This window comes from Loxodonta africana, chromosome 7 (genome assembly GCF_030014295.1).
Source record: "Loxodonta africana isolate mLoxAfr1 chromosome 7, mLoxAfr1.hap2, whole genome shotgun sequence".
NCBI classification, from domain to species: domain Eukaryota; kingdom Metazoa; phylum Chordata; class Mammalia; order Proboscidea; family Elephantidae; genus Loxodonta; species Loxodonta africana.
In genome coordinates this window covers 78,519,736-78,793,266 of record NC_087348.1, presented here as the reverse complement: position 1 = coordinate 78,793,266, position 273,531 = coordinate 78,519,736, and the positions used below count along the sequence as shown (strand labels likewise).

The window sequence follows — 273,531 nt, the reverse complement described above, 5'->3', positions numbered from 1 at the left end:
TATGAGTCAGAATCGACTCGACAGCTGTGGGTTTGGTTTTGGCTTTTTAGATGTCCTTAGCTGGGGGAATGTTGTTGTTAGGTGCTGTCCAGTTGGTTCTGAGGCACAGAGACCCTATGTACAATAGAACGAAACACTGCCCGTTCCTGCGCCATCCTCAGAATCGTTGCTATGCTTGAGATCATAGCATCTAGGGGAATGAATATGTTAAATGTTCTAACTACACACTTTGGAATACTAAGCAGACATCACATGCAGTTCAGTCCTCAATTATTTATTGAATGCCTAGTATGTGCCAGGTGTGTACTAGATTCTAGGAACACAACATTGAGTGAAACAGATCAAGTCCCTGCTGTCTTGGAATTTACATTCTAGTGTGGGTTGTTGTTGTGGGTTGTTGTTAGGTGCCATCGAGTCACTTCTGATTCATAGCGGCAACCCTATGTACCACAGAACGAAACACTGCCCGGTCCTGTGCCATCCTCATAATAGCTGTTAAGCCCATTGTTGCAGCCACTATGTCAATCCGTTTCATTGAGGGTCTTCTTCTTTTTTGCTGACCCTCTACCTTACCAAGCATGATGACCTTCTCCAGGGACTGATCCCTCCTGACAACATGTGCAAAGTATGTGAGATGTAGTCTCGACATCCTTGCTTCTAAGGAGCATTCTGGTTGTACTTCTTCCAAGACAGATTTGTTCATTCTTTTGACAGTCCATGGTATGTTCCGTGTTCTTCCCCAACACCACAATTCAAAGGGGTCAATTCTTCCTTGGTCTTCTTTATTCATCATTCAGCTTTCATATGCATAGGAGGCGATTGAAAACATCATGGCTTGGGTCAGGTGCACCTTAGTCTTCAAGGTAACATCGTTGCTTTTCAATACTTTAAAGAGGTCTTTTGCAGTAGATTTGCCCAATGCAATGCGTCTTTTGATTTCTTGACTGCCACTTCCATGGGTATTGATTGTGGATCCAAGTAAAATGAAATCCTTTACAACTTCAAACTTGTCCCTGTTTATCATGATGTTGCTTATTAGTCCAGTCGTGAGAATTTTTGTTTTCTTTATGTTGAGGTGTAATCCAAACTAAAGGTTGTAGTCTTTGATCTTCATCAGTAAGTGCTTCAAGTCCTCTTCACTTTCAGCAAGGAAGGTTCTGTCATCTGTATAACACAGGTTGTTAATGAGTCTTCCTCCAATCCTGATGCCCTGTTCTTCTTTGTATAATCCAATGTCTTGGATTTGCTCACCATACAGACAGAATAGGTGTGGTGAAAGGATACAACCCTGATGCACACCTTTCCTGACTTTAAACCACGCAGTATCCCCTTGTTCTGTTTGAACATCTACCTTTTTATCTAGGTACAGGTTCGTCATGAACACAATTAAGTGTTCTGGAATTCCCGTTCTTTGCAGTGTATCCATAATTTGTTGTGAGCCACACAGTCGAATGCCTTTGCATAGTCAATAAAACACAGGTAAACATCTTTCTGGTATTCTCTGCTTTCAGCCAGGATCCATCTGACATCAGCAATGATATTCCTGGTTCCACGTCCTCTTCTGAATCTGGCTTGATTTTCCGGCAGCTCCCTGTCAATATACTGCTGCAGCCATTTTTGAATGATCTTCAACAAACAGGAATCAAATCAAGTCAGAACAAGGCCGGGGCCGACCGTGGAACAGACCATCAATTGCTCATATGCAAGTTCGAGTTGAAACTGAAGAAAATCAGAGCAAGTCCACAAGAGCCAAAATAAGACCTTGAATATAAAAAAAAATCCCACCTGAATTTAGAGACCATCTCAAGAATAGATTTGACACGTTGAACACTAATGACCGAAGACCAGATGAGTTGTGGAATGACATCAAGGACATCATACATGAAGAAAGCAAGAGGTCATGAAAAGACAGGAAAGAAAGAAAAGACCAAGATGCATGACAGAGAAGACTCCGAAACTTGCTCTTGAATGTCAAGCAGCTAAAGCAAATGGAACAAATGATGAAGTAAAAGTACTGAACAGAAGATTTCAAAGGGCAACTCGAAAAGACAAAGTAAAGTATTACAATGACCTATACAAAGAGCTGGAAAACCGAAAGGGAAGAACACACTTGGCATTTCTCAAGCTGAAAGAACTGAAGAAAAAATTCAAGCCTCAAGTTGCAATACTGAAGGATTCTATAGTGTGCTCAATAATCATATAAACATGCAATAAAGAAGGTGGTAAGTTCTTTGGAGAGTTGGTATTTGAACAGAGACCTGAATGATATGAGAAGGCAAGCCATGTAGATATCTGGGGTAATAGTATTCCAGGCAGATGGAAGAGTAAGTACAGTGAGCACCCTACAGTGTTCAATTGCAAGGGAGACAGTGCAACTGGAGAGATGTGAGTGAAGGCGGTGAGTGTTAGATAAGGTCAGAGGGGTAACTGGAATCCAGATTAACACAGGGATTTGTAGGCCACTGTAAGGACTTTGCATTCCATTATGAGTGAGATGGGAAGTCATTAGAGCGTTAGGAGAAGAGGAAACAGCTATAGGCACACATAACAATGTGAATGGAAGTACTATGTTGAACAAGAAAAGTAAGATTTATAGCATATCATTTATGTTCACTCATGAACATAGATACAAAAGTTCTTTGCAAAATATTATCAAACTGACATCTGTAAGATATAAAGAGATAATAATCAACTAAGATGGTTTTATTCCAAGAACTCAAGGCTAATTTCACATATGAAAATGATTCTGTTATTTGCTACATTGACAGAATAAAGAAAAAAAATTATAAGGGCTTCTCTATTTAGAAGCAATTGACAAAATTTAAAATTGAATTCATGGTAAAAAATAATAGCAAATGGAAAAGCACACCATTAATCTGACAGAGAGTATTCCCCCAAAATCTTTCAGGTAATATCATATTTATAATGACATGCTGAAAGATATTCCTTTGAGTTTGAGAATGAGACAAGGACATCAACCAACACCACTTCCCTTGAACATAGTAATGTATCTCCGGGCCAGTGGAGTAAGGACAGAAAAAGAAATAAATGAGATAGAATTGGAAAGGAAGAAGTAAAATTGTGATTATTCAGAGAAGATATGAGTATGTAAAAATCAAGAAGAATCTACAGATAAATTATTAAGATTAGTAAGTGAGGTTAGCAAGGTTGGTGCTCCATGGTAAATAGACAGATATTAGTTGTCTTTCAATGTACAGCAAGCAGAAAATGAAAAAGATCCCATTTGCAATTCATTTTTCCAAAAAGTAAATACCTAAGAATATAACAAAAGATGTATAAGACCTTTACACATACATCTGTGAAACATTATTGAGAGCAATCAAAGAAACGGAGCATATAGATCATGGAATTGGAAGATGCAGTATTATATCAATTCTCCCCAAATGATTTAGTGGGATTTGTCACAATCAAAATGTTAGCTGATAAAATGAGTATCACAATTTCCTTATGCAAGTTTTTTTCCACAGTTACAATTCAAATTCATGGGGTAGGTGGGAAGTGTTGACAACCATCTGGCAAGAAAATTAAATGTTTGAAACACGCTGAAAGGTTTTGTGATCAAGAGTAAGGTGGACAGGATGCCCAGAGAAGACAAATTAGCCAGTTGTCATTGTTAGGTGCTACCAAGTCATCATTCACAACAACCCTATGTACAACAGAATGAAATACTGCTCTGTCCTGTGTCATCCTCACAGTTGTTGTTATGCTTAAGCCCATTGTTGCTGCCACTGTGTCAACTCATCTCTTTGAGGGTCTTCCTCTTTTTTGCTGACCCTCTACTTTACCAAGCATGATGTCCTTCTCCAGGGACTGGTCCCTTTTGACAACATGTCCAAACTTTGTGAGATGAAGTCTCACCATCCTTGCTTCAAATGAGCATTCTGGCTGTACTTCTTACAAGACAGATTTTCTTGTTATTCTGGCAGTCCATGGTATATTCAATAGTCTTCCCCAACACCGTAATTCAAAGGCATCAATTCTTCTTCAGTCTTCTTTATTCATTGTCCAGCTTTCACATGCACATGAGGCGACTGAAAACACCATGGCTTGGGTCAGGGGCACCTTAGTCCTTAAAGTGACATCTTTGCTTTTTAACACTTCAAGAGGTCTTTTGCAGTAGATTGGCCCAATGCAATGTGTCATTTGATTTCTTGACTGCTGCTTCCATGGGCGTTGATTGTGGATACAAGTAAAATGAAATCCTTTACTACTACAGTATTTTCTTCTTTTATCATAATGTTGCTTACTGGTCTGGTTGTGAGGATTTTTATTATTCTTTATTTACTATTAGCCAGGGTATGTAGTGCCAAATGTTATAACAAATACCCCTGAAACTCACTAGCTTAACACAAAGGTTTATTTCTTGTTCAAAGTCCAATGTGGATATTGTTGGTCAGGCAGCTTTCCTCCAAGTAGTGGCTTAATATCCAAACTTCTATGCTATGACTCCTTCACTTTCAAAACAAGTGCTTCCAGGTCACCCTAGTAGGCAGGGATGTGGGTGGGAATATATGGAAAAGGCTCATCCACCCTTAACTGCCTTCTACTCACTTTCCATTAGTGAGAACTACTCTCATTGCCCCTCCTAGATGCAAGGGAGCTAGGATATGTAGTTTAATGGTGTGCCCAGGAAAAGGAAATTTTGGTGAGCATCTAGCCAGTTTCTTCTACAGTAAAAAAGGAAATGTTGATGTGAAAATCTGGAAGATGAAAATAAACTCAACAAGGTGAGTATTCTAGAAAGATGGAATAGAAGATGTGTAAAGACTCTGAAGCATAAAAAAGCTTGGAATGCTTGAGGAATTAAAAGAAAGCCTGTGTGGCTGGAGTTTTGTGAGAAACGAAAGAAGTAGATTACGATGCAGTTGGAGAGGGAGGCCTGGATAAGATCACATAAGACCTGGTAAGGAGGAGTCTGTACACCCTGTTCTCACTTATTGACAGGGTTAGTTAGGTTCCAAAGACAAGGTCATTATGTGAAAGCAGTGTTATGGGAAAATGATGGATGACTACATCAGATCACAAAATACATACAGATCATTACATAACTCCCAGATTACATCCTTACATAACTGCCAAACCACTGAGAATTATGGTTCAGCCAAGTTGACACCTTTAACCATGAAAGCCAGCACCTCAGTATTCGTTACTGCCAGACATGCATCATTAATGTGCAAAAGAGTCGGATAGTAGATTTTTTACTATTGTTGTAAATGCGGAATGTAGGGTAATGAGATAGTCAACAAGTGAGGAGGTGTATTTTATTCTCAGAGCAATAAGAGTCCATTGAAGGATTTTAAGCAGAGAAGTGAGTGACATGATCTGATTTAGATTTTAAAAAGATCACTTGCCTGTGTGGAAACTCAATTGCTTTGGGTGCACGAATGGAAGCAATTAAACCAGTAAGCACGGGACTATAGTAGTCAAATATCCTAGAACCAGGTGTCTGGTCAGAGAAGTCACCTGGAAAGGAGGACAACCTGGGGAGGAAAGGCTGTAATTACTAGTGGATGTTTGTGAAAAGCTAAAGGCCTTTGTGCAATTACATAAATGGTTCCATGTTTGAAGCTGAGCTGTATCTCTGCCAAGATCATGGTGTTTCTTTTTGAATTGTGTTCCCTGAGGACTGTATTACAGGAACAAAAGCTGAAGCGCACCAATAGCTGCAGAAGCAATAATCGTCTACCTGGAGACCTCTAAAAGGGATGAACAGCACGAGGTGTAGCTTGATATGCAAACCCAACTTTACTTTTGTCTCTCACCACACTTCTAAACTTCATTCATGAGGGGTTCTCTTCCCCTGCCGTAAAGAAACCCTCTAGCAAGCAGGAACGCTCCAGCACATTCTTAGCTAATAGATAGCTCTATGGTCAGTTTAAGGCATAAACACAATCAGGATGTTCAATTCTGTGTAATAATTAAACATCTGCACCTGTCTTAGTTTTAAATAGTTTCCCCTTCCAGCTCTGACCCGCTTAAGTCAACGAGCCTTCACTAGGACAGGGGGTCATGATCCTATGTTCTGCTCTCCTCACCTCCTTTCCACCCAACAACTGCTCGTTTCTGAATAAGGTCACATTCACAGGTACTGGGGGTTAGGAAAGGGGACTTGGTGGCATGGTGGTTAAAGCGCTTAGCTGATAACCGAAAGGTCAGCGGTTCGAACCCACCAGCGACTCCATGGGAGAAAGACGTGGCAGTCTGCTTCCATAAAGATTGCAGCCTTGGAAACCCTATGGGGCAGCTCTACGAGTCAGAATTGAATCAACTCTACGGCAACAGGTTTGGGGGTTAGGACATCAACATATCTTTTTATGGGATACAAATCAACACATAAAACTCTATATCCCTAGTCCATTCATCCCCTCTCCTGCTCTCTTAGAAACTATATTCTCCTCTCCTCAAACCTCTAACTCCTCCTCCATTCTCACTTTCAACTGATGAATTTGCTTCCTGCTTCCCTGAGAAAATCAAAACACCAGAAAAGAACTTCTCAGGCCCTATCCTAGATCTATTGAATCAAACTCTAGGGTGATGGCTTAGCATTATAACAAGCTTTCCAGATGATTCTAAAGTTTGAGAACCATTACCTTACACAATTGGGGTAACCCCCATTTAGCTTCTACTCTCTGGCCCCTCTTTCAATCTGCTTTAGCCACACTGGTCTTATAGTTCCTTAAACAGTGGGCATACTGTTATTTCTTAAAAAAAAAAAAAAAAAATAGTTTTTTTTTTTTTCTTAAGGAGCTATATATTGTCCTTTCTTCAGTCTAGGTTCTCAACATTAGACACTGAAAGTTAGACATGGACTTAAACAGGAGTTTGTCCTGAAGCTACTGATGGAGTAGGGAGGACCTGGATCAGGGTGACTGGCGGGGGCCCCTAGTGGGGGCTAGACTGAGATAAGGGGAGTCTGGGGCCTGAGTCAGATCCAGAGAGATGTTGACTCAGGTGGCCTGAGCCATAAGAGGCAAACGGAAAATCCAAATTGTGAGTGAGGGAAGAAAGCAAAAGAGGGAGGAAAGCAGCTGTCCTGCTGGGCACAATAAGAAAACTGGGAAAATTAATCAAGATCTGGGAATATAAATAACATTTGGTAAAGAACACAAATATGGAACTATAGAAGGTGAGGTGAGTCCTACAGTGAGATACCCTGCTACTCTAACACATCCCCTGAACTTTGGCTTGCCTCCCCCTCCTGTCCCATGGAGCTGCCACAACAGTCAGCCCTCACTGGGGAATCCTGACAGGCTGGGAGGGACTGTCAGGGCATTTTATTCTGGTTGCCTGGCAGTCAGCTCCACACACCAGTCTCACATCACTCCCAAAGTGAGTCTCTCTAGCAGGCCATGTGTCTTGGATATCTAGTGCCGCTATAATAGAAATACCACAAATGGATGGCTTTAACAAAGAGTTTATTCTCTCTCAGTCCAGTAGGCTACAAGTCCCAATTCAGGGTGCTGGCTCCAGGGGAAGGCTTTCTCTCTCTGTGGGCTCTGGAGGAACGTCCTTGTGATACATCAGTCTTCCCTTAGTCTGAGAGCACCTCACCGCAGGAACCTCTTGGTGGTATGAGGTGCCCATGTCTCTTTGCTCGCTTCTCTCTTTTATATCTCAGAAGAGATTGGCTCAAGACACTACCTAATCTTGTAGATCTCATCAATATAACTACCACTAATCCATCTCATTACATCATAGTGATAGGACTTATAACACGCAGGGAAATCACATCAGATGACAAAATGGCAGACGATCATATAATACTGGGAATCACGACCTAGCCAAGTTGAGAGATATTTTGGCAGGGGCACAATTCAATCCATGACACTGTAAACCCTCTGCTTTCTTGAAATCCATGCCATGCAGCCTCTCCTTCCCTTTGTCTACAGATTCCCTGGCCCCTCCCTCAAGACACTGGCACCTGTTCTACTGCCAACTCCTGCCATCATCCTGGAGAACACCAAAGTCTATGCAGACAACCCCTCCCCCCAATACCTGACCCCTCAGCCATCTTACCTTTCATGCCTCTCAGTCACTCACTCTCATGGCCACACCGCAGACTTCGCCATCACCTGGAGTTGATCTCCTTCCAAAATCAGTAATTCAAGCGTTCCAATTTCTAACCACAGCCTCCTATCCTCCCAGGTCATTTGTTCAATTACTCCCAGTGCAACAACATACTCCTGTCTTCGCTTTCCTACCTGTTCTACAAAATGCCATGGTCCACCAGCACAGTTACTTTCTTGCTAGCTAATGGTCTGAAACTCCTTTACTCTTCTCTTTCATCCCAACTCTGGATGATCCCTTCCTCAGGTACACTTAGATTCCTGAGAAGGTAGAGAAAACCACACCAATGAGCTGATTAGTACTATAAATCACAAACAATACTGCTATGAATTTAAGCAGACCCTCAACATTGCTCAGCAATCCTCACTGCACTGCAATCTGACTTCTCCCTCAACTTAACCTTTCAGCAGCATCTGAAGGCTGATAACCTCCCCATTTTTCCAATGGAAAAATATCCTCCTCTATCTCTGGCCCCACCTTCTAATCTTCCTTCCCTTTTACAGGTTCATTTTCCATCCATTAAATGCTCCTCAGAGTTCTATTCTCAGCCAATATGTCTTCTCATTATCTTACCCTGGATATCTCATCTACTTCTATGACTTTAATTACCACCATTAGGTTGCCAAATCCCAAATCCCTACCACAGATCTCTCCTGGGATTTGTATGTCCTTCTTAACAAATGAGTATCTAAAGGCATCTAAATTCCAACGCTTTTAATGGCACCACCAGCCCATCTAATTGCTTAAACCAGAAACCTGGAACTTAGTTCAGACTTCCTTTTCTCACCCACCTCCAACCTCCCACCAGTTCTGGCTCTTAACCTACTCCTGTCAGCCCACTTCCTCCACTGCCACTAGTCCACAGTGCCCTCATCTTGTGCCCTGGGTTCCTGCAACACCTCTGCTTCCATCAATCCCACTCAACTAGACCCTGTCATTCCTTACCGCCCCCCTTAGGTGAACAAGTGCATAAGCTCTGGGAATACAATAAATACAGCTTGAGAAGCTCACGGTCTAATGCACAAAGCAACCACAACCCAGTATTTAAATACTGAAGGTACACTCTTCACACAGTGCTTTGAGAGCTCATTTGAAGAAATCAATGCTTTGGAAATGAGTGTGTAGGAAACAATTAGGCTGTTTTGAAGGGTGAGCAAAACTTTACCATTCAGAAAATACAGGTGACCCTCATTATTCATGAAGTTCATATTTGTGAAATTGTTGTTGTGTGCTGCTGTCACGTTTGACTCATAGTGACTCTACAAGACTACAGGACACAGTACAACTGCTCCCAGAGGTTTTCCTAGGCTGAAATCTTTATAGGAGCAGATCACCAGGTATTTTCTCCTGCAGAGCGGCTGGTGGATTCAAACTGCCGACCTTTAGGTTAGCAGCTGAGTGCTTTACCATGTGCCACCAGGGTTCCTTAATTTGCCCACTTGCTAAAATTTATTTTTAATCCCAGAATCAGTACTCATGGTACTTTCAATGTCATTCACAGACATGCACAGAATGATAAAAAATTTGAGTTTCCCGACGCACAAGTTTTCAGCTGAGGTCGGACAAGGTGACACTCTGCCTTCTTATTTCAGTTCTCATAATGTAAACAATTACATCCTTTTGTGATCTATTTAGTGCCATGTTTTTTGCATTTTTGTGCTTTTTGTTGGTGGTTTCGCTCCTTAAAATGGCCCCTAAGTGCAGTGAAGTGCTGGCTCGTGTTCCTAAGCACAAGAAGGCTATGATGTGCCTTACGGAGAAAATATGTGTTTTAGGTGAACTTTGTTCAGGCATGAGTTACAGTGCTGTTGGCCGTGAGTTCAATGTTAATGAATCAACAATACATATTTAAATAAGGTATCTTGCGGTTTTTTCAACAGAAACACATATAAAACCAGGTTATGTTTTATGTAACAAAAATGTTGTGACTAGAGGCTTGCAGGAACCTAACCCCTGTATCTCCCCTAGGAGCAATGGTTCAGTATTCAATAATTCGGTGTTCACAGTGACTTTACAGAACATAACTATTGTGAATAACGAGAACTGGCTGTATTTCAGCAAGTAGCACATGCAAAGGCACGGTGCACTGTCTGTCGCATGATTCCCAGCCCAGCCCCCAGGCATGCCTCTGGCCTACAGTCTGTCCCCAAAACTCTGTCCCTTTACTGGAGGCATACGCTGGCTCAGAGTCCTGGAAACTATGTCTTCCCAGTAGCCACTCTCAGTTCTTGTTTTTGGAGACAGGTAAGAAGAGGCTGCATTTTTACCCAAGCCCATGGCAGATGTGTTCTGAGGGAAGCCGGGGATATATTATCCAATTATCTTACCCCTAAGCACTAGCCTTCCTTGCTGAAAGCTTTCCCAGGATGTGCTACCCTGGGAAGAAATGGACAGACCCTTTCGCCAATGAATAGCCTAATCCCCCCACCCCAAAATTGCATCACCCAGTAATTTATGAACAGAGACTCAGTTCCCTCATAATCCACTTCCAGGGACGGCTCAGAAACCATCGAGAATTTCTAAAGAGTTTATGAAATCAGCCTGTTGAAGAGCTGTCCCAGAACCTTCCTCAGCCAACAAATCCATTTTTTACCCCTCAATCTCCATTCCTGACTAGGGAAAGGTCTTCAGAGAACAAAGCTCACAAGACATGATATCCATAGTTACAGTTTATTGAGCACCTCCTATGTTCCCAGCCCAGGCTATAGATTTCCTCACTTAGCCCATACAACAACCCCATAAAACAGTAGTCCTCACCATTTTCCAAATGAGGAATCTGACATTCAGATATTAAATGACTCCCAGCTCTAAGCAGCAGGCTGGGATTCAAACCCAGGTCTACCTGACTCTGTAATCTGTGCTCAGCCACACACACACGAGAGCCCCACAGGAAAATAGGTGCTGGGAGTGGTTTAGTCTATATGGCTCCCAAGTTGGAGATGACATAAGCAGAGAGAGATGAACCACTAGACATGTACAGTGCAGGGAACATCTAATCAATCTTGGCCCACCTCACAGCTGTGGAGACAGCTTGCCTCTACCTGGAAGCCAAGATTGATGTGTTCAGCCAGGATATTGGTGGGCTACCAGGTGCCCCAGAGACAAGAAGCAACACCTGTCACAGCCTTGAAGGCCTGGGCAGACCAAAGCTGAAAGAACAGCAGCTGTGAGTGAGCAGAGGCGCTGGTCTGCAGAGAGAAGATCTGAAGAGAGGAGTGGAGACAGCAAGAAAAAGTCCATGTGGCCCCTGAGATGGAAAAAGAAAACTAAACCCAGAGATGCCCTGAATTCCAAACCATGTAGTTTCCACGACGCCTAAAGGGATCCATGATTCCTGGACATCCCTGTAGTCTCGGGATAAACCCCTTAGTCTTTAGCTAGTCTGAGTGACTTCATGCTTCTTGCAACCGAGGAAGCCTCCGTTAGATCAGGGGCCGAGCCAGGGCCTTCATCACATTTTGTTCTTTGGATGGGGCAGGGTGACATCAGGTCCTAGCTCACAGCCTGGCTGGCTACAGTTTTCAGGGTTCTGAGCCAGGAGTTTGAACCCTGCCTCCCCTTTCAAGGGAGGTCCAGCAGTCACCTGCGCTTGTAGAGACATGGCTGAAGCTTTAGGCCTGAGAGTTCAGCCTTTGGCCCCACCAGAGGGGGTCCAGTCTTCTGGAAGTCGAACAAGAAGAAGTGGCTGTTGGTCAGGTCCTAGGGGCAGAAAAGATCCAGTAAGTTCTAAATCCTCATCCTAGCTGCTCAAAATACCTCCTTCCATCTCCCGCCCCTGTTCAGAAAGCTTCCCAGGGCTACCCCATGAGTTGTGCCTTCAGAGAGCAAATGTCTGTTCTTGTGCTTATGGCCTCCTTCCTGTACACCACTCCCCTGGAAAGGGCTGCACATAAAACAAAAATAGACTTTCTAGGGCACTTACCTTGGAGATGACCTTGAAGCCCAACTTGGTCACAGCCCCCAGAAAGGCCCGAACATCTTGAAAGCGGCTGCTGACCTCAGCCACTTTCAGAAGACCCCTGAGAGGGATGGAGAGTTCTGTGTAAATGCAGACACGCGCATGCACACACATATATGCATCTGTGTCCACGGGGTTCCTACCCTGGCTTCAGCACTCGATTTGCCTCCTCCAGGAAGTCCCTGATGTTAGTTCCCATCAGTGACAGGCAGAACACAGCCACATCCACAGACTCATCCTCCAGGGGCACCTGTGGAGAGGGACTGCTGTATGAAGCATGCAGCTGGGCAAATGGGGGCAGGCACACAGTGTGGGGAGGAGAAGAAAGCCAGCACTGGGTGCTAGGGTTGGGCACCTGGGCGGGGGGTTAGGAGGAGGAGGGCTTTAAAGAGATGAGCACATGGACCTAGAGCACAGTCCAAATACACAGATGAGTTTACCTGGGCCATGTCACACACAGTGACCCTGGGGTCCAGAGAGGCCAAGTCAAAGCAATGCACAGGGTTCCGGATACTCGAAGCCAAGCGACAGTCCCCACAGCCGAAGTCAGCCACCACGAGAGACACAGGCCTGGGAACGGAAGGGAAGGGTCGCTCACTGGCCTGGTCAGAGCCCATGATAACTGACCCATTATCACTTCTTACAGTGCCCACCCCCATTCACCTCTGGCGAAGATCCCTGATGATGCGGTCCACAGGCTGCAGGGGCCACTTATTGACTTGGCTCTGGAAGCCACGGTGGTAGATGAGAAAGGCCTCCGGGTCTTCCTGGAAGAGGCGCTGTGCAGCACTGCTGGGCCCTGAGTATAGCTGTTCGTTGAGGTAGCGAAATCGGGCGCCATCCAGCCTCTGTACCATGCGGGCTCGCAGAGCTCCCGCCCGAGCCTCGTAGCTGTCTGGCCTGGGAGGAGGAGGCACCTCTGCCTCCTCTGTGGGAGCCAGGGCCAGAGCCTGGGTTGGCGGTTGAGGTGGCCGAAACTTGTTCTTGTGTCTCCGCTTATTCTTCTGTCGGTTCCGCCACTGCTTACGGCTCAAGGTATGGGGTAACTGAGGGGAAGCAGACCCAAGGCTTGGCTTGTGTGGGTCATCTGCAGCACTACCCTTCTGGACTTTGGAACCTGCAGGTAGGGCAATGGGAAGTGTATTTGAGGCAAGATCCTCTGCAAGCAGACACTTGGCAAGTCACATTGGCCATATGCCTGTCTTTTTTTTTTTTTTAATGTGGTGAAAGTATACACAACAAAACACTCACCAATTCAACAGTTTCTTCATGTACAATCCAGCAACACTGATTACATTCTTCGTGTTGTACAACCATTGTCACTATCCTTTCCTGAATTATTGCACCACTATTAACATAAACTCAATATCCCCTGATATGCCTGCCCTTGAGACAGAGACTGTGGCCTGGATGAAAGTACTTCTTATTGGCTAACCCCAGTCCTAATGGTGACAGGTAGCCTCTGTCACACGTAGGATCAGCTGATCTTCCCTGCCCTCCCCTGCCCCCCATATATATATGTACATATCCAAGAGTACCTGTTTGGTCAACACTATCCAGGTGCTGGGCTCTGCTTGAAGGAGCCTGTTTCTGGCATTTCCTCTTTCTTTTCTCCTCTTCAACAGACTCACTGCCAAGAAGAGCCCGTTTGCAGCTTTTCTTCTTTCTTTCCACTTCCTCATCCTCAGAGTCACTCCCAGACCTGGTCTGTTTTTGATGTTTGTTCTTCCTTTTCTCCTTTACTTCAGCAGAGGCACTAGCAAACAAGGCCTTTTTGGGGCGTTTCTTCTTCCTTTCTATCTCCTCCTCTTCAGAGTCACTTTCAGGTAGGCTGGGGGGTTGCTGGGGAAGAGATGCAGCCTCCAGGGCCCGTAAGGTGGCCAAGAGCTTGCGGTGCTTGGAGCCCTTGGGGTAAGCAAGGTATGAGAGTGGGGTGAGGAGGATAGATGAGTTCTGGAGTGTAAGAAGGGAGAGATGGGAGCCTGATTCAGGCACTGGCAGAGATATCTGGATTCTTCCCAGTCATCTTAGCTAAGTTGGGAAGCCTGCAAGACCCTGAAGAATGTTCATTTCCTAGTCCCAAACCTTGGGAGGTGGAGAGTGGAGAAACCACCCACTCCTCCTTCTTCAATGTGCAGATGAGGCAATGGAAATTCCCTAGATGAATGTGCTCAGGCCACAAGCAACAGGGCCTAAGGCCAGAGACCAGGAGTTCCAACTCTCAATTTCAGGCTTTTGTCCCCAGCTGATGATACCACTCTATAATAAGTAGGGAGCCACAGAAGGTTTCTGAGCACAAGAGTGACAGGATCAGATGTGCGAATTAAAGATGCCTCTAACTGCAGTGTCAAGAGAAAACCTACAAAGAGACCAGTGAGAAGGTTGTTCCAAGTGTACAGGCAAGAGAACAGTGATCTGGATTGTGGCAATGAGCTGAGGAGATGAAAAGGGAATAAGCAGATGTCAGTCATGCAGATTTCATATTAGAAGCACACTGAAGCGTACAGGAAGTAAGAGGGTGAGAAAGTACAGCAGCCGGCACATATGCAGAGGCTCAAAGGTGGAGGCCTTAGTGGGGGAGGCTGATTCTGGGTTGAAGTCCTGCTGGGTGGTCCCAGACCAGGCACTTACCTTGGAGGTTCTTAGTTCCCACCCATACCCCCTTTAATCATAATACTCATAGCCCTGTGTCACACACTCTTGCTCTCTCCAACCCATTCTCCACACACTGTAACCAGTGATGTTTTCAAAATGCAAATCTGAACAAATCGCTCCCCTGTTACAAATACTTCATTGGCTTCTCTCTGCACTTAAAATATACAAAACTTCCACCTCTCCAACTTAAACATCATCCCCTCTCACTTACTCTCTGTGCTCCAACCACACGGATCATTTTGGTGGGCCCTAACAGGTCATAAGCTCTTGCCCCACGACCTCTGCACGTGCTCCCCTCCACCCCCCCGGTCTAAGAAACCCTTTTTGCTTAAATTTCTGTTCATCACTTAGCTCAAATATCATTTTCTCTTAAATGTTTTCGGATCTTCAATCAGAACTCGCCTCAAACGGTGCCGCTGGGCCCACCTACCCACCCAATACACACTTGGTGTGCCCCTGGCGCTGGGATTTCCCTAATGCTTTGGCGCCCCAAAACAGGTCCCAGTGCCCCTGCGTGGCCACTCACCTTGATACGCACGGCTGCCGCGGGCCGGGGCCCTGCGGCGACGGGCCCGAAGGCCGTGGCTCCTAGGGCCTCCTCGGTCCACTCGGGCTCCTCGAACATGAGGGCCAGGAGGGCAGAGTCGCGGTGCCCGGCGTCCCTCCACGTGCGATAGCGTCTCCCGGAGTCAAAGTGCCTACACCAGCCGGGCAGAAGCTGGGAACCAAAGAGTGAAAGCCAGGGGCAGCTAGAGCGGCCGGCGCAGCGCCGAAAACCATCGAGTTTCGACACTAGCGAGCTAGAAGGGCAAGGGAGGGGCGGGAAGTGAGGGAGGCCCGCGCCGGCCCGCTAAGGCCAGGGGCGGGGCGGGGCCGGGTGGCGGGCGCGGCCGGACGGGAGTTCCCCGGAGAAGGCGCCTCGACCCCGAGTCCCGGTGAGTGCGGGGCTACCCGCGCCCCTCCCCAACACTCAGGCCCACCAGCCCGTGACCCCTCACTCCGTCTGAATTCCCAGGAGGGAATGGGGGCCATACGCGGGGATCCCCTCCTACCGGGTGTACGGTGCCCGGACCTCCCCACTCCTGCCCCCGCCCCCAGCTCTGTTCGCGGGTGGTGTCTCCGTGCCTGCCCTCCGATATCCCTTCAGCAGACACCAGCGCCTATCTCCTTCCCCTCCCGGACTTGCCTTTCCCTCATGCCCAGTGGACACACTCGGGGATCATCCCATGGCACTAAATTCCCATTCCTGACCCCTACAAGCCGGGGACGCAGCGCCCAGACGCCCGCCCCCAACAGAAACACTTCTGTCTTGTAGAGGACAAAGGTTGGGGCTCACCCCTCTCCCCTGGGTCACTCCGTAGTCCCCAGGCTTACCCGATCTAGGGCACTCAGCGCCGGGACGCTGCTATGGACGACATTTTCACTCAGTGCCGTGAAGGCAACGCGGTTGCGGTGCGCCTGTGGCTGGACAACACGGAGAACGACCTCAACCAGGGGTGAGCTCAGGCGGCTGGTGGGGAGAGGATGGCCAGAGTCTTACCCTTCTCCCCGACGTGGGGTGCTCATGTCTGGCGGAGGTGGCCAACTTTTCCATCCAGTGTGATCAGTGTTAAGCACAGCTTGTGGAGGGCAGAGGTTCTCCACGGAAGCAGTGTTCGAACAACTGAATGAGTTTCACAGCCAGAGGCCGCAGAGAGCATTCCAGCCTCAGTGAACTACATGGGCGAAGGCAGGGAGGCAAGACACAAAGCTGAGAGTTACAAGAAATTTTCTGGAGTTCCATATGGCTGGAGGATAGAATACTGTTTCTGTGGGCTGCAGCGTTGGATACAAGAGGAGAATGATAGGAGATAAGTCTGGAGAGGACTGCAGGGGTCAGCCAGATCGTGTTAAGATATTTAGGGCATGATGAGGTCTTTAAGAGCAAACCCTTAAAGCTGTGTAGTAATATGATGAGATTGCCCATTTGTTAAGTATCATCTTGGATGCTTTATGAAGCACAGGCAAGAATCGTATCAGGAAGCTATTCCAGAAGTGACAATGGGTTGGACTAGAATGGGGGCACCTGACAGAAGTGATCTGATTCCAAAAATCTTTAGGGTGAGGAATTGGTGGTGCTTGCTGTGGGAAGTGAGGAAGGTCATAGGTGATAACCAGGGTTCTGGCTTGGACACTTAGTAGATGGTGGTTCCTTTTACTGAGATGGAGAAGACTGAAGGAAAATGATGAGTACCATTTTGCATGTGTTAAGGTGACAAAACAGTAGGTTATTGGTTATGCACATTTTGTGTTCAGGAGAGATCAGAGTTGGAGGCACAGATTTGGGAGATATTAGCGTATAGATAATAAGTGAAGATGTGTGTGAAGGAAAGAGCCTTGGAAGAGTGGAAGACAAGACGGCAGGGGATGAGACGCCTGCAAGGAGACGGAAAAGGAGCAACCAGAGATTGAAGGAGAAAAAGAAAAGTGTGTTAGTAAAGCTCAGAGAATGTTTCAATGAAAGGGGAGTGGTCAACAGTAGTGCAGTGTGACAATAATATAGGCAGCTTTAAAATAACTTTACCTGTTGAATTTGCAATTAGGATATATTTGATGATTTTGGTGAGAGCCATTTCAGAGAAAAAATAAAGTGGACTATATTGGGTTCATTCATTTAAGGAAACGTACTGAACATTTCCTGTGCTGGGCTCGGGAAACCCAGTCAGATCCCTTGATCCCTGCCCTCAAGGTGGCCAACCTGTGGCAGGTTAAAAAATGAATGGGAGGTGTGGAAATAAAGTGAATGTAAACAAGTTCTTTAAAACTGGCTGAGATGGCAGTAGTGATGGCGATTCACAGTGGGGATTATAATTTATTTTTTAAAGTTGGGGGAGTGTAATGTTAAGATTTGAAAGGTAAGGATCACCAGTCATCTTAGTTTAAGCTTCACTGGTTCCCATTAGACTTTATACAATTTCTCCCTCATAATTTGCAGAGTACCCTTGTTCCATTTTTCATATTTCTCAGAGGGTGCTTGATAAAAACAGTAAGCACCATTCCTACTTTCTTGAACAGAGGCTTAGGCATCTAGGAGGACTCTACTGCCAAAAGGTAGAGTGGCATTAGGGAAACTAGAAGGCTTTGGTGCTGGTTTCAGGGGACAGGGTCTGGGGGCCCAACCTGGATATATGCTGGGTATGAGGGGGTGGAGGGACAATTTCCTGCAGGCATCTCTGGGATAGGAAATCCAGAGCCTGAGGTGACGGGCAACTGGACATTGGGGAGAGCCTTTGTGCCCATACTTTTGCCCTCAGGCTGGTCTGCCCTGGGGCCACAGACTGCTGCAGGCTGATAAGTCAGGGCACAAATTAAGGAACTGAGAGGCAAGACTGATAAGCAGGAGGTTGCAATTGCTTCTGGTGGATACCCACCTCCCAGGAAAACTTTTGGCTAGCTGTGTTAGCAGATGAAGGCAAGCTGTAGGAGATCTGTAAATTAGAGGCGGCAGTCCCCACCCCCATCAGCTGCTTGTGTGTCAGGGTGGCTAGACCCCTGACAAGCTCCAGGCCCCACCTAGAGCCCCCGATGGGAAGTGACTGAAACACTAAGGCATCTGGAGGCTGCTAGCCCAGACCTTGGCCCGCCCCCTGCCCCGCCCCTTGGGTTTGCAGCCTGGGACTGGAGGGAATTTCCTTTTATGGCCCCAGCCTGTCAGGCAGGCCCAGCTCCCACCCAATTGCTTTGTTTTGTATACTTCTTTTCCTTTGTAAAATACATGCCCTTAAGGGAAAAAAAAAAAAAAAAGTCAGGTATAGTTTTCCTTCCAAAGCAGCTGTTCTCATTTTCTTCTGTTTTTTATTATACCCAGGATTGCTGAGTAGGGGAATCCCTGTTTTATGTGCTGGTTTGTTATCTGCCTCATCAGTAATAACTTATCAAAACCATTTCTCCTTCTCATGGTAAACCCTTCCAAAATGTCATTTTAATTCCATTCCACTTTTAGGTTTTAATTTCAGTACCAGAACCAAAAAGTAAGTTTGGCTCCCTCTCACATGAGTTGTGGTTTTCCTTCTCCAAAACACCCTGCCACCCCCTCCCCACACTGGCACGAGCTGACACCTGTGTCATTCAGCCCAAGAAGCTTACAGTCTAATAGACAAGACAGCCAAGTAACAAGATTCTTACAGTCCAGTATAACAAGTGCTATAGTAGGGGGATATACGAGATGCAGTAGAAAGCAGGACCAACAGACATTGCAAAAATGGTTTAGGGGAAACCAGATGAAGAGTGCTACCATCTAATGAGATAGGGCGTACGAGCAAAAAAACGATAGATGGTTGGGGGTGGCGTGAAAATAATGAATCATATTATGGACTTGAGTTTAAGCTGCCCCTATGTGCCCCTTGGTTGGGTCTGAAGCTCAGGGCAAGATCTCAACTGGACAGACTTGGGAGTTGTTGGCATGAATGAGAATTGAAATCCCAGAGAGGTAAGGTTTCCCATGGAGAGTATGAAGAGTGACTATCAGTTTCTCCTGTATCGAAGCCTCTGCCCCATCCCGCCTCCAGATCACTGACCATTACCACTTCCTCAAAGGGATGACCATGGCTTCTCCCCTTTGCACTGGGCCTGCCGAGAGGGCCGCTCTGCTGTGGTTGAGATGCTGATCATGCGGGGGGCACGGATCAATGTGATGAATCGTGGCGATGACACCCCACTGCATCTGGCAGCCAGTCATGGACACCGTGATATTGTACAGAAGGTATGTATGAACCCCTCCATCACCCATGCTGCCTCCATACCTTGCAGTCAAACACAAGCACTATAACATAAATAGAAGTATGCGTGCTCTTCTTCCCCCCTCATACCCCAACACCCATCTCTCATTTGGGATTGACTGTGCCTTCTGCCTCTTCTGTCTGGCCATGGGGCGCAGCTGTTGCAGTACAAGGCTGACATCAATGCAGTGAATGAGCATGGGAATGTACCCCTGCACTATGCCTGCTTTTGGGGCCAAGACCAGGTAGCAGAGGTAAGGACTTGGGCCCCAAGCCCTGTGATGGGTGGGAAGCAAAGTCTGAGCCTGAGGGAGAGATCCTGGAATACTCAACCCATCCTGAGTGTTTGACACTTACAGGGTGTGTACTGTATCTGTGAGTTACTACATCTGTGAGGTAGCAGGGGCTCTCATCACAACCACCTTCTCATTCCAGGACCTGGTAGCTAATGGAGCCCTTGTCAGCATCTGTAACAAGTATGGAGAGATGCCTGTAGACAAAGCCAAGGCACCCCTGAGAGAGCTTCTCCGAGGTGCATCCCCTACCTTCCTCCCACTTGTATCTTCTTGTCTTGTCCCTCCCCACCTGTCTCCTCCCTCCATTACCACATCTCAGGCCAAGACTGTCTTTCTTCCCCAGAGCGGGCAGAGAAGATGGGTCAGAATCTCAACCGAATTCCATACAAGGACACATTCTGGAAGGGGACCACCCGCACTCGGCCCCGTGAGTCACTGTTGGAGAAGGAGGGGGTGGCAACAGGGAATAATCCTGGGCTCCTGGAACAGGTTATCAGGAAGTTGGGGACCTGACCTTTCCACACTCTCAGGAAATGGGACCCTGAACAAACACTCTGGCATTGACTTCAAACAGCTCAACTTCCTGGCGAAGCTCAACGAGAATCACTCCGGAGAGGTGACCCCTGCCCTTTGTGTCCCTCCCTCCCCAAACCGTCACAGATTACCTGCTGTGCACCTGCTTTAAGCTTCTCCTTCTCCAGTTAGTGGGCAAGGAAAGCAGTGGCCCTCATTGAACCCTCCTGACTCCCACTTGTCCCTTAGCTATGGAAGGGCCGCTGGCAGGGCAATGACATTGTCGTGAAGATGCTGAAGGTTCGAGACTGGAGTACAAGGAAGAGCAGGGACTTCAACGAGGAGTGTCCCCGGCTCAGGTGGGGCAAAACGTGATAGAGAAGTTGCTGGTTCCAAGGAGCCCTTAATAGCACTGAGAGGGAGATCTTTTTGGCTGGGTCTCAGCCATGAACACTCTCTCCTCCCAGGATTTTCTCACATCCAAATGTGCTGCCGGTGCTAGGGGCTTGCCAATCTCCACCTGCTCCTCACCCTACCCTCATCACACACTGGATGCCATATGGATCCCTCTACAACGTACTACACGAAGGCACCAGTGAGTAGGGATGTGGGTGCCCTTGGTTGGGGTGGGGTAGGGTGGAGCACCAACTTCTCTAAACTGTTTAACTCCTGTCTCTTGTAGACTTCGTTGTGGACCAGAGCCAGGCTGTGAAGTTTGCACTGGACATGGCAAGGGGCATGGCCTTCCTACACACATTAGAGCCCCTCATCCCACGACATGCACTCAATAGCCGTAGTGTAATGGTAAGGTCACAAGTCCACTCCTGGCCCAGGCCCCCAGAGGCCCTTCACCTATCTAGACTAGGACTCACCTCCTTCCACATATCATCTCTTCCTCAGATTGATGAGGACATGACTGCCCGAATAAGCATGGCCGACGTCAAGTTCTCCTTCCAGTGCCCTGGGCGCATGTATGCACCTGCCTGGGTGGCCCCTGAAGGTGGGTGAGGGCCTCATATTGGGAGGTAGAGAAGAGTCACCTCAGTATTGGTGGAAGGGGGCAGAGACAGGACAGGCAGTTGGAACAGACAAGTCCTGTTCCTCCAGCTCTGCAGAAGAAGCCTGAAGACACAAACAGACGCTCAGCAGACATGTGGAGTTTTGCAGTGCTTCTGTGGGAACTGGTGACACGGGAGGTACCCTTTGCTGACCTCTCCAACATGGAGATTGGCATGAAGGTGGGAACACTCGTGCCGGGGGATGGTAGTGGTGGTGGCAGTACTTGCAGTGGGCGTGGGCTCTTCCCACACTTGTTCAATTATACAGTAATCCTGTGCCAAGGTCTGTGAGGCCTCTCCCCACATGACAGACTCAAGTTCTGATGCTCACCTCGTTTTTCCTGTATTTACAGGTGGCACTGGAAGGCCTTCGGCCTACCATCCCACCAGGCATTTCCCCCCATGTATGTAAGCTTATGAAGATATGCATGAATGAAGACCCTGCTAAAAGGCCCAAGTTTGACATGATTGTGCCTATCCTGGAGAAGATGCAGGACAAATAGGGCTGAAAAGTCCCTGCCTAAACTCCAGAGGTATCAGGACACAGTTGGGGGAGTGCACCCCCCCTCCCCCGCAAAGCAGCAGGACTCTGGTTGTCTCCCCTGCCTCCAGTCATGGTACTACCCCAGCCATGGGGCCCATCCCTTGTCCCCATCCCTACCACTGTGGCCCCAAAAGGGGCTGGACTCAAAGCTTTGCCACTTGTCACATGGTGTCTCCCAGCATGGGAGGGATCAGCCCTGCCTGTCACAATAAAGTTTATTACGAAAACAGGCTGGTGTGGGGACATGGGGACAAGTAAGTACATTTAAGTTGGGTGGCTCAGGTGAAGTAGTGCGGCTTCTTCACATTGATGCCATACTCGCTGAGGGCAGGGGTCAAATCCTCCATGGTTAGAGTGTACTTGCGGTCCTGAGGGAAAAGGGAAGAGCACTAGCTGAGCACAGCCTCCCAGATTTCAATCCCACATGGGTGACCCTGAGTAGGTCTTAAACCTCCCCTAGGACTCAGTTTCCCCAGAGCGGTTTCAGAGTAAGTTAAGTCTCCACTGCTGTGGGGTTAATTACTAATTCAGTGAACTTTCCCTCACACCTTGCTCTTGCTTCGGGAGCTGCCAGATGCTGTGCCCTTCATTTTGCAGTGCTGTAGGGCATCGTTGGCAATATCTGAGATGAATTTCTGGGCAGCTAGTGAGATGAGCCGAATTCTAGAGAGAAAAAACTGGTATGAGAAAAAGATGGACAACCTACGCACAAGCACCCAAAACTCTAACTTTCCCAAGTTTACTCACATGCGTGGGTCCGAGGCCTCAAAGCCAGCACGGTTTAGGTAGTAACCAGTCACTGCATCTGGGATCTGATAAATCAATTAGACAACTGTCAGTTTGAGCCCTGAGCCCTGCCGGGCTGGGCTGGAGAAGGATAGAGGAAATGGAGGACAGGCCTGGCTATCAGGAAGCTCACAGTTTGGGTGTGCAAAGGGAATAAATCACCAGGAGGGGAGCAAATAGGACAATGAAAAGCCAAAAGGGGTGGCTGAAGGTTGGTGTGACAGCGGGCCATGTGGCCTTGTTCAGGCGGGAAGCCCACCGTAGGCGTGTAATCCTCCAGCTGCATCAGGAAGTCCACCAAAGGCGTGCTGGACACCACCGGCTTCACATCTCCGTTGGCCGCGCTAGGCAGTACGTAAACCCCGTTAGACATGGCCCCCTCTGGGGGCGCCGCGCCGCCCGCTGACACCGGAGCTGGAGGGGAACCAGTCAACTGAGATACAAAGGTGGGAGGCTCAGAGCCCCAGCTAGCTGTCTTGTACCCTCTGCCCTCGCCCGCCCAAAGCGCCGCCCTCGCCCGTCCCGGTCCTCACCCGCCCCGCGCCGCTCCGCAGGCTCCCCGGCCCGCGCCGCCACGGGTCCCGTGCCCCCAGACACGGCTCCAGCCCCAGGTCCCCCTGCGGTCCCCGCGGGGCTGGCCTTGTTCTCCGCGCCGGTGCTGGCAGGCAGCGCAGCGGGGGCCGAGACCGGAGGCGCGGGGCCCGGGGCCGAGGCGGCGTTGGCCGGCGCCGCCTCGGGGTCCGCGCCGGAGCCGCTGCAGCTCATCGGGCCGGTGGAGGAGGCGGCGAACAGAGCTGCTTCCGCTTCCGCTCACGTAGCACACAGCAAGGATGACGTCACACGCTCCACAATTGGCACCGCCCACGACATTTTTGTTCCGTCACTGCCGCCTCTTCTCGTGGCACTTTGGTTAGTTAGATGAGTATGTCGGACACCAAACTGTTGAGAACTGTGCTGGCTGTCGACATTACACCTCGCGATATTCCAAGTGGTTCTGCTGGGATGGGAACCACTGTATGTCCGGGACTCTCTTCTGTGGGTCTGGGGACCTCATTCAGCCTGATGCTCAAAGATTTTGCTTTGGGAAGTGTAGACCGCAGACCCCTGGGACCGTGAGTTGTCTACCAGCATGCATCCCCTCTACCGGTTGCCTTGCAATGGATTCCGACTCATAGCTACCCTATGGGGCAGAGTAGAACTGCCACATCTTTCTATTCGGCTGACTGGCTGGTGGGTTCCAACCTCAGAGTATTCAGTTAGCAGCCAAGCTCTTTAATTACTGTGCCACCAGGCTTCTTGCATCCCCTCTAGTTCCCTTTTAAGGGTTCACAGCGGAGTTAGAGAACCCTCCCCTGTCCCAAGATGTAGGGCACAGTAGGTGGGCAGCACACAATGCTGCCTTAGAAGGTGAGAGAGGTATTTCAGCCTGAGCAAGGGCATATGCAAAATAACAGCGAGTGAAAGCACGAAATTCTCAGTTCAGCAAACATTTATTGAATTCCTCTTTACCAGCCCCTGAGCTTGGGCCTGGGGACACGAAGTTGAGTAGGACAAAATTCCAGTCTTCTAGGCACTAATGGTCTTGGAAAATGAGGCAAACGAACTGGCAATTTCAATACTATGTGGAAGTTACAATGCTAGAGGTAGGCAGAGGGTGTGCAGTGCAAGGGAAGAAGAGAGCTAACAACTGCTGCCTACTCCAGTGTGCCAGGCATTTCTTCTTCATTCTGTTTACTTATTCCCTGATGTTTCTGAGAGGCAGGTATTGATATCTCCACTTAACAGATGAGGAAACAGGCTCAAGGAGATAAACGTACTTGCTCAAGTCCTTGCACTAATATATAGCAGAACCGAGAATAAAACAGGTTTGATTTAAAAAAAATCTGAGACTTTTCTGCCATACCAAAATCACCTAATTGAGCCTCAGGGAACCAAAAATATTCACAAGAGAAGGTAACTTCGGGCTGAGTCTTGAAAGAATTCTGGAAATAAACCAGGCAAAGGAGTAAGTGCTAGGAACAGCCTGAGCAAAGGTGAGAGCATGGAAGTAGGGGTGGAGGTGGGGATGAGGGGGAAGGATAAACAATTTGTTACTCAGGCACAAATATCAAGGAACTGACGGGGTCTTGTGGGCTTTGATAAAAAGTCTGAATTTTATCCAGTAATCTTTGGAGGGTTTTTATCAAGTAAGTGATCTGATGGGATTTTCATTTTACTCTGGAAGATAATTTGGGGACGGACAAGGACACTGTTTTTGCAAAGGCCTCCTATGTTACCGAGGACAGAGAATATGACTCTAAGCTAGCGTAGTAGCAGCAGGGATGGAGAGAAGTAGGTGAGCTCTAGATATACTTAAGAAATACAATTGGCAGGACTTGTCGATTGATGCAAACATATTAAAAGGTAAAATCAGTAGGACTGGTTGATTGAAGGTGGTGGTGGTGGAGGTGAAGGAAATGAGTGTCTAGAATGACGCTTAGGTTTCTGGCTTGGTTGGAAGAAGCATAGTACCAGTCACCAAGAGGAAACAAAAGAGATGGAACGGTTTGGGGTTGGAATGGAGGGAGATGAAGTGTGTTGAGTATTACACATCTTGCATTTGAAGTATCAATCACTATTGGACAGAGAGTCTCACTTAGTGAGATGATGATGGCTATGGATGCCAATGATTTGTCCCAAGTGACAGAGGGTAGAGTATGAAGAGCAAAAGACTGAAGGTGGAGCAAAGACAAACACCAACATTCAATGAGTAAGCAAAGAGAAGTCCATGAAAGAGGAAGACAGGTGTGGTCAGAGAAGTTAAGTCCTGGAAGCTAAGGAAGGAGAGGGAGTGGGCAACTATGACAGAGAGCCCTAAAACAAAGATTGAGAAGTGTGCACTGGATGAAGCAGCAGGGAGGTCACTGTTTCTCAGTGAGCTCAGTGTCGTGGGAGGAGAGTAAAAGCTGAAAGCAGAGATCTCATTGCAATGGATTGAGGAGTGAACATGAAGTGAAACAGTGCACACAGTTAGTGTAGACAACCCTTTGGAAAAGCCTGGATGAAGAGAGAAGAGATGGGGAGTATGGGCACCCAAAAGTGCCAGTTATTGCATATTGCAGGGGAACTTGAGGCAGGAGTGTGAAGACCTGAGTATTGTGGAGCAGGGTAGGGTTGGGAGTCAAGTCCAGCTCACAGTATTGCAGGGTTAGGGAAGTAAGCTGTCTGTAGCAGTCAATGGTTGTGTGTTCAACGGGGCTCCCAACAGGGCAAAATAAGAGACCAAGCTACTGGCTGCACAGCAGGGGACAGGTCAGCTCTCCTAGCAGGAGAAGGTCAAGGGTTGAGTAGTGCCTTCAGCAGAGCTGGGAAGTTGGGTGTTCCCCAGCCTGTCACAGGATCCCAGCCAGGGCCAGAGCAAAACCCCTGACCTTGCACCTCTTCATCCAGACAGGACTCATGGCAGCCATGGGTCACCTAGGGAGGAAGTGGGCATCAGATCTGAACTTGGTGGTTCCAGTACTGCCAGATTGTACATCTTCACCCTGTACTCACATCCCAGAGGGTTCCCCACCCCATCAGAACTACCCCAAGTTTATCTCAGTATTCCTCATACTGGTATGAAAGCATCCACACCCTTCTCTACCCACTCACATCAAAGAGTCCTGCTCCATGCTGCTGGTAGAGCCTTGGATTGAGAAAGCCAAGAGGGGGGCGACCATTGAGGATTCTGTGCTCATTTACCAGGGATAGGAGTCCCCCAAACACTGGAGTGGAGGCCTGAAAGGGGTGAGGGTTCAAGTAGAGGCCAAGGGTTGTACGTGATTGGACTTACTGGATGGGGAGGATGTCTAATAGGATCAGAAATATCTGAGGAGTCAGGGTTCTGGGTACAAGGTCTTGGTGGTAGGGGGTGAGGACAGCTCCTGAGGGGGGATTTGCAGTCAGGCTGATTCTCACCGAGGTGCCAGACACCCATGGAATGGGCACGCTGTTGCTGACCACCCAGTAGCCATCAGAGAGTGCAGCCACATCTGGGTAGGCACGGCCACTGGCATTGAAGTAGCTAGATGGTGGCAGATGGGGGCTGGAGCTAAGAAACTGGGCTACAGCTTCCTCCTGAAAGGCATTGTTGCATGAGTATTGGCCGGTGGCCTGCCCAGAAATCTGCTGAACTCAGGGTCGCCCACCCAACTACCACCTACCTATCCACACAAACATACACGTACCTGATATGAAGGCCGTGGAAACACATTGCTGAAGCCACCACCACTGATATAGTCAACAATCTCATTTGTGACGCGGAAGGGATTCTGGAAGGATGTTCCTCCTACTGTAGTGACATAGGGGCTGAGGGCAGAAGACGGAACTCAGGTTGTAGGGGGACCCAAGGAGACCTCCAAGATGTGTGGGGATGAGCGAGTATGGCCTAGGTCTTGCTAGAGGGACTAGATTCCATAAGGCAGTGTGCATGGTTATAACTAAGAGGTTTGAGCCCTTATGGCATGGACTGAGGTGACTGTTCACACTTTTCTCTACAGAACACCCACCAAATCCTCCATTAAAATGCCTGGGGACTGGGGAGGAGGTGCACGGGGAGCTGTGTCTCACTCAGAAGACCTGGGGCCTGGGACCTACAGGAAGAGAGAGGAATATAGCAAGCAGGGAAGGTAAAGCTAAGGGCTGAATAACAGGAGAGCCTGGTGGAGTCAAGGCAAAGGTTCCAGATCGTGAAATCATGGCTGAAAGATCAATGGTCACAGGTAAGCGGTGGGCTAGGGTGCGTACCTGGAGGCAGGGAAGCTGGGACGGAACTGGTGTCTTCCAGAGACAGCCCAACACCCAGCCCCACTGTCACCTGGGAGAGAAACCAAGTTTAGTGCTCAGATTGATTGGTCAGAGCCTGGTCTGTGGGTTCAGAAGTCAGAGAGGAAATTCAGGTGTCAGTCATTACTGCAGGAGGTCAGAATTTAGAAGTCAGGTTGATGGTCCCTGTTGAGTATCTGAGTTCAGATTCCGAGTCAGAGATCAGGCTAGGGGTCACTGTGGGTCAAAGGTCCCAGGTTGGGTGAGTGAGGGGGTCTAAGTTTCGGGTAGGAGGTCACCTGAGGCAAAGAGCAGAGTGAGACCCCGGGCAGCAGCCTTCATGAGCTCGGTGTTGACCCGCTGGATGTAGGCACTGCTGAGGGAGTCCTCATCATCTCCGTAGCTCACAGTGTGCACATGTGGCAGGGCTGACTCATTACTGAGCAGGAGGAGCCACTGTAGGAAGGGCTCCTGCGCCTCATGCCGACCTGGATTTACGGGGGCAAGAAGCACAAGGGTAGCCATTGTAGGGCTGGCAGGATCTCCCTCCAGATCATGGGAGTCCCTTGAAGCAGCGGGGATCAACACCCACCCCGACCCTCGTCCCCACCAACCAATCCCCTTGGCAGTACCAGGGCTACTATAGACCCAGGTGGAGATGTTGGCACCAGCACTCATCAGGTACTCCACATCTAGACTGGCCTCAATTCCGGCCCGGCCTCGGCCCTGTTTTCCAACCACACGGGCTACTGATGCCTGATGTGCAAAGTTCCCACCAAAGAGGCGCATGAACTCGGCCAGGTCTGAGTCATGGAAGTACTGCTCCAGGAACTATGGAAGGAATCAGAGCAGGGATCGTGGGTCAGAGGGCACAGCCTCAAGGGTGGGGACTAGGGACACTGTGTATGATAAGGGATGAGAGCCCAGGGATTTGAGTCAGAGGGCAAGTCCCAGGGTGTAAGGTACTAAGGACACCTGGGATGGGGGCTGTAAGGACCTAGGTTTATCTGCATGGCTTACCTGGGCACAAGCCTGGCTGTTGTTGGTAGTGCCAGAGCCTACGTCTCGTGCTGTCAGGTTGTATCGCTCACGAATCACGGATGGGGTCACCCCCAGGTGCAGGCCAACAGTCCCTGTCACCTGTGGCTCAGGGCGTTGCCTCAGGGATGATGTTGGGGGAAAGCGGTGCAGCCCCCCCACTGTGGGGAGGGGTCAGGCTTGAGGAGGAGCTTTTATGGACTCCACCTCCCACTTTACCACCGACCCCACCCCAATCTCCCATGGCTTCTAAACTTTCCCAGCCCCTGACCCTACCTGCCCCAACCCCCACCAATCCCACTGGGTGTTACCAAAGTCCACATGGGGTGCCAAGGCCTGTGGGAGCTTGTAGGGATGTGGGGACCTTATGACATGGGTCTTTGCAGGTCCCCCCATATAGCGATGAAACTCAGCCCCAGAGAGCAGCAGTTCCGCCTGTCTGGAGGGCAGAGACCAGAGAAGGAGGTCAGAAAACATGGAACAGAGCAGACGAGGCCACTTGAGCATCACTGGGCAGTTGGTCATCTCCCCATGCATCAGACAGCTCCCATCTACAAGTGCCCAGCAAGCTCTTAGCTCCCTCCGTTTGAAGTGACTAGTCTCCTGCTAGGATGATTGGAACCCTCAATGGAGCAATCATGTCCTCTTACCTGACACTCAGCCAGCAAGTCAGAAAATCTTGTGTCCTCACTGAGTGGCAGCTCCGGGCTCCAGCTGCCAAGAGCCATTTTTGGACTGTGTGGAGGGTCAGTGGTGATGGCCGGACCAGCTCAGCCACATCCTCCAGGGTCAGGTATTTTCCTGCAGGGATTCAGGAGAGGCTCTTACCTTCACTCATTGCTTGCTCAAGTTGCTGTCTTTAAGTCCCAGCCAGGAGACATTAGGGCTTCCCAGGTGGCCTGGAGCAAGGTCTTAGGGATAAGCAGGAATCTTCCGAAAAAAGGAGGGCTGTACAAGTACAGGACATATTGGAGGAACAGGGGAAGAAAAGGCTGGAGAGACTTGGAATGACATAGCTACACCATAGTATGCATTACCAGGATAGTAAAAAACAAACGAGGCTAATAAATTAAAAATTCCATTTTAAGTTTATTTCCAATAAAACTTTTCAAACCTTTTGGAGCCAATTTATAAGATGGCATCTAATGTAGCTCAAATCTCCATATGTGTTGGTTTTAATCTTAATGTGATGGTGAGTCATTGTTTCCTGCATGGAGCCAGGTACACTAGTGCTCGCTTCCCGAGTGAGTCTGAGACTGCCTCTCCTCAGCGCTCCTCCCAGTTGTGATGGGCTTTGAACGGGGCAGGGCACAATCCAGCTTGACCATTAGAGATTGTTCTGGAGCAGAGTGGGGAGGGGAGGGGAGGAGACTGCAGATACCAGTCAGGGGGCTGGGCAGTAGTCCAGGTGGGAAATAAACAACTGAGTTGGTGGTAGAGGGGGATGGAGAGAAGTGACGGATCCAAAGGCTATTTAGGAATTGAAACCGGCAGCCTTAATGTCTGAACAGGGGAGGAAATGGGAAATAAGTGTATGGGAGAAACTTGAGATGACAAGCACCTACATGTACTAGATGCTATTCTCCATTTGTCTGGTAGCTGGTAAGTGGTAAAAAAAACAGAATTTGATTCCAGATCTGATACAAGCCTGTGCTCTTAACCACATCCACAACTTTTAGGTTTCTAGCCTGATGAACAGAAGTGGAAAGTTTGAGGGAAAGAGTATGCATTAGTTTTGGACAGTTAAGTTCCAGCTCGTTCTTCTATTCAGAAACTCTTCAATGACAGCCAAAACCACCTATCACTTCCTTTATAGGCACCGAGAGCATGACCCTGACATCACATGTACCATCCCATGCCTGGCCCAGATCTGTGTTCCTCCACCGCATCCCACATGTCACCCAGTCCCGGCAGGCACCAACCGTAACGAGGAGAGCTGGGATCCGACACAGCCTGCACCAGCTCTGAGAGTTTCTCCAGGTTCTGCTGTCTCAGGGCAAAGGTGAGACTCAGCTCTTCCCCGGGGTCCAAACGGCCCAGGGACACCCAGCCTGGGGGCAGCCTGCAGAGCAGCAGTCCAGGTTCAGGGGCATGGCCTTGGTTAGGGTGAGGATGGGAAATAGGGTTCATGGAAGTTTCAGAACTAGAGGCTGAGACCTTGTGTAGGCTCCCAGGGGCAGATATGGGTCACAGAGGTGAAAAGGTGGGGGACTGAGCTTGGGAACCTGGGGATGAAGCTATGGTGCGGGCTCCAGGAGCTGGTGAGGTGGTGAGGGAGGCTAGGACCAGGAACGTGGATGCAAGACAGGACACCGGGAAGGGGCGTTCAGTGTGAAGTCACTCACGTCCACCGCTGGTCGGGCTCAGGGCTATAACTGCATTTGCCAGCAACAATGAGGGCAAAGAGCCCTAAGAGGCTGTGGGGAGAGGCAGGAGGGTTTCAGCGGATACCAGGCTGTCATTGTTTCCCATCCCCCAACACACGCTCCTCCATCCCCCCTCGCGGACCCCCCTATTTTCTCACCAGGCTTGGAGTCTCATTCTGTCTTTCTGTCGACCTGCTGTCATGTGATGGATCACATGACTCCTATGTTCTTGCTCCACCACCACTCCCCCACCCCCAGCTTACTGACGTGCTGGCTCCTCCCTCGGATGGGTGGTTCTGAATGCTAGGAAACCGGTGCCATTTGGTTTCTCCCTCTCTGGCCTGCCAAACATGGGTAAACCCAGAGCTCCCCACTAGGACTCCCCCAAGTCCTGTGTGGCACAGTAATGGAAATCACTACAAGGTGTAGGGGACCTGGGTTCTCCCTAGCTGTATATCAGGGAGAGTAATTTCACCTCTCTGAGCTTAGGTCTCTTCATTTGTAATACAGACACTATTATATTAAAACTGACCCGCCTCACAGGGTTACTGTGAAAATTCACACTGAGAAAAAGTCGGCAGATGGCTCAGCAGAGAGCCTGACACAGCAAAGGCTCAACAAACGTGAGCTCTTATTACAGTGTGGATACACAGCGGCCCAAGAAAAGCAAATAAACCACTTAGCTGCTCTTTTATCTCCCCTGCCCTCCAGGTCTGGAGCTGGTCATCCCCAAGATCCCTTCGCACCCAGCCAGTACCTCTAGCTCCATGACACAATGAATCCCCTGCTGGCTGCCTTCTCCCAGGTCTCCTGCACATTTTAGAGGGAAAGATTGTCAAGAAGTATGATGGTCAATCTCAGACTAGGCTCCTGAGCTCCAGTGCCACCCCTACATTAGATGCCACCAGTGTCCATCACAGCCCTATGGTTCCCAAGGTGCCCACTTCCAATCATCTCCCTGCCCCTATGACCCCACAGAACAGAATCGGAGACTGAATACAAACTGCAGTTTATTAAGGCTCCAGAGTGAGAATTGGCACTTGGTTCTGGGCACGGGCAGGGGCAGGGATGTTAGCGGAACCCAAAGGAGCTGGGCCCAAACAGGTTGGAAGGACCTCCCCTGCCCCCCTACTCGCAAATAAATAAAGTCTCAGCTCTGTTCCAGGGTGCTGGCACAGGGCAGGAAGCTGTCAGGGAGAACCCAGGGCTGCTGCCTCCTTCATATTCCCCCTCCCACCCCAACACTGGATCTGGCCCCAGGTCAGTGCCCCAACAGGGCCTCTCTGGTGCTGGTGCTCTGAGTGGCTGGATGTGGGACCTGCCCCACTGGATGAGTTTGGGTTGGGGGTCTGGGGCCTGAGGATGGCCTCCCCTGTGGCCAATCACGATCCGAGGCTGCCCGGGGCAGGCTCAGAGTGGGGCCTGCATTGGGGACACTGTGCGCATCCCAGGTCGGGGCCCAGCCTGGGCCACAGCTAGATGTGCAGCTCTGTGTCATCAGGCGGCTCCAGGCCAGATTCTGAGCTGAGTGCCGAGGCTGAGGGGCCCTGGGCCACCCCAAATGGTGAGACAACAGGTGAGCGAGCAGCCAGAGGAGACAGCGAGGGTGAGAAGCTAGGGGACATGGCAGCTGAGGACAGGGAGCCTTCATGGCTGATGGGGGAGCGGTGAGAGGCTGGTGGGAAGATGGCCCGTGCTGCAGCTGTGCTGGCTGGCTTAGGTGGCACTGACTTGGCCCCTGGGTGGGCCACAGCGGTGATGAGGGGTGGTGGGTCAATACGGGGAGCTGGGGGACATGGCCGAGCTTCATCCTTGAGCCGGGCAATCTCTGTGAAGACACTGGCCAGTGGCTGGAACTGAGGGCACCAGCTCAGCAGGTAGTCCCAGTTATAGCTGCCTCGGAGCTCCTCCTCGCCAGCCACAATGGCTGTCAGTGCACCTGCCACGCACGGCTTGCCATCTGCTGGGAAGCCATAGTCCCCGGTGGGTGCGGGGCTCAGGCCACAGCCCCCCAGGAATGCTGTGGCGGTGGCTGGGGGCCCCTCCTCTCGGTACAGAGTGGCTCCTGTGCCTGGCAGCAGCAGCCCTGCCTTGCGGCCCTTATACCACGTGTCAGGGGCAGGGGGCTCACAGGATGTGTCACTCAGTCCATCTGCATCCTGCTGGATGCCCGAGTCGGGACCACGGGCAGCCAGGGAGGAGGCCACACTGGCCACACGGGGGAACTCATTGATCATGCGGATCTCATCATCCTCGGCAGCCTCTGCTGAGCCTCGGCCACTTGAATGTGAAGGGTCCAGGGAGCCACCACGGGGGTAGGGTCCTCCAGCTCCTGGTCCACCATAGCTGGGGAGAGTCTGGTGATACAGGTGCTCTGAAGGAGGTGGGCTGGGTGGCTCTCGGCCCAGCTTCTGCAGGGAGCCACTGGCCAGGGGTGCTGCCTGGGACATTGGGCCAGGGGCTGTCTCAGCCTTGCGATTTCGTGCCCGCACCAACCCAAGGACCAGGGCTGCCAGTGCAAGCACCACCACAACTCCCAGAGAGGCTGCCACAGCCCCCACCAATAGCAGGTTGAGGTCAGGTGCTAGGCCCAGGGCAGTGTGGGTGATATCCACCGTCACAGGCACTGTGGCACTTCGAGAGGCAGGCAGCGGCCCCCGTGCCACCACCTCCAGCCTCATTTCCCGAGGTGCCTCACGCCGGGTCCGGCCCCCACCCCCAGAGGTGCCCGTCCCACTGCCTGGTGCCCGGCTGTCCACCCGCAGGTACAGGGCACCTGTAGTCTGATTGATACCAAAATAGGGGGAAGAGGTGGCAAGGGAATAGAGCACCAGACCGTCGGCACCCCCATCCTCGTCTGTAGCCTGCACATGACCCAGGCTGTGACCACGCCGGGCACCTTCTGGCACTTGGAAGTGGAAAGCTGGAGCCAGGAATACGGGATCATACTCATCCTCACCAGTCACCAGCACTGACACGGTGACTGAGGCTGACAGATTCCCAGCATCAGCAGCCCCCACCAGCAGCCGAAAGCTTCCTGTGTGCTCATAGTCAAAGGGCACTCGTGCCCTCAACTCCCCTGTTGAGCTATTCAGGGCAAATGCCTCCCAGCCCTCAGGTCCCGGCCCGGCCTCCAACAGGCTGTAGCGGAGCCTCCCAAAAGCCCCAGCATCTCTATCAATTGCATGCAGAGTGGTGACAAGAGTGCCTGGAGGCTGGTTCTCTGCCAGGCTGGTGCTGAGCAAGCTCAGTGGGAAAGCTGGGCTGTGGTCATTCACATCCTCGACCTCGATTGTCACCGGTGCCAGAGCAAAGTGTGCCCCAGCTGGGTCAGCAGCCTGGACTACAAGTTGATGTCGAGCCTGGGTCTCACAGTCCAGGGGGCGGGCCAAGTGCAAGGCCCCTGTGCTCTCATCCAGCTCAAAGAGCCCCAAAGGGTCACCTGAGCTAAGGGTGAAACGCACGAGGCCATGAGGACCAGGGTCGGCGTCGGAGGCCTCCACATGCAGCAGTTCAGCTCCAACAGGTGTGTCCTCGGGTACCGCCATGTGGTAGGATGCTCTGGTGAAGACAGGTGGATTGTCGTTGACGTCCAGCACAATGACAGTGACTGGCACTGCTGAGCTGCGAGGTGGCTGTCCCCGGTCAGCTGCAGCCACTGTTAGATTATACTGGGTCATGCTCTCAAAGTCCAGAGGCTCGAGCAGCACCAGGCAGCCCAGTGCTTGGGGACCTGGTCCACCACCCTCCCCAGCCTCAGCTAGCCGGGGCTCCAGCTGGAAGACTCGGCCCCGGTTGCCACTGACGATGCTATAGTCCACAGCAGCATGGGTGCGGCTCCCGTCAGCATCTGTGGCCTCCAGGGTAAGTAGGGTGGAACCAGGGGGCAGGTCTTCAGTCACAGCCACTCGGTAGTGTGGCAATGTGAAGCTCGGGGTGTGGTCATTCTGGTCCTGCAGCTGTACATACACTGTGGCTTGTGCTGCCCGGCCGGGTGTCCCATGGTCTCGCGCTTCCAGTACCACGTCCACCACTCCTGGTCCCTCCTGGCCCAAGTCTACTGTTCCCACTGTTATGAACAAGGTCCCTGAGATGAGAAGGGAATGGAAAGAAATAAATAGGCATTCAGCAGAGGCTGTGGGGGAGGAAAGGAGTGACCCTCCAGGGTCTAGGAAACAGCCTCTGTGTCAGAAGACCATGGAATGGCCTCTAGGACTCAAAGTTCAGGGAATGACTTTTAGTCATGCAGTCAGGAAAGGGCTTACAGTTGAGACAGAGGAGTAGAAATGTCCTCCCTAGGTCAGATACAGGGGTTAACAGTTTGGGCAATAAATTATAGAAATGAGGTCAGAATATGGCCCAACATGGTAAAAATTTAGGGTCAGATCCTAGGAAAGACGCACCGTTGTTGGGGTCAACACTGAAGCCCTCATCAGGGGAAGCCAGGTGGTAGGAGATGAGACCATTGGCACCTGAGTCCCGGTCAGTGGCAGAGACAGACAGAATGGCACTGCCTGGGGGTGTATGCTCAAGCAGGGTCACCTGGAGTGTGAGGAAAAGTGTTTGTGGTCAAATTGTCCAGCTGCCCTGGCCCCACTTAGCTTATGCTCTGGAGCTTGGCCCCATGAGCCTCCAGCATGGAGTCCACCTCCTTAATGTTCAAATGAGAATTGTCCCCCTTCCTCCCTTTCTGTGCACAGGATGCAGAACTTGGACACAGTTCACCTGGAGAACTTGGAGTGGCTGGTCTTAGAAGGGACCCTCCTATCTCCAGAGCGCCATCCATAGGTCAGCTCCAAAGTCCAGCCCACCCCAGCTGCTTCTAGCCTGGTCACTTCCACTCAATGGGAGCAACTCTGGGCCCAGGTGTGGGGATGTCCGGGGGCATTGGTACCTGGTAGAGGCTCTGCGAGAAGGCAGGTGCATTGTCATTGACATCCTCTACAAACACTGTGAGGTTGGCGCGGCCCTCATGAGGCCCATCATGCGCCAGCAGCTGCAGGTAGTAGTGGTTATGCTGCTCAAAGTCCAGGGGGCCTGTGAGGGAGACGCGGCCCCCATAGCGGCCAACACTGAAGGGGTGCTGGCGGCCAGATGGGTTCAGCACATACCACAACACTGGTCCCGAGTCCACGTCATTCCCTGTCACCTGTGCAATCTCTGAGCCCAGTAGTGCATCTGCAACACAACAACACATGGGACAAGTGTGTTTGGCAAGTCCAAGGTGCCCCCTGAGCCCAAGGGTAGAGAACCATGTCTCCCTGCCACCCTTTGTACCTCTCACTTTACCCAGCCCTCACCTTCTGGCACTCGGAGCTCCCACGGCTGGGGGATGGTGGGGCGATTGTCGTTGGTGTCGATGACCATCACCGTCAGCGTAGCTGAGCCCACTAGGGCTGGGCTTCCTCTGTCTGTGGCCATTAGTACAAGCCTGGGCACAGATTACAATCAGGGGTAGGGGTAGTGCCTAGGGATGGGGGAATCCTGAGCAGGGCTAGGAGGACTCAGTTCAGAACTGAGCTTGAAGCTGAGAGGACTCAGAGCAGGGCCTAGGGATTAGGGGGGATTTAAGGCTGGGCTTGGAACTTGACAGATCACAGGATGGGGTCTTGGGGTCTATGGACCCAGGCCTCACCGTGTTTCGGCCCAGATCTCACGATCCAGGATGGCTGTGGTAGTGATGGTGCCTGTGGCAGGGTCTACATGGAACAATCCCCGTGCTGGCTGGGATGCGGCCAGGCTGTAGGAGATCTGTCCACCAGAGCCTTGATCCAGGTCATTTGCCTCCACCTGATGGGGTAGGAGGCTGCTAGGCACTGGCCTGGCCACAGAAAACTCCTACCAGCCCTTGTCCCATGCTCCCATCACACCCCACACCTGTAGCAGGGGCCCCTCCAAAGGCCGGGACTCGGGTAGGAAGGCCACATAGTGAGGCTGCAGGAAGCGGGGAGCATTGTCATTGGCATCTTGCAGCGTCACAGTCAGCACTGAGAAGGCAAAGGCTCCTCCACTCTCTGCCTGCAGCACCAGTCGCAGCCGTGGGCTTGCCTCAAAGTCCAGCCCCTCTGCCAAGCGAACTGTGATGGCTCCTGAGGAAGAGGCCAAATATATAAGTGACAGCCTGCTTGCTTGCCTTGGAGTCTCCCTCCCTGGGGCTCCTCACTTAAGGGCAGCCCCTCCCCATCAGAGCCTCCTCTGGTCCAAAGAATCTGTTCCCCCTCAGGAGCCTGTCCTATCACAGAGTTCCCTGCTCCTGCCCCTTACCTGTGCTAGGCTGTATTGAGAATATCCCCTTCTCATTCCCACTGAGAATGCTGTAGGTGATTGGTCCATTTGAGCCCCCTGCATGGACAGCCTTGGGGGAGACAATGGGGGTCCCTGCAGAGAACATATTGGTTGGACTGTGAGCAATGGACTGGGGGACCTTGGGAGATATTTCAGTGAGTAACCCCAGATCATCCAGGGATACACAGCTGGGGGATATGGCAGGAGACCCACCTGGTGGTGCATTCTCACGGAGCATGGCCTCACTATTAGCCCGGGGAAAGCGGGGTCCACGTTCAGATTCTCCTTGCAGCCCAACAACAACCACACCAGTGGCAGAGCGAGCTGGGCGTCCAAGGTCAGTGGCCACAATGAAGAGGACACGATCCCGGGGGCCCAGGGCTGCAGGGGAGCGGGCCACACGGATTTCACCAGTGTAAGAGTCCACAGTGGTGCCAGGTGGTGGCATGCCTGCCAGCCGGTATAGGATGGAGGCATTGGCGCCAGCGTCACGGTCTTCAGCTCGCAGTGTGGCCAGAGCCAGGGTGGGGGTGCTGAGGCTGGGGCCTGGGCGGGGCAGGCGCAGTCGTAGGGGACTGGTGGGGAAGGTGGGTATGTGGTCATTTACGTCACGCACAGTGATGGTGACAGGCACTGTGGTGCTCAGGGGCCCAGCGGCTGCACCATCCACTGCACTCACAGAAAAGGCATAGCTGGGACACTGCTCTCGATCCAGCGCCGCAGCTGTCCGCAGCTCCCCAGAGCCTGGCTCCAGCAGGAAGGCTCCTGCTGCACCTGCACCCAGGTAGTAGGTCACACGGCCGTTGGGACCCTCATCAGGGTCATGAGCCTGTAGCTGCAGCAGCAGGGTCCCCGCAGGGGCATCCTCGGGCACCTCCACAGAGTAGGCTGGCACAGGGAAGGCTGGTGCATGATCATTGGCATCTAGCACTGTCACTGTCACAAGCAGAGTGGCACTGAGAGCTGGCTGGCCTCCGTCCCGGGCCTCTATCTTGAGCTGGAACACTGGCTCCACCTCCCGGTCTAGTGACCTCATGGTGCCGAACTCCCCAGAAGCTACATCTAGGACAAAGGCTCCTGATGGGTCTCCATCTGCAGAGAAAGGCAGCCCATTGAGGTGGAGGTGATATATAGTGAATAGCAGAGAAAAGGAGGGAGAGAAACTGAGAGAAAGGTAGAGAAAACAAACAAACAAAGAAAAAAAGACAAAAAGGAAAAGAAAGAGAAACCCAGAATATAAAGACAATGTAAAGCTGCTATTCTCAGACTGATCTGGGGACCCCTGGGAATCTCTGAGACCCTTTCAAGGAGTCCATGAGATCAGAACTATTAGTAACACTAAGACATTATATGCCTTTTCCATTCTCATTATCTCACAAATGTACAGTGAAGTTGTCCAGATGCTATTGATGTGACGACATCATCACTCAGATGCTTATGTACTCTTTGTGTTTTCTAGAATATTCTAGGTAGTAGGCTTCAAATATAAATATGTGTGTTTTTAGAGATTCACTCAGTTTATGCTCTTACTAGGTATCTTTAGTTATATCTGCTATAATATCTGCAACCTCACTATTGTCCAGTAAGTTATTTGACATTCTTGTGCTTTCTTATGCCTATGCAGAAACATGGTAAATATTTCACTGGCTTGTTTTGCAATGATACTTTAAAGTTTTCTGTTTTAATATTGAATACTGTAAATATTGATAAACATAACCCACATAAAAGCTTTTTACAGTTCTCAATAATTCTTAAGAATTTTAATAGGTCCTAAGACCAAAAAGTTTGAGAATGACCGTCCTACAGAGAAAGACAAATGAGAGTGAAAAAGAAAGGAATGGGAAAATAAAAGGAGACTTAAAGGGACACAAAAAGCTGGAGAGCCACAGAAAGAGATACCCAGAGACACAAAATATATGTGTGAAACAAAAAGAAGAGGAAGACACAGAAAGGGGGAAAAGAAGACCCAGACACACTGAAGCTGACAGAAGCCAACAAGAAGCAAGAAGAGGACAAGATCAGGGAGAGAGGGTGCTGGCGTAGTGGATGTAGGACGGTTCTCACCTAGGATGTGGTACTGCAGCTGCCCATTGGCTCCCACATCGGGGTCAGAAGCCCGCAGTGTGGTAAGTGTCTGGGGGTCCTGGCCCTCAGGCACCTCCAGAGAAAGATGGGCACTCCCAAAGGTTGGGGCATGGTCATTCTCATCCTCCACAACCACTCGTACTCTGACATGGGTCAACAGAGGAGGTGAGCCCCTGTCCCGAGCATACACTGTGAGGAAGCAAAATCAGTGAGATCTAGCCTGCTTCCATTTCATGGGGAAACCCATACTACATAGAGTTCATACACGTTCACAAGGTACACACAAAACCCAGACAATGTCCACCTCTCTACATCCCCCAGGCACACTGGTATCTATGTGTATAAGTAAACATAAACATAACCGTGTCAGAAAATGTTCTTTCCCTTCTTGCACCCCACGTTTGGTGCATGTACGACGTATCTCGGATTAGTGGTGTTGTGACAGAAAAGGCACTAAATGAGGTATCAAAAGATCTGAGCCTGAGTCCCCGACCTGCCACTCCAAAATGTGTTTGCTTGAGCAAGTTGCTTAACTTTTCTGACACTCAATATAGTCTGAGGGAATCTTAGAGGAGGACAGCTATGACATTATGCACTTGAGAGTTTGTGAGGTCACAGTGGTGACCTTGAAATCAGTTCATCTTGCACTCTGCCAAACTCTTGACTCACCAAAACCCCTCCAAAAAAAAAAAAAAAAGAAAATCATTGCTGTAAAGGCAGTCCTGACTCACGGCGACCCTACATATTACAGAGTAGAACTAAGCTCCACTGGTTTTCTTGGCTGTAATCTTTACAGAAGCAGATCACCAGACCTTTCTTTCGTGGCACTGCTGGGTGGATTTGAACCTCCGATCTTTCAGTTCGTAGCCAAAAGCAAACCATTTATACCACCCAGAGACCCTGACTCTCCAAAAAAGGGGTCCAAAAATATAACAGGAGCTGTGCTGTAATAGATGGAAGCCTCTAGAAGGTAGTAATTTGGGGTTCTGTCCATGTAACACTGGTGCTTACAACATCTCCCACCCTTGTGGTTCCTATCAACCTGTACCTGTCAGATTAATCTCTTCCTGTTCCTCCCGATCCAGGACCCGAAGAGTCCTGAGAACTCCAGTGTCTGGGTCCAGGGAGAAACTTTCTCCTGAGACACCTCCATAAGTCACTTGCCCGTTGGCCCCTGAAGAAAAGCAGCATGAAGGAAGATTCAGAGGATAAATATACCTTTCTTGCCCCAGAGCATCCTCTCAATTCATCCCTGGGGTCTTACCCAGGTCTGGGTCTGTTGCTCGAAGAGTGAGTAGAGACGTGCCAGGCGGGCTGTTCTCACGCAAGAGGACCCTGTATTCCTGCTGCTGGAAAGCTGGTGCCTCGTCATTGACATCGGCGACACTGACAGTCAAGAGCTGCGTGGCTGAGCGCGACGGGGAGCCGTGGTCTGAGGCCACTACCGTCAGGACATGTTCAGCTCGTTGCTCACGGTCCAGAGGCCGCACCACGGACAGCGCTCCTAGGTGAGCGTGAGGGCAGATTGGAAGAAAACCTAAATACTCCCTCCACATCATACTTCCCTCGCTGCCACCCCCCACCCCCACCCCAGCTCTCACCAGTGCTTGAATGTAGCCTGAAGTGGCCATCCCCGCCAGACGCCAAGCGATACGACACGCGTGCCGCCTCGCCCAAGTCCAGGTCCCGGGCTACCACGTGCAGTGCCACGTGCCCAGGAGGCTGATCTTCGGGGAGGCGCACCCGTGAAGGCGAAGCAAAGACAGGTGCGTTGTCATTCTCATCCGTGACAAACACACGTGCGGATACTCGCGCTGCACGTCGGCGGCTGGCATTGGCAGGCCGGTCGGTCGCTTCCACTAGCAGCAGGAGCGCGGGTGTGGTCTCCCGGTCCAGGCCACGAGGAGCGCTGAGCGCCCCGGTGCGTGCGTCCAGGCGAAGTGCCGGCGCAGGCGGCTCCTGACGCAGCAGGCGGTAGCGCACGTCGCTGTTTGGACCCGGGCCGTCCGCGTCCGACGCGCGGAAAGTGTACAGCGCCACGCCGGGCTCGGGGTTCTCCGGTAACGCTAGCGCCAGCGGGTCGCGCGCGAAGGCGGGCGCGTGATCGTTCTCGTCCTGCACGCGCACCTGCACTCTCAGCAGCCGCGCGCCCGCACCGCCCGGTCCCTCGGCGCGCACCGTGAGCGCGCGCCACGCCGGGCCCGCCTCGAAGTCCAGGGGCCGGACCAGGTACAAGCGCCCTGAGGCCGCGTCCAGCGCGAAGGTGCCCTCGGGGTCGGCACCGCCCACCAGTGTGTAAGTGAGCGCGCCCACCCCTGTCGGCTCTGGAGGAGCCACCGAGCCTAACAGGGAGCCGGGCTGTAGCCCTTCGGCTGCTGTCACCGTCAGCACTACAGGCACCGGTGCCGCAGGGTCCGGCTCAGCGGAATCCGGTAGGGGCTCAGCAGAGCGAGCCGAGGGAAGCACCTATGGTGGAAGGATGGAATCGGGGACTCATGTAAAAGGGGGTATGGACTGGCCCACTGGGTAGGAAGAAAGAGTGGTCACAATGACCTGCATAGACGGCTCAAGAACCCCAGGAAACTGGAGCTACTGGAGCGGGTCCACAGCGGTGGGGAAGAAGCGGGCAGACTGTAGGAAGAGCAGCCATACCTGCACCAGCAGTTGGAGGCTGGCACTTCGAGGGGGACTGCCTTGGTCATGGGCGCTCAGCGTCAGCACGTAGTGGGGCCTCTCTGCTCGGATCAGGGGTGCTGCGGTGAGCAGCTCCCCGGAGTGTGGGTGCAGGGAGAAGAGCTCTGCGCCAGGGCCTAGGAACGGGCAGAGCAAGGGTGAGGGCTGGGTTCCAGAGCCAGGCAGTCCATGAGGGCATACCATCACCCACCAGCTCTCTTCTCTCCAACCCCCATACCTGTTAGTGTGTACAGGATGGTTCCATTCTCCCCCTCATCTGGATCCTTGGCTTGCAGAGTCGTCACCAGTGTTCCTGGCAGCACACCGTCTGGTACCTGTGGGGACACAACTCACCTACATTGTCTCCTTCCCATTCTTGAGACAACTCAGGATGGAGTTCCCATCACCTGTGGGCAGGCACAGTCCCTTTTTTGCTCTCACACATATCCTAGGAAGCAGCCTCTCCTCCCTACACTCACGGCTCTATGGGAAGACCCCCACTTCCTCTCACACTTCAGGGCCGAGTTCTGCTGCTTCACATACCTGTATAGGAAGGCCACCACCAGCAGCCCCTGAAGCCTGCAGGAAGGTGGGGCTGTTGTCATTGAGGTCAAGCACTGCTATGTGCACAGTGCCTGTGGTGCTGCGGGGTGGGTTCCCCCCATCCTGCACCTGCACCAGGAGCTGGTAGCTGCTCTGCCGCTCACGGTCAAGGGTTTGCAGTGTGGTGACTTCTCCTGGGAGTGCAGGAAGGGAATCATGTATGGGATAGCTAGAGACACAGAGCCTGAGGCCTGGCAGCTGAGAAGGTGGTGTTTGGGGAGTGTGGCAGGGAATGCCAGGGATGCCCAGTCCTGGTCCTCAGAGTCAGGGGTCTGGGTTGGGGGTTAGGGATCCTGTCTGGGTGCTCACCATTCTAGGGATGGGGATATGTGGCCTTAGAATTTGGGTCCCAGTGCTCACCAGTCTGGGGGTGGATGCGGAAGGCCTTGCTGTCTTCTGACAGCTGTCGCAGACTGTAGGTCAGACGTCCGTTGGGACCTGAGTCTCGGTCAGTGGCAGAGACCCGGCCCACACTGGTCCCTGAGGGCTGGTTCTCAGCCACAGCCAGGAAGGTGGGTTCCTCAGACAAGCGGGGACTGTGGTCATTCTGGTTGAGGATGCTGACCCTCACAGTGGCTGTGCCCGTCTGTTGCCCCAACTCAGCTTTGGACCCAGACACTGCCATTACCTTCAGTGTGTACAACTCCTGGGCCTCACGGTCCAATGCTGCCCGCACCCACAGCCACCCACTCTGTGGCTCCAGACCAAAGAGGCTACTTGCTCCATCTGCTGCAAGATGGTAGGTGACAGGACCCCCATCAGGTGCTCGGGCCTGCACTTGGAGGACCTGAGTCCCAGGGGTGGTGCCCGAGGGCAGGTCCACACGGTAGGTACTGCTGTAGAAGTAGGGAGCCAGCCCATGGGTCCCCAAGTCTTGGACCACCACCCTTAGTCGAAAGTGGCTGGTGCGTGGTGGGGAGCCCCCATCCCGCGCCTCCAGTTCCAGCTCATGGGCTGGCCCCCCTGGGGGCCCCAGAGGTCCCACAAGTCGTACATGGCCTGTGTTGGGGTCTACGGTGAAGGCCCCACCACCCCCAGCAAGCAGAGTAAAGGTGACTCGACTATTAACACCTGAGTCGGGGTCCAGAGCCCTCAGGGTATAGATGGGGGATCCTGGGGCAGTGCTAGGTGGCAGCAACACTGTGTCTTCAGGTGCAGGAAAGGCAGGGGTGTTGTCATTCACATCATCCAGCAGCACACGCACCCGAGCCACAGCGAAAGCTGGGGGCACACCACTGCCTGCCCGCACCTCCAGTTCCAGCACTGGTCCCAGCAGCTCCCGGTCCAGAGGGAGAAGGGTTTGTAACAGCCCTGAGGCCCCATCTAGGGAGAAGAGTCCCCGGGGATCTCCGCCTGATAGGGCGAGGGTCACAGGTCCCAAGCGACCTGGGGAGGAAGATAGAGGGGTCAGGAAAGAAGTTGGGGGGCACCTAGTGAACTGGGGCCCAGAATCTGATCCCAAGAAGAACACCATAGTGCCCACACCTGTGCCTTACACAGTATTAGTGGGAGTATATGCTCCAGATGTTACCAGAGAATGTGGGTGGCACTGGGGTAATACTCACATGCCCGGGGATGGAGCTGTGTACCTAGACCATGCCTAAGCAGGCATTGGGGGCTGGTATCAGAGTGTTTTGTATTGGGGCTATCTGTGGCTACCAACGGTACCTTGAGATGATGCTCGAGGGTTATATTGGGATATCTGGCTCAGAAACTCTGGTGGCGTAGTGGTTAAGTGCTACAGCTGCTAACCAAAAGGTCAGCAGTTCGAATCTGTGAGGTGCTCTTTGGAAACTCTACAGGGCAGTTCTACCCTGTCCTACAGGGTCGCTCTGAGTTGGAATCGACTGGATGGCAGTGAGTTTGGTTTTTGGTTTTGAGTGTGGCTCCAAGTATGTATAATGCAAATAATACCTGGTGGGTTGTGTGCCTGGACTATGCCCACACTGGTGCCTGGTGCCACATCCTCTGGCACAGAAAAGACATACTGTAGTTGCTCAAATACAGGTGGTGTGGGGGTTCCAGGCACAATGCTGATGTTGACTCGGGCACTGGGCTCTGCCTGCAGGCCACCTCCATCCTGAGCCCCGATCTCCAGCTGCACCACAGAATTGGCCTTTCTGGTCAAGGGCCAGGCTACTGACAACAGCCCTGGGAGGAGGGACAGAAGCAGGGATGCATAAGGAAACAGCATAGGGCTGGAAGGGTTACGGAAGGGGAGGCAGTACATCATTCAGGCAGGAGGGGAGAGGGGTCTGGGGGAAGGCCCCAGGAATGGGAGGATCCTCACCTGAGTGTTCATCCAAGGCAAAAAGTGGGGGGCTATTGCCAGCCAGGATGTGGTAGGAAAGCCGCCCATGGGGACCCTGGTCAGGGTCATGGGCCCGCACCCTCAGCACAGCTGTGCCTGGTGTACTCTGGGTACTCAGACTGGCAGCATACTCCCGTGGATAAAACTGAGGTGGGTTGTCATTCTCATCTGACACAAACACCTTCACATATACCGTGGACTTGAGGCCTCCCTGGTGGGATATGCAGCCACAGGTCAGGTGGGCCTTGGCTGGCCTTAGTGAGCACCCTACCCCAGTGAGCACCCACCCCCCACCTGCCCATGGTCTACCCACTCACCCCATCCACAGCTGTCACTGTGAAGTCGAAGCTTGAGGGTCCCTGGTCACGGTCCAGGGTCCGAGTTGTGCACACGTCACCACTGTGGGCATCGATGCGGAACGGAGGAGACCCTGAAGCCCCAAGCCCAGCACCCAAGGAATAGGAGAGGAGGCCAAATGGGCCACTGTCCGCATCTGTGGCTGTCACCTGGGGGGAGGCTGGGGTGAGTGACGACCCCTCTTCTTGGCCAGGAAGGCCAGAACCAAGTGGCAATTAGGAGGAGCAGGCTCTGGCGCAGCTGGTGCCCAGAATCTCTGGATGATGGACATAGCAGAGGGGCTAGTAGGACACAGCCAAAACCCAACCCAAGCCCAGGCCTCATCCCTCTAGTTAACAAGTGAGAGTTCTACTGCCAGTCTGTTCCCGTATGTATGTACGTATGGGAGGTAGAGACACATCTTAAGGTAGTCTGAGTGTTATAAGTCTGCTGTCTCCAGGCTCCAGAAGAACTAGTGGTGGACCCTCAGAATACGAGTTTTCTCCACTTTCCACCACGAGATCCACACATCTGTCTGCATCTGCCCTCATCTATCCGTGCCTTCCCTCCAGCATTGGAGCAAGTATCTTTTTTATGAGGGTCAATCCCTCTCCAGTGTTAAGGCTCCCATGTCCTCCTTTCTTGTGGACTTCACATTTTTGATTAGCCCCTCTCTGCTCTATCTCTACTCTCTTCCTCTTCACTTAAAACACTTCAAAAACAAAAGAGAAAAATCTCCCTGGATCTCATATCCCTCTCCAGCTGACGCCCTCACTCTCTACTTGTTTTCAAAGCTAAATTTCTCGGTTACTGACGACTTTTCTGCATTTCCCAAGACAATAAGTGAAATTGCTTTTTCTAAGATTAACAGTGTTTCTCCATATTATTAAATCTATGTACATTTCCATTACCGATCCCTGCCTCCTTGAAATATTCTTTACTTGGTTCTGTGACATCACTCCTCCTCCACCCAACCTCTTCTGCATCTGTGGCCTATCCCTGTATGGCCACGTTTAAGCTCCCTACCTTGTCCTACAAGGCCCACCTCTTCAGCCTGATTTCTCACCACTTCCCCCTAGCACGAGAGGCTCCAGTCCTGCTGAACAACTACTAGCTTTTCAAAAACATCACACTTTCATGCCTTTGGGGGTTCTTTTTGTGCACTGGATACTACCCACCTGTCATGGGTTGAATTGTGTCCCCCAAAAATATCTGTCAACTTGGCTAGGTCATGATTCCTAGTATTGTATAACTATCTACCATTTTGTCATCTGATGTAATTTCCCTAAGTGCTATAAATCTATCACTATGATGTAATGAGATGGATTAGTGGCAGTTATGTTGATGAGACCTACAAGATTAGATACTGTCTTAAGCCAATCTCTTTTGAGAGATAAAAGAGAGAAGTGAGCAGAGAGACACGGGGACCTCATACCACCAAGAAAGTACTGCCAGAAGCAGAGTGCGTCCTTTGGACCTGAGGTTCCTGTGCTAAGATGCTCCCAGACCAAGGGAAGATTGATGCATCACAAGGACTCCAGAGCTGACAGAGAGAGAAAGCCTTCCCCTGGAGCCAGGGACCCAAGTTCAGACTTCTAGCCTACCGGACTGTGAGAGAATAAATTTCTCTTTGTTAAAGCCATCCACTTGTGGTATTTCCGTTATAGCAGCACTAGATAACCAAGACACTAATCCTCTTTTTGAAGGCCTACCCCTTCTTCCATCTAACCAGATCAGATGTCACCTTCCCTGTGAAGTCTTCCCTATCTCCTGTCACAGACAAGTCCTTTCTCTTCTGCTCCCACAGAACCTTGTGCTCTGACACTGATTAGCTGGCCCTGTATTCATTCTAGAGGCCATGCTGAAAGCAGGGATTGGGTTCTCTTGTTCACTGCTGTCACTTCAATGCCTGGCACAGGGCCTGACACATAGTAGGAGTTCAATAAATTTTTGATGAAAGATGACTGCATCAAATCTGCAAAGGCTGGTCTCCCCATGAGTGTGCCTGCTGCTCCAGGGCAAGGCAATGTTTTCACACATCATTCAACAAACACTCACTGACTCCATGCCAATCTCTGTGCCACGGGCATACAGTAGCGACCAAGATGCACCCTTACTCCCAGTTAGCTCCATGTAAAGTGTGAGGCAGATATATAAACATACTTACAAAAAAGAGTGCTGAGGGCAGTGACCACAAATTCCAGGTAGACCACAAGAAGTGAATACCATCACGGAGTCTCCTAATTGCTTCAAGCAGAGAACTGACTGATAGACTTACTGAATCATGTTATAGGTATGATCTTCATTGAGTCTAATCATTACAGAGTCTGGTTATTATGGGAACTGATCACTATAGGGTCTGCTCTATATACTTTTAGCATCCCCATCACCTCCCAGAGGGACAGTATTGGGAGTGAGAGAAGAACTGCAAGCCTATGGGGCAATGTTGAGGTCATTAAGTCATGGGAACTTCTCAAAGCTAAGAAGTAAGGGAAGGCTTCCTGGTTTATTCTTGGGCATCTCCCAGAAAAGTTGAACAAATGAACACCAATGCCAGCAGCCTCTGACTACTCCAGAGCCAGGTCAGCAGGAGACACCATTCTGAGAGCTCCCAAGCCTAGGGCAGGGCCAGGCACACAGTGGGTGCTCCATGCATATTTGTTCACCGAGTAAATGGACATTCTGACTGCCCTGCCTTTTAACAAAAACTTCTTTCAAACCAAGTTCTAAACATTGGGTGCACATTAGGCCCTCAATAGTGGGTTAGCTGGTGCTGGCTGCTTCAGGCTGCGACAAAGTACTCTTTGTGGATACAAGGGCCTCAGGGTCATGATATGCTGTAAGGGGAAGCTGAAGAGTTCCCCTTCCTTAGCTAGAAAATGTTGCTCAGTGAGAAGGCTAGCCAAGGACTTCTGATTGTTGCCCAGGCCCTTGACAGATGTGATTTGTGCCATTGTTTACCCTCCTAAGAGACACTAAGACCCTGCAACGGCTGAGCCCTGGAAACAGCTCCTGCTCCAACTCTCTGCTGTGGCTATGGGCCCGGATATCCCAGGAGACAAGCTTCCCCCTGCATCAATCTGGGCAGACAGCAGCACAGCTGTGGCACCAACTCCAGAAGCTGTTAAAGACCTTTGCCCTCTGACTCGCTGCAGGAAGAAAGCAATAAATAGTGGTTGGGGGAAGTTGTCAGGATGTGACCTCAAAAGGTACGGGGGCCATTGACTGGAAATGACCAAGGCAGATGTGAATTTCCTGGCCTGTGCAGCCCCTGCTTATAGGTTCCACTGCACAAGCACAGCCTCCATTCTCAGAGGGCTCTCAGCCGTGCTTCATAGCCCAACCTTAGTCAGCTCTCTCCTACTCTGCCCAATAGCTATGACACACCTCACCCCTCTCCTCTTGCCCCACCCCACCCCTAGCTCTCAGAAAATACACTGTTTTCAAGGAGAAAATAAAGAGCCTTATCTGAAATTCCTATCAGACCACAAACTTCTGCATCCACCCCATCCTGATCTTCCCAGGTATACTTCCTGCTTTGACTTTTTGACAAAACACTTTTCTGCTTCTCCTCCTGCTGCTTTGCGACTCCCCAGCCTCTCTCAGAACCCACTTACTCTGCCCGTTCTTACACACATTGTTGTTTACTGTGATCTCTCCTCGGCCTCTTCTCACTCCTCACACTCCCTCAGGGCCCTCTCTTCCATTTCTGTGTCTTCCACCATCATCTATACTTTCAGCCTGGACTACTCGTCTGAGCTCCAGACTTGTATACCCAGATGCCTGCTCAACAGCTCCACCTGGATGTCCCACAGGTACCTTAAATTCAACCTATCCCAAACTAAACTCATGATCATTCCAAATCTGCTCTTAATGACTCTTCCATCCAAGCAGTTGCTCAAGCCAGAAATCTGTTCTTCCCTCTTCCTCACTGATTATGTCAATCAACCAGGGACTAAGTAAATCCTCATTATCTCTCCTATTTGTCTATTACTCTCCATCACCATTATCACTATCCTGTGTTATCTCTCCTTTGGACTATAACTCCCTTCTCCTAGGTCTTCCTGCCTGTACAGTTTGACCCTCCAATCCATTCTCTACACCATGGTTTTTTAACCTTGGCCCTATTGACATTTTGGACTGGATAATTCTTTGGTGTAGGGGCTCTCCTGTGCATTTTAGGATGTTTAGCAGCATCTCTGCTCTCTACCCACTAGATGCCAGCAGCATCCTGCCAGTTGTGACAATCAAAAATGTCCTCTGGGGGGCAAAATCGCCCCAGTAGAGAACAACTGTTCTTTACTGCCTACCAAAAACATCTTTTGAGAAACAAATCTGATATTACTCTTCTACTAAAAATCTTCAATGTCCCTGAGATCACCTTATAGCTAAATAACAAGTTGGGTCAAAAAATAATGAATATCACCAATAAGTACTGTGCTCCACTAAAAAATCATCTGTATGAGACCAAATGATCAACAATTATTTTAAAACAAAGATGACAATGTAAAGGGGCAGGGAAACCAGATTAATGGAAATGGAACAACCAGAACTGAAATAACAGTGTTCATGCATCGTGAAGAATGTAACCAATGTCGCTGAACAACTTGTGTAGAAATTGTTGAATGGGAACATAAACTTGTCTAAACCTTCACTGAAAACACAATATTTAAAACAAAACAAAATAAAACTTCAATGTGCCCTATAAAAAAATTCAAACTCCTTGTCTTGTCTTGGTTCCTCACCACCTGGCCTACCTGTATAGACTCATCGCCCTCCTTGTATCATAAACTCCAGAGATACTGAACCACTTGTAGGTCCTTAAATGAATCAGCCTCTCCCATCCCGCTGTGCATGTCACCTCTGCTTAGAACCCCTCCCCTTTCTGGTTCTCTCATAAGCTCCTGCTCAACCTTCAAGTCTCGGTTCAAGAGTCTGCTCCTGTGGGAGTACATGCATGCTGCCTATCTGTACTCATATATATTCCTATCATGGACCTTTTCCTATTGCAATGAAATTTTCCTTGTACATAAACCTCACTAGACTATAAAGTCTCTGATGTAGGGGAGTACTCATTCACTGCTGTGTTCTGAGTCCTTAATATAATGACTGGCACGTAACAGACACTCGATAAAATGTATATTGAAGTAGTCAAGTACTAAGACTTCTTACAACCGTTATGAACGCCCAGTGGTCATTTTTACCCCTGCTTCCCTATGGTCACTAATAGTAAAAACTCCGGGAAACCACCTGGAGAGTTGCCCTCTTGCTTCAGGCTCAGCAAGAAGGGATGAGGTTTGGAAGCCATAGCCCACTGGCCCTGGGCCAGAAAGAAGAGCAAACACATGGGAGAGTGGGTGGTGGGAGCTGGAGCAGCAGGCAGGAAAATACCCAGAGAATAGCCAGAAGACAACGGGTCAGCCAGACCCAGGCACTGGCCTGGAAGTCTAGGCCAGCCAGCAGCCCCTGAGGAGATGCTCGTGGGTCTGGTAAACTTACAAGATAAAAGATCTCGAGCACCAGTCTCCTAAAACGCCTTTCTGCCTCCAGCCTCTCCTGCAGCCATACCTCGCAGTGCAGCCCAAGCAATCTTTCCAAAAGGCAAGTATCAGATTTGCCTAGGGCCCCTCTTTGACTACCTATGATTTTTAAGACAAAGTCAAGGCTTGTGATCAGGTCCCCACCTACCCATCTTGTCTCATATCCCCCAATTCTTTCTTAACAGCACAGTTGAGGCCTACCTGAATAATACAGTCCCCTCAGACATATCATGGTGTTCTGTAGTTCTTTCTGTAGGCCTGGGGTCCCCCTCCACACACATCCATATTATCCACTTGGCAAAGTTCCATTGGTCCTTCAAGGCCCAGCCCCCTCCCGCTCAGTCTCTGCCTCCTCTGTGCTTCCACAGCACCACATATGCTACCTGCTACAGCACTATGCTGGTGTATCTCCGTGTCTAGGCTGGGACCTTCCTGGGAGCAAGGACTACTTCCTTTCTGTGTTCCCAGGAAAGTTTACAGAGTCTCCCCAGTGTCTCTCACTTCCTGATACTGCAAGAAACTTTTTCTCCAGATCCAATCTTAATTTCCTCAACTGCCAGGATTATCTGGACCAGCTCTTGTACTGTGCCCTCTCATCTTAGGCCACATCCTCACATTCTTCATTAACCCTCTCCCCTCTGCACAGACTTTGGAGCTCAAAGGATGGGACTGAATCCTCTGGCATAAGTCACCATCAACAGATGCACCTATAAGACTTGGTTCCTGTGCTGGGGTCCCCTGTGACCCTCTGATCCTCCCCACCCTCACTAGCATCCTGCTGTGTATGAGGCCTACCCACCTGCAGGAAGCAGGTTCCAGGCTGGGTACCTTCAGGCAGTGAGGCATTGTAGAAAGTCCTCTGGAACTGGGGCTCATTGTCATTCACATCTTGCAGGGCCACACTAACTGTGGCAGAGGAGGCTAGAGGGGGCAGGCCCCCATCTGTGGCCACCACGATTATCTGTGGCTGAGGTTCCAGCTCATAGTCCAGCAAGGCTGCCGTGCTGATGATGCCTGAGGTGGGGTCGATGGAGAACCAGTGGGTGTGAGCACCAGGGGCCAGGCTATAGGTGACCTGTCCATTGGTGCCCTGGTCAGGATCCCGAGCCATCACCCGTACCACAAAGCTGCCAGGCAGCGCAACCTCAGGCAGGGGCTCAGGTCGGAAGAGCTGGCGGTCAAAGGCAGGTGCATTGTCATTGACATCGGTGATGTGCAGCACAAAAGCCGCCTCAGCCCGCAGTGGGGGGGAACCTGAGTCTGTGGCAGTAACCCGTAAGTTATAGGCATCTCGTTCCTCCCGGTCAAGCTGCCGAGCCACACATACCAGGTAGATGACACTGTCTTGGGTGCTCAGGGCAAAGTGACCCTCACCACCTTCCAGGGAAACATTGACGTGGGCAAAGTCACCGTCATCTGGGTCTGACACAGAGATGCGAGCAACAAGCTGGCCAGGTGGGGCAGCCTCAGAAACACGCGGGGAACCGTCTGCACTCAGGAAGATGACAGTCATGGAGGGCTGATTGTCATTGGCATCTCGCACGTTCACAGTCACAAAGGCTGAGCCCAGCTCTGGGTGAGCCCCTCCATCTCGCGCCTGCACCACCAGTTCATGGACCCGCCGTTGCTCAAAGTCCAGTGGCCGCTCCAATCGCAGCAGCCCTGTGTTTGCATCGATAGAGAAGGGTCCGTCACCTTCGCTCTGCCTCCGGTTAATCTCATAAGTCACAGCCCCATTGTCACCGGCATCAGCATCAGATGCAAACACCTGCAGGACAGGGCTGCCGGGGGCCAGGCTCTCAGACACCACAGCATGGTAGCGGCTCTGGTTGAAAGCCGGGGCATGGTCATTAATATCCAGTAATGTCACGTCTAGCAGGGCCTGGGCCCTCCGTGGGGGTGAACCTCCATCATAAGCCTCTAGCTGCAGCATGTAGTGTGAGCGGTTCTCTCTGTCCAGGTCCCCAGCAACTACCAGCTCAGGCACTGGAGCCCCATCTGGACCAGGGCGTGTCTCCAGCCTGAAGATCTCTCCAGCTCCATCACCAGATAACGCATAGCCTTGGGTTCCTAGGTGGCCAGCATCCGCGTCACGAGCAGGCTCCAGTGGGTAGCGGGTGCCAAGAGCTGTATGCTCAGGGACCTGCAGGGCAGCCCGAGCCTGCGGGAAGGCGGGAGCATGGTCATTGATGTCAACCACCCGCACTGTAACTTCCACAGTGGCACCGTCAGGAGTGACTGCAGTGAAGCGGTAGCGGTCCCGCCGCTCACGGTCCAAAATACGGGCTGTACGGACAACCCCACTGTGTTCGTCGATGGCCAGGTCTGTGCCCACACCGCTGCCCTCCTGGGCTGAGATGAAGTACATGGGAGGTGCTGCCGTGCCTGCCGGCAGTCCTGCACTGATGTCCCCGATCAGGGTACCTGCTGGCTGCTCCTCATCAATTTGTAGGTCCAGGCTCCCAGCCTGACCCCAGGTACCTGGCACCCCGGCTCCCAGCAGCAACAGCAGTAGCAGCCACAATGGTAGCAGGGGGAGGGGCTGAGGGCTCTGCATGCCAGTGCAAGAAGGGGCAATGCCCAACTTCTTCTGCATGACAGGGGCAGTTCCAGCTGTGGCTAGGGCTCCAGCTCCAGGCTAGGCTCTGGGCTCAGCTCAATCTCAGGCTCCTGATCAGGTCCAACGTGGGCCTGGCTCCGGCTCAGGCTCCCTGACCTGGGAGAAATGCAGAAGGGGAAAGGTCATGACATGGGAGGGAAAGGGGTCAAGAGTCCAGGGAGACTGGAATCTAGGCCACGCCAAGACTCAGACACACTCAGCCCCTCAGCAGGGCCCTCGTGCTGCCTCACACCACCCCAAGCCCAGGCAACTGCCCCTCCAGGCTCCTCAGAGCCTGCTCTGGTCTTCCCCCTGGCAGGTTCCTATCCCACCCTGACCTCCCTCTCTTTCAGCAGATTATTTTGCTTTCTGTTTTTCAGGTCTGAATGTCCTCAACCTCAATTCCTTCCATCCTCGACTTAAAATATGGTTAATTCTTTCTCATGTGTCTTTTCATCCAGGACTAATACCCACCCCAGTTACTGAGGCTGGAAGGGGTATTATATATACACTTTCCTCTCCATTCAACAAAAGACTGAGCACCTACTATGTGGAGGCACTGAGGATGTGACAGTGAACAAAAGAAACAGTCCCTGCCTTCATGGGGCTTATAGTGCAGGAACTGAACAAGTAATTACAAGTGTGATAAGGGTTGTGAAAGAGAAACACAGGGAGTTTTGAGGGCATGTAAGAAGGGCTTAACCAGCCAGGGAGTCAGGGAAAGCTTCTCTGAGAAGGTGACATTCAAATGGGGATCTAATAATGAGTAGGTGTCAGCTAGGCAATGATGGGCAGAGCAGGGGGGACACAGGAAGGAGATAAGAACATTCCAGAGGAATGAACAGAATGTGGAAAGGGTTAAAGCCCAGAGTCAAGAAAGGGCTGAGAGCATTTGAGTATGGGTATGGGAGCAAATACATGTGAGGGACAGAGAGCTGGCAGCAGAGGGTATAAAATGAGGTAGGGCTTCATGAGCCATATTGAGGACTTTTACTTTATCCCAAGGGCACGTGGAAGCCACTAAAGCATTTTAAGCAAGGAATAACGTGACACAGTTTACATTTTATGAAGATCGCTACAGCTGCCCTTTGGAAATCAAAGGGCATGCATACAGCAGCTCAGTTAGGAGGCACTTGTGGAGTCCAGGCGATGACTTGGCTTTGTAGGTGACTTGGATGAGTGATCGCAATGAAAATGGAAAGAAGGGAATAGATTTGCAGGTGGTTTAGTAGGTAGAATTAGCAGGGCTTGATGCCTTCTTAGAGGCAGGGGGCGAGGGAGTGGGAGAAGTCAAGGATGATGGGAAGGTTTCTGGACAAAACTGCATTAACTTGGCAGAGGGGACAGAAAGAAAACCAGAGGGGGGTGATGCTTCTGAATCGAAAGGGAGCAAAGTTTTCAAGTGCTGCTGAAGTTCAGGAAGGATGAGCCCTAAAACTCCAAAAAGGCCTTTAGCTACTAAGAGCAGAACCAGTGGTGAGGTGGGAGCAGAGGCTAAAGAAGAGAGGTTATTACAGGAGGGAAGGGAATAAGGGGAAGCTCCTACTCTCTCTTAAAGTTTGGTTCATTTCCCCCATTTTCTCTTTTCTCATGCCCTCCTCCCCCCACACAGTGAGGCTTCCTCTCACTAAGGCTCCAATCATCTCCATACTGCTACATCCAATGGACACTTTGTCCTCTTCTTACTGGATCATTCTGGAAAACTGAATCACTGACCATTCACTCATCCTGGTTTTATACTGTGACACTCCACCTCTTGCTTCCATTCTACTTCTCTTTCCACTCCTCAGTCTCCTTCAGAAGTTCTTCTTCCTCTGTCCGTCCCTTAAAAACTAGTGTTCTTCAGGGCTCAGTCCAAGACTGCTTCTTTTCCCACTCTCCACGCTCTGCCAGGATGATCTTACCCACTCCCATGCCTTCAACTCAAATGTATTGATTGTGTTTTCATGTACTATTTGCTGATGGTTTCCAGTCTCCATTTCCAGACCCACCCGGGAGATCTAGAGACCTTTGTCCAGCCATGAACTAGACTTCCCTCACAACGTTTCCCCAACCTTCACCTCAAACAGCTTTTCCTCCTCCAGTCCTTTTCCTGTGAACAGTACCACCATTCACCCAGGTGTCCAAGCTAGAAATCCAGAGACTCTCTTTGATTCCTTGCTTTTCTTCAGTCCTGATTTCATTAGTTATCAAAACCTGACAATTTAGACTAGACATGCCTCAAGTCTTCCCTTTTTCTCTATCCACACTGCTGCTGCCCCAGTTCAAGCAACGTCAACTCTTCCTTTAATTCCTGCAACAGCTCCCCTGCCTCCTGGCTTGGCCCCTCTGAGCCATCTCCTCTGAATTAGAGATACCCACACATCTGACCAAACGACTCCCGATTCAAGGCTTCCACTGGCTCCCCTTTACAAACAGCAGGTCTTAACTTTTTTTTTTTGTTTTTTGAGAAACTGATTAAAACTGCTGACCCTCTGCAGAAAAAATGCAGCTGCACATACACACGAACTTGTGTCTGCAATTTCAAGGGCTTCATGGACACTAGGTATAGAACTTCTGACTCACAAGATACAAGTCCAGCCTCTTAATGTGTCTTCCTGATCTGAGTCCTCCCAACCTCTCAAGTCCCTGCCTCTACCTTTCCCCATCACACCTTGCTTTCCGCGACACTAAATTTATTACCACGCCCTTTCCCCACCCCTTGCCTAGCATGTGTTATTCTCTCATTCTCAAACATCCTCTAAAAAGTCTTCTCCATGTGACCATCTCCTATTCAAACCTACCTAAAGACCCGGTTTAAATGTCCTATGTTCTGTGGAATCTTCTCTGACAGCAACCCCCCACCCCCAAAGCAGAGCTCATTATACCCTCTACTGGGCTCCCTCTGCTTCTGGTACACACTGACAGTAAACTGCACAGCGGCCCTAATTTGTTCATGTGTCTGTCCTCCACACTGGACTAGAGGCTCCCTGAGGGCAGCGATGGGTCTTGATTAGTCACTCATGTGCCAGCATTTAGTAGAGGTGTAGTGCGAGCTGATATCAGTGCTGAATGAATGTGACAGAGTCACAGAGTTTTGTAATTTCACACCACCACACATTCGGGGGGGGAAATGGCCACGGACATGCCAACTCATACAAATACACATGAACCTATGCACCATGGTCAGTCCAGTGGCTACCGAAGTGTGTCTTCTGGGTCTTTATGGATTTGTCTCTGCTCTAGGACTTCTTGTTCTTCTCAGAGAGGTGGCTATCTGACCCCCACCCACATTTACACTTCCAACCTCCATTTCTCCCATCTGCATGGGGCAATAAAAAGAGCTGGGCCTTTAGAGTTTGAGCTGGGCTTGAGTCTCAGTCTGAGCCTTATTTTTCCAATCTGTAAAGCGGCTATGGTAATACCTATCCTATGCAATTTTATGAGACCTAGAAGTAATATAAGTGCGGAGCCTAGAGTTGGGCATTTGGTAGATGCTCTCTTAACTGTTCCCTGATGGGTCCCCTCTGTGTCCTCTCATCCCAGCTTCAGAGTTCTGGGGCTCTGAGTGTACACCAAGACCCACCTCCCTGGGGCTCAAGTCAGAGGGGCCCATTGAGCTACTGGATGGCATCACAGGTCAGAGGATTTCAGAGCAGAGAGGTTAGGGTGAACACAGGCCTGACTCAAAGAGAGAAGAGGCTGAGTTTCTGGGATGGCCCAAGGGGCCCAGGTCAGAGATCTGGGTCTAGAGACTGGGTTAGGAATCAAGTGTCAGAGTTGATCCTATTCATTTAATCAGTCAGGTGGAGAGGGAGCAGTTATGGTTTGAGGGGAGGGAAGATAACGGACACTGAGGTCTGTGTACTTACAACAATCTATATTATAATTATCTATCTCCCCTCCCAGACAATTCGCTGTTTGAGGGCTAGGATTCTATCTTTTTCACCATTGTGTGTTTAGCTCACAGCATGGCATGATTAACAGATTTTCTTAAATAAAAGATGTATGAATGGTATAAGATAAAAGGCCAGGTGAACGGTCAGCCTTCAACAGAAGATCCCTCAGGCCCAGATGGATGCCCTGTGGGAAAGTGATTCCTTCTCCCGACCTGTGTAGATCCCATGCACTCCTCACCACCGGGTCCCGGATCAAAACACACTCACAATGGACACACAAATGTGCACACTCACAAAGTCACAGACCCATACATGGCCAGGCATACTCTCTCACACAGCCAGAAACACAACGACACACAGACCCACAGACTCACACAGATGTATTCTCATGCACTCAGACTCACATGCAGACAGACACACCACACACTCATAAACACACAGAAAGGCTTATTTTAACATATACACTGCCAGGCACACATCTAGATACCCCTTCTCACATACACACAGAAGCATGTTTTCACGTGCACACATATAATTGGGCATATTCGTTCACATGGAACCTGCCTCTCCTGTATGCAGACATACAGACACACACACAGGCATGCTTTTGCACACACTGAGACACATATACACAGAAAGACACACACTCTTGGACCTCACATGGACAGGCACATTCGTACCCAGAGACTACCCATCCCCATACACATACACACTCATGCACCCTCAGGTGCAGAGACAGGCCGACTTTCATATATGCGCAGACTCACACAGGCTGGCACACTCGCACACACTCAGAGACCCACCCACATGCAGGCATGCTCTCACACATGCTGCCGGGGCACTCCTGGTCAGCTCTGCGGCTGCAGCTGTGACCTCGAGGTCCCTTGGGCCTCTGTCTGGACTGTGCCTCATCATTTCCTGCTCTAGGCTTCCAGTTCCAAACTGAAACTCCAGACTCTCTCCCGAGACTGTCTCATCCTCTCACCATCTCTCTCCTCAGCTCCATCTCCCCCATCTGTCCACTCACTGCCTCTTCCCCAAGACTTGCCCCTCCTTCCCGTTCTGTCTCTTTCCTTCTCCAGGTCTGTCCCATCCCTTTCTCGAAGATCTGTCTTGCCCCCACCCATCTCGTCTCTCTCCCCAGCCTGTCCTGTCTCCTGCCCAGATCGGTCATCTTTTGTTCCCTAGGTCTGTCACATCTCTTCTCCCACCTGGTCTGCCTTGCTACATGCCCCCACTCTATCCCCGGTCCTGTTACTCTGTCCTCTGACTCCATCCTGTTCTCCCCCTCTATCCCCACATCTGGGCCTCTGGAACCACAGCTGGTTCTCATTAGGAGGGGGAGGGGCGAAACTGTTCATTGGGGCCTGAAATATGATGTCAGTCCCCCTTCCTAACTAGCAGAGCTCCCCCCCCTCCAGCCTGTGTGTCTTTAGGATCCGGGAGCAAGGGGGAACACAGAAGAGAGAAGAGAGGTGGGTTAGGGGGAAAGCAGGGGGACCACAAGGGAAAGGAGTCCTTCAGGAAGAAGTAGGGGAGTGGCCGAGGTAGAGAAGGGGAAACAGGCTGGGGGAGCTGGCACCGCCAAGGCCTCCTCCCTCAACTTCCTGTCCCAGGGACCAGAAAGACAACAGGAGTGAGGAGGGGGGCTGCAAAAGTAGATGGGAGTAAAAGGGGAGGAAGAAGAGGGCAGCCTTAGTGAGCAAAAGGAGGTTGGGATACAGGGCCAAGCAAAAGGGAAAGAGGAAGAGACAGGAAAGTTTTGGTGGGGGTGACAGAGAGCAAGACTGAGGGAGAGTGAACATGTATAGCAGAGGAAAGAGTGGAGCTAACAGAAAAAAAAAAAAAAAAAAAAAACAGAAGGGGGAGGTAAAATGGAGACAGGAACAGCCAGACCCCAGAGGTGGTTGTTGGAGGGGGGACAGAGGTGGGAGCCAGAGCTGGAGGAACAGCATGGGGAGAGAAGAGAAGGAGTGAGGAAGGGAGGAAGGAGGAAGAGAAGGCTGACAAACTAATTTCCTGGCATATCCCTGGAGCAACTCCACAGGACAGTGGCCAGGGCAGTGCCTGGGCCTGGCTCTGTCCCTCCCTAGGACTGGTTCCCAGGAGTCATCCTGGGGAGAGGCTGGGACAATGCGAGCAGAAGAGGGAGACAAAGTCTATTTTCTGAGGTCTTAAACAGTATGCCAGGCCCTGTGCCAGGCAATTCACAGACAATATCGCATTTAATCATCCTAACAACCCTGTAAGCTTCCGTTTTAAAATGAGGAAATTCAGGCTGAGTGAAACAACTTTCCTGAGGTAACACAGCCCTGAGGCGACCCCGGGCCTATGTACTCCATATTGCCTGAGACTTAGGGGGAAGGGAATGATGGAGAGAGGAAGAAATTACAGGAAAGCTGAGGTGGAAGAGTCCTAGCAGAATGGAGGACTGAAGAAGGGAGAGAACCCCTGGGAGGAGAACGACCAGGTATGTGGTGTCTGTAACAGTCCAGGTTAGTAGCAGTGGGGCTCAGAGGACACAGGTATGAATACTGTGAGAAAATGAAGTTGACAAAACTTGGTCACTGATTCTACAGGACAGGTGAGGTAATGAGAAGACTCTAGACTGACTCCCAGAGTTCTGGCCTGATTACCAAAGTGGCTCCATTGAATATGGCAGAGGAGAAGCAGTGTTTTGGGTGTCTGTAGAGATCCCCATGTGGAGATGTCTCAAGTACACTTGGATTTGCAGCTTAGAAGAGCAGTCTGGCCTGGTGATGTGGATTTGTACCAATTAAGGGATAACAAAAGCCATGAGAGTGGACACTCACCAAAGAGGATGTGTAGAGTGAGAAGAGTCTAGGACAGAACCCTGGGGAACAATCACTTTTAAGGGGCAGGCAAAGGAGACCTCCATTTTCCTGCAGGAGAAACAGGAGGTAGTATCACAGGTGTTAAGGGAGTAAATATTTCTAGAAGGAGGGAGTGATCTAATGCTGCCAAGAGTTCAAGGAAAATGGGGGCTGTGAAGTGGTCACTGAATTTGGCAGTAATGTCACTAGTGACCTTGGGGAGAACAGTTTTAGGAGAATCATAAGGGACAAGCATCCTGCAGTGGGAAACAAGAGAGGATGAACTAACAGCTAGTCATAGACCAGGTATCAGCGCAGATTCATTCATAAATACATAGTTATTGTACCCCTAGAATACAGAGGCAATATGTCATGGTGAGGAGCCCTGGTGGCACAGTAGTTAAGAACTCAGCTACTAACCAAAAAGGTTGACAGTCCGAATCCACCAGCCGCTCCTTGGAAACCCTATGCAGCATTTCCACTCTGTCCTATAGTGTTGCTATGAGCTGGACCCAACTTGATGGCAATGTGTTTTGGTTACATAGTGGTAAAGGGGCTCTGGTGGCACAATGATTAAGCACTCGGCTGCTAAATGAAAGGTCAGCGGTTCAAACCCGTCAGTACCTCTGTGGGAGGAAAGACTTGATGATATGCCCCGTAAAGACTACAGCCTAGAAAACCCTATAGGGCAGTTCCACACTGTCATTTATGGTCCCTATGAGTAGGAATTGACTCAGTGTTACACAACAACAACATGTAGTAGTTGTTCAGTGGCTGAATTCTCACCTCCCATGTAGAAGACTGGGATTTGATTCCCGGCCAATGTACCTCAAGCACAGCCACTGTCAGTGGAAGCTTGTGTGTTGCTATGATGCTGAACAGGTTTCAGTGCAGCTTCCAAACTAAGATAGACTAGGAAGAAAGGCCTGGCAATCTCCTTCTGAAAAATCAGCTAATAAAACCCTATGGATCACAACGGTCTAATCATGGGGTCATCATGAGTCAGAGGATGACTTGATGGCAGCTAATAACAATAGCATATAGTGAAGCAGGACAGCATAGTGGTTAGGGTGCAGACTCCAGGCCAAACCACCTGGATTTGATTTCCAGCTTCGCACTTAGTAGCTGTGTGACCTTGGGAAAGCCACTTAATTCTCAGTGCTTCCATTTCATCACTCATAAAGTAGGGATAATTGTAACACCTACCTACTATGTTGTATTCAAGAGTTATAATTGTCTGGCACACAGTGGGCATTTTATAAGTATGCATACGTGCGCTATCGTAACAGTAGTTAAGAAAATGGGCTCTGCTGTCAGACGGACTTCAGTTCAATTCCTGACTCTGCCACTTACAGTGTAACCCTGGGCAGGTTGATTAATCTTCCTAAGCCTTAGTTTCCTCTTCCGTAATATGGAGATTAGCTTGCCTATTTTTTATTTTACATGGCTCATACGGTGGTTAAATGAAATAATGCTCACAAAAAATCTTAGCCCAGTGTCTGGTACACAGTGACGGTTCAGTAAACGTTAGCCGCTACTGCTGTGTGCCAGACATATACAATAACCCTGGGGTAAGGGTCACTGTACATACGAGCACACTGAGGCTCAGAGAAGGTAGCAGAAAGACCCTTGGAATGCAGTCTGTCTGACTGCAGAGCAAGTGCTTTCTGCTATACCACATTGTTTCTGTGGTGGCGGGCTAGGAATGCCCACATAAAGGGCCACAGAACTGTCCAGGCAACAGAACGAGAAAGGAAAACGATCAAAGTTCTCCTTTAGGAGAGTAAATCTAGCAGTGCATACAGAGTGGGCTGGAGGAGGAAGACAGCAGTGATGAGGCAATTGCCATTCTAGGCAAAGTAAAAAGGACATGGGGACAGGTGGTGAGACAGGGGAAGTGAGGTGGAGGATGCTTGGAAGGGCACCATGGCTCCCAGGAGACAAAGAACAAATGGGAAGGGTAAGGATGGGAGTCCAGGGCATGCATGTGAAATGATTCATTGATAGATTTATTCAACACATATCTTTCGAGGACCTATCAGGTGCCAAACACTGTACTAACCACTAGTGATACTGCAGTAATCTTTGCCTTCATGATGTTTACAGGTAGGGAGACCTGGGCAGGGATGACCAGGGTAGGGTGGGGGAGCTGGAGGGCAGGGGGGAAGGTGGTGACAGGAAGCAAAGGCCTGGTCTTAAAGTCTGACCTTGACAATTGGGGTCTGGGCTGCAGAGTAGCCCAGTAAGGTCCAAGCTAGCAGGAAAGGAATCCAGAGATGTTAGGAGGGAAGAACAAGTTTGGGAAAAGCCGGGAGGTTGAGAGACAGGAGAGTAAAGCGTAGGGACTGAGGTATGGGAAGTAAAATTAACTAAGTTAAAAAAACCAAAGCAAACCTGTTGTCGTCAAGTTGATTCTGACTCAGAGCCACCCTACAGGACAGAGCAGAACTGCCCCATAGGGTTTCCAAAGAGCAGCTGGTGGATTCGAACTGCTGACCTTTTGATTAGTAGCTAAGCTCTTAACCACTGTGCCGCCAGTGCTCCACTAAATTAATGCTTGAGCACTTAATAGTTGTTTTCTTTATGAACCCTCAAAATAAGTCTCTTAAGAAGACACCGTCACTCTCATTTTCACTCTAAGAAAAAGGAACTTAGAGAAGCTTAGTTCACCCAAGTAGTAAATGGTGTTGCTGGCAGGTCTGAGATGTGGCCATCCTCTCTTTCTTTCTTTCCTTTTTCTCCTTCCTTTCTTCCACCCTCACCAGCCATATTGGAGGTGTGTTCTAGGCTCTGAGAGAGAACATGCTCATTCCATTAGGCAGCTTACAGAGAGAAACATAAACAACAGAGACATTCCACTGTGCTAAGTGAACAGATAGGGGCATGCTGACTCAGGTTTGGGAGTTCCCAGAAGACTGTCTACAGGAGGTACCTTCTCACCAGTAGACACAGGGAACTGAGAAGCTGCTCCCAATGGCAGTGGTTCAGAATGCTCTGGTATCAAGGGGTCACCCAGAGAACATGGACAATGAAGAGAGGTGTAGGCAGTGGGAAGCCTTGAAGAAAATAGGATCAATGAGCATGAATGCCCAGTAGAGGCTTTTGCTTGCAGATACCAGGGCATCAGGAAGGAGAGAGTCTGGTCTGGCCTATGTTACCACTGACAGACAGAAGAAGATACAGGAGGGGGCACAGGAGTTAGAGGGACCACAGTGAGTGTATATGAGGGGCGCTTTAAAGGAAGGAGCAGCCTAGGGCCTGAGCGATCTGGTGGATGGCTAGGCACGGTAGCACCTGGTGGTCTGGCAGGAAGTCACAGCTTTGTCATCTTCCATTCCGTTCCTTCCAAGAGCCCCAAGAGACACCTGCCTGCTGGACTTGGGTCTGCAAATTGTTGGTGCTCTCTGAATATTTGCTAACCGAATGAAAAAGAAATAAAGTACAGAAAGGGATCTAGGAAAAGAGAAGGCCAGATGAAAGTGAGAGGGGAGAAGAGAGCATGGAATGAGGAAGGACAAGTTATGGGGGAGGAGATGGAAATGTCTCCAGTGGGGTACTTGAGTATGAGGGAAAATTTCTCAGTTGCGTAGGTAGCTCAGACCAGGTGTCAATCTTCTGAAGAGTGAATGAGGGTGAGGAGTGTGCTGTGAGGTGCCCTGTGAGTCATTTACAAACCCTTGTGTGGGGCCCTGGCAGCCTGGCCAGTGGATAGAATAGGGAAGAGGCAATGACAACAGTGAGATAAGAGGTGCCCAGCCTGCCTGGTGGCATCAGGAAAAGCAGTATCTATGCCTAGAGCTCAAGGATAGGAATTGGTCAGCCAGAACAAGAGGGAGCGAAGGGCCTGTTAGGCAGAGAAAGCAGTATGTGCAAAGGGCCAGAGGCATAGAAGAGCACAGTGTCTTTGGGGGAACTACACAGAATTCAACACGGCTGGAACTCAAACTGTGAAGAGGCTAGGGCAATGGGACAAGTGATGAGGCTGGAGAGGCTGCAGGGAGTCAGATCATGAAAGGTCTCATGAGCTTCATTAAGAGGTAGAGATTTTGTCCAAGGACAATGGGAAGATACTGAAGAATGATGAGCAGGGAGTGACATGGCTGGATTTGCACTTGTGGAAGACCCTTCTTGCTGCAATGAGAAGAACAGATTGGAAGAGGGAAAAGTAGAAGCAGGAAGACAAGCTAGGAGGCTCTTACAGTAATTTATGTGAAAAGATGGTGAGGTAAGGGCAACAGCAGAAGTGATGGAGAAAAGGGGAAGGTACAGCAAGAGCTAGGAGGTAGAATCAACAGGTTCCAATGACTTTCTGGATTATGGGAGATGCAGAGAAGGGAGTGGTTACAGTTAGTCTCTGGGTTTCTACCTTGCCAACTGAGTGCGTGGTGATCTCGGGGAGGAAGGAATGATGAGTTCAGTTCTGGATATGTTAAGATGCTTGTGAGCTATACAATAAGGTCAAGTAGGCAGCAGATATGCAGGTCTGGAGCTAAGAATAGAGGTCCAGAAGAGAGATAGATACTTGGGAGTCATCAGCACTGGACATGAATGAGATGGATCACCTAGGGGGTATATAAAGATGAGACAATAAAAAGGCCCAACCTAAAACCCTAAGCAACAGTAACATTTAAGGGGTCATGCAAAGGAGGTCTCAAAACAGATTGAAAAGGAACATCTGGGAGAGATGCATGAATTCCATTGTATACTAATCATCTGTTTATTTTATTTGCCTATCTAATCTACTAAGATTGGGTTGAGACTTTGTGGGACAGGTAGACTCAAGAACAATGGAGCAAAGAGTGGCCAAGGAGTGGCTGAAAGGACAAGAGCACAAAGCCAAGAAGGAGCAGATTAGAAGCAGAGAGGTCAAGGGGCAAGAGGTCATTACGAGGCTGAAGACAGTGTAATGGGAGTTGGAAGGACATAGGAGGCTGTGGGTGGAGAATGGAAAGCAGGAGTTTAGCATTTTAGAGATGGAACAGCCTACTGAGTGGTTCTGGGAGGGGAGAAGAAAGTAACAGGAGCTAAGGAGGTCAAGAAACTGTGAAACTGGGGCCCTGGAGGGACGCTTAGAACCATTGGAGGATATAGGGTGAGAGGAAGACTAACCAGGTCCCAGAGTTTTCAGGGAACAAGAGGGTGGGCCTGGAATATCTATGGATGAGAAGGAGTAATGGGTGGCATAGCCAGGATGGTGTGAACATCACAAGGCAATGGGGTATTGATTGGGACAGACCTCCCTGTGGAATACATGTGTCAGCTATGAATTGTGTCTCCTATGGGCTGTACAAGTGACTAAGTGTGCAGTGAGGACAACTGTGACGCTGCCTCCTGTTAATGTCAGGTCTCTGGAACACCTGTTATAGAGAGGCAACTCTGGTGAAGTATAACCTATATGATGCATTGGCTGTGACAGTTTTCCAATGGATGGGTATTGCTGTGATAGTGTCTCATGAGAAGTATTGGCTGTGACAATGATCCTGTGTATGTCCCAGCTGATACAGCATCTTTTGAGGGTGTGTGTTACTGGTGACAGTGTCCTTGGAGTGGTGTTGGCAGTAACAGTGTCTCCCACGGTATGATTGGCTGTGACAATGATCCTCTTGGAATGTGTTGTCTGCAGTGTTTCTGCTGTGGGTGTGTGTTGTCAAGAGAGCATCTTCGGTAGGTGTGTGTTGGCTCAACAGCGTCTATGGGGTGGGAGTGTTGGCTCTGACAGTGCTTTCAGAGGGGTGTAAGATGGCTGTCAGGGTGTCTCCTGTGGATATGTGTTGCCTGGACTGTGTCCCCTGTGGTTTGAGTAGGGCTATGACTGTGTCCCCTGTGCGTATTCGAGGAGTTGATATAAGCGACAATATTTTTCTGGCCTATGACCTTGTGGCTGTGAGCCCAGCCCACCACACTGAGTTCATTGTGCTTCTAGATCTCCCTTTCCCCACTCCCTCCACGTGGGATCCAGGCCTGCTGGTGACCTCCCTCTGTCCCCTGCATGGGATTCTGATCTAGGCATTTTGGACACAAACTCCCACTTGCTCCAGCACCAGCTTGTACTCAGAACACCAGTCTGGATGACCCACCTCCACTTTTTCTCTCTTCTGCTTCTCTTTACATCTGCCCCTTCAGTTTCTTTGTCTCTGTCTCAGTTTGTCTCTGTCACACACCCATCCTCCACATTCTGACGCACGGCTCCCACAGAAACAGGCAACACACACACACACACACACACTCAGAGCCTCTCTCACCACAACACACACTCATTCGGACCCACACACACTCGGAGTGACAAGCACATACACACACAGGCTGACAGACACACAGAAGACCTCCCGGGGACACGCACTATTCACACTCACAGGATGCACTCATACTCAGAGTAGCGCACACAACCCTGTCCGCACCCCACGCCTCAGACCCCGGCACACTCTGACGCCGCCACACACCCCGACTCGGTGACACACGCACACAAAGACACCCAGGCCCTGCCCCCACGCTCACGTTCACGCTCGCCCTCGTCCCGCAGGCCCAGGCCCCCCCTCCCCCATTGTGTCGGGCTCAGAACAAAGCCCCCGGCTCCACCGCGGCCGCCGCCGTCGTCACCGCCGCCCGGGGGAGGCGGCGGCCCGGCGGGAGCGGCCAGACGGGCCGGGCGGCTGCGGACACTGACCTCCGCGCGGCGCGGGCTCCCTCGCCCGGTCCTGGGGCACCGTCCGGCCGCGGTCAGCCCCCCGGGCAGCGCTCGCCCTCGCGGGGCCTGGGGCCGCGCATCGTCCGCCGCCGCAGTCACCCAGCCCCGCGCTCTGCTCCGGGCAGCCGGCCGTCGATCCGCGCGCCCTTGGCCGTCGGTCGGTCCGTCCGCCGCAGCCGCCGCCGCCGCCGGGGCGCCGCCTACTCCACAGCCGCCCCGCGGAGGATGCAAGATTCGCCGCTGCGGCCCCGCGCCCCCTCCCCTCCCCTCCCCCGCCCTCTGCGCGGTAACCCGAGCCCCCGCCCCTCCGCCCGCGGAGCCCCCGCCCCCGCCCCCACCCGCGCGCCGCGGCCCCCCCACCGGCCGCCCGCCAGCCTTCCGCCCCTCGACTTCCCCGCCCCAGCTCCCGGCGCCGGATCCGGGCCCAGCGCCGGGCAGTCCCCCGCGTCCCGGTTCTACTCTTCCCTCTCACGGTCACGTTTCCCGTCCCCTTCTCCCATCTCGTCCTCTGCATCCTCTCTCCTCTTTCTCTTCTCTCCATTCCCTGCCGCTCACCTCCTTCTCATCCTCTTCTCACCCCGCTTCCCCGTCGTCCCCTTCTCCTCACCCACTTTTTCCTCATTGTCCTAGTCTCCCTCCAACTCTTTTATCTCCTTTCTCTTCTCTTCATTCTTTTATCTTACCCCTCTCCCAAGCCTTTTCTTCTCATCCCCCTTCTCCCCATTTTCTTCTCTCCATCCTTTTTTCCTCATCTCTTCTCCATAACGTTCCCATCTCCTTTCCCAACCTTTCTCTTATCCCCGTTTTCTTTCCTTTTCTCCTCATTCCCTTCTCATCTCTTCACCCATTTCTCCCCCATCCCCTTCTCCCTTTCTCGCCATCTCCTCACCGCTTCTCTTCCTCACTTTTTCCCCATTCCCTTCTTTTACCCCCCTTTTCTCTACCCTCCTCTTTCCCCAACACCTTCTTCCATCTTAATCTCCCCTAGTAACTTCTTTTTATCTCATGCTCTTTATCTGTTTCCTTCTTTCATCGCCTCCTCTTTCCTTCGCGTCTACCTTCATCCCTAATTTGAAGCTAGAGAGTGGAGGATATTAGAATGAAGACATTTGGAGTTAGTGGTCTAACCTAGGATATAATCCCCAGAAAAGGAAAGTGAGAAAGAAGCTCGCTGGGCAGGGAGTTGGAAAAGAGCCTGAGGGGCCAACTAGGGAGAGAAAATGGGGAGAGGTGAAATCCGACAGAGGTAGAGAGTAATCCATCTTAAAGGAACTAGAAGAATGTTGACCCCTCCCCTTTTCTCCTTCCTCGTGACTGAGGGGGTTGTGAGAAGAAGAGGTATTCTGAACTTGAAACGTGTACCAATGGTACAAAGAAATCACACACTTCTGGGGAGAGAGAACAAAGTTTCAGTTAAAGCAGAAGGGAGTGTGATTTTGAAAAAGAGGAGTGAGGGAGAGGCTGGAGTCCTCGATGACATCCAGATTTCTGGCTTGGGCTGCCGGGTGGATGGTGGTGACATTTCACTGCACTAGACAAAAGGAGCAGGAGTAGGTTGCAGGGGGTTCGTAGAAAGATGATGGCTTGTGAGTTGGGGATGCTGACTTTGAAGCGCCTGTTAGGTAAGTAGGCCTGCAGCTTAGTGGAACAGTCTGGGATGGACATAAATATTTGGGAGTCATCTGCAAATATCGTATAAGCTTGAATATAGGGTGAGGTTTTTGTTTTTCTGTTTTTCCAAAATCATCCCTCAGGAAAGAGGGAGTAACCTTATATTTGAGTCCTTACAAAGTCTCTCATATTACAGGGTTTGCTCTCATTTACTTTATTTTGAACAACAAACCACTGGATAGGGCAGTATGGTATGGTGACTAAGCTTGTGGACTCTGGAGCCAGACTGCCTGGCTTGGGGTCCTGACTCTGCCATTTACAAGCTGTGTGGTTTTGGGAAAGTTACTTAACCTGTCTCTGCCTCAGCTTTCTCATTTATAAGGTGGGGGATAAATTTTATATTTATCTCACAGGGAGGTGTGAAAATTAATTTAATATATGTAAAGTACTGTATACCTGGTATATAATATAGTAAGTACTCAATGAATGCTAATGATTTTTACTGTTTGGGCAAGACCCATTAACCTGAAATGTAGTCAACAATGCTATTTTGGATATTTGTAGAGGTCACCTGCCAGACTCAGTAGTCAAAGAAATTTAACACAGCTATGATAACAGCAGTTCGAATCCACCAGGCGCTCCTTGGAAACTCTATGGGGCAGTTCTACTCTGTCCTATAGGGTCGCTATGAGTCGGAATCGACTTGACAGCACTGGGTTTTATGATAACTATGGAAACCCTGGTGGCATAGTGGTAAAGTGCTATGGCTGCTAACCAAAAGATGGGCAGTTTGAATCTGCCAGGTGCTCCTTGGAAACTCTACAGGGCAGTTCTACTCCGTCCTGTAGGGTCGCTATGAGTCGGAATTGACTCGACAGCAGTGGATTTGGTTGTTTTTTTATGATAACTATTCCTGGCAGTCCGATCTCACAACTGCATGTGCTTGATGTCTCTAAATACGCTTTTTAAAGATTGTTTAAAAAAACAAAACAAATCTGAGAGGCTGGAAATATTCTCTTTCTTGACCTGATTGATGTTATAAGGGTGTTTTACTTTATGACAATTCATTGTGCTAAACACATGAATAATGTCCTTTTCCGTATGAATGTTATACTTCAATAAAACAGTTTTTTAAAGCAATACATTCAGCGACTTTTAGAGATCAGGAACATACTTTTACATGATGTGTGCCAGAAACCAGCTGCCCTAGAGTGATGCAAATGGGACTTGTGACTTGGGATAAAGTTTCCAACAACTGCATCAAATGTGGATTCACATTGTGTCGTGTCTTCTTCCAAGCCCTTCACTTATACTGAAGAGAAGGTCATCTGTCCTGGGAAAAGATGACTAAAAAAGTGACACTAAGATGAGAAAGACATTGCTTTTGAATGTGCATGTTGAAAGTATACACCAAATTAATGAATTATGAGAATGAAAAAACAGTATTTCTAAATCAATATATTATTTTATATGATGTCTGAGCTTGAATATATGTATAACTAAGTCCATTAAGTAATAAAAGCAGACTTTTGATCATTTCATCCATATCTCCGAAGGTATATATTTTGAGGTTGGTCAAAAACTTTTTGGATTTTCTCATTGGGAAAATGAGGAATTGCCTTAGGTTTTGTTTGCCTTATATGGTAACTGTGGCAGATGGAAAGTAAAACTAAGGGAGTGAATAAGATTGCTCAGGGAGAGCATGTACATGGGGAAGGGAAGGGAACCTAGGATAGACCCTGAGAAGCTCCAGTATTTAAAGACTGAAGAGAAGAGAAGCCGACCTCAAAGGAAGATACGAAGTGGCCAAAGAGGGAGAAGAAATAAACTGAGACCAGTGGGGCCACTGGTGCCAAGAGAAAGCCAGGAAAGAGCCACAAAAGAGAGTGGTCATCAAAGTCAAATGACACAGAGGAGGTCAGTGAGGTAAGGATGGAAAAGTATCCACTGGGTTTGGCCAGAATGAGGCCACTAGTGACCTTGTTGACAGTGAGGCAGGTGGGCTGGTAAGGGTGAAAGCTAGCCAACACGCAGTAGGTGGCTGAGTATAAAATTTGGAACTCAGAAGAGAAGTCTGGGCTGAGGATAGATATTTTGAAGCCATCAGCATATATATAGTAAGTGGAACCATGAGAATGGATGTGGTCACCCAGGGAGAGTATTCAGTGAGAAGAGGGTCTAGGTAGGTCTGCAAAAGAAGATCTATGAAGGAGATTGCGCAGGAGTAGCCAACAAGGTCAGAATAGAACGAGAGTGTAGTGCCCAACGTGTTATCATAGAAGCCGTGGACAGAAACAGCTACCAGAAGGAGAAAGTTGTCAACAGTGCAAAAATATCACAGTAAGATGAGGCCTGAAAGGCTTCCATTAGATTTTGGAATCAGGATATAGCTAACGATCTTAGTGATCAAAGAAGAGGAAGGGAAAGAAACGAGGCGACAGTGAGATAGTGAGTGGAGGTAAAACCGTAGTGACACATGTAAGAATGAAAGCTCTTTAATTGCATGTGAAAGAAACCCAATTTAAATTAGTTTAGGATTTACTAGTTGGTTTTCCAAACCTGGGGAATGACTGGTAAGTGGAACCAGAAGCTCAAATACCATCAAGACTTTCTCTGTGTCTCCAGTTTCTGCTTTTCATTTTATTTTATTTTGCTTGTTAGCTTCATTTTCCCTTACTGATTTTTTTTTTTTTAAATAAACTTTCTATTTTGGGGATATTTTAGATTTACAGAAATGTTGTGAAGATACTACTTATAGCTCCCGTGTACCCTTTGATCAGGTTCCTGTAATGATAACATTGTAAACAATTATGGTATACTTGTCAAAGGTAAGAGATTAACATTGGTACATTGTTGTTGTTTGCAAAGCCATGTCTCTTACACAGGGAGATTCCGACCCATAGCGACCCTATAGGACAGAGTAGAACTGCCCCGTAGGGTTTTCTAGGCTGTAAATCTTTACAGGAGCAGATCGCCATCTCTTCTCCCTTGGAGAACCTGGTGGCTTCAAACCGCTGACCTTTCAGTTTGCAGCCGAGCGCTTAACTATTGTGCCATCAGGGCTTCTACTGGTACGTTACTATTAACAGAGCTCCTATTGGTGCATTACTATTAACTAAACTCCAGACTTTGTTCTGATTTCACCATTTTTTCCCCACTAATATTCATTTTCTGTCCCAGGATTTAATCCAGGATACCACATTGCATTTAGTTGTCATTTCTCCTTAGTCTCCTCCGACCTGTGACAATTACTCTGTCTTTCCTTGTTTTTTTATGTCCTTGACAGCTTTGGATGGTGTAAATGGTTAATGTGCTCACTGCTAATTAAAAGGCTGGAGGTTGGAGTCCACCCAAAGACACCTCTGAAAAAAGGCTTGGTGACATACTTCTGAAAAATCAGCCTGAAAGTCCTGTGGGGTCTCCATAAATCGGAGTCAACTCGATGGCAGCTGGAGCTGGAAAAACAGTTTTGAAGAGTATTGGTCACGCATTTTGTAGAATGTCCCTCAATTTGGTTTTATCTTATGTTTTCTTTATGATTAGATAGAGGTGAAGTGCCTTTTGCATCGCATCATATCAGGGGGTATATGATATCAAAACGAGTTATCACTGGTGATGTTAACCTTGATCACTTGGTTAAGGTTACGTCTGCCAAGTCTCTCCACTGTAAAGTTACTCTTTTTCCCTTTCTAGATTCTGTTCTTTGGAAGTGAGTGACTAAGGGTAGCTCATGTTCAGGGAGGGGAGGATAAGCTCCACCTCCTGGAGGGGGGACATAATAATGTACTCTTTGTGATATATACAATATATAACATGTTTTATATATATATATATTTTTTTATATTACTGTATATAAGGAGCCCTGGTGGCGCAATGGTTAAGCACTCATCTGCTAACCAAAAGGTCAGCAGTTCGAACCCACCAGAGGTTCCCCAGGAGAAAGATGTGGCAGTCGGCTTCTGTAAAGATTACAGCCTTGGAAACCCTGTGAGGCAGTTCTGCTCTGTCCTATATGGTTGCTAAGAGTCGAAATCAACTTGACAGCAACGGTTTTTTTTTTTTTATATATATATTACATATAATTGTATATATAATTATATTTGCACACACACACACACATATATATAAAACTTGGAATTCTTCTGTAAGGGAAATTTATGTCTTTTCTTCCTTCCTACTTATTTTTTTAAATGATTTAAAAATCAATATTATATGTGCACTTAGTTTAAAAAATAGTTACATAGGCCTTATAACAACAACAACAACAAAAATTTCAGAAATCCTGGGGAAAGATTCTGATGGCCTAAGTTGGTTCATACGCTCATTCAGATCAATCTTGGGAGCAGGGAGGCAAGAAGATTCCACTTAAGAAAATAGCAGCTCCTATTCAGATTGATGTATACTTGTCCTTTTGCCCAGGGCATGCTTTGGTCCCTTCCTCTGTTGAGTGAATACTCATTTAACCTTAGGCCACTTCACCACAGCATGACTTTACCACCATCATCTTCCCTAACCTCTCTGACTAGGTCAAATCCCCGTATTATAGGTTCTTATTAGCACCTCTACTTCTCCTTTGTGGCAGTTATCACAGTCGTAAGTTTACATTCTTTCTGGTACATGATTACTTGATTAAATGTCTATATCCTCCACTAGGTAGTAAGTCTGGTTTGCGCACCATTGAATACTGACATGAAGGGGTTGCCATTTCAGAATAAGGAAAGGATGTTAGCAAGAAAAAATAATCAGGGAGCACTCATCAGCAAGTGCAGTAAGGAAAGAGATAGAGGACAGGGGCCTGGACAGAGGAGTGGGGATGGGAAGGGCTGAAAGTGGTTGTCTGGAAGAAAGCAACAGTAGCATGTTTAACACTGCAGTTAGGGAGCTAATGGGGAGGTAAAGGCTGGTGGAGCAAGGTCCCAAAGGAGAGAGGAGGGGCAGAAGAATTATCCATGTATACAAGGAAGGATTGGGCTACAACAGGAAGAGAAGTACCTCATACTTCAAGACTGAAAGGAAGATGGGTGAGGATGCAGACAGGTGCATAAGTAAGGGTGTGATGGCAGTACATGTGGGGGAAGGTAGACAGGACAAGAATTTGAGGCCATCACATTTGATGACCTCTTATTCTCTCTGAAGAGGAGTTGGGGTTTTGTAGAAAATGGGGTACAAGGGAGGTGATATGTTAAGGATCTTGAGGGAAATGGTAAAGGAGTGGAGACACTGTTAAGGGGAATGGTGGCAGGTGGCCTTATAGGCCTAAAAGACCAAGGTGTTGAGAGTTCTGGCGAGAGAACAAAGGATACAAGTATACCTACACCAAAGTTTCTGGTGAAAAAGGGGTTGACCAGGAAGTCATTTCATGACACCATTGAGGACAATAGAGGTTTGTATACAGATGGAATGATTCTCAAAGGTGGGGGTATGGAGTTGTATTTGGACCTTGGGGAGCCCCAGGGATGGGGACTCCTTTCTTCTCCTCCCCAGACATGTGGAATAATGTGCAGAACTGGAATAGCTAAGCAAAGCCAGATCTCACACAGGAAACGGGGCTGTTTGTCACATGAAATGTAGGTGTCAGAGCATGAAAGATTGGGAGATACATTCAACAACAGAAAGGGCTAAGAGGCCTTTGGGAAGCAGTGGAAAGGTAGATTAATGAGCGGTAAGGAAGGACAAGGGCACTGGTGGTGTAGTGGTTAAGGGCTCAGATTCCTAACCAAAAAGTCGACAGTTCAAATCCACCAGCCACTCCTTGGAAACCCTGTGAGGCAGTTCTCCTCTGTCCTATAGGGTCACTATGAGTCAGCATCGACTTGATGGCAATGGATGTGGTGGTGTGTAAGGAAGGACAGGAGCCCTGGTGGAGCAGTAGTTAAGAGCTCGGCTGCTAACCAACAGGTTGGCAGTTTGAATCCACCAGCCATTCCCTGGAAACCCCAAAGAGGAGTTGTACTCTGTGCTACAGGGTCCCTGTCTTAGTTATCTAGTGCTTCTATAACAGAAATACCCCAAGTGGTTGGGTTTTACAAAGGGAAATTTATTCTCTCACAGTTTAGGGTGCTAGAAGTCCAAATTCAGGGTGCCAGCTCCAGAGGAAGGCTTTCTCTCTCTGTTGGCTCTGGGGGAAGTTCCTTGTCCTTACTCTTGCCCTGGTCTAGGAGCTTCTTGGCACAGGGACCCTGGGTCCAAAGGACACTCTCCACTCTTGGTGCTTCTTTCTTGGTGGCATGAGGTCCCCCCACTTTTTGCTCACGTCTCCCTTTTATATCTCAAAAGAGATTGACTCAAAACACAACCTAATCCTGTAGATTGAGTCCTGCCTCATTAACACAACTACCCCTAATCCTGCCTCATTAACATCATAAAGGTTAGGATTTAAAACACATAGGATAATAACATCAGATCACAAAATGGCGGACAACCACACAATACTGGGAATCATGCCCCAGCCAAGTTGACACCCATTTTTGGGGAACACGATTCAATCCTAACATTCCACCTTTGCCCTCCAAAAATTCATGTCCTTGCCACATGTAAAATACATTCATCCTATCATATCATTCCAAAGGTCTTAAATCAATTCCAAGTCCAAAATCTCCTAGGGTAAAATTCCTCTTCATCTGTGAAATCTACACAAGTTATCTGCTTCCAAAGTACGATGATGGAACAGGCACAAGGTAGAAGTTTCCATTACAAATGAGAGAAACTAGAGGGAAAGAAGGGATAACAAGCACCAAGCAAGTCAGTAGAACACATTACAGTAGCTCTCAAGGCTTGAAAATAATCTTCTGTTCTCTGAGGCCATTTGGGCAATGGCCCTGCCCCCCAGAATCTGGGTGTTGGCCACATTCTCTGGATTCTGGGTGGAGGCCCCTAGGCCCCGGGCTTCAACTCCACCTTCCAGGCTCATTGAAGCTGCAACTTTGCTCCCTCCCGTTTGGGTGGCCCCATTCTCGTACTCCATCTGAGTGGTGACTCCACCTCCTCAGCCCCAGCAGGTCCTGTTCTGCTGTCCTTTGGGCATGGCAGCCCTCACCTTCGGGCAGTGGATTTGGACCCATCCTGCTTGCACTCATGAAAGGCAGCTCCACACTCCGGAACTGAGTTGGTGAGGATCTGACTCTCTGAAAACTAGGAGGCTGTGGTCCCTCCCTTTGAAGCCCCAGAGGTCTGGCTCCACTTTTGAGACCCCAGAGGTCGTGGCCCCGCCCTTTGTGACCAAGGCAGCTCTTCTTCCTGTGTTCCTTGCCTCTTCAGCTTCTGCTTCCTGGTTTCTTGGCCTCTTGGCCCCTCTGGCTCTCAGGCCTCTTGGGCCTGCCTGGTGTCTGCCCTGCTCAGGCAAGTGTTCCAAAGCTTTTTAGCTCCACTGGTTTAAGTGCCTGGAGGCACCCCACTCTGCCAGTAAACCTTGACCAGAAAGCACTCAGCACTCTTGCTGTATGGGTTGGCAAGCCTAGCTCCACCAATAAGAGCCCAGAGTTACCCCACCCTGCAAGGAAGCCTCCTGTCTAAAGGCACTCAGCTCTCTTGCTCCATGGGTCAGCTCCTATGCCAACTCTTACCGGTCTCCTTGCTCTGCTGCTTCCATTTCTCTGTTGCTATTTCTCTGCTGTTGCTTCTCACCATCTGAGCCTTCTCTGGTGTTACAGCTCTCCTCTTTTCCTTCCGAGCCCTCACCAGAATTGTCTTTAATGTCCATAATTGCACCAACAGTCTCTTGAAGGCTATCTAAGCTTTTACTATTGAGCACTGTAAAAGTCTTCCAGCTTCTAGCATTCACAGTTTCAAAACTGATTCCACATTGTAGACATCTGTTATAGCAGCATCCCACTCCTGGTACCAAATTCTGTATTAGCTATTGTCTTAGGCTGGTTCTCTAGAGAAGCAAAACAAAGCAAGTGTGTGTGTGTATATATATGTATATATATAGTTTATTTCAAGGAAACAGCTCACGTGATTGTAGGTGCTGGAATGTCCGAAGTCCCGTGGATCAGGATAGAGGCTTCTCTTAATTCACGTAGCCGCAGGGGCTGGTGAAACCAAGATTGACAGGTCAGAGAGCAGGGCTCTTGCTCACAGGCTGTGAAGATCGACAAATCCCAAAATTGGCAGATAAGCTGACAGCTCAAGTCCCAAGAACCAGAGGTCAGATGAATAGGAGCCAGCCTCAGGATCCAGGGTGAGCAAAAAAGCCAGAACTTCTGCTTATATTTGGATGCAGGCCACACCCCCGAGGAAACTCCCTTTCAACTGATTGGCTACTCATAGCAGATTCAATCATGGGAGTGATCACATATAAACACTGAGAATCATGGCGCAGCCAAGCTGACACACAATCTTAACCATCACAGTTATCTAGTGCTGCTCTAACAGAAATACCACAAGCGGATGGCTTTAACAAAAAGAAATTTATTTTCTCACAGTTTAGGAGGCTAGAAGTCCAAATTCAGTGTGCCAGCTCCACAGGAAGTCTTTCTGTCTCTGTTGGCTCTGGGGCAAGGTCCTTGTCATCAATATTCCCCTGGTCTAAGAGCTTCTCAGCACAGGGACCCTGGGTCCAAAGGACGTGTTCCACTGCTGGCGCTTCTCTCTTGGTGGCATGAGGTCCCCCTCCTCTCTGCTGGCTTCTCTCTTTTATATCTCTAAAGAGATTGACTCTAGATCCATCTAATAGTGTAGATTAAGTCCTACCTCATTAACATAACTGCCTCTAATACTGCTTCATTAACATCATTAACATCATAGACGTTAGAATTTACATTACATAGGATAATCATATCAGATCACAAAATGGTGGACAAGCATACAATACTGGGAATCATGGCCTAGCCAAGTTGACACACATTTTTGGGAGTCACAATTCAATCCAAAACAGTTGCTATGAGTCGGAATTGACTCAATGGCAATGTGTTTGGGTTTTTTTTTTTTTTTTTGGTAAGGGAGGATAGATTGGTGTAGGAACAACCAAATGAGAAAGACAAGGTGGCCCAAAAGGCTTGCCTTGTGAACAATTATCCTGAAAGACAAGATGGGAAGCTGACAATTTTAGCTGACTCTACTAATTCATTTGTCCCTTCTTAGTGCAGGAAGAGGCACTGGGTAGCATCAGTGCTTGGTTTCAGACTGCTCCAAGCCTTAACCACTGATTCAAAATGCTTATGACAAGCCATAGGTCATTAGAGTTCCTTGGTAGAGACCAGCCCTGAAGGAAGTTGGTAGGAGTATTAAAAAAAAGGGCAGGTTCCAGCACTGTTTGAGTTGGGATCTTCCAAGAGCAATTATGTTTTCCAGGCATTGAAGGACTTCAATTCTCTGCAGAGACTCTAGGAAAGAAAAAGGAAACTCCTGATTCTCTCCCACAGAGCAAGAGCCAGAGAAAGCAGAAGTGGGTGAGGTGGGGTCTAGAACACAGGTGGTGGGATTAAATGTGAAGAGGAAGGACTTCTATCCTGTGGGTTGGGAAGTAAGGAAATTCAGTTCTCTGAATTTCAATTCAAAGAGTGATCAGTTTGCTGAATGGTCAATTTGACAAATTTACCAATTTGATTAATCTACTACAATTTTATTTCTTTAATTATGTGTAGCATTTACAACAGTTTGCATCGTTGGGCTGGTTTTAACTACTTTTGAAGATTTGTACATAGTATCAAAAAAATTTTTTTTTTTTTTTTATCAGTCGGTCAATCTGAAGTTTAGTTTAGCTTAGTTTTAATTTATTTGCAGCTGTTTCATTGAAGTCATTTTGCTGTGACTGGCCAAAATCCAGTGTATTCTAAGTTTTCCCTTACTTTGGATCTATGACTTCTGGTAATGAGAATTTTGTTTTACAAATGTGTGTAATGACTCAAATATCAAGAATTTTATAAACAATCATGGGTGGGGGGGGGGAGTTCTCACTTCCAAAACATTTTCCATCCAATAATTTGCCTTTTAACTTTTTTTCGTGCATTTGTAATTTTAATATATAGATGTGGGTTGAAATATAGCTATATTTCCATATTGGTTGATAAATAGTATATTTTTTTGTTATTGTTAGGTGCCATCCAGTTGGTTCCGACTCAAAGTGACCCTATGTACAACAGAACTGCCTGGTTCTGTGCCATCCTCATAATCATCACTATGTTTCAGCTGATTATAGCAGCCACTGTGTCAATCCATCTAGTTGACTGTCTTCCTCTTTTCTGCTGAGCAGGTATTGGTCCCTCCTGATAACATGTTCGAAATGTGTGAGACAAAGGCTTGCCATCCTCGCTTCCAAGGAGCAATCTGGTTGTCATTTTTCCAAGACAGACTTGTTCGTTCTTGTCGCAGTACATTGTATATTCAATGTTCTTCTCTAACATCATAATTCAAAGGCATCAATTTTTCTTCTTTATTCATTGTTCAGCTTTCACATACATATGAGGCAATTGAAAATACCATGGCTTGGGTCAGGCACAATTTAGTCCTTGTTATGGATTGAACTGTATTCCCCCAAAATGTGTATCAACTTGGCTAAGCCATGATTCCCAGTATTGTGTGGTTGTCCACCATTTTGTGATCTGATTTGATTTTCCTATGCATTATAAATCCTACCTCTATGATGTTAACGAGGCAGGATTAGAGGCAGTTATGTTAATGAGGCAGGACTCAATCTACAGGATTAGGTTGTATCTTGAGTCAATCTCTTTTGAGATATAAAAGGGAGAAGTGAGCAGAGAGGAGGGGGACCTCATGCTACCAAGAAAGAAGCACAAAGAGCAGAGCACCAAGCACCAAGAAAGAAGCACCAAAAGACAGTCCTCAAAGTGACATGTTTGCTTTTCGATACTTTAAAGAGGTCTTTTGCAGCAGACTTGCCCAATGCAATACATAGTTTGATTTTTTCACTGCTGCTTCCATGGGCGTTGATTGTGGATCCAAGTAAATTGAAATTCTTGACAACTTCAATCTTTTCTCCGTTTATCATGATGTGTTGTTTATTGGTCCAGTTGTGAGGATTTTTGTTTTCTTTATGTTGAGATGGAATCCCAGCTGAAGGCTGCAGTCTTTGATCTTCATCAGTAAGTGCTTCAAGTCTCTTCATGTTCAATAAGCAAAGTTGTGTCATCTGCGTATCACAGTTGTTAATGAGTCTTCTAATCCTGATGCCGCATTCCTCTTCATACAGTGCAGCCTCTTGGATTATTTGCTCAGCATACAGCTTGAATAAGTATGGTAAAAGGACACACACCTGACGAACACTTTCCAATCTTAAACCACGCAGTATGCCCTTGTTCTGTTTGACCAACTGCTTCTTGATCTATCTACAGGTTCTTCATGAGAACAATTAAGTCTTCTAGAATTCCCATTCTTCACAATGTTACCCACAGTTTGTTGTGATCCACACAGTCAAATGCCTTTGCCTAGCCAATAAAACATGGGTAAACATCTTCATTGCCTAGTCAATAAAACACAGGCATTCTCTGCTTTCAGCCAAGATATATCTGACATCAGCAATGATATCCCTCATTGTGTGTCCTCTTCTGAATCTGGCTTGATTTTCTGGCAGTTCCCTGTCGATGTAGTGTTGCAACTGCTTTTGAATTATCTTAGTGTTGCAACTGCTTTTGAATTATCTTCAGCAAAAATTTACTTACATGTGATATTAATGATATTGTTTGATAATTTCCGCATTCTGTTGGATCACCTTTCTTTGGAATGGCCACAAATATAGATCTCTTCCAGTAGGGGGCCAGGTGGCTGTCGTCCAAATTTCTTGGCACAGATGAGTGAGCGCTTCCAGTGCTGCATCAGTTTGTTAACTGGTATTCCACCAATTTCTGGAGCCTTGTTTTTTGCCAATGCAGTGCAGCTTGCATTTCTTCCTTCAGTACTATCGGTTCTTGATCATATAACTCCAGGTGTTTGCACATTTCATTATAATACTTTGTCTTCTCAAGCAACCATTTGAAATCTTCTGTTCAGCTCTTTTACTTCATTCCTTCCATTTGCTTTAGTTACTCTATGTTCAAGAGCAAGTTTCAGAGTCTCTTCTGACATCCATTTTGGTCTTTTCTTTCCTTCGGGTCTTTTTAATGACTTTTTGCTTTCTTCACATATGATTTCCTTGGTGTCATCCCACAACTCATCTGGTCTTCAGTCATTAGTGTTCAGTGCATCAAATCTTTTCTTGAGATTGTCTCCAAATTCAGGTGGGATATACTCAAGGTTGTATTTTGGTTCTTGTGGACTTGTTTTAATTTTCTTCAGATTCAACGTGAACTTGCATATGAGCAATTCATGGTCTGTTCTGCAGTTGGCCCTTGGCCTTGGTCTAACTGAAGATATTGGGCTTTTCTGTCATCTCTTTCCATAGATGTACTCGATTTGATTCCTGTGTTTTCCATCTGGTGAGGGCCATGAGTATAGTTGCTGTTTATGTTGTTGAAAAAAGGTATTTGCAATAAGTCTTTGGTCTTGAAAAATGCTATTATGAGGTCTCCAGCATCGTTTCTATCACCAAGGCCAAGTACTCATTTTCCAAATACTCATCCTTCTTCTTTGTTTCTAACTTTCATATTCCAATCACCATTAATTATCAGTGCATCTTGATTGCATGTTTGATCAATTTCATACACAGAAGTTGGTAAAAATCTTCAATTTCTTCATCTTTAGTCTTAGTAGTTGGTGTGTAAATTTGAATAATAGCAGTAGTAACTGGTCTTCCTTGTAGGTGTGTGGATATTATCCTATTACTGATAGCATTGTACTTCAGGATAGATCTTGAAATATTCTTTTTGACAATTTATGTGACACCGTTCTTCTTCAATTTGTTATTCCCAGTGAGATGGTTAAGATTGTGTGTCTACTTAGCTGGGCTATGATTCTCAGTGTTTGGCAGTCTTATAACGTTGTGATCACTTCCCTATTAAGACTCGATATGTGATACCCCATGATGGGATCTGCTGTGAGTAGCCAATCAACTGAAAGGGAGTTTCCTTGGGTGTGTGGCCTGTGTAGAATATAAGCGGACATCCCGGCAAGGCTTGGAAGCTTTTCGCTCAGGTTGGATCCTGCAGCTGGCTCCCATTCATCTGACTTCCATTTCTTGGGATTGAGCTAGCAGCTCACCTGCCGTCTTGCCTGCCGATCTTGGGATTCATCAGTCTTTGCAGCCTGTGAGCAAGAGCCCTGCTCTCTGACCTGCCAATCTTGGGTTTACCAGTCACTGCAGCTACATGAATTAGGAGAAGCCTCTATCCTGACCCATGGATTTGGGGCATTCCAGCCTCTATCAACTGCCTGAGACAGTTCCTTGATATAAATCTCTCCCTATATATATTTATATGCTTTACTGGTTTTGCTTCTCTAGGGAACCCAGCCTAAGACACCCAGTATAGATGACCATATGATTGTCTGATTCAAAATGGCCAATACCAGTCCATTTCAGCTCATTAATGCCCAGGATATCGATCTTTATGCTTTCCACTTTATTTTTGACGACTTTCACTTTTCCTAGATTCATGCTTCGTACATTTCACATTCCGATTCTTAATGGATGTTTGCAGTTGCTTCTTCTCATTTTGAGTCATGCAACACCAGAAAATGAAGGTCCTGAAAGCTTGACTCCATTCACATCATTAAGGTCAACTCTACTTTGAGGAGACAGTTCTTCCCCAGTCATATTTTGAGTGTCTTCCAACCTGAGGGACTCATCTTCCAGGACTATATCAGAAAATGTTCTGCTGCTATTCATAAGCTTTTCACTGGCCATTTCTTCAGAATTAGACCACCAGGTCCTTCTTCCTAGTCTGTGTTAGCCTGGAAGCTCTGTTGAAACCTGTCCATCGTGGGTCACCCACACTCATCCTAGAGGGCGTGAAGTGGTGTCTCACTGTGGTTTGGATTTGCATGTCCCTAATGCTTTTTTTTTTTTTTTAATGCTTATTGGAAAACCCTGGTGGCGTAGGGGTTAAGTGCTACAGCTGCTAACCAAACGGTCAGCAGTTCAAATCCGCCAGGCGCTCCTTGGAAACCCTGTGGGGCAGTTCTACTCTGTCCTGTAGGGTCGCTATGAGTCAGAATTGACTCGATGGCTTTTTTTTTTTTTTTTTTTAATGCTTATCGTGCATCTGTATATCTTCATTTGAGACATGTCTATTCAAATCCTTTGCCTATTTTAAAATTGGGTTACCTATATTATTATTGTTAAGTTTTAAGGGTTGTCTATATATTTCGGACAGAAGTCCCTTATTAGATATGTGATTTGCAAACATATTCTCCCTTTCTGTGGATAGTCTTTTCACTTTGTTCATGGTGTGCTTTGAAGCACAAATGTTTTTAACTTTGATGAAGTCCAATTTATCTAATTTTCTTTTGTTGCATGTGCTTTTGGTGTCGCATCTAAGAAACCATTGTCTGATCCAACCAAGGTCAACAAGATTTACTGCTATGTTTTCTGGGAGTTTTTATAGTTTTGCTCTTATATTTGGATCTACAATTCAGCTAATTTTCATATGGGGCGTGAATTAGGGGGTCCAACTTCATTGTTTTTCATGTGGATATCTAGTTTTCCCAGAACCATTTGTTGAAAAGCCTTCTCTTTCTCCATTGAATTTTCTTAACATCTTTGTTGAAAATCAATTGACCGTAATTGTAAGAGTCTATTTCTGGACTCTCAATTCGATTGCATTGATTTATATGTCTACCCTTAAAAAAACAGTACTGCATAGTTTTGATTACTATAACTTTGTAGTAAGTTTTGAAACTGGGAAGTGTGAGTTCTCCAACTTTGTTCTTCTCTTTCAAGACTGTTTTGGCTATTCTGGGTCCTTTGCATTTTCATATGAATTTTAGGATCAGTTTGGCAATTTCTTCAAGGTAGATGGGATTTTGATAGCAATTGTGTTGAATCTGTAGATCAATTTGCAAAGTACTCCAATCTTAACAATACTGTCTTCCAATCCATGAACAGGTGATGTCTTTCCATTTATTTAGGTCTTCTTTAATTTCTTTCAGCAATGTTTGGTAGTTTTCAGTATATAAATATTGTACTTCTTTTTCTTAAATTTATTCCTATATATTTTGTTCTTTTTGATACTATTGTAAATGTGATTGTTTGTTAATTTCCTTTATGGATCACTTATTGCTAATGTATAATGATACAATTGATTTTTGTATATTCATCTTGTATCCTGTAACCTTGCTGAACTCATTTATCAATTTTATTAGTTTTTTTTTTTTTTTGGTGAATTCCTTAGGATTCTGTATATACGAGATCATGCTATCTGTGGATTGAGTTATACATCTTACTTTCCAACCTAGATGTCTTTTATTTATTTATTTATTTAGCCTAATTGCCCTGGCTGGAACCTTCAGTACAATATTGGCTAGAAATGGCAAGAAGAGACATCCGCCTTTTGGTCTTCATCTTAGGGGGAAAACATTCAGTCTTTCAACATTAATTATGATGTCAGCTATGGGATTTCCACAGATACTTTTTATCAGGTTGAGGAAATTCCCTTTATTCCTTTTTTGCTGAGTATTTTCATTATGAAAGGACTTTATTAAATGCTTTTTTCTGCGTCTATTGAGATGATTGTGGTTTTTATTTTATTGATAATTGATTTTTGGATGTTAAATCAACCTTGCATTCCTTGGGTAAATCTCTCTTGATCATGGTGTATAATCCTTTTTATATGTTGAATTATATGTTGGATTTGATTTATTAGTAATTTGTTGAGGAATTTTGCGTCTATGTTCATAAGGGATACTGGTCTGTTATTTTTCTTTTTTGTGATGTGTTTGTCTGGTTTTGGTATCAGAGTAATACTAGCCCCATAGAATAGGATGGAAAGTATTCTTTACCTTTTTTAATTCATAGATTTGTTAATCATCTCGATCAAACGAATATTTTCTATTTGTTTAGATATCTGAATCCTAAATGTCTCAAATGAATATCACACACAAAACTGACATTCGACTGAGTTGGACTGAAATCTGCTGCATAACAGTTCTCATAAAGACTTTGGTAAGACTAAAACTAAACAAACCAAACTGAAACCAATGAGAAACTAAAAGAGAGACTCCTCAAAGCTCTTAAAGCTTCCTATGTAACAAAATTGCTATAAACTTTATAAATCATTGATAGAAACATAGAAACAAATTTTTGATAAATTGATAATTTCAGCAAATTGGGTTTTGTTTTCCAAAAGCAAATTTTTTTATAAGTTGATAAAGTTGGAAACTTTAGTGAGTTAGTTTTTGGGTAACTTAACCATTGGGTGAATTGTCTTTCAGTAAATATTTCAAATCAATTGCCTAGTTCCTCAATGCAGATAAATGCTGGGAAGGTAGGAAACTGAGGACACTATGCCTAAAAAAATAGAGCCTCCATTTTTCCTGAGAAGTAGGTGGTGAGGTTAAGTCCTGATAATAAGTGAAGGTGATGCTGGGTGTTTAAGAAAAGCCAAGAAAGTTTGTAGGAGTCAATAAGGGGGCAGGATTGAGGAATCCAAGCTTGCTGAGTTGTATTCAGGGCCCAACTGTGTTGGTACCAATTCCAAAGGTTATATGATTTTTTTTACCCACAAGGAGTTCTCAGAAATGAGAACACAGAAGTGGAGAAACCTGATGATTAATAGGTGTTTGGAGAGAAAGACAGAGGCTGAACAGGGGCTGGCATGAGAGTGGATTATATGTTGAATTATGACATTCAGGCTGGATAGTAAAGGAAGAAAGGCCTGGTACACACAGGGAGAAAAGACAGGGTCCAAAGGACTGGAGTTGCAAGAAGCTGCAGGTTTGAAATGTGTGTGTCAGGAAACGTGGGAGCCAGAGGCAAGAAGCTGGGTTTATAGAATGAGATTTTGGGGGTTAAAATTTTAGGGGTAAAGTAGAGCTGGTCATTAAAAAGTCAGGGCCCTGGCAAAAAAAGTGGGCTAGAGAGATGGGTCTCTGGAGGTAAGAAATAATAAGGAAATATGGGGCAAGGGTCTTCGATGGGTCATTTACATGGCTAGGGTAAGCACAAGGATGGGATGATAGGTTTTGGGATGCTGAGCAAGACTCTGTGACTAGACTTCACTGAATGTGTAAGTGATCAGGAACTGTCTTCTTCTCCCTTCCTCCTGAAAAGACCAGGATGAATGGTCCAGCCTGTAATAAAAAATGGGGAGCTTGCCTTAAGTGTTTGCAAGACTCCTCCAGAAGAGGCCTTTGACCTTCCTGTACTTGCTTTGTCTGTGCTAGCTCCATGTTGACTTGTTTTGAATTCATGACTCTTATTGTCTGCTCTAGCTCATCCTGTTAAGTCTCTGTAACGACTGAATTTATTAATTTTGTGGTTAGCTCTGGGTAAAGTACTGTGCATGTTGTCTTCAGAGGCAGAAATGCTCAAACTGCAAGCTTGTCAACTGACTTCCTGTGGGCTGGGCCAGTACGTGCTCTAGGCTCCTCATGTCTTAACAGCTAAGGCCAAGGCCATTGAGAGAGGGCGGTACAACAAATGTCCTGGGTTCCAAAGGAAAAGAGGCTTTTTATAAAGGTGGAGGAGCCCTGGAAGCCGCAATGATGAATGAAGAGAAAACTGTTCCCTCTTCCCTCATCCTCAACTCAAGATTTTGGTGTTTTCCCTCAATTTATATATACCCTTAAGCATCTGTCTTCACAGCTAAAGCCTGGCAAAAGTAGTTATTATAAAATGAATACATTAATCTTCAAAAATTCCTTCTTAAATCCACCTCCCTTTCAAGCTGTTGTTGTGTCTTTGTCCTCTCTTTCATTTTCATTATCACCAAACTTTGTGAGTTGTCTTTATGGTTTCTGTTTTTGCCCCTCTCAAGAGATTGCTCTATTAGAGGTCAACAGTGAATATTCTAATATCCAAATCCAAAGATACTCATTAAACCACTACTCTGAAGCCTGCCCAACATTAAGTTCTGAAAATACAAAAATTAAGTCTCTGTCCCCAAGAACTCACAATCTACTGGGGGAGATGGATACATAGACAGACATTCTTTGACACAATATAAGAAGTGCTATGAAAGAGATAAGCACACCCTCTTCCCCTGTATTTTGAAATCTCAGTGTTGTAGTTGTAGTCCTTTTCAGACTCCTCAGAGAGTTCCTCTTCCTCTGTCTGACCCACACTGGCTGTATTCTAGGCTGCCTTTTCCTCTCACTGCATATTCTCTGGCTGGGAAGTCTCATCTAGTCCAATTGCTTAAATTCCCATGTGTGTGTGGATAAGTCTCAAAGCTGTATCACCAGTTTACATATATCCTATGAGCTCCAGATCAACAGTTAACAAGACAGCTTCTTAATGTGAGTATGTCTACAAGAGTATTCATCACTATAATCCCAGATCTGCTATCCTCATTCTTTGTGAATGGAATTACTCCACCCAAATGCCCTATGAGGAAATCTGGTGTCATCCTTGACTCTTAACTTGTTCCTCTACCTCATCTAATCACACACAGAATCTAGTTGATTCTACCTCTTCTATACCCATTCGATCTGTCAGCTTCTCTCCATTCCTCCCGCCCTGGCCTAGTTTAAGTCTTCCATCAACTCTCCTTGGATTCCGTAACTAGCCTCCTATTTGGTTTCCTTGCTTCCAGTCTTGCCCCTCTAACCCATCTTCCACCCTGATGCAAGAATGAGCTTTCTGAAATGTAAATCTGATCTCTTTTCTATCCACTTAAAAATCCTTTGGTGGCTTCCCCTAGTCTTCAGGATAAAATCCAAACACTTTATCATGTCTTACAGGGCCCTTTGTAACCTGATCTTGCCTGGCTTTCCTGCTTCATTTCCTCTTTTTCCTCAAATACTAAATCCCAGCTGTACCAAATTACTTACATGGAATTTCTCAACCACTCCACAACTGTTTCATAATTCAGCACATTTATACCTGCAGAACTTGTTGCCTAGAATGTCCTCCCAGCTGACTTCCCTCCCCTATGCAAGATGAATTCCTACTTATTCTTCAAGATTTAGCCGAAGCGTTGCCTCCTTTGAGAAGTCTTTCCAGAGCTCAGCATTGAGCTCTTCCTTTCTTGGCATTCCAGTATTTCTTGTGTGCACCACTTTTGGAATACTTGCCTTAAAAAAAAAACCAAAAAACCCACTGCTGTTGAGTCGATTCTAACTCATAGTGACCCTACAGGACAGAGTAGAACCACTCCATAGAGTTTCCAAGGAGCACCTGGTGGATTCGAACTGCCGACTTCTTGTTTAGCAGCCATAGTACTTAACTACTACACCACCAGCATTTCCAAATGATGTTGTAATTATTTGTTTATGATCTGTCCCTTCAACTCATTTGTTGGGTCCTTGAGGAGTCCTAGTCATTCCCTGTATTCTCTATACTAGCAGTGCTTTGAATGGAAAAGGACTATGCTTGCTAAATTCACTTGATAATTATTTCTTGAGTGCCTCCTATGCATAAGGATGACATTGTGCCAGCTACCATGATGAATTTTGCAGGTTTAAGTTTCCTCTCTTAAAGGCAATTTCTCAGTCTTCTTCATAGGATCTGTATCCTCCCTGTCCTCTAATGTCTGAGTTCAGCTTCCTCTTCCTCTACATATACACGCTGACTCACCCCATTCATTTCCTTAGCTTTAATTGCTGACAACTCCCAAATCTGTTTTCCCAGCAAAGACCTCTTTCCCGAGTTCCAGATGCTCCCAGGCATCTCAAACTCACCACGTACAAATCTGAACTATCTTCTCTTTTATTCCTTCTAGGATAAAAGATGATAATAGTAGAAAAGTTTCTGAAACCATTTTAAGGAAAAGCAGTTAGAAATTAAGCCAGGGAAACACTGTTAAGCTTTCAGTGACATCCTAGGTACAACTTTTGCATTTTCATCTCCTTAAAGTGAATAGCAATAGAAATTCTTTAATGCTGTGCTTCCTATAGTGCAGTACACAGTAGTGTGCCAAGGTTATGGGAAGCCACAGTGTAAATAAATAAGGCTCATCCTCCTAGAATATCAATTTTGATAGAAGGCTTTGTGTGTGTAGAAGGAGGTATAAAATGTTTAACTTGTAAGAACTAAAATCATTATTTTTATATTAAACAGATATATTTCGGAGCATATTGCAAAACTGAAGAAACTCTTTTTCTCAAAATGTAAGCCCACAGACCATTTCTATTAAAGGACATCTCAGATTAATCACCAAATTCATGGCCCAGCATCAGAGGAGAGTTACACTATGCCCAAACATTTAAGGGTACGGAGAGAAAAGCCTTCAGGGTACAGACTGGGTAATGACCGAGTCCTGAACAATGGGGAATCAGCTTTGCAGGAAGTTCTTTTTCATATGAAGTAAGAGGAAACAGGGTAAGGGAGGAGTTGAAAAAACAAAGGAAAACAAAAAACCCATTGCCATCAAGTCGATTCCAACTCCTAGCAACCCTATGGGACAGAGTAGAACTGCCCCCACAGAGTTTTCAAGGAGCACCTGGTGGATTCAAATTGCCAACATTTTGGTTAGCAGCCACAGCACTTTTAACTACTACACCACCAGGGTTTCCAAAGTGCAGAGCTAGGCTGAAGAAGTCAGTACAATGCGCACACTGATTCATTTATAAATGCCTATTCTGTCCCGTGTTCCCAGCTGAGTGGTGGCAGAGGTGAATTAGATGTATCCCTTGCCCTCAACAAGTTCACTCTCCAGTGATGGGTGCTGAACAATCTAATTAAGACATTGTTATAATGAAGGATCTACAGTGTGAAATTGGACCACTGGAAAAGTGCCTAGCTTTGTCTGGGGAATCCAGTGAATACTTCATAAAAGCAGCATCATTCCAGCTTTTGGCTGTCTTGGGAAATGTGTATTTTCTATCTGTAGGTTGGCTAACCATTTCAGGAGACAGCATATGATCAAGAACCAACGGTATTGAAGGAAGAGTTCCAAGTTGCACTGGAAGCAGTGGTAAAAAACAAGGCTCCAGGAATTGATGGAATACCAATTGAGATGTTTCAAGAAAGGGACACAGCGCTAGAGATGCTCACTCCTCTGTGTCAAGGAATTTGGAAGACAGCTGCCTGGCCAACCAATGGTACTTATTCCAAAGAAAGGTGATCCAACAGAATGCCGAAGTTATGGAACAGTATCATTACTATTACCTGCAAGTAAAATTTTGCTGAAGATAATTCAAAAACTGTTGCAGCGGTACATAAACAGGGGCACTGCCAGAAAGTCAAGCCAGACGTACAACGAGAAGTACATTGCTGATGTCAGATGGATTTTGGCTGAAAGCAGAGAATATCAGAAAGACGTTTACCTGTGTTTTACTGACTATGCAAAGGCATTCAGCTGTGTGGATCATAACAAATTATGGATAACATTGAGAAGAATGGGAATTCTGGAAAACTTAATTATGCTTATGAGGAACCTGTACATAGATCAAGATGCAATCATTGGACTAGAACAAGGGGATACTGTTGATTTAAGATCAGGAAGGGTGTGCATCAGGGTTGTATCCTTTCATTATACTTATTCAATCTGTATGCTGAGCAAGTAATTCGAGAAGCTGGACTATATGAAGAATGCGGCATAAGGACTGGAGTTTGTGGTATGATGGATTGCTCTTGCATGGCCAAGTGACTGGGTGAGACTGTGCAAATAAGGTGATTGTGGCCCACCAAGAGGATTGGTCAGTTTTGCCATCCCACTAGGCTTAAAAGAAAGCCAATTCCAGAATGAAGAAAGGATCCTACCACCACCAAGGAAGAAGCACGTCCTTTGGACGTGGGATCCTTGTGCTGAGAAACTCCTAGAACCAAAAGACCGAAAGACAAGAGTGCGAGAGCACAAGAGAGCCAGAGACAGCAAGAGTGAGAGCTGTAACACTGAAGATATCGAGAAGCAGTGGCAGAGAAATGGTACCAGGGGAGACTGGTAGAGAGACCAGCAGGAGACAGCGTGGTGGGCTTCCTGACACATGGAGCTAGAGCTGAGTGCTTTTGGACCAAGGCTTACTGGTAGAGTAAGGTGCCTTTGGGCACTTATTGGCAGAGTTAAAATAGCTTTGTAACACCTGTCTGAGCAGGACAGAGGCCTACGGCCAGGGAGAGGCCTGCCTGTGGCACAGCTGGGAAGAGGTTGTCCTGATGGTCCTGTATTCTGAGCATTCCTCAACATGAATTATAACCTGTTACTTACCTAATAAACCCCATAATCATGAGTATTGTCTGTGAGGTTTTTTTGACCGCTGTAACGAATTACGGAACCCAACAGAGAAAGAGAGCGCTTTAAAAGGGACAGTTGGTGTCAGAATTGGTAAAAATGGCAAAGAGTGAAGACATGCCTGACCTCCGCCTTATAGGAATCAACCTTGGGTTACTGGTCTTGAGTCTCCCTCCCCCTTGTGAAGTTAGAGGTCAGTTGCCATTCCCACACCATTTTTACAGATGAAGACTCATTAACAACCTGCGATATGCAGATGACAACCTTGCTTGCTGAAAGCAAAGAGGACTTGAAGCACTTACTGATGAAGATCAAGGCTACAGCCTTCAGTATGGATTACACCTCAATATAAACAAAACTCTTAGAGCTGTACCAATAAGCAACACCATGATAAATGGAGAAAAGGTTGAAGTTGTCAAGGATTTCATGTTACTTGCATCCACAATCAATGCCCATGGAAGCAGCAGTCGAGAAATCAAATGACGTATTGCACTGGGTAAATCTGTTGCAAAAGACCTCTTTAACGTGATAAAAAGTAAAGATATCACTTTGAGGACTAAGGCACCTGACCCAAGCCATGGTATTTTCAATCGTGTCGCATGCATGCAAAAGCTGGACAATGAGTAAGGAAGACTGAACTAGAATTTATACCTTTGAATTACTGTGTTGTTGAAGAATATTGATAATATCATGGACTGCCAGAAGAACAAACAAATCTGTCTTGGAAGAACTACAGCCAGAGTGCTCCTTGGGAGCAACAATGGCGAGACTTTGTCTCATGTACTTTGGACATGATATCAGAAGGGACCATTTCCTGAAGGACGTCATGCTTGGTGAAATAGAAGGTCGGCAAAAAGAGGAAGACCCTCAAGGAGATGGACTGATGCAGTGGTTGCAACAATGGGCCCAAACATAGCAATGATTGTGAGGATGGCACGGAAATGGGCAGTGTTTCGTTCTGTTGTACGTAGTGTCACTATCATTTGGAATTGACCTGGCGGCAACAAACAACAAGGTTGTTTAAAAATACTCTTGGAAATTAGAATATGAAATGTGTGGGAAATGCACTGAGATATTCTTACATGCTTGATAATCACTATTAGCATGTAAATCCCTAGAGAAGTCCATTTCTTTCATCTTGGTATACTCAGCAGTGTAACACAGCACTGTTCCTGCACATAGTACCATGTTTATTATCTCGTAAAGCCCAGCCAGAGCTGAACATGGCACAGACAACATGTAGCTTACTCCTCATTTAATAAACATGTATTGACCACCTATTTTGTACAAGGAGCCCTGGTGTGCAGTGGTTAAGAGCTCAGTTGCTAACCAAAAGGTCGGCTGTTTGAATCCACTAGCCATTCCTTGGAAATCCTATGAGGCAGAACTACTCTGTTCTATAGGGTTGCTATAAGTCAGAATCGACTTGATGGCAATGGGTTTGGTTGTTTTTGGTATTCTGTATCAGGTCCTTTGCTAGCAATACAGATACCAAGAACAAGTTCCAGTCGCTGGCTTCAGGAGCTCAGTTGAGTGCAAGGATCATTTGATAGGCAGGGAATTGTTGTATAATGTGATGTTTGGATAGGTGTATGTCAAGAGGGCTATAATAGCACACAGGAGGGGATCTAGCCCAAATTGGAGGGTGAAGTGGAGTTTGGAAAAGGCCTCAAAAAAGTGACTTTTGAGCAGATTTGAATGACAGGTAATTACTGAAAGAGAGAGAATTACATTAGACGGAATATCATGCACAAAGATATGTCTTCAGAGAACAGCAAGTAGTTTCCCATGAAGGAAGCAGACAATTGAAGAGAGGATTGAAGGAGTCACAGAGAGCCTTGTGTGTCATGCTAAGAAGTCTCAATTATATCAAGTGAGGTCAATGGTGATCCACTGGAACACTGAAACCTGTGTTTTTCAAAGAGCAGGTTGAAACTCATTAATGGATTGTACAATGTTTAGTGAATTGGGAACAGTATTTTTAAAAACTGAGCTAGAAATAAGAGTAAAAAAAATTAGTGTGTAGCGCATTTGTAGAATACTGGTTTTGTGAAGTTTTTGTTTCAATTATATGTCCTGGTGTAAAATGTTTTTTGATCTCTCAAAAATTAGAGAAGCCAGTCTAAAAGTTCAAAGTCATATGAATTAACATATCAGTTCATTTTTGGTGTCAATTAACAGAGAACCCAGGCTCAAATGGGAATAATTACTAAAGATTATTACCTCAGCATAACCCGGATTCTGGTTTGGGAGCTCTAGGTACTACACCTTGACGATACTGTCAAAGAATTGGGTTTCTTTTAGTTCTTCTGATCTGCCACTCTTAGTGTCAGCTTCAGCCTACTCAGTTCTCCAGTGGCACTCAGAATTAAACCCTACCTACTAGTATGCAGACTATCGCCTGGATTCTCACTGGCCTAAGTTAGTTTCAGCCTGTCTGTCCCTGAACCCATCAGTAGCAAGGGAATGGAAATACCATGACTGCTTTAGACTAGTCTGGGGTGGATGTTTGGGAACCCATCCACCACAGGGATCTGGAATGCAATGTGGTAAGGTCAGTGTATTAGGGAAGCATTTGTAGAGGCACGTAGGTTGACAAGTAATGAATTTATGTGGAGAGCTGGCCAGAGAAGCCACCTAGGAGATGCCAAAAGTTAGGTAGCTAAAAGGGAAAGGGCTCTCTAGATAATAGGGGGTGCATGAACAAAAGGTGCTCTAAGGGGAGCTACGCACAGGAAAACAGTAAAAACAAAGACTTCTATACTTCTAGAGCATTGAAGCATGGAAGTAGTGAGCAGGTAGGTAGATGCCTGGTCACACACAGTTGTCTTGGTAAGGAAGACGGACTCTGCCCTGGAGGAAATAAGAAGCCACTGGAGATCCTCAAGCAGGGAATTGAGATATCAAGTTTCCATCACTACAGCTATAGTGGGAGCCCTGGTAATGTACTGGTTAAGAGTCTGGCTTTTAACCAAAAGGTTGGCAGTTCAAATCCACCAGCCACTCCTTGGAAACCCTATGGAATAGTTCTACTCTGTCCTATAAGGTCGTTGTAAGTCGGAACCGACTTGACAGCACCTAACAACATGGCTGTAGTGCGGAGGGAGGCAAATTAGGAGGTTGTTGCAGTAATCCAGGATAGAGGTGTCCTGGACGTCAGATTGTAGTAGTAGAGAGGTGACTGCAGACTTGAGAAACATTACAGAAATAAACTCAACTTGGTAATTTGACTGTGGAAGCTAAATATAAGAAAGTAGTCCCTGGTTTTTCTAGTTGTGTCTGCTGTGGATAATTGGGCTTGTATGTTGTTGTCGACCTGTTGAGACAAGAGTAAGTTCATTCTTTGAGAAGAGAGTGAGCACTACCGTCAACTTTGTTGAAAAGAACTGGAGCCTGAGATGCAGAACTTTGAAAAGAGGTAAGAGGATATTCCACCTTATCAGGGCCTCTCTTTTGGGTTTGGAATTTATTAATGAGGTGCCCAGATGGACTTGAGGGCACACTCTACCAAGTGAAGTGAAAAGCTGTAATTCATAGGTCAAATTAATAAAATTTCTGATACAAAGAGTTGTATTATTATTCAACTAATGTTCTGAGTCTCTCCTACGTATCACTCAAAATACAATGTTCAGAAAGAGCTTTCCAGCAATACTGTGCAGGATAAATTGAAGTTGAGGGAAAGAGCCCTGTTTGGAGCAGGTGAGTATCAGATTGAAGCAGCTGCGGTGAAATGGCACAGGAACAATTCTGTCATGGAAGCTCATGTCTACCTGTATGAACAGTGACCCTCCAGCCCCACCCTTATTATCTCAGACAATGGATGGGTTCAGTGGGCAAAACATACTCTGAAGGTCCAGCCTAAGATAAAATCTCTTCTTCCTAATACACTAACAATATAGCAACTGTCAGGCCCTGCTACCAACTGCTCCGGCAAGAGATAACCCCTCTTTAAGTCTTCCCAGAAGTACCAACCAAGTCAAGCCTCTAAGCCTGAGTGTTGGGCAGCTTGGCTAGGTCAAACCTGGCTTCATAGTAATTAGTAACTATAAAGGAGCTCTCTGCTTCTTATATGCTGTAGCCATTCTGAAGCCGGATTTCCTTTTTCTGAGTTCCCAGTCAGGCCTAGATTTAGCAATAAAAACTTCCAGGAAATTCCTAGCAAGTTTAATTTCCTAATCTCCCTCCTACTTCAACCCCCTCCTTGCCTCCAAGAGGAAAGAGCTCATAGACTGGAATGCATCCTCTTCTGAATGCCTCCACTCCTTTGGTGGGGGTGGTGGCACATCTGAGTTCTCAGGTCCTCTCTTCCAAGGCCCATTCAATGCTTGAAGGGAGGAAATGAGGGTAATGTGTGCTCCCACCTTGAAACAGAGAAGTGGTTGCAGTGGCCCCTGAAGGTCCCTAGAGAGCCAGACTGTTAAAAGTTTACTACCAGATGTTCGCTCCCTCACCCTTGTCGGGAAACAATCTTTCTGTAAGAAATTCCAAGGACTCAGTTGCTATGCTAGATGTCAAACCTCAGTCACCTTTGGGGGTCAGTTTGGAATTATAGGATACACACCCCATCTGGCATTAAGAAAGACAAAACTGCTAATCAAACACAACCTAGGTCTAAGAACCAAAAACATGAGCCTCGAATTTTCTATTCCAGGTAGACTGAACATTTGTATAGCTCTCATTCTCCAGAAACTCCAAGAGAAGGGGGAAAAAAAATCTATTCACAGACATTCACACAAGAGATTTTACTATTGTACAAAAAGAAGGCCATCTGGCTCCCCAGAAGGTTTTGGGCCCCAGTAAGACTGTCCACTTTATAACTCCATTTCCAGTTTTTCTCAGAGATAAAGAGAGCTCCAAAGGGCTGTGAACCATGGGCACTGATGAGGGCCAAAGACCTTTCAGTAACAGTTAAATTCCTGGTGTTTTATCTGGGTGGGAGCTGTGAATGCTGGCTTTCCCGTCCTGGCTGAGATCTCGCCGCAGTCCCTGCAGCAGCTGGTTTAGGAGTGTAAGGTTGCTGTCTCTGCGAAGCAGGGGCAGGGGTGGGAGGCAGTTTCCTTTATACTCGATCACTGCCATCTTGGCCCGATCCTGCTCACTCCGATTTGGGATCTGCAGCATTCTCGTGTAGCCCCCATTCTGACTTTGGTACCGAGGGGCCAGCACTTTAAACAGCTTTGGGATCAAGTCCTTCTCCTAGGTGAAGGTTATCAAGGAGAGAGCAGAGTCAGGTATCATTGCAGGGCAGTTACCTTTCAGCTACTGCCAAAGGTTGGGTCCAAACATACATACACAGACCTCCCCCACCCCACAATCTGGTAGAGTCAAAGTTACACAGATGGGTCAGTTACAGGCAGTAGCTGAGATTCAGGTTCACAATTGAATTCAACTAACTTAAGACATTTCTAATTTAGTTTGCAACATCTGTACAGCAGTGGGTGCTCTTGCTTAACTCTGCCTCGCTCCCCTCTCCCCTAACAAATCCATCTCCCCTTCCCCCGCCCCAGGAAGCAAAGGGCGCAATTTGGGAGGTGAAAAGGATGAACTCACTGTGAGCCAGAAGTCAGCCATACGCATGGCTCGTTCGTTGGTGTCTCCCAGCTTTCCATAGTCGATGAGCTGTGAGGACATAGTATTACTGATCCGTCCGAGCAAGAAATGAGACGCCAACTTAATATTCCTCTAATGCCCGACCGCAACCATTCACTCCACTAGCAAAGCACCTAACTCCGCAGCCTTAACCAGTCTTCCATTTGTGGCGCTGGATAAGTGGGCTCAGCTCAGGGTACTTGGAGATTCAGACTTCAGCTAGGGCTTACCACGGAGTCCCACTCTCTCAAGAAATCCAGGCGGACCCCGCCCCCGTCGGGCCAGACCCAGGCGGGGGACTTGAGGATCCCGCCAGCACCCACCTTGCGTGGCCCCGCCCCTCACCTTCTCGGCGTAGCCTCTCATCTCGTCCACACGCGCCCATGACGCCTCGATGCGTTCGTGTCGCACAAGGCCGGTAAGCAAGTTCCGCAAGAGGTGAATGCGGGACTCGGGACCAAGGCCCAGGCGACGGAACACGCGGCCGTGGGAGATAGCGGCGGCGACCGACAGCCGCATGTTCCAACCTGCTTCCCGCCCCTTTAAGGCCGGAACTGGAAATTCTTGGGGGGAGACGGGGCGGAGACGCGAATGTGAGAGGACGCATGCGCTGTAGGTGGTGCGTGGTGGACGTGTTTGCGCATGAGTATCAGAGCCTGCCTCGTTGGCAATCTGGGGGAGGGCGTGTTGACCTCTTCCAGACGAGGAGGCCTGCTGGGCGGGCCTCAGGGACCGCAAGTGATCCTTGCCGGGGCGGAGGAACGAGGCGCCACCTAGTGTTTCGACACCGGTCTAGTGGCATTTAGGGGGCTGGGAAGCTCCGCCGCGGAGCCTGCTGGGAAAGTGAGTGTCTGAGAAGAAAGGCTTTTGGAGGACGCTTTGCCTCGCCCGCAGTAGCGGTGAAGTGGCGTGTTTGGTACCTTGAGTGCCTCATTTTTAACAAATTCATAACAAAAACGAATACTAATGGTGCCCCCAAAAGAGACGCAGATAGCGAGAATTTTCTTTTGTTGAACTAAGTACACATCCCAGTTAAAGAAAAATTACAGCACTGAAATAAGTAGTGGATTAATGAATTTTTAATTACATCAGTGTCATTTTTGAAAAAACATTGTGTGTTGAAGTAGTAATGAGCAATAACACAGTTCCTGGTTTTGAGCCTTGTTGTCAGTTGCCATCAGAAGGAAAGGTTTTCCAGTCTTCTGCCATCTTTGGTATATTTGAATCCCTTGTTGGCGGTTATTGTGTCAATCCAGCGCCTGAGGGTTACCCTGGTTTTCGCTGATGCTGTGCCTTTACCAAACATACCCATTTCTAGCAATTGTTCTTTCCTGATGATGTGTCCTAAGTGAGCAAACTGAAGTCTCCCCATACTTCAAGGGAGCATTCTGCCATCGTCTGCAAATTTGTCAATGACTTTCCAAATTGCTCCTCTTCACATATTTATGTTCAGTAGACTGCATAGTTATAATTTGTTATGCTGCCTTTACTTAGGTAACTAAAGACGACTTCTTGTAAATTTTAATTTTGAAAAGTTTATTTCACATGAAGCATATTGCTTGTTAGCTAACGTTTATCACACTTCAACACCAAATATCTCACTAATTGTACTTCTGCATGGTACATCCCTTTCTCTTTGACCTTTCACTGTTTTGTCCAAGTTATAAAAAAAGGCTTCTCCAACTCACTTCTTCCTTGAGCACCACAATTTCTGTGCGCTGATATTCAAGGAACAATATTAAGCCTTAGTGTTTTATCATGTATTGTTTAAGGTTTAGTCTGGCTCTTTACAGATATTTTTGTGTTTGAGTGACCTCATCTGAAACTTCACAATAAAAAAAAAAAAGGTAACTTAGAAAAGAAAAATCCCATACAACTAACATTATTTAAATCTACTTATTAGCAATGTGTGTTATGCAGATGACACAACCTTGCTTGCTGAAAGTGGAGAGGACTTGAAGCACTTACTAATGAAGATCAAAGACCACAGCCTTCAGTTGGATTACACCTCAACGTAAAGAAAAAAATTCCCACAACCAGACCAATAAGCAGCATCATGATAAAAGGAGAAAAGATCGAAGTTGTCAAGGGTTTCATTTTACTTGGATCCACAATCAACACCCATGGAAGCAGAAGTCAAGAAATCAAATGATGCATTGCGTTGGGCAAATCTGCTACAAAAGATCTCTTTAAAGTATTAAAAAGGAAAGATGCCACATTGAAGACTAAAGTGCTCCTGACCCATGCCATGGTGTTTTTAATAGCTTCATATGGATGCAAAAGCTGGACAATAAATAAGGAAAACCAAAGAAAAATTGATGCCTTTGAATTATGGTGTTGGTGAAGAGTATTGAATATATCATGGACTGCCAAAGAATGAACAAATCTGTCTTGGAAGAAGTATGACCAGGATGCTCCTTAGAAGCAAGGATAGCACGACTGTGTTTCACATACTTTCGACATGATATCAGGAGGGACTAGTCCCTGGAGAAGGACATCATGCTTAGTGAAATAGAGGGTCAGTGAAGAAGAGGAAGACCCTCAATGAGATGGATTGACACAGTCGTTGCAACAATGGGCTGAAGCATAACAATGATCAGTGTTTTGTTCTGTTCTACATAGGGTCACTAGAGTCGCAATGGACTAGATGGCACCCAAGAACAACACTGTTTTTAAAGCACGACTATCTAGTACCATAGGAGTTGGAGACGCAAAATCCACCTGAAGTGAGCTTGAAAGATTACAAACTGTTATGAATTTGCTATCAAAAAGAATATGTTTGGCTGAGTTTGACTGTGTAACTGGTAGTTCTTGAAATTAACTTCCATGAAGAATAAAATGTTTTTGGCTAATTGAGGATTATTTCACCCTGGGTCTGTGTGGCATGATGAATAATGGCCCCCAATGATGTCCTTGTCCTAATCTCTGGAATTTGTGAATATGTTAGCCTAAGTAGTCAAAGGCACTTTGTAGATGTGATTAAATTAAGGGTTTTGAGATGGCAAGATTATCGTGGATTTATCCAGGTAGGCCCAATATAATCACAAGGGTCCTTATATAAGAGGGAAGCTAAGGATCAGAGTTACAGTGATGCAGTGTGAGAATGATAGGCCATTTCTGGCTTTGAAAATGAAACGGCGTCAGTGACCCAAGGAATGTGGGCAATCTTTAGAGACAGGAAAAGTCAAGAAAACATGTTCTCCCCTAAAGCCTCCAGAAGGAATGCAGCGCTGCTAATATTTTGTTTTTTGCCATATAAGACCCAATTTTGGACTTCTGACCTCCAGAACTGTAAAATAATAAATCTGTGTTGTTTTAAGTTACTAAGTTTGTGGTAATTTTTTGCAGCAGTAATAGGAAACTAATTGGGTTATACATTGTACCTGTCAGAGTACTGTTGGCCTTTGACTCATGGCAGCCCCGTGCACAATGGAAGGAAATGCTGCCCATCCTTATGATTGATTGGGGATCAGATTGCTGTGATCCACAGGGTTTTCATTGGCTGATTTTTGGAGGTAGATCACTGGGTCCTTCTTTTTAGTTTGTCTTAGTCTGGGAAGTCCTTTGAAACTTGCTTAGCATCATAACAACACACAAACCCCCATTGACAGATTGGTGCATTGCCTGGGAATCGAACCCCAGTCTTCTGCATAGAGAATTCTACTGCTACCACTGAACCATCAATGCTTTATAACCTGTCAGAGTACATTGCCCATAATAGATATCTGTATGTGAATGTGTACTGAATGAAGGAATATGGTCAAGCTTCCAAAATGTCTGATTCTTAATTATGATGAAGGGACTCTAGGAACAAATAAGGATGTTTCGACGAGAGTTCAAGACCAGTATCATCTGGTGTGACCAGGCAGTTTTCTTCTAGTTTCTCTCCCTCTAATATCCAAACCTCAAACTTTCCAAGGCCAAAGACCTGGAGGTGGAGAAAGAGAACATAGGCTTTGGACTCAGACACAACAAAATTGGGGGTGAGGATGTGGAAGATGATGTGATTAGAACTTTTCCTTAATCCATCTGTGGCATTCATTTGGCCAGAGAGAGATCAGAGTTTGTTACAAAATAAATGTCAAGAGAAATAAGTAATCAATTAGCATTCAGTCACAGAAATGTAACACATGATCAAGTAGAGGGAGGCCTTAGGGTTTAACTTTACAAAGACGTCCTAAGTTTTTGTGTGGTATGAATGCTGAATTGAAACCCAGTGGGCTGCCAGTGGGCCTGCCATAACACAGTGAGTTGACTCAATCATAAGGAAGTGTGGATAGCTGGGCCAACTTGGGGGTGGAGGATGTGGCAACAAAACCCAGGGTTCTGCAGCCAGCAGAATCCTTGGGTCAGCAAGTCAGCAACTCAGGAGTATTGTTCCTCCCAAAAATACAGACCCCATGTTGACCAGCCAAGGGCTTCAGCAATGGTGTCCTGCAGAATGTTCAGCAGTTGAGTGCACAAAGGAGAGTGCTCCAGAGACCAGCAGATGCCAACCACAACACAAGAAGCCAGCATGAGTCTAGGTCCCCTCTTACCTGTGGCCGATGGTTGCATAATCCATACTTTCCCACAATACACTGAGGAGAGAAGTAGGGGTAAGGAGAGGCTCTCCGAGTGATCAAACATTATTTTGTCTAACAGAGACTGAATGCTTCCTAAAAGCATGTTTAAATTATCATATTGGACCAAGTTTAAACTAGATTGAGCCTTTATTTGCTTTTTTTCACCTGCTAACCAGTGGGTGGGGATTTGGGAGAGAAACTGGATTATAGAATAAAATAAAGAGAAGAAAATGTTTCATATATCATTTGAATTGTAGTATAAGCTTTTTTTTTTTTTTTTTTTATAAGCTTTAGGATTCATCCCAAATTGCCCTTCTGCGCGTCATTCAGATTTCTTCTTGGATTAGCCCTTCAGAAGAGAGGAAAGGATCAGACAAGTACATCTAATTCCACTTTCTTACTTCCTCTCTCCTCTATTTCCCATCCCCATTTTCTGGTCTGTCTTGGGTTTGGGAAGTTGGGAGGGAATTGGAACATTTATCCATGTGATCCTCTCTTCCTTCTCTTTAGGAGAATGCTCCCTGCAGCAGAAAGGTTTCCAGTAAATACCCCCATTCAGCAAAACTTCAAGAGGATTCAGTAAGTGCGAGGCCATGTTATAAATACAGGGTATATAAAGAAGAAAAATCTGATTCTGGCCTGCACACAGGGTGCAGAGGAAATAGGCATTTAAACAAATGGTTGTTATAAGTACTGTACTATGAATCCCAAAACCAAACTTGTTGCCATTGAGTTGATTCCGACTCATGGTGACCCCATGTGTGATAGAGTAGAACTGCTCCATAGGGTTTTCTTAGCTGTGGTCTTTACAGACCCCCCACGTGTCTGTCAGTTTGTCGTACTGTGGGGGCTTCTGTGTTGCTGTGATGCTTGAAGCCATGCCACCGGTATTGAGATACCAGCAGGGTCACCCATGGAGGACGGGTTTCAGCTGAGCTTCCAGACTAAGACTAGGAAGAAGGACCTGGCACTCTACTTCTGAAAAGCATTAGCCAGTGAAAACCTTATGAATAGCAGCAGAACGTTGTCTGATATAGTGCAGGAAAATGAGCCCCCCAGGTTGGAAGGCACTGAAAAGATGCCTGGGGAAGAGCTGCCTCCTCAAAGTAGAGTCGACCTTAATGACGTGGATGGAGTAAAGCTTTCGGGACCTTTATTTGCTGATGTGGCACGACTGAAAATGAGAAGAAATAGATTCAAACATCCATTAATAATCAGAATCTGGAATGTACGAAGTATGAATCTAGGAAAATTGGAAATCATCAAAAATGAAATGGAACGTATAAACATTGCTTTTTACCCTAGGCATAAGTGAGTTGACATGGACGGGTATTGGCCATTTTGAAATGGACAATCATGTGGTCTACTTTGCTAGGAATGACACCTTGAAGAGGAATGGTGTTGCATTCATCGTCAAAAAGAACGTTTCAAGATGTATCCTAAAGTACAACGCTGTCAGTGATAGGATAATATCCATATGCCTACAAGAAAGACCAGTTAATTCGACTGTTATTCAGATTTACGCACCAACCACTAGGGCCAAAGATGAAGAAATAGAAGATTTTTATCAGCTGCTGCAGTCTAAAATTGATCAGACCTGCAATTAATATGCATTGATAATTACTGGCGATTGGAATGCGAAAGTTGGAAACAAAGAAGAAGGATCAGTAGTTGGAAAATATGGCCTTGGTGATAGAAACAATGCCGGAGATGGAATGACAGAATTTTGCAAGACCAATGACTTCTTCATTGCAAATATCTTCTTTCACCAACATAAATGGCTACTGTACACATGGACGTTGCCAGATGGAACACACAGAAATCAAATCGACTACATCTGTGGAAAGAGATGATGGAAAAGCTCAATATCATCAGTCAGAACAAGGCCAGGGGGCGACTCTGAAATAGACCATCAATTGCTTATATGGAAGTTCAAGCTGAAACTAAAGAAAATCAGAGCAAGTCCACAAGACCCAAAATATGACTTTGAGTATATCCCACCTGAATTTAGAGACCATCTGAAGAATAGATTTGACACATTGAACACTAGTGACCGAAGACCAGACAAGTTGTGGGATGACGTCAAGGACATCATATATGAAGAAAGCAAGAGATCATTGGAAAGACAGGAAAGATAGAAAAGACCAAGATGGATGTCAGGAGACTCTGAAACTTGCTCTCGAACGTCGAGGAGCTAAAGCAAAAGGAAGAATTGATGAAGTAAAAAAACTGAACAGAGGATTTCAAAGGGCATCTTGAGAAGACAAAGTAAAGTATTATAACAACGTGTGCAAAGAGCTGGAGATGGAAGACCAAAAGGGAAGAACAAGCTTGGCGTTTCTCAAGGTGAAAGAACTGAAGAAAAAATTCAAGCCTTGAGTTGCAATCATGAAGGATTCCATGGGGAAAATATTCAATGATGCAGGAAGCATCAAAAGAAGATGGAAGGAATATACAGAGTCATTATACCAAAAAGAATTAGTCGATGTTAAACCATTTCAAGAGGAAGCATATGATCAGGAACCGATGGTACTGAAGGAAGAAGTCCAAGCTGCTCTGAAGGCATTGGCGAAAAACAAGGTTCCAGGAGTTGATGGAATATCAATCGAGATGTTTCAACAAACAGATGCAGCACTGGAGGTGCTTGCTCGTCTATGCCAAGAAATATGGACGACAGCTTCCTGGCCAACTGACTGGAAGAGATCCATATTTATGCCTGTGCCCAAAAAAGGTGATCCAACCGAATGTGGAAATTATAGAACAATATCATTAGTATCCCACGCAAGCAAAATTTTGCTGAAGATCATTCAAAAACAGCTGCAGCAGTATATCGACAGGGAACTGCCAGAAATTCAGGCCAGTTTCAGAAGAGGACGTGGAACCAGGGATATCATTGCTGATGTCAGATGGATCCTGGCTGAAAGCAGAGAATGCCAGAAGGATGTTTACCTGTGTTTAATTGACTATGCAAAGGCATTTGACTGTGTGGATCATAACAAATTATGGATAAAATTGTGAAGAATGGGAATTCCAGAACACTTAATTGTGCTCATGAGAAACCTTTACATAGATCAAGAGGCGGTTATTCGGACAGAACAAGGGGATACTGAATGGTTTAAAGTCAGGAAAGGTGTGCATCAGGGTTGTATTCTTTCACCATACCTATTCAATCTGTATGCTGAGCAAATAATATGAGAAGCTGGACTATATGAAGAAGAACGGGACATCAGGATTGGAGGAAGACTTATTAACAACCTGAGTTATGCAGATGACACAACCTTCCTTGCTGAAAGTGAAGAGGACTTGAAGCACTTACTAATGAAGATCAAAGACCACAGACTTCAGTATGGATTGCACCTCAACATAAAGAAAACAAAAATCCTCACAACTGGACCAATGAGCAACATCATGAGAAACAGAGAAAAGTTTGAAGTTGTCAAGGATTTCATTTTATTTGGATCCCCAATCAACAGCCATGGAAGCAGCAGTCAAGAAATCAAAAGACGCATTGCATTGGGTAAATCTGCTGCAAAGGACCTCTTTAAAGTGTTGAAGAGCAAAGATGTCACCTTGAAGACTAAGGTGCGCCTGATCCAAGCCATGGTATTTTCAATCGCATCATATGCATTTGAAAGCTGGACAATTAATAAGGGATAAAAACAAAAAAACATTGCCATTGAGTCGATTCCGACTCATAGTGACCCTATAGGGCAGAGTAGAACTGCCCCCACGGAGTTTCCAAGGAGTGCCTGGTGGATTTGAACTGCTGACCTTTTGGAAGAAGAACTAACGCCTTTGAATTGTGGTGTTGGCAAAGAATATTGAATATACCATGGACTGCCAAAAGAATGAACAAATCTGTCTTGGAAGAAGTACAGCCAGAATGCTCCTTAGGAGCAAGGATGGCGAGACTGCGTCTTACATACTTTGGACATGTTGTCAGGAGGGATCCATCCCTGGAGAAGGACATCATGCTTGGCAGAGTACAGGGTCAGCGGAAAAGAGGAAGACCCTCAACGAAGTGGACTGACACAGTGGCCTCAACCGTGAGCTCAAGCATAACAACGATTGTAAGGATGGCTCAGGACTGGGCAGTGTTCTGTTCTGTTGTGCACAGGGTCTCTGTGAGTCAGAACCGACTTGACGGCACCTAACAACAACAACGACAACAAATCTTTACAGAAGATTGCCAGGCTTTTCTTCTGTTGTGCGGCTGGATGGGTTTGAACCACCAATCTTTAGGTTAGTAGCCTGACTCAAACCGTTTGTGCCACCCAGGGACAGCTATGAGTACTATAGTTGAAGAAAAAGGAGCTGAGACAAACTTTCACCCTTGCTCTCCTTCTTTTTTTTTTTTTTTTTTTCTCCTTCTAGGCCCAAGTCTTTAAGCCTTCCTTGACCCCCAGTCAATTATATTCTCTTTAGCATTTTACCAACATTTCTACCTTACATTTCTATGTCACTTATCACATTTAATTCTGTCGTGTATTCATATTCTCTTCTCATCAATTTGCATTCATCTTGGGAACAAGATCCATGTCTAATTCACTCTGTAAAGCTCAGAGTTCTGGCAAAATTCTCGACACACAAGAAAAGTTGAATGTGAACAGTGCCAATCTCAAGCTGTGCAAAGATATTAATTTGTAGTGCTATTTGTAATAGTGAGAATTTAAGAACCTGGATGCCTAACAGTAAGGGGCTTGGTTAGTTACATACAGAGGAATATAATGCAGACATTAAAATGATTGAAACTGACCAATATGTGTTGAACTAGAAAGATGTTCATAGTGGATTTTGAGTGGAAATGAAGATTACAGGACAGCATGTATGCTTATAATGCCATGTGTGCAAAATTGTATGTATTTAACTATGTGTCTATATGTCTGGAAGGATGGTCATTAAAATGTTCACAGGAGTTAATCTGGGTGGTGGAATTTTCTGAGTTTCAAATTTTCTTTATGTTTTTCCATAATTTTTTTTCAAGGAATAAATGTTATTTTTATAAAAGAACAAACAACAATGCTTTTTCAAAATTCTGTCAGAATCTGATTTGCTTTCTTTTTTTTTATTCCAAATGCTTCAGGGGTCACTGCGCAGTGATTCTCAACCAGGTGTGACCCAAATGTCTCGGGAACATGTGGCAAGGTCTGGAGACGTTTTCAATTGCAGGGATTGCTGCTGGCATCTAGTGGGTGGAGACCAGGGATGCTGCTAAACTGAAGTTGAGAAACAGATCAGAAATCATCCTGATAAGGCCCTTTCACACCATCTGGTGGTAAGACAAGGGCCTACAACTTCCATGCAGCTTCAAATCTGCAAAATTCAATCTGTTGCCCTGGAGTGGATTCCAACTCAAAGTGACTCTGACTTTACAGGATGGAGTAGAACTGCCACACAGAGTTTCCAAGGAGCTGCTGGTGGACCTTTTCATTAGCTGCCATAGCTCTTAACCACTTTGTCACCAGGGCTTCAACAAGAGGATCCAAACTAAGGCTTCAGATATAAGATGGACAGTTATAAAGAGAATAACTGTAGTTACAATACATGGGGCCCTGGTGGAGTGGTGGCATAGTGATTAAAAGCTATGGCAGCTAGCCAAAAGGTCCACCAGCTGCTTCTTGGAAACCGTATGGGGCAGTTCTGCTCTGTCCTATAGGATAGCTATGAGTTGGAATTGACTCATTGGCAATGGGTTTGTTTGTTTTTAATTTTTTTGTGCTTTAAGTGAAAGTTTACAAATCAAGTCAGTCTCTCATACAAAATTTATATATAAAAATATAATTTATATACACCTTGGTATATACTCCTAGTTGTTCTCCCCATAATGAGACAGCACACTGCTTTCCTCCACTCTCCATTTTTGTGTCCATTTGGCCAGCTTCTGACCCCCTCTGCCTTCTCATCTCCCCTTCAGACAGGAGCTGACCACATAATCTCATGTGTCTACTTGATCCAAGAAGCTCATTCTTCACCAGTATCATTTTCTATCCCATAGCCCAGCCCAATCCCTGTCTGAAGAGTTGGCTTTGGATATGGTTCCTGTCTTGGGCTAACAGAAGGTCTGGGGACCATGACCTCTGGCGTCCTTTTAGTCTCAGTCAGACCATTAAGTCTGGTCTTTTTATGAGAATTTGGCATCTATATCCCACTGCTCTCCTGCTCCCTCAGGGGTTCTCTATTGCATTCCCTGTCAGGGCAGTCATTGGTTGTAGCTGGGCACCATCTAGTTCTTCTGGTCTCAGGCTGATGTAGTCCCTGGTTTATGTGGTCCTCTCTGTCCCTTGGGCTCATAATTACCTTGTGTCTTTAGTGTTCTTCATTCTCCTTTGCTCCAGGTGGGTTGAGACCAATTGATGCATCTTAGATGGCCACTTGCTAGTGTTTAAGACCCCAGATGCTGCTCTCCAAAGTGGAATGCAGAATGTTTTCTTAATAGATTTTATTATGCCAGTTGACTTAGATGCCCCATGAAACCATGGTCCCCACATGCCCAGCCCTGCTACGCTGGCCTTCAAAGTGTTCAGTTTATTCAAGAGACTTCTTTGTTTTTGGTTTAGTCCAGTTGTGCTGACCTCTCCTGTATTGTGTGTTGTCTTTCCCTTCACCTAAAATAGTTCTTATCTACTATCTAATTAGTGAAAAGTCCTCTTCTTCCCTCCCTCCCTCCCTCCCCCCTCTTGTAACCATCAAAGAATATTTTCTTCTCTGTTTAAACTGTTTCTTGAGTTCTTATAATAGTGGTCTTATATTTGTCCTTTTGCAACTGACTAATTTCACTCAGCATAATACCTTCTAGATTCCTCCATTTTATGAAATGTTTCATGGATTCGTCATTGTTCTTTATCGATGCATAGTATTCCACTGTGTGAATATACCATAATTTATTTATCCATTCATCCCTTGATGGGCACCTTGGTTGCTTCCATCTTTTTGCTATTGTAAACAGTGCTGCAGTGAACATGGGTGTGCATATATCTGTTCGTGTAAAGGCTCTTATTTCTCTAGGATACATTCCAAGGAGTGGGATTGCTGGATCGTATGGTAGACCTATTTCTAGTTTTTTAAGGAAGCGCCAAATTGATTTCCAAAGTGGTTGTTCAATTTTACGTTCCCACCAGCAGTGTATAAGTGTTCCAGTCTCTCCGCAGCCTCTCCAACATTTCTTATTTTGTGTTTTTTTGGATGAATGCCAGCCTTGTTGGAGTGAGATGGAATCTCATTGTAGTTTTGATTTTCATTTCTGTAATGGCTAATAATCGTGAGCATTTCCTCATGTATCTGTTAGCTACCTGAACGTCTCCTTTAGTGAAGTGCCTGTTCATATCCTGTGCCCATTTTTTAATTGGGTTGTCTCTTTGTAGTTAAGTTTTTACAGTATCATGAAGATTTTAGAGATCAGGCACTGATTAGAAATGTTATAGCTAAAACCTTTTTCCTGGTGTGTAAGTAATCTTTTTACTCTTTTGGTGAAGCCTTTGGTTGAACATAGGTGTTTGATTTTTAGGAGCTCCCAGTTATCTGGTTTCTCTTCTGCATTGTTAGTAATGTTTTGTATACTATTTATGCCATGTATTAGGGCTCCTAGCATTGTCCCCATTTTTTCTTCCATGATCTTTATCGTTTTAGATTTTATATTTAGGTCTTTGATCCATTTTGAGTTAGTTGCCAAGCTTATTCTTACTGACTCTTCTTTATAGGTGACTTTTCGTTTATCCCTAGCCACACTTGAAATTTTCTCTTTACCTTTGGTTTTGGCACGTTCCTTATAATGTGTCTTGGTGACTTTCTTTTAAGATCTTCTTTACGTAGAGTTCGATGAGCATCTTGGGTAGATATCTTCTCATTTTTCATAATATAGGGAAGTTTTCTGCCAACAAATCTTCAACAATTCTCTCTGTATTTTCTGTTATCCCTCCCCGTTCTGGTATTCCAGTTACTTGTAGGTTATTTCTCTTTATAGAGTCCCACATGATTCTTAGGGCTTCTTCATTTTTTAAAATTCTTTTATCTGAATTTTCTTTAAATATATTCGTGCTTAGTGTTTCATATTCAGTCTCACTAATTCTGGCTTCCACTTCCACAATTCTGCTCCTCTGACTTTCTACTGAGTTGTCTAATTCTGTAATTTTATTGTTAATCTTCTGAATTTCTGATTGCTGTCTCTCTATGGATTCTTGCAGCTTATTACATTTTTCATTATGTTCTCGAGTAACCTTTTTAATTTCTTTAACTGCTTTATCTGTGTGTTCCTTGGCTGGTTCTGTGTATTGCCTGATTTTCCTGATGTCTTGAAGAGTTCTGTATATTAATCTTTTGTATTCTGCATCTGGTAATTCCAGGAAGGCACCTTCATCCAAAAGATCCCTTGTTTCTCTTCTTTGAGAGCTTGTTGAAGCCATCATGGTCTGCTGCTTTATGTGATTTGATATTGACTGTTGTCTCTGAGCCATCTATAAGTTATCGTATTGGTTTATTTTATGTTTGCTTACTGTATCCTAGTTATTTGCTTTGTTTTGTTTTGATATGCCCAAATAGGTTGCTTGAGTGAGGTAGCTTGATTATTTTCACCTTTGAAGCTCTAGTGTCCTGTCACCAGTTGGCTGGAGCTGTTGTCATTTGTATGAGCCTAGGAGTCCATTTAGTTTTCTTGTAGGGATTCAGCTCAGGTGTCCAGGTAGTTGGTCATCAAGTGCATGGGACATGCTCTGTCCTACAGTCTTAGAGGGGCAGGGGTGATTGGTATCTGGTTGCAGCAGGGGGTCACACTCTTAACAAGGCAGGGGGCTGACAACCATCCCCCCAGTGTCTGTGAGGAAAGTGTGTCCATGTTCCCTAGAGCACACAGGTGTGTGGGTTCTGCAGACAGACCGTGGGCACCCAATGCTTTTGGTTGTAAGGACTGGGAGGTACCAGTTATCCTTGGACCCCTGTCGTGGGTAGGTGTGTGACATGCGTGGAGCCAGCAGTCCATAGGCCTCTGGTGTGGGTAGGTGAGGACCCTGTTTAATAGGCAAAGCAGTGTCAAACATTAAAAACCCATCTTTTCACTGCACAGCTGAAACAGTTGCAGATGCCAGCAAGGGCCTATTCTCCTGAAATAGGCCTACACAGGTCCATGCAGGGGGGAAAGGTATTCAAAGTCCACAGACTGTTTATGCCTGGATAGCAGCTGCTTCTTTCCTGAGCTCCCCAGGTTAGTGGAGCTGGCAGATTGTCTTTTCCCCTGATTGTGGATTAATTTCTTCTCCAAGGCCAGTAGAATGGCTCAGGATGCTCAGCAGGACCTATCTCAGGCCCAGGGAAATTGACAGCCACTGAAGCTGGCTTGGGGCCTGGGGGCAGGATGAAATATACGCAAGTAGTTAGCTTTTGCCGAGAGCGCCATTTTTCTTCGGTTTGGGAGGTGCGAGTAAGCTGTGCAGCTGGCTGTTTCTCCCTGAGGAAACTGCAGCCAAATGGTACCACCAGCCCACTGCAGTTGCTCCCAGGAATAGTGCCTGAGGGTTCCCGGTGATTCAGGTTCAGCAGCTCCTCTCCACCTCTGAATCATCTCCCCCTCTCCCTGCTGCTCAGTCTGTTTTCTAACTTTGCCTTTGATGTTCAGGGCTGCTAGCTTGTCATAATTGTTATACTTGTTTTTTTGGGTCTTTGTGGTAAAAGGGATCACTGGAAGTGTCTGACTACTCCGCCATCTTCACCCTGCCTCTGGTTTTTTTTTTTAATAGTTAGAATGAGAGAGAAAGAGTTGGCAAAATCTGTAGTTGATAAGGTCTGTGATGGATGCTCTTACTAAGACCAGTGGTTGCTTTTGAAGCTACCATTCTTTGTATGTAAACCCTGCATTAGAATTCCAATATCCCAGCATAACTAGATGCTTTTTGGTTTGAGGTATGAAAGGCTTTGGGTAAACTTTATATACTTAACTTGGCAGATAAAAGGGTCCCCCCGCCTGCCCCTTTTTTCCTTTTCATCCATAGGTGCCTATCCAGTACCTAGGATGATAAAGCTTTAACTCTGCCAGGATAACTCCAGCCCGGAGCACATGGGACCAACGCAGGGCTTCTTGGTTTGGCTCAGTTTGACTGTCACCTTAATCTCACTTTCTCTTAACGAATGCAGTTGCAAGGCCTCGGCTGCCTGCCGTCTCCCCATTCTTCCCACTCTCAACCGGAAGGTCATGTGGAAAAATATCTATTTTTGCTGTGCTCATCAGTTTCCTTTTTCAGCCTCCAGTTTCCTCTTTTCTAATTATAACTTACTAATGAGTTGTCCATCTGGCTGCTGTTTCTCATGCTCCTTTTCCCTGCTCTTAACAGGGCTTTGGGCTACTGTTCACTTTTCTTGCCTGCTGATCATTTCTGGAAGGCCTGCATTCTTTTACCCCTTTAAAGGATGCTGCTGTCTTCCTACAGGTGTTGGGAAGAGGAGAATAGTACATAGCCTTTACTTGCTTTTTGCACTGTTTCTTTATTCTTCACAACCCCATTGTACAAATCTGTTTTGATATAGCAGTCTTGACTAAGACCTTTAGAATCACGGACTGGTTTCTTCAGAGGCAGATGCCAAAACGTGTGGGGTACAGGATGTTTATTAGGGATGAACACCTGTGAAAGAAAGGGAAAGGAAGCAGGATTGGATAGAAGATGAAGTTTAACCGTGATGTAGGCCCCACAAAGCCTTTATCAACCCAGCAGAGAGCTCTTGAGCTAGTGTAGCCCATCAGAGCATTCAGTGTTGAGCAAAAATGGCTGGGGCTGTCTTTATATTCTGTCTCACTCAGTCATCTACTGCAGGCTGTCCCAGGAAGGGCATGACCTCTGGTGAAGGGGCTGTCTGCACTTGAGGCAGACTCTTAAGGACCTGACAGGTGAAGACTGGCTACTTACTTCACTCCCCTCAGCTGGGCAGCAAGTCCTTCCTTGAAGGAGGATCTGGGTGGCACATTTCTGGAGATCACGATGTGAATGACAAGCTAGGTATGATGGTTTCTAGAGTCCAAAGGGAAAGCACCAAGGATAATTGAACTACTAGGAAGATTGTTCCCAGAAGAACATGCCCTGGTTCATACCTTTTCCAAGAGAATAAATCCAAATCTCTTAGATTGTATTAGAAATAACAGTAACATTGAGTGCTATTAGGTGGCTGTTGCCTAGGAGGCCCAGCAGTGTTCTAATTCTGCCCTGGCCTCACTACCTTTCTTACTCCACCTTTTTTAGGTTTGTATCATTAATTATATTTTATTTAAAAAATCTTATTTAGAGAGAATAAAGTACAGAAACAGAAAACGATAAGGCAAACATGTTTGTAACCACTACTTGGGTTAAGATGTAGAACTTGCTAACTCCCTCTCTCTGTAACTCTGTAAATGCCACATCCCAATTTTAACCCCATCCCTTCCCCCAATGGTAATTATTCTCCTGACTTTTATATTAATTGTTTCCTTGAGTTTCTTTATAGTTTTATCACTGAAGTGTTCACTCCAAGTCACTATTAGTTTAGTCTTGCCCATTAAAAAACGACGTGAAACAAATGGTGCAAAGACAACTGGATGTCAACGTGCAAAAAAATGAAGCTAGACTCTTACCACACACATACACGAAAATTAACTCAACATGGATTAAAGACCTTAGTATAAGGACTAAAACCATAAAACTCTTCAAAGAACACATAGGGGTAAGTCATCATGACCTTGGATTCCCTGTAATCTCTTTCAATCCTGACCTCACTTTGATGGCAGTGTGTCTCTCTCCTCTACTGTCACAGAAAGCCCCATTCCTGCATAGTCGCCTTCTCTCTATCTCCACTTTCCAGTTTTTTTGTGATCTCTTAAAAGTTAATGTCCTCGGAACAGCTTCTTAGTATAGTTTTAATAATCCTACTGAGAATGCCTGAGAAATTTAGCAAAGATCTTTTTTTTTTTTTAATTCATGCACATCAATTTTGGATTGAAAAGCAAAGTTAATATACGATGATACTTTTAGTGAAAGGCCTTTATGAATTCATTACACAAATACAAAAAACACTTAGCAAATGTTAGTTGAAGACTGCAGTTTTCAAGGGCACAGTAATGTGAGAGACAGGCACCATGCCATACAAGGGTTCTGTTTCCTCACTGTTTCAAATCTTGTCAAGACTGTTTTTACAGAGATTGAAGAGGAAATCATACTGTTTCCAGAACACCTGTTTCTTTCATAATTTTTCTGTTCCAGGATTTCTTCTGGAGACACAGGTCATTTGACTGAAAACAGAGAGAATGTTTGAAGTCATTTGGGGTGACAAAGGAGCAGAATCATCATTTCTTTTTCCCGTGTGTGAGGATCCAAGTCCTCTGAATGCTCTCCCCTGGGCTGTCTGTTTACACTGGCTGGGGGGCAGGGGAGGGGAGAAGTAAAGAGTGTACCTGAAAATGGACACCAATGGCTGCCCTTATGTCCAGCATGAAGAAATTGTCTTCTCTGCATCAGGATTCCTTTAAAGAATCTGTCTCGAGAACCTAGCATAAGTCATTGTTTGTAAAGACGTAGATTGGCAAAAGTGTGATTTTTTTTCTCCCTTTTAGGTCCTTGGTTGGCTTCAGTGTTCTTGGTTTTCATTCTGATCATGACCCTATGGCTCAAGTGGGGAGAAGAGCCACAAGTGTGCCTGACTTGGAGATAAGCATTTCCTTACAACTTAATATGAGTCGGAGTCAACTAGATGGCAATAGGTTTGGTTTTGGTTTTACAGCTTAATATGTTAAAAATAAAAAAAAAAAAAAGAAAGAAAAAGAGTATCTTATTGAATATCAGAACCCAATTAAATTTAATTATTAGAAGACTTTAAAAACTATATATATATTTAAATTTTTATTATGCTTTAAGTGAAAGTTTACAAATCAAGTCAGTCTCTTATACAAAAATTTATATACACCTTGCTATATACTCCTAGTTGCCCTCCCCCTAAAGAGACAGCATACTTCTTCCCTCCACTCTCTATTTCCGTGTCCATTTGGCCAGCTTCTGACCCCCTCTGCCCTCTCATCTCCCCTCCAGACAGGAACTGCCCACATACTCTCATGTGCCTGCTTGATCAAAGAAGCTCAGTCCTTACCAGTATTATTTTCTAACCCAGAGTCCAGTCCAGTCCCTGTCTGAAGAGTTGGCTTTGGGAATGTTCCTGTCTTGGGCTAACAGAAGGTCTGGGGACCATGACCCCCCCGGGGTCCTTGTAGTCTCAGACCGTTAAGTCTGGTCTTTTTACGAGAATTTGAGGTCTGCATCTCACTGCTCTCCTGTTATCTCAGGAGTTCTCTGTTGTGTTCCCTGTCAGGGTAGTCATCAATAGTAGCCGGACACCATCTCGTTCTTCTGGTCTCAGGCTGGCGTAGTCTCTGGTTTACGTGGTCCTTTCTGTCTCTTGGGCTCATAATTACCTTGTGTCTTTGGTGTTCTTCATTTTCCTTTGCTCCAGGTGGGTTGAGACCAATTGATGCATCTTAGATGGCCGCTTGCTAGTGTTAAAAACTAAGTATTTTTAAAATATTTTATTTGTTAAGGAATAAATTTTTGTCATTGATAAATATAAAAAAATTTATATTGATAGATTAAGCAAAATTTGACCTTATTCAAAAACTTGATGGAAATGACCCTTAAAAATTTTTTTTAGTATGTCTCAGGTGAAAGTTCACAGCAAATTAGGTTCTCTTTTAGCAATTTTTATACAAATTGCTCTGTAACATTGGTTACAATTTTTATAATGTGTCAGCATTCTCATTATTTCCATTCTGTTTTTTCTGTTTCCATTCATCTACTTTCCCTGTCCCTCCTTGCCTTCTCATCTTTGCTTTTGGGTAAATTTTTAACCATTTGGTCTTGTATAGTTGATTGTTTAAGCAGGCATATTGTTTATTTTATAAGCTAATCTGTTATTTGACTGAAAGGTGACCTCTGGGAGTGGCTTCATTTCTCACTTAAAAGGTATCTTAGGGCAATTGGGAGTTTCTCTGGTCTCTATCAGTCCAGCAAGTCTGTCCTTTTTAGGAATTTGAATTTAGTTCTACATTTTTCTCCCATCCTATCAGGGACCTTCTATTGTGTACCTGGTCTGAATGGTGAGTAGTGGTAGTGGGCACCATCTTGTTCTAGTCTCAGGCTAGAAGAGGTGGTGGTTTGTGTGGGCTATAAGTCATGTAGACTAGTTTCTTCTTTGAATCTTTGGTTTCCTTCATTCTGTTTTGCTCCAGATGGGAAGAGACCAATAGTTGTATCTTAGATGGCTGCTTGCAAGCTTTTAAGACCCCAGATGCTGCTTACTACACTAGGATGTAGAACATTATATTTATGAACTATGTTATGTCAATTGACTGAGTTGTCCCATGAGACCATGGTCTCAAGCCTCTCAACCCAGTAAACCAATCCTACGAGGTATTTGAATATATCTAAGAGGGCTCTGTACTTGAGCCCTCTATGTGCTTTATTATATATATGAGTATATATGCAGCTCACACAAACGTGTATATACATGTGCCTACAAATACACCTATATGTGCACACGAGTGTACTCACATGTGCCTTCTTATATACATATAGCATACCTATCTACCTGTGTAACTGCACACATATTTTTGGTTGTTATTACTGATGTTGCAAAATTGTATGTTATACTATTTACCATAATTGCCCTTTATTCTTGTGTTCCTCTCAGTGTCTTCATTTATCTTGGTCAGAACCCATAACCTATTGCTTTCGAGTAAAACTGCTGTATAGGGTTTCCAGGGAGCGGCTGGTAGATTCAAGCTGCTGACCTTTTGGTTAGCAGCTGAGCTCTTAACCAAATTCCCTCATATTGTGTATTACCTTTCCCATCACCAGATGTAACAAGTGTCTACTATCGAGAAGGAGCCCTGGTGGCACAGTGGTTAAGAGCTCAGCTGCTAACCAAAAGGCTGGCAGTTTGAATTCACCAGCTGCTCCTTGGAAACCATATAGGGCAGTTCTACTCTGTCCAATAGGATCGCTATGAGTTAGAACCGACTCCATGACAACAGGTTTGGTTTTGGGTTTTGACTGTGTAGAAAGTGACTCTCCCCTTCCCATCCCTAGTTACCATCAAAGAACGTTGCTTTCTGTACGTATACCTATTTTTTTTGTGTGTGTGTCATGTAAATTTTATTGTGTTTTAGGTGAAAGTTTACAGCACAAATTAGGTTCTCATTCAAAAATTCATACATAAATTATTTTGTGACATTGATTGCAGTCCCAGCAATATGTCAGCCCTCTGCCCTTTCCCTTTCTACCCTGGGTTTCCTGTATCTATTTGTCCAGTTTTCCCGTTCCTTCCTGCCTTCTTGTCTTTGCTTTTGGGCAGATGTTACGCATTCAGTCTTGTATACTTGATTGAACTAAGAAGCACGTTCCTCAGGTTTTATTGTTTCTTTTATAGGCCTGTCTAATCTTTGGCTGAAAGGTGGACTTCAGGAGTGGCTTCAGGTCTGAGTTAGCAGGGTGTCTGGGGGCCGTAGTCTCGGGGGCTTCTCCAGTCTCTGTCAGACCAGTAAGTCTGGTCTTCTGTGGTGAACTTGAATTTTATTCTACATTTTTCTCCCACTCTGTCCAGGACCCTCTATTGTGATCTCTGTCAGAGCAGTTGGTGATGATAGCCAGGTACCATCTCGTTCTCAGCTCAGGCTGGTAGAGGCTGTGGTTCATGTGATCCATTAGTCCTTTGGATTAATATTTTCCTTGCACCTTTGGTTTTCTTCATTCTGTTTTGCTGTAGATGGGATGAGAACAATAGATGTATCGTAGATGGCCACTTTTAAGACCCCAGATGCTGCTCACCGAAGTAAGATGTAGACCATTATCTTTATGAACTATGTTATGCCAATTGACCTAGATGTCCCCGGAGACCATGGTCTCCAGACCTCAGTCCCAGTAAACTGATCCCTCAAGGTGTTTGTATGTGTCTAGGAAGCTTCTATGCCTTTGTCTTGGTCGAGTTGTGCTGACTTCCTGTATATTGTGTGTTGTCTTTCCTTTCATCAAAGTTAATAGTTGTCTAAAAAAAAAAAAACTATCTAGTTAGTGATTTCTCCCCTCCCTATCCTTTTCCTCCCTCGTAACCGTTAAAGATTTGTTTTGCTTTTTTTTTTCTGTGTGTAAACCTTTTCTTGGATTTTATAATAGTGGTCTTATACAATATTTGTATAAAAAGACAGTCTTTTTTAACAAGTGGTGTTGGCTAAACTGGATGTCTATCTGCAAAGAAATGAAACATGACCCATACCTCACACCATACACAAAAACGAATTAAAAATGGATCAAATACCTAAATACAAAGCCCAAAACTATAAAGTTTATAGAAGAAAAAATAGGATTAACCCTAGAAGCCCTAATACACCGCATTAACAGGATACAAACCATAATCAACAACATACAAACTCTAGAAGATAAGCTAGATAGCTGGGATCTTCTAAAAATTAAACACTCATGTTCACCAAAAGACTTCATCAAAAGAGGAAAAAGAAACACTGCAAAAAAAAAAAAAAGAATATCGGGATTATTACTATCTTTTTTTGCAGAGACCATTATTAGCTAAGGGGCCCTATAAGAGGAACTGAAAAAGCAAGCCAATGTTAAAAACTGGGCCAATTTTGTAAGATCAGATAGGCTATGAGTGAAAGGTATTCAAACTCCTTTGTCCTTCAGGGTGGGGAACTGACTTTGGATTAACTTTCTAGCTCTGTTCCCCTGGCAACCTGATAAAAGTGGTAAACTGCCTAGGGGGTGCCTTGTGTCTGGGCTGGGAAACTGGGAGCAATATGAACGCCAAGTGAAGCTGCAGCTTGGGGCATGACCAGTGCACTAACATCCTAGTACTTGGGTACTGTCCCTGCCTTGCCTATGCGACTGTTACAAGAGGGAGTGGTCCCTTATTTGGGACATGGAGCTGCTAAGCCTGGGTGACTCCAGCACCCATCTGTGTAGTCTGTGGGGACTGCTGTGAAAACTCCCACAGAACAACCACGCCTAATGCCACATGCTGTCTTGCCTGTCCCATATCCTTCAGAGTAAATTGGTGTCAGATGTGGCCTATCTAGACCTGATGAGTCTAAATGTGTAGTTGAACCCAAGCCTAGTTGTGATGGGCATTGCACATGTACTCAGTAGTGTTGTGGGGTTGTTAACCAATGCCATAAAACAATATGTTACTGTTTAATGAGAAGCTACTTCTGTAAACCTTCATCTGAAGTCCAAAAAAAAAAAAAAAAAAAACCAAAACGAAGAGTTCCAGTCTCACTGCAGCCTCTCCAATATTTGTTATTCTCTGTTGTTTTGATTTGTGCCAGTAATGTCGGTGTGAGACAGTATTGTAGTTATGATTCGCATTTCTTTAATGGCTAATGATTGTGAGCATTTCTTCATGTGTCTGTTAGCTGCCTGAATGTCTTCTTTGGTCAAGTGTCAGTTCATATCCTTTGCCCATTTTTAAATTGGGTTATTTGTCTTTTTGTTATCGAGGTGATGAAGTATTCCATAGATTTTAGAGATTAGATCCTTGTCGGATATGTTGTAGCCAAAATTTTTTTTCCCAGTCTATAGGTTCTCTTTTTTACTTTTTTGGTGAAGTCTTTTAATGAGGGTAGTGTTTAATTTTTAGGAACTCCCAGTTATCTAGTTTCTCTTCTTGTGTTTGTGTATTGTTTAGCTATGGTTTGTATGCTATTTATGCCATGTATTAATGTCCCCAGTGTTGTCCCTATTTTTTCTTCCATAATCTTTATTGTTTTAGGTTTTATATTTAAGTCTTTGATCCATTTTGAGTTAGTTTTGTGTATGGTGTAAGGTATAGGTCCTGTTTCATTTCTTTTTTACAGATGGACATTCAGTTTTGCCATCACCATTCTTGAAAAGACCACCTGTCCTGCATTAAATGGACTTTGGTCGGTATACCTATTCTTGACTTTTTTAAAATAAAAGTGAGACCATACAATATCCTTTTGTGATTGACTTATTTCACACAGCATCACGTCCTCCAGATTCATCCATGTTGTAAAATGTATCACAGACACATCATTATTCTTTATAGTTGAGTAGTATTCCATTGTATGTATGTGCCACAATTTGTTAATGGGCACTTAGGTTATTTCCATATTTTTGCTATTCTGAATAATGCAACAATGAACATAGGTGTACATATGTCTGTTCGTGTCACTGCTCTTATGTTTCTAGAGTATATACCTAAGAGTGAGATTGCTGGATCATAAAGTATTTGTATTTTTAGCTTTTTGAGGAAGCATCGTACTGTTTTCCATAGTAGTTGTTCCATTTTAAAATCCCACCAGCAGTGTATAAAAATTCCAGCCTCCCTACAACCTTGCCAGCATTTGTTGTTTTCTATTTTTTTGATCAGTGCCCCATTTTTGCAGGGGTGAGATGGTATCTCATTGTATTTGGGTTTTCATTTCTCTAATAGCTAATGATAGAGAGCATCTCTTCATGATGACTGAATATCCTGTTCATGTCCTTTGTCCATTTTTTGATTGGATTGTTTGTCTTTTTGTTGTTGAGCTTTTGAAGTTTTCTATGTTTATTTTATTGTGCTTTAGATTAAGGTTTACAGAGCAAATTAGTTTCTCATTAAACAATTAATACACATATTGTTTTGTGACATTGGTTGCTAACCCCACAATATGTCAGCATTCTTCCCTTCTCGACCTTGGGCTCCCCATCACCAGCTTTCTTGTTCCCCTCCTGCCTTTTCATCCTTGCTCCTGGGTTTGTGTGCCCATTTAGTCTCATTTTGTTTTATGGGCCTGTTTAATCTTTGGCCGAAGGGTGAACCTCAAGAGTGACTTCAGTACTGAGTTAAAGGAGTGTCTGGGGTCATACTCCCTGAGTTTCTCCAGTCTCTGCGAGACCAATAAGTCTGGTCCTTTTTTGTGAATTAGAATTTTGTTCTACATGTATCAACAGCTCTGTCTGGGACCCTCTATTGTGATCCCCGTCAGAGCAGTCAGTGGTGGTAACTGGGCACCATCTAGTTGTACTAGACTCAGTCTGGTAGAGACTGTGGTAGTTGTGGTTCATTAGTTCTTTGGACTAATCTTTCCCTTTTGTCTCTGATTTTCTTCATTCTTCCTTGCTCCCTAAGGGGTGGGACAGTGGAGTATCTTAGGTGGCTGTTCACAAGCTTTTAAGACCCCAGATGCTACTCACCACAGTAGGATGTAGAACATTTTCTTTATAAACTGTGTTATGCCAATTGAGCTAGATGTTCCCCAAGACCATGGTCCCCAGCCCTCAACCCAGTAATTCAGACCTTCAGGGAGTTTGGATGTGTTTCTGAAGCTAGAGATTAGACCTTTATCAGATAATGTCATTGCCAAAGGTTTTTTCTCAGTCTATAGGTTTTTTTACTCTTTTGGTGAAGTCTTTTGATTAGCATAAGTATTTAATTTTTAGGAGGTCCCAGTTATCTAATTTACCTTCCATTGTTTGTGCATTTTTAGTTGTGATTGATGGTCTATTTATGTAAAAAGTGAAGACCCCTAGTTTTGTCTCTATGTTATCTTCCAGGAACTTCATAGTTTAGTCTTTAGCATTTAGGTCTTTGATCCATCTTGAGTTCGTTTTTGTGCCTGGTGTTAGGTATGGATCCTGTTCCATTTTTTTGCAAATGAAAATCCAGTTTTGCCAGTACCATTTGTTAAAGAGACTTTCTTCCCCATTGTATGGACTTCAACCATTTGTTGAAGATCAGTTGCCTATAGATGGATGGATTTACCTCTGGATTCTCAATTCCATTCCATTGATCTATGTGTCTGTCATTGAACCAGTACCAGGCTGTTTTGATTACTGTGGCTGTATAGTAAATTTTGAAATTGGGAAGTGTGAGGCCTCCTACTTTGTTCTTCTTCTTCACTATTGCTCTAGCTTTCTGGGCCTTTTTCCTTTCCATACAAAATTGGATATTAGGTTTTCCATTTCATTAAAGAATGTTGTTGGGATTCAGATTAGAATTGCATTATATCTATAGATTGCTTGGGGTGATATTGACATTCTCACAATGTTAAGTCTTCCAATCCATGAGCGTGGAATATTTTTCCAATTATGTAGGTCTCTTTTGGTTTCTTGAGCTCGTGTTTTATAGTTTTCCTTTTTTAAGTCTTTTATATCCCTCGTTAGATTTATTCCAAAAGGTATTCTATCCTTTTGGGCACTATTGTAAGTGGTATCGTTTTCTTTTTTAATTTTCATTGTGCTTTAAGTGAAAGTTTACAAATCAAGTCAGTCTCTCACACAAAAACTTACATACACCTTGCTGCATACTCCCAATTGGTCTCCCCCTGATGAGACAGCCCACTCCCTCCCTCCACACTGTCTTTTCGTGTCCGTTTCGTCAGCTTCTAACACCCTCTACCCTCTCATCTCCCTCCAGACAGGAGATACCAACATAGTCTCAAGTGTCCACCTGATCCAAGAAGCTTACTCCTCACCAGCATCCTTCTCCATTCTGTTGTCTAGTCCAATCCCTGTCTGAAGAGTTGGCTTTGGGTATGGTTCCTGTCCTGGACCAACAGAAGGTCTGGGGGCCATGACCACCGGGGTCCTTCTAGTTTCAGTCAGACCATTAAGTCTGGTCTTTTTACGAGAATTTGGGGTCTGCATCCCACTGCTCTCCTGCTCCCTCACGGGTTCTCTGTTATGTTCCCTGTCATGGCAGTCATCGGTTGTAGCCAGGCACCATCTAGTTCTTCTGATCTCAGGCTGGTGTAGTCTGTGGTTTATGTGGCCCTTTCTGTCTCTTGGGCTCATAATTACCTTGTGTCCTTGGTGTTCTTAATTCTCCTTTGCTGCGGGTGGGTTGAGGCCAATTGATGGATCTTAGATGGCCACTTGCTAGTGTTTAAGACCCCAGATACCACTCTTCAAAGTGGGATGCAGAATGTTTTCTTAATAGATTTTTATTATGCCAATTGACTTAGATGTCCCCTGAAACCATGGTACCCAAACCCCTACCCCTGCCACACTGGCCTTCAAAGCGTTTGGTTTATTCAGGAAACTGCTTTGCTTTTGGTTTAGTCCAGTTGTGCTGACCTCGCCTGTATTGTGTGTTGTCTTTCTCATCACCTAAAGTAGTTCTTATATACTATCTAATTAGTGAATACCCCTCTCCCACCCTCCCTTCCTCCCCCCTTTCGTAACCATCAAAGAATATTTTCTTCTCTGTTCAAACTATTTCTTAAATTCTTACAATAGCAGTCTTATGCAATATTTGTCCTTTTGCAACTGACTGATTTAACTCAGTATAATGCCTTCCAGATTCCTCCCTGTTATGAAATGTTTCACGGATTCATCACTGTTCTTTATCGATGCATAGTATTCCATTGTGTGACTATACTATTATTTATTTATCCATTCATCCGTTGATGGGCACCTTGGTTGCTTCCATCTTTTTGCTATTGTCAACAGTGCTGCAGTGAACATGAGTGTGCATATATCTGTTCGTGTAAAGGCTCTTATTTCTCTAGGATATATTCTGAGGAGTGGAATTGCTGGATCGTATGGTAGTTATATTTCTAGCTTTTTAAGGAAGTGCCAAATTGATTTCCAAAGTGGTTGTACTATTTTACATTCCCACCAGCAGTATATAAGTGTTCCAGTCTCTCCACAACCTCTCCAACGTTTATTATTTTGTGTTTTTTGGATGAATGCTAGCCTTGTTGGAGTGAGATGGAATCTCGTTGTAGTTTTGATTTTCATTTCTGTAATGGCTAATGATCGTGAGCATTTCTTCATGTATCTGTTAGCTACCTGAATGTCTTCTTTAGTGAAGTGTCCATTCATATCTTTTGCCCATTTTTTAAATGGGTTGTTTGTCTTTTTGTAGTTGAGTTTTTGTAGATTTTAGAGATCAGGCGCTGATCGGAAATGTTATAGCTAAAAACTTTTTTGGTATTGTTTTCTTGATTTCCTTTTCGGAGTTCTCTGTGTTAGTGTAGAGGAACCCAACTGACTTTTGAGTGTTGATTTTATGCCCTGCCACTTTGCTGAATCCTTCTGTTAATTTCAGTAACTTTCTTGTGGTATTTCTGGGATTTTCCATGTATAGGATCATGTCATCTGAAAATAGGGGTAGTTTTACTTCTTCCTTATCAATTTGGATACCCTTTATTTTCCTTTCTTGTCTTATTGCTCTGGCTAGGACTTCTAGTACAATATTGAATGAGAGTGGTGATAATGGGCATCCTTGTCTTGTTCCCATTCTCAAGGGGAATGCTTTCAATCTCTCTCCATTGAGAATTATGTTGGCTGTTGGTTTTGCATATATGCCCTTAATTATGTTGAGAAATTTCCCTTCTATTCCTATTTTGCTGAGAGTTTTTATCAGGAAAGGTGTTGGGATTTATCAAATGCCTTTTCTGCTTTGTCTTAGGCTGAGTTCTCTAGAAGGGCAAAACCAGTAAAGCGTATATTATATATATACACACACACATACATACACATATATGTATATATATTTTAAAATATATATTTATATTAAGGAAATGGCTCACGAGATTGTAAAGGCTGTAACGTCCCAAGTCTGTGGGTCAGGAAAGAGGCTTCTCCTGATTCACATAGCTGCAGGGGCTAGCAAACCCAAGATCAGCAGGCTATAGAGCAGGGCTGTTGCTCACAGGCTGTGAGGATTGATGAATCCCAAGATCAGCAGGCAAGACCACAGGTAAGCTGCTAGCTCAAGTCCCAAGAACTGGAGGTCAGATGAACAGGAGCAGCTGCAGAATCCAGAACAAGCAAAAGCCCTAGAGCCCTGCCTGAAAGTCTGTCCACACTTGATCCAGGCCATATGCCCAAGGAAACTCCCCTTCACCTGATTGGCTACTCACAGCAGATCCCATCATGGGGGTGATCACGTATCAAATCTCAACAGAGAAGTGATTACAACATTATACAACTACCAAAACACTCAGAATCATGGCCCAGTCAGGTTGACACACAATCTTAACCGTCACATGCGTCAATTGAGATGATCATGAGATTCTTTTCCTTTGTTTTGTTTATGTAGTGAATTACCTCAATTGATTTTCTAATGTTGAACCACCATCCCTGGTATGAATCCCAAGTGATCATGATGCATTATTTTTTGATATGCTGTTGAATTCTGTTTGCTAGAATTTTATTGAGAATTTTTGCATCTATATTCATTAGGGACATTGGTCTGTAATTTTCTTTTTTTGTGATATCTTTGCCTGACTTTGGTAACATGGTTATGCTGGCTTTGTAGAATGAATTAGGGAGTATTCCTTACTTTTCTATATTCTGGAATAGTTTGAGTAGAATTGGTATGAACTTTTCTCTCTCTCCAGTGAAGCTGTCTGTGCTGGGGTTTTTTTTTTTTTTTTGGTGGGAGTTTTTTTTTTTAATGACATCTTCAGTTTCTTCTTTTGTTATGGGCCTGTTTAGATTTTCTTTTTCTATTTGTGTTAGTTTATATAGGAAATGTGTTTCTAGAAACTTGCTCATTTGTTCTAAGCTTTCAAATTTGTTGGAGTATAATTTTTCATAATCTGTTATGATTTTCTTTATCTCATTTGGTTCTATTGTACTGTCACCCATTTAATTTCTTATTTTGGTTGTTTGCATCTTCTCATTTTTTGTTTGTTTGTTTGTCAATTCGGCCAGTGGTCTGTCAATTTTATTGATCCTCTTAAAGAACCAACTTCTAGTCTTATTAATGCTTTCTGTTGTTTTTCTGTTTTCTAAGAAAGGGCCCTTTTTACCCGGTCAGAAACCTTGTTCCAGGACTTAATCCCATTCTGACTTGTACATAATGCCATGCTTTGAATTACGTAAGCTTATGTGAATGTATTTTGTTTTTTGTCATGCACAGGGGGCTACCAAGGTACCAGGAATGAAGAAGGTTATGGGTAAATGAGAAACACAGTTATTTGATTTCTATTTCCTTGATAACGTTTCCTGAATTGTACAGACTCTTATCCTGATAAAGCCTTTGAATTGTCCTTTCCTAGAACAGAATATGCCTATATTTCTGTGTGCTGGGGAATCATGAACTTGCCATGAATGTTTTTCCATTCAATGGTTAATAATTTTCCCTCACGATTCAGAAGGTGAAAAAAAATTCAGTTAAAAGAATAAAGCAATGTGTAGCTTCCAGCCAAGAACTGGATTTTCAATAACTGAAAATGTTTCTTATTCCATAGAAATTTGTAGCAGTCTGCAATAATTTTGATTCCTCATTGTAAAAATATGACTTTGTCTAAGATATTACATTTCCTTACATTTTTAAAACAAAAATGTTAATAATTTAAAATCTGAAAGTTTTTAAAAATGCATTTTATTTTAATCATATATCCATATATTTTAGTAATTTATTTTTAAACCAGAAGGATTTAAGTAGAGATAAATAAAGTCCTTTCGTAGGAAATCTTGGACTCTTGATGTGTTTATTGATATATTTTTAGATGTTTCATTTTATAAATAGAATTTATGAGGTGCTCATTGTAAGGATGCGTTTTAGGATTGTTCTGATACTGTGACTCCTGTTGTGGTGGAATAAACCACATGCATGTTTAAGTTTAAAAACAAAGAGTTGTATTACAGTGATAAAAACATTTTGCTGAATGAAAAAGACAGTGCCAGGATAAACTGAGCAAAATGTTTCAAGGGACTGCAATGATACAGAGACTTGTGAAAACAAGCAGAAGGATACAGCTAAAACGTTTGTGATTGGCTAACGTTTACAGAGCTTAGAGGGGGTGTTAGAACAAGGTTATGGAAAAGTTATAGTTTAGAAAAGCTTTTTTTTAAGGAGAGTGAAGGGGACATTTTTTGAGAATTGGTTGACTATTAAAGTCACATGTTTAACATCTGCAATAACCTTCTCTTTACATCAGACATTTCTAACCACAAACTCTTCCTCTAGCAGCAAAACCGCGCTTACCTAGATCAGGGTACAGTGGAAGGCTTTTTAAAAATGACAAGCTGCATTATGACAAAGAAGAACTCTAAGATGAAGTTGCTTGGGACAAGAAAAGATTGGGCTCAGACCTGAGCTGGAAATTCCAGTTGTGCCAAGAAGCCTCAGTTTTGGAAAGGCTCTTTCTTAGTCCTCCCTTTTGATCAAGAATTCCTAAGAGAATTTGATGATCATACTTAGGAGTACTTTCTTTTGCATGGACTTATTCCTTTCTGTTGAAATTGTTATGTTTCTGTATGTAGGGCCTTATTTTTAAGGTGAGCTGGTCTCATATAGTTCACAAAGGAGTAACCTGTCTTCAGCAAGGCTTTAAAAGGTTAAAAAGTTGGCTGCTTACTTCGTAAATCATTGCAGATCGTGGACACTATCAGACAAATGACAAGGCTTGGACGTCATCGGATGGATAGCTAGGCACCATGTTTTTTTTTTTTTTTTTTTTAAACAGTGATAAAATATACTTTTTACTTTGTTGCATCAGAGGGGAAAAAAATTATTGCTGAAGTAGATATCAGGCACACAGAAAGGTGTTTTATTAGTTCAGTTACCTTGGAGTTTATTTAAACTAAGAGAAAATGGTCATAATGTTTTCATGCAATACATACTTGGTTCTTTAAGCAACAATTATGACAAATAGCAGAAGGAATTAAGGAATGCTGTACTTGTGATGCAAACAAAACACCAACATTTGTGGTTATACATAATTAAAGAAATATCTCAAACACTTTTCAAAATACTGTAGTAGCCAATATATAGAGGCATACCTTAGGCGGGCATAGGAATACAATTTAGAAAAGAAAAAAAATCACACAGAAACTACTCAGCTTCTTTAAAATCACTGAGCAGGAAAAACCACATTGAACTTCACATACTGATTTTACACAACTTCTATACAGTACCTTGACTTATATCTAAGAGCAAAAGTTAAGACTCTCCTCCTCTATTTTTGGTAAACAACTGCATGGTAAACTTGGATGACTTACGTCCCTGAATTTTATCTGGGAGTAGCCTTTTTAATTTTTTATTTACAAGAGGGCAGGTTTGGCACTTTTATACTGATGTCACCAATGTTAATATTTCTTGGGATCTCAGGAAGATTCATATTCTTTACAACTGATACAGCATGGGCTGGAGCTCCTGCTAAGCCAGCCTCAGATTTGTCCAGTTTATTTTGTGCATCGATTTGTGTAATAGTCTCATTCATGTTGGTCTCTGATACCATTCCCTCTGTCACCATTTCTACAAGAATATTGTGAACCTTGTCTACATGGAAAATTAAATCCAGTTCACAGACATTTTCAAAACACTTGCCTAATGTTTCCATGAATACTTGAATTAGATCTAAAATGCCAAGTTCACTTTCTGAAAAATCCATACAGAAGACAGAACATAATGTTGTGTAATGTCTATAAATCAGTTTGTTGTCATATCCTCCTGTTAACAATTTTTCTTCCAGGAAATTACAAATATTTTCATCTCTCTTAGAAACCAAATGGAATGTCATCCTGATGATTTGTTGTTGTGTATTTTTGCTGTAGGGCTGGCAGAACTTGGACAGCCATGGCTTCCTATGGTTGTTGAAGATGAGGATCACCATGATTATGGCTGGGCCAGGCCAACGAGGTGGGCATTGGGGGCCAGGGTGAGGCAGACATACAAGTCTCTAGGCACCATGTTTTTTTAAGTCATCAAGCACATCTTGCTTTGTGATTTTGGTCCATGCAACAGGGATTTTACCCTTATCTACAAATTTTTTCTGATATTCTTCTTCTAGCTTTGATCTAAAGTGACAGACAAACCATTTCCAGTATGGCTGTGTGGATAAATCTGGGGTGATGCTCCACGTGGCATAATCCCCTCCTGCCCGTCGGTAGTTCTTATATGGGATTTCCCTGCCATCCCGGAGAACCAATAAACAATTACTTGCTACCAAACTAGTACAGCAGTCAATGGTAAAATGGTCTGTTTTATACCACGAGATTCCATTGACAGCCTGAGGACGGTGGAAGGGAACACTGTGGTCTCCTTCATGTGTAGGAATTGTGTTTGTACAAATTGCTCTACAGCAGGGACATTGTTTCCAGCAACCACAGAGATGCTCAGAGAGCAGTTTTTCAATTTCAGGAACTATTTCTTCTGCAGACATACTCAAACAATCCTGTTCTATTCTTTTCATTGTGGGGTCCAAAGCTTCACTCATGGCTTCTTTGAGAAATTCAGTATCTTTTATCTCCTGATGTTCAATGCTTACCAAGTCTTTACGTGGAAAGATCAAGTTATTTCCCAAGTGCTCACAGAATAAATCCAACCATTCAGACACAGTGCTGCTTTTATCTTTCGCTATTGCAGTGGATTCTTGAATGGCTGAGAGTATAACACTCTTGATGTCGTTTAAACTGATTTTTAAAAATTTCTTCATGTTTTCGCCTCCTTTGTCTGAACAATATCTTCGAATATGGCATTCAGTGTAATTCCTAAAATATGACTGTGAATTATGAAGGTACTGCCAGTAATTATTAAAGTTCTCTTCTTCTGCCAGAGAGATAAGAACATATTTTTCCAGATTAGCCCGGTTTCCATTGAATGCTGGACAGTTAGCTTGCATATCCCCAGCAATTTTAGGGGCTGTTTTATTCCGTATGGTGGTAAAGACAGCAGGAGTGAGCTTTTGCCAAAGAAAGTCAACAAATGCTTTGATAGAGGTTGCACCTTGGCAGGAGATCTTAAAACTCATGAAGAAATCATCTTTCTTGCTTTCCAGGTAGTTTACAGGATCATTTGCTCTCTTGAATGCCCTGTGCATCTGCTTAAAATTCTCTGATGCTCTTTGGAACAAACACAAAGATAAGTCAATTTTATATCTACTTGTGAATGTGTATCTTTCCTCAGTGCATGCAGATTTCACCTCGTCATCTACAATTTTCAGGATTTCATAGAAATAACTTGGATCGTAATCACGCTGTTGCTGCCAAATGTTGTTAATAGTTTTCGTAAATCTTGAAAGAATGTGGTCAGTAGTCATATCTATGGACTGTTTATCATGGGTCTCTAATGACTTTCTGATTAGTAAAAATGCCCTGTTCATTTTGATATGTATATCATACTCGACTTGAAATTGTTTTCTGGAATGACTCTTTAGTATGTCCACCAAGTTTCGCTTGTTTTGGAAGTAGTCCAAAAGAATATTTTCAGAATCCACGTCAATGTCAGGCTCTGTGGCAGGAGGCAGAGTTGAGGATACGTCACAGACCCATTTTCCCCAAAGCTGATTGAAAATCTTGCATAGATCTTCCTCACTCAGTTCCTTGCCCTTTACAGTTAAAGCTAACTGTCGGCTTCTTTCCAAGATGTCATTTTCATAACCTGACTTTTTCTCATCCAGTTTTACTTGGCTTTTCTTTAAACAAATGAGTTCATTAGCTTTTCTTTTTATTTCTGAAATAAGTGCCTCTTTAAGGCCTCTCAACTTATTTTCAAACATTGCTTTCCACTGAACCAGTGTTTCATTATCTGGATCTTCATTAAAAAATTTTTCAAGGTCTTGCTTGATGGCATCATATTTTTCTGTCACTGGAACTTCAACTTCACTGGTTCTGAGTGTCTGGATTTTTCCATTCTGAATCTGGTTGGTCAGCTGGTTCTGCAAGTCCAGCACATGACTCCTTAGCTTCCAGGTCCAGTGGTTATACATGGTTTCCAGTTTGCTCATGGCCATGACCTCTTGGGTGTTCCTGAAGCTGAAAATAAAGTTTTCATTCACTAAGGCCCTCCACAAATCTTGAACTCGGAATTTCACATCTGATATCTTCATGATGCTGCCCCTAGATTCCTCTCTGGCAGTCACAAGAATTCTGCTTTTCAGTTCCTGGACATTGTGGCTGTAGCGAGGATTGGGAGGAGCCATTGGTGGATTGCCATCCCAGAGGTGAGCAAAATAGTAGATGTGATTATTCACATCAAACTTAATGACATCACCAAAGCGGGTTACATCGGAGCACTGTTCCTGTTCAGCTGCTGTTGCTGCCATTTCATCTAGTCTCTGCTCTAGCCGCCTTCGTCCTTCCATAGTTTGGTCTTTAGCTGTAACTTCTCCCACATTCTGATGGACAAACAGGCAATTTGGAGCAATTTTTACTTGTTTCATCCTGAGAAAGGCTTGAACGACTATTTGTAGAATATCTTGCATCTCTGATGGATTCTCTCCAAAAATATTGATCAGAGTCAAGTTTGCAAGTCCAATGACAAAGGTTGCTAACTCATTGTCCCGATTCTGTGATTTGGTGCTGAGTTCTGGTGCCCGAAGTCCTTCTGTGTCCACAACAAGCACAAAGTCAAAGCCAAGTTCCTCTTTGAATGTCTCCTCTACCTTTAGGAGCTGCATGTAGGCCCCCCGGGTACACCTCCCTGCACTGACAGTGAACTGCAGTCCAAAAAGGGTATTCAGTAGGGTGGACTTCCCTGAGCTCTGTAGGCCAAGAATAGAGAGAACAAACAGCCGTTTGTCTCCAAGTTTCTCAGAGACCTTGTCAAAAACAGCTGCCACCCACTTCAGAGGGACATAAGAAGCGTCGCCATCCATCAGCTCAATGGGAACCCCAGATATCATCAGGTCAGCAGCAGTTTGGGGAAGGGAGAGGAAAAGGTTATCTCTTGTGGAGGAAGCTTCTTCCAGTGCTTCATAGATTTGTCCAACTTCTCTGAGAATGTGTTCAATTCCCAAGGTACAGTCACTAATCTTTGTTGAGATGGCTTCTATCTTATTCTGCCAGTCTCTGAGGGAGTTGCTGTTTGGTGCTGTTTGCTTTTCTTTTTGTACCAGTGACCACAAAGAACTTTGCTCCTCATGCAGTTTTTCCAAGTGTCCTGCAGTCATGTTGTTCAAAAACACACTTAACCACTGCAGGAAGTAGAGTTTGTTGTGGGTTTCTGAATGATCTTGCAATATTTCAAGGAAAGATCTCATTAAAGCATTGAGAGGAAAGGCCTTCCTCAACTGCTTATGTCGTATTGTTTGTTTGTCTGTCTCAATCTCACTCTTATGTTGTTCAATACTCCGGTTCCCCTTCTCTCTGAGATGATAGAGTTCTTTGTCCTTCTTACACCAAAGGTGCCACAGTTTTCCCTGAAGGGGTAGTAAGTTTTCCTTTATCTTAGATAACTCCATTTCTCCCAAGAGGGCATTTAGAGTCTGTGCCTTTTCTTTAGCTTCCTTGCAATCTCTCTGGTCTTCATCTATTAGGAATCCTTGCTTACGAGCAATATGGGCACAGTCCTCTAAGCTGAGAGTTGTGTCAGATAGCTGTAGTAAACGTGTGATTGTACTCGTGAGTTCTTCTGTTAATTCTGCCTCATTTCTGTTCTTGATCCCAATTCTCACTTTCTGGCTGGAATTATTGGCTACGTTTTTTTCTTTGTCATCGAGCAAACAGATCAAAGGCTTTGATGACTGACACAAGTTACGAACAATTTTTCGGTTTTCTTTATTGCTATCAGAAGCTGACATGAGGACCACAATGAGAGAAGAGACTTCCTGCAGGAATCTGAGCTGTTGTTCATGTTCCTTTGCATCTCCGTGGAGATTGGTGAATGTCACACACTTGTCAAATTTGTCCTCACCATCCCCTCCTGGACAGAACCAGCAGATTTCCACCACACCCCGCATCAGGAGACAGTCTTTGCTGCTCCCACTGCAGTGTCGGTGAAAGAAGACATCATGTTTACGTTTACTGAGAAGACAGTTCATGATCTGAGATTTGGAAGTAGAGAAGCCATTTCCAACTCGAATGAAAGATACAATGGAGGAAGGTACACAACACATCTGCTGATTCTTGTAATTGTTCTTCTCTTTTTCTGATATCCCTGCTTGCTGCCAGCTTCTTCTAATTTGACTGAGAGACCAGAGGGAGAATTCAATTTGAGAAGTGCAGGGATGGGGTACCACAAGAGGAAGGGCAAACTGACAAATGGAAAGTTTGGTCAGTATATATTGCCTGGCAAAGTCATCTGCACAGTGATAGATTGCCATCTGAATATCCATTGGGTGAATATTATGTCTCAGATTAGTGGCTGAAGGACTTGTGGAATTGTCACTGTCTTCAAGAAAGTCTTCATATGGATCAAAAGCCTCATTTTCTTTGCGTGAGGCACTTGGAGACACTGGGTCCTCTGTGTCCCCACCATCTTTGAAGACCAAGTATCTCAGCTTATAATCAAGCATCAGTAACTTCTGCAGGAAATAGAAGGAAAGCTGTCGCTCAGAGCTGGGCTGGGTGTTACACACAGAGGCCTTGTGGATCAGATAGAAGTTAGCTCTGCCCATCCTCTTTGGGTAGTAATGGTCTATGCCCAGACGCTGCAACAGGTCTAGGAAGGCTCCATTTTCTATCACTTTTGTTTTGTTATTTTCATTATTATCCACCTCATGGGGCTTCTTCTTTTCATGGAAGAGACTTTTCAATTGTTTTTTTACCTCATCCATTTGCAAAGAAGAGACAGTGGCTTCATAATCTCCATTGATGAGCAATCTCAAGTCTTTCTGTAGGTTTTCCCAATCATGATCTGCCCCTGGTTTGGTGAGGACATGTGCAACTTCTTTAGACAAGAATTGTCTCATGTGATGTCTCATTAATGCTAAACGTTGTGTTTTCTCCTCTGGAGAAACAGCTGTAATTCTTACTGTGGCTGTCAGACCTGTGAGCACCAGGAAAGCCTGAGCCCTATAGCTGCAAGTATTTTTCAGTTCGTGGTATTTATCATGGGCCTTTTGCATTTCACGCAGCAGATAGTCTAACTCATCACACCCCAGGAGATACTGAAAAGTATTGTTTACCATGTGATAACCTGCACCAGCTGCTATGGAAAGTAGCAAGAGCTGTGTATCTGGCTGCTCCATTTCTCGTAGGTTCTCAAAGAAGGAGTTGAGAGACAAGCTAATCTCATAAGTGATTTTTCTTTGAGCTTCCTCCACTATTTCCAGGGACTCAGATTTGGCCTTCAATTCCATAAGGACATTCTGGTTGTCCTTTAAGATTTTAATTAATTCAGATAATTGAGAGATGTTGACTTGCTCTTGGCGTGATTCTGATAGGAAGATCCACTGCATGATGGAATGAGCCTGAGGAAAGTTTTCTACTTTGTAGATGTGAGGATCCAGAAGAGTACGCAGCTGAGATGTAATAAACTTAATGTTATGAACGGAAGACTCTTTGCAAAAGTTGACAGTATTCACCAGAAAATTCTGCAAGTTCCAATCTGAGAGGCATATGTTAATCCAGATGTCATAACTTTTAATTTTCTGACTTAACATTTGCATGAAATTTATCAGTTTTTTAAGCTGCTCTTCAGGATCAGATACCTCCCAGGATTTCACACCCTCTAGGAAAACCTTAACTTCCTTAACAGCACTGAGGAATTCCTCTCCATCTTGGATCTGGGCAGTGAGACCAGTCAGAGCAGCATAGCTGTTTTTCAGGCAGTTAGCCACCCGAAGAGGATCCTGAAAATCGCTTCTGTGGCTGGAGAGGATGATGTCCCAAATGGGAACCAGCCGAAGTCCCCGATCAATGACACACCAGGTTCGGTTGCTGGCAATAAGCCCAGCTTTCCACTCGGCAAGGCCATTTGCTTCAGGTGGGCCACCTGTCTGGGCCACAGATAATTGGACTTTGGTTTGGAGATTTTGGTAGTTAGTGCTCTGAGAGGCCATTTTTGAATGAGAGTCTGAAACATTCATACCTGCAGCAATTTTCACTCCAAAGCCACTGTAGCTGCCCCTTATGTAAATATCCAGGGCCTCTGCTGACTGCTGCTTTACTTCTGCCAGTTTGTCACGTTGGAAGCCCTCTGAAACAGCCTTCCACCAGTAGATTCCTCCCAGGTGCAGAGGGCCTTGGTTAGCATGAGAGCCAAACCTGTGGAAGAAGGCCTCTATCCTATGCCTTAGCAAGGTGCCTTGACCTGCATGCTGTCCCAGGAGGTCTTCAATGCATTTCAGTTCCTGAAGAGCAGCCTTGGAGAACTGGAGCTGGTCAATGGCAAAGTGGCAGGAGGCCAATGGGACATAACTGAACTTGGTTTTGCAGAAATAAGAGTGCTCAGAACGTGACTGTCGCCTCTCCTGGGATTCTGAATGTTGACTTTGATCCATCCCTGCATCCAGGCTGAATCCCCACCGTTCACCCTTGGCTGAGGCTGTGACACTGAAGCCCAATTTCTCTATCATCTGGGTGAACATAGATTCTGCTTGAGAACATGAAAATTCCTTTGTTTCTATCCGGGTGCTCTGCTCAGGGCCGAAGAGTGAGAAAGTCTCTGGGAGACTGAGTAGCTCCTCTCTCTTCTCTACCAGACCCCTTTGGTGGCTGGTTTTGTAAATTCCCTGCAGGGCCAGCCCTCCAGATGCCCATCTTACCAGATCTCCATCTGGGAGGTTTTGTCTGTTGAATAGTGTCCCTTCCATGGTGTTGAGTTGTCTCTGCATGTTTTCTATGACTTCTCTTAGAGGCTTCTCAGGGGGTGGCCAGTACTCTCTTGGGATCTCCATTGCCTGCCTCATCTCTCTTTCTTTTGCCCTCACTGCTTCTTCCTGTCTCTGCCTCCCTTCTGACATCAAGTCCTTCAACTCCTGCAGAGCCTGCCGTGCCTGCATTTGCTTCTCCTTCTGAGACTCCAGTAATGATGAAAGGCTATTTGAGTATGACAGATTAAGCAGTTTTTCTAGGGCTCGTTTTTCCCAAGAATGTTGTGCCTGGGATTTTAGCTTCAGGAGGTCTTTTTCTTCTAGATGTTGTAAGGCTTGGGCACAGGTCACGCCCAGTTTCTGCAGCGTGGGCAACCAGTACTCTGCGGCCAGTCCCACTTCTCTCAGCATCTTTTGCAGATCTCGCCTCCTTTTGCCTTTGAGTAAGTGTTCATCAGTGATGGACTCTGCTGTGTCCATGGCTGTGGAGAGAACAGACACTTAAGACGTATTTTAACTTTTAGACATGTCAGCCACATGGCAACGATGGAGACTATAGTAAGGTTGCAAGTCTCCAAGGCTCTCCCATTCCCTCCTTTCATTGTTACAACAAAAATATTTTGTTAATGCTCTTTTTTTTTGTGTGTGCAAGACATCATTCTGGGTGTTCTCAACATGTATTACTATTTTAGTTGCCAGAGTGAGTTGCAAGTTAATAATCTGGTTTTTGGCACCCTCTGTCCAAGACTAAATTACATGGAGAACATTAAACGGAAGGTTTGGGTTTGAAAATATATATGTGTTTGATAGCTTGATGTTTATTCTTAAAACAAAAGTGGTGCCACCAATCGATCCTCTTTCTCTGTCAGGTTCTGTCAGACCTGTGTTGACTAGTCTTGTTCCTATCTCTCTGTCACCTCTTCTTAGGCCGTTTAATGATCTTTATTTACTTTTGAGCCCCCTTTTTGTTGTTCTTGATTCTTGTAAATACACCTCTAACCTGCATTATATCTGTTGCTCTCTTGTTACTTTTCATCTACCCCTAGTTAATATTGTTTTATTACATGAACAACTTTCTATATACTGATGTCATACAAATTTGTGTCTGTAGATTCAAATTCACTCCAGTATCCAAAATTTTGACAGTGTTATTTTCCCCCTCAGATTCCTTTAAGTCATATCTTGGAGAGCAGATGAAATGTGATTTCACGTGTCTCAACTTAAGAAATTACAGGTTTCCCTTCCTCTTGTGACTCTTGTCACACTGAATGACACTACCATATTTCCAGGCCAGTGAGTGTCCAACTCCAACTCCTCCTAATGTAAATTTAGTTCTCCATGTCTTCACTTTATCCTCCCAAATTTCTCCTTTATCTCATCCTTTTTTTCACTCCCTGTACTGCTGCTCCTTATATTTTGCCCTCATTATGTCTTATTGGGTTGTTATAATTAAGTCATCCTCCATATTGTCATTCTCGCTTTGTGTTTTCCATCTTCCTCAGTGTCACTAAATTTTGAATCTAGATTTCAATGGCAGTCTAAGCAAATGAAACCAGCCTTCCCAACAGAAGATACCTAATATAGGTAGATAAATTTTTAAAACAAATTCTTAAAGCCTCAAGGAGTTTACTAAACCAAAACAAACCCATTGCTGTCCAGTCGATTCTGACTCATAGTGACCCTATAGAACAGAGTAGAACTGCCTCATAGAGTTTTCAAGGAGTGCCTCGTGGATTTGAACTGCCGATCTTTCGGTTAGCAGCTGTAGCATTTAACCAGTATGCCACCAGTGTTTCCAAGGAGTTTACTAGATAGTGGGAATTGCCTAGCAAGTATCTGATAGAAGAAGTAAATAAAAGAGATGACCTTGGCATAGGGGTCATTTTCTAATCTGGAAGGGTTGAGAAGGCTGAGAAGTCATGGGAGACTTGGGAATAAAAGCTGGACTCCAGAGACTTTCCATGGTGAACCATTCATATTTAGGGTTAAAGTCACAAAGAGCTGAACTTTAAGATTGGCTTTAATCCAGCCTTCTGTTGGATCTAAGTGTTTCTTAGCATAGGGACCCCCAGTCGAAAGGATGTGCTCAGCTCCAGCGCTTCTTTTTTGGTGGTATGAGGTCCCTATCTCTCTCCTTTTATCTCTTGTAAGATAAAATGTGATACAGGCTGCACTCAGGGAAACTTCCTTTATATTGGATCAGGAATGTGATGTGAGCAAGGGTGTCGCATCCCACCTTAATCCTCTGTAACATAACCTAACTTTGCTTCATTAACCACGGGCAGAGACTAGGATTTAAAACACAGGAAAATTTCGTGAAGTCACAAAATGGAGGACAGCCACACAATACTGGGAATCATGGCCTAGGTAAGTTGACACATATTTTTTGCAGACAGAATTCAATCCGTGTCATTCCCAAACTCATTCTATGAAGCCAGCATCATCCTGATAGCAAAACCAGGTAAAGATACCAGAATAAAAGAAAATTACAGACCAATATCCCTCATGAATATAGATACAAAATATCTCAACAAAATCCTAGCCAACAGAATTGAACAGGATATAAAAAAAACATCATACATCGTGATCAGGCGGGACTCATACCAGGAATAGAAGGATGGTTCAACATTAGAAAATTAATTAATGTAATTCATCACATAAATAAAGGAAAATAATCACATGATCATCTCAATTTAATGAGAAAAGGTATTTGATATAATCCAACACCATTTCCTGATAAAATCTCTTAGCAAAATAGGAATAGAAAGGAAACTTCTCAACATAATTAAGAACATATATGTAAAACCAACCACCAATGTAGTTCTCAATGAGGAAAGACTGAGAGCCTTCCCCTTGAGAATAGGTATGAGTCAAGGATGCCCACCATCACCACTTTTATTCATTATTGTACTGGAAGTCCTAGCCAGAGGAATAAGACAAGAAAGGGAAATAAAGGGTATCCAAATTGGAAAGGAAGAAGGAAAACTATTTCTATTCCCCAATGACATGATTCTTTACATGGAAAATCCCAGAGATTCTACAAGAAAGTACTGGATCCAATAGAAAGATTCAGCAAAGTGACAGGGTACAAGGTCAAAACAAAAATCCGTTGGGTTCCTTTACACTAACAAGGAGAACTTCAAAAAGGAAACCAAGACAGTACAATTCACGGTAGCCCTCGAAAGGATAAAATACCCAGGAATAAACCTAATAAACCTACCACAGGTGTAAAAGATTTATACAAGGAAAACTATAAAATGCTACTGCAAGAAACTAAAAGTGAGCTTCATAGAAGGAAAAATATCCATGCTAATGGATTAGAAGACTTAACATTGTGAAAATGTCAGTATTACCCAAAGTAATTTATAGATATGATGCAATCCCAATCCAAATCACCAAGAAGAAAAAAAAAATTTCCCCAACTTTATGTGGAAAGAGACCCTGAATAACTAAAGCAATATTGAAGAACAAAGTAGGAGGCCTCATACTCTCTGATCTAAAAACATTCTATACAGCCACAGTAATCATAACTATCTGGTACTGGTTCAACAACAGACTTGTAGATAGATGGAATAGAATTAAGAAACCACAAATAAATCCATTCATCTTAGGCAGCTGATTTTGACAAGACGTCAAAATCCATTCAATGAGGAAGAAGGAGACCCTTTAACAAATGGTTTTGGCAAACAGTATCCATACCTCACACCATACACAAAAACTAACTCAAAATGGTTCAGAGACCTAAATGTTAAAACTCTAAGTTCCTGGAAGATAACATAGGGACAAAACTATGAGACCTAATTTTTTTTTTTTTTTCAGAAATAGATTTACCAAACACAACTACAAATGCACAAAAGCAGAAGACAAGTTAGATAACTGGGACTTCTTAAAAATTAAATAGTTATGCCCATCAAAAAACTTTATCAAAAGAATAAAAAGAGAACCTACAGATTGGAAAAAAGTCTTTGGGAATGATATATCTGATAAGGGTCTAATCTCTAAAGTATACAGAAAACTTCAACAACTCAATAACAAAAAGACAAGCAACCCAATTAAAAAATAGCCAAAGGGCATAAACAAACACTTCACCAAAGAGGACACTGAAGCGACTAAAAACACATGAAAAGATGCTTGTGATCACTTTCCATCAGAGAGATGCAAATGAAAACTACAATGAGATACCATCTCACCCATGCAAAAATGGCACTGATCAAAAAACAGGAAACAACATGTGCTGGTGAGGTTTCAGGGGGATCGGAACCCTGCTTCACTACTGGTGGGATTGTAAATTGGTTCAACCACTATGGAAAACTTTATGGCACTTCCTCAAAAAGCTAGAACTAGAAATACCCTATGATCCAGCAATCCCACTCGTACGTATATACCCTGGAGAACTAAAACTACTGACAGGAACAGATATATGCACACTTATGTTCATTGCTAAAACCCTGGTGGCATAGTGTTTAAGAGCTACAGCTGCTAACCAAAAGGTCGGCAGTTCAAATCCACCAGGTGCTCCTTGGAAACTCTGTCCTGTAGGGTCGCTATGAGTCGGAATCGACTTGATGGCAGTGGGTTTGGTTTTATGTTCATTGCAGCATTATTTACAATAGCAAAAAGAGGGAAACAGCCTAACCACCTGTCATGGATTGAACTGTGTCCCCCAAAAATATGTGCCGACTTGGTTAGGCCATGATTCCCAATATTGTGTAGTAGTTCTCCATTTTGTGATTGTAATTTTCCTATGTGTTGTAAATCCTAATCTCTGCCTGTTGTTAATGAGGCAACATTAGATTATGTTAAAGAGGATTAGGATGAGATTATAACACCCTTACTAAGGTCACATCCCTGATTCAGCAATGTAAAGGGAGTTTCCCTGGGGTGTGTCCTGCACCACCTTTTATAAGAGATGAAAGGAAAGCGAGGGGTGGGGGAAACCTCATTCTACCAAGAAAGCAGCGCCAGGAGAAGAGTGGGTCCTCTGGACCCAGGGTACCTGCATGGAGAAGCTCCTAGACCAGGGGAAGATTGATGAGAAGGACCTTCCTCCAGAGTTGACAGAGTGAGAAAGCCTTCCCCTGGAGCCGACGCCCTGAATTTGACTTTTAGCTTACTTTACTGTGAGGAAATAAACTTCTGTTTGTTAAAGCCATCCACTTGTGGTATTTCTCTTATATAGCAGCACTAGATGACCAAGATACCACCCATCCACAGATGCATGGATAAACAAACTTTGGTACATACACATAGTGGCATACTCTACATCCAGAAAGAATATTGATTAGCTATGTAAATATACCATAGTATGGATGAATCTGGAGGAAATTATGCTGAGTGAAATAATCACAAAGGGACAAATACTGTATGATCTCACTATTATAAAAAGACAAGAATAGGCATACATACTGAAAGCAACATTCTTGGGTGGTTACCAGGGATGGGAGAGGGAAGGGGAATCACTTTCTAGATAGTAGACACTTGTCAGTTTTGGTAATGGGTAAGGCAATACAGAATACGGGTGAAGTCAGCACAGCGTGGCCAAGGTAAAAGAGGACACTAGGAAGTACACAAGAATAAGGGATGATTTTGGTAAAAGCCACAACATATATACTTTTACAACAACAATAATAACAGAAAGATTCAGCAAAATGGCAGGGTACAATGTCAAAAAATACACCCAAATGTATGTGTGTGGTTACATAGGTAGATAATGTTTGCTTATATATGTGTAGGTAAGCTCATATGAGTATATGGGTGTATGTAGAGGTGTTTTTGTAGACAAAAGTATATACCTGTTTGTGTGTGCTGCATATATATTCATATATAAAATAAAACACATAAGGATCACAGTTATTGACACTTCCTAGACATAACCAAACACCTCACAGGATTGGGTTACTGGGTTTGAGGGTTTAGGACCATAGTCTCAGGGGGCAATTTGGTCAGTTGGCATAACATAGCTTATAATGTTCTATATCATAGTTTGGTGAGTAGCGTCTGGGGTCTTAAAATCTTGCAAGTGGCCATCTAAGATATGTTATTGGTCTCTACATGTCTGGAGTAAAATAGAAAGAAGGGAACTAAAGACTCAAAGAAGAAACTAGTCTACTGGACTAATAGTCTATAGGAACCATGGCCTTATCTATCTTGAGGCCAGAAGTAGGTAGTGCCTGGCTATAACTACCAACTGCTCTGACCAGGGACACAATAGGTGGTCCTGGATAGAATGTGAAAAAAATGTAGAACATAACTCAAATTCCTAAAAAGGCCAGACTTACTGGACTGGTATGGACTAGGGGAACCCCGAGACTGTTGCCCTGGGATACCCTTTAAACTTGGAACTCAAACCACTTTCAGAAGTCATCTATCAGCCAAAAGACAAAATGGCTCAGAAAATAATATCACCCGTGAGTAGCTATACTCCTTTAAAGGATCATTTAAATGAGACCTAACAGTCTACATTTACACTAGACCAAAGATAAGAAGGTAAGGGGGGGACAAGGAAACTAGATTAATGGAAACAGAACAATCAGAATGGGAATAATGAAAATGCTGACACATTGTGAAAGTGTAATCAGTGTTGCCGAGTAATATGTATAGAAATTGTTACCTGAGAACCTAATTTGCTAAATAAATTTTCTCCAAAATCACAGTGAAATGATTTTTTAAAATGTCCAATTTTCAACGACAACAATAACAAAATGACAAAGCATGCCAAGAAACAAGAAAGTATGGCATATTCACAGGCAAAATTAACAGAAACTGTCTCTGAGGAAGCACAGACATTAGAGTTACTAGACTTTAAATCTGCTGTCTTAAATATATACTCGAAGAGCTAAAAGAAATCATGGGCAAAGAGTTAAAGGGAACCAGGAGAATGATGCCTCAACAAATAGAGAATATCGATAGAGACAGGAATTATAAAAAGGAGACAAAAAGAAATTCTGGAGCTGAAAAGCACAATAACTGAAATGAAGAATTAACTAGAGTATTTCAACAGCAGATTTAAGCAGGCAGAAGAAATAATCAGCGAACTTGAAGATAGGTCAATAGAAATTATCTACTCTGAGGAGTAGTAAGGAAAGAGAATGAAGAAAAATGAACAGAACCTGAGACACCTGTGGGACACCATCAAGTGTTACCAATGTAGACGTAATTGGAGTTCCAGAGGAGAGGAAAGACAGGCACATAAAAGAATATCTGAAGAAATAATGGCTGAAAACTTCTCAAATTTGATAATAAACATAGATCTATATATTTCGGATTGAATTTTGTCACCCCCATAAATATGTTGAAGTCTTAATCCCTGAACTGGTGAATGTGACTCTGTTTGGAAATAGGGGTTTCTTTGCGACCTAATTGCTTCTGAGGGGTATCATACAAAGTGGAGAACAAAGATAGACAGATGCATATGAAGTTCAAACTACAAACCCAGGATCAGCAAAGATTACCGACAGCTATTAGACACTGAGGAGCCCTGGTGGTACAGTGGTTAAAAGCTCGACTGCTAACCAAAAAAAGGTTAGCAGTTCGAATCCATCAGCTGCTCCATGGAAACCCTATTGGGCAGTTCTACTCTGTCCTATAGGGTCGCTATGAGTTGGAATCAACTCAATGGCAATGGGTTTGGTTTGGTATTGGGCATTGAAAGAGACAAGGAAATACCTTTCCTTAGGGCCCAATGCCCTGATTTGAACTCCTAGCAATAAATTTCTATTCTTTAAAGCCACTGATTTGTGACGTTTTGTTACAGTAGCACTAGGACACTAAGTCTTTCCAACAAATAGTGCTGGAGCAACTGGATATCCACACAGAAGAACAATAAACATTCATCCTAACTTTGCACCGTACTCAAAATAATTCAAAACAGATCACAGACCTAAAAGTAAAAGCCTAAAACTATACATCTAGAAAAATAACACTTGAAAATTTCCATGACCTTACAGAAGACACTAAATAGGACGCTAAAGATATTAACCATAAAAGAAAAATTTGTCAACCTTTCTTAATCCAAATAAAAATTTTCGCTCTTTTAAAATACCTATTATGACAATTAAGGGACAAATGAAAGAATGGAAGAAAACATTGGCAATGCATATAACTGATAAAGGATTGGTATTCAGATTATATCAACAGTCTTACAACTCAATACCTCAAAGAATGCAGTTAAAAATGGGCAAAAAATTGTCACTAAACAATTTGTATAGAAATTCTTAAACAGGAACCTAATTTGCTATGTAAACTTTCACCCAAACACAATAAAATATTATTTAAAAAATGGTTAAAATGGCAATTTTTATGTTATATATATTTTATCACAATTAAAATATATGTAGGTAGATATTATTAGGAAATTCATTAATAAAAAAATCTTATTATTCTCCTAGGGAAAAAATCGGCAAAAAGCAAACAGATATTCTGTATACAATGGCCAACAAGCACATGAAAAGACAGTCAACATCAGTAGTTATTAGGGAAACACAAATTAAAACTACAATGAGATACCACTACACGCCATCTAGAATGACTAAAATTCAAAAGGCTGACAATTTCAATTGTTGGGGAGGATGTAGAATAACTAGAACTCTTACATATTGCTGTTGGGAACCACTTTAGAAAGTCATTTGGCAGTGCCTTATTTTAAAATGTTAAACATACACTTAGCGACAGCAATGGGTAACGGGTAAGCATACAACTCAGCCATTCCACTTCTATGTATGTAACCCACCCACTGTCCTTGAGTCGATTCTGACTCATAGCAACCCTGTGGGAGAGGGTAGAACTGCCTCATTGTGATTCCAAGGCTGTAAATCTTTACAGAAGCAGACTACCACATCTTTCTCATGGGGAGCGGCTGGTAGGTTCAAATTGCTGATGTTTAGCTTAGCAGCTGAATGTTTTAACCTGTGTTCCACCAGAGCTCCTTTAGGTACGTACCCAAGAGAAATAAAATATATGTGTGCACAAAGATTTCTATGTGAATGTTCAGAGTGGCTTTTTTTCGTCATAGCCCCAAACTGGAAACAACCCAAATGTACATCAGTAGGTAAATGGACAAATGAAATATGGTATATCTGTACACTGAAATACTATTCAGCAAGACAAAGGACTACAGTATATATTCAACAACATGGGTGAATTCCAAAGTATGCTGAGTGAAGGCAGCTAGCAACAAAATAGTACATATTGTATTATTTCATTTATATAAGATGCAAACTAATTGAGAGTAACAAAAAGGTTCCCCAGATATGAGGAAGGGATGGACTGCAGGAAGCCCTAGGAATCTTTTGGAATGATTCCATTGTTTTGTATCTTGATCGTGTATATGGTTTCATGGGTATATACAACTGGCAAAGTTCATCAAATTGTATACCTTAAATGAATGCATTTTACCGTGACAAATTATTTCTCAATAAAGTTGATATTAAAATAAAAGGTCTGACTTTAATTTTAAGCCAGAAACCAAGAAAGTCACATGATACAGTCAGCTATGGGGACCTCTTTAGTGGGAGAACATATGAAAAACCCACTGCCATTGAGTAAGGTCCTGTAGGACAGAGTATAGCTGCCTCATAGGGCTTCTAAGCCTGTAGTCTTTACGGAAGTCGACTGCCACATTTTTCTCCTGTAGATTGGCTGGTGGGTTCGAACCACTGACATTTCAGTCAGCAGCCAAGTGCTTAACCTCTGAGACAACAAGGCTCCTTTGGAGCAGCTGTCCAGAAATAGATGACATTCCTGAGATTAGTTTACCTGCATATTCTTATTTGTTTTTTGATCAGTGAGCCTTCTGGAACCTTACCTGAGGTATTCTGAAAGCACTTAGCAGAAGCCTTTTTCCCTTCCTGGGTTTTTACATTTTGTCTTTGTGCTTCCAGTAATTAGCAGTGAATCCCTTGAAGCATGAGCCAGTGTTTTAAGAGTAGAAGGGAACTAATCGAGGATCTGGTGTAGTTGATGGGTGGTGGTGGATAGCTGAGGAGAACGAAGAAGAAAGGTGAATACCTAGGAGCCTGAGGGAATAAAGGCAGCACAGGAGCCAGCCTGGGTCAGAGATGTGGTCTTCACAAGCAGGGTCCCACAAGCAGGTGGGAACTAAATAAGTGTGTCCTAAATTGTACTAACCATCTTCTGTGCAAACCCCTTCTTTCCTTTCCTCAGCACACTCATACCATTCTCATCTTCCAAGTGTTTCAGGCTCCAAAGAGAGTCTTCTTTGGTTCCTTTTTCTCCCCACAATCGGACACCTTTATAATTTCACATCTAATTTATACACACTTATTGGTTTCCTCCTAAGTGCCAGGCACTTTGCTAGTTAATGGGGTTTTAGAGATAGATAAGAGAAGGTGCAAGAGGATTCCTTGACGTCTTGTGAATCAGCGTGGAGAGGGGCTAGGAGGGGGGAAAGCCCAATCAAAGCATGAGTTGAAACTTCTCTCACCTTTGGTGATTCCACTTTGTAATTCTAGAGAATGTAGAAGCCATCCAGTCAGACCATCCTCACCTTCCAACATCTCCACTTTCATATTAATGCCTATATTATCCATCCTTGTCTTCTTCCTTCTTGTCCCCGAGAAAGAGGTGTACCTACCCCTTTTCAATACTAACTCTCTGCCCTCCATATCCTGCTCCTATTCACCACTCTTAGGTCTTGTTTTCAGTATCTTGAGTCTATCTTACTTTCCTGGTGGCTTTACTTTAGACAAGAGAAGACTAAATTCTTCTGTTCTAGTTAAATGCAGAATAGATCCTGCCGCCTTTGTAAGTTCTTGCCTTTGTTATACTCGCTTTATATCTAGATATCTGAAAAAATGTGTTTGAAACTTAGCACATCTAATTGAACAATTGTTGATGAAATGAACTAATGAATGCGATCTATCCACTTCTCAGTATCTAGCCTTATTCTGCCCCCATATTTTCCTGAAATAGTTCTCTCTACACCTGGTATTCACATTCTAATCTCCAAGTCAGAGGACTTCTCCTCAGTATTTTCATCATACTCATTCTAGGACCTTGTCTTTGCTGTCTATCTCTTCTGTCTCGTACCCATTTTGACAATGTATCTTTAAGTGAACCTGATCACACAACTACCACAGATTAGAGATTTAGCAAAGATATGATAAAGATCCCAGCATTTATTCCATTCATATTTATTGAGGGCTTTCAGTGTGCTAGGAAGTGTTCTAGCTGCTGTGGATTGACAAATGAAAAAAAAAAAAAAAACACTAGATCCCTGCCCTTAGTGTATTTACATTCTAGTGGGGGGAGGCAGATCTTGAACATGGAAATATGTGAATAAACAAAAGAATTTCAATTTGTTTTAAGTGTTAATAAAGAGAGAAACAGGTCATGGGATGGAGAGTAACCTGAGGGCACTTTAGATTGTACGTTAGAGAATACCTCTTTGAGGAGTTGTAACTCCAGTGGTATTCATGGGATGCTTTAGGCTCTTGTCTTGTCCAACCTTTTCTCATTTCTATCAAATTTTACTTTGCCTCTTAGTTTCTGCCTACTATGCTAGATCTTATTACTTCCTTTTGGATTTGGAGCTGCTCTTTGTTGTTGCTGGATTAAATAGGTAGGATGACCTATCCAATTAGAAACTCATCCTAAATTCCCAGCTCTAGCCATTTGACCAAATGTTATTCTAGGACTGCCTGTCTCCCCTACTTCGGGTGGAGGAATGGTGATATGGGCATAGTTTATTTTGTAGATCCCTATTTTCCCTGCTTCTACCCCAATAGCTATGTTCTTGTTGGATACCTATGGCACATCAGCCGTTAAAAAACCAGTTGCCATCGAGTCAGTCCCAACTCACAGGGAGCCCAACTCACGGCAACCCTATGAGTATAAGAGTAGAACTGTACTCATAGAGTTTTCTTTTTATTGTGCTTTAAGTAAAAGTTTACAGTTCAATTTAATTTCTCATATAAAAATTTATACACACATTGTTATGTGACCCAAGTTGCTCTCCCTATAATGTGACAGCACACCCTCCTTTCCACCCCGAATTTCCCATGTCCATTCGACCAGCTCCTGTCCCTTTCTGTCTTCTCATCTCACCTCCAGACAGGAGCTGCCCATTTAGTCTCTTCACAAGTATCATTTTATATCTTATATTCCAGTCTAATCTTTGTCTGAAGAGTTGGCTTTAGTAATGGTTTCAATTCTGGACTAACAGAGTCCAGGGGCCATGTCTTCCGGGGTCCCTCCAGTCTCAGTCAGACCATTAAGCATGGTCTTTTTACTATAATTTGAGTTCTGCACCCTGCTTTTCTCTGTCGTGTTCCCTGTCAGGGCAGTCATTGGTGGTAGCTAGACACCATCTAGTTCTTCTGGTCTCAGGCTGATGGAGTCTCTGGTTTATGAAGCGCTTTTTTCTCTTGGGCTAATATTTTCATTACGTCTTTGGTGTTCTTCATTCTCCTTTCCTCCATGTGGGTTGGGACAAATTGATGTAACTTAGATGGCTGCTCGTTACCTTTTAAGACCCCGGATGCCAGTGTGATACAGAACATTTTCTTAATAACCTTTTTTATGCCAGTTGACCTAGATGTCCCTGGAAATCATGGTACCCAGACTCATCATGCCCTACTACTCTGTCCCTCAAAGTGTTTGGTTGTATCCAGGAAACTTCTTAGCTTTTGGTTTAGTCCAGTTTGCTGACTTCCCATGTATTGCATGTTATCCTTCCCTTCAGCTAATTCTTAACTACTATCTAGTTTTTTTTTTTTTTCTAGTTAGTGGGGAAACACTGGTGGCATAGTGGCTAACAGCAGTTCAAATCCACCAGACACTCCTTGGAAACTCTATGGGGCAGCTCTACTCTGTCCTGTAGGGTTGCTATGAGTCAGAATTGACTTGATGGCAATGGGTTTGGTTTGTTTTTTAAATCTAGTTAGTGAATATCCCTCTTCCTCCCTCCCCACCCTCTTAACCATCAAAGAATGTTTTCTTCTGTGTTTAAACCTTTTCTGAACTTGTTATAACAGTGGTCTCATACAATATTTGTCCTTTTGTGACTAATTTCATTCAGCATAGTACCCTCCAGATTCATCCATGTTATGAGATGTTTCACAGATTCATCGTTGTTCTTTATCATTGCTTAGTATTCCATTGTGTGAATATACCATAATCTGTTAATCCATTCATCCATTGATGGGCACCTATGTTGTTTCCATCTTTTTGCTATTGTGAACAGTGCTGCAGTGAACATGCATATATCTATTCATGTGAGGGCTCTTATTTCTCCAGGATATATTCCAAGGAGTGGGATTGCTGGATTGTATGGCACTTCTATTTCTAGCTTTTTAAGGAAGTGCAAAATCAGTTTCCAAAGTGGTTGTACCATTTTACATTCTCATCAGCAGTGTATAAGTGTTCCTGTCTCTCCACAACCTCTCTAACATTTATTATTTTGTGTTTTTTGGATTAATGCTAGCCTTGTTAGGATGAGATAGCATAGAGTTTACAATAGCTTATTTTTGAAAGTAGATTTCCAGACCTTTCTTCCATGGAAACCCTGGTGTGGTAGTGGTTAAGTGCTACAGCTGCTAACCCAAGGGTCGGCAGTTCAAATCCACCAGGTGTGCCTTGGAAACTCTACAGGGCAGTTCTACTCTGTCCTATAGAGTTGCCACGAGTCAGAACCGACTCAACAGCACTGGGTTTGGTTTGGTTTTTTGGTTTTCTTCCATGGTGCCTCTCAGTGGTCTAGAATCTTCAGCCTTTTGGTTAGCAGCTCACAGCGTTAACCCTTTGCACCATCCAGGGACCCTATTTATCTGAATGCTCTGTATGAGTAGCTCTTGAGTATGTTCTCTCTTGCCCTCTAGTGGTCCATATTTTAAATTGCATCCTGAAACCCAAATTTAAACCATCTACTTCCTTGTTTACAAGGCTTTGAAAACTGCATTGGTTTATGGCACATTCAAAATTACTTGGCTTTGGCAATCAAGGCCCCTCATTTACAAGGCTTTGAAAACTGCACTGGTTTATGGCACATTCAAAATTACTTGGCTTTGACAATCAAGGCCCCTCATTTACAAGGCTTTGAAAACTGCATTGGTTTATGGCACATTCAAAATTACTTGGCTTTGGCATTCAGGGCCCCTCATAATCTGGCAACAATTCATCTCCCCAGTGCCTTTCGCAATTACTCCTTTTCCTTTTCCTACCATCCACCTCACCGTCTTCCATCTTCCCTCAACCTCACGGAGTTTCTTTATTCTGTATATTATATACCCACCTCTTCTGCCTGCGGCTCTATACTCCTGAACCTGCTCAAATGTTTTCTTTTTTATGAAAAAAAAAAAAAAAAAGAAGCCTTCCATTAATCTTCCAGGTCTAGTAAGTAACTCTTTTCTGTGCTTCCAATAAACCCGCTGCCGTGGAGTCGACTCTGACTCATAGGGACCCTGTAATACAAAGTAGAACTGCCCTAGAGTTTCCAAGGATCACCTGGTGGATTAGAAGTGCCGACCTTTTGATTAGCAGCTGTAGTTCTTAACCACTACTCCACCGAGGCTTCCATGCATCCGGTAGTACCTTCTACTACAGTGGCATCACTAGGGTTGGTGTCATCCCTCCCGCCCCCTCTCCCCCCGCCCATGGACCTCCTCTCATATCAGACTATACGGAATCCTCAGTAATGTTTTTTGTACTAACGTAAATCATAATTTCCTGGCCTTGCAAGTACCTCCCTACCCTGTAAACCCACAGCACAGGCGGGGCTGGTGGGTGAGGAGTTCCTTCCTGGGGTCACTGAATCCAGGCTCCCGTGAGAAGCTCGACATCCCAGCCCAAAGGCCTGGCAGTGGACTGGCCCTGGCCCCCAGAGCCCTGGCGCCTGAAGGACTTCGCTTTCCTGGACCAAGCGGCAGGAATGGATGGAAGCATGCAGTCCCCCTGAGCGCTCTCTAGCGGCTTGGCGCTGCCTCTAGGGCCACCTTGGGCATGCTGCAACCTAGGGGTACCTCCGCCCGAGATCCACTGGCTTTTGAGTTTCCCTTAGCTGAACTGGCTTAGCTAGCGTTTTGGCGGGACAGAGAATCTGGTAGGAGCGCGGCTAGCTCTGGGTGGCAATGGAAAGGGTTAGAGTGAAGCCATGGGGCCCAGAAGGGGAAGGAGAAGGGGCCCTGGGACAGACTGCCGTTCTAGCGCCCTGCGGCGCCCCGCCCCTCTCCTCAGGCGAGTGAGCGCGCGCGGCTGGCACACTCCTCCAGTGGCAGAGGTCAACAGGCCCGTCCCCATCCCAGTTGGAGTGGGGCGCGGTGCCTGGAGTTGCGTGCGAAGGGTCCGAGGGTCACCCAACTGGCGGGCCCAGCGCGGGTCCTGGCACCGTCACGCGACGGGGGAAGGCAGTTCTGGGTGGGTTTCTTAAAAGGCCAGTCTCTCGCGGGCGGTGGGGTGGAGGGAGATCAGCCGCCGAGCCAGAGCTCCAAGGCCTGGCAGGAGTGCTGTGGCTGAGCTGTTGGATGCGGGAAGAGGGCGGTGCAAAGGGCCCAGGCATGCAGTGAAGGTGGGCTCCTGGTTGCAGGTGGGCCCCTGGGTGTCCACATTTTTGGTCCACGCCTGTGGCAGGACACGCAGCCTCACACTGCCCGCACGCCTGGCTGGCTGCCTCGCACGCTGTCACTCCCTCTGACAGTTTCATTCTGTGCGGTCTGCAACCCCCTGGACTCCCCTAGTTATGCCACAGCTCTGTTACATGTATCCTACTGACAATGTTAAACTTTACCTGAGCCCTACTTTGGACGTGTTACCAGGAGGGACTAGGCCCTGGTGAAGGACATCATACTTGGCAGAGTAGAAAACCAAAACCCATTGCTGTGGAGTCAATTCTGTCTCATAGTGACCCTATAAGACAGAGTAGAACTGCTCCATAGGGTTTCCAAGGAGCATCTGGTGGATTCAAACTGCTGACCTCTGGTAAGCAGCCACTCTTTAACCACTATCCCACCAGGGCTTCTGGTAAAGTAGAGGGTCAGCGAAAAAGAGGAAGACCTTCGACAAGATATATTGACCCAGTGGCTCCGACAATGGACTGAAAGGTAGTAACAATTGTGAGGATGCCAGGACCTGGCAGTATTTCCTTCCGTTGTACCTAGGGTTACTATGAGTGGGAACCGACTCCAAGGCACCTAACACCAACATAAAATACACTTCCTTTCTGCCTGACCTTTGAGATGCTCTCAGATTTTACAGTCAAGAACATTCTCCCTGTTGTAAGATTCCCTTCCCCTTATTGCAACATCCTTTCAAATAAAGTTTCTCCTTACATAAAGCTGGGTTTGTTTTTGACAATACAAATGATCAAAATGTTTCTTAATTTCTCTTTTCCCCCAGATTTGTAGCTTTGATTTTTGAACAGTAATCGTGTCAAATACATATTTGTGTTCTTAGCCCGTCATACTCTCCCTGTGTCTCTGACTCTGCTCCCTGTGCCTATTTTCATCAATTTCTGTTCCTATTTTAGCCTCTGGGTCTGTTGTTTTATCTCTCTGTCTATGCCATTTCCCTCCTTCTTCTTCACTTACCTGTCTCCTTGAGACCAAGCTCCTGTCTCCAGGTTGCTCCCGAGGGACCTGGATATAGAGTAGGTTCCTTAACTGAGTCCAGCAGGCTGGTGACTTACAGCTCCAGCCCAGGCTGTGTCTGCCTGTGTGGCAGAAGGACCTGAATGTATGCTTGGGTCAGGATGTGAAAAACTGGTTTCAGTTTTGTTTTTACTTTTTTTTTCATTTTAAAGAAATCTTGGTAATTAAAAGAAACCTGTATATTTTTGTTGTGATTCCTGGGCTTCAAAATTACTGCAAATAGAAAATAAATATTGGTCTTGTGTGTGTATGTGTCTGTGTTTGCATGTGTGTGTAAGAGAGACAGACGGAGACTATGTACGTATACACCTATATTCATTGAGAAACAGTTTTAATTCTGCTGGGATCCGGATTTCCGTGGGTGCATTGCTCTCAAATGTCCTTTTGAACCTTGAACCATGAAGAAACTGGTTTCTGAAATCACCTTTGAATTAAACAAAGGATCTAGATAAATCAGCAAAAACCATTTTACCTTAGGCATTGTGCTCCTTTAAAACACTTATGTATGTGCAGTTTCAACTACAGAAACTCCAAAGGTCAGAGTAGAGGTGTGTTTTAGGGTAAATCAGTAATTATTTAATTGTTCTTCAAAACAATGTTGCTTGATATCCTTCCTGATCACAGATTGTCAGTTCTTTTCTGTCCCTTTTTCTGTGGCAATGTTGATAAGATGGGTTATAAGAGCCATTGGAGGCTCTCTTATCTTTGAAACATTTTTGACTTCTGTAGTCAAAATGCTACCCCAATTTGCAAATCATATATTCAATAAACTTTAATCAATTTCTATTATTGGCTTAATATGCTTTTTGTTTTAACATCGTGGTGGGGGTGGGGTGATCTCAGGAAGGACAAAGCACTTGGCAGAAACTGGAGAGGGAAACATGAAAACAATTCTAGAGACTACACATGGGAGACATCAGGGTTGTCTTCCTCAGGGGTAGTGCTTTAACTTCCCTTTCTCAGCTCACCCAGGACAAAGAAGCATGTTCTGGTGCAAATGAAATCTGTTAGTTTTTCTTTCCAGTAAAAGACCTTTTTGATAGAATTAGTTTCAAGACTTGAAGCTCTGCTTTTCTTTTCTTTTTTTTTTTTAATGTAATAGTTTGTTTCAAAACTAAGGTACATCAGTTGGTCTCAACCTACCTAGATCAAAGGAGAATGAAGAACACCAAGGACACTAGGTAGTTATGAGCCCAAGGGACAGAAAAGGCCACATAAACCAGAGACTACATCAGCCTGAGACCAGAAGAACTAGATGGAGCCCGGCTACAACCAATGACTGCCCTGACAGGGAACACAACAGAGAACCCCTGAGGGAACAGGAGAGCAGTGGGAGCAGACTCCAAATTCTCATAAAAACACCAGCCTTAATGGTCTGACTGAGACTAGAAGGACCCTGGTGGTCATGGCCCCCAGACCTTCTGTTGGCCCAGGACAGGAACCATTCCCAAAGCCAACTCTTCAGATAGAGATTGGACTTGACAATGGGTTGGAGAGGGATGCCGGCGAGGAGTAAGCTTCTTGGATCAGGTGGACACTTGAGACTATGTTGACATCTCCTGCCTGAAGGGGGGATGAGAGCGTAGAGGGGGTTTGAAGCTGACAAAATGGACAGGAAAAGAGAGAGTGGAGGGAGGGAGCGGGCTGTCTCCTTAGGGGGAGAGCAATGGGGATTATGTAGCAAGATATATATAAGTTTTTGTGTGAGAGACTGACTTGATTTGTAAACTTTCACTTAAAGCACAATAAAAATAATAAAAAAAAAAAACTAAGGTTCCAACATTGTATTAGCTGATTTGGACGATTCAGCACTAAAACAGCCTAAACTCTTATTTAAAAGTGTGTTGTGCGAAGATCTATAAAAGCATACTCTGTGTTTATGGTGAGAGACAGAATTTCACTGCTCTTTTATCATTTCTATTAGAACTTTTTTGTAATGTTATTTCTGACAGTTTTAAATCTAAATCCAGTGTAAGGCATTTTATTTTGTTATTATCTTTCTACAAAATATAATTTAAGATTGCCTACAGAACAGTAGCCCGTCCCACTGTTATTTTTCTAGTTCAAATTTTACTGTCATTGTTATGTGTCATCAATGCCTCATAGGGTTTCCTAGGCTGTAATCTTTATGGGAGCATATCTCCAGCTCTTTCTGTTGCGATGCAGCTGGTGGGTTTGAACCACCAACCTTTTGGTTAGCAGCTGAGTGCATAGCTATTGGGCCACCAGGGCTCCTTTTATTTTCATATACACACACATTCTTCCAGGTGAACTTCATACTTGTTAGTCAAGTCCCTTTAGAAACCCTACACCACTCTGTCTATGTCCTCCCTCCCACTCCCAGCACAGCTGCACAGCTCCACTTGCGGGGATCTACACTGAGCCCTTTTCTTGCTGCGTTCCCCTAGCGCTCATTCTACACTTTATAGTGCTCCTGTCTCATGGTGCTGTATTGTAATTGTCTCCCAACCCCCAAAACCTCAAACATCCCAACTGCCAAGGCTCATTCTGCCTATAGGCGTGTTCTATCTTTGTTGTTGTTGATGTTAGGTACCCTTGAGTCAATTTTTGACTTATAGCGCCTCCATGCCACAGAGTAGAACTTCCCAATGGGGTTTCCTAGGGTGTAATCTTTACAGAACCAGATTACCAGATCTTTCCTCCGTGGAGGTGCTGGGTAGCTTCAAACCGCCAACCTTTGGTTAGCAGCTGAGTGCTTCTGTCTTATTCATCTTTATATCTCTACTTCCTGTCACCCAAAACCCAAAACCGAGCCCTCTCAGTTGATTCTGACTCATAGCAACTCTGTAGGACAGAGTAGAACTGCCCCAGAGCATTTCCAAACCTGTAAATCTTCATCAAAGCAGACTGTACATCTTTCTCCCATGGAGTGGGCAATGGGTTCAAACTGCCAATCTTTCGGCTACCTGCCCAGTGCTTAACTACTGTGCCAAGATGATCAAGAAATGTGATGACTGACTACAGTTTCAGCATATCTGTCTGAGCTAGTTTCCTCAGGTGTATGTGGGGTTAAGGAGCCCTGGTTTTTTTTTTTTGGTGGTGCTAGGCTGCTAACCGAAAGGTCAGCAGTTCAAACTCAAAAGCCACTCTGTGGGAGAAAGATGTGACAGTCTGCTTCAACTGCTTCCGTGAAGATTTACAGCCTTGAAAACACTATGGGGCAATTCTACTCTGTCCTATTGAGTCCAAATGAGTTGGAATTAACTCGATGGTAATGGGTTTTAGTCTTTATTATGTGGGGATATTTATAAGCAGTTCATTAAATTGACATGAAACATAAAGTTGACGTAGTGGGGCTGGCATAGTGTCTTACTGATAAATTAGAATTGTTATCCTTTTTCCTTAGAGTTAGGAGCATAGGTGTTTTCTAATGAGCAAGAGTTTTAATGTCAGTCAGAGATAAGCTTGAGTCCAGGATCCAATAGTCACTAGTTTTATTACTTAGGGATACTGCTTTCCCTGCCCAAGGGGAAGTCTTGGGAGCTGGAAGACTGACCTAAGTGATGGGAGGCACCTGAATGATGGAATGAATTTGTTTGTGGCATTAATACTACCTACCTCAGATAATGACAATAAAGACAAAGTGAGATGACGTAGGTTAATCTATACCAGTGCTTGGTCTAAAATAGATATTCAAATATGAATGCTTTTCTCCACAGCACATAATTGGCTTGAAGATCAAATCCAGGAATAACGAGAGACACCAGGGAGGATCTCTCCAGCTCCTGTGTTCCTGCAAATGTTTAATTTGAACCTCCATATGAGAGCCACGACCTTAAAGTGCTTAGAGAGAATTTTTTGCACTCTTGTGCTTTGCCTTGCATTATTGTCTCTCTGTTGCTATGCTGAATCCTGAGATGTTACAGTCTGTGTCTGATCCACCTCAGTTTCCCTCACAGTGTGAGCACGTTGCCTGTATATGGTAAAAGCTCATTGAACTTGTATAAATTAATGAAATAGGAAAAGCATGCCCAGGGCCTCAAAATCAAATTCACAAGCAAGTTTATTCCATCACACAGCCTCCTTCTGTTTCTCAGGTCAACCCCCGATACTGAGAGCAGACTTTCAGTTTTGCTTTTCATTCTCATCTCAGAAATGTTTATTTACATATATTTTGAAAAAAAAATATTTTAAACAGGAATGTTTGCTAAAGGATTAATGAATGCTCTTTGGAAGCTGTTATCTGTATGCTTTTGACTTTTTCTTTTCTTTTTCTGCCAGCTTTCTAACTTAAGCTTCATATGAAAAATTCTAGCCTTTTTTCTGACTAAACTGAGGGAAAAGAATTCACTCAGACGTCCCCAGGGATGGCTGGAGACGGCCCAGTGACCCAGGGCCTGCCAAGGGCTGGTACTAAGGTGAGGCTGGAGAGGTGCCTGGACTTGTAAGGAATCTGACAATGAGTGTTTCTAAAATTTTGCACCCTAGGTTCCTTGAGGCCAGAAGAAGTAGGTGGTGCCTGGCTATAACTACCAACAGTTCTGACTAGGGACATAGTAGATGGTCCTGGATAGAAGGTGAAAACAATGTAGAACACAACTCAAATTCCTAAAAAGGACAAACTTACTGGACTGGTATGGACTAGGGGAACCCCGAAGCTATCACCCTGGGGTACCCTTTAAACTTGGAACTCAAACCACTTTCAGAAGTCATCTATCAGCCAAAAGACAGAATGGCTCAGAAAGCAAATAATATCACCCATGAGTAACTATGCTCCTCTAAAGAATCATTTCAATGAGACCTAACAGTCTACTTTTACACTAGACAAAAGATAAGAAGGTAAGGGGGGACAAGGACACTAGATTAATGGAAACAGAACAATCAGAATGGAAATAATGAAAATGCTGACACATTGTGAAAGTGTAATCAGTGTCACTGAATAATATGCACAGAAATAGTTACCTGAGAACCTAATTTGCTAAATAAATCTTTTCCAGAATCACAATGAAATGTTTTTTAAAATATCCAATTTACAACAATAATAACAAAATGACAAAGCATGCCAAGAAACAAGAAATTATGTTATATTCACAGGCAAAATTAACAGAAATTTTCTCTGAGGAAGCACAGACAGTGTTACTAGGCTTTAAGTCTACTGTCTTAAATATATACTCAAAGAGCTAAAAGAAATCACGGACGAAGAGTTAAAGGCAACCAGGAGAATGATGCCTCAACAAATAAGAATATTGATAGAGACAGGAATTATAAAAAGGAGACAAAAAGAAATTCTGGAGCTAAAAAGTACAATAACTGAAATGAAGACTTAACTAGAGTATTTCAACTGCAGATTTAAGCAGGCAGAAGAAATAATTAGCAAACTTGAAGATAGGTCAACTGAAATAGGAGTAGTAAGAAAAATGAACAGAACCCTGAGACACGTGTGGTATACCATCAAATGTACCAGCATAGATGTAATGGGAGTTCCGGGGAGAGGAAAGAAAGGCACATAAAAGAATATCTGAAGAAATAATGGCCAGAAACTTCCAAAATTTGTTAATAAACATAGATCTACATGTTTTGAGTTGAATTCTGTCACCCCAAAAAACATGTTAAAGTTCTAATCCCTGAACAGGTGAATGTGACTCTGTTTGGAAATAGGGGTTTCTTTGCAATGTTAATGAGGTCATACCGGAGTTGGGTGGGTCCTAAACCTAATCACTTCTGAGTGCCGTCTTACAAAGTGGAGAACAAAGAGAGACACACATACTAGGGAAAGACAGATGCCATATGAAGTTCAAACTATGAGCCCAGGATCACCAAAGATTACCGACGGCTGTGAGACACCGAGGAGCCCTGGCGGTACAGTGGTTAAGAGCTCGACTGCTAAAAAAGGTTAATAGTTCGAATCCATCAGCCACTCCTTGGAAACCGTATGCGGCAGTTCTACTCTGTCCTATAGGGCCACTATGAGTTGGAATCAACTCAATGGCAATGGGCTTGGTTTGGTATTGGACATTGAAAGAGACAAGGAAATACCTTTGCCTAGAGCTGATGCCCTGATTTGGACTTCCAGCCTTTAAAAGTTGTGAGACAATAAATTTCTGTTCTTTAAAGCCACTGATTTGTGACATTTTGTTACAGTAGCACTAGGAAACTAAGTCTTTCCAACAAATAGTGCTGGAGCAACTGGATATCATGTAGAAGAAACAATAAACATTCATCCTTACTTCACACCATACTCAAAATAATTCAAAACAGATTATAGGCCTAAATGTGAAAGCCTAAAACTATACAACATCTAGAAGAAATTATAGTTGAAAATTTTTGTGACCTTACAAAAGTCCCTAAATAGGACACTAAAGACATGAATCATAAAAGAAAAATTTGTAAACCTCTCTTAATCAAAATAAAAATTTTTGCTCTTTTAAAACACCCCTTATAACAATTAAGCAACAAACGAAAGAATGGAAGAAAATACTTGCAATGCGTATAACTGATAAAGGATTGGTATTCAGATTATATCAACAGTCTTACAACTCAATACATCAAAGAATGCAGTTAAAAACGGGAAAAAATTATCACTGAGCAATTTGTGTAGAAATTCTTAAATAGGAACCTAATATGCTGTGTAAACTTTCACCCGAAATGCAATAAAATATTATTTAAAAAATGGTTAATATGCCAATTTTTATGCTATGTATATTTCACCACAATTAATATATATATAAGTGGTTATTATCAGGAAATTTATTAATAAAAGTTTTCTCCTAGGGAAAAAATCGACAAAAAGTGAACAGACATTCTATATAGAATGGCCAACAAGCACATGAAAAGACGGTCAACATCAGTAGTTATAAGGGAAATGCAAACTAAAACTACAATGAAATACCACTACACAACATCTAGAATGACTAAAATTCAAAAGGCTGACAATATCAATTGTTGGGGAGGATGTAGAATAACTAGAACTCTCATACACTGCTGTTGGGAACCACTTTAGAAAGTTATTTGGCAGTGCCTTAAGATGTTAAACATACACCTAGCTACAACAATGGGTAATGGGCAAGCATACAACTCAGCCATTCCACTTCTAGGTATCTAACCCACCCACTGTCCCTGAGTCGATTCTGACTCCTAGCAACCCTGTAGGACAGAGTAGAACTGCGCCATTGCAATGCCAAGGCTGTGAATCTTTACAGAAGCAGACTATACCATCTTTCTCATGGGGAGTGGCTGGTGGGTTCGAATTGCTGACCTTTAGCATAGCAGCTGAGTGCTTTAACCTCTGTGCCACCAGAGTTCCTTTAAGTATGTACCCAAGGCAACCAAAAATATATGTCCACACAAAGATTTCTATGTCAATGTTCAGAGTGACTATTTTTCATAATGGCCCCAAGCTGGAAACAACTCAAATGTCCATAGGTACGTAAATGGACAAACAACATACAGTACATCTATACAATGAAATACTATTCAGCAAGACAAAGGACTAAAGTATACATTCAACAACATGGGAGAATTCCAAAGTATGTTGACTGAAGGCAGCTAGCAACAAAATAGTACATATTGTATTATTCCATTTATATAAGATGCAAACTAATTGAGAGTAACAAAAAGGTTCCCCAGATACGAGGAAGGGATGACTGCAGGAAGCCCTAGGAAATCTTTTGGAATGATTCCATGGTTTTGTATCTTGATCGTGGGAATGGCTTCATGGGTACATACAATTGGCAAAGTTCATCAAATTGTATACCTTAAATGAATGGATTTTCCTGTGACAAATTATTTCTCAATAAAGTTGATATTAAAATAACAAAAGGTCTGACTTTAATTTTAAGCCAGAATCAAGGAAGTCACCTGATACAGTCAGCTATGGGGATCTTTTCAGTGGGAGAACATATGAAAAACCCACTGCCATTGAGTAGGATCCTATAGGACAGGCTAGAGCTGCCCCACAGGGTTTCCAAGACTGTAACCTTTATGGAAACCAACTGCCACATTTTTCTCCTGCAGATTGGTGGGTTTGAACCATGACATTTCAGTCAGCAGCCAAGTGCTTAACCTCTGAGACAACAAGGCTCCTTCAGAGTAGCTGTCCAGACTTAGATGACATTCCTGAGATTAGTTTACCTGCATATTCTTATTTATTTTTTGATCAGTGAGGCTTCTGGAACTTTACCTCAAGTATTCTGAAGGCACTTAGCAGAAGTCTTTTTCCCTTCCTAGGTTTTTACATTTTGTCTTTGTGCTTCTAGTGATTAGCAGTGAATCCCTTGAAGCATAAGCCAGTATTTTAAGAATAGAAAGAAACTAATCTGGGATCCAGTTTAGTTGATGGGTGGTGGTGGGTAGCTGAGGAAACTGAAGAAGAAAGGGGACTCCCTAGGAGCCTGAAGAAATGAAGGCAGCCCAGGGGCCAGCCTGGGACAGAGATGTGGTCTTCACAAGCAGAGGCCCACAAGCAGGTGGGAACTAAATAAGTCTGTCCTAAATTGTACTAACCGTCTGCCTTGCAAACCTTTTCATTCCTTTTCTCAGCACACTCATACTATTCCCATCTTCCAGGTGTTTCAGGCTCCAAAGAGAGTCCTTCGGCTCCCTTTTCTCCCCACAATCAGACGCCTTTATAATTTCACATCTAATTTATACACACTTACTGGTTCCCTCCTAAGTGCGAGGCACTCTGCTAGTTAATGGGGTTTGAGAGATAGATAATAAGAGAAGGTGTGAGAGGATTCCATGGTTCCACAATTGTGAATCAGCGTGGAGAGGGGCTAGGAGGGGGGAAAGCCCAGTCAAAGGATGAGTTGGAGCTCTTCTCATTTTTGGTGACCCCACTTTCTAATTCTAGAGAATGTAGAAGCCATCCAGTCAGACCTTCCTCACCTTCCAACATCTCCACCTTCATATTTAATACCTGTACTATATCCATCCTTGTCTTCTTCCTTCTTGTCCCCAACAAAGAGGTGTACCTACTCCTTTTCAATATTAACTCTCTGCCCTCTGATTCCTGCTCCTATCCACCTCCCTTAGGTTTTGTTTTCAGTATCTTGAGTCTATCTTACTTTCCTGGTGGCTTTACTTCAGACAAGAGAAGACTAAATTCTTCCTATTCTAATCAAATTCTAAGTAAATTCCTTTTTAAGTTTTTGCCTTTGTTATATTCCCTTTATAACTAGATATCTCAAAAAAGGTGTTTGAAACTTAGCCCATCTGGTTGAACAAACGTTTGTTGATGAAATGAATTAATGAATGCATCGTATCCACTTCACAATATGTAGTCTTACGTCTGCTCCCATCTTTTTTTAGAACAGTTCTCTCTATACCTGATATCCACATTCTAATCACCAAGTCAGAGGACCTCTCCTCAGTATTTTCATCATACTCATTCTAGGACCTTCTCTTTGCTGTCTCTTCTTTCTTGTACTGACTGTGGCAATGTATCCTTAAGTGAACCTGACATAACAAGTACCACAGATTAGAGGTTTAGCGAAGATATGATAAAGATCCCAGTATTTATTCCATACATATTTATTGAGGGTTTTCAGTGTGCTGGGAAGTGTTCTAGCTGCTGTGGATTGACAAATGAATAAAACAGACTAGAGCCCTGCTCTTAGAATGTATATATACTAGTGGGGGGAGGCAGATCTTGAACATGGAAATATATGAATAAGCAAAATAATTTCAGTTTGTTTTAAGTGTTTATAAAGAAACAGCTCATGGGATGGAGAATAACTTGAGGGCACTTTAGATTGTACGTTAGAAAATATCTCTTTGAGGAGCTGTAACTCTGATAGTATTCATGGGATGTTTTAGGCTCTTCTTGTATTGCCCAACCTTTTCTTGTTTTTATCAAATTTTGCTTTGCCTCTTAGTTTCTGTCTACTATCCTAAAAAAAAAAAATGGTCGATGGAATCTCTGGTTTATGTGGCCCTTTCTGTCTGTTGGACTAATATTTTCCTTGTGTCTTTGCTATTCCTCATTCTCCTTTGGTCCAGGTGGTTTGGGACCAATTGATGGAACTTCGATGGCTACTTGTTAGCTTTTAAGACCCCAGACGCCACTCACCAAAGTAGGATGCAGAACATTTTCTAAATAACCTTTGTTATGCCAACTGACCTAGATGTCCCCTGATATCATGGTCCCCAGACTCCCACCCCTGCTACTCTGTCCCTCGAAGTGTTTGGTTGTATTCAGGAAACTTCTTACCTTTTGGTTTAGTCCAGTTGTGCCAACTTCCCTTGTATTGTGTGCTGTCCTTCCCTTCACCTAATTCTTATCTACTATCTAGTTTTTTTTTTTTTTTTTTTTATCTAGTTAGTGGGAAACCCTGGTGGCATAGTGATTAAATGCTACGGCTGCTAACCAAGAGGTCGGCAGTTTGAATCCACCAGGCGCTCCTTGGAAACTCTAGGGGGCAGTTCTATTCTGTCCTACAGGGTTGCTATGAGTTGGAATCCACTCGACGGCAGCGGGTTTGGGTTTTTTTTGGTATCTAGTTAGTGAATATCTCTCTTCCTCCCTCCCCACCCTCGTAACCATCAAAGATTGTTTTCTTCTGTGTTCAAACATTTTCCGAAGTTCTTGTAATAATGGTCTAATACAGTATTTGTCCTTTTGCAACGGACTAATTTCACTCAGCATAGTGACTTCCAGATTCATCGATGTTATGAGATGTTTCACAGATTCATCGTTGTTCTTTATCGTTGCTTAGTACTGCATTGTGTGAATATACCATAATTTGTTTATGCATTCATCCATTGATGGGCACCTAGGTTGTTTCCATCTTTTTGCTATTGTGAACAGTGCTGCAATGGACATGCGTATATCTATTTGTGTGAGGGCTCTTATTTCTCGAGGATATATCGCAAAGAGTGGGACTGCTGGATCGTATGGTCCTTCTATTTCTAGCTTTTCAAGGAAGCCCCAAATCAATTTCCAAAGTGGTAGTACCATTTTCCATGCCCACCAGCAATATATAAGTGTTCCAGTCTCTCCACAACCTCTCTAGCATTTACTATTTTGTGTTTTTTTGGGTTAATGGTAGCCTTGTTGGGGTGAGATAATATAGTTTTCAATAGCTGATATCTTAGAAGTAGATTTCCAGGCCTTTCTTCCATGGTGCCTCTGGGTGGACTCAAATCTCCAACCTTTTGGTTAGCAGCTCAGAGTGTTAACGGTTTGCATCATCCAGGGACCCTATTTATCTGACTGCTCTGTATGAGTAGCTCTTGACTATGTTCTCTCTTGCCCTCTAGTGGTCCAAATTTTAAATTGCATCCTGAAACCCAAATTTAAACCATCCGCTTTCTTGTTTACAAGGCTTTGAAAACTGCATTGGTTTATGGTACATTCATAATTACTTAGCCTTGGCATTCAAGGCCCCTCATAATCTGGCAACAGTTCATCTCCCCAGTGCCTTTCACAACTACTGCTTTTCCTTTTTCTACCATCCACCTCACTCTCTCCCTTTGGCATCCACACTCTTCCATCTTCCCTCAACCTCACGGAGTTTCTTGATTCTGTATATTATATACCCACCTTCTCGGCCTGGGGCTCTATACTCCTGATCCTGTCAAGTGTCTTCATTTTTGTGAAGCCTTCCATTAGTCTTTCAGGTCTAGTAATTTTCTGTGCTTCCAATAGCACCTTCTATCACAGTGGCGGAAACCCTGGTGGCGTGGTGGTTAAGTGCTACGGCTGCTAACCAAGAGTTCGGCAGTTAGAATCCGCCAGGCGCTCCTTGGAAACTCTGTGGGGGCAGTTCTACTCCGTCGTATAGGGTCGCTATACGTCGCAATCGACTCGACGGCAGTGGGTTTGGTTTTTATGGTTTTATTACAGTGGCATCACTAGGGTTGCTGTCACCCCTCCCCCTCTGCCTACGGACCTTCTCTCTTATCAGACCACACAGAATCCTTAGTAATGTTTTTGTGTACTAATGTAAATCTTAATTCCCTGGCGGTACAAGTGCCTCCTTACCCTGTAAACCCACAGCACAGGCGGGGCTGGTGGATGACAAGTTCCTTCCCGGGGTCACTGAGTCCAGGCTCAGGTGAGAAGCTCGACAGCAGGAAGGCCAGAGGCACCAGTGGACTAGCCCTGACTCCCAGAGCCCGGGCGCCTGACATCAGGCCTTTGCTCTTCTGGACCAAGGGCTGGGAATGGGTGGCGGCACGCAGTCTCCCCGAGCGCTCTCTAGGGGCTCGGCACCGCCTCGAGGGCCACCTTAGGCTCCGCCCCAGATCCACCGCCCCAGATCCCTTAGCTGCACAGGCTTAGCTAGCGCTTTGGCGGGGCAGAGAGTAGGCAGGTGCGCGGCGAGCTCCGGGTGGCAATGGAAAGGCTTAGAGTGAAGCCATGGGGCCCAGAAGGGGAAGAAGAGGGGGCCCGGGGAGAGAGGGCCCTTCCAGCGCCCTGCGGCACCCCGCCCCCTCTCTTCTCAGGCGAGCGAGCGTGCGGCTGGCACATCCTTCCAGTGGCAGAGGTCATGCGGCCCGTCCCCACCCCAATCGGAGTGGGGCGAGGTGCCTGGAGTTGTGTGCGAAGGGTCCGAGGGTCACCCAGCTGGCGGGTCCTGGCACCGTCACGCGAGGGAGGAGGGCAGTCCGGGGTGGGGTTCTTAAAGGGCCAGTCTCTAGCGGGCCGTGGGGTGGAGGGAGATCAGCCGCCGAGCTAGTGCTCTAAGGCCTGGCAGGAGCGCTGCGGCTGAGCTGTTGGATGGGGGCCCAGGCATGGGCGTGGAGGTGGGCTCCTGGTTGCAGGTGGGCCCCTGGGTGTCCACATTTTTGGTCCACGCCTGTGGCAGGACACGCAGCCTCACACTGCCCCACACGCCTGGCTGGCTGCCTCGCACGCTGTCACTCCCTCTGACAGTGTCCTTTGGTGCAGTCTGCAACCCTTCCTCTCCCTCCCAGGACTCGCCTAGTTATGCCATAGCTCTTTTACAAGTATCTTACTGACAATGTTAGACTTTATCTGATCCCTACTTTGGAGATGTTATCAGTCAGGCTAGTCCATGGAAAAGCACATCATACTTGGTAAGGCAGAAAACCAAAACCCATTGTCGTGGAGTCCATTCCGACTCCTAGTGACCCTGTAGGACAGAGTAGAACTGCTCCATAGGGTTTCCAAGGAGCGTCTGGTGGATTCAATCGGCTGACCTTCAGGTTAGCAGGCAATCTCTTTAACGACTGCGCCGCCAGGGCTTCTGGTAAAGTAGAGGGTCAGTGAAAAGGAGGAGAACCCTCAACAAGATGTGTTGACACAGTGGCTACAACAATGGACTCAAAGATAGCAACAATTGTGAGGATGCACAGGACCGGGCAGTGTTTCCTTTCATTGTACCTCGGCTCGGGGTCACTGTGAGTAGGAACCGACTCCAAGGCACCTAACAGCAACAGAAAATACAATTCTTTTCTGCCTGATATTTGAAATGCTTTCAGATTTTTGTCAAGAACATTCTCCCTGTTGTAAGATTCTCTTCCCCTTATGGCAACAATCCTTTCCAATAAAGTTTCTCCTTACATAAAGCTGGGTTTGTTTTTGACAATACAAATGATCAAAATGTTTCTTAATTTCTCTTTTCCCCCAGACTTGTAGCTCAGATTTTTGAACAGTAATCGTGTCAAATACATATTTGTGTTCTTAGCCCGTCATACTCTCCTTGTGTCTCTGACTCTGCTCCCTGTGCCTATTTTCATCAATTTCTGTTCCTATTTTAGCCTCTGGGTCTGTTGTTTTATCTCTCTGTGTGTGCCATTTCCTTCCTTTTTTTTTTTTTTTTTTTCACTTACCTGTCTCCTTGAGACCAAGCTCCTGTCTTCAGGTTGCTCCAGAGAAACCTGGGTGTAGATTCCTTCCCTGAGTCCAGCAGGCTGGTGACTCACAGCTCTAGCCCAGGCTGTGTCTGCCTGTGTGGCAGAAAGACCTGAATGTATGCTTGGGTCAGGATGTGAAAAACTGGTTTCGGTTTTGTTTTTACTTTTTTTGTTTCCTTTTAAAGGAATCTCGGTGATTAAAATGAAACCTGTGTATTTTTATTGTGGTCCTGGGCTTTAAAATTACTGCAAATAGAAAACAAATACTGGTCTTGTGTGTGTATGTGTCTGAGTTTGTGTGTGTGTATGTAAGAGAGAGACAAAGAGACAGGGACTATGTGTGTATATACCTGTGGAGAGTAGGTTAGCTGAAAGCAAATGTAGAAGTAAACAACATGTGAAGAAAGGAGATAAAGAAGATGATGCAACCTAAACCAAAAAACCCAGTGCCGTTGAGTCGAATCCAACTCATAGAGACCCTAGCCCCCCCTCCCAGTGCCGTCAAGTTGATTCCAACTCATAGCTACCTAGAGGACAGAGTAGAACTGCCCCCTAGAGCTTTCAAGGAGCGCCTGGTGGTTTCGATCTGCCAACCCTTTGGTTAGCAGCCATAGCACTTAACCACTACGCCACCAGGGTTTCTATTATAGAGACCCTATAGAGAAGAAAAACAACCTTATCAACAGAAGACACTGAGACCAACTAAGTCATAAACAAGGACTTATCAACACCAACCAAACGGGCTCGAAGAGCTCCAAAGAGTATAAAGAATGGACATGAAGACTCAACTTTGCTCAGAGTCATAACCAGAGCCAAATCAGTCATACGTTGTGGACTGGGAAGCAATGGGCTGTGGCAGCTTGCCCAGGCTTACTCCCAAGTCCTAGAGACATTGCCTATCTCGGTCATACACTGAGGACTAGGGTCCTGGAGGTTGGGAAGCAGTGAGCTGCAGCAGCTCACCTGGGCTTACTCTCGACCTTCCTCTTAGTTTAAAACACATTCTAGCTGCTCTGTTATCTCGGTCATACGTTGAGGGTCAAGATTCAGTGAGCTAGGCAGCAGTGGGCTGCAGCAGCTCGTCTGGGCTTACTCTTAGTTCACTCCCGATCCTATACATGTTCCTTCAGCCATACAGTGAGAGCTAAGGGATAATAAGCCCTCGTGCTCAAGAGATGTGATAGAGATCCACGAGAGATTCTCGGGGATCGAGGTTGATTTGACATCCGAATCATCGATGATGGCATGGTCAAGTGTTGGCCTGAACCAGAAAACAACAACGCTCAAACACCACCCTCATTTGCCGTTAGCTTGCTTGCTTTCCTTTCTCCTGGTGAATTGAGATCTCTGGAGTCCAGGGTAGCCAAGAACTTATGTGCCTATAATATTGATAATTAATAAAGACGTTGTGGAAAGACACAAATCATTTGGAGTAGTCATTGCGACCCCTTCCTCATGACAGTACCTATATTCATTGAGACAGTTTTAGTTCTGCTGGAATCCAAATCATTGCTCTCAAATGTTCTTTTGAAACTTGAGCGTTGAAGAAACTGGTTTCTAAAGGTCAACTTTGAATTAAACAAAGGGTCTAGACGAACCGGCAAAGACCATTTTGCCTTAGGCATCGCGCTCTTTTAAAAGAATTACGTATGTGCAGTTTCAACTACAGAACTCCAAAGGTCAAACTAGACGTGTGTTTGAAGGTAAATTAGTAATTGTTTTAATTGTTCTTTAAGACATGCTGCTTGAAATCCTTCCTGACCACAAATACATTTATCAGTTCTTTTCTGGCCCTGTTTCCATGGCGATGTTGATAAGATGGGGTATAAGAGTCTTTGGAGGCTCTCCTGTTTTCAAAACATTTTTGATTCTGCAGTCAAAATGCTACCTTGATTTGCAAATTATGTATTCAATAAACTTTAATCAATTTCTATTATTGGCTTAAGAATAAAATTTGTTTTAACATCTTGGCAAGGGTGGAGTGATCTCAGGAAGGATAAGGCACTTGGCAGAAACTGGATAGGGAAACACAAAAACAATTCTAGAGACGAGACATTGGAGACATTCGGGTTGTCTTCCTCAGGAGACATGCTTTAGCTTCCCTCTCTCAGCTCACCGAGGACAAAGAGGGAAGCATGTTCCAATGCAAATGAAATTTCTTAGTTTTTCTTTCCTGTAAATGACCTTTGTGCTAGAATTAGTTTCAGGACTTGAAGCTCTGTTTTTTTTTTTTTTTTTTAATTTAATGTAATAGTTTGAAAGCTAACTTAGGTTCCAACATTGTATTAGATAATTTGGATGATTCAGCACTAAAATGGGCTAAATGCTTATTTAAAAGTATGTTGTGTGAAGATGTATAAAATCATACTGTGTGTTTATGGTGAAAGAAAGAATTTCACTGTTCTCTTATTGTTTATATTAGAACTTTTTCATACTGTTATTTCTGACAAACCTAAATCCAGTGTAAAGCATTTTGTTGATTTTTATCTTTCTACAAAATATAATTTAATATAAGATTGCCTGTAGAACAGTACTCCCTGCCCTATTGTTATTTTTCTATTTCAAACTTTCATTGTCATTCTTGTGTGTCATCGATGCCTCATAGGGTTTCCTAGGCTGTAATCTTTATGGGAGCAGATGGGGAACTTCATACTAGCCTAGTCAAGTCCCTCTAGAAACCCTACACCTTTCGGTCTGTATTCTCCCTCCCACTTCCAGTACACCTGCACAGCTCCACCTGTGTGGATCTATAGAGCCCTCCTCTTGCTGTGTTCCCATAGCCCTTATTCCACACTTCATAGTGCTCCTGTCTCATGGTGCTGTATTGTAGTTGTCTCCCATGCCCCAAACCTCAAACATCCCACCTCACAATGCTCCTTCTACTTCTGGGCGTATTCTGTCTTTCTTGTTGTTGATGTTGTTACCACAAATCGCAGATTTGAGCCGCCTGCCGCAAAGCCAACACTGAGACAGGGGGAGGTAAGCAGCAAGAGGGCTTTATTGAACACCAGTATTCAAGAGACAGAGGGGTTAAATTTCTCCCAAATTCTGTCTCATTCTAAAGAGCTAGCGGTAGGGCTTTATAGGGCGGAGGTCAGGGTTACCTAATGTTTTTTTACTACGTAGCCCACAGATGGTCTTGTATATCACAAAACAACTACGAGAAACCTCATTAAACTAAAGCTATGTATGTGTCAGACATCTGGACTCTAATCAGTATGTTTGTAACAGGCTGAAAAAAAACTCATGTAAGAATCTCTTGGCTAGTGGAACTGTTCTGCCAAGTCCACTCTGGCTGAGATAGGGAGCAAGAAAGAAAGTTGCGGATTAAAAGTATCAGGCAGCCGTTCTAGCTGCCCTCTTGCAGGCTGAAGGCCATTTCTCAAGAGAACAAAAAAAAGAGGAGACCAAGGCCACAGGAGCTGAGAGAGCTCCGCACCTCTTTGGAAGAGACTGGTGCAGCTGGTGCAATAAAAAAATGTTTAGAGATTACTTAGAGCATCATTATGGCGTCAGTTATGTCAAGCTCTCAATCACCCATTGTGAATAGGAGAAAACATGTTGTAAGGTATTAGGGTGTTTGTTATGTTAAGAGTGGAACAGGCTGCTCAGCCATATCTTGAACAGAACCTGCACCATTTTCCAAAGACTAGAGATTAATCACAGTTTATACAGCTATACTAAAACAAACAAGAAAATATCTTCTCTCTACTTTAACATTAAAACACCGGGGAAAATGTATTTTCTCTACTTCAATGTTAGGTACCCTTGAGTCGATTTTTGACTTATAGGTGAAGCAGGCAGTCGTGAAAGGGTTATTAACCATCCCATAATAGTTGTTTTTCAGAAAAGCCTACTCTGTCTACTCTTGGTACATTTTTATTACAACTTTTACAGCACTTCACCAGGATTGGTCGAATCCCCAGATTTCTTCTCCTCCTGGCAAGAAGCTGAGGAGCAGGTGCACTGACTTCAAATCTACTGGCTATATGACCTTCCTGGGGTGGCAGTAGTGAGCGAACCATCACCATTTCTTTAGGGCAGTGTGCAGTATTTTTAAAGCTGTGTGCAAAAACTCATTCATGAAAATTATAAAGACTGCCATGCATCACAAGACTGAAGATCTTCCCCTCACTGTTCATGCATATGTATGTCACTCCCTATAAAAGGAGCAAGTCTGCCCTGGTTCGGGGAGCTGGCAGCCTTAGGTCAGGAGACCCTGCATGCTTCCCAGTTTGCAAACTGTAAATAAACCTTTCTGTTCTCCCCACCCTGTGTCTGGCTGACTTCAATTCGCTAGTCTGCTTGACAAGAACCTATTAGTTGATGGTTTCATAGTGGCTCTATGCAACAGAGTAGAACTGCCCAGTGGGGTTTCCAAAGCTGTAATCTTTACAGGAGCAGATTGCTAGATCTTTCTTCCATGGAAGTGCTGGGTAGGTTCAAACCAACAACCTTTGGTTAGCAGCTGAGTGGTTCTGTCTTATTCATCTTTATATCTCTAGTTCCAGTCACCCAAAACCCGAAACCAAACCCTCTGCCGTCGAGTTGATTCTGACTCATAGCAACCCTGTAGGGCTGAGTAGAACTCCCCCATAGCATTTCCAAGGCTGTAAATCTTCATAAAAGCAGACTACACATCTTTCTCCTATGGAATGGGTGATGGGTTCAAACTGCCAATCTTTTGGTTAGCTGCTGAGTGCTTAACTACTGCGCCACGATGCTCAAGAAATGTGACAATTGACTAGGGATTTTAGAATATCTGTCTGAGCTAGTTTCCTCGGGTGTATGTGGGGTTAAGGAGCCCTGGTGTTGCTAGGCTGCTAACCAAAAGTTCAGCAGTTCAAACTCAAAAGCCATTCTGCGGGAGAAAGATGTGGTAGTCTGCTTCAACTGCTTCTGTGAAGATTTACAGCCTTGAAAATCCTGTGGGGCAGTTGTACTCTGTCCTGTTGAGTTGCTATGAGTTGGAATTAACTTGGCGGTAATGGGTTTTAGTCTATTATGTGGGGATGTTTATAACTATTTCAGAGAAATGACGTGAAACACAAAGTTGACATAGTGGGGCTGGCATAGCGTCTTACTGATCAATTAGAATTGTTATACCTTATTCTTTTTCCTTAGAGTAGGAGCATAGGTGTTTTCTAATGAGCAAGAGTTTTAATGTTGATCAGAGATAAGCTTGAGCCCAGGATCCAATAGTTACTAGTTTTATTACTTAAGTATACCGCTTACCCTGCCTAAGGGAAAGTCTTGGGAGCTGGAAGACTGACCTAAGTGATGGGAGGCAGCCGAATGATGAAATGAATTTGTTTGTGGCATTAATATTACCCGCCTCAGATAATGACGATAAGGACAAAGTGAGATGATGCAGGTTAATCTATGCCAGTGCTTGGCCTAAAACAGATACTCAGATATGAATTCTTTTCTCCTCAGCACATAATTGGCTTGAATATCAAATCTGGGATTAACAAGAGATACCAGGGAGGATGTCTCCAGCTTCTGTATTCCTGCAAATGTTTAATTTGAACCTCCATATGAGAGCCACGACCTTAAAGTGCTTAGAGAGAATTTTTTGCACTCTTGTGCTTTGCCTTGCATTATTGTCTCTCTGTTGCTGTGCTGAATCCCCAGATGTTACAGTCTGTGTCTGATCCACCTCAGTTTCCCTCACAGTGTGAGCACGTTGCCTGTATATGGTAAGAGCTCATTGAACTTGTTGTATAAATTAATGAAATAGGAAAAGCATGCCCAGGGCCTCAAAATCAAATTCACAAGCCAGTTTATTCCATCACACAGCGTCCTTCTGTTTCTAAGGTCAACCCTGGATACTGAGAGCAGACTTTCAGTTTTGCTTTTCGTTCTCATCTCAGAAATGTTTATTTACGTATATTTTGGGAAACTTTATTTTTAAGCAGGAATGTTTGCTAAGTGATTAACGAATGTTCTTTGTAAGCTGGTATTTGTACGCTTTTGTACTTGTTCTTTTTTTTTTTCTTCCAGTTTTCTAATGTAAGTTTCATTTGAAAAATTCTAGCCTTTTTTCTGAATAAACTGAGGGAAAAAGAATTCACTCAGATCTCCCCAGGGATGGCTGGAGACGGCCCAGTGACTCAGGGCCTGCTCAGGGCTGGCACTAGGGTGAGGCTGGAGAGGTCCCTAGGGTTGTAAGGAACCTGACAATGAGTGTTTCCTAAAATTTTGCACCCTACGTGCCTCGCTTGCCTCACACTAGTTCTGGCCCAAGCCCCAGCTTTGACTAAGAGTTCTGTGGAGTGAGCAGAGACTGGGGAAAAGGAACCTACAGATGAGGGAGTTAAGGACAGCTGAGGTCCTCGTTCTCTCCTGCCTGGTGATTTCTCCTGATCACTTCCTTCATGCTGGTTCATCTTTGGCTAAGAGGCGATTTCCTTTACTCTGTTAGCCTTTTCTGAAAACTGGTGGGAGATTCTTGCCAACAGAGAAAGAGAAGAAAAGGAAGAAATATCAGATAACCAGTGAGCCTAGAGGCATCAGATCCTGCCTTCAGTCGGCATCTCTCTGTAGCTCTCAGGGCAGTGCCCAGCTGCAACCACAAGGGCTTTGCTTCCCAAAGGAGGTAGAAAGGAAGAGCATCCCCCTATTGTCCTGTGCACCGTGAGTTTTCCTGCTTCTGCGGCCCAATCATAGCTCTGCCCTACTCCAGAAAACACGAAGTTTTGAGTAAATTATCAGGTGGCATTATTCTTGCAAATATGGGGGATATGTAAATTTGGACTGGTTTGTCCAGCGTAAGAGATTGCTATTGTCATTAGTCTCCTTAAAGTCACACATTTACATCGCAAATAGACTCAGACTGTTCTCATTACTTCTAGCTATGTGATCAAGGGTCACTCTTAGTTTTTCCTCTTACCTACTGTGTTTATCAAATGAGATCATCCCAGTACCTGACCCAAAGTCAGGGCTCAAAAAATTAATTCCTTCTATCTCTTCTTCCCATTTCAAGTCCTACATAAAGAATCCTGTAAGCTCCAACTCAGCCTCGTGTGGGGATGTTAAACCCGACAATGCAAAACAGGCGATGCGATCAAGGAAGCTTCCACCACCAAGCCAAGGGGAGAAGCTTCTGCACCTTTCTAGATATTTTGACACTTCCTGCAAGTTATAGTATTGAGCACTCTAGGATGCACTATAAATATCCAGTATTGAGAATCTGGAAAAGTTGAGAATTTGTAATGGGTGGGCATATAGGTTGGCCCCATTACACACATGCTGAGGGACTTTCAGCATGGCCAGGAAGAGTACAAAGGGCAGTGAAGTCAGAAGCTTAGCTCAGCAGAGTGGCCACCATGAAAGCAGTGGGGTTGGGCTTAAGGGAGGAGCTACCAGCAGAGAGGCAGCCCTTTCAGACTTCTCTGGCCCTCAGTGGGATTCAGCTGCCTTCTGGTTCCACTGGTGAATAGTGAGAGCTTTAGAAGAGACTGTTAATCACTACCCCTGGGGCTTGGGGCCATATTTGAGGAGTGAGCTGATGTAGGATTTTTGTTAGTTTGACCAAATAGAGACTTGTAATTTCTGTAATTCTGGAGGAATATTTTTCAATCCACGAACTGTTGAACCTGGAGAAATTGCTTACATATTCAATTCGAGCAAATCCTTTTGGCTCTCCCATCAAAAACTATCCTGATTCAGGCCACTTCTGACCACATATAGCACCAGCCTCCACCCTGGTCTAAGCTACCATCATTGTTACTTTTGTTATTACTGGGTTATTGCCATAGTCCTCTAACTCATATTCCTGTATTGTCCTTTGTCGTTCTGTCTTACCTTCAACCCACTCTCAGTGAATTTTCCACAGAGTACCTAGCCAGGGTGACCCTTCTAAATGAAAACAGAATGTTATGCCTCTGCTAAGAAATGTCCAAGAGTGTTCCAACTCAGTCTCAGCAAAAGTAACTGCATATGTCCCACAAGGCCCTACACCATCTGGCATCCTACTTCTTCTCCAATTCTTGCCACTCTCTCCCTTGTGCTACAGCCAAGGCTGGCTTCTTTGCTGGTCCTCCTTCATTACCAGGTACACTCTCAACTTAGACCTTTGCCTTTGTTTCCTCCCTTTTAAAAATCTCTTCCCAGCTATCCCCATGTTTCACTCCCTCCTTTCTTAAAAATTCTGCTTATGTATCATCCTACCTGTAGAAGCCTCCCTGATGACCCTGTATTAAATATCGTTCTTCTATGCCCGGTACTCATCCCCTTTACTTTGCTATATTTTTCATCATTTCTTCCTTTTGCTTTAGCTACGCTGTGTTCAAGAGCAAGTTTCAGATTATCTTATGACATCCATTTTGGTCTTTTCTTTCTTTCCTGTCTTTTTATTGATCCCTTGCTTTCTTCGTGTATGATGTCATTAATGTTGTCTTACACCTCATCTGGTCTTCAGACATTAGCGTTCAACACATCAAATTTCTTTTTGAGATGGTCTCTAAATTAAGGGGGGTATACTTAAGGGCGTACTTTGGCTCTTGTGGACTTGTTTTAATTTTCTTCAGCTTCGACTTGAATTTGCATATGAGCAATTGATGGTCTGTTCCACAGTCGGCTCCTGGCCGTGTTCTGACAGATGATAGAGAGCTTTTCCAACATCTTTTTCCACAGATGTAGTGGATTTGATTCCTGTGTATTCCATCCAGTGAAGTGCATGTGTATAGTCACCGTTTATGTTGTTAAAAAAAGATATTTGCAATGAAGAAGCCACTGGTCTTGCGAAATTCTATCTTGCGATCTCTGGCATGGTTTCTATCAGCAAGGCCGTATTTTCCAACTACCAATCCTTCTTCTCGGTTTCCAACTTTCGCATTCCAATCACTGGTGTTTATCAATGCATCCTGATGCACGTTCGATCAATTTCAGACTACAGAAGTTGCTAAAAATTTTCAACTTCTTCATCTTTGGCCTTAGCGGTTGGTCCGTAAATTTGAATAATAGTTGTATTAACTAATCTTCCTTGTAGGTGTATGGATATTATCGTATCACTGACAGTTGTACTTCAGGATAGATCTTGAAATGTTGTTTTTGATGATGAATGCAATGTCATTCCTCTTCAAGTTGTAATTCCCAGAATAGTAGACCTCATGATTGTCTGATTTAAAATGGCCAATATCAGTCCATTTCAGGTCACGAATGCCTAATATATCGATATTTATGCATTCCATTTCATTTCGACAATTCCCAGTTTTTCTAGATTCATATTTCGTACATTCCAGGTTCTGATTATTAATGGATATTTGCAGCTGTTTCTTCTCATTTTGAGTTATGCCACATCAACAAATGAAGGTCCTGAAAACTTGACTCCATCCACATCATTATGGTCGACTCTACTTTGAGGAGGCAGTTCATCCACCAGTTATATTTTGAGTGCCTTCCTATCTGAGGGGCTCATCTTCCAGCACTATGTCAGACAATGTTCTGCTGCTATTCATAAGGTTTTCACTGGCTAATTCTTTTCAGAAGTAGACCGTCAGGTCCTTCTTCCTAGTCCATCTCAGTCTGGAAGCTCCAATGAAACCGGTCTGCTATGGGTAACCCTTCTGGGGTTTGAATACTGGTGGCATAGCTTCCTGCATCACAGCAACATGCAAGCCCCCGTGGTATGACAAAGAGATACGTGGGGGTAGAACACATTAGGGGATCAATAAACATTTTTTGAATAATTAAATTAACATATAAAATAGGAGTGTTTTTCTCAATTTTTTCAAAGTTAGATCATCTTATTTATAACAGTTTGTAACTTTATTATTTTTACATCTTTGTAGATACATATGCAACTGCTTCATTCTTCTTAATGTCTGCTTTAAATTTTATTGAATCAGTAGACTACTCTTTTGTTAGCAGCCTTCGACTACTGGACGTTTATCTGTTTTCTTAATTTTCTTTTTGATGTGCAATTCCATGATGAATGCCTTTGCTCAGTTTTCTTGTCCATATTTATATATTTACTTGGATAAACTCCTGAAAGTGGAGTTGTTAGGTAATCCCCTTAAAGCATCACCAAATGTCTCTTCGATGTGCTAACTTTTATTTCTACTAGCAATATATAAATGTTTCCATTTTCACACATACTGGCTAAAATTGGCATCATTTTTTGTTTTAATTTTTGTCAGCTTTGTTTCAATGTTTCACTTTACATTTGTTTGGATATTAATGACATTTCAGTTTTTTTTTTTTTTTTTTGACATTTCAGCTTCCTGGAAATGCATTTTAATTTTTTGTGCATTTCTTTTCGATGTACTTATCTTTTCATATTAAAAATGGCAATTTTTTCTCTTTATATTGCAAATATTTTCCCTCTCTGTTGTAACTTTAATCTTGACTGTGTCATTTTTGTTGTGTTTTTGCTTCATAAAGCTTTAAATTTATATACAATTATTACCTGTAGCTAATGGACCACAACTACCAGAACCTCCACCTACAGAGCCCAGAACAACTAAATGGTGCCGGGTTACTACCACGGGCTGCTCTGGCAGGGATCATAATAGAGTGTCTCAGACAGGTATACAGAGCCAACGAAAACACATGTATGGGATGTGCTTTATAGTTCAATCATGTGTATGGACTAATGGGCACACAGGCCAAAAGCAAATAGGAAAAGGCAGGAAAGGATGGGAAAACTGGACGAATGGAAACAGGGGACCTGGGTTGAGAAGGAGAGAGTGTTGACATTTTCGAGGGGTTGGCAACCAATGTCGCAAAAGAAAAAAATATGTTATCTGTAAATATTTTGCTTAATATTATTGGCTTCAGTTTTATAAAAATCACTGGAACGTTAGAAATTACATAAAAAGTATCACTTTTATGGGGTTTTTGTACATTTTGATTTTTTTTAAAGTGTGTAGTAATGAGCTGAAATTTTTTTTTCTGAATGATATATCATTTTTTTAATTAAAAAAATTTTTATTTATTGGACTTTAAGCAAAAGTTTACAAATCAAGTCAGTCTCATACAAAAACGTATACACACCTTGCTATGTACTCCTAGCTGCCGTCCCCTTAATGAGACAGCATACTCCTCTCCACCCTGTGTTTCCTATGTTCATTCAAACAGCTACTGTCTCCCTCTGCCTTCTCATCTCGCCTCCAGACAGGAGTGGCCCACATACTCTCATGTGTCTACTTGAGCCAAGAAGCTCACTCCTCACCAGTATCATTTCCTGTCTTATAGTCCAGTCCAATCACTGTCCGAAGAGCTGGCTTCAGGAACGGTTCCAATCTTGGGCTAGCAGAGGTCTAGGGACCATGACCTCCGGGGTCCCTCTAGTCTCAGTCAGACCATTAAGTCTGGCATTTTTATGAGAATTCGATGTCTGCATTCCACTGTTCTCCTGCTCCATCAGGGATTCTCTGTTGTGTTCTATGTTAGGGCAGTCATTGGTGGTAGCTGGTCACCATCTAGTTCTTCTGGTGTCAGGCTAATGGAGTCTCTGGTTTATGTGTCCCTTTCCGTCTCTTGGGCTCGTATTTACCTTGTGTCTTTGGTGTTCTTCATTCTACTTTGCCCCAGGTAGGTTGAGACCAATTGATGCATATTAGATGGCGGCTTACTAGCATTTAAGACCCCAAACACCACTCACCAAAGTGGGACGCAGAACATTTTCTTAATATATTTTGTTATGCCAATTGACTTAGATGTTCTCTGAAACCATGGTCCCCAGACCCTTTCCCTGCTACTCTGGCCTTTGAAGCATTCAGTTGTATTCAGGAAACTGTTTGGCTTTTGGTTTAGTCCAGCTCTGCTGACTTCCCCTGTATTGTGTGTTGTCTTTCCCTTCAGCTAAAATTGTGCTTGTCTACTATTTAATTAGTGAATACCCCCTCCCTCCCTCCCCTCTCTCGTAAGTATCAAAGAATATTTTCTTCTTTGTTTAAACTATTTCTTGAGTTCTTATAATAGTGGTCTCATACAATATTTATCCTCTCGCAGCTGACTAATTTCACTCAGGATAATGCCTTCCGCATTCCTCCATGTTATGAGATATTTCACAGATTCATCCTTCTTAATCGTTGCATAGTATTCCATTGTGTGAATATACCATAATTTATTTATTCAGTCATCTGTTGATGGGCACCTTGGTTGCTTCCATCTTTTTGCTATTGTGAACAGCGCTGCACCCCCCAGTGAACATGGGCCTGCATATATCTGTTCGTGTAAAGGCTCTTATTTCTCTAGGATATATCCCAAGGAGTGGAATTGCTGGATCGTATGGTAGTTCTGTTTCTAGCCTTTCAAGGAAGTGCTAAATTGATTTCCAAAGTGGTTGTAACAATTTACATTCCCACCAGCTGTGTGTAAGTGTTCCAGTCTCTCTACAACCTCTCCAACATTTATTATTTTGTGTTTTTTGGATTAATGCCAGCCCTGTTGGAGTGAGATGGAATTTCATTGTAGTTTTGATTTTCATTTCTGTAATGGCTAATGATCGTGAGCATTTCCTCATGTATCTGTTCACTGCCTGAATATCTTCTTTAGTGAAGTACCTGTTCATATCCTTTGTCCATTTTTTTAATTGGGTTATTTGTCTTTTTGTAGTTGAGTTTTTGCAGTATTATGTAGATTTTAGAGATGAGATGCTGATCGGAAACGTCATAGCTAAAACCTTTTTCTCAGTCTATAGGTAATCTTTTTACTCTTTTGGTGAAGTCTTTGGATGATTGTTTGATTTTTTTGCAGATGGATATCCACTTATACCAGCACCTTTGTTAAAGAGACTGTCAAATATCAGCTGCTCATGTGTGGATGGATTTATGTCTGGATTCTCAATTCTGTCCCATTGGTCTATATATCTGTTGTTGTACCGGTACCACGCTGTTTTGACTACTGTGGAGGTATTATTGGCTCTAAAATCCGGTAGTGTGAGGCCTCCCATTTTGTTCTTCTTTTTCAGTAATGCTTTACTTATCTGGGGCTCTTTCCTTTCCGTATGAAGTTGGTGCTGTGTTTCTCCATCTCATTAAAAAATGTCATTGGTATTTGGATCGGGATTGCTTTGTGTCTACAGATCCCTTTGGGTAGAGTAGACATTTTGAGGATGTTTAGTCTTCCTATCCATTAGCAACGTATGTTTTTCCACTTACGTAGGTCTCTTTTGGTTTCTTGCAGTAGTGTCTTGTAGTTTTATTTGCATAGGTCTTTTGTGTCTCTGGTAAGATTTATTCCTAAGTATTTTATCTTCTTAGGGGCTATTATAAATGGTATTGATTTGGTGATTTCCTCTTCGACATTCTCTTTGTTGGTGTAGAGGAATCCAATTGATTTATATATGTTTATCTTCTATCCTGATACTCTGCTTAACTCTTCTATTAGTTTCAGTAGTTTTCTTGAGGATTCTTTAGGGTTTTCTGTGTATAAGATCAGGTCATCTGCAAATACAGATACTTTTACTTCTTCCTTGCCAACCTGGATGCCCTTTATTTCTTTATTTAGCCTAATTGCTCTGGCTAAGACCCCCAGCACAATGCTGAATAAGAGTGGTGGTAAAGGGCATCCTTGTCTGGCTCCCATTTTCAAGGGGAACGCTTTCAGACTCTCTCCATTTAGGTTGATGTTGCCTGTTGGCTTTGTATAAATGCCCTTTATTATGTTGGGGAATTTTCCTTCTATTCCTTTATCATAAGTGGGTGTGGGACTTTGTCAAATACCTTTTCTGCATCGATTGATAAGATCATGTGGTTCTTGTCTTTTGTTTTATTTTTGTGATGGAATACATTGATTGTTTCTGCATACATAGCATGAATCCCACTTTGTCATGGTGATTCTTTTTTTTTTTGATATGTTGTTGAATTCTATTGGCTAGAATTTTGTTGCAGATTTTTGTGTCTAAGTTCAAGAGGGATATAGGTCTGTAATTTTCTTTTTTTATGGTATCTTTACCTGGTTTTGGTATCAGGGAAATGTTGGCTTAATAGAATGAGTTTGGGAGTGTTCCGTCCTTTTCCATGCTCTGAAATACCTTTAGCAGTAGTGGTGTTAACTCTTTGAAAGTTTGATTGAATTCTCTAGTGAAGTTGTCACGGCCAGGGCTTTTGTTTTGTTGGGAATTTTTTATTGACCTTTTCAATCTCTTCTTTTGTTATGGGTCTGTTTAGCTGTTCTACCTCTGTTTGAGTTAGTTTAGATGGGTAGTATGTTTCTAGAAATTTGGCCATTTCTTCTAGGTTTTCAAATTTGTTAGAATAAAATTTTCGTAGTAATCTGATAGGATTGTTTTAATTTCAGTTGGGTCTATTGTGATATCGCCCATCTTATTTCTTATTTGGGTTATTTGTTTCCTCTTCTGTTTTTCTTTTGTCAGTTTGGCCAATGGCTTATCAATTTTGTTAATCTTTTCAAAGAAATAGCCTTTGGCCTTGTTAACTCTTTCAATTATTTCTCTGTTCTCTATTTCATTTAATTCTGCTAATTTTTATTAATTGCTTTCTTCTGGTGCCTGAGAGTTTCTTTTGTTGCTCTCTTTCTCTTTCTTCAAGTTGTAGGGATAATTCTTTGATTTGGGCCTTTTCTTCTTTTTGTATATGTGCTTATTGCTATAAATTGACCTCTGAGCATTGCTTTAGCTGTGTCCCAAAGGTTTTGATAGGAAGTGTTTTCATTCTCATTGGATTCTGTAAATTTCTTTATCCTGTTCTTAATTTCTTCTACAACCCTGTTGTTTTTGAGCAAAGTGTTCAGTTTCCACGTGTTTGGTTTCTTTTCCTTGCTTTTTCTATTACTGATTTCTACTTTTGTTGTTTATGGTCAGAGAAGGTGCTTTTTAATATTTTGATGTTTTGGATTCTGTTAAGGCTTGGTTTATGACCTAATACGTGGCCTATTCTAAAGAATGTTCCATGTGCACTGTGAAAGAAAGTATACTTGGCTGGTGTCAGGTAGAGTGTTCTGTATATGTCTATGAGGTGAAGTTGTTTTATTGTGGCATTCAGATCTTTTGTGTCTTTATCGAGCTTCTTTTGGGATATTCTGTCCTTCACTGAAAGTGGTGTGTTGAAGTCTACTATTATTGTGGTGCTGTCTATCTCATTTTTCAATGCTGTTAGAGTTTGTTTCATATATCTCGAAGCTCTGCTGTTGAGTGTGTAAATATTCAATATGGCTATATCCTCCTGGTATATTGTCCCTTTAATCATTATATGGTGTCCTTCCTTACCTTTTGTGGCAAATTTAACTTTAAAGTCTATTTTGTCCAAAGTTAATATTGCCACTCCTGCTGTTTTTTGATTGTTGTTCGCTTGATACATTTTTTCCATCCTTTGAGTTTTAGTTTGCTTGTGTCTTTCAGTCTAAGGTGTTTCTCTTGTAGGCAGTGTATAGACAGATCATTTTTTTAAATCCATTCCACCACTCTCTGTCTCTTTATTGGTGCATCTAGTCCATTTACATTCAGCGTAATTATGCCTAGGTATGAGTTTAGTGCATCATTTTGATGTCTTGTTTTGTGTGTTGTTGACAGTTTCTTTTTTCCACTTAATTTTTTGTGCTGAGTACTTTTTTGTTATATATTGTCTTCTTTTTTTTTTTTTTTAATTGTTTTTGGTTTTGTTTTTGCTGATTCTTTATGTTTTTCTTGGATTGTTTTTTTTATACGTAGGATTGTTAGTTTCCTTTGTGGTTAACTTATCATTTACCTCTATTTTTCTAAGCTTAAAGCAAAATTCATCTCTTTATATCACCTTGACTTCCTATCCATATGAAGGATCTATGACTACATTTTTTAGTTCCTCTTTATTAATTTAATGTTATCATCTTTTACATAATGACATTGCTGCTTCCCTGTTTTGAGCATTTTTTTTTTAACTTGACTTATTTTTGTGATTTCCCTATCTGGGTTGATATCTGATTGTTCCGTCCTGTTTTTTAGTCTTGGGTTGTTATCTGATGTTATTGATTTTCTAACCAGAGGACTCCCTTTAGTATTTCCTGTAGTTTTGGTTTGGTTTTTGCAAATTCCATAAAATCCTGTTTATCTGGAAATGCCCTAATTTTGCCTTCATATTTGAGGGACAGTTTTGCTGGATATATGATTCTTTGTTGGCGGTTTTTTTCGTCAAGGTTTTATATATGTTATCCCACTGCCTTCTTGCTGCATGGTTTATTCTTATTGACTCTCCTTTGTAGGTAATTATTCTTTTTATCCCTAGCCACTCTTAAAATTCTCTTTATCTTTGGCTTTGGTCTGTTTGATTATAATATGTCTTGGTGACTTTCTTTTGGGATCTGCCTTGTGTGGGGTTTGAAGAGCATCTTAGATGGATATCTTCTTGCCTTTCAAATATCAGAGAAGTTTTCTGCTAACAAATCTTCAACAATTCTTTCTGTGTTTTCTGTTCTCTGCCCTGTTCTGGTACTCTGATCACTTGTAGGTTCTTTCTCTTGGTAGAGTCCCACATAATTCTTAGGGTTTCTTCATTTTTAAAAATTCTTTTATCTGATTTTTCTTCAAATGTATTGGTGCCAAGTGTTTTAACTTCCATCTCACTAATTCTGACGTACAATTCCTCAATTCTACTCCTCTGACTTTCTATTGAGTTGTCTAATTCTGAAATTTTGTTAAATCTTTTGAATTTCTGATTGCTGTCTCTCTATGGGTTCTTGCAGCCTATTAAATTTTCCATTATGCTCTTGAATAATCTTTTTAATTTTCTTGACTGCTTTATCTGTGTGTTCCTTGGCTTGTTCTGCGTTTCGCCTGATCTCCTCCCTGATCTCTTGAAGAGTTCTGTATATTAATCTTTTGTAGTCTACCTCTGGTAATTCCAGGAAAATGTCTTCATCCAGGAGATTCCATGATTCTTTGTTTTGGGAGCTTGTTGACTCAATCATGGTGTGCTTTTTTATGTGATTTCGTATTGACTGTTGTCTCCAAGCCATCTATAAGTTATTGTATTAATTTATTTTATGTTTGCTTACTGTATCTTAGCTTCTTGCTTTGTTTCATTTTGATATACCCAGATGGGCTGCTCGAGTGAGCTAGCTTGATTATTGGTGACTTTGAAGCCTAACGTCCTGTCACCAGATGCCTAGAGCTGTTCCCAGGTATTTGTGCCTAGGAGTCCACTCACTTTTCTTGTATGGATTCAGCTTAGGTGCCCAGGTAGTCAATCACCATGTGGGTGGTGGAGGCTCTCACCTACGGTTTTAGAGGAGCAGTGGTGATGGGTGTATGCACAGTTTTCTGCTGGCGGCAGGGGCTCACACCCTGAGCAAGGCAGGGTGCTGACAACCATCCCCCAAGTGTCTGTGAGGAAAGCACGTCCCTCTTCCCTAGAGTGCACGGGTGGGTGGATTTTGCAGCCAGACCATGGGCACTCAACACTTTTGGCTGTAAGGACTGGTAGGCACTACTTGTCCTTAGACCCCTGCCGTGGGTGACTAGGTGGCATGGGTGGAGCCACCAGTCCTTAGGCCTCTGATGTGGGTAGGTGAGGACCATGCTTAATAGACAGAGTGGTACTAAACATGAAAAACCCACCTCTCCACTGCACAGCTGAAACAGTTGAAGTCATACTTTAGCCACATACACCATTGCACTGTGCCAAAAAGAGCCTAAGCTGCTGAAATGGGTCTGCACAGCCCACGCAGGGGTGAAAGGCATTCAAAGTCTGTGGACCACTTATGCCTGGACAGGAGCCACTTCTGCCCTGAGTTTCCAGCTTAGAGAAGTCAGCAGATTATTTTTTTTCCCATTTGTTAATTTGTTCACTCCCCAGGGTTGGGAGAATGGTGCAGGGTGTGCAGCAGGACCTATCTCTGACCCAGGGAAATTGATCGCCACTGAAGCTGGCTTCAGGGCTGGGGCAAAGGGAGGAGGGATCATATAAATTGTACGTGTTCTTTTGAAACAGGTGCTTTTTGCTCTACATGGTAAATTAGATGCAAGCACTTATCTTTTGCCAAGAGCACTGTTCTTTGAAGATTCTGGAGGTGTGAGTAGCCTCTGTGCTACTTGCTCCTTCACTGTGAAAAACGTGTCCCAAGTGCTACTGCCAGCCCCACTGCAGTCATGCCACGGAATTGGGCCTGTGCCACACACTCTCTCTTGCTGAGGAAGCTGCATCCTGAATGCTGCCACCAGCCTCACCTTTGTCATGCCAGGGGATTGGGGCTGAGGGGCACCTGTTCCTCCCGAGTCATGTCCAGTAACTCCTTCCTGCTTCTTAACTATCTCTCCCTCCTCCTGTTGCTCAGTCCAGTTTCTTAACTTTGCCTTTGTTGTTCAGGGCTCTTAGCTTGTCATATATGTAATGGATTGACTTCTTTTTTTTTGGTCTTCGTTGTTAGAGGGACCATCAGAAGTGTCTGACTACTCCACATCTTGGCTCCACCTCTATACCATCATTTTTTTCAGTGACATTTATTAAACACCAATCCTCTCTGCACTTATTTTGAGTGCTAATTTTATTTTACACCAGAATTTCTGTGTGTTTGGTCTAATTCTTCCTTTGGACTTCACTATCCTTTCTATTTCTGCTGTAGTATCACACCCTTTTAATAGATGGTACTCTTATTTACAATACGAATAATATAGCATAAAATGTGGGAAATTTCCCCATTATCTTTTGATTGTTGCCTAATGGCTGTTCTCACAAACTATTCTAACATCCTTGTCATTCAGGGATAGGTGCCTGTTGATTGTATTTGAGGTATTCTTGGTTCTTGACATTATGAGTGTTTTTCTGCTGAAACCTGGGCATTTTGCATCTTATGTTATAAGATACTGGATCTTATTAAAACCTTTTCTTTTAGCAGTCCTCCTTGGACACTGCTCTGAGTTATGGGGACACCTCCAAGTTACTGCCAGGAGTGGGTGAAAGTTCAAGTTCTCTATTTTACCTCCATTGACACCCAGGGGGGTACAGATTGTCTTTACTATTTTCCTTGTGGCCCCCACTGACATCTTGTGGAAGTGGAGTGGCTTTGTTACCAATGAGTTGTGGTGAAAGTCCTGACTCTCCATTAGCCCCTTCTAGTGTGGAGGAGGAAGGGTTCCTCATTACTGCCATGTGGAGGGTGGAAGTCTAGCCTCCTCATGTGGTTTCCACTGACTGCTGGGTGGGAGGGTGGTCTTCACAGCCTGGGAGCAATGTTTAAATTGCTATTTCCCACTAAACCTTTTATGACACCACCATAGCCTGGTGGTGGCAAAGTTCATTATAGCCTGACAAGGGTAGAATCTAGGCTTTCTGCCCTGACTTTGCTGACAGGGATGCTGGATGGCACTATGGATTTTTTCTTAGAATTTTTGGTTGGAGAAGAGCAGTTATTATCTTAAAGTTTTCTGTCTTGGTAGGCTTTCCCTTTCCTGGTCCTTTGGCTGAATAGAAAATCTTTTCCTGTGACTTTTTTTTGGTCTGCATCCATTGGTATTTGTGGATTGCTGGTGTCAAATATCAAACACCCGCCTCTCCATCGCACAGCTGAAACAGTTGGAGTTTGTCAACAAGGGCCTATTCTCCTGAAATGGGCCCACACAGGTCCATTCAAGGGTGAAAGGCACTCAAAGTCCATGGACTGTTTGTGCCTGGACAGAAGCTGCTCCTCTCTGGAGCTCCCCAGCTAAGTGGAGGTGGCAGATTATCTTTTTCCCCAGTTGTGAATTTATTCCTTCTCCAAGGCTGGGAGAATGTCTCAGGGTGTGCAGCAGGACCTATCTCAGGCCCAGGGAAACTGACAGCCACTGAAGCCACCTTGGGGGCTGGGGGCACAGTAAAAGAAACACAAGTACTTAGCTTTTGTACTAGAGCGCTGTTCTTCTCTGGTTCTGGAGGTGCGAGTAGGCCGCGTGGCTCGCTGTCTCTCCTTTAGTCCAAGATGGCAGATCTGTGCCGCGTTAGCTGATGGAGACTTCAACACATATCTCTCCTCGCTCTCTGTCCTCTGTCAGTTTCTTATGCCATTCAGTGTTTGGTTGAGCACTTTGTCTCTTCATTTGACACTTCGGGTTCCAGGAATGTCATTCGCCTTTGTTTTACTTAGTTTTTTTGGTCTTTACTGTGGAGGGACAGCATGGTGCTTCTGTCTGTGATGCCATGTTTGCCAGAAGTCCAATGGTTTTTTTTTTTTTGTGAGTTAGAATTTTGCTCTACATTTTTCTTCAGCTCTGTCTGGGACCCTCTATTGTGATCCCTCTCAGAACAGTTGGTGGTGGTACCCAGGCACCATCTAGTTGTCCTGGACTCAGTCTGGTGGAGGCTGTGGTAGTTGTGGCCCATTAGTCTAATTTGGACTAATTTTTGTACTAATTTTTCATTTGGACTAATACTTCACTTGTGCCTTGAGTTTTGTTCATTCTCCCTTTCTCTGGACAGGGTGAGACCAGTGAAGTCTCTTAGATGGCTACTCACAAGCTTTTAAGACCACAGACGCTACTCACAATAGTAGGATGTAGAACAGTTTTTTTTTTTTTTATTTTTTATAAACTATGTTATGCCAATTTAGCTAGATGTCCCCTAAGACCATGGTCCCCAAACCTCAGCCCAGTAATTCGGTCCCTCAGGGACCTTGGATGTATCTATGAAGTGTCCATGACCTTACCTTGGTCAAATTGTACTGACTTCCCCAGTATTTTGTACTGTCTTACCTTTCATCAAAGTTACCACTTATCTATGGTCTAGCTAGTGTTTTTCCTTCCCCACCCCTCCCTTCCTTCTTTACCATCAAAAATTTCTTCTTTCTGTATGTAAACCTTTTCATGAGCTTTTATGATGGTAGGCGCGTACAATGTTTGCCCTTTGCGACTGACTTATTTCACTCAGCATTAATGCTTTTGGGAGTCATCCATGTTGTGAGATGTTTCACAGATTCATCATTGTTCTTTATCGTTGCATGGTATTCCACTTATGATAGTTTGTTTATCCATTCATCTGTTGATGGTCACTTATGTTGTTTACATCTTTTTGCTATTGTGAATAATGCAGCAATGAACATGGGTATGCACATGGCTGTGGGCTTCTCTTGCTGTTCTCTGAGTTGTGTAGCTAACGTTTTGAATTTGTCCCTTTATTTTTGATGTGTGCATCTATTGCTATGAATTGACATCTGCCCTGCCTTTGCTGTGTCCCAAAGGTTTTGATATCATGTGTTTTTGTTCTTGATTGATTCTAGGAATTGTTTGATCCCATCTTAGATTTCTTCTATTGGTGGTTTTTAAGCAAGGTGTTATGCAGTTTCCATGTATTTATTTTTTTTTTCCCTTTCTCTCCCTGTTACTAATTTCTACTTTTACAGCATTGTGATCAGGGAAAATACTTTGTATTATCTCAGTGTTTTGGATTTTGTTGAGGGTTGCTTTGTAGCCAAAGATATGGTGTATTCTGGAGAACGTTTCATGTGCACTGGAAAAGGATGTGTACTTTGCAGCTGTTGGGTGGAGTGTTCTATATATGTCTATGAGTTCAAGTTGGTTGATTGTGACCTTTGTATCTTCTGTATCTTTGGTGAGTTTCTTTCTAGATGTTCTGCCCTTTACTGAGAGTGGTGAGGTGAAGTCTCCTACTATTATCATGGAGCTGTCAATGTCTGTATTCAGTGCTGTCAGAGTTTATTTTATGTAATTTGGAGCCCTGTCATTGGGTGTAGAGCTATTTATTACGGTTATGTCTTCATATTGGATTATCCCTTTTATGATTATATAATATCCTTCCTTGCCTTTTATGGTAGATTTTGTTTTAACATCTATTTTATGTGAGATTAGTATTGCCACTCCTGCTCTTTTTTGGTTGCTGTTTGTTTGATATAGTTTTTCCGTCCTTTGATTTCTAACATATTTATGTCTTTGTTTCTAAGGTGTGCCTTTTGTAGACAGCATATTGATGGGTCCTGTTTTTCTTTTTTTTTTTAATTGTCCTGTCATTTCATGTCCCTTTATGGGTGCATGCCAATCATTGATGTACAGTGCGATTATTGATAGGTGTGAGTTTATTGCTGTCCTTTTTGTTGTTTTTTTTTTGTGGTGATGACTTTTTTTTTCCTTTTACTCTTCTGTGCTGAATTCCTTTTGTTTGTGTGTGTGTGCTTTTCATTTCTTTCACTTTTGTAGACTTTATGTTTATTGGGACTTTATGTTTTTCTTTTTTATTCTGATGAGTATGCTTGTTAACTTTATTTGTGGTTACCTTGAAACTTACCCCTATCTTCCTAAGTTTAAACCAGCCTTTCATTATTTGGTATTGCCTTGACTTCCTCTCCATTTGAAAGTTCTATACCTACATCATTTATTTCCTCTTTTATTGTTCTGATGTTGTTGTAATCTACAGATTCACCTCTCTAGTTCCCTGTTGTTAATCTTTTAGTTTTGTTTTGTTTTTAAGAGTTCATTGCCTTGGTTGGTATCTGACTGATGCTGTCTCGTGTCCTAGATCCAGGTTGTTGTTTGATGTTGTTGGTTCTCTAACTGAAGGTCTTCCTTTAATAATTTATGTAAGTTTGCTTTGGTTTTTACATATTGCCTTAATTTCTGTTTATCTGGAAATGTCCTAATTTCATCATCCTATTTGTGCAAGAGTTTTGCAGGATTTTTTGCCTTTCAAGGTTTTATGTATATCATCCCATTGTCTTTTGTCTGTATGGTTTCTGCCAAGTAATCAGAGCTTAGTCTTATTGTTTCCCCTTTGTATGTGACTTTTCATTTTTCTTGAGCTGCTTTCAAGGTTCTTTCTTTGTCTTTGGTTTTAGTGAGTATGATTATAATATGTACTGGTGATTTTCTTTTGGGGTCTATTTTTTATGTGGTTTGTTGAGCTTCTTGGATGGTCAGCTTTTTGTCTTTCATGATATATGGGAAATTTTCTGTTAGCAAATCTTCAATGATCTTCTCTGTGTTTTCTGTTTTCTCCTCCTGTTCTGGAACTCTTATTACACACGATTTTTTCTTTTTATTGTATCCCACGTTATTTTCAGGGTTTCTTCATTTTTCTTTATTCCTTTCTCTAATTTTTCCTCAAATAAAATGGTATCCAAGGATTTGTCTTCAATTTCACTGATCCTGTTTTCTATTGTTTCAAATTTGCTCTTAAAACTTTCTACTTCACTGTCCATTTCTGAAATATTATTATTTACCTTTTGGATTTCTAGTTGCTGTTTTTGTGTGATTTCTTGCTGTTTATTTATTTTCACCTTTTGTTCCTGTATTATTTTCCTGAATTTTTCCATTGCTTTTACAGTTTTTTCCCCTGATTTTGTCTGTATTTTCCATGGTTTTGTCTATTTTTTTCCTTATTTTTGTCTGCATTTTCCTTCATCTCTTCGAGAGCCCTGAATATTAGAGTTTTGAATTTCCTATCAGGTAGTTCCACTGCCTTTTCTTCTATTCAAAAGTCATCTGGTATTTTATAATGGTTGCTTTCTGGAAACATCTTGTCCTTTTTTTTTTTTTTTAAAGATATTGTCTGCTGTCTCCAGGATGCTAGGAAATTATTTTTGATTTATCGATTGTAGATTTCTTTCTTTCATCCTGATTTTTTGTTTTATTTGGTTATGTCTGGGCTGGTGGGCTGGGTGTGTTTTGTTCCTTGCCTGTCTGCCCTTATCCAGGTGGGCAGGGCCAGCCACCCAGCTTTGGTGCACCAGGGCAGGTCCAGTGGGGAGGGATGGATGGGGATGGGTTGTTTGCAGCAGGAACTAGGGCTGACGGTAGGGCTGGGGAGAAGTGCAGGGCAGGGTCCGGAGGCCATGTCTGTGATGCTCTGGGGCATGGAGCTTGGTACTTCATTCAGATAGGCAGGAGGGAAGGGAGAGGATGTGATATGTGGAGCAAAGCTGATAAGAGAAAGAAGAGATAGAAACAAAAGGAAAAAAAAGTAAATAAAATGGTGGCATGATAGAGTTAGGCAGGTAGTGGCAGGGCAGACCCAGCAAGGCCATGTGCTGATGCAATCTGCGGGGGGGGGGGGGGGGCGGGATGGTGTGGACTTGGGGAAGCAGTGTACTGGTTGCTCTGTAGCAAGCGGTGTGGCACAGCCTGTAAAGAAGGGGAGGGAACAGCACATGTGGCTAGCTGGGTAGAAGAAAGGAAAGGAAGGGACAGAGAAGGAACACAAAAAGCCAAAAAACAAAATAAAAAAAACAAAAACAAAAAAGAGCCCCCAAACCAGAAACAAAAGCAAAAAACAAACGAATAAACAAAGATGGCACTGAAGGAGCCGGCCAGTGGGGGAAGCAGTCCCAGGCAGTACTGAGCTGGCATCTCTCCAGCTGAGCCACTGTGGCCCGTTGGGTAGTGGTGGAGGCCTCATACAGGTAAGAAGGGTCGATGTGGTAAAACTTGTATTCTTGGTTACCTTTCACTCTGTCCATGATCCTTGGTGGCTGAGGTCCAAGATGAAAAATCAGGGCAGTGGAGAGCTGGTGCCTCTCTGGCGGAGTGACTGTGGCTTGTTTGAAAGCAGCGGAGACCTTGTACAGGGAGAAGGGTGAGGGCTGGAAAAACGTTTGTCTCTGGTTACCAGGTGCTTTGTTTGTTGTTGGGAGCTCCGTGAAGTTGCCTTCCCATACTCCCTGCCTGTGTTCCTTGGTGGCTGTATCCAAGACGGAGAATCCTGCTGTGTTAGGTCTTAGGGGACCTAAACTCTTTAGCTGTCTTTGTTCTCTGTTCTGTCAATTTCTTATTCCATTCAGTGCTTTATCAAGTTCTTTATCCCTTCATTTGATACTTTGGGTTCCAGGACTGACATTTGTATTTGTTCTACTTACTTTTTTTGGTCTTTGCTGCAGAGGGCAGCATGGTGCTTCTGTCTATAGAGCCATGTTGGCTCCTCCTCCAAATTGGTGTATGTTTTGCTGTGTAGAGTCTCAACAACAAAATTAATAAAATTATCTATCTATCTTTTATCTATATAGAATTAATCCAAAAGGTAGCAGGAAAAAAGGAAAAAGTGAACAAAGAACAGATGAAACAAAAAATTAGCAAGAGACTCAAACTAAATATATCAATAGTTACATTGAATGTAAATGATCTTAACATTCCAATAAAGTATGGAGATTATCCTCCTGGATAAAAAACCAAGACTGTTTTTTATATGTTGCTATAAGAAACACAACTTTGTATATAAAGACATCAATAGGTTAAAAGTAGAAGTACAGAAAAAGATGTACCATGCTAAAAAGAAAGAAAACTAGTGCGGCTGTCTTAATATTAGATAAAGTTGTTTTTGGAGCAAAGATTTTTTACCAGGGGATAAAGGAGGTCATTTAATAAGAAGGAATTCAGTTAATCAAGAGGACATAATCTTAAATGTTTATATACCCAGTAATAGAGCTTGAAAATTCTTGAAGCAAAAACTGATAAATTGCAGACAGAGAGAGATGAATTCACAATTATAGTCTTACATCTCTTTCTCAAATATTGATAAAACTAGTAGGCAGACTACCAGCAAGGATATAGTAGCCTTGAACACTATGAGCCAACTTGACTGACATTTATAGAACACTCCAACAATAGCAGAATACACCTTCTCAGATACATGTGTTACATTTACACATGGTCACATGTATATTTCCCAAGATAGGCTATATGCTAAGCCATAAAGCAAATCTCAATAAAATTTAGAAGGATTCAAATTATCCAATGTATGTTTGCTGGCCTACTGGAATTAAATTAGTAATCAATAACGGAAAGACCACCCCCCCAAAAAAATACTCAGATATTTGCAAAATAATTAACATGCTTGTACACAACTCTTGGATCAGAGATAAAATCAAAGGAGAAATTAGAAAATACTTTGAACTGATTGAAGATAAAAGTACAATGTATAAGAACTCATGGGATGCTAGTAAAGCAGGCAAATTAATAGCACTAAACAACGATATTAGAAAAGAAAAAAAATGTCAAATTAATGACTTCAAATCTCATTTAAGAAACTAGAAAAAAGAAGAGCAAAATAAACCTAAAGTAAGCAGAAGAAAATAAATTATAAAGAGTAGATATCAATGAAATAGAAAATAGTAGCAATAAAGAAAAATTAATTACATCAAAAGCTGGTTCTTTGCCAAGATAATGATGATAAACCTCCAGTCAAGCTGATTACAAAAGTAAAAAAAATAGAGAGGATACAAATAACCAGTATCAGAATAAGAGCGACATTACCACAGATTTTATACCAAAAAAAAACCAAACCTGTTGCTGTCAAGTTGATTCCGACTCATGACGACCCTAAAGGAGCGAGTTGAACTGCCCCACAGGCTTCCAAGGAGTGCCTGGTGGATTCGAACTGCCAGCCTTTTGGTTAGCAGCCATAGCTCTTAACCATTATGCCACCAAGGTTTCCACAGATCTTATAGATATTAATAACTCAATAAGGGAATATATAAACTTCATGCCAATAAATTTGACAACTTAGATTTAAAGGGCAAATTACTTGAAAGACATGAATTACCCAGGCTCATGAAAGAAGAAATAGACAATCTGAATAGCCCTATATCTATTGAATACATTAAAAGTGTAGTTTCAAGCCCCAAAACAAAAGTCATTGCCGTCCGGTTGATTCCAACTCATAGCGACACTACAGGCCAGGGTAAAACTGCCCCATAGGGTTTCCAAGGGTATAATCTTTATGGAAGCCAACTGCTCCATATTTCTACTGCTGAGTGGCTCATGGGTTCAAAATACTGACCTTTCATTTAACAGCGGAGTGTTTAACCATGGGCCACTGGGGGTCTTTAGGGTAGGCTGGCTGGCAACAAATTCTGTTCGATTTCCTTCATCTAAGAATGATCTTGGTTTCCCCTTCATTCTTTTTTTTTTTTTAATAACTTTTATTAAGCTTCAAGTGAACGTTTACAAATCCAATCAGTCTGTCACATATAAGTTTACATACATCTCACTCCCTACTCCCACTTGCTTTCCTCCTAATGAGTCAGCCCTTTCAGTCTCTCCTTTCTTGACAATTTTGCCGGCTTCCCTCTCTCTTTATCCTCCCATCCCCCCTCCAGACAAGAGTTGCCAACACAATCTCAAGTGTCCACCTGATATAATTAGCTCACTCTTCATCAGCGTCTCTCTCCCACCCACTGACCAGTCCCTTTCATTTCTGATGAGTTCTCTTCGGGGATGGTTCCTGTCCTGTGTCAACTGAAGGTCTGGGGAGCATGGCCGCCAGGATTCCTCCAGTCTCAGTCAGACCATTAAGTTTGGTCTTTTTATGAGAATTTGGGGTCTGTATCCCACTGATCTCCTGCTCCCTCAGGGGTCCTCTGCTGTGCTCCCTGTCAGGGCAGTCATCGATTGTGGCTGGGCACCAACTAGTTCTTCTGGTCTCAGGATGATGTAGGTCTCTGGTTCATGTGGCCCTTTCTGTCTCTTGTGCTCTTAGTTGTCGTGTGGCCTTGGTGTTCTTCATTTTCCTTTGCTCCAGGTGGGTTGAGACCAATTGCTGCATCTTAGATGGCCGCTTGTTAGCATTTAAGACCCCAGATGCCACATTTCAAAGTGGGATGCAGAATGATTTCATAACAGAATTATTTTGCCAATTGACTTAGAAGTCCCCGCAAACCATGTTCCCCAGACCCCTGCCCTTGCTCCGCTGACCTTTGAAGCATTCATTTTATCCTGGAAACTTCTTTGCTTTTGGTCCAGTCCAATTGAGCTGACCTTGCATGTATTGAGTGTTGTCTTTCCCTTCACCTAAAGCAGTTCTTATCTACTGATTAATCAATAAAAAACCCTCTCCCACCCTCCCTCCCTCCCCCCCCGTAACCACAAAAGTATGTGTTCTTCTCAGGTTTACTATTTCTCAAGATCTTATAATAGTGGTCTTATACAATATTTGTCCTTTTGCCTCTGACTCATTTCACTCAGCATAATGCCTTCCAGGTTCCTCCATGTTATGAAATGTTTCAGAGATTCCTCACTGTTCTTTATCGATGCGTAGTATTCCATTGTGTGAATATACCACAATTTATTTACCCATTCATCCGTTGATGGACACCGTGGTTGCTTCCAACTTTTTGCTATTGTAAACAGAGCTGCAATAAACATGGGTGTGCATGTATCTGTTTGTATGAAGGCTCTTGTATCTCTAGGGTATATTCCTAGGAGTGGGATTTCTGGGTTGTATGGTAGTTCTATTTCTAACTGTTTAAGATAACGCCAGATAGATTTCCAAAGTGGTTGTACCATTTTACATTCCCACCAGCAGTGTATGAGAGTTCCAATCTCTCCGCAGCCTCTCCAACATTTATTATTTTGTGTTTTTTGGATTAATGCCAGCCTTGTTGGTGTGAGATGAAATCTCATCGTAGTTTTAATTTGCATTTCTCTAATGGCTAATGATCGAGAGCATTTTCTCATGTATCTGTTGGCTGCCTGAATATCTTCTTTAGAGAAATGTGTGTTCATATCCTTTGCCCACTTCTTGATTGGGTTGTTTGTCTTTTTGTGGTTGAGTTTTGACAGAATCATGTAGATTTTAGAGATCAGGCGCTGGTCGGAGATGTCATAGCTGAAAATTCTTTCCCAGTCTGTAGGTGGTCTTTTTACTCTTTTGGAGAAGTCTTTAGATGAGCATAGGTGTTTGATTTTTAGGAGCTCCCAGTTATCGGGTTTCTCTTCATCATTTTTGGTAATGTTTTGTATTCTGTTTATACCTTGTATTAGGGCTCCTAGGGTTGTCCCAATTTTTTCTTCCATGATCTTTATCGTTTTAGTCTTTATGTTTAGGTCTTTGATCCACTTGGAGTTAGTTTTTGTGCATGGTGTGAGGTATGGGTCCTGTTTCATTTTTTTGCAAAGGGGTATCCAGTTATGCCAGCACCATTTGTTAAAAAGGCTATCTTTTCCCCAGTTAATTGACACTGGTCCTTTGTCAAATATCAGCTGCTCATACATGGATGGATCTATGTCTGGGTTCTCAATTCTGTTCCATTGGTCTATGTGTCTGTTGTTGTGCCAATACCAGGCTGTTTTGACTACTGTGGCTGTATAATAGGTTCTGAAGTCAGGTAAGGTGAGGCCTCCCACTTTCTTCTTCTTTTTCAGTAGTGCTTTGCTTATCCGGAGCTTCTTTCCCTTCCATATGAAATTGATGATTTGTTTCTCTATCCCCTTAAAATATGACATTGGAATTTGGATCGGAAGTGCGTTAAATGTATAGATGGCTTTTGGTAGAATAGACATTTTTACTATGTTAAGTCTTCCTATCCATGAGCAGGGTATGTTTTTCCACTTAAGTATGTCCTTTTGAATTTCTTGTAGTAGAGCTTTGTAGTTTTCTTTGTATAGGTCTTTTACATCCTTGGTAAGATTTATTCCTAAGTATCTTATCTTCTTGGGGGCTACTGTGAATGGTATTGATTTGGTGATTTCCTCTTCGGTGTTCTTTTTGATGATGTAGAGGAATCCAAGTGATTTTTGTATGTTTATTTTATAACCTGAGACTCTGCCAAACTCTTCTATTAGTTTCAGTAGTTTTCTGGAGGATTCCTTAGGGTTTTCTGTGTATATAATCATGTCATCTGCAAATAGTGATAACTTTACTTCTTCCTTGCCAATCCGGATACCTTTTATTTCTTTGTCTAGCCTAATTGCCCTGGCTAAGACTTCCAACACGGTGTTGAATAAGAGCGGTGATAAAGGGCATCCTTGTCTGGTTCCCGTTCTCAAGGGAAATGCTTTCAGGTTCTCTCCATTTAGAGTGATATTGGCTGTTGGCTTTGCATAGATGCCCTTTATTATGTTGAGGAATTTTCCTTCAATTCCTATTTTGGTAAGAGTTTTTATCATGAATGGGTGTTGGACTTTGTCAAATGCCTTTTCTGCATCAATTGATAAGATCATGTGGTTTTTATGTTTTGTTTTATTTATGTGATGGATTACATTAATGGTTTTTCTGATATTAAACCAGCCTTGCATACCTGGTATAAATCCCACTTGATCAGGGTGAATTATTTTTTTGATGTGTTGTTGGATTCTATTGGCTAGAATTTTGTTGAGGATTTTTGCATCAATGTTCATGAGGGATATAGGTCTATAATTTTCTTTTTTTGTAATGTCTTTATCTGGTTTTGGTATCAGGGAGATGGTGGCTTCATAGAATGAGTTGGGTAGTATTCCGTCATTTTCTATGCTTTGGAATACCTTTAGTAGTAGTGGTGTTAACTCTTCTCTGAAAGTTTGGTAGAACTCTGCAGTGAAGCCGTCCGGGCCAGGGCTTTTTTTTGTTGGGAGTTTTTTGATTACCGTTTCAATCTCTTTTTTTGTTATGGGTCTATTTAGTTGTTCTACTTCTGAATGTGTTAGTTTAGGTAGGTAGTGTTTTTCCAGGAATTCATCCATTTCTTGTAGGTTTTCAAATTTGTTAGAGTACAATTTTTCATAATAATCTGAAATGATTCTTTTAATTTCATTTGGTTCTGTTGTGATGTGGTCCTTCTCATTTCTTATTTGGGTTATTTGTTTCCTTTCCTGTATTTCTTTAGTCAGTCTAGCCAATGGTTTATCAATTTTGTTAATTTTTTCAAAGAACCAGCTTTTGGCTTTGTTAATTCTTTCAATTGTTTTTCTGTTCTCTAATTCATTTAGTTCAGCTCTAATTTTTATTATTTGTTTTCTTCTGGTGCCTGATGGATTCTTTTGTTGCTCACTTTCTATTTGTTCAAGTTGTAGGGACAGTTCTCTGATTTTGGCTCTTTCTTCTTTTTGTATGTGTGCATTTATTGATATAAATTGGCCTCTGAGCACTGCTTTTGCTGTGTCCCAGAGGTTTTGATAGGAAGTATTTTCATTCTCGTTGCTTTCTATGAATTTCCTTATTCCCTCCTTGATGTCTTCTATAACCCAGTCTTTTTTCAGGAGGGTATTGTTCATTTTCCAAGTATTTGATTTCTTTTCCCTAGTTTTTCTGTTATTGATCTCTAGTTTTATTGCCTTGTGGTCTGAGAAGATGCTTTGTAATATTTCGATGTTTTGGACTCTGCAAAGGTTTGTTTTATGACCTAATATGTGGTCTATTCTAGAGAATGTTCCATGTGCGCTAGAAAAAAAAGTATACTTTGCAGCAGTTGGGTGGAGAGTTCTGTATAAGTCAATGAGGTCAAGTTGGTCGATTGTTGTAATTAGATCTTCCGTGTCTCTGTTGAGCTTCTTACTGGATGTCCTGTCCTTCTCCGAAAGTGGTGTGTTGAAGTCTCCTACTATAATTGTGGAGGTATCTATCTCGCTTTTCAATTCTGTTAAAATTTGATTTATGTATCTTGCAGCCCTGTCATTGGGTGCGTAAATATTTAATATGGTTATGTCTTCCTGATCAATTGTCCCTTTTATCATTATATAGTGTCCTTCTTTATCCTTTGTGGTGGATTTAAGTCTAAAGTCTATTTTGTCAGAAATTAATATTGCTACTCCTCTTCTTTTTTGCTTATTGTTTGCTTGATATACTTTTTTCCATCCTTTGAGTTTTAGTTTGTTTGTGTCTCTAAGTCTAAGGTGTGTCTCTTGTAGGCAGCATATAGATGGATCGTGTTTCTTTATCCAGTCTGTGACTCTCTGTCTGTTTGTTGGTGCATTTAGTCCATTTACATTCAGGGTAATTATAGATAAATAAGTTTTTAGTGCTGTCATTTTGATGCCTTTTTATGTGTGTTGTTGACAATTTCATTTTTCCACATACTTTTTTGTGCTGAGGCGTTTTTCTTAGTAAATTGTGAGATCCTCATTTTCATAGTGCTTGACTTTATGTTAGTTGAGTCGTTACGTTTTTCTTGGTTTTTATCTTGAGTTATAGAGTTGTTATACCTTTTTGTGGTTACCTTATTATTTACCCCTATTTTTCTAAGTAAAAACCTAACTTGTATTGTTCTATATCGCCTTGTGTCACTCTCCATCTGGCAGTTCAATGCCTCCTGTATTTAGTCCCTCTTTTTGATTATTGTGATCTTTTACCTATTGACTTCCATGATTCCCTGTTATGTGTATTTTTTTGTTAATTAATCTTAATTTGTTTGTTTTTGTGATTTCCCTATTTGAGTTGATATCAGGACTTTCTGTTTTGTGACCTTGTGTTGTGCTGATATCTGATATTATTGGTTCTCTGACCAAACAATATCCTTTAGTATTTCTTGTAGCTTTGGTTTGGTTTTTGCAAATTCTCTAACCTTGTGTTTGTCTGTAAATATCTTAATTTCGCCTTCATATTTCAGAGAGAGTTTTGCTGGATATATGATCCTTGGTTGGCAGTTTTTCTCCTTCAGTGTTCTGTATATGTCATCCCATTCCCTTCTTGCCTGCATGGTTTCTGCTGAGTAGTCAGAACACATTCTTATTGATTCTCCCTTGAAGGAAACCTTTCTTTTCTCCCTGGCTGCTTTTAAAATTTTCTGTTTATCTTTGGTTTTGGTGAGTTTGATGATAATATGTCCTGGTGTTTTTCTTTTTGTATCAATCTTAAATGGGGTTCGATGAGCATCTTGGATAGCTATCCTTTCGTCTTTCATGATGTCAGGGAAGTTTTGTGTCAGGAGTTCTTCAACTATTTTCTCTGTGTTTTCTGTCCCCCCTCCCTGTTCTGGGACTCCAATCACCCGCAGGTTATCCTTCTTGATAGAGTCCCACATAATACTTAGGGTTTCTTCATTTTTTTAAATTCTTTTATCTGATTTTTTTTCAGCTATGTTGGTGTTGATTCCCTGGTCCTCCAGATGTCCCAGTCTGCATTCTAATTGCTCGAGTCTGCTCCTCTGACTTCCCAGTGTGTTGTCTAATTCTGTTATTTTATTGTTAATCTTTTGGATTTCTACATGTTGTCTCTCTATGGATTCTTGCAACTTATTAATTTTTCCAGTATGTTCTTGAATAATTTTTTTGAGTTCTTCAACAGTTTTATCAGTGTGTTCCTTGGCTTTTTCTGCAGATATCCTAATTTCATTTGTGATATCCTTAAGCATTCTGTAAATTAGTTTTTTATATTCTGTATCTGATAATTCCAAGATTGTATCTTCATTTGGGAAAGATTTTGATTCTTTTGTTTGGGGGGGTTGGAGAAGCTGTCACAGTCTGCTTTTTTCAGTGGTTTGATATGGATTGTTGTCTCCGAGCCATCACTGGGAAACTAGTTTTTCCAGAAAATCCACTAAAAAAAAACTGCAGTCAGATCCCTATCAGAGTTCTCCCTCTGGCTCAGGCTATTCAGATGTTAATGAAGCCGCCTGGGGAGGGTGGGGGAGGGAACAGAGAGATAGGGGAGTAGCACGTCAGAATATAGCCAGAGTTGCTTGTCTTGCTTGGAATGACTATTATATCTGAGACTCCCAGGGGGCGCGTCGCCTATGTGTGCTGGCTGTGTGGAGATTGCCCCCAGGGGGTCTGGCCGCTGGAGTCACGGTCAGATCCTCCGCTTCCAGCCCCATGCCCAGCGTCAAGGCTCCCCTACTGGGACGGTGCACTCTCGACTCCAAAATCAGTCGCTGCCTCCTGGGGCCTTCTCGTCCCTCCAGCCACGTGGCCGTGCCGCCCCGAGAACCAGTTGGGCCTCCTCCAGGGGTTAGTTCAGATGGGTGGAGTAGCTCCCCGTGCTTGTGCCATGACCGAGTGTCCCGGCTGGGACGCTGTTCTCCCCGCTCCAATACCAGTTGCTGCCTCCCGGGGACTTCTCCTACTGGCTGCGTCCCAAGCAGCCCGTGCGACCCGGCTGATCCCCTTCCCGGGGTTAGTTCAGGGGGCTGGAGCAACTCTCCGTGTTTATGGCGTACCTGCGTCCAGTCCAAATCCCTGCGGGACGGTTCCCCGGCTCGGACGCTGCTCTTTCTGCTCCAAGATCAGTCACTGCCTCCCGGGGACTTCTCCCACCGGCTTCGTCCCACGCCGCCCGTGGAACTGGCTGGTCCCCCTCCCGGGGTTAGTTCAGGGGGGTGGAGCAGGTCTCTGTGCTTTTGCCGTACCTGACTTGTATGCTGGCTCCAGGCTCAGGAAACAATCGCTGCTTCCCTGTATTAGTTCGTTCTCCGTCTCTAAATCTGTGTTTGTTGTTCAGGGTTCGTAGATTGTTATGTATGTGATCGATTCACTTGTTTTTCCGTGTCTTTGTTGTAAGAGGGATCCGAGGTAGCGTCTGCCTAGTCCAACATCTTGGCTCCGCCTCCTCCCCTTCATTCTTGAAGGATATTTTTGATAGAGAACTCTGGGTTGAAGGTTCTTTTTGTTCAGCGCTGGAACATGTTGTGCCACTAAGACAGGCAGAGGCAAGGAGACTGAATTTTTGCTAGGCACGAAAGCTGTCTTCTCTGTTTTAACCCAAAATCCAGGCGCACTCTCCAGTCGTGACTGTAGAGTTATTGGGATTGACGGAAAGCCTAAGGTAAGGAACTTTACTTTTCCCCTTTCCTGTGAATTGGGCCAGAGAATGTAAAGAAACAAAAGAGGGGGAGGCCAAGATATTTGGTGGGCAGTGTAGAAAACACTCCCCTCTATTACTTGGTTTCTTCTTCTAGATACCCCAGAGTTAAACTTAAAAGTGTGCCAAACTTTGAACCCTGCCACCCTTTTATTTAATTGTCAGCCAGACTGGTGTTATTGAGACAAGAGCTTTACCACCAGAAACATCAGCTCAAAAAGCTGAGCTAACTGCCCTGGTGCATGCCCTCAGAGAAAAGAAGGGGTTTTTCTTATGATGAGAAAAGATAAATGAAGAATGATGACAGTGTATTATAAGAGCCTGAGTATTTATTATAAAAATAGTCACACACTATGGCAGGGATGCCCTCTTAAGACTATTGTCTAAATATATAAAAAAGAAAAGGGCTATTAAAAGAAATAATTCCCTATTTAGACTACCAAGGTCTTTCCATGCCAGCAGCCACCGTAGTGTCTAGAGCCTTGTCTGGGAGAATAGTATTACTCACGTTCGGCTCCTGCTTGTTTAAGCTTTTAGTCAGACCAAGCTCCCGGTCATGGAAGACTACCAATTGATTCCCCAGGAAGGGGTCCCAGTGGTGCCAGGTAGTGAGAGACTTCTACTCTGTTAGGCAGGAACAATGTCCCAGTCCAGCATGAAGAAGTTACAGAAGCAGAGACCTCCAGCCACAGTACCATAAAGATTTATGGGGTTGAAGTCTCTCAAGGGGGAGTAAGACAGAGGGCAAAGGCTCTGAGATCAGAGGGTGCCTGTTTGAGAAATAGCGAAGAGACTGGTGTGCTTAGAAGAGAAGCAAGTAAAAGAGAAATAGGCTATACTATCAGGGAGGTAATAGGGGGTTGAGTGTGGAACCTAGAGACTTAGTAAGACAGAGAACAGAGGGGGCCCCACATCTGCAAACAAAGTAATAAGAAATGGGCCCGGGCACAGAAACAAAGCCATTCCCCAGAACAATGGGGCAGGGTATCTAAAAATAGTCCGCAAACTTCTTTAAAGTTGCCTCTCTGGAGAAAAGGAGGCCCGGGGACATGCGCAGAACATCCCCTGTGACTGCTGTGTGACCTTCCACCAGGGACAGTGAGGGGCTATAGCCTCAGCCGGGGAATCGAACCCCAGGAAGCGAGAGACTGCGTAGGTGTGACACCCCCTGATAAGTCCTGCTATGAATACCAGAGTCCTCCAAGACAGGAGCCATCTTAGAATGCTGCTGCACATCCACCTTAGTTAACATATCCCAGCCTGTGTATATGAATAAACATGAATCTTTCCCCCCACAAGAACTTTTAAAAACTTGGGCCCATCTTTTGTTCTGTGAGATGAGGGTAAGCGTTGCCCTAGGCCCTCCTCATCTCCACTTGCAAGCCTCTTCAATAAAGCTTTGCTTGTGTAGAAAACTATGTGCCTTATCTGCTCATTCTTGACCAGTGAGAGGCAAGAAGCTTATTCTGGTAACACCACTTGTTTCTGCCCTCTAGGATTTCTGATGAGAAATCTACTGTCATTTTAATTGTTTTTCCCTATAGGTACTGTGTAATTTTTTTCTGGTTGCTTTCAAGGTTCTTCTTTTCTTTGTCCATACTTTTCTGAATTTTGATTATGATATAGCTTGCCTTATTCTACAAATAGAAATTTCCTCTTAGTTACCTGGTGTTATAGTTCATATAGGAAGAGCAGGATAAATGCCTTGTCAGATAAAAATAAGTCAGGACTTAGGCAAGGAGGTACTTTATTCAAAAAGACTTTTGTAATAGGGGAAAATGCTCTAACCTCAGGATCTGCAATTGCCTCAAAATTAAAACGAAAAGGGATTTTATTTTAAGCAAGGATAGCAGGAACTTTGTGGGAAAGTGGGGCATGAGATGAGGGTAAGCATACTGCATACTCAGGGCAATTTCCCTGCGGTTGGTAGATTCTCAGAATGAACTGTTAAGGAGAATGCTCTGCACTTTAGTGCTTGCTTAAGCTTGGAGGCCAGCCCGAGTTCAGGGGCATGTGGGGAGAAGAGAAGCTTGACTAATATTTGGTCAAGCCAAGCCAATGTGTAAGCTACGGGTAACCATGAACACTTGTTCACTTGACCCTTTCTCTTTATTTCCCAGTCTTCTAGTATCTTCCAGTGCTGAATAATTCTAGTCATGTGGGAAATAACCTTGTGCATGCATTTTTTGTTTTTTTTTTGTGTGTTTGTGGAACAGACTCTTACAAGTGCATTAGTAGAAGCAAACTAACAGCTGACCATTGGGAGAAATTAATATTCCTATGTCACAATGAAAAAAAAAAATTGGCGACTAAAATTTGTAGTATAAAAATTGTAACAATAATTATTTTCAAAAATATAATTTTACAGTAGACTTTTGTCCTATAAATTAATTCTATGATAATAATATTCCACATCCATTTAGCTTTGGCCAAATATTTAACATCCTGCCTCTAGGCATACATTTTAGAGAAAATTGGGTATGTGTGTACTAAGAGCCAAGGACAAAAAAAGTTTACAGCTGCATTGTTTACAATACTGAAGAATTGGAAACAGCTTAAATATTTATGGAAACCCTTGTGGTGTAGTGGTTAAGAGCTATGGCTGCAGTTCGAATCCACCCTATGGAAACTCTATAGCGCAGTTCTACTCTGTCACTGTGACAGGGTCACTGTGAGTTGAAATTGACCTGACGGCCATGGGTTTGGTTTGAGTTATAATGTTTATGGACAAAAGAATAGATAAAGAAATTGTCTATATTCCTTCAATTTAAAATTATATAGCAGTGAAAATGAATGGTCTAGAGCTATGAATTTTAATATGGATGAATCTCACAAAGAATATTGAATGGAAAAATTTTAGGGACTAAATACTATTATTTAGTAATATAAATGAATGATCAATATAAAATTTAAGATACGTTTACCTCTTTAGCATGGGAATTGGAACAGGGCATAAGAGGAGAAGCGCAGAGGGGTCTTTAATTGTGTGTGATGTTTAATTATTAAACCAGATGTTTGGTTTGTGAATGTTTGTTATTTTATTCTCTGATATTTTTATATTCAATCTATTTCATAATGTTTACTGAAGAGGTGCCATCCCTGAAAGTCATGTGCTAGATGATGTGGCTGTTCTCCCCAGGAGCACCTGTGTTGACCGTTCATTCCAGGGGTGTTGTATGACTGCCTCAGTGATGCTCTAAGTGTTCCTCACTTGTGCTTCCAGGCTACAGAGCTTATGTGCATATGCTTTGCCATTGTTATCAAAGTACACACCTTCCTGATCAAGGTGGTTGGTTAACAAAGGGGCTTTTGGTCCCTGGCATATGTTATGTCAAAGAGCCCCTCACATCCAAATCAACCTAAAAATTGTGCTAGAGATTTCAGGCTTCCAGTTTTAGAATCTTCTAACCCTTGCAGTGGGTTTTTGAATTTAACTGTCAGTAAATCTCATATGAGACTATCTCATTTTGTCATGTGGTTCTAATAAAATGTAGTTCACAGGGAAGATGTAAGGGGCTTGGGAGAGTCTATTTACTCTGTGCAAAATGCAGATCTAAGGTGTTTACATTTATTAACACATTTATTCCTTCCAACAACATTGTAAGGAAGGTACTATTATTATCTCCATTTTATACATGGCATAGCTGAGTCACAGACAGGCTAAGTAATCTGCCAAAGACACAAAAAGATGACTACTAGTAATAATAAGGGGAGAAGCAGAGAGAAGCATTAGTAATTCTACTGGTAGAATTGTGGTAACAATGCTCTGACCACCACGCTTCACTTCATGACTGACAGAATGAAACAGATTAAAAAAGTGAGGATGCTGGAAAATGGGAAATGTATGAAAATCTTCATACATACACAGATATACAATCTTAGGATTTTTTTCCTCATAAGTCTATTATATTAGAGTGCAAACATTCATAATATTACGTAAAGGCAGCGTTATTTATAAGAGTAAATGTGATTATTAGAAACCTAATACCTGTCACAGGTAGATCATAAACTCATCATGACGCATTTATTCTATAAAATATTTGAAGGTATTGAAATTAATGATGCCAATTTTTATATTTACATATAGCTGGATAAAAATATCCATCGAAAGAAAAAGCTTTAAGACTACAAATAATATTTTATATGAATTACTAATCTCTGTATGCATTGAGAGATATCTGGAGGATGTTGTCAACATGTTAAAAGAATTGTTTCTGAATGTTGAGAATGTGTGTGATTTTTGAACTTCTTTATATATTTATTTTTGAGTTGCTGACAATGAGCTTGTATTATTTCATAGACAGAAAGAAAAGTAAAGCCCCAGAAAGTAGGAGGGAGGCTATAAAGATGACAATTTAGTTGACACTAGAGACAGGACAGGGCTGTTTGCACTAGAAGCAGCACAAAGCAGGACAAGAGAGGCTGTGAGGAGGAGAGGAGCATGGAAGAGTCTGAAAAGTTCTTTTTAAGACCCGAAGCTATCCTTCTGTACTGATAAATCTTCTCGGCTTCTACCTCATGATCTCATTTAACCCCAGAAACCCAGAGTAACAGAATGAATGATAAAAGAATACATGTGAGTAAACTGTTTAGACTGACAGGAAATTTCCACCCAATGTGTTTTCCTCTAATCTTTGTGCTGTAGCTCAGTGTGTGATGAGCATAGCTCAGAGTCCAGAGTCCAGTAGAATCCAGCAAAGTCCTTTAGCCCAGCCCTTCTTCCACTTCTCTCTCCATCTAATGTGTATCAATGCCCTTTTATGGTCTCAACTTTTCCTTTCTGTCTCATGGCCACATAAATAAACATCTCTTTTGTTCTACCCACCATTTTACCTCCTTTTTCTCTTCCCATACCAGCTCCTTTTTATTCTACTTGTGACTCAAGTGTCAGATATAACTACCAAGAGTCACCATCATCTGGTACATAAGGAGAAAGGGGATTCCTTCATTTCTGCTCCTTAGTTGTTCTCTGGAGTACACCTTCTTTACGGCTTCTCTCAACCCAATTTTGGGCCATAATTCACTTTGCTTCTGGTTAATTCCTAGAATTCCAGAATTATACGGTTTCAGAATTTAGCAAACAAAAACATAAAAAAAAAAAAATTTTTAAACGTAAGATGTAAAAAATTGTTTTGTATTTTATCTGGAAACCTTACTATGGACGATTGCTCCCATAGCACAGGGGTAATTGAGAGAGTGATTTTGGCTTATATTTTCCTTTATTCACCTGTGTGTTTTTGTATTGCCATAAAATTCTACGTGGTTACACTGAGACTTACTGAAGCATTGGGTGATTAAAGGGAATCACAATTTTGAACAAAATTGAAAAAGAGAAAATAAATGCTTCATATAATTGCCCTGCAATCCAAGAATAGGACCACAAAACACAAATTCTTTTACTGGGTCAATTTTTACATTCGTTGCTTCTTAGACTTGCTTTTCATCTTTAGATCTTTGTTCTCTGCAATGTGCTAAGTGAGATAAATCTAACAGTGCAGAACTCTTTGGGTCAGAATGAACAACTGACTCTACTCACTGACATGATCACATACCTTTTTAACTTATACTAATTAGGACCGCGATAAATGTAGTAAGGTTCACCAAGAGCCAGTTCCCCCAAAATGTTTCCATGCACACCACTGGATGCAGCATGGGAAAGAGAACAAAGGGGAACTCAGGGCCTGGAGTTGATACAGCATAAACTAGAGATATCTATGTAATGGCCTGCATGGGAAAAGTGAAGGGCGGTAAGAAGAAGGTACCTTTGTTTAAGGACAAACAGCATAAAAGATTTTCCCATCTAGCAACAAGACTGATTATTTTAGTACAATTAACTAGTCATAGGTAGTCATGGAGATAGAAAAATTTACTATGAGCTCAGAACAGGGAGGAAGCCATTTCTGACAAGAAGGGAATGCGAGAGAGAGACTCGATTCCCAGCTTCCCTATCAGAGAACACTCTGAGCCCAAGGCCTCAGTTTAGGTGGCCTGAATGGGAACCATAAAGGCAGACTGCCCTCTTAACACCCTATAAGAAAGGAAGATCTCCTTCAAAACTTCTCAGTGAAAAGCTCCATTTCTTTATCTTAAGATCTGGACTTCGTCTCTTAGGACCTAGATACCTAGGAGATTATATCCATTTGGAGTTCACGTTCTTACCCAAAACCCATTTCTGGAAAACCAACCATGTGTGGCAAAGAGAGGAAGACTATGCAGTCACTTTGTTCATGATTTTAATCTAGACCCATCATACACACAGCTGGATAACTTCCTATGTGTTTGTTTTTCTGATACTGCTTATGTAGTTTCTCAGTATAGGGTCATTCACTAATGCCAGAGCAGGTCTTGTTAGTTAGAGGTATAGATTTACTATTACTTCTGCTCAGCTACTACCATCACTCCTTAGGTAGTTGGAGGCCATATGTGTATTGGCTAAGAGCAACAACTTAGAGTCTGATTCTCAATTCAAATCCATGTGCCACCATTATTATCTTTGTACCTGACTCAAGGGATTGTTGGGAGAATTAGGAGAGGGAGAGACCAGGAAGAACTAAAGTAAGAATCCAATTATTACAAATATGCTCATTCCCTGCTTTATTTTTCCCTTCTCCTTAGATACCCATTCACTGTTCCTGTTGCCATTAAGAGGCTTGCTGATTTTCTTGTGAAAGCCAAAGAATTTTGGTGGTGATATCTTCAAGTTTGTGTGGGTTTATTACATGTACGAATATGTGACTATTGATATTATACCAAAAGACATCAATACTTTGAAATGCATTTTTGAGAATCAATAATAATGACCGACAATTATGGATACTTTTTATTTGCTACCATGGCCTCTATAAAATTACTCCACATTTTAGATTTCGGTTTGTTTTTTTGTTTTTAACTGTTAAAAAAATGTCTTCAAGTATCCCTGGTACTTGAATGATAGAAATTATTTTCAGTAATTCTTTGTATATTCGGTGAAGTATGATGGTGTTAACTGGTGGGTGTTTGTTTTATTGTCTTTAAGCCTAACATAAATGAAGAGTCCAGAGAATATTGTGATCTGCCTATCCACACAAAATTGGAAAGAATGTGATGTCCTATTTTAATATTAGCATCAATTCAATTATTTCAAGTCAGGTGACCACTTGTCATCTACATTTTCTACTCTAAAAATGTATTCGAGCTGTTTTTTATAGAATAGACACAAATCTTCTATGTTCCCTATTTACTTCTCTCACATTCTTGAGGTTGGTGAGGGAAAGTTTGACATGTCCACACAAAAAGTCTAATAAATTTTTTTTGATAAGAAACATGCTTAATTTATCAAAGACATTTAAATTTTTTATACCAATTCTGGCTTGAAAATTAAAGCTTATATATTATGACACTTTTAGTTAATGAAAGTTCAGAAAACAGATTTTAAATATAGTAACCTTTACATTGATCAACAAAACTTTATTGAGTATCACACAATTTTCAAGGATACAATGGTGAAAATAAAAGTCATATTTCTTGCCTTTATGGAGATCACAACCATGTTCAGGGTGGGTAACTGAGATGTGAAAAAGGGATCCTAGCTTGTATTTTATACCCCTGCTTTCATATTGAGGGTACCCTGGTAATGCAGTGGTAAAAGCGATCAACTGCGAGCCAAAAGGTTGGTGGTCCGAAACCATCAGCCACCCCACTGGAGAAAGACGTGGCAGTCTCCTTCCATAGAGATTTACAGCCTTGGAAACCCTATGGTTCATTATGAGTTGGAAATCATAGTCCTAACAGCTAGGAGGTCATCATTTTACCTTTACAAATGTTGACCACGTTCTGTACTCCCCACCCTAGCTATACTTCTGTGTCTGCCTTTTTAATCTCTCCACCCCTAAAAATGTCTCCTGAGAATTTCTTTATTGACAGTGGGGAACAGACATCTTCCTATGAAATGGGCTTTGTTTCTAATTACAGGTATACATCACTCCAATTTTATTACATCAGGAGATGCTTGCTACTCTTACCAGGGCTTCTCTTCTAAAGTGCAGAGGGAAAACCACACTGTTCAGAAGTCCTGGTTTCTCCTTTGCAAATATTTTGCCTCCACGAGTTGTTCTTGAGACATGGGTTTTCCATAGGTGCCACCTGTCCTGAAACAGATTGTGAGAAACACTGAAGCCGCTTGAGGGGACCAAAGAAGTGGAGTCGTCTGTTGTTCCTGAGCCATCAAATAAGCATTCTTACCTCCCATACGTGAGAACCCAAGTCCTTGCATTACTGTTCCTAATGGAGGGTCCATTGTCAGCCCTGGGCTGTCTCATCTGCCTTAGGGGCAGTATACGGTGTACTAGTAAAAGGAAGCACAAAAATGCCAATATGTCCAGAAAAAGAAACTCTTCAACACATAAGAATTCCAGTAGATCAGGTCTTGAGAATCCTCCATTAGTGATTTTCTCTGATTGTTTAGATGTTCAGATGCTGCCCTGGATAATGTATTTCTTTACTCTCTGGCCACTGGCCAGTTTCAGCTGTGCTTGATAGCTGTGATCATGATCCTGTTGTTCAAATGTTATGAAGAGCATCTCATGAGCATAATTTGGAGATAAGCTTTTTCTTCTTTGTAATTTTTTAAAAGGTGAGTTTAGGGAAATGATGGGATCTCATTGAATTTAATGGCTTTGTATTACCTGTGTCCTTAAAAATCAACATTCTTTTTCATTAATGGGTTAATAATATTCTAACCTTGTGTAAAAACTTGATTACAATTATACTTCTTCATTTATTCTCAATCTTATTCTGGGAACTAATCACCCTTAGATTTGTACATAGCTCTATGTTGTCATTCAAACTTTCATGCCCAAAATCAGTATGTTCTTTTCAGAATTTTTTATTTTCTGAATCTAACGACTTTCATGTGATCATTGGGGATTATTGTTTTTTTAAGTCATCCAGCACATCCTGCTTTGTGATTTTAGCCCATGCATTAGGAATTTTGCCTTTACCTGTGAATTTTTTCTGATATTTTTCTTCTAAATTTGATCTGAAATGACAGACAAACCATTTCCAGTATGGCTGCATGGATGAGTCTGGGGTGATACTCCATAGGGCGCAATCCCCACCTGCCTGTCGATAGTTCTTATACAGGATTTCAGAGCCATTGTTCAAAAGCAAAAAAGAATCACTTGCTACCGAACTAGAACAGGTATTAATGACAAATTGGTCTGTTTTAGTCCGTATGTTGAACATTTTTGTATACCACTCTGATCCAATCACAGCCTGAGGACGGTGGAAAAAAACACTGTGGTCTCCTTCATGTGCAGGAATTGTGTTTGTACAAACTGCTCTACAGAAAGGACACTGTTTCCAGCAACCACAGAGATGCTCAGACAGCATTTTCTCAATTTCAGGAACCATTTCCTCTACAGACATACTCAAACAATTCTGTTCTACTCTTTCCATTGCGGGATCTAAAGCTTCACTCATTACTTCCTTGAAAAACTGAATATCATTTATCTCCTGATGTTCAATGCTTACCAGGTCTTTTCGTGGAAAGACCAAGTTGTTTTCCAAGTGATCACAGAATAAATCCAACCATTCAGATGCAGTACTTCTTTTATCTTTAACTATTGCAGTGGATTCATGAATGGCAGAGAGTATGACATTTTTTATATCATCTAAACTGATTTTTAAAAAAGTCTTCATTTTTTCACCTCCTTTGCCTGAAAAATATATTCGAATATTTTTTTCAATATAATTCCTAAAGAAATATTTTGGATTATGAAGGTACTCACAGTAAGTATCAAAGTTTTCTTCTTCTGCTAGACAGATGAGAATGTGTTTCTCCAGATTAGCCCTGTTCCCATTGAACGCAGGGAAGGTAGCTCGTATATCCCCAGCCATTTTAGAGGGCATTTTATTCCATATGGTGGTGGAGATAGCGGGAATGAGCTTATGCCACAGAAATTCAACAAACGCTTTGATGGAAGTTGCTCCTTGGCAGGAGATCTTAAAACTCATGAAGAAATCATCTTTCTTGCTTTCCAGATAGTTTACAGGATCATTGGCTCTCTTGAATTCCCTGTGCATCTGCTTAAAATTCTCTGATGCTCTTTGGAACAAATACAAAGATAAGTCAATTTTGTATCTACTTGTGAATGTGTAGCTTTCCTCAGTGGATGCAGATGTCACCTCCTCCTCTATCAGTCTCAGGATTTCGTAGAAATAACTTAGATTGTAATCACGCTGTTGCCTTCTAAAATTATTAATAATTCCAGTAAATCTTGAAAGAATGGAATTAGTAGTCATTTTTATGGACTCTTCATCATGGGTCTCTACTGTCCTTCTCCATGCTAACTTCTTCTTCTTTTTGATATATATATCATGCTTAATTCGAAAGGGCTCTTTAGATTTATCCTTTACAATGTCCACTATGTTTTTCTCCTTTTTGAAATACTCTAAGAGAATGTTTTCAGAATCCACATCAATGTCAGGCTCTATGGCAGGAGACGGGATTGAGGCTATATCACAGACCCATTCTTTCCAAAGCTGATTGAACTTCTTGTGTAGATCTTCCTCACTCAGTTCCTTGCCCTTAACAGTTAAAGCCAACTGTCGGCTTCTTTCCAAGATGTCATTTTCATAAGCTGACTTTTTCTCTTCCAGTTTAAAGTGGCTTTTCTTTAAATGAATAAGTTCATCAGCTTTTCTTTTAATCTCTGAAATAAGTGCCTCTTTAACCACTCTCAACTTATTTTCAAACCTTGCTTTCCACTGAACCAGTGTTTCATTATCTGGGTCCTCATTAAAATATTTATCAAGGTCTTGCTTGATAGCATCATATTTTTCTGTCACTGGAGCTTCAACTTCACTGGTTCTGAGGGTCTGGATTTTTCCATTCTGAATCTGGTTGGTCAGCTTGTCCTGCAAGTCCAGCACGTGGCTCCTTAGCTCCCAGGTCCAGTGGTTATACATTGTTTCCAGTTTGCTCATAGCCATGACCTCTTGAGTGTTCCTGAAACTGAAAATAAAGTTTTCACTCACCAAGGCCCTCCATAAATCTTGAACTCGGAATTTTGCTTCTGATATCTTCATGATGCTGCCCCTGGATTCCTTCTTGGCAGTCCCAAGTATTCTGCTTTTCAGTTCCTGGACATTGTGGCTATAGTGAGGATTAGGAGGGGCCATTGGGGGATTGCCATCCCAGAGGTGAGCAAAGTAGTACACGTGAGTGCTGATATCAAACTTAATGACATCACTGAAGCAGGTTACATCTGAGCACTGTTCTTGTTCAGCCGCTGTTGCTGCCATTTCATCTAGTCTCTGCTCTAGCCGCCTTCGTCCTTCCATAGTTTGGTCTTTAGCTGTAACTTCTCCCACATTCTGATGGACAAACAGGCAACTTGGGGAGATTTTTACTTGTTTCATCCTGAGAAAGGCTTGCACAACTATTTGTAGAATATCCTGCAACTCTGCTGGATTCTCTCCAAAAATATTGATCAGAGTCAAGTTTCCAAGTCCAATGACAAAGGTTGCTAACTCATTATCCCAATTCTGTGATTTGGTGCTGAGTTCTGGTGCCCGAAGTCCTTCTGTGTCTACAACAAGGACAAACTCAAAGCCAAGTTCCTCTTTGAATGACTCCTCTACCTTTAGGAGTTGCATGTAGGCCCCCCGGGTACACCTCCCTGCACTGACAGTGAACTGCAGTCCAAAAAGTGCATTCAGAAGGGTGGACTTCCCTGAGCTCTGTAGCCCCAGAATAGAGAGTACAAATAGCCGTTTGTCTCCAAGTTTCTCACAGACCCTGTCAAAAACAGCTGCCACCCACTTCAGTGGGACATAAGAAGTGTCCCCATCCATCAGCTCAATGGGAACCCCAGATATCATCAGGTCAGCTGCAATTTGGGGAAGGGAGAGGAAAAGGTCATCTCTTGTAGAGCAAGCTTCCTCCAGTGCTTCATAGATCTGTCCAACTTCTCTGAGAAGGTGCTCAGTTCCCAAAGTACTGTCACTAATGTTCTTTGAGATGGCTTCTAACTCATTCTGCCAGTGTCTGAGGGAGTTGCTGTTTGGTGCCTTTTGCTTTTCAGTTTGTACCAGTGACCACAAAGAACTTTGCTCCTCACGCAATTTTTCCAAGTGTTGTATAGTCAGGGTGTCCAAAAACACACTCAGCCACTGCAGGAAGTAGAGTTTGTTGTGGGTTTCTGAATGATCTTGCAATATTTCAAGGAAAGATCTCATTAAAGCATTGAGAGGAAAGGCTTTCCTGAACTGCTCATGTCGTATTGTTTGTTTGTCTGTCTCAATCTCACTCTTATGTTGTTCAATACTCCGGTTCCCCTTCTCTCTGAGATGATAGAGTTCTTTGTCCTTCTTACACCAAAGGTGCCATAGTTTTCCCTGAAGGGGTAGTAAGTTTTCCTCTATCTTAGATAACTCCATTTCTCCCAAGAGGGCATTTAGAGTCTGTGCCTTTTCTTTGGCTTCTGTGCAATCTCTCTGGTCTTCATCTATTAGGAATCCTTGCTTACGAGCAATATGGGCACAGTCCTCTAAGCTGAGAGCCGTGTTAGATAGCTCTAGTAAACGTCTGATTGTACACGTGAGCTCTTCTGTTAATTCTGCCTCATTTCTGTTCTTGATCCCAATTCTCACTTTCTGGCTGGAATTACTGGTCATAGTTTTTTCTTTGTCATCGAGCAAACAGATCAAAGGTTTTGATGACTGGCACAAGTTATGGACAATTTTTCGGTTTTCTTTATTGCTATCAGAAGCTGACATGAGGACCACAATAAGAGAAGAGACTTCCTGCAGGAAAGTGAGCTGTTTTTCATGTTCCTTTGCATCTCCATGGAGATTGGTGAAGGTCACACACTTGTCAAATGTGTTCTTATCTTTGCTCCCTGGACAGAACCAGCAGATTTCTACCACACCCTCCATCAGGAGACAGTCTTTGCTGCTCCCACTGCAGTGTCTGTGAAAGAAGACATCGTGTTTACGTTTACTGAGAAGAGAGTTCATGATTTGAGATTTGGAAGCAGAGAAGCCATTTCCAACTCGAATGAAGGACACAATGGAGGTAGATACACGACACATCTGCATATTCTTGTAATTGTTCTTCCCATTTGCTGATTTTCCTGCTTGCTGCCAACTTCGTCTAATTTGACTGAGAGACCAGAGAGAGAATTCAATCTGAGAAGAGCAGGGATTGGGCACCACAAGAGGAAGGGCAAATTGACAAGTGGAAAGTTTGGCTAAAATATATTGCCTGGCCAAATCGTCTGCACAGTGATAAATTGCCATCTGAATATCCATTGGGTGAATGCGGCATCTCTGATTAGGGGCTGAAGGATTAATGGCATTGTCACTGTCCTCAAAAATCTCTTCATATGGGTCAAAAGCCTCACTTTCCTGGCTTGGATAGACTGGGTCCTCTGTGTTTCCACCATCTTTGAAAACTAGGTATCTCAGCTCATAATCAAGCACCATCAGCTTCTGCAGAAAATAAAATGGAAGCTCTTGTTCAGAACTGGGCTGTGTGTTGTATACAGAGTTTTTACAAATCAGATGGAAGTCAGCTCTCCCCAGCCTCTTTGGGTAGTGATGCTCTAGTCCTAGACGCTGTAGCAAGCTTAGGAAGGTTCCATTTTCTATCAGTTTTGTTTTGTTATTGTCATTATCATCTGCCATATGGGGCTGTTTATTTGTATGGCTGAGACTTTTCAATTGTTTTTTTTCATCCTCCATTTGCAGAGAAGATACAGTGGCTTCATAATCTCCATCAATGAGCAATCGCAAGTCTTTCTCTAGGTTTTCCCAGTTGTGATGTGCCCCAAGTTTGGTGAGAACATGTGCAACTTCTTTAGAGAGTGATTGTTCCATATGATGTCTCATTAATGACAAACGTTTTGATTTCTCCTATTCAGAAATAGCTGTGATTCCAACCGTGGTTGTCAGCCCTGTGAGCACCAGGAATGCCTGAGCCCTGTAGCTGCAAAGATTTCTGAGCTCCTGGTATTTATCATGGGCTGTTTGCATTTCATGCAGCAGGTAGTCTAATTCATCAAACCCCAGGAGATATTGAAAAGTATTGTTCACCACATGGTATCCTGCACCAGCTGCAATGGACAGTAGCAAGAGCTGTGTGTCTGGCTGGTCTGTTTGTTGCAGCTTCTCCGAGAAGGATTTCAGTGACAAGCTGACCTCATAAGTGGCCATTCTTTGAGCTTTCTCTACAGTGTCCTGGGACTCAGTTTTGGTCTTCACTTCTTTGAAGTCATTTTGGATTTCTTTTAGGGTTTTAATGAATTCAGAAAATTGAGAGATGTTGACTTGCTCTTGGTGTGTATCTGACTGGAAGATCCGCTCCTTCTGAGACTCCTGTAACTTTGAAAGGCTATTTGAGTGTGACAGATTAAGCAGTTTCTCCAGGGCCCTTGTTTCCCAAGAATGTTGTGCCTGGGATTTTAGCTTCAAGAGGTCTTTTTCTTCTAGGTGTTGTAAGGCTTGGGCAGAGGTCACGCCTAGTTGTTCCTGCAGTGTGGGCAACCAGTACTCAGCAGCCAGCCCCACTTCGGTCAGCATCTCTTGGAGATCTTGCCTCTTTTCGCTTTTGATCAGGTGTTCATCAGGGATGGACTCTGCTGTGTCCATGACTGTGGGGAGAACAGACAGTTAGTCCAACTGTGTTCTGACCTTCAAATGGGTCAGCCACCTGGCCAAAATTGTGATTGTAGTAAGGATGCAAGTCTCCAAGGCTTTCTCATTCCCTCCATTCATTGTTACAACAAATATGTTTTGTTAATGCTTTGTGTCTCTCTGTGTGTGTGTGTGTGTGTTTAAGACATCATTCCAAGTGTTCTCAATATGTATTGCCATTTTTGTTGCCGCGGTGAGTTGTAATTAACAGTCTGTCTTTTGGCACCTCCTGTCCAAGAGTAAATTACATGGAGACCATTAAACTGAGAGTCTGAGTTTAAAAATATGTATGTGTTTGATAGCCTGATGTTAATTCTTAAAACAAAAGTGGTACCACCAATTCATTCTCTTTCTCTACTAGGTACTGTCAGGACTGTGTTGACTAGTTTCATTCCTATCTCTCTGTCACTTCTTTTGGGAACTTTCATGATCTTTATTTCCTTTTGACCCCTTCCCTTTTTTTGTTGCTCATGACCCTCTAAATGTACTTCTAATCTGTATTATATCTGTTGTTATGTTACTACTTTTTATTTACCCCAGTTAATATTTTTTATTACATGACTAACTTTCTTTATAGTGATATCATCCTAATCTGCATGTGTAGATTCAAATTCACTCTTGTATTCAAGGTTTTGTCAGTGTTATTTTTCCCCCTTGAAATCCTTTAGGTCATATCTTTGGAGGGCAGATGAAATGAGATTTCATATGTCACACCGTCACAAACTATTTAGGTTTCCCTTCTTCCTGAGATTCCTGTCACGTTGAAAGGGACTATTATATTTCTAGGCCAGTGGGTGTCCAACTCCCCCAACATGAAATGAAGTCCCCATGTCTTCAATTTCACCTCACAAATTTCTCCTAGATATCACTTTTTTTTCCATTCCCCCACCCCCTCTTCCTTATATTTTGCCCCCATGTCTTAATTGGATTGTTTTAGTAGTCATCTGGTGACTTAGTGGTTAAGAGCTGCAGCTGCTAACCTAGAGGATGGCAGTTCAAATCTACCAGGTGCTCCTTAGAAACCATATGGGGCAGTTCTACTCTGTCCTGTAAGGTCTCTATGAGTCGGAATCGACTTGATGGCAGCGGGTTAGTTGATCAGTCGGTCGGTCACCTTAAATCCTCCTTTATATAGCCATTCTAATTTTGTGCTTTTCCTCTGTCTCAGTGTCACTAAAATTTGAATCTAGACTTTAATGTCACTCTAAGCAAATTAAACCAACCTTCCCAACTGAGGGTACCTGAAATAAACAGATAAATTTTTAAAACAAAATCTTTAAAGCCTCAAGGATTTTACTATGTTGTAGAAATTACTTGACCAATTCTAAATAGTAGGAATGAGAGAAGATTTTTCCAGATAGCAGGAATTACCTGATAGAAAAAGTAAATCACAGATGAGCTTGGCACTAAGGGGAGATTTACTAATCCAGAAGGGATGATATGCTGAGAAGCATGGGAGGCTAGGAAACAAAAGCTGGAATGCAGAGCCTTCCCATGAAGAATCACTCACAGTTAGGGTTAAGGTCACAAAGAGCTGAACTTTAAAAACAAGCTTTCGCCCAGCCTTGCAAGGAGTGTGCCATCTTTGCTTTTATTTGGAGGCCTAGAATACCTCAAGCCCTAAAATTTCATTAAAATAATCCCAGATTGCAAGTGCCCACTAATACCCTAGAGAAGCAAATGAACATATTTCCATGTGGAAAATAAAAATTATCTAATCCTCAAATTATTTTTACAAATAATTTTTAAATCCCATTAAAAATAAGCAGAATATAAAATTGCCAGGCAAATGAGATGACATGATAGCGTGAGTAAAAACAAGAATAATTTAAATCTTTCAGCTAGGAAATGGAAATAATAAAAAGTGACATAGCAGATTTGAAAGAGAACCCGAGAAATCCAGAAACTAACAAATACAAAAACCAAAGTAGGAACTCAATCTATGGGTTTTAAAGCATACTAGATACAGCTGAAATGATAATTAAGAAGTAGAACAGAGCTCAAAAGCAACAATTCAGAAAGAGGCAGAGACAGAATATGAACATTCAGATAGTCATATATGTATATCATACAGGATACAGTGAAACTATTTAAAATATCATATGGGTTCCAGAAAGAGAGAAAAGAAGGAATGGGACAGAAGCAAAATAGTGACAGAACATTACAAATTAAAGACAAGATTTACATTACAAATTAAAGATAGCATTTAAAGCATTGACAAAGCCCAGGCAGGACAAACAAAATAAACATTTAGACACATCATAATGGCCGCAAAAAACAAAAAAATGCGACAAAACCAAAGCAGCCAGAGAAAAACACTTTACCTTCAAACAACTAATAATGAGAGAGGTAACTTCTCAGCAGCACCAGTGGAAGCCAGGAGACAGTAGAACGGAATCCTTAATACAACGAAAGAAAATAACTGACAGCTTAGAGTTCTATACACAGTGGGGTGTATTCCAAGACCTATAAAACAAACACTGAAGGAATTTGCCACTAGGAGATGCACATTAAAGGAGCTATTAAAGGGTGTTCTTCAGAAGAAGGAAAATATCATCAGTGGAAGGTCAGACATGTAAGATTAACTGATGAGTACCAAAAAGAATACATATATAGATAAATTTAAATAAATGCATAAACCCATGTAGATTAAAATATATGATGACAATTACATAGAAGTTGGACGGGGTGGCTAAGAGGATTTAAAGTGTTTCAGGTCCATGTAGTATTTGAAAGGAGGGTCAAAGTGTCAATTAACTTTGGTACCTTTTATAAATCAATGGATACATGTTGTAATTTTAGTATAGCTTCTAAATAGAATAATAAAAGAGTGCGTAAATGTCACACTAACATGGGAAAAATGAAATAATAAAATTTATTTAATTGATCCAAAAGTTGGAAAGTAGAAAAAAAGGAACATAGAATGCATGGCTCTAATAGAAAGGACATAGTAATATGGCAGACATAAATATATCGGTCATTACTTCAATTATAAGTGTACTGAATGCTTCAGTTAAAAAACAAAGATTATCAGGATGAACTAAGAAGAAAACCTAATTTTTCACTAGCTGCAAAACTTATAATAAAACATAAGCATACAGAAATTATAAGAGTAAAAGGATGAGTGCAAACACCATGAGAACTTGAGCAGCTAACTTTATTAATATCAGAGAAGTAAAATTTAATTAAAAAAAATCATGACAGACAAAAATCTTGTGTTATAATGATAAACATTTTAATTCACTAACAAGATGTAGGAAACCCTGGTGGCATAGTGGTTAAGTGCTACGGCTGCTAACCAAGAGGTCAGCAGTTCAAATCTGCCAGGCACCCCTTGGAAATTCTATGGGGCAGTTCTATTGTGTCCTATAGAGTTGCTATGAATTGGAATTGACTTGACGGCAGTGGGTTCAGTTTTTTTGGGGTTTAAGAAGATGTAACAATTGAACATTCGTATTCACTTAGTAATATGGTCTCAAAATGTATAAACAGGAAAAATTTACAGACTAGGAGAAATAGATAATCTGCAACAAATTGAGGAAAGATTCATCAGTTTTATCAGTAACTGACCAAACAAGCACCAAAAAAAATCAATAATAATGAACAATATGATTAGCAACCAGGACCCAATGTCCACAGATAGAACTCTGCACCCAAAATTATTGTCATTGTGTCTCTAGTGATTTATAGAAAACTGTTAGCCTGGACAGAAAGGAATTGGCCCTTTGGGCTGCAGACAGTCAAATGTTTAGGGGTCGTTGGTGAGTAGTTGAGGAGAGAAGAGAAGAAAGTTGAGTACCTAGGGCCTGCGGGAATAAAGATATGTATTTGGAGAGCCAGTCCAGGGGCAGCCTAACACAGAGATGTGGTCTTCATCATGCTGAGTTTCTCGTGCAGAGAGGTCAAACAGGATGTCCACAACTGCGTGCACCACCTGCTTTCCAAACCCTTCCTCCTCTTCTTTTCCAGTGGCTGGAGCTTGAAATAGTCATCTTTGACTTCTTTCTTTCTTTCACCCCACACAATCAAACATTATATTCTCAAATATTTTCATCAAACTTAAACACATTTATCGATCACACTCTATGTACCGTGTGCTCTGCTAGAAAACGGGGCTACAGAGGGTCCTACAGCAACCCAAAGAATGGTCTAGGAGGAGGGAGAAACAAAGTAGTAATCGGAGAGTCTCTCATCCTACCATGTGGCTTCACTTTCTGATTCTGTAGATAATGTAGAAGTTCCACACACCTTCCTTGACTCTTGCTCTTACAATGATCCTTTCTTTCATATCTCGAATCTATCCTCCTCTCCAGATTGTTTTACATTAGCCCTCAAACATATCAGGTAACCTCATTCTAAATAAATGCAGCCTGGAGTTTGTCTCTTCCTGGCTAAACATCAAAGGTAGGCCCTAACACCAAGCCAATCTGCAAAGACTGAAAGAATGTTTTTTTCTTTTTTGGCTCCAGGCATTCAAGGAAATCTCTGTGAACTCACAAGCCGAGCACATACTAAAGAAACAGAGACTTTAGAGACCACACACGAGAAAGAATACAGTTTTTACAAAAAGAGTCAAGAAAAGTCACTAAACCAACAACTACAACCTGCATCAACTAAAAAAAAAAAAAAAAAACCTGACCAGGAAAAGAATCTGAATTCCAGAGATACCACAATAGAATTTAAAAGTTTCCAGTTTTCAATAAAGGTAGAAAATCTAAACAGATTCATAACAAAAGAAGAGATTAAGATGTCATCAAACAACCCCTAACAACAACATTAATAAAAAGTCCCAGCTCAAGTGGCTTCACTGAGGAATTTTACCAAATATTCAGAGAAGAGCTGACACCAATTCTACCCAAACTCTTCAAAAACATAGAAAAGGAAGAACTACTCCCCAACTCATTCTGTGAAGCCAGCATCACCTTGATACCAAAACCAGGCAAAGATATCACAAAAAAGAAAATTAAAAACCAATAACCTTCCGGAATATATATGCAAAAATTCTCAACGAAATTCTAGCCAACAGAACTCAACAGCATATCAAAAAAAAAAAAATCCTGCATCACGATTGGGTAAGATTCATACTAGGAATAGTTCAACGTCAAGTAATTAATTAATGTAATTCACCACATAAATAAAACAAAGGAACAGAATCACATGATCATCTCAATTGATGCAAAAAAGGCACTTGATAAAATCCATCTCTCCTTCCTAACTAAAACTCTCAGCAAACTAGGAACAGAAGGGAAATTTTTCAACATAATTAAGAGCATATACAAAACCAACAACCAACATTATTGTCGATGGAAAAAGACTGAGAGCTGTCCACTTGAGAACAGGTACCAGAGAAGGATGTCAACGATCATCACTTTTTTTTTTTTTTTTATAATAACTTTTATTAAGCTTCAAGTGAACGTTTACAAATCCAATCAGTCTGTCACATATAAGTTTACATACATCTCACTCCCTACTCCCACTTACTCTCCCCGTCTTGAGTCAGCCCTTTCAGTCTCTCCTTTCTTGACAATTTTGCCGGCTTCCCTCTCTCTCTATCCTCCCATCCCCCCTCCAGACAAGAGTTGCCAACACAATCTCAAGTGTCCACCTGATATAATTAGCTCACTCTTCATCAGCGTCTCTCTCCCACCCGCTGACCAGTCCCTTTCATTTCTGATGAGTTGTCTTCGGGGATGGTTCCTGTCCTGTGTCAACTGAAGGTCTGGGGAGCATGGCCACTGGGATTCCTCCAGTCTCAGTCAGACCATTAAGTTTGGTCTTCTTATGAGAATTTGGGGTCTGCATCCCACTGATCTCCTGCTCCCTCAGGGGTCCTCTGCTGAGCTCCCTGTCAGGGCAGTCATCGATTGTGGCCGGGCACCAACTAGTTCTTCTGGTCTCAGGATGATGTAGGTCTCTGGTTCATGTGGCCCTGTCTCTTGGGCTCTTAGTTGTCATGTGGGCTTGGTGTTCTTCACTTTCCTTTGCTCCAGGTGGGTTGAGACCAATTGCTGCATCTTAGATGGCTGCTTGTTAGCATTTAAGACCCCAGATGCCACATTTCAAAGTGGGATGCAGAATGATTTCATAATAGAATTATTTTGCCAATTGACTTAGAAGTCCCCGCAAACCATGTTCCCCAGACCCCCGCGCTTGCTCCGCTGAGCTTTGAAGCATTCATTTTATCCCGGAAACTTCTTTGCTTTTGGTCCAGTCCAATTGAGCTGACCTTCCATGTATTGAGTGTTGTCTTTCCCTTCACCTAAAGCAGTTCTTATCTACTGATTAATCAATAAAAAAACCCTCTCCCACCCTCCCTCCCTCCCCCCCTCGTAACCACAAAAGTATGTGTTCTTCTCAGGTTTACTATTTCTCAAGATCTTATAATAGTGGTCTTATACAATATTTGTCCTTTTGCCTCTGACTCATTTCGCTCAGCATAATGCCTTCCAGGTTCCTCCATGTTATGAAATGTTTCAGAGATTCGTCACTGTTCTTTATCGATGTGTAGTATTCCATTGTGTGAATATACCACAATTTATTTACCCATTCATCCGTTGATGGACACCTTGGTTGCTTCCAACTTTTTGCTATTGTAAACAGAGCTGCAATAAACATGGGTGTGCATATATCTGTTTGTATGAAGGCTCTTGTATCTCTACGGTATATTCCTAGGAGTGGGATTTCTGGGTTGTATGGTAGTTCTATTTCTAACTGTTTAAGATAACGCCAGATAGATTTCCAAAGTGGTTGTACCATTTTACATTCCCACCAGCAGTGTATGAGAGTTCCAATCTCTCCGCAGCCTCTCCAACATTTATTATTTTGTACTTTTTGGATTAATGCCAGTCTAGTTGGTGTGAGATGGAATCTCATCGTAGTTTTAATTTGCATTTCTCTAATGGCTAATGAACGATCATCACTTTTGTTAATTATTGTAATGCAAGTCCTAGTCTGAGTAATAAGATAAGAAAGTAAAATAAAGAGTATCCAAATTGGAAAGGAAGAAATAAAACTAGAGTTGTTCACAGACAACATGATATTTTACTTAGAAAATCCTAGAGATTCCACATTAAAGCTATTGGATTTATTAGAAGAAATTCAGCAAAGTGGCAAGATGCAAAATCAATACAGAAAAATCAGTTGGATTCCTTTGTACTGACAAGGAGAACTCCGAAAAGGAAATAAAAAAAAAAAAAATACAATTTACAACAGCTCCCCAAAGGATAAAATACCTAGGAAAAAACCTAACCAGGGATGTAAAGACCTATACATTGAAAACTATAAAACACCACTACAAGAAACTGAAAATGAGAATCATAAATAGAAAACATTTTATGCTCATGAATTGGAAGGCTTAATATTGTGAAAATGTCATTACTACCAAAAGTGATCTATACATAGAATGCAATTCTAATTCAAATTCCAACAATATTGTTGGCTGAAAAGGAAAAACATATCACCAAATATATAGGGAAAGAAAAGATACCCTCAATAGTCAAAGCATATTAAAGAAGAAGAACAAAGTAGGAGGTCTCACACTCCCTGATCTCAAAATATACTATACAGCCACAGTAATCAAAACAGCCTGGTACTGATTCAGTGACAGACATATAGACCAGTGGAATAGAACTGAGAACCCAGAAACAAATCTATGCATTTATGGGCTGCTGATTTTCTACAAGCGGTCAAAGTCCATTTGATGTGGTTAAAACTGTCTCTTTAGCAAATGGTTCTGGCAAAACTGGATATTTATTTGCAGAAAAATGAAACAATATTCATACCTAACCGCATACTCAGAAACTAACTCAAAATGGATCAAAAACCTAAATACTAAAGCCAAAACTATAAAGTTCCTAGAAGATAAAATAGGGACAGAACTATGGGACCTGTTTATTTATTTTTTCCAGTAATAGATTACCAAACACAGCCACGAATGCATGAGCAACAGAAGACAAGCTAGGTAACAGGGACCTCCTAAAATTTAAGTACTTATGTTCATCAAAAATCTTTATGAAAAGAGTAAAAAGTGAACATACAGACTGGGAAAAAATCTTTGGGAATGATCTATCTGATAAAGGCCTAATCTCTAAAATATATAGAAAACTACAACTCACCTACGGAAGGATGAACAACCCAATTAAAAAATGGGCAAAGGACATGAATAAACACTCACCAAAGAGGACATTCAAGCAACCAACAAACACGTTAAAAGGTGCTTGCATTCATTAGCCATCAGAGAGATGCAAATCAAAGCTACAATGAGATACCGTCTCGCCCCTCCAAAAATGGCACTGATCAAAAAAACAGGAAACAGCAAATGCTTGCGAGGTTGCAGGGAGACTGGAACCCTGCTCCACTGCTGGTGGGATTGTACATTGGAAAATCACATGACACTTTCTCGTAAAGCTATAAATAGATATGCCCTATGATCCAGCAATCTCACTTCTAGGTATATATGGTAGAGAATTAAAACTACTGACACGAACAGATATATGCACACCTATGTTTGTTGCAGCATTATTCACAATAGCAAAAAGATGAAAACAACCTAACTGTTCATCAACAGATAAATGGATAAACGAACTGTGGTACATACACACAATGGGATACTATGCAGTCAGAAAGAAAAATGATGAGTTCTCAAAACATAGCATAACGTGAATGAATCTGGAGGGAATTATGTTGACTGAAATAAGTCAATCACACAAGGGCAAATACTGTAGGACTTCACTATTATAAAAAGACAAAAATAGGTATACATACAGAAAGCAATATTCTTTGTTGGTTAACAGGGGCGGGAGGGAGAGGAAAGGAAAATCACTTTCTAGATAGTAGACACTTGTTAGTTTTGGTGATGGGTAAGGCAATACTGAATAAGGGTGAAGTCAGCTCACCTTGACCAAGGTAAAAGATGATACTAAAAAGTACCCATGAATAAGGAATAATTTTGGTAAAAGACACAACATATCCACTTTTGCAACAACAGTAATAACAACTAAAAATATGTGTGTGGTTACATAGTAGATATGTATCCTTATATATGTATAGGTAAGCACGTACAAATACATGGCTGTGCATGTATAGGTGTTTTTGTAGGCAAATGTATATACATGTTTGTGTGTGCTGCGTATATATTCATACATAAAATAAAGCACATAGGGACACAGTTATAGATACTTCCTAGTCATAACCAAATACCTTGTGGGGTTTAGTTACCGGGTTTGGGGGATTAGGGACATAGTCTTAGGGGGCAGCTAGGTCAATTGGCATAAGATAGCTCATGAAGATAATGTTCTATATCTTAATTTGGCATCTGGGGTCTTAAAAGCTTGTGAACGATCAATTAAGATATCATTATTGGTCTCTACTCAACTGGAGTAAAAGATAAAGAAGGAAACCAAAGGCTCAATGAAGAAACTTCTTTGCAGGACTAGGTGAATCACAGCCTCCTCCTCCTTGAGACCAGAGGAACCAAATGGTGCCTGGCTACCAGTACCTGCTGTTCTGATCAGGGATCCAATACATGGACCCAGGTAGAATAGGTAAAAAATGTAGAACAATACTCAAATTCCTAAAAAAGGCCAGACTTACTGGACCAGTAGGAACTAGAGGAACCCTGAGGCTATCACTGTGATATACCCTTTAAACTTGAAATAAAACCACTCCTGGACATCACCTATCAGCCAAAAGGCAATGTGGCTCATAAAATAAATAATATCACCCATTAGCACTGTGTTGCTCTGAACAATCATCTAAATGAGACCCATTGGTCAACGGTTAACTTAGACCAAAGATGAGAAATTAATAGGGTACAAGATAGCTAGATTAATGGAAACAGAACAACCAGAACAGAAATAATGCGAATGCTGACACGTTGTGAAAAGTGTAACCAAGAACACTGAATAATAGAAACTGTTAAATGAGACCCTGCTTTGCTATGTAAATTTTCTCCAAAATCACAATGAAATATTAAGAGAAAATGCCCAGCTTCCAACAACAACAACAAAATGATAAAGCATTCAAAGAAACAAGAAAGTATGGCCCGTTCACAGGCAAAATTAACAGAAATTGTCTCTGAGGATGCACAGACATTGGACTTACTAGGGAAAGACTTTAAATCTACTCTCTTAAACATATACTCAAAGTAAATCATGGACAAAGAGTTAATGGCGACCTTGAGAATGATGCCTCAACAAATAGAGAATATGATAAAGAGACAGGAATTATAAAAAGGAGCCAAAGAAAAATACTGGTGCTGAAAAGTACAATAATTGAATTGAAAAATTCACTACAGTATTTCAACAGCAGATTTAAGCAGGTAGAAGAAATTATAGCAAACTTGAAGACAGGTCAATTGAAAGACACCTGTAGGACATCATTACGTGTACCAACATACACATAATGGGAGTCCCAGAAGGAGAAGAAAGAAAGGGGCATAAAAGAATACATGAAGAAATAATGGCCACAAACTTCCCAAAGTTGATAATAGATATAGATCTACATGTTTTGAAAGGAATTCTGTCCCCCATTAAGATTTGTTGAAGTTCTAACCTTCAACCTTGTGAATGTGTCTCTGTCTGGAAATACGGTTTTCTTTGTTAATGAGGCCATACTGGCGTCAAGTGGGTCCTAAACCTAATGACTTCTCAGTGGCGTCTTTTAAAGGGGGGAACAGACAAAGAAAGGCACACATGCAAGGGGAAGTCAGACGCCATGTGAAGTTGAATCTACAAGCCCAGGATCACCAAGAAATGCGAACAGCTATTAGACATTAAATGAGAAAAGGAAATACCTTTCCCCAGAGCTAATGCCCTGACTTGGACCTCTAGCCTTCAAACATTGGGAGACAATAAATCTGTATCCTTTAAAGCCACCAATTTGTGACATTTTTGTTAAAGCAGCACCAGGAAGCTCTTTCTAACAAATAGTGTTAGAACAACTGGATATCCATGTAGAAAAACAAAGACTATTGATCCTTACAAAATAATTCAAAACAGATCATAGCCCTAAATGCAAAAGCCTAAAACTGTACAGCTTCTAAAAGAAATAATAGTAGAAAATGCTCATGTTCTTACATATGACACCAAATAGGTCATTAAAGGCATGGACCATAAGAGAAAAATTTATCAATCTCACTTAAACAATAAATTTTTTTTTGCTCTGTGAAAACATCCTCATGAAAATTAATAGACAAAGAATGGAAGAAAATATTTAAAATGCATATATCTGACACAGGATTGGTATTCAGATTATATTAAGAGTCCTACAACTCAATAAGTCAAAGAATGCAATTAAAAATGGGCAAAACACTGTCATTGAACAATTTGTGTTGTTGTTGTCAGGGGCCGTCAAGTCGGTTCTGACTCATAGCGACCCTATATACAACAGAATGAAATACTGCCTGATCCTGTGCCATCTTTACAATCGTTGTTATGTTTGAGCTCATTGTTGCAGCGGCTGTGTCAATGCACATCACTGAGGGTCTTCCTCTTTTCTGCTGACTCTGTACTTTGCCCGGCATGATGTCCTTCTCCAGGGACTGATCCCTCCTGACAACATGTCCAAAGTATGTAAGACGCAGTCTCACCATCCTTGCTTCTTAGGGCCATTCTGGTTATACTTCTTCCAAAACAAATTTGTTCGTTCTTTTGGCAGTCCATGGTATATTCAATATTCTTCGCTGACACCACTATTCAAAGGTGTCAATTCTTCTTCAGTCTTCCTTATTCATTGTCCAGCTTTTACATGCATATGATGTGATTGAAAATACCATGGCTTGGGTCAGGCGCACCTTAGTCTTCAAGGTGACATCTTTGCTTTTCAAAACTTTCAAGAGGTCCTTTGCATCAGATTTGCCCAATGCAATGCATCCTTTTATTTCTTGGCTTCTGCTTCCATGGCTGTTGATTGGGGATCCAAGTAAAATGAAATCCTTGACAACTTCAATCTTTTCTCCCTTTATCATGATGTTGCTCATTGGTGCAGTTGTGAGGATTTTTGTTTTCTTTATGTTGAGGTGCAATCCATACTGAAGGCTGTGGTCTTTGATCTTCATTAGTAAGTGCTTCAAGTCCTCTTCACTTTCAGCAAGCAAGGTGGTATCATCTACATAACACAGGTTGTTAATGAGTCTTCCTCCAATCCTGATGCCCTGTTCTTCTCATAGTCCAGCTTTTCGGATTATTTACCCAGCATACAGATTGAATAGGTATGGTAAAAGGATACAACCCTGGAACATATCTTTCCTGACTTTAAACCAATCATTATCCCCTTGTTCTGTCCGAACAACTGCCTCTTGATCTACATAAAGTTTCCTCATGAGCACGATTAAGTGTTCTGGAATTCCCATTCTTCGTAATTTTATCCATAATTTGTTATGATCCACAAAGTCGATTGCCTTTGCATAGTCAATAAAACAGCTAAACATCCTTCTGGTATTCTCTGCTTTCAGCCAGGATCCATCTGACATCAGCAATGATATCCCTGGTTCCACGTCCTTTTCTGAAACCAGCCTGAATTTTCTGGCAGTTCCCTGTCAATATACTGCTACAGCCATTTTTTGAATGATCTTCAGCAAAATTTTGCTTGCGTGTGATATTAATGATATTGTTCTATAATTTCTGCTTTCGGTTGGATCACCTTTCTTGGGAATAGGCATCAATATGGATCTCTTCCAGTCAGTTGGCCAGGAAGCTGTCTTCCATATTTCTTGGCATAGATGAGTGAGCACCTCCAGCACTGCATCCATTTGTTGAAACATCTCAATTGATATTCTGTCAATTCCTGAAGCCTTGTTTTTCACCAATGCCTTCAGAACTGCTTGGACTTCTTCCTTCAGTACCATGATCAATTTGTGTAGAAATGTCAAATGGGAACTTAATTTGTAAACTTCCACTCAAAACACAATAAAATATTATGAAAAATACCAAAAAAAATGGCAAATTTCATTGCATATATGTTACCACAATTTGCAGATATTATTAGGAAATTTATTTTAAAAATTATGTTATTATTCCTCTGGGGAAAAATGGACAAGAAAATGAACATCCATTGCATATATAATGGCCAAGAAGCACATGAACAGATGGTCAACAACAGTAATCATTAAGGAAATGCAGACTAGGACTACAATGAGATAACACTACATACCCACTAGAATGACTGAAATTTAAAAGTCTGACAATATCAAGCGTTGGGGAGGATGTGAAGCAACTAAAGCTCTCACAGGCTGCTCGTGGAAATCACTTTCGAAAGTCATTGGGCCGTGTCTTAAAATGTTAAACATACACCTAGCACACAACGCAGCCATTCCACTTCTAAGAATCTATCCAGAGAAATAAAAACATTTGTCCACACAAAGATGTGTATGTGAATGTTCATAATGGCTTTTTTTTCCCATAATAGCCCCAAACTGGAAAAAAAAAACAAAACCAAATATCCATCAATACCTAAATGGACAAACAAAATATGCTATATTTATACAATGAAAGCGGGAGAAAGATGTGGCAGTCTACTCCTGTAAAGACTACAGTCTTGGAAATTGTGTTTAAATACACTATTTGTACATTCAACAACATGGGCAAGTTCCAAAATATGCTGAGTGAAAGAAGCCCGCAACAAAATAGTACATATAGTAATATTCCATTTATATTGGATGCAAACCAATTTATAGTAACAAAAAGCTTATCAATAGTTGTCTAGAGATGAGGAAGGGATGGACTGCAGGTGGCAGGAGGAATCTTCTGGGAAAACGAAAATGTTTTATCTTGATTGTAGGAATGGTTTCATCAGTACACACAACTGGCAAAGTCCGTATACCTTAAATGAATGCACTTTATTGTGCATAAGTTATTTCTCAATAAAGGTGACATTAAAATAATAAAAGTTCTGACTTTAATATTAAACCAGGATAGAGACAGTCACATGATACAGTCTGCCATGGGGACCTTTTAGCAGGAGAACATGCCAAAACCCACTGCACTCCAGTAGGACCCTGTAGGACTGAGTAGAACTGCACCATAGGGTTTCCAAGGCTCTAATCTTTACTGAAGCTGACTGTCACATTTTTCTCCCACAGAGTGGCTGGAGGGTTCCAACTGCTGAAACTCTGTTCAGCAGCCAAGACCTTAACCACTGCACCACCAGGGCTCCTTCGGAGCAGTCATCCAGACTTAGATATAACATTCCTAAGACTAATTTACCTGCATTTTCTTATTTGTTTTCAGATCAGTGTGGTTTCTGGAAACTTACTTGAAGGATTCTGAAGACGCATAGCAGGAATTGGCTTTTTCCCTTCCTGGGTTTTTCCATTTTGTCTTCAGGCTTCTAGTGATTAGCAGTAAATCCCTTAAAGCATGACCCAGTGTTTTGAGGGTAGAGAAAACCAAAATGTGATCTGGGCCAGGGAAAACTAAGTACTTGGTGGGTGATGGTGGGTAGTTGAGGAGAGGGAAGAAGAAAGGTGCATCCCTATGAGCCTAAGGGAATGAAGCCAGCTCAGGGGCCAACCTGGGGCAGAGATGTGGTCTTCACAAGCAGGGATTCCATGAGGTGGAAACTAAATAAATGTGTCCTAAATTACATTTACCATCTGCCTTGCAAACCTCTTCTTTCCTTTTCTCAGCATACTCATGCTATTCCCATCTTCCAAGCATCCCAGGTACCAAAGAGTCACCTTTGACTACTTTTTTCCCCACAATCAGATGTTTTTATAATTTTACGTTTAATTTACACGCACTTTTTGGTGTCCTCCTAAATGCTAAATACTTTGCTGGTCAATGGGGTTTGAGAGATAACTGAGAGAAGGTATAAAAGGGTCCCTTGACTCCATAATTGTGAAGCAGCATGGAGAGGGGGCTAGGAGTGGGGGAAAGCCTAATCAAAGTATGAGTTGGAGCTCTCTCACCTTTGGTGACTCCACTTTCTAATTCGAGAGGATGTAGAAGCCATGCAGTCAGACCTCCTTACTTTCCAACATCTCCAGCATCATATTTAATACCCATACTATCCATCCTTGTCTTCTTCCTTCCTGTCCCCAACAAAGAAGTGTACCTACCCCTTTTCAATGCTAACTCTCTGTCCTCTAAGTCCTGCTCCTATCCACCTCCCCTTAGGTCTTGTTTTCAGTATCTAGAGTCTATCTTCGGAAATGCTGGTGGCATAGTGGTTAAGCGCTACGGCTGCTAACCAAAAGGTCAACAGTTCAGATCTACCAGTCCCTCCTTGAAAATCCTATGGGGCAGTTCTACTCTGTCCTATCAGGTTGCTATGGCAACAAGTTTGGTTTTGGTTTTTGGAGTCTATCTTACTTTCCTGGTGGCTTTTTTCACTTTAGACAAGAGAAGACTAAATTCTTCCTATTCTAATTAAATGCAGATTAAATCCTGCCTCCTTTATAAGTTTTTGCCTTTGTTATATTCCCTTTATAACTAGATATCTCAAAAAAGGCGTTTGAAACTTAGCACATCTGGTTGAACAAACGTTTGTTGATGAAATGAATTAATGAATGCCTCGTATCCACTTCTAGTTATGTAGTCTCACTTCTGCCCCCATCTTTTTCTAAAACAGTTCTCTCTATACCTGATATTCACATTCTAATCACCAAATCAGAGGACCTCTCTTCAGTATTTTCATCATACTCATTCTAGGACCTTCTCTTTGCTGACTGTCTCTTTTAAGACCCCAATGCCACTCACCAAAGTGGGATGCAGAACATTTTCTTATTAACCTCTGTTATGCCAATTTAGCTAGATGTTCCCTGAAATCCTGGTCCCCAGACCCTGGCCCCTGCCTCTGTCCCTCTAACTGTTTGGTTGCATTCAGAAAACGTCTTAGCTTTACGTTTAGCCCAGTTGTGCTGACTTCCCTCGTATTGTGTGTTGTCCTTTCCTTCACCTAATTCTTATCTACTATCCAGTTGGTGAATATCCCTCTCCCTCCCTCCCCACAGTCGTAAACATCAAAGAATGTCTTCTGCTGTGTTTAAAACTTCTCTTGAGTTCTTGTAATAGTGGTCTCATACAATAGTGGTCCTTTAGCAACTGACTAATTTCTCTCGGCATAGTGCCTTCCAGATTCATCCATGTTACGAGATGTTTCACAGATTCATTGTTGTTCTTTATCGTTGTTTAGTATTCCAGTATGTGACTATACCATAATTTGTTTATCAATTTATCCATTGATGGGCACCTAGGTTGTTTCCATCTTTTTGGTATTGTGAGCAGTGTTGCAATGAACATGGTTGTGCATATACCTATTTGTGTGAGCACTCATATTTCTCTAGGATATATTCCAAGGAGTGGGATTGCTGGGTCATATTGCTGGATCGTTCTATTTCTACATTTTCAAGGAAGTGCCAGATAGATTTCCAAAGTGGTTGAACCATTTTACATTCCCACCAGCAGTGTATAAGTGTTCCAGTCTCTCTACAACCTCTCCAACATTTATTATTTTGTGTTTTTTGAATTAATGCTAACCTTGTTGAGGTGCGATAGCACAGAGTTTTCAGTAGCTGATTTTTTGGAAGTAAATTTCCAGGCCTTTCTTCCAGGGTGCCTCTGGGTGGACTCAAATCTCCAGCTCTGAGCTGCTAACCATTTGCACCATCCAGGGACCCTATTTATCTGAATGCTCTGTATGAGTAGCTCTTGACTATGTTCTCTCTTGCCCTCTCGTGGTCCATATCTTAAAATTGTATCCTGAAACCCAAATTTAAACCATCTACTTCCTTGTTGGCAATGCTTTGAAAACTGCATTGGTTTATGGCACATTCAAAATTACTTGGCCTTGGCATTTAAGGCCCTCATAATCTGGCAACAATTCATCTCCCCAGTGCCTTTCACAATTACTCCTTTTCCTGTTCCTACCACCCACCTCACTCTCTTCCTTTAGAAGCCACACTCTTCCATCTTCCCTCAACCTCACGGAGTTTCTTGGTTCTGTATATTATATACCCACCTTCTCCGCCTGGGGCTCTATACTCCTGACGCTGCTCAAATGCCTTCTTTTTTGTGAAGCCTTCCATTAATCTTCCAAGTCTAGTAACTCCTTTCCATGCTTCCAATAGCACCTTCTATTACAGTGGCATCACTAGAGGAGGTGTCACCACCACCCTCTTCTGCCCATGGACCTCCTCTCCTATCAGACCATACGGAATCCTTAGTAATGTTTTTTTGTACCAATGTAAATCAGAATTCCCTGGCCTTGCAAGTGCCACCCTACCCTGTAAATCCACAGCACAGGCGGGGCTGGTGGGTGAGGAGTTCCTTCCTGGGGTTACTGAGTCCAGGCTCGGGTGAGAAGCCATGGGGCCCAGAAGGGGAGGGCCCGGGGAGAGAGTGCCCTTCTAGCACCCTGCGGCACCCCGCCCCCTCTTTCCTCAGGCGAGCGAGCCTGCGGCTGGCACATCCCTCCAGGGGCCAAGGCCAACAGGCCTGTCCCCACCCCAACCGGAGTAGGGCGCGGTGCCTGGAGTTTCGTGATAAGGGTCCGAGGGCCACCCAACTGGCGGCCCAGCGGGGGTCCTGGCACCATCACACGAGGGGGTAGGGCCGTCTGGGGTGGGGTTCTTAAAGGGCCAGTCTCTCAAGGGCTGTGGGGTGGAGGGAAATCAGCCGCTGAGCCAGTGCTCCAAGCAAGGCCTAGAAGGAGCGCTGTGGCTGAGCTGTTGGATGGGGGAAGAGGGCGGTACAAAGGGCCCAGGCATGGGTGTGGAGGTGGGCTCCTGGTTGCAGGTGGGCCTCTGTGTGTCCACATTTTTGTTCCACGCCTGTGGCAAGACACGCAGCCTCACGCCCCCCCGCCCACACACCCCGCACACCTGGCTGGCTGCCTCGCACGCTGTCGATCCCTCTGACAGTGTCATTTGGTGCAGTCTGCAACCCTTCCTCCCTCTCCCCGGACTCCCCTAGTTATGCCACAGTTCTGTTACATGTGTCTTACTGACAATGTTAGACTTTACCTGAGCCCCACTTTGGACGTGTTATCAGGCGGGACTTGTCCTTGGAAAAGGACATCATACTTGGTAAAGTAGAAAAGCAAAACCCATTGTCCTGAAGTAGATTCCAACCCACAGTGACCCTACAGGACTGAGTAGAACTGTTCCTTAGGGTTTCCAAGGAGCATCTGGTGGATTCAAACTGCTGACCTTCTGGTTAGCAGCCAAGCTCTTTAACTACACCACTAAGGCTTCTGGTAATGCAAAGGGTCAGCGAAAAAGAGGAAGACCCTCAACAAGATGTACTGACACAATGGCTACAACAGTGGACTCAAAGATAGCAACAATCGTGAGGACGCACAGGACCCGGCAGTGTTTCCTTCCGGTGTACCTAGGGTCACTGTGAGTTGAATATGACTCCAGGCACCTAACAGCAACATAAAATGCAATTCCTTTGTGCCTGATATTTGGGATGTTTTCAAATTTTACAGTCAAGAACATTCTCCCTATTACAAAATTCCTTTCCCCTTATTGCAATAATCCTTTCAAATAAAGCTTCTCCTTGCCTAAAGCTGGGTTTGTTTTTGACAATACAAGTGATCAAAATGTTTCTTAATATTCTCGTTTCCCCCAGACTTGTAGCTCTGATTTTTGAATAGTCATGTCAATGCATATTTGTGTTCTTCACATGTCTTACTCTCCCTGTGTCTCTGACTCTGCTCCCTGGGCCTCTTTTCATCAATTTCTCTTCCTATTTTAGTGTCTGGGCTTGTTGTTGTACCTCTCTGTCTATGCCATTTCCCTCCTTATTCTTCACTTACCTGTCTCCTTGAGACCAAGCTCCTATCTTCAGGTTGCTCCAGAGAGACCTGGATGTAGAGTAGGTTCATTCCCTGAGTCCAGCAGGCTGGTGACTCACAGCTCCAGCCCACGCTCTGTCTGCCTCTGTGGCCGAAGGACCTGAATATATGCTTGGGTCAGGATGTGAAATACTGGTTTCGGTTTTGTTTTTACTTTTTTTTTTTTTTTCCTTTTAAAGGAATCTTGGTGATTAAAATGAAACCTGTATATTTTTATCATGGTCCTGGGCTTTAAAATTACTGCAAATAGAAAACAAATACTGGTCTTGCGTGTGTACGTGTCTGTGTTTGTATGTGTGTGTGTGTGAGAGAGAGAGAGACAGAGACTCTGTATATACACCTGTATTCATTGAGAAACAGTTCTAATTCTGCTGGAATCCAGATTTCTGTGGGTCCGTGGAGTTGAGATAACCCGTTGCTCTCAAACATCCTTTTGAACCTTGAGCCATGAAGAAACTGGTTTCTAAAGTCACCTTTGAATCAAACAAAATGTCTAAGATAAATCCCCAAAGACTGTTTTGTCTTAGGCATCGTGCTCTTTTAAAATAATTATGTATGTGCAGTTTCACCTACAGAAACACCAAAGGTCAGACTAGAAGTTTGTTGTAGGATAAATCAGTAATTATTTTAATTGTTTTTCAAGACAATGCTGCTTGAAATCCTTCCTGGCCACAAATTGATTTATCAGTTTTTTTCTGGCCCTTTTTCCATGGTGATGTTGATAAGATGGGGTATAAAAGCCTTTGGAGGCTCTTGTATCTTCAAAACATTTTTGATTTCTGTAGTCAAAATGCTACCTCAATTTGCAAATCATATATTCAATAAACTTCAATCAATTTTTATTACTGGCTTAATATGCTTTTGTTTTAACAACATGGTGGTGGTGGGGTGATCTCTGGAAGGATAAAGCACTTGGTAGAAACTGGAGAGGAAAACAATCCTAGTGAGGAGACATGGGGCACATTAGGTTGTCTTCCTCAGGGGAAGTGCTTTAACTTCCTTTACTCTTCCCTTTCTCAGCTCACCCAGGACAAAGAGATAAGCATGTTCTGGTGTGAATGAAATCAGTTAGTTTTTCTTTCCTGTAAAAGACCTTTATGATAGAATTAGCTTCACGACTTGAAGCTCTGCTTTTTTTTTTTTTTTTAATTTAATGTAATAGTTTGTTTCAAAACTAACTAAGGTTCCAGCATTGTATTAGCTGATTTGGACGATTCAGCACTAAAATGGGCTAAACTCTTATTTAAAAGTGTGCTGTGTGAAGATCTGTAAAAGCATACTCCGTGTTTGTGGTGAGAGAGAGAATTTCACTACTCTAACACCATTTTTTTAACACCATTTATATTAGAACTTTTTTGTCATGTTATTTCTGACAGCTTTCTTTCAAACCTAAATCCAGTGTAAAGCTTTTTGTTTTGTTGATTATTATCTTTCTAAAAAACATAATTTAAGATTGCCCATAGAACAGTACTCCCTGTCCCAGTGTTGTTTTTCTATTTCAAACTTTTACTGTCATTGTTGTATGTCATCCATGCCTCATAGGGGTTTCCTAGACTGTAATCTTTAGAGGAGCAGATCCCCAGCTCTTTTCTCTTGCAAAGCAGCTGGTGGGTTTGACCCACCGACCTTTTTGTTAAGCAGCTCATTGCTTAGCCATTGGGCCACCAGGGCTCCTTTTATTTTTATATACACACACATTCTTCCAGATGAACTTCATACTTGTTTAGTCAAGTCCCTTTAGAAACCCTACACCACTCTGTCTATATCCTGCCTCCCACCCCCAGTATGCCTGCACAGCTCCACCTGCGTGAATCTATACTGAGCCTTCTCTTGCTGTGTTCCCATAGCCCTTTTTCCTCACTTTATAGTGCTCCTGTCTCATGGTGCTGTATTGCAGTTGTCTCCAATCCCCCAAACCTCAAACATCCCACCTCCCAATGCTCCTTCTACTTGTGGGCATATTCTTTGTTATTGTTGATGTTAGGTACCATTGAGTCGATCTTCGACTTATAGCCCCTCCATGTAACAGAGGAGAACTGCCCAATGGGGTTCCCTGGGCTGTAATCTTTACAGAACCAGATTACCAGATTTTTCCTCCATGGAGGTGCTGGGTAGCTTCAAACCGCCAACCTTTGGTTAGCAGCTGAGTGCTTCTGTCTTATTCATCTTTATATCTCTACTTCCTGTCACCCAAAACCCAAAACCCAAAACCGAGCCCTCTCAGTTGATTCTGACTCATAGCAACTCTGTAGGGCAGAGGAGAACTGCCCCAGAGCATTTCCAAACCCGTAAATCTTCATGAAAGCAGACTGTACATCTTTCTCCCATGGAGTGGGCAATGGGTTCAAACTGCCAATCTTTCGGCTACCTGCCCAGTGCTTAACTACTGTGCCAAGATGATCAAGAAATGTGATGACTGACTACAGTTTTAGCATATCTGTCTGAGCTAGTTTCCTCAGGTGTATGTGGGGTTAAGGAGCCCTGGTGGTGCTAGGCTGCTAACCGAAAGGTCAGCAGTTCAAACTCAAAAGCCACTCTGTGGGAGAAAGATGTGGCAGTCTGCTTCAACTGCTTCCATGAAGATTTACAGCCTTGAAAACCCTATGGGACAATTCTACTCTGTCCTATTGAGTCAAAATGAGTTGGAATTGACTCGATGATAATGGGTTTTAGTCTTTATTTTGTGGGGATATTTATAACTATTTCAGTTAATTGACATGAAACACAAAGCGGGACTGGGATGATGTCTTACTGATAAATTAGAATCGTTATTTTTTTATCATTTTTTCTTAGAGTAGGAGCATAGGTGTTTTCTAATGAGCAAGAGTTTTAATGTCAGTCAGAGATAAGCTTGAGTCCAGGATCCAATAGTTACTAGCTTTATTACTTAAGGAATACTGCTTTCTTTGCCTAAGGGAAAGTCTTGGGAGCTGGAAGACTGACCTAAGTGATGGGAGGCACCTGAATGATGGACTGAATTTGTTTGTGGCATTAATACTACCTACCTCAGATAATGAGAATAAAGACAAAGTGAGATGATGTAGGTTAATCTATACCAGTGCTTGGCCTAAAACAGATATTCAAATATGAATTCTTTTCTCTTCAGTACACACTTGGCTTGAATATCAACTCTGGGAATAACAAGAGACATGAGGGAGGATCTCTCCAGCTTCTATGTTGCTGCAAATGTTTAATTTGAACCTCCATATGAGTGGCATGACTTTACAGTTCTTGCAGGGAATTTTTTGCACTCTTGTGCTTTGCCTTGCATTATTGTCTCTCTGTTGCTATGCTGAATCCTCAGATGTTAGAGTCTGTGTCTGATCCACCTCAGTTTCCCTCACAGTGTGAGCACGTTGCCTGTATATGGTAAGAGCTCATTGAATTTGTTGTATAAATAAATGAACTAGGAAAAGAATGCCCAGGGTCTCCGAATCAAATTCACAAGCAAGTTTATTCCATCACATAGGCTCCTCCTGTTTCGCAGTTCAATCCCTGATACCAAGCGCAGGCTTTCACTTCTCAGTCTCATCTCGGTCCCCAGAAAGTTTTGCTTATATATATTTTTAAGACAGGGAGCAAAGGCCCTGAGATCAGAGGGTGCCTGTTTGAGGAATAGCAAAGAGACTGGTGTGGTTAAAAGAGAAACAAGTAAAAGAGAAAGAGACTATACTGATAGCGGGTTGAGTGTGGAACCTAGGGAGTTACTAACACAGGGAACAGAGGGGCCCCCAAATCTGCAAAGTAACAAGAAATGGGCCAGGGCGCCGAAACAAAGCCATTCCCCAGAACAATGGGGTCGGATATCTAAAAATAGCCCACAGACTTCTTTAAAGTTGCCTTTCAGAAGCAGCTAGAGAAAACCAGCCCCAGGGACATGCGCAGAACATCCACCGGCGACTGCTATGTGACCCTCCAGCAGGGGCAGTGAGGGGCTGCAGCAGCAGCCCAGAGACTGCACAGGCATGACACCCCATAATAAGTCCTGCTACGAATCCCAGAGGCCTCCGGGACAGGAGCCATCTTGGAAAGCTGCTGTTTGTGCACCTTAATTAACATATCCCCACCTGTGTCTACGAATAAACATGAATCTTTTCCCACACAAGAACATTTAAAAATTCAGGCCCATCTTTTGTTCTGTGAGACAGGGGGTAAGCTTTGCTCTAGGCCCTCCTCCTCTCCACTTGTAAGCCTCTTCAAGAAAGCTTTGCTCCTGTGGAAAACTACTTGCCTTACCTGCTCATTCTTGACCAATGAAAGGCAAGAACCTTATTCCCGTAACATTTTGAGAAAAAATTTTTAAACAGAATGTTTGCTAAATGATTATTAATGACTGTTCTTTGTGAGCTGTTATCTGCATGCTTTTGTGCATTTTCTTTTCTGCCAGTTTTCTAATTTAAGTTTCATTTGAAAAATTCTAGCCCTTTTTCTGAATAAACTGGGGGAAAAAGAATTCACTCAGACCTTCCCAGGGATGCCTGGGAACTGCCCAGTGACCGGGGGCCTGCTCAGGGAGAGCACTAGGGTGAGGCTGGAGAAATGCCTTGGGTTTTAAGGAATCTGACAATGAGTGTTTCCTAAAATTTTGCACCCTAGGTGCCTCACTTGCCTCACTTGCCTCACTTGCCTCACACTACTTCTGGGCCAAGCCCCAGCTTTGACTAAAAGTTCTGTGGAGTGAGCAGAGACTGGGGAACAGGAACACAGCGATGAGGGAGTACAGGGCAACTGAGGTCCTGGTTCTCTCCTGCCTGGGGATTTCCCCTGATCATTTCCTTCAAGTTGGCTCATCTTTGCCTAAAAGGTGATTTTCTTTAAGGGACTCTGTTAGCCTCTTCTGATAACTGGTGGGAGATTCTTGCCAACAGAGAAAGAGAAAAAGAGGAAGAAACATCAGATAACCAATGAGCCTAGAGGCATCAGATCCTGCCTTCAGTGGGCGTCTCTCTATAGTTCTCAGGGCAGTGCCCAGCTCAATCAGAAGGGCTTTGCTTCCCAAAGGAGGTAGAAAGGAAGAACATCTCCCTTTTTCCTGTGCACCGTGAGTCTTCCTGCTTCTGCGGCCCAATCATAGCTCCACCCTACTCCAGAAAACAAAATTTGGAGTAAATTATCAGGTGGCATTATCCTTGCAAATATGGGGGGTATGTGAATTTGGACTGATTTGTCCAGCTTAAGAGATAGCTATTGTCATTAGTCTCCTTAAAGTCACTATTTACATGGCAAGTTGACTCAGAGAACTTTCTCATTACTTCTAGCTGCGTGATCAAGGGTCACTCTCAGTTTTTCCTCTTATTTATCACATGACATCATCCCAGTGCCTGACCCAAAGCCAGGGCTCAAAAAATTAATTCCTTCTATCTCTTCTTCCCATTTCAAGTCCTACATAAAGAACCCTGCACTGTAAGCTCCAACTCAGCCTCCTGTGGGGATGTTGAACCCAACAATGCAAATCAGGAGGTGGAATTTAAGGACGCTTCCACTACCAAGCCAAGGGGAGAACCCTCTGCACCTTTCTAGACATTTTGACACTTCCTGCAAGTTATAGTATTGAGCACCCTAGGATACACTATAAATGTCCACCACTGGGAAGCTGGAAAAGGTGAAAATTTGTAATGGGTGGTCATATAGGGTGGCCTCTGTTACACAGATGCTGAGGGACTTTCAGCATGGCCAGGAAGCTTAGCTCAACAGAGTGGCCACTGGGAAAGTAGTGAAGATGGGCTTAAGGGAGAAGATACCAGAGAGGCAGCCCTTTCAGACTTCTCTGGCCCTCAGTGGGATTCAGCTGCCTTCTGGTTCCACTGGTGAATATTGAGAGCATTAGAAGAGACTGTTAATCACTACCCCTGGGGCTAGGGACCATATCTGAATTGTGAGCCGATATAGGCTTTTTGTTAGTTTGACCAAATAGAGACTTGTAATTGCTATAATTTTGGAGGAATATTTTTGAATCCACAAACTGTTGAACCTAGAGAAATTGCTTACATATTCAATTCAAGCAAATTCTGTTGGCTCTACCATCAAAAAATATACTGATTCAGCCACTTCTGACCACATATAGCACTAGTTCCCACCCTGGTCTAAGCTACCTTCGTTGTTAACCATTGCTATTACTGGGTTATTGCAATAGTCTTCTAACTCATTTCCCTATATTATCTTTGCCATTCTGCTTTACCCCCAACCCACTCTCAGTGAATATTCCACACAGTAGCCAGGGTGATTCTTTTAAATGAAAACAGGATGCCAGGCCTCTGCTAAGAAATGTCCAAGAGTATTCCAACTCAGTCTCAGCAAAAGTAACTACATATGTCCCACAAGACCCTATACCATCTGCCACCCTACTTCTTCTCAACTCTTCCCACTCTCTCCCTTGTGCTACAGCCAGACTGGCTTCTTTGCTGGTCCTCCTGCATTCCAGGTACACTCCCAATTTGGACCTGTGCCTTTGTTCCCTCTATTTTCAAAAACTCTTCCCAGCTATCCCCATGTTTCATTCCTTCCTTTCTTAAAAATTCTCCCTAAGTATCATCCTACCTGTAGAAGCCTTCCCTGATGACCCTGTATTACATATTGATCTTCTGTGCCTGGTACTCATCCCCTTTACTTTCCTATATTTTTCTCCTTAGAACTGACCACCATATAACATAGTCATTACTTGTTTGTTCACTTATTTTCTCTATCCACTAGACTGTAAGTTTCTTGAAAATAGGGGCTTTCTTTCATTCTTTTTTTCTTTTCATTCTAGAATAGTAGCCACAACATGTTAACCAAAATGAAACTCATTGCCATCAAGTCAATTCTGAATCATAGTGACCCTATAGGACAGCGAGAGAGAACTGTTCCATAGGATTTCCAACTTTGTAATCTGTATGGAAGCTGACTACCACATCTTTCTCCTTCAGAGAGGCTGTTGGGTTTGAACCACTGATTTTCAGTTAGCAGCTGAAGGCCTAATTACTGTGCCACTAAGGCTCGTTAGAACATATTTTCGTTGTTGTTAGGTGCCATTGTGTTGGTTCCGATTCATAGTGATCCTATGTACAACAGAACGAGACACTACCTGGTTCTGCGCCATCTTCACAATTGTTGTTATGCCCATTGTTGCAGCCATTGTGTCAAACCATCTTGCTGAGGGTCTTCCTCTTTTTGTCCACTCTCTACCAACCATGATGTCTTTCTCCAGGGACTTTTCTCCCCTGATAGCATGTCCAAAGAATGTGAGAGAAAGTGTCCCCATCCTTGCTTTTAAGGAACATTCCGGCTGTACTTATTCCAAGGCTGATTTGTTCCTTCTTTTGGCAGTCTGTGGTATATTCAATATTCTTTGCCAACCCTATATTTCAAAGGCACTGATTCTTCTCTGTCTTCTTTATTCTTTGTCCAGGTTTCACATGCATATGAGGCGATTGAAAACACCATGGCTTGAGTCAGGCACACCTTAGTCTTCAAGGTGACATCCTTTGTTTTTTAAACACTTCAAAGAGATCTTTGCAGCAGATTTACCCAATACACTGAGTCATCTGATTTTTTGACTGCTGCTACCATGGATGTTGATTGTGAATCCAAATAAAATGAAATCCTTGACAACTTCACTTTTTCTCTGTTTATCATGATGTTGTTATTGGTCCAGCTGTGAAGATTTTTGTCTTCTTTATGTTAAGGTGTAATCCATACTGAACGCTGTGGTCTTTGATCTTCATCACTAAGTGTTTTAAGTCCTCTTCACTTTCAGCAAGCAAGGCTGTGTCACTTCCGTATCACAGGTTGTTAATGAGTCTTCCTCCAATCCTGGTGCCATGTTCTTCCCCACACAGTCCAGCTTCTTGGATTATTTGCTCAGCATACAGATTGAAAAGTATGGTGAAAGGATACAACCCTGATGCACACCTTTCCTGACTTTAAACCAAGCAGTATTCCCTTGTCCTATTGGAACGCCTGCCTCTTGATCTATGTACAGGTTCCTCATGGGCACAATTAAATTATCTGGAATTTCCACTCTTTGCAATGTTATTCATAATTTGTTATGATCCACACAGTGGAATGCCTTTGCATAGGCAATAAAACACAGGTAAACATCTTTCTGATATTCTCTGCTTTCAGCCAAGACCTATCTGACATCAGCAATGATATTCTTTGTTCCATGTCCTTTTCTGAATCCGGCTTGAATTTCTGGCAGTTCCTTGTTGATGTACTGCTGCAGCCACTTTCTAATGATCTTCAGCAAAATTTTACTTGCATGTGATATAGGGTCGCTATGAGTTGGAATCGACTGGAGAGCAACAGGTTTGGTTTGCACTTTCAGCATTGCACACCTTTGTTGAAAAATCTCAGTTCCTTCAGGCCTATTTTTCCCCAGTGCCTTCAGTGCAGCTTCCCTTTAGCTCTGTCTTAGTCACCTAGTGCTGCTATAGCAGAAATACCACAAATGGATGACTTTAACAAAGAGAAATTTATTTTCTCACAGTCTAGTATTCTAGAAGTCCAAATCCGGGGCATCAGTTCCAAGGAAAGGCTCTCTCTCTCTCTGTTAGCTCTGGAGGAAGATCCTTCTCATCAGTCTTCTCCTGGTCTAGGAGCTTCTCCACTCAGGGACCCCGGTTCCAAAGGACCCGCTTTGCTCCTGGTGCTTCATTCGTGGTGGTATGAGGGCCCCCCTCTCTGCTCGCTTCCCTTTCCTTTTCCCTCTTGTAAGATAAACGGTGGTGCAGGCCACACCACAGAGAAACTCCCTTTACATCGGATCAGGGATGTGACCTTAGTAAGGGTGTTGCAATCCCACCCTAATTATTATTTTTTAATTGTGCTTTAAATGAAAGTTTACAATTCAAGTTAGTTTCTCATACAAAAACTTATGCACATGTTATTATGTAACCGTAGTTTCTCTTCCCACAATGTGACAGCACACTCCTCCTCTCTACCCTGTATTTCCCATGTCCATTCAGCCAGCTCCTGTCCCCCTCTGCAGTCTCATCTTGCCTCCAGACAGGAGCCACCCTCATAGTCTCGTGTGTCTAGTTGAGCTAAGAAGCACACTCCTCACCAGTATCATTTTATGTCTTAGGGTCCAGCCTAATCTTTGTCTGAAGAGCTGGCTTCCAGAATGGTTTCAGTTCTGGGCTAACAGAGCCCAGGGGCCATGACCACTGGGATCCCTCCAGTCCCAGTTAGACCATTAAGTCTGATCTTTTCATGAGAGTTTGATGTCTGCATCCTATTCTTCTCCTGCTGCATTAGGGATTCTTTGTTGTGTTTCTTGTCAGGGCAGTCACTGGTGGAAGCTGGGCACCATCTAGTACTTCCAGTCTCAGGCTGATGGAGTGTCTGGTTCATCTGGCCCTTTCTTTCTCTTGGGCTCATATTTTCCTTGTGTCTTTGGTGTTATTCATTCTCCTTTGCTCCATGTTGGTTGAGACCTACTGATGCATCTTAGATGGCTGCTTTCTAGCTTTTAAGACCCAGATGCCATTGACCAGATGCAGAACATTTTCTTAATACACTTTGTTATGCCAACTGACCTAAATGTCCCCTGAAACCATGGCCCACAGACCCCTGCCCCTGCTGCTCTGTCCCTCAAAGTGTTTGTTTGTGTTCAGGAAACTTCTTAAGTTTTGGATTATTCCAGTTGAGCTCACTTCCCCTGCATTGTGTGCTGTCCTTCCCTTCACCTAAAATAATTCTTGGCTGCTATCTAATTAGTGAATACTCCTCTCCCTCCCCTCCTCACTTCCCACCCTTGTAACCATCAAAGAATTTTTCTTCTGTGTTTAAACTTGTTCTTGAGTTCTTATAATAGCGGTCTCATACCATATTTGTCCTTTTATGACTGACTAATTTCACTCAGCATAATACCTTACAGTTTCCTCCATGTTATGAGATATTCCGTGGATTCATCATTGTTCTTTATTGTTCATAGTATTCCATTGTGTGACTATACCATAATTTGTTTATCCATTCATCCATTGATGGGCTTCTTGGTTCTTTCCATTGTTTTGCTATTGTAAACAGTGCTGCACTGAACATGGGTGTGCATATATCTATTATCTGAAGGATATATTCCAAGGAGTGGGATTGCTGGATTGTATGGTAGTTCTAATTCTAGCTTTCTAAGGAAGTGCCAAATCTATGTCCAAAGTGGTTGTACCATTTTATATTCCCACCAGCAGTGTATAAGTGTTCCAGTCTCTCCACAACCTCTCCAATGTTTATTATTTTGTGATTTTTGTATTACTTCCAGCCTTATTGGCCACTCTGATTCTTTTTAACATAAAATTATAATCACAAGTGGAGGGCAGCCACACAATACTGGGAATCGTGGCCAAACCAAGTTGACACATATTGTGGGGGAGCACAATTCAGTCCATGACAAGTACCATTCATTGGTTCCTGATAGATGCTACCTCCCGAAATGGTTGAATGTTGACCAATTCTTTTTGTGTATTCCTTCCATCTTCTTTTCATGCTTCCTGCATCATTTAATATTTTCCCCATAGAATCCTTCAATACTGCAACTTGAGGCTTGAATTTTTTCTTCCATTCTTTCAGCTTGAGAGATACCAAGCGTGTTCTTCCCTTTTGGTTTTCTATCTCCAGTTTTTTGCACATGTCATTGTAATACTTTACTTTTGTCTTCTTGAGCTGCCTTTTGAAATCTTCTGTTCAGCTCTTTTACTTCATCATTTCTTCCTTTTGCTTTAGCTACTCTGTATTCAAGAGCAAGTTTCAGAGTATCTGTCTTTTCTTTCTTCACTGTCTCTGCAATGATCCCTTGCTTTCTTCATGTGAGATGTCCTTGATGTCATCTCACATGTCATCTCTTCTTTGGACATTAGCATTCAAAGTGTGATATCTCTTCTTGAGATGGTCTCTAAATTTAGGTGGGATATACTCAAGGTCTTACTTTGGCTCTCCTGGACTTGTTCTAATTTCCTTCAGCTTCAACTTGAACTTGTTCCATAGTTGGCTCCTGGCCCTGTTCTGATTAACGATATTGAGCTTTTCCATCATCTCTTGACACAGATGTAGTGGATTTGATTCCTGTGTATTCCATCCAGCAAAGTCCATGTGTATAGTCACCATTTCTGTTGTTGAGAAAAGATATTTGCAGTGAAGAAGTCACTGGTCTTGCAAAATTCTGTCTTGCAATCTCTGGCATGGTTTCTTTCAGCAAGGCTGTATTTTCCAACTACCAATCCTTCTTCTTGGTTTCCAACTTTCGCATTCCAATCACTGGTGTTTATCAATGCATCCTGATTGCACGTTTAATCAATTTCAGACTACAGAAGTTGCTAAAGAGCTTCAATTTCTTCATCTTGAGCCTGAGTGGTTGGTGCTTAAATTTGAATAGAGTGGTGCTTAAATTTGAATAATATTCATAGGATTGGGCAGTGTTTCGTTCTGTTGTGCATAGGGTCGACTTGATGGCACCTAACAACAACAACAAGTCGTATTAATTATTGTAGAAGTATGGATTTATCATATCACTGACAGTTGTACTTCAGGATAGATTTTGAAATGTTTTGATGATGAATGCAACGCCATTCCTCTTCAAGTGGTAAGTCCCAACACAGTAGGCCTTATGATTGTCTGATTTGAAATGACCAATATCAGTGCATTTCAGGTCACTAATGCCTAGTATATCAAAGTTTATGCCTTCCATTTCTTTTTTGATGATTTCCAATTTTCCTAGATTCATATTTTGTACATTTCAGATTCCAATTATTAATGGATATTTGCAGCTGTTTCTTCTTATTTTGAGTCACGCCACATCAACAAATGAAGGTCCTGAAAGCTTGACTCCACCCACATCATTAGGGTCAACCAGTTACATTTTGAGTGCCTTCAAACCTGAGGGGCTCCTCTTCTAGCGCTACATCAGACAGTGTTCTGCTGCTGTTCGTAAGGTTTTCACTGGCTAATTCTTTTCAGAAGTACACTGTCAGGTCCTTCTTCCTAGCCTGTCTTAGTCCAGAAGCTCCACTGAAACCTGTCCACCACAGGCGACTCTTCTGGTATTTGAATACTGGTGGCATAGCTTCCGGTATCACAGAAACATGCAAGCCCAAAGATAAGACAAAGGGACTGATGCGTGGGGGTAGAACATATTAGGGGCTTAATAAACATTTTTTGAATAATTAAATGAATATATAAAATAGTAGTGTTTTTCTCAATTTTGTCAATGTTGGATCACCTTATTTATAACATTTTGTAACCTTCTTATATTCACATCTTACTTTGTAGATACATAGGAATAGCTTCAGTCTTCTCAATGCCTGCTTTAAATTTTACTGAATCAATAGACCACTTTTTTTTTTTAGTAACCTTCAACTAATGGAGGAAACCCTGGTAGCACAGTGGTTAAGAGCTATGGCTGCTAACCAAAAGGGTGGCAGTTCAAATCCACCAGGTGCTCCTTGGAAACCCTATGGGGCAGTTCTACTCTGTACAATGGGGTCACTATGAGTCAGAATCAACCAGATGGCAACAGGTTTGGTGGTTTTTGGTCAACTAACGGATGTTTACCTGTTTTCTAAACTTTCTCTTTTATGTACAATTCTATGATGAATGCCTTTGCTCGATTTTCTTGTATGTATTTACATAATTACTCGGATAAATTCCTGGGAGTGGAATTGTTAGGTCATGCCCTTGAAGTATCACCAAATGTCTCTTCTACGTACTAATTTTTCTGTATACTATCAGTATATAAATGTTTCCATTTTCACACATACTGGCTAAAATTGCCATTGTTATTTGTTTTAATCTCTGTCAGCTTTGTTTTAATGTTCCACTTTACCTTTGTTTCAATGTTAACAACATTTCAGTTTTATTTATATATTTATTGACATTTCAGCTTACTGGAAATGCATTTTAATTTTTTTGCACATTTCTTTTTGATGTACTTATCTTTTCATATTAAAAATGGCAAATTTTTGTCTTTATATTGCAAATATTTTCCCTCTGTTGTATCTTTAATCTTTTTTTTTTTAATAACTTTTATTAAGCTTCAAGTGAACGTTTACAAATCCAATCAGTTTGTCACATATAAGTTTACATACATCTCACTCCCTACTCCCACTTGCTCTCCCCCTCTTGAGTCAGCCCTTTCAGTCTCTCCTTTCTTGACAATTTTGCCGGCTTCCCTCTCTCTCTATCCTCCCATCCCCCCTCCAGACAAGAGTTGCCAACACAATCTCAAGTGTCCACCTGATATAATTAGCTCACTCTTCATCAGCGTCTCTCTCCCACCCGCTGACCAGTCCCTTTCATTTCTGATGAGTTGTCTTCGGGGATGGTTCCTGTCCTGTGTCAACTGAAGGTCTGGGGAGCATGGCCGCCGGGATTCCTCCAGTCTCAGTCAGACCATTAAGTTTGGTCTTTTTATGAGAATTTGGGGTCTGTATCCCACTGATCTCCTGCTCCCTCAGGGGTCCTCTGCTGTGCTCCCTGTCAGGGCAGTCATCGATTGTGGCCGGGCACCAACTAGTTCTTCTGGTCTCAGGATGATGTAGGTCTCTGGTTCATGTGGCCCTTTCTGTCTCTTGTGCTCTTAGTTGTCGTGTGGGCTTGGTGTTCTTCATTTTCCTTTGCTCCAGGTGGGTTGAGACCAATTGCTGCATCTTAGATGGCCGCTTGTTAGCATTTAAGACCCCAGACGCCACATTTCAAAGTGGGATGCAGAATGATTTCATAATAGAATTATTTTGCCAATTGACTTAGAAGTCCCCGCAAACCATGTTCCCCAGACCCCCGCGCTTGATCCACTGACCTTTGAAGTATTCAGTTTATCCCAGAAACTTCTTTGCTTTTGGTCCAGTCCAATTGAGCTGACCTTCCATGTATTGAGTGTTGTCTTTCCCTTCACCTAAAGCAGTTCTTATCTACTGATTAATCAATAAAAAACCCTCTCCCACCCTCCCTCCCTCCCCCCCTCGTAACCACAAAAGTATGTGTTCTTCTCAGGTTTACTATTTCTCAAGATCTTATAATAGTGGTCTTATACAATATTTGTCCTTTTGCCTCTGACTCATTTCGCTCAGCATAATGCCTTCCAGGTTCCTCCATGTTATGAAATGTTTCAGAGATTCGTCACTGTTCTTTATCGATGCGTAGTATTCCATTGTGTGAATATACCACAATTTATTTACCCATTCATCCGTTGATGGACACCTTGGTTGCTTCCAACTTTTTGCTATTGTAAACAGAGCTGCAATAAACATGGGTGTGCATATATCTGTTTGTATGAAGGCTCTTGTATCTCTAGGGTATATTCCTAGGAGTGGGATTTCTGGGTTGTATGGTAGTTCTATTTCTAACTGTTTAAGATAACGCCAGATAGATTTCCAAAGTGGTTGTACCATTTTACATTCCCACCAGCAGTGTATGAGAGTTCCAATCTCTCCGCAGCCTCTCCAACATTTATTATTTTGTGTTTTTTGGATTAATGCCAGCCTTGCTGGTGTGAGATGGAATCTCATCGTAGTTTTAATTTGCATTTCTCTAATGGCTAATGATCGAGAGCATTTTCTCATGTATCTGTTGGCTGCCTGAATATCTTCTTTAGAGAAATGTGTGTTCATATCCTTTGCCCACTTCTTGATTGGGTTGTTTGTCTTTTTGTGGTTGAGTTTTGACAGAATCATGTAGATTTTAGAGATCAGGCGCTGGTCGGAGATGTCATAGCTGAAAATTCTTTCCCAATCTGTAGGTGGTCTTTTTACTCTTTTGGAGAAGTCTTTAGATGAGCATAGGTGTTTGATTTTTAGGAGCTCCCAGTTATCGGGTTTCTCTTCATCATTTTTGGTAATGTTTTGTATTCTGTTTATACCTTGTATTAGGGCTCCTAGGGTTGTCCCAATTTTTTCTTCCATGATCTTTATCGTTTTAGTCTTCATGTTTAGGTCTTTGATCCACTTGGAGTTAGTTTTTGTGTATGGTGTGAGGTATAGGTCCTGTTTCATTTTTTTGCAAAGGGATATCCAGTTATGCCAGCACCATTTGTTAAAAAGGCTATCTTTTCCCCAGTTAATTGACACTGGTCCTTTGTCAAATATCAGCTGCTCATACGTGGATGGATCTATGTCTGGGTTCTCAATTCTGTTCCATTGGTCTATGTGTCTGTTGTTGTACCAATACCAGGCTGTTTTGACTACTGTGGCTGTATAATAGGTTCTGAAGTCAGGTAGAGTGAGGCCTCCCACTTTCTTCTTCTTTTTCAGTAGTGCTTTGCTTATCCGGGGCTTCTTTCCGTTCCATATGAAATTGGTGATTTGTTTCTCTATCCCCTTAAAATATGACATTGGAATTTGGATCGGAAGTGCGTTAAATGTATAGATGGCTTTTGGTAGAATAGACATTTTTACTATGTTAAGTCTTCCTGTCCATGAGCAGGGTATGTTTTTCCACTTAAGTATGTCCTTTTGAATTTCTTGTAGTAGAGCTTTGTAGTTTTCTTTGTATAGGTCTTTTACATCCTTGGTAAGATTTATTCCTAAGTATCTTATCTTCTTGGGGGCTACTGTGAATGGTATTGATTTGGTGATTTCCTCTTCGGTGTTCTTTTTGTTGATGTAGAGGAATCCAAGTGATTTTTGTATGTTTATTTTATAACCTGAGACTCTGCCAAACTCTTCTATTAGTTTCAGTAGTTTTCTGGAGGATTCCTTAGGGTTTTCTGTGTATATAATCATGTCATCTGCAAATAGTGATAACTTTACTTCTTCCTTGCCAATCCGGATACCTTTTATTTCTTTGTCTAGCCTAATTGCCCTGGCTAAGACTTCCAACACGATGTTGAATAAGAGCGGTGATAAAGGGCATCCTTGTCTGGTTCCCGTTCTCAAGGGAAATGCTTTCAGGTTCTCTCCATTTAGAGTGATATTGGCTGTTGGCTTTGCATAGATGCCCTTTATTATGTTGAGGAATTTTCCTTCAATTCCTATTTTGGTAAGAGTTTTCATCATAAATGGGTGTTGGACTTTGTCAAATGCCTTTTCTGCATCAATTGATAAGATCATGTGGTTTTTATCTTTTGTTTTATTTATGTGATGGATTACATTAATGGTTTTTCTGATATTAAACCAGCCTTGCATAAAAAAAACTAAATAAATCCCACTTGATCAGGGTGAATTATTTTTTTGATGTGTCGTTGGATTCTATTGGCTAGAATTTTGTTGAGGATTTTTGGATCAATGTTCATGAGGGATATAGGTCTATAATTTTCTTTTTTTGTAATGTCTTTACCTGGTTTTGGTATCAGGGAGATGGTGGCTTCATAGAATGAGTTGGGTAGTATTCCGTCCTTTTCTATGCTTTGGAATACCTTTAGTAGTAGTGGTGTTAACTCTTCTCTGAAAGTTTGGTAGAACTCTGCAGTGAAGCCGTCCGGGCCAGGGCTTTTTTTTGTTGGGAGTTTTTTGATTACCGTTTCAATCTCTTTTTTTGTTATGGGTCTATTTAGTTGTTCTACTTCTGAATGTGTTAGTTTAGGTAGGTAGTGTTTTTCCAGGAATTCATCCATTTCTTCTAGGTTTTCAAATTTGTTAGAGTACAATTTTTCATAATAATCTGAAATGATTCTTTTAATTTCATTTGGTTCTGTTGTGATGTGGTCCTTCTCATTTCTTATTCGGGTTATTTGTTTCCTTTCCTGTATTTCTTTAGTCAGTCTAGCCAATGGTTTATCAATTTTGTTAATTTTTTCAAAGAACCAGCTTTTGGCTTTGTTAATTCTTTCAATTGTTTTTCTGTTCTCTAATTCATTTAGTTCAGCTCTAATTTTTATTATTTGTTTTCTTCTGCTGCCTGATGGATTCTTTTGTTGCTCACTTTCTATTTGTTCAAGTTGTAGGGACAGTTCTCTGATTTTGGCTCTTTCTTCTTTTTGTATGTGTGCATTTATTGATATAAATTGGCCTCTGAGCACTGCTTTTGCTGTGTCCCAGAGGTTTTGATAGGAAGTATTTTCATTCTCGTTGCTTTCTATGAATTTCTGTATTCCCTCCTTGATGTCTTCTATAACCCAGTCTTTTTTCAGGAGGGTATTGTTCAGTTTCCAAGTATTTGATTTCTTTTCCCTCGTTTTTCTGTTATTGATCTCTAGTTTTATTGCCTTGTGGTCTGAGAAGATGCTTTGTAATATTTCGATGTTTTGGACTCTGCAAAGGTTTGTTTTATGACCTAATATGTGGTCTATTCTAGAGAATGTTCCATGTGCGCTAGAAAAAAAAGTATACTTTGCAGCAGTTGGGTGGAGAGTTCTGTATAAGTCAATGAGGTCAAGTTGGTTGATTGTTGTAATTAGATCTTCCGTGTCTCTGTTGAGCTTCTCACCGGATGTCCTGTCCTTCTCCGAAAGTGGTGTGTTGAAGTCTCCTACTATAATTGTGGAGGTATCTATCTCGCTTTTCAATTCTGTTAAAATTTGATTTATGTATCTTGCAGCCCTGTCATTGGGTGCGTAAATATTTAATATGGTTATGTCTTCCTGATCAATTGTCCCTTTTATCATTATATAGTGTCCTTCTTTATCCTTTGTGGTGGATTTAAGTCTAAAGTCTATTTTGTCAGAAATTAATATTGCTACTCCTCTTCTTTTTTGCTTACTGTTTGCTTGATATATTTTTTTCCATCCTTTGAGTTTTAGTTTGTTTGTGTCTCTAAGTCTAAGGTGTGTCTCTTGTAGGCAGCATATAGATGGATCGTGTTTCTTTATCCAGTCTGTGACTCTCTGTCTCTTTATTGGTGCATTTAGTCCATTTACATTCAGGGTAATTATAGATAAATAAGTTTTTAGTGCTGTCATTTTGATGCCTTTTTATGTGTGTTGTTGACAATTCCATTTTTCCACATACTTTTTTGTGCTGAGGCATTTTTCTTAGTAAATTGTGAGATCCTCATTTTCATAGTGCTTGACTTTATGTTAGTTGAGTCGTTACGTTTTTCTTGGTTTTTATCTTGAGTTATAGAGTTGTTATACGTTTTTGTGGTTACCTTATTATTTACCCCTATTTTTCTAAGTAAAAACCTAACTTGTATTGTTCTATATCGCCTTGTATCGCTCTCCATATGGCAGTTCAATGCCTCCTGTATTTAGTCCCTCTTTTTGATTATTGTGATATTTTACCTATTGCCTTCCATGATTCCCTGTTATGTGTATTTTTTTAATTAATCTTAATTTGTTTGTTTTTGTGATTTCCCTATTTGAGTTGATATCAGGACGTTCTGTTTTGTGACCTTGTGTTGTGCTGGTATCTGATATTATTGGTTCTGTGACCAAACAATATCCTTTAGTATTTCTTGTAGCTTTGGTTTGGTTTTTGCAAATTCTCTAAACTTGTGTTTGTCTGTAAATATCTTAATTTCGCCTTCATATTTCAGAGAGAGTTTTGCTGGATATATGATCCTTGGCTGGCAGTTTTTCTCCTTCAGTGTTCTGTATATGTCGTCCCATTCCCTTCTTGCCTGCATGGTTTCTGCTGAGTAGTCAGAACATATTCTTATTGGTTCTCCCTTGAAGGAAACCTTTCTTTTCTCCCTGGCTGCTTTTAAAATTTTCTGTTTATCTTTGGTTTTGGTGAGTTTGATGATAATATGTCTTGGTGTTTTTCTTTTTGGATCAATCTTAAATGGGGTTCAATGAGCATCTTGGATAGATAGCCTTTCGTCTTTCATGATGTCAGGGAAGTTTTCTGTCAGGAGTTCTTCAACTATTTTCTCTGTGTTTTCTGTCCTCCCTCCCTGTTCTGGGACTCCAATCACCCGCAGGTTATCCTTCTTGATAGAGTCCCACATAATTCTTAGGGTTTCTTCATTTTTTTTAATTCTTTTATCTGATTTTTTTTCAGCTATGTTGGTGTTGATTCCCTGGTCCTCCAGATGTCCCAGTCTGCATTCTAATTGCTCGAGTCTGCTCCTCTGACTTCCTAGTGTGTTGTCTAATTCTGTTATTTTATTGTTAATGTTTTGGATTTCTACATGTTGTCTCTCTATGGATTCTTGCAACTTATTAATTTTTCCAGTATGTTCTTGAATAATTTTTTTGAGTTCTTCAACAGTTTTATCAGTGTGTTCCTTGGCTTTTTCTGCAGTTATCCTAATTTCATTTGTGATATCATTAAGCATTCTGTAAATTAGTTTTTTATATTCTGTATCTGATAATTCCAAGATTGTATCTTCATTTGGGAAAGATTTTGATTCTTTTGTTTGGGGGGTTGGAGAAGCTGTCATGGTCTGCTTCTTTAAGTGGTTTGATATGGATTGTTGTCTCCAAGCCATCACTGGGAAACTAGTTTTTCCAGAAAATCCGCTAAAAAAAAAATGCAGTCAGATCCCTATCAGAGTTCTCCCTCTGGCTCAAGCTATTCAGATATTAATGAAGCCGCCTGGGGAGGGTGGGGAAGGGAACAGAGAGATAGGAGAGTAGCACCTCAGAATATAGCCAGAGTTGCTTGTCTTGCTTGGAATGACTATTGTATCCGAGACTCCCGGGGGGCGCGTCGCCTATGTGTGCTGGCTGTGTGGAGATTGCCCCCGGGGGGTCTGGCCCGCTGGAGTCACGGTCAGATCCTCCGCTTCCAGCCCCACGCCCAGCGTCAAGGCTCCCCTACTGGGACGGTGCACTCTCGACTCCAAAATCAGTCGCTGCCTCCCGGGGACTCCTCCTCCCTCCAGCCGCGTGGCCGTGCCGCCTCCGAGAACCAGTTGGGCCTCCTCCCGGGGTTAGTTCAGATGGGTGGAGCAGGTCCCCGTGCTTGTGCCGTGACCGAGTGTCCCGGCTGGGACGCTGTTCTCCCCGCTCCAATACCAGTCGCTGCCTCCCAGGGACTTCTCCTGCTGGCTGCGTCCCTCGCCGTCCGCGCAACCCGGCTGGTCCCCTTCCTGGGGTTAGTTCAGGGGGGTGGAGCAACTCTCCGTGTTTATGCCGTACCTGCATCCAGTCCAAATCCCTGCGGGACGGTTCCCGGGCTCGGACGCTGCTCTTTCTGCTCCAAGACCAGTCACTGCCTCCCGGGGACTTCTCCCACCGGCTTCATCCCACGCTGCCCGTGGAACCGGCTGGTCCCCCTCCCGGGGTTAGTTCAGGGGGGTGGAGCCGCTCTCTGTGCTTGTGCCGTACCTGACTGGTACGCTGGCTCCAGGCTCTGGAAACAATCGCTGCTTCCCCGTATTAGTTCGTTCTCCATCTCTAAATCTGTGTTTGTTGTTCAGGGTTCGTAGATTGTTATGTATGTGATCGATTCACTTGTTTTTCCGTGTCTTTGTTGTAAGAGGGATCCGAGGTAGCGTCTGCCTAGTCCGCCATCTTGGCTCCGCCCCCCTGTATCTTTAATCTTGATTGTGTCATTTTTGTTGTGTTTTTGCTTCATAAAGCTTTAAATTTATATAAAATTATTATCTGTAACCAATGGACCACAACTAGCAGAACCTCCACCTACTGAGCCCAGAACAAATAAAAATTGTGCTAGAGATTTTAGACCTCCAGTTTCAGAATCTTCTAACTCTTGTAGTGAGTTTTTGAATTTAACTGTCTGTGAATCTCAGATAAGACTATCTCGTTTTGTCATGTGGTTCTAATAAAAGGTAGTTCAAAGGGAAGATAAAGGGGCTTAGGAGAGTCTATTTACTCTGTGCAAAACACAAATCTAAGGTGTTTATTAACACATTCCTTCCAGTGATATTGTGAGGAAGGTACTATTATTAACATGAATCTTTTCCCACCCAAGAACTTTTAAAAACCCAGGCCTGGCTTTTGTTCTGTGGGACGGGGGTAAGCATTGCTCTAGGCCCTCCTTGTAGTATTATTATCTCTATTTTATACATGGTACGACTGAGTCACAGAGAGATTAAGTAATGTGCCAAAGACACTGGAGGTGACTACTAGTAATAATAAAGAGAAGCATTAGTAATTTTACTGGTACAATTGTGGTAATACTGCTCTGAAGATAGGGAACAGAGCACCCTCCCAAATCTGCAAACAAAGTATAGAAAATGGGCCAGGGCCCAGAAACAAAGGCATTCCCCAGGACAATGGGGCGGGATATCAGAAAATAGCCCTCAAACTCCTTTAGAGTTTTCTTATAGAAGCTCTGGATAAAACCAGCCCCAGGGACATGCAAGGAACATCCACCTGTGGCCACTGTGTGACCTTCCACCAGGAGCAGTGAGGGGCTACAGCAGCAGCCAGGGACTCAAACATGGGGAGTGAGAGACTGTGCAGGTGTGACACCCCATAATAAGTCCTGCTATGAATCCCAGAGGTCTCTAGGACAGGAGCCATCTTAGAAAGCTGCTGCGCGTGCACCGTAGTTAACACATCCCTGCCTGTGCCTATGAATAAACATGAATCTTTTCCCACCCAAGAACTTTTAAAAACCCAGGCCCGGCTTTTGTTCTGTGAGATGGGGGTAAGCATTGCTCTAGGCCCTCCTCGTCTCTGGTTGCAAGCCTCTTCAATAAAGCTTTGCTCTTGTGGAAAACGCTATGTGCCTTACCTGCTCATTCTTGACTGGTGAGAAGCAAAATGGAGGACAACCATATGATACTGGGAATCATGGCCTAAGTTGTTTTTCTTTTTTGGCCTCTAGGCATTCAAGGAAATCTTTGTGACCACACAAGCAGAGCACATGCTAAAGAAACAGAGACTTTAGAGACCACACACAAGGAAGAATATAGTTTTTACACAAAGAGTTAAGAAAAGTCACTAAACCAACAACTGCAACCTACAGCAACCAAAAAAAAAAAAAAAAAACCTGAGCAAGGGGAAGAATCAGAATTCCAAAGTTCCACGTTCAAATTTAAATATTCCCAGTTTTCAGTAGAGGTAGAAAATCTAAACAGATCCATAACAAAAGAAGAAATTGAAGATATCATCAAACAACTCCTAACAAAAACAAAAAATGTCCCAGTTCAGACGCTATCTCTGGGGAATTTCACCAAATATTCAGAGACGAGCTGACACCAATTCTACTCAGACTCTTCCAAAACACAGAGAAGGAAGGAATACATTCTAACCTATTTAGGAAGCTAGCATCACCCTGATACTAAAACCAGGGAAAGATACCACAAAAAAGAAAATTACAGATCAATATCCCTTATGAATATAGATGCAAAAATTCTCAACAAAATTCTAGCCAACGAAATTCAACAGCATATCAAAAAGAATCACGCATCACGATCGGGTGGGATTCATACTAGGAATATAAGGATGCTTCATCATCAGGAAAATTCATTAATGTAATTTACCACATAAATAAAACAAAGGAAAAGAATCATATGGTCATCTCAACTGATGCAGAAAAGGCATTTCATAAAATCCAACTCTCTTTCCTAATGAAAATTCTCAGCAAAATAGGAATAGAAGGCAAATTTCTCAACATATTTAAGGGCATATATGCAAAACCAACAACCAACATTATTATCAATGGAGAAAGACTGAGAGATGTCCACCTGAGAATAGGTATGAGAGAAGGATACCAACTATCACCACTTTTGTTAAATATTGTAATGCAAGTCCTACTCTGATCAATAAGACAAGAAAGGAAGAAGTAAAACTATTGTTGTTTGTAGACAACATGATACTTAGAAAATCCTAGAGTTTCCACATTAAAGCTACTGGATCTATTAGAAGAATTCAGCAAAGTGGCAAGGTACAAGATCGATACACGAAAATCAGTTGAGTTCCTTTATACTGACAAGGAGAACTCTGAAATGGAAATCAAGAAAACAATACCATTTACAATAGCTCCCCAAAGGATAAAATACCTAAGAAAAAATCTAACCAGGGATGTAAAAGACCTATACATTGAAAACTACAAAATGCCACTGCAAGAAACTAAAAGCGAGCTTCAAAAATAGAAAAATATTTCATGCTCATGGATTGGAAGACTTAATATTGTGAAAATGTCATTACTACCCAAAGTGATCTATAGAAACAGTGCAATCCAAATTCAAATTCCATCCATATCGTTGGCTAAAATGTAAAAATATATCACCAACTTTATACAGAAAGGAAAGATACCCTGAATAGCCTAAGGAATATTAAAGAAGAAGAACAAAATAGGAGGCTTCACACTCCTGGATTTCAAATATACAGACACAGTAATCAAAACAGCCTGGTACTGATTCAAAGACAGACACATAGACCAATGGAAAGAATTGAGAACCCAGAAATAAATCCATTTGTCTATGGGCAGGTAATTTTCTACAAGGAGTCAAAGTCCATTCAATGGGGATGAAGCTGTCCGTTTAGCAAATGGTGCTGGCAAAGTTGGATAATTATTTGCAGAAAAATGAAACAAGATTCACACCTAACACCATATACAAAAGCTAACTCAAAATGGATCAAAAGCCTAAATATTAAAGCCAAAACTGTAAAGTTCCTGGAAGATAATATATGGGCAAAACTATGGGATCTAATTTTTTTCAGTGATAGATTACAAAACACAACCACAAATGCATAAGCAACAGAAGACAAATTAGATAACTGGGTTCTTTTAAAATTTGCATACTTATCTTCATCAAAAAGCTTTATCAAAAGAGTAAAAAGTGAACCTACAGATTGGGAAAAATCTTTGGCAATGATGTATCTGATAGAGGCCTAATCTCTAAAATATACAGAAAACTACAACTCAACAGAAAGATGAACTACCCAATTAGAAAATGAGCAGAGGACATGAACAAACACTTCACCAAAGAGGACATTCAGTCAACCAACAAACATATGAAAAGATGCTTGCATTCATTAGGCATCAGAGACATGCAAATCAAAACTACAATGAGATACTATCTCACCCCTGCAAAAATGGTGCTGATCAAAAAAACAGGAAACAGTAGATGCTTGTGAGGTTGCAGGGAGATTGGAACTCTGCTCCACTGATGGTGGGATTGTAAATTGGAAAAGGATATGGCACTTCCTTGTAAAGCTCCAAATAGATATACCCTATGATCCAGAAATCTCGCTTCTAGGTATGTATCCTAAAGAATTAAAACTACTGACACAAACAGGGAGCCCTGGTGGCACAGAGGTTAAGCATTTGGCTGCTAAACAAAAGATCCGCAGTTCAAATCCACCAGTCGCTTCTTGGAAACCCTATGGGGTGGCAAACAGATGTATGCACATGTGGACTGGGTATGTTTACAGCAGCATTCAGAATAGCAAAAATATGGAAACAACCTAACTGCCCATCAACAGATAAATGAATAAACAAATGGTGGTACATACACAGAATGGGACACTATGCAGCCATAAAGAAAAATGATGAGTTTGCAAAATATAGTATAACGTGGATGAGTCTGGAGGACATTATGCTGACTGAAATAAGTCAATCACAAAAGGGCAAATACTGTATGAACTTACTATTATAAAAAAACAAGAATAGGTATACATACAGAAAGCAACATTCTTTATTGGTTATCAGGGATAGGAGCAAGAGGGAGGGAAAATCATTTTCTACATAGTAGACACTTTTTAGTTTTGGTGATGAGTAAGGCAATATCAAATAAGGGTAAAGTCAGCTCACCCTGACCAAGGTAAAAGAGGACACTAAGAAGTACACATGAATAAGTGACAATTTTGGTAAAAGACACAACATATTCACTTTTTTTTTTTTTTTTTCATGTATAATCTTCATTTATTTGGGTACAAAAAGACAGCTAGAAAAGAAAGAACCCAAGCAGTGTACAGTCCTCATCTCAAATCCTAATGGCTGCATTTCTTCTTTTTTTTTTTTATACCCTCTCCCACCCTCCCTCCCTCCCCCCCTCGTAACCACAAAAGTATGTGTTCTTCTCAGGTTTACTATTTCTCAAGATCTTATAATAGTGGTCTTATACAATATTTGTCCTTTTGCCTCTGACTCATTTCGCTCAGCATAATGCCTTCCAGGTTCCTCCATGTTATGAAATGTTTCAGAGATTCGTCACTGTTCTTTATCGATGCGTAGTATTCCATTGTGTGAATATACCACAATTTATTTACCCATTCATCCGTTGATGGACACCTTGGTTGCTTCCAACTTTTTGCTATTGTAAACAGAGCTGCAATAAACATGGGTGTGCATATATCTGTTTGTATGAAGGCTCTTGTATCTCTAGGGTATATTCCTAGGAGTGGGATTTCTGGGTTGTATGGTAGTTCTATTTCTAACTGTTTAAGATAACGCCAGATAGATTTCCAAAGTGGTTGTACCATTTTACATTCCCACCAGCAGTGTATGAGAGTTCCAATCTCTCCGCAGCCTCTCCAACATTTATTATTTTGTGTTTTTTGGATTAATGCCAGCCTTGCTGGTGTGAGATGGAATCTCATCGTAGTTTTAATTTGCATTTCTCTAATGGCTAATGATCGAGAGCATTTTCTCATGTATCTGTTGGCTGCCTGAATATCTTCTTTAGAGAAATGTGTGTTCATATCCTTTGCCCACTTCTTGATTGGGTTGTTTGTCTTTTTGTGGTTGAGTTTTGACAGAATCATGTAGATTTTAGAGATCAGGCGCTGGTCGGAGATGTCATAGCTGAAAATTCTTTCCCAATCTGTAGGTGGTCTTTTTACTCTTTTGGTGAAGTCTTTAGATGAGCATAGGTGTTTGATTTTTAGGAGCTCCCAGTTATCGGGTTTCTCTTCATCATTTTTGGTAATGTTTTGTATTCTGTTTATACCTTGTATTAGGGCTCCTAGGGTTGTCCCAATTTTTTCTTCCATGATCTTTATCGTTTTAGTCTTTATGTTTAGGTCTTTGATCCACTTGGAGTTAGTTTTTGTGCATGGTGTGAGGTATGGGTCCTGTTTCATTTTTTTGCAAATGGATATCCAGTTATGCCAGCACCATTTGTTAAAAAGGCTATCTTTTCCCCAGTTAATTGACACTGGTCCTTTGTCAAATATCAGCTGCTCATACGTGGATGGATCTATGTCTGGGTTCTCAATTCTGTTCCATTGGTCTATGTGTCTGTTGTTGTACCAATACCAGGCTGTTTTGACTACTGTGGCTGTATAATAGGTTCTGAAGTCAGGTAAGGTGAGGCCTCCCACTTTCTTCTTCTTTTTCAGTAGTGCTTTGCTTATCCGGGGCTTCTTTCCGTTCCATATGAAATTGGTGATTTGTTTCTCTATCCCCTTAAAATATGACATTGGAATTTGGATCGGAAGTGCGTTAAATGTATAGATGGCTTTTGGTAGAATAGACATTTTTACTATGTTAAGTCTTCCTATCCATGAGCAAGGTATGTTTTTCCACTTAAGTATGTCCTTTTGAATTCCTTGTAGTAGAGCTTTGTAGTTTTCTTTGTATAGGTCATTTACATCCTTGGTAAGATTTATTCCTAAGTATCTTATCTTCTTGGGGGCTATTGTGAATGGTATCGATTTGGTAATTTCCTCTTCGGTGTTCTTTTTGTTGATGTAGAGGAATCCAAGTGATTTTTGTATGTTTATTTTATAACCTGAGACTCTGCCAAACTCTTCTATTAGTTTCAGTAGTTTTCTGGAGGATTCCTTAGGGTTTTCTGTGTATATAATCATGTCATCTGCAAATAGTGATAACTTTACTTCTTCCTTGCCAATCCGGATACCTTTTATTTCTTTGTCTAGCCTGATTGCCCTGGCTAAGACTTCCAACACGATGTTGAATAAGAGCGGTGATAAAGGGCATCCTTGTCTGGTTCCCGTTCTCAAGGGAAATGCTTTCAGGTTCTCTCCATTTAGAGTGATATTGGCTGTTGGCTTTGCATAGATGCCCTTTATTATGTTAAGGAATTTTCCTTCAATTCCTATTTTGGTGAGAGTTTTTATCATGAATGGGTGTTGGACTTTGTCAAATGCCTTTTCTGCATCAATTGATAAGATCATGTGGTTTTTGTCTTTTGATTTATTTATGTGATGGATTACATTAATGGTTTTTCTGATATTAAACCAGCCTTGCATACCTGGTATAAATCCCACTTGATCAGGGTGAATTATTTTTTTGATGTGTCGTTGGATTCTATTGGCTAGAATTTTGTTGAGGATTTTTGCATCAATGTTCATGAGGGATATAGGTCTATAATTTTCTTTTTTTGTAATGTCTTTACCTGGTTTTGGTATCAGGGAGATGGTGGCTTCATAGAATGAGTTGGGTAGTATTCCGTCCTTTTCTATGCTTTGGAATACCTTTAGTAGTAGTGGTGTTAACTCTTCTCTGAAAGTTTGGTAGAACTCTGCAGTGAAGCCGTCCGGGCCAGGACTTTTTTTTGTTGGGAGTTTTTTGATTACCGTTTCAATCTCTTTTTTTGTTATGGGTCTATTTAGTTGTTCTACTTCTGAATGTGTTAGTTTAGGTAGGTAGTGTTTTTCCAGGAATTCATCCATTTCTTCTAGGTTTTCAAATTTGTTAGAGTACAATTTTTCATAATAATCTGAAATGATTCTTTTAATTTCATTTGGTTCTGTTGTGATGTGGTCCTTCTCATTTCTTATTCGGGTTATTTGTTTCCTTTCCTGTATTTCTTTAGTCAGTCTAGCCAATGGTTTATCAATTTTGTTAATTTTTTCAAAGAACCAGCTTTTGGCTTTGTTAATTCTTTCGATTGTTTTTCTGTTCTCTAATTCATTTAGTTCAGCTCTAATTTTTATTATTTGTTTTCTTCTGGTGCCTGATGGATTCTTTTGTTGCTCACTTTCTATTTGTTCAAGTTGTAGGGACAGTTCTCTGATTTTGGCTCTTTCTTCTTTTTGTATGTGTGCATTTATTGATATAAATTGGCCTCTGAGCACTGCTTTTGCTGTGTCCCAGAGGTTTTGATAGGAAGTATTTTCATTCTCGTTGCTTTCTATGAATTTCCTTATTCCCTCCTTGATGTCTTCTATAACCCAGTCTTTTTTCAGGAGGGTATTGTTCATTTTCCAAGTATTTGATTTCTTTTCCCTCGTTTTTCTGTTATTGATCTCTAGTTTTATTGCCTTGTGGTCTGAGAAGATGCTTTGTAATATTTCGATGTTTTGGACTCTGCAAAGGTTTGTTTTATGACCTAATATGTGGTCTATTCTAGAGAATGTTCCATGTGCGCTGGAAAAAAAAGTATATTTTGCAGCAGTTGGGTGGAGAGTTCTGTATAAGTCAATGAGGTCAAGTTGGTTGATTGTTGTAATTAGATCTTCCGTGTCTCTGTTGAGCTTCTTACTGGATGTCCTGTCCTTCTCCGAAAGTGGTGTGTTGAAGTCTCCTACTATAATTGTGGAGGTATCTATCTTGCTTTTCAGTTCTGTTAAAATTTGATTTATGTATCTTGCAGCCCTGTCATTGGGTGCGTAAATATTTAATATGGTTATGTCTTCCTGATCAATTGTCCCTTTTATCATTATATAGTGTCCTTCTTTATCCTTTGTGGTGGATTTAAGTCTAAAGTCTATTTTGTCAGAAATTAATATTGCTACTCCTCTTCTTTTTTGCTTATTGTTTGCTTGATATACTTTTTTCCATCCTTTGAGTTTTAGTTTGTTTGTGTCTCTAAGTCTAAGGTGTGTCTCTTGTAGGCAGCATATAGATGGATCGTGTTTCTTTATCCAGTCTGTGACTCTCTGTCTCTTTATTGGTGCATTTAGTCCATTTACATTCAGGGTAATTATAGATAAATAAGTTTTTAGTGCTGTCATTTTGATGCCATTTTATGTGTGTTGTTGACAATTTCATTTTTCCACATACTTTCTTGTGCTGAGGCGTTTTTCTTAGTAAATTGTGAGATCCTCATTTTCATAGTGCTTGACTTTATGTTAGTTGAGTCGTTACGTTTTTCTTGGCTTTTATCTTGAGTTATAGAGTTGTTATACCTTTTTGTGGTTACCTCATTATATACCCCTATTTTACTAAGTAAAAACCTAACTTGTATTGTTCTATATCGCCTTGTATCGCTCTCCATATGGCAGTTCAATGCCTCCTGTATTTAGTCCCTCTTTTTGATTATTGTGATCTTTTACCTATTGACTTCCATGATTCCCTGTTATGTGTAATTTTTTTTTTTTAATTAATCTTAATTTGTTTGTTTTTGTGATTTCCCTATTTGAGTTGATATCAGGACGTTCTGTTTTGTGACCTTGTGTTGTGCTGATATCTGATATTATTGGTTCTGTGACCAAACAATATCCTTTAGTATTTCTTGTAGCTTTGGTTTGGTTTTTGCAAATTCTCTAAACTTGTGTTTGTCTGTAAATATCTTAATTTCGCCTTCATATTTCAGAGAGAGTTTTGCTGGATATATGATCCTTGGTTGGCAGTTTTTCTCCTTCAGTGTTCTGTATATGTCGTCCCATTCCCTTCTTGCCTGCATGGTTTCTGCTGAGTAGTCAGAACATATTCTTATTGATTCTCCCTTGAAGGAAACCTTTCTTTTCTCCCTGGCTGCTTTTAAAATTTTCTGTTTATCTTTGGTTTTGGTGAGTTTGATGATAATATGTCTTGGTGTTTTTCTTTTTGTATCAATCTTAAATGGGGTTCGATGAGCATCTTGGATAGATATCCTTTCGTCTTTCATGATGTCAGGGAAGTTTTCTGTCAGGAGTTCTTCAACTATTTTCTCTGTGTTTTCTGTCCCCCCTCCCTGTTCTGGGACTCCAATCACCTGCAGGTTATCCTTCTTGATAGAGTCCCACATAATTCTTAGGGTTTCTTCATTTTTTTTAATTCTTTTATCTGATTTTTTTTCAGCTATGTTGGTGTTGATTCCCTGGTCCTCCAGATGTCCCAGTCTGCATTCTAATTGCTCGAGTCTGCTCCTCTGACTTCCTAGTGTGTTGTCTAATTCTGTTATTTTATTGTTAATCTTTTGGATTTCTACATGTTGTCTCTCTATGGATTCTTGCAACTTATTAATTTTTCCAGTATGTTCTTGAATAATCTTTTTGAGTTCTTCAACAGTTTTATCAGTGTGTTCCTTGGCTTTTTCTGCAGATATCCTAATTTCATTTGTGATATCATTAAGCATTCTGTAAATTAGTTTTTTATATTCTGTATCTGATAATTCCAAGATTGTATCTTCATTTGGGAAAGATTTTGATTCTTTTGTTTGGGGGGTTGGAGAAGCTGTCACGGTCTGCTTCTTTAAGTGGTTTGATATGGATTGTTGTCTCCAAGCCATCACTGGGAAACTAGTTTTTCCAGAAAATCCGCTAAAAAAAAACTGCAGTCAGATCCCTATCAGAGTTCTCCCTCTGGCTCAAGCTATTCAGATGTTAATGAAGCCGCCTGGGGAGGGTGGGGAAGGGAACAGAGAGATAAGAGAGTAGCACCTCAGAATATAGCCAGAGTTGCTTGTCTTGCTTGGAATGTCTGTTATATCTGAGATTCCTGCGGGAGCGTCGCCTATGTGTGCTGGCTGTGTGGAGATTGCCCCGGGGGGTCTGGCCTGCTGGAGTCACGGTCAGATCCTCCGCTTCCAGCCCCACGCCCAGCGTCAAGGCTCCCCTACTGGGACGGTGCACTCTCAACTCCAAAATCAGTCGCTGCCTCCCGGGGACTTCTCGTCTCTCCAGCCGTGTGGCCGTGCCGCCCCCGTGAACCAGGTGGGCCCCCTCCCGGGGTTAGTTCAGATGGGTGGAGTAGCTCCCCGTGCTTGTGCCGCGACCGAGTGTCCCGGCTGGAACGCTGTTCTCCCCACTCCAATACCAGTCGCTGCCTCCCGGGGACTTCTCCTACCGGCTGCGTCCCACGCTGCCCGCGCAACCCGGCTGGTCCCCTTCCCGGGGTTAGTTCAGGGGGTGGAGCAACTCTCCGTGTTTATGGCGTACCTGCGTGCAGTCCAAATCCCTGCGGGACGGTTCTCCGGCTCGGATGCTGCTCTTTCTGCTCCAAGATCAGTCACTGCCTCCCGGGGACTTCTCCTACCGGCTGCGTCCCACGCCGCCCATGGAACCGGCTGGTCCCCCTCCCGGGGTTAGTTCAGAGGGGTGGAGCAGGTCTCTGTGCTTGTGCCGTACCTGACTGGTACTCTGGCTCCAGGCTCTGGAAACTATCGCTGCTTCCCCGTATTAGTTCGTTCTCCGTCTCTAAATCTGTGTTTGTTGTTCAGGGTTCGTAGATTGTTATGTATGTGATCGATTCACTTGTTTTTCCGTGTCTTTGTTGTAAGAGGGATCCGAGGTAACGTCTGCCTAGTCCGCCATCTTGGCTCCGCCCCACATATTCACTTTTGCAACAAGAGTAATAACAACTAAAAATATGTGTGTGGTTACATAATAGATATATATGTATAGGTAAGCATATATGAATGTATGTTTGCATGTATAGTTGTTTCTGTAGGCAAAAGTATATACATGATTGTGTAGCTCATGAAGGTAATGTTCTACATTTTAATTTGGTGAGTACTGTCTGGGGTCTTAAAAGCTTGAGAATGGCCAGTTAAGACACAATTATTGGTCTCTGTGCAACTGGAGTAAAAGATAAAGAAGGAAACCAAAGACTCAGAAAAGAAACTAGTTTACAGACCTACTAGTCTACACAAATCACAGCCTCATCTACCTTGACACAAATGAGCCAAATGGTGCCTGGATACCAGTACCTGCTGTTCTGATCAGGGACACAGTAGATGGTCCTGGATAGAATGGGTAAAAAATGTGGAACAGAAGTCAAATCCCTAAAAAAGGCCAGACTCACTGGACCAGTAGGAACTAGAGGAACCCTGAGACTATTGCCCTTGGATACCCTTTAAAATTGGAACTCGAAACACTCTGGGACATCACATATCAGCCAAAAGACAGAGTGTCTTATGAGATAATATCACTCATTAGCACTGTGCTGCTCTGAGCAATCGTTTAATGAGACCTAAAGGTCAACATTTAACTTAGACGAAAGATGAAAAGGTAATGGGGGACTAGAAAGCTAGATTAATGGAAAGAGAACAACCAGAACAGAAATAATGCACATGCTGACACATTGTGAAAAGGATAACTAATGCCACTGAATGATATGTATAGAAATTGTTACATAAGACCTGACTCTACTATGTTTATTTTCTCCAAAATCACAATAAAATATTAAAAGAAAATGTCAAGGTTTCAACAATAACAACAACAACAAAATGAAAAAGCATGCAAAGAAATAAGGAAGTATGGCCCATTCACAGGCAAAATTAACAGAAATTGTCTGTAAGAAGCACAGACATTGGAGTTACTGGGGAAAGACCTTAAATCTACTTTCTTTTTTTGTTTATTGTGCTTTAAGTGAAAATTTACAAATCAAGTCAGTCTCTCACACAAAAACTTATGCACACCTTGCTATGTACTCCAAGCTGCTCTCCCCCTAATGAGACAGCACAATACTCCTCTCCACCCTGTATTCCCCTTGACCATTAAACCAGCTCCTATCCCCTCTGCCTTCTCATCTTGCCTCCAGACAGGAGCTGCCCACATAGTCTCATGTGTCTACTTGAGCCAAGAACTCACTCCTTGCCAGCATCGTTTTCAGTCTTACAGTCCAGTCTAATCCCTGTCTGAAGAGTTGGCTTTGGGAATGGTTCCAGTCTTGGGGTAACAGGGGGACCATGACCTCTGAGGTCCCTCTAGTCTCAGTCAGACCATTAAGCCTGGCCTTTTTATGAGAAGTTGAGGTCTGCATCCCACTGTTCTCCTGCTCCATCAGGGATTCTCTGTTGTGTTCCCTGTCTGGGCAGTCATTGGTGGTAGCCAGGCACCATCTAGTTCTTCTGGTCTCATGCTAATGGAGTCTCTGGTTTATGTGGCTCTTTCTATCTCTTGGGCTCATATTTACCTTGTGTCTTTGGTGTTCTTCATTCTCCTCTGCTCCAGGTGGGTTGAGACCAATTGATGCATCTTAGATAGCCGCTTGCTAGCTTTTAAGACCCCAGGCCCCATTTACCAAAGTGGGATGCAGAATGTTTTCTTAATAGATTTTATTATGCCAGTTGACCTAGATGTCCCCTGAAACCATGGTCCCCAGACCTCTGTCCCTGCTACTCTGGCCTTTGAAGTGCTTGGTTGTATTCAGGAAACTTCTTATCTTTAGGTTTAGTCCAGTTCTGCTGATCTCTCCTCTGTTGTGTACTGTCTTTCCCTTCACCTAATATAGTTCTTGTCTACTATCTAATTGTGAATATCCTTCTCCCTTCCTTCCTCTCCACCTCATAATCATCAAAGAGTATTTTCTTATAATAGTGATTTCATACAGTATTTGTGGTTTTGTGACTAATTTCATTTAGCAGAAATTCTTCCAGATTCTTCCAATTTATGAGATATTTCATGGATTCGTTATTGTTCTTTATGATGGTGTATTATTCCATTGTGTGAATATACCATAATTTGTTTATCCATTTATCTCTTGATGGGCACTTTGGTTGCTTCCATCTTTTTGCTATTGTAAACAATGCTGCACTGAACATGGGTATGCATATATCTATTCGTGTGAAGGATATTATTTCTCTAGGATCTATTCCAAGGAGTGGGATTGCTGGATCCTTGGGTAGTTCTATTTTTAGCTTTTTAAGGAAGCAGCAAATTGATTTCCAAAGTGGTTGTACTGTTTTACATTCCCACCATCAGTGTATAAGTGTTTCAGTCTCTCCACAACCTCTCCAACATTTATTCTTTTGTGTTTTGGGGAAATAGTAGCATTGTGTTCATCGTCAAAAAGAACATTTCAAGATCTATCCTGAAGTACAAGGCTGTCAGTGGCAGGATAATATCTATACATCTACAAGGAAGACCAGTTAATACCACTGGTATTGAATTTTTATGCACCAACCACTAAAGCCAGACAGAATTTGAAGATTTTTACCAGCTTCTGTAGTTTGAAATGGATCATACATGCAATCAGGATGCATTGATAATTACTTGCGATTGGAATGCAATAGTTGGAAAAGAGAAGAAGGCTGGGTAGTTGGAAAATATGGACTTGGTGATAGAAACTATGCTGGAGATCTCATGATAGAATTTTGCAGACTAATGACTTCTTCATGGTAAATACTTTTCTTCACTAACATAAACGTCGACTATACACGTTGACCTCACCAGATGGCCAGATGGAATACAGAGGAATCAAATAGACTACATTTGTGGAAAGAGATGATGGAAAAGCTCAATATCATCAGTTAGAACAAGGCCAGGGGCTGACTGTGTAACTGACCATCAATTGCTCTTCTGCAAGTTCAAGTTGATGCTGAAGAAAGTTTGAGCAAGCCCACAAAAGCCAAAGTACACCTGTGAGTTGTACTTTGAATTTAGAGACCATCTCAAGAATAAATTTGATACATTGAACACTAATGACCGAATACCAGACGAGTTGTGGAATGACATCAGGGACATCATACGTGAAGAAAGCAAGAGGTCATTAAAAACACAGGAAAGAAAGAAAAGATCAAAATGGATGTTAGAAGAGACTCCGAAACTTGCTCTTGAACGTCAAGTAGCTAAAGTAAATGGAAGAAATGATGAAGTAAAACAGTTGACCAGAAGATTTCAAAGGGGGCTGGAGAACACAGTATTAAAATGATACGTGCAATGACCTGAAGATAGAAAACCAAAAGGGAAGAATATGCTTGGCATTTCTCAAGCTGAAAGAACTGTAGAAAAAATTTAAACCTCTAATTGCAATACTGAAGGACTCTAGGGGGAAAATATTAAATGATGCAGGAAGCATCAAAAAAAGATGGAAGTAATACACAGAGTCACTATAGCAAAAAGAATTGGTTGATGTTCAACCATTTCAGGAGGTAGCATATGATCAAGAACCAATGTTTCTGGAGGAAGAAGTCCAAACTGCACTGAAGGCATCGGCAAAAAACAAGGCTCCCAGAGTTGATGGAATACCAACTGAGATGTTTCAACGAACTGATATAGTGCTGGAAGTGCTATCTTGTTTATGCCAAGAAATTTGGAAGACAACTACCTGGCCAAATGATTGGAAGAGATCCATATTTATGCCTATTCTCAAGAAAGGTGATCTATCTGAATGTGCAAATTATCAAACAATATCATATGCAGGTAAAATTATGCTGAAAATCATTCAAAAGGTGCTGCAGCAGTATATTGACAGGTAATGCCAGAAATCCAAGTCAGATTCAGAAGAGGACTTAGAATCAGGGATCCTGGCTGAAAGCAGAGAGTATCAGAAAGATGTTTACCTGTGTTTTATTGACTACGCAAAGGCATTTGACTGTGTGGATCATAACAAACTGTGGATAACGTTGCGAAGAATGGGAATTCCAGAACACTTAATTGTGCTCATCAGAAACCTGTATGTAGATCAAGAGGTAGTCATTCGAAGAGACTAAGGGGGTGCTAGGTGGATTAAAGTCAGGAAAGGTGTGGGCCAGGGTTGTACCCTTTCACCACACTTATTCAATCTCTATGTTAAGCAAATAATCTGAGAAACTGGACAATTTGAAAAAGAACAGGTCATGAGGATTGGAGGAAGACTCATTAACAACTTGAGATTTGCAAATGAAACAACCTTGCTTGCTGAAAGTGAAGAGGACTTGAAGCACTTACTGATGAAGATCAAAGACCACAGCCTGCAGTACGGATTACACCACAACATAAACAAAAATCCTCACAACTGGACCATTAAGTAACATCATGATAAAGGGAAAAAACATCGAAGTTGTCAAGGATTTCTTTTTACGTGGATCCACAGTCAACACCCATAGAAGCAGCAGTCAAGAAATCAAAGGAGGCATTGCATTGGGCATATCTGCTGCAAAAGACAGCTTTAAAGTGTTGAAAAGCAAAGATGTCACCCTGAAGACTAAAGTACTCCTGATCCAAGCCATAGTGTTTTCAGTCACCTCATATACATGTGAAAGTTGGACAATGAATAAGGAAGACCGAAGAAGAAGAGTTGACGCCTTTGAATTGTGGTGTTGGTGAAGAATATTGAATATACCATGGACTGCCAAAAGAACGAACAGGTCTGTTTTGGAAGACGTACAACCACAGTGCTCGTTAGAAACGAGGATGGCGAAACTACGTCTCACATACTTTGGACATGTTATCAATGAGGATCAGTCCCTAGAAAAGAACATCATGCTTGGTAAAATAGAAGGTCAGTGAGAAAGAGGAAGACCCTCAGTGAGACGGATTGACACAGTGGCTGCAACAATTGGCTCAAGAATAGCAAGGATGGTGAGCATGGCGCAGGACCTGGCAGTGTTTCATTCTTTTGAACATAGGGCCGCTCTGAGTTGGAACCGCCTCTTTGGCACGTAACAACAGCTACATAGGGTTGCTATATGTCAGAACTGACTGGAAGGCATCTATTAACAAGAACAACATGCCTGGTACTGATCCCCTTTACTTTGCTATATTTTTCTCCTTAGGATTGACCACCATATAGCATACTTATCATTTGCTTTTTTAACTTCTTGCCCCCTTCTTTGAAAATAGAGATTTTCTTTAATTGTTTTTTTATTCTAGAGTAGTAGGTACAACATATTAACCAAAACCAAACCTGTTGCTGTCAGGTTGATTTGGACTCATAGTGACCCTATAGGACAGAGTAGGACTGCTCTTTAGCGTTTCCAAGCCTGTAACCTTTATGGAAGCCGACTGCCACATCTTTCTCCCACGGAGCTGTCGGTGGCTTTGAATCGTCGAGCTTCCAGTTAGCATCAGTGCTTAACCACTGTGCCAGTAGGACTCCTTAGAACCTATTAGGGGATTAATAAACATTTTTTGAATAATTAAATGAACATGGAAACAGTAATTTTTTCTCAGTTTTATCAAAATAGGAACATCCTATCTATAACATTGCATAACTTTTTTATATTCACATCGTACTTTGTTGATATATGAGGAGTTGCTTCATTCTTCTTAATGTCTACTTTAAATTTTATTGAATCATAGACCATTTTTCTTTTTAGCAACCTTCAACTAATGGACATTTATCTGATGTCTAAATTTTCTTTTTGATGTGCAATTCTATGATGAATGCTTTTACACAATTACCTTTTACCTATTTATATATTTACTTGGATAAATTCTTGGAAATGGAATTGTTAGGTCACGCCCTTAAAGAATCACCAGATAGCCCTTCTGTGTACTAATTTATATTTCTACTAGCAGTATATAAATGTTTCCATTTCTGCAGATACTGGCTAAAATTGTCATTATTTGTTTTAATCTTTGTGAGCTTTGTTTTAATAGTTTCACTTCACATTTATTTGGATATTAATGACATTTAGATTTCATTTATATACTTACTGACATTTTGTATTTCAGCTTTCTGGAAATACATTTTAATTTTTTGCCATTTACTTTTGATGGCCGTATTTTTCATATTGACTTGTACATTCATGTCAACTCTTCATATTTTAAAGATAGAAAATTTTTGTCTTTAACATGTATTCCAAATATTTTCCCTCTGTGTTGTATCTTTAATTTTGATTGTTTTGTTTTTTATTTATGTAGGGTAAGGTTTATATAAAATCTGATCTGTAAATATAGTGCTTAATATTATTGAGTTTGGTTTTTTTTAATCACTGAGAGGTTAGAAATTACAAAGTTGTCACTTTTATGAGATTTTTGTACATTTTGATTTTTATTTTTTGTATGGTGTGTAGTAATGAGCTAATTGTTTTTTTTTCTGAATGGTATTCCATCGTTTTTTTCCAGTAACATTTATTAAACTCGAGCCCTCTCTGAACTTATTTGAAGTGCTACCTTCACTTTATACCAAATTTTCTGTATCGGGTCTTTCTAATTGCTTCCTTTGGACTTCTTCTATTCTTCTTCCTTTTTCTCCTCTAATACCATACAATTTTAATTGCTTGTGTTCTTGTTTATAATAAGTGTAATAGAGCATAAAATATGGGCAATTTTATCTTTTAATTATTATTTAATAGCTAGTCTCACAAAACTATTCCAAAATCCTTGTCATTTGAGGTAGTTGTCTGTTGATTGTCTTTCTCATAAGTTTGAGGTATTCTTGGTTCTTGACATGATGAGTGGTTTTCTGTTGAAACTTGGGCATTTTGGATATTATGTTAAAAGATACTGGATCTTATTTAAACCTTTTGCTTTAGCAGTCCTCCTCTGACACTGCTCCAATGAGTTAAGGGGATATCTGCTTGTTACCATGAGGTGTGGATGAAAGTTTATGTACTCTATTTCACCTCCATTGATACCCAGCGTGTACGGTGCCTCATTACTGTTTCCCTTGTGGCCCCAATTGGCATCTTGTTGAGGTGGGGTAATTTTGGTGGTGAAAGTCAACTCTCCATTAGACCCCTCTAGTATTGAGGGGGAAGTATTCCTCATTACTGCCAGGTGGAGGGTGGAAATCTAGGCACCCCACGAGGTTTCCACTGACTGCTAGGTAGGAAAGAGTGTGATCCTTATTTCCTGGAGCAATGTTAGTCCCTGTTTCCCACTCGACCTTCTATGACACCACTGTAGCCAGGGGCTTGGGGCACCTCATTACAGCCTGAGAAGGTGGAATTTAGGCTCTCCACCCCACCATAGCTGTCCCAGGGTTGGGGGATGGGGTCACAAATTTTTTCTGAAGTTTACAGTTGGAGAAGTACAGTTACTGTCTAAAAGTTTTCTGTCTTGCTAGACTTTCCCTTTCCTGGTTCTTTGGCTGGAGAGAGAGTCTTTTCTTAGGAGTTTTTTTTTTTTTTTTTGTCTCCACTCATTGGTATTTCTGGGTTGCTGGCTTCTTCAGTTCCAAGTCGTGATCAAAAAGAAAACCCAGGGAACTTATTGCAGTGTCATTCCTTGGGTCCCAAAGTCCCTAGCTAGCCTGCCTTCTTCTCTCCATCTTTCAGAGTCTTCTTATATTTGTTTTACACATAATGTCCAGGTTTTTTTTTTTTTTTATTTATACTTAGTGGGAAGAGTAGGGAAAAGCACATCTATACCATCTTCTGAGAAGTAGAAGTACCCTTTTTTAAAATATGTTCTTCTGTCATTCATATTTCCTGTAAATTGTTAGTACTTCTCTCAGAAACACACAATATCTCATCTGATAGTCTTTTTTTCCTTGCCGAACAACAATCGATGCTGAATACCTAGATCTATTAATTCTTTATCAAAAATCTGTTCCCCTTGAGTTGATTTCAACTCATAGCAACACTATAGGACAGAGTAGAGCTGCCCCACAGGATTTCCAAGGTGGATTAGAACAGCAGACATTTTGGTTAGCAGCTAAGTTCTTAACCACTTTGCCACCAGGGCTCCATTAATTCATTAAAAACCAAACCAAACCCACTGTCATCGAGTCGATTCTGATTCATAGCGACCCTACAGGACAGAGTAGAACTGCCCCATAGAGTTTCCAAGAAGCGCCTGGCAGATCTGAACTGCTGACCTCTTGGTTAGCAGCTGTAGCCCCTAACCACTATGCAACCAGGGTTTCCATTAGTTCATTAGGGATTGTGAAATGGTAATATTCTAATTTTATAATTCTTTCTTTTTTTTTATTAGCTTATCGTCTTCTATATATAGAAATTTCCTCTCAGTTACCAGGTTTTACAGTTCATGTAGGAAAAGTCAGATAAATGCTTGAGTCAAATAAAAATAAATCAGCATTTAGGTAAGGAGAGACTTTATTCAAGCTGGTATTGTAATAGGGAGAATGTTCTGACCTCAGGATCTGCAAGAGTCTGAAAACGAAACAGAAGAAGGATTTTTTAAAATCAGTGCTAGCAGAAACTTTGTGTGGGAGGAGGGCAGGAAGTTGGGGTGAGCAGGCAGCATACTCAGGGCAGTTTAACAGGAAAGATTTCTGTGGTGGGTAGATTTTCAGAATGAGCTGTTAAGGAAGATGTGCAATTTAATGTTGGTTAAGCTTGGGAGCCATCCTGCGTAGAGGAGAGAAACCTGACTAAAGTTTAGTCAAGCCAAGTCAATGGGTAAGCTATGGGTAACTGGGAGCACTTGGTCATTTGACCCTTTCCCTTTATTTCCCAGTCTTTTAGTATCTTCCAATGCTGAACATTTAGTTTTTTGTTTGTTTTAGTATTATTTTGAAATCATAAACACCTCATATTACTCCAGTACAGTTATTATTCTTATTCTTAGTAACGCTTAAATGATCTCATTTTGGCCAATGGGAGCCTCTTCAATTGGCCCCTGGGCAGTCATCAGTGACTCCATATTGGAAGATTTTAAAAATATTTTTTTTATATTATATAACAAGATGTTCCAGGCATCTTGTACATTGCCTACTGAAGACCTGGAGCTAACCATTTCCAAGGAGCCTGAATCCCTAGGTCTTATTAATGGACAAGAGCTAGATAAAGCTAAATTACATGATGAGTTCATATTGATACATCCAACGAAATCATGAATTTCAGAATTTTTATTTAACATTTCTTTTCGAACCTTAAATGTCTCCTTTCTCCCATGCTGAGAATCTTGGTTGTCAAGGACTTCAGAAATGACAGAATTAGACTGTTAGAAAATTACTGATTTGTTTTATTCCACTTCCTATACACACAGAATAACATGTTTTTATACACACACAAAAAAATTTTTTTTTTTTATACACACAGACTAACACTACTGAGAAGGCTACCAATAATATGATCACTGAAACTCGTCTAATCAATGTTCGTGATTCTTTTTGTCCTTTGGTATTTCCTATCTACTAGGGATGTACAGTTAGAATTTTTTGGTTTTAAAATCACTTGGAAAGTTCTTACCTGAGTGCGCATGCCATCATCTGGACACACATTTAGGTTTATTTATTTCATTTTTGTCTTTCAGATGTTCCTTTTAAGAACTTAATTATTTTGTAATTGTATAAAACGTTTACATGGTTCAAAAACAAATATGAAAAATAAGGCATATTCAAAGACATCTAGCTTCCATCCTGTCCCCTCCGTTCTATTCTTATAAGAATATTGTAATTAACGACTTCTAAAAATCTTCTGGTTTGTATTTCTATTAAATATTATAAGCAGATTCATATATTTTATATTATTTCCTACCCCTTAGACAAATAGTAGCACACCGTATGCACTTCTTTTCTACCTTATATGGACAGTGATCATGAAATAGTAGTGTAAAAAAATATCCTTCGGCTCTTTCTTTTTCTCGGTAAGGGAGTAGGACCCAGAGATCTGTGTTTTTTGTTTAGTTTTTGTTAGTCACCAAGCTAGAGACTTTTAATGCATTACTACATTTAATAATTTTAAATATTTATATGATGACATTATGGAAACATATGCAAAAGTATAACAAATTATATAATTGACAGTCATGTACCAAACACCCAGGGATTACACAAATTAACATTTTGCCATATTGGATTCAGATTTTTTTTTGTTACTTTTTTTTTTTTTTATTGTACTTTAGATGAAGCTTTACAGAACAAACTAGCTTC

The 273,531-nt window shown here is 43.0% G+C and overlaps 8 protein-coding genes and 1 long non-coding RNA gene across 14 annotated transcripts; 2 read left to right on the top strand and 7 right to left on the bottom strand.

Moving 5' to 3' along the window:
* Positions 1-10,744: 10,744 nt before the first annotated feature.
* Positions 10,745-15,505, bottom strand: RRP8 (ribosomal RNA processing 8). 2 transcript variants are annotated; one of them, XM_023550904.2, is made up of 7 exons: positions 15,228-15,505; positions 13,585-13,999; positions 12,710-13,163; positions 12,487-12,616; positions 12,190-12,296; positions 12,011-12,107; positions 10,745-11,787 (listed from the first exon to the last, which is right to left on the bottom strand). In XM_023550904.2, the coding sequence occupies exons 1-7, from the start codon at positions 15,324-15,326 to the stop codon at positions 11,668-11,670; spliced, it is 1,422 nt and encodes a 473-aa protein (XP_023406672.2). In that variant the 5' UTR covers positions 15,327-15,505; the 3' UTR covers positions 10,745-11,667. The 2 variants fall into 2 exon arrangements, with proteins under 2 accessions (XP_023406672.2, XP_003412101.3); XM_003412053.4 differs by having other exon boundaries at positions 13,585-13,951; positions 15,228-15,503.
* A 34-nt stretch (positions 15,506-15,539) lies between these two features.
* ILK (integrin linked kinase) lies at positions 15,540-22,099 on the top strand. Of its 2 annotated transcripts, none has more exons than XM_064288514.1 (13): positions 15,540-15,636; positions 16,063-16,197; positions 19,277-19,442; positions 19,617-19,712; positions 19,894-19,990; positions 20,098-20,181; positions 20,285-20,370; positions 20,517-20,626; positions 20,735-20,862; positions 20,950-21,071; positions 21,168-21,267; positions 21,375-21,505; positions 21,679-22,099. In XM_064288514.1, the coding sequence occupies exons 2-13, from the start codon at positions 16,109-16,111 to the stop codon at positions 21,826-21,828; spliced, it is 1,359 nt and encodes a 452-aa protein (XP_064144584.1). In that variant the 5' UTR covers positions 15,540-15,636; positions 16,063-16,108; the 3' UTR covers positions 21,829-22,099. The 2 variants fall into 2 exon arrangements, with proteins under 2 accessions (XP_064144584.1, XP_064144585.1); XM_064288515.1 differs by having other exon boundaries at positions 15,563-15,636; positions 16,017-16,197.
* Positions 22,067-23,435, bottom strand: TAF10 (TATA-box binding protein associated factor 10). Its single transcript, XM_064288516.1, has 5 exons — positions 23,189-23,435; positions 22,915-23,069; positions 22,617-22,681; positions 22,418-22,532; positions 22,067-22,237 (listed from the first exon to the last, which is right to left on the bottom strand). Exons 1-5 carry the CDS (start codon positions 23,418-23,420, stop codon positions 22,148-22,150), a joined length of 657 nt encoding a protein of 218 aa, XP_064144586.1. The 5' UTR covers positions 23,421-23,435; the 3' UTR covers positions 22,067-22,147.
* A 691-nt stretch (positions 23,436-24,126) lies between these two features.
* On the bottom strand, positions 24,127-31,077 carry TPP1 (tripeptidyl peptidase 1). Its single transcript, XM_010592264.3, has 13 exons — positions 31,003-31,077; positions 30,824-30,895; positions 30,401-30,540; positions 29,129-29,279; positions 28,790-28,917; positions 28,461-28,639; positions 28,073-28,271; positions 27,740-27,928; positions 27,423-27,492; positions 26,864-26,984; positions 26,595-26,753; positions 26,289-26,414; positions 24,127-26,111 (listed from the first exon to the last, which is right to left on the bottom strand). The coding sequence occupies exons 1-13, from the start codon at positions 31,044-31,046 to the stop codon at positions 25,971-25,973; spliced, it is 1,719 nt and encodes a 572-aa protein (XP_010590566.2). The 5' UTR covers positions 31,047-31,077; the 3' UTR covers positions 24,127-25,970.
* Positions 26,980-32,967, top strand: LOC135231703 (uncharacterized). Its single transcript, XR_010322465.1, has 2 exons — positions 26,980-27,397; positions 30,295-32,967. It is a non-coding gene; the product is annotated as an uncharacterized LOC135231703 (long non-coding RNA).
* Positions 32,099-96,399, bottom strand: DCHS1 (dachsous cadherin-related 1). 2 transcript variants are annotated; one of them, XM_064288512.1, is made up of 22 exons: positions 96,379-96,399; positions 95,995-96,063; positions 51,477-53,393; positions 45,119-45,307; positions 44,781-45,012; positions 44,405-44,641; positions 42,851-43,876; positions 42,431-42,624; positions 42,126-42,222; positions 41,867-42,024; positions 40,816-41,680; positions 40,479-40,718; positions 40,263-40,388; positions 39,194-39,403; positions 37,343-38,221; positions 37,109-37,222; positions 36,722-36,933; positions 36,480-36,634; positions 36,145-36,275; positions 35,739-36,022; positions 35,248-35,386; positions 32,099-34,931 (listed from the first exon to the last, which is right to left on the bottom strand). In XM_064288512.1, exons 3-22 carry the CDS (start codon positions 53,271-53,273, stop codon positions 32,320-32,322), a joined length of 9,897 nt encoding a protein of 3,298 aa, XP_064144582.1. In that variant the 5' UTR covers positions 53,274-53,393; positions 95,995-96,063; positions 96,379-96,399; the 3' UTR covers positions 32,099-32,319. The 2 variants fall into 2 exon arrangements, with proteins under 2 accessions (XP_064144582.1, XP_064144583.1); XM_064288513.1 differs by lacking the exons at positions 95,995-96,063; positions 96,379-96,399 and adding an exon at positions 66,653-66,812.
* Positions 95,168-96,615, bottom strand: MRPL17 (mitochondrial ribosomal protein L17). The gene is made up of 3 exons (XM_003412051.4): positions 96,379-96,615; positions 95,995-96,063; positions 95,168-95,640 (listed from the first exon to the last, which is right to left on the bottom strand). Exons 1-3 carry the CDS (start codon positions 96,550-96,552, stop codon positions 95,353-95,355), a joined length of 531 nt encoding a protein of 176 aa, XP_003412099.2. The 5' UTR covers positions 96,553-96,615; the 3' UTR covers positions 95,168-95,352.
* Positions 96,616-124,984: 28,369 nt separating this feature from the next.
* On the bottom strand, positions 124,985-127,173 carry LOC111751234 (AP-3 complex subunit sigma-1-like). Its single transcript, XM_064288511.1, has one exon. The coding sequence runs from the start codon at positions 127,171-127,173 to the stop codon at positions 126,598-126,600; it is 576 nt and encodes a 191-aa protein (XP_064144581.1). The 3' UTR covers positions 124,985-126,597.
* A 66-nt stretch (positions 127,174-127,239) lies between these two features.
* On the bottom strand, positions 127,240-232,334 carry LOC100663049 (interferon-induced very large GTPase 1-like). Of its 3 annotated transcripts, XM_064288510.1 has the most exons (4): positions 232,193-232,334; positions 164,391-164,507; positions 150,573-151,056; positions 127,240-134,516 (listed from the first exon to the last, which is right to left on the bottom strand). In XM_064288510.1, exon 4 carries the CDS (start codon positions 134,512-134,514, stop codon positions 127,240-127,242), a length of 7,275 nt encoding a protein of 2,424 aa, XP_064144580.1. In that variant the 5' UTR covers positions 134,515-134,516; positions 150,573-151,056; positions 164,391-164,507; positions 232,193-232,334. The 3 variants fall into 3 exon arrangements, with proteins under 3 accessions (XP_064144580.1, XP_003412261.4, XP_023406671.2); XM_003412213.4 differs by lacking the exons at positions 150,573-151,056; positions 232,193-232,334 and having other exon boundaries at positions 164,391-164,982; XM_023550903.2 differs by lacking the exons at positions 150,573-151,056; positions 164,391-164,507; positions 232,193-232,334 and adding an exon at positions 162,577-164,382.
* Between the last annotated feature and the right edge of the window lie 41,197 nt (positions 232,335-273,531).

What these genes read in the sequence shown, in the direction of transcription:
- RRP8 (XM_023550904.2), bottom strand. Translation starts at nt 15,326, where the DNA reads ATGTTCGAGGAGCCCGAGTGGACCGAGGAGGCCCTAGGAGCCACGGCC. An exon ending in ATCAGGGATCTTCGCCAGAG is followed by an intron (nt 12,617 to 12,709) that starts GTGAATGGGGGT and finishes TTCCGTTCCCAG; the next exon opens with GCCTGTGTCTCTCGTGGTGG. An exon ending in GCTTCAAGGTCATCTCCAAG is followed by an intron (nt 11,788 to 12,010) that starts GTAAGTGCCCTA and finishes TTCTGCCCCTAG; the next exon opens with GACCTGACCAACAGCCACTT.
- ILK (XM_064288514.1), top strand. Translation starts at nt 16,109, where the DNA reads ATGGACGACATTTTCACTCAGTGCCGTGAAGGCAACGCGGTTGCGGTG. An exon ending in CCTGAGAGAGCTTCTCCGAG is followed by an intron (nt 19,991 to 20,097) that starts GTGCATCCCCTA and finishes TTTCTTCCCCAG; the next exon opens with AGCGGGCAGAGAAGATGGGT. An exon ending in TGCCTGGGTGGCCCCTGAAG is followed by an intron (nt 21,268 to 21,374) that starts GTGGGTGAGGGC and finishes CTGTTCCTCCAG; the next exon opens with CTCTGCAGAAGAAGCCTGAA.
- TAF10 (XM_064288516.1), bottom strand. Translation starts at nt 23,420, where the DNA reads ATGAGCTGCAGCGGCTCCGGCGCGGACCCCGAGGCGGCGCCGGCCAAC. An exon ending in TGCGGAGCGGCGCGGGGCGG is followed by an intron (nt 23,070 to 23,188) that starts GTGAGGACCGGG and finishes GTTCCCCTCCAG; the next exon opens with CTCCGGTGTCAGCGGGCGGC. An exon ending in TGGAGGATTACACGCCTACG is followed by an intron (nt 22,682 to 22,914) that starts GTGGGCTTCCCG and finishes TTGATTTATCAG; the next exon opens with ATCCCAGATGCAGTGACTGG.
- TPP1 (XM_010592264.3), bottom strand. Translation starts at nt 31,046, where the DNA reads ATGACAGCAGGTCGACAGAAAGACAGAATGAGACTCCAAGCCTG. An exon ending in GAGCCCGACCAGCGGTGGAC is followed by an intron (nt 30,541 to 30,823) that starts GTGAGTGACTTC and finishes GCTGCTCTGCAG; the next exon opens with GCTGCCCCCAGGCTGGGTGT. An exon ending in GGCACCCCATGTGGACTTTG is followed by an intron (nt 28,640 to 28,789) that starts GTAACACCCAGT and finishes CCCTCCCCACAG; the next exon opens with TGGGGGGGCTGCACCGCTTT.
- DCHS1 (XM_064288512.1), bottom strand. Translation starts at nt 53,273, where the DNA reads ATGCAGAAGAAGTTGGGCATTGCCCCTTCTTGCACTGGCATGCAGAGC. An exon ending in CCGCATCCACCCCCAGACTG is followed by an intron (nt 42,625 to 42,850) that starts GTGAGCACTGGG and finishes CTGCACTCCCAG; the next exon opens with GAGAAGTCACCACACTGCAA. An exon ending in TCTCGCAGAGCCTCTACCAG is followed by an intron (nt 35,387 to 35,738) that starts GTACCAATGCCC and finishes CTCACACTCCAG; the next exon opens with GTGACCCTGCTTGAGCATAC.
- MRPL17 (XM_003412051.4), bottom strand. Translation starts at nt 96,552, where the DNA reads ATGCGGCTGTCGGTCGCCGCCGCTATCTCCCACGGCCGCGTGTTCCGT. An exon ending in TGAGAGGCTACGCCGAGAAG is followed by an intron (nt 96,064 to 96,378) that starts GTGAGGGGCGGG and finishes ATGTCCTCACAG; the next exon opens with CTCATCGACTATGGAAAGCT. An exon ending in TGGCTGACTTCTGGCTCACA is followed by an intron (nt 95,641 to 95,994) that starts GTGAGTTCATCC and finishes ACCTTCACCTAG; the next exon opens with GAGAAGGACTTGATCCCAAA.
- LOC111751234 (XM_064288511.1), bottom strand. Translation starts at nt 127,173, where the DNA reads ATGGTGATCCTCATCTTCAACAACCATAGGAAGCCATGGCTGTCCAAG.
- LOC100663049 (XM_064288510.1), bottom strand. Translation starts at nt 134,514, where the DNA reads ATGGACACAGCAGAGTCCATCACTGATGAACACTTACTCAAAGGCAAA.